Source organism: Vidua macroura, chromosome Z (assembly GCF_024509145.1).
Source record: "Vidua macroura isolate BioBank_ID:100142 chromosome Z, ASM2450914v1, whole genome shotgun sequence".
Classification (NCBI taxonomy): Eukaryota; Metazoa; Chordata; class Aves; order Passeriformes; family Viduidae; genus Vidua; species Vidua macroura.
Genome location: NC_071611.1, coordinates 16510308 through 16798665, shown reverse-complemented (window position 1 = coordinate 16798665; position 288358 = coordinate 16510308). Strand labels below are relative to the sequence as shown.

The 288358-nt window shown below is 38.4% G+C and overlaps 4 protein-coding genes across 11 annotated transcripts; 2 read left to right on the top strand and 2 right to left on the bottom strand.

Annotated features, from left to right (window-relative positions):
- The first annotated feature begins 8531 nt into the window (after positions 1–8531).
- Positions 8532–61817, top strand: DENND4C (DENN domain containing 4C). The gene is made up of 32 exons (XM_054002925.1): positions 8532–8842; positions 14702–14954; positions 15929–15998; positions 16787–16956; positions 18431–18672; positions 19504–19570; positions 20204–20262; positions 21594–21738; positions 22083–22258; positions 26148–26248; positions 29369–29587; positions 30583–30728; positions 31848–31883; positions 32115–32245; positions 33061–33193; positions 33648–33854; positions 34535–34663; positions 35375–35519; positions 35837–35983; positions 38174–38299; positions 39159–39299; positions 40604–41748; positions 42633–42813; positions 44951–45060; positions 47712–47887; positions 48929–49111; positions 50639–50828; positions 51825–52070; positions 53426–53543; positions 55220–55373; positions 56291–56355; positions 57024–61817. Exons 1-32 carry the CDS (start codon positions 8532–8534, stop codon positions 57158–57160), a joined length of 5859 nt encoding a protein of 1952 aa, XP_053858900.1. The 3' UTR covers positions 57161–61817.
- A 5508-nt stretch (positions 61818–67325) lies between these two features.
- On the bottom strand, positions 67326–72116 carry RPS6 (ribosomal protein S6). 2 transcript variants are annotated; one of them, XM_054004226.1, is made up of 6 exons: positions 72028–72116; positions 71138–71269; positions 70064–70274; positions 69568–69714; positions 68269–68426; positions 67326–67494 (listed from the first exon to the last, which is right to left on the bottom strand). In XM_054004226.1, the coding sequence occupies exons 1-6, from the start codon at positions 72031–72033 to the stop codon at positions 67399–67401; spliced, it is 750 nt and encodes a 249-aa protein (XP_053860201.1). In that variant the 5' UTR covers positions 72034–72116; the 3' UTR covers positions 67326–67398. The 2 variants fall into 2 exon arrangements, with proteins under 2 accessions (XP_053860201.1, XP_053860202.1); XM_054004227.1 differs by lacking the exon at positions 72028–72116 and adding an exon at positions 71349–71501.
- Positions 72117–73381: 1265 nt separating this feature from the next.
- Positions 73382–89217, top strand: ACER2 (alkaline ceramidase 2). 2 transcript variants are annotated; one of them, XM_054004223.1, is made up of 6 exons: positions 73382–73489; positions 79312–79426; positions 80285–80426; positions 84076–84213; positions 88018–88155; positions 88843–89217. In XM_054004223.1, the coding sequence occupies exons 1-6, from the start codon at positions 73382–73384 to the stop codon at positions 89027–89029; spliced, it is 828 nt and encodes a 275-aa protein (XP_053860198.1). In that variant the 3' UTR covers positions 89030–89217. The 2 variants fall into 2 exon arrangements, with proteins under 2 accessions (XP_053860198.1, XP_053860200.1); XM_054004225.1 differs by lacking the exon at positions 73382–73489 and adding an exon at positions 77655–77675.
- A 7927-nt stretch (positions 89218–97144) lies between these two features.
- Positions 97145–233005, bottom strand: SLC24A2 (solute carrier family 24 member 2). Of its 6 annotated transcripts, none has more exons than XM_054004222.1 (11): positions 232916–233005; positions 229998–231072; positions 178976–179014; positions 177846–177954; positions 160671–160721; positions 152928–153023; positions 151251–151336; positions 137488–137631; positions 130847–130936; positions 130256–130422; positions 97145–98955 (listed from the first exon to the last, which is right to left on the bottom strand). In XM_054004222.1, the coding sequence occupies exons 2-11, from the start codon at positions 230928–230930 to the stop codon at positions 98916–98918; spliced, it is 1755 nt and encodes a 584-aa protein (XP_053860197.1). In that variant the 5' UTR covers positions 230931–231072; positions 232916–233005; the 3' UTR covers positions 97145–98915. The 6 variants fall into 6 exon arrangements, with proteins under 6 accessions (XP_053860197.1, XP_053860192.1, XP_053860194.1 ...); XM_054004217.1 differs by lacking the exon at positions 97145–98955 and adding an exon at positions 127908–128227; XM_054004219.1 differs by lacking the exon at positions 97145–98955 and adding an exon at positions 127908–128227 and having other exon boundaries at positions 137488–137619.
- Between the last annotated feature and the right edge of the window lie 55353 nt (positions 233006–288358).

Sequence of the window (288358 nt, the reverse complement as noted above, 5' to 3'; positions counted from 1 at the left end):
GAAGTCTACAATGAAAGAACACAGACACCTGTTTCCCGTTATAAGAATGGTGTATTCTTCAGTGGCTCTCATGAAAATGTTAGTAACAAATTGCCAAAAAGAGACATCAAATACCTGTCCAAGTTTTTAAAAACAATTGTTTTCTTTGGCCATTGTAGGAGTAACAGAGAAAGTATGAAAAACATCTTTGCATTTCTCACCTGTGGTGTTCTAGGTTTTGATGTTTGGGTTCTAACTATGGTAATTTGAGGTTAAGATTTATTTATTTAATCAATTTATATCATACAGGCTTTTTTTCAGTATTAATGGTATTAAATATGTTTGACATACCAAAAGCTTAATGCAGAAGTGATTTGGTTCTCATTCACAGTCTGCAGAACTCTGCTGCTCTGAGAACTGTTTTCTGTACAGGTGGAGGGAAAAAAAATCTCTGTTGTGTCATCAGATTTTTTTCCTAGGCTTTGTGGCTTTGCTTCCACGAGAGTTGCTTACCTGAGGTGATTTACTGTCATGCTTCCTACTGTAGTGGTCTGATCTGTTTGGAATGCTTTGGAAAACTTTACCATCAAGCCTAGTTACATGCCTGGTTTCTGTGTTCATATGCAGTCAGGAAACAATCTGGTACACAAACAGCAACTGCAGAGTCAACATATTTTTTTCTTTGCATATGTTCAAATTTGCAACAATTTAGCTATCTGATGCAAAAAGCTAGTCTAGATTATTTTCTGTGCCAGACCTTGATACACGTTATTTTCTGGATGAAGTTCAGTTAATTCAATCCTAAATCATCCTGTAGGAATGCTTCATTAAAATGTAATTGGCCAGATTTTTATCTTTCACCTTGTCCTTAAGTTTATTTTTCCAGTGTTAGAGGCTTCTGTAAGATAATCACCATGTAGGTTGTAATATATTTCAGTTGTGCAATTACGATATTCTCCAATGTTTACTTGAAAACTGCTAGGAAGGAATGGCCTTGTATTTGCATATTTGCGTGTTCAGACCAAAAATGCCAGTGACATCCAGCCATTCCTGTTCCACAGGTTGTGTTAAGACCAGTAGAAGGTGAGCAGTGCATCTCTGAAGTTATTTTTTCAATTCTGGTTTTTCTAATACTCATGTAATACTCATCTAATACAAGTGACTGTAACTATTACTTTTTCATAATAATCTGATATGCAATCCAAAAAAAGAAAGTATTTAAAAACATTTCTAATAATTTTTTTTCTCTTGCTATTGACTGACTGGCTAATAATTTGTAGACTACTTTTTTTTTTTTCTATTTTAATCCTTTTCAGTGCTAATGGTATGCTGGAAGTAATGTTGCCTTACCTTGTCTTTTGTTAAGGTGTGTTTATATGTGTGTATATAGGGATGCACTTTCTGTTTTTACACATTGTAAAACATGTTTCAGAGAACTTATACATAGGTATGTCCCTATGACTTCCCTGTGTGCTGCAAGTGCTGTTTTGAGTCTTTGTTCACTAATTCCTCCTGAATTCACATAACTTTGTGGGATAGTCTAGTTTATAATGTTCCATTCTGTTATAATATTAACTTATCTGTAATGTGTATGCAAGGTTTGATTTCTGCTGTGAAAATGAAATGCATAAGCTGGAATTGCACACTTACCTGAGTAGAAATGAGTTTGCTTAGAAGTGAGTGTGATATTGACAAGCACAGTGATGTGAGCAGTAGCAATGAAAGGTATGCTGGAGCAGACAAGCAACTGGAGTGCCAGCTGCAGTACATTCTGGTTGATAAGCGGTAATAGTGGGGACTGTTTGCACTTGCTGTGTTCATTTAAGCCTGTGTGGGTTCATGAGTGTGTTAGAATCATCACTGTATTTTGTGTCTAGAAAAAAACCTACCAAACAAAACAGTATATAAAGTTTTCATACCAGTTATAGTCTATAGTTGCATTCCTTACTGCTTTTCAGAGTAAACTCAACTATCAACTTTCTGGTCTTGAAATCTAGTTAAACAGAAAAAAAAAATTGAGGCAACTAGAATAAGAACAACCATGCAGATTTATGGAATACAGTTAACATTGACAACCACCTTTACTGTATTCTGTCTGTTGCTGTGGAATACAACTAGGAAAGAGTGGGGAAAAAAAAAAGCCAAAGGAAGCACTATTGTTGATGTACTTCACTAATTTGAAGTTTTAAAAAAACGAATTAATAGTATTAATGGTAACCACTATATTCAGTAGTACAGCCCTTTAGCATTGTATTTACATTTGATTTTTATGTGCAGTCCTAGAGACAAAACTTTTTAGTGTCTAAATCCTCACTGCTGATCAAACTTGCTATCTTCAGGCCTTCAGGTTCTATTTTCTCTTGCCCCAGGTGATTAAACTTAATTGTTCTGATTTAGGATCACCTGCTTCTGCAAAAATTGGTCTTTTTTGATCGTCTGTCATCTGTTTCTTGCCACTGGCTTTGTCATACTGTTATCTTTACCACTGTTGTGAAATGCTACATGGAGATTTTTTTTTGAGAAGGCCTGTAGGTCACAGAATAAGGGGCAACAATTTTAAACTAGATTGTACATAGGAGAGAATGAGGCTGGTGAGGTGCAGCTTGCCCAGAGAATCAAGGTATCCAGACTGTAGATGCCACATTCGTGGAGGTGTTCAAGGGCATGTTGGATGGGGCTGTGAGCAGCCTGGTCTAATGGAAGGTGCTCCTGCTCATTCCAAGGGAGGTTGGAACTAGATGATGTATCAAGTCATTCTGCTCCCAAACCAAATAATTTTGTGATTCTGGTATTTCAAATGTGCATAACAAAAGAGTGACAAGCTGAAGGCTTAATGCAGCTCAGATGTATCTCTTTGCTGGGTATGACAGTGATTTAACTTCTTCAAATATGTATTTAAAGGCAATTATAAATCTTGTTTAAATTTTTTTCTCCTTTCAGCTTGAACGGAAAGCTGATACTGTTTATCTTAAGAAGTATCTCTTTCTTGTTTCTTGATGTGCCTGTCCGAGGTGTATGTGCGCACTATGTAATACTTTTTATGTGTTTTAAGGCACACTTCCAAAATCATGATTAAAATAAATTCTGCAGTGGTTGTTTTGTTATAAAATAAAGATTTAGCTGGCATCAATGAAGATTATTTTATACAAAGGGAAGACACACTTTTCTTCCCATTCCTTCACAAATAGTGCTATTTAATCTCAGTACAAGATAAACAATGGTCTGTGTGAATAAAGAATGAGATATCTCCCTTCTTTAGCACTCCAGGGAAAGTTTCTGTATTTTCAGAATCTGTATACCCTTTTTCTCTTCTGATTAATTCGTTGGAAATAACAGAGAAGACTTTGGCACATAGCTGTATTTCTGTATTGAGGAGCGAGATGCCTGTGGTAGTCATTGTGTTGTCTACAAAGTTTAGCCTAGGGCAGTGGTTGAGAAACACAGTAATGCTTCTCTTTTACTCAGATGGTAGCCAATACGTTTTCCAAGTCTTGCAGATGACCTCCTAATGCACTGTCTTCTGACTATCTAGTAATGTCTTTCTCTGTTAAATTAGTGTAGTAAATTCCATTTTTTCAGTGATCTTTAGGTCAGTTCATTTTAAAAGTAAATGTCAGATAAGAGTACACGTGCATTTTTTTTACTTCTTTACCACCAACAGCCAAGAATCATTCACTTGCTAAGTTAAAGAATTGTACAGAAGTCCTGGGTTACTTTTAACATCTACCTTGCTTAAAATTCTAACTGTGGAGGCTGTTGACAAAATAGATGTTTCAAGCCCAGTGAATAAAAAGTACCAAATTTATTCTTCAGTCTGGAATAAACTCATTTCCTGTGCAGTCGGGTTACAAAAATATTTCTAGTTATGAAGGGAAGAACTCATCTTTCTAAGTTCTTCAGTCATCTGTGTAGCATGTTACAGGCTTCCACACAGCAAGTGCTTTGTAACTAGTAGTTTCCACACACCTAGTATTTTGTGGGTGATGTCAGTATGTGAAAGAAGATGCAAGTTTAATAAATCGCAATGCTGTGTGTTAGCCATTAATCACTTACAGACATTACTACCTTTTCAGGTAGTAGAGTGTTTACTGAAGTGGAAATACAAGACTTTAAAGACCAACTTGGTTTTTCTGAGTAAATGTATTCTAGTTGGCCTCCTGAGCCTTGTGCTGGGTTTTCTGAAGAACACGTAAGGTTAGCACTCCAGTCAGAAGTGAAATGAAAAAATACCCCTTGATATCCACACATACTCTAGAGGTAAGTTTATTTTGTTGGTTTTGTGCATTCAGCATTTGCAACACTTCTTTCTAGGAGCTGAAAGGAATTAACAATACTCAAGGATTTGTCTGCACATAAGCCTTATAACCAGCTATTTCTGAATCCAGGTCTTATTCTTACTCTGGAGTGAGAATGTACATACAGTTTTCCAAGAATGCCGCCTTCTTGTTAGTTGAAGGTGTTATTATTTATATGCAAATTATCAGATTGGTGTTTGTAACAAACCCTTTCCCTTGATTGCTTCTGTATACAGTTCTGCAAAGCTTATGCTTCCTTTTCTTTAGGACACATGTCAAAAACTGCGTTTAACTGTACCATTTTTTTGTAGACTTATGCTGACTTTCTAGCCTAATTTTAGAGGCTAATTTGACACTACATACATCTTTGGAATTTAACTGAAGCTTTAGAGACTAGTAAAGAACTGAAGCAATTTCTAATGTAGTAATTTTTTTCAAAAATTATAAAAATTATTTTTATAAAACTGGAATCCTTTTTACTGAGGCAGTTTCCCTGTGAAACCTCTCCTTAAGAAAGGTCAGTGACCTTTGTAAAGATAATAGCAACTTAACTATATTTTTACTAGAACTTTGTGAAGAATTTTAAAATTGCATTTTGATTGTGAGAAAGACTATTATGTTCTTAAAGCAGCCAACCTTAAGTGAACTGTGGGAGAGAGCATTTTGTCATGTTTCTGGCATTTAGCACTGAAAATACATTATCTTCGTCAGTGCTGTATATTTTTGCTAAACAAATCTTGTCTTAGGCTAGATGTACTAAATGCCTTAAAGTGTGATCTGTTTTGACTCGTTTTGTTTTCCGTCTACAAAACTAATTACTGCCCATGGGAATTCCTTTTATAAGAACGTGGGGGGGAGTGGATTAAAAGTGCATCTTTTATTCTAAATACATTTTTCTTCTTTTTCCATTCCTTTATTTAAAAAATAATTTTGTTCCTAAACTGCTCACAACAAACTTTCCTATTGTGGACTATGAATGAATTGGAAGACAAACTTCACTTAAATAGTTTTTTTATAGCCCGTGTGGGTCCATATGGACATTGGGGTTTGCAATTCCTCAAACACTATTGCTCGTATTCTTAAAATGGAATTCCCAATTTTTGTTTTCAGTTTATTTAGCTTAAAATAAGGTATCTTTGTAGACTTCAAAAACAGGATATTTCATGGGACTTGTATGTTGACTTTTTTTCCAATACATCCTGCATTATCATTGTCCAACCTGAAGATAGCAGTTTTTAATTTTAGAATTGTTTTTGTAATTAGGTTTTTTCCTGCAAGGAAACATACTATTGTGTGTTACAATAGAAATCCCAATATTTTCTAAATGTTGAGGTTTTTTCTTAGTCTTGTGATGTACAGAGCTGTGCTCATAGAAGATGGATGGAGGACAGTGGCTTTTGAAGTTCTTCTTGGGAAAAGTTGCTTTGATAAAACTTAGAGTAGATGGGCTCTTAGAAGAATGTTTGTTCCCCTGTCTATTAAGAGGAGCAGTGTTCATACTTGTTCTTGTGTGAATCATCACAAAAATCACAGAAAATATTAGTGGATTCATTTTGCTCCCCACAAATCCTATGGGTTATTTTTTTTTCCTGCAGTTCAGAAGGCAGAGTATTCTTGAACTTGGCGAATCCTGTTGTTTCTATTTGTATTGGTGGCTGTCTGCTAATTCTTTGTCTATTTATGTTTCTAAAACTGTTGCATTAGTGAAGATCACTGTGGCTTAATTAAGAGCTATTTCTTTCAGGTCTCTTTTGAGTGATCCTGTTTCTTTAAGTCTTTTTGAAACTGGAGAACAACTTCCTGGAGAGCTGACTTGTAGTGCTTATTTGAAACCTTGTGGAAAATGAACTGTTTTGAAAGACTCGGAACATTTTGAAAAAACTCACTAAATGTTGTGCTGACATACAAAGCTTTTTTGCCAAGTATCTCAGCTGAATTGTCTGGTGACTTTGACTTTTGCCTGCCACATATTACACAGAGTTTCTATGAGGTAAAACATAGCCATGGCTAAGAGAAAAGTGTAATACACACAAGGAGATACAAGCATGTGTTCCTTAGCAACTAATTTCTACAGTTTTACTGATTCCCACTGATGAAAATTTAGCAATGGATTCTCTTAGTTTGCATTCTAACTTTCCGAATCTTAGTATGTACTTATTCAGGTACTTTTAGGTTTTCCTCCCTCTATTTTCCCAGGAAAACTAAGTTCTCCCTTTAAAGTATATTTGAGGATAACATTAGTGCAATTCCAGGAACTTGAGCTGTGATTAAAAAGATAAACTCTTGTGAGGTTTTGACATATGCTGTTACTGTTACTGTTTGTTTTTTTTCCTGCTCTGTGTGTAAAAGTAAATGTAGGCCATGATTTTAATGTTGCATTGAGAGAACATGATACTGAGCTGTGTGAACGTGACCCAGTTAATAAAAGGCTGGAACATTTAAAAAAGGTTTTGGGTAAGAAAAAAAACCAAAATGATAGGATGCCAACTATTTTGCTGTTTTAATCAGCTTTTCCCAGTAATTTTATTTCAATTCAAATGGTATTCTACAGATTGCAAGATATTCTAGCTCAGGACATTCTTTTAAGAGGGGCAGAGAGGATGGTTTATTTCTTTATTTCTTTCTTTATTTTTATGATTCTGCAAACAATTCCAAGCATCTGAGAGGCAAACTGAAACGTTTTAGAGTTCACAGTTTTATGATTAATCCAGTGTAAGTCAGTGCTGCTGCTGAAAGAGTCATACTGCTACTGCTTTTGTGCTGACACAGGCAATTGCTGGAGAGCTGCTCTGGTTGAACACTAAGTCTCTGCCAGGTTAACATTCAGTCAGAGCAATTTCTTTTTCCAGTTCATTATGCGGTTGCACAAACTATAGTTCTGGACAGAAGCGAAGGTGGAAATGAGCAGTGGCAGTGTGAGAAGGGACCTTTTAACTGAAGACTAGTTTATAGAGGTGAAGTTGAGCCCACTCCCCCTGCATTTCTTGCTGACTTGCTTAGCTGTAAGGCACTTTATTGCTGATTTCATGCTTTTTATGACAGTAAAAGTAAACTGAGGCAAGTTTTGTACCTAAAGGTGGTAGGAGCTTCACAGGTATCTATGGCTCCTTGTTCTTCAGGAGATGAACTTCCCAATATTGGTGCACTAATTATTTTGGTGGTGATACCCATGAAACACTGCTCATTGGTAGGTAGGACCTTGGCAGATATGGCAGTCTTGTTTTCAGAGATGGGAACCAGACTTCCATTACTCATTAGCTTTTTATATGGGATTCCCAGAAATCCAGTGATGGAAACAAGGAGATCTAGAAGAATGTCATACTTAGCTTCCTGAAGAGGTATAACAGTATTCAGGCTCATTGCTTGACTGCCACTGTTTAAATATGTCTTATTCATCTTGTGAAAATAAAAGATTTAATGAGATTTGGGCACTTGAAATTGTACTTGAGGTAGTTGAGCATAGGCTGTCAGCTATGTTTGTTCTTAATAGAAACTTATGTTTTACTGCTTTAACATCATATTCTTAATGAACATCAGCAGTGTTGAGAGAACAGCTCTTTCCAGATCTGGAATGTGCAGCTGAGCAGTGATATATACTGCCTGATCAGCTGATGAAATGTGGGTTTGGTTGTGTGATTTTTGTAAATGACTTCCAAATGTTACAGTTGCCAGTCGAGTGTCTCAAGACTGCACTGTTGGGTCTATGTTATAAAACAAAATGGATGAATTATGCAGTAGATAAAGTGGTGAGCCTGTACTTGCAATTGTTCTCTCTCTGTCAAAAAAAAAAAAAAGATAATGTGATTTTGTGGTCATATTGCTCACAAGCAATGGCAGAAAAAATGAGTGCTTTTAGGCTGGGATACCTACATCAACGTATAGCCTGTGAAGAGCTTGGACAGTCTCATAGATAACACAAAAGAATTTTCTGTGTAGCTGCTGTGTTAAGAGCTTTTGAGTTATCCTATATCTCACTTAAACTTCCTTGTGCTAAAACATTACTGTTGTGGTGCTAGAACTGAAATCTGATTACCCACAATAATTTTCAGTATCTTTTTTTGTGCAGCAAAAGTCAAGGTTTGTTTTGCAGTTTCTGTAGAATTTTCATGAACTCTGTATATAACTCTGTATTTTTCTATTTTCAATTTTTTTTTTCAAAAGTTCTAAATCCTCATAGTTGTTGAGAGAGGGATTTGAGTTTGAAAGCAGAGTGTTTGATTTCTCTCTTTCTTTTACCCAGGAAGTATTGACGTAACGATGATAGAAAACAAAGGTCCACGAGTGGCTGACTATTTCGTAGTGGCAGGGCTCACTGATACAGATACAGCAACACTCCTGGACCAAGAAATCAGCCGACATGAAACGAAGTCAACTGGTCCCAAGGCTCCAATTACTGACATTGCTGTGATAATTAAATCTGCTGGTGAAACTGTCCCAGAGGGATATACCTGTGTTGAGGCCACCCCTACAGCCCTCCAAGCCAACTTAAACTATGGAAGTCTAAAGAGTCCTGAACTTTTTCTTTGCTACAAGAGAGGCCGGGACAAGCCACCTCTTACTGACATCGGGTGAGATTTCTATTGCAGTTCAGTTCCTCCTTCAATAATGATAACATCTTACTCTTCATAGATGATAGTGAAAAGAGATGTGAGAAAACTTCTTTAAAAGGTCCTGTTTGAATCTGTATTGCTTACTGTATGTTTCTGTATCAAATACGTCGAACAAAGCGTCAGTCTTCTAGTGAATTTGTCTTTTTAAAATTAATGATAATGCTTTTGTTTTAAAGATGGAGGATAGAGAGGTGAAGCTGATAAAATATGAGAAATTAAGTTCTCTGCTGCAGTTTTATGAAAGATGATTGAAAAACACAGAATTAATTTATAGAAAATCTGTAGTCCAAATCCAGAAACATTAACATGCTTAATCTGAAAATTATTACTTCAGAAGTCAAAAATTATCACTTTGGAATTCACTCTAATGCTTATGGTGAAAGAGACAACTTAAAAATATATGAGGACATTGTAGAACTACTGGGGATATAATGAGAAAGAAAATAGAGCCTGGTTGTGGGGTGCTATTACAATTATGGCAAAATAAAGAATGTGTATTTTTCTCCCTACTTAGTAAATAAATAGTAGGGAGTAAAAATCATGCATCTATATATATGCTATAATTCTTTTAGTTATTTTCATTTATAAGCTTAAATGCTTTGGCTTGAAGCCTACATACCCTGGTTTTGACCTACAATTTGCATGCTTACTGATAAACAGTGTCCAGGGAGGAGACTGATAGTGAAATCTGAATAATGAAAGCAGCTGCATGGCGAGACAGTTCACTCCTAAGGATTGTAGTTCAAGTTTTATAATTAAGCTGATGCATTCTAACTTGTGTTCATCTTGATGATCTAACCTGCATTCCAATAGGTGATTTTAAATATAATCTTTTTCCATGTGTATGACTGGCACTGCGAGAAGAGACACTACAGTGTGAAGTTACATTTTGACTGATTTTTTTAAACTTCATTAAGTTCTTACAGAAGGAAGAATTTCTACAGGGAGTGTTTCCTAAAAGGAAGTAATGAAAAATCAGTCTTCAGCATGTGCCTTTAAAGAAGCAGCTTGGCTAGCATATGTGTATTTGGTGTCTCCCACGACCTTAGGAGCTTGAATGCTTGGGGAGATTTTGTAAACAGAGTAGGCAAGTAGTTGGCTAAGATGATGGCATTTGGAAAATAGTATTTATTCTGTATTATGTTGTAGACAGATCTAGTTAGGGTGTCACACCTAACACATCATGGCAGTCTTTTCTCTCTGAGCAACGGTGCATATTCTCCCCCTGCTGTTCTCCTGCTTTGCATCTATGTGCAAGAGATGTGTAGAGCAATCTTTTTTTCTTTGTTTTTTTTATCTGTGAATTCCATTGTGTTCAGATAAAAGCAGAGTTCAGGCAAGATATGCATGTACAGTCTGAAGGCTAATTTATGCTGTTTTCTATTATTTTATTAAAGAACCAGTGTGAAGTAATATTTTACCTTTGAGCCAGTCTGACATGCTGAGTGAACTCAGTATATACAGAAAGAGTACATCCCTTGAAAGGGTGAAATGTGTACTATTATGTTAATGTATGTATAAAATTGAGTTATGTCATAGTTGGAGCATTCAAGTGATTAGTGATGAATGTTTTTGTCTATTTCTTTCACTGTTATTTTTAGGGAAAGTAGTTAAACAAATGCTGTTTGGTGAAAAGGGCTGGCACTGTCCTTGTGTTTGGTATTTCTGTGCCCTCCATCCTCATTCCTTTCTATTTGCCCACTGCTTGTTGAATCAAAGTGTCTGTAAGTTGCTAGAGCGAATTCCTGCTGCAGTTACTTACTTGCACACAGTTAGGCCATGTGCCATCCCTTTGGATGTTACGTTTCCCAGAATTAATCAGATTAATTAGTTGGAAAAATAAAGGTTCATTCCTAGGATAAAAGATCTCTAAGGTCTTCTTCCTAAATGTGGCTGTAAAATTTAGCTTGTATGTCTGTGAAATAATTCAGTTACTGTCATTCTGTTGTTTTCTTCACTAGTTTTTTTGCTGACGTTCCAGAAACAGACAAGAACTGAGATTTGAGATCTGTTTTTGTTTAGGTGGAGTGAGACTTTCAAACAAAAGCTCACTTCTTTGTTTTACACTTCAATTAGGACTCTGATAGTGCTCCAGCATATGTTTCTTACATGGAAGAAAAACCACACAGAAAAATGTTTTTTTTAAGTACAAGTGGTTTTGCAATTCATAACAATTAGCATAGAAAAGAAAGAATATCAGACTTCTTGTCTGAAGCAGAGGTTCTTGTAATACCAAGTAATGCTAAAGTTAGGTAACTTGCATTATGTAAGTAAAGAAATTCTGATTTTTAACTTTTTTTTTTTTAAGTGGTATGGGAGACTTTCATTTGCATAGGGTTTCTGTGCTAAGGACCCGTGTGATTCTATATGCCTGATTTCGGAAAATGTCTGCAGGCATTTCAATTGAACAAATTGATGATGATGATCCTCTTCATTAGAGATGTATTTCAAAAAAGAAAATGAACCCAAATTTCAAGAAGGGTAATAGAAACCTGGAGGATGTTCTTAGCAGCCAGCATCTTCAATTGTTCCTTAATCCCACCACTGTGACAACTGTATCGGGTGTTTAGAACAGTGTAGGGTAATAATGATGAAACTAGTAACTTATTTGTTCAGACAAATAATACTAGAGATGGCAGTAGAAATAAAGTCTTTTAAACAATAAAAGTCTATCAGTCTTTTCCCTTTTCTTGATCCACCACTTTTCTTACCTTACAATATTTATATAAATTCCTTTATTTTTCAATACTTGAAAAATTTCAAGTATTGAAATTTTATATTTATATTTATATAAATATAATATAATATATTTATATTTATATAATATATCAATTATTTTTATATATATTTATATAAATATAATATATCAATTTATATTGAATATTTATATTTCAATACTTGAACAATAAGAGAGGAAGAGGAGTTATAAAGGCATGTTTTACCTAAGAACTGTGAGAGACAGGATTGTATTTGGACCTAGAGAAGGAGTCAAACTGGACAGCAGTCTTAGACAAATGCGATTCACAAAAGTCTAACTATTTTTGAAATGGTTTTCCAGAAGCAATGTTTTTTATGGTTTATGGTTTTTAGCTCAACAGCCACAAGGTTGTATCTCTTCTTTCTAAACTCTATTACCTGATACACCGAAGTACACTTTTAAATCAGTAAAACTGGGCGTAAGAGAATCTCCACGTACAATGTCAAGCAGTCTAACAATGAGAGGATAAGATTCTTTTGGTCCTTCTTGCAAAGGACCCAACATCTAGAGGAAACTGGTTTATATTTTGCTTGAAGTGAAACTGTATTGAAATTGATAGAATAATGTTGCAAATAATTTGTACTTAGGATTGAGACCAAACTACAAAAAGGCAGGAAACAAGATTAACCGTGATCAGTAATACTTAATCAAAGGCAGACCACTTGGAAGTTGAAACAAGTAGAAGTAAACTTACCCTGTCAGGGAGGACATTGTATACACAGGGTATCATGTGCACTATTTCATGCATCACTTCTGAATTTTTTCTCTGAATCATTAAAACCATTGTTTAATTTGAGTGATTCATGGGTGGTGGCTTTCTTCTGTTTGCTTGAGATACAGCATCATACTGTAAGTTGAGAACTGTGCACGAGGTTAGGAAATGGTGTGGTTTTAATAATACTTCTCTAGTGTACATGTAGAGGTGCATGTTGCTTTCATTTTCTTTTTTCTTTTGGTGAGAGGTGACCCCACTGGTAAAGTCTTGAACACTTAAAGTATTTTTCATAGTATACTTGTAAACTTGTTGACTGCTGGAACATTCTGATTAATGCTGTGCTCCTTCTCATAAGCTGACAGCTGACAAATGTTTCTGGAATAAATTTATAATTTTTATTTTATTTAAAAAATATGAAACTGAAATAAAACTGAACGGAAACTTTTATTGTAGACTGCTCTGTTAGTATTTTCTTCTGGTTGATGTAAGACAGTGATGTGAAGAATTCATGTAAACTCCTTATGCACAATGGATATGGCCTGAGAGCTGCTGCCAATGTAATTGTTTGGGTTCTGTTTTGTTTGAGGTTCTTTAACTTTATGGAGGAGGTAACCCAATAAAAAGAGCAAAATAAGTGTTCTTCCAGAATGTTACTTCGTTTAGAAGTAGTTCAAGTACACATTCTTTTTCTATAAATATCTTGAACCAGTAGGTAGTATATTAACACTAATGTTGCACTTCGGAATTGCTGGTTGTGGGCTAGATCTGAGAGTACACATTGTTTAAAATGTACGAAGTCTGATGGTCAGAGTCTTTACAACTGAAACCATTGTTGAATATTGTTGTCCTCCATGAACTAGTTGAAGAAATTGGCACCCTGGTAGCTACATCAATATAGTCCGAACTCATGTGATTTCTTTGCTTTTTTAAAGTATTCTATGACTGTAATTTATGTCTATCATCAATACTATAACAAGATGTGTTTTTTCTGTTAAATCATAATAAACAGTAATATTTGCATATTCCAATTTAATGATGGAACTAGTCTTTAAGTTATTTTGGAAGTTTAATATTTTTTTTAAGTTCTGAGGATAGTTGTATATGAAAAAAGACTCTTAGCTTAGACACATAACTTTATGAAGTTGTCAAATACGTACTTAGTATTAGTCTGTCAAACATTTAAGCAAAGGTATCTGGGGACAGTAAATATGTATTGCCTGGTTATTTCTTTTTTTAATGTTCTGAGGGGCTACGAGTGAGAAGCTGAGTATCACAAAGAACAAAGGTTTAATGTGTTACCTTTATCCTAAGTCTTGTTATGATAAAAACTGATTTGAAGGTGACAACTACTCTGTACGTACTGCAGAGAACCAAGCAAATGGAGCCATTGCTTATTTGGGTGTGGAATGGGAGATAAAGCTTGCCCTGTAATAGCATCTGTGCATTAGAAATGTTCAAGTGTATGTTTTGACTTCCACATTTTTTCTCACAGTGACTTTCTAATAGCTTTATAAACATTATAGTTTATTTAGCTGCTGTGAAGCTGTTAAGAATCTTTCATTTTTTGCTAAAAATATGATCATCTAAGTTAGTGATCTTGCAAAAAGAAAAAAAGTCATGCACCACATGAATGTTGCTGTACAGCCATGTATAAGATATACAAGATATATAAGATATATACTGTTTTCTAGGTGTACAGTCAATTGTACTTACTATTTCTTCCTTTACTGTGGAACAAAGTACTAGTTTGTCTTCCTGCCTCATTGTCTTAAGCATTGTTATTCAAACTGTGAATGTCACTTATTACTTGGCTTGGATTGTTTTTTTCTGGAAAAATTCATCTGGGAAGCAGACTTCTGTCATCTGTTGTGCTTTTCCAAAAATACTTATTTTAAAAAAAGCAGATAAACAAACAAAAAACCCTCTGAACCCAGAAAATACTTAACAAAAAAAACCAGAAAAAAAGTTTTAAAAGACTTAGCAGTAATTATCCACTTATCCACTGTCATGTGTGCAAGAAATTTGAAGTGGAATTTGTATTTATTTTTCATTGATAGTGCAGCATTCCAACTAGTTTTATAACTAAATCCTTTACAATGAACCTTGATTTTTATTTTTCTGTAACTCTGGTTTGTTCCCACAGACAGTTCAGTATAGTTTTAAATATTTCTGAGCAGTTTCTTCAAACTCAGGTGCTGCATGATGAAAGAGAGTATATGAAATTCATGTTAAAATGTTGCAATGATGACATAAGTTGCTAATGGATGGACAATTCCTCCAAATTCACTTGAGTAACTTTGTATCTATTTGAATGCATATGATAGTGTTTCTTTCCTATGCGCAGAGTTCTCTACGAGGGCAAGGATCGCATAATTTCGGGCTGTGAGGTGATTCAAGCTACTCCGTATGGTCGTTGCGCTAATGTTAACAACAGCTCGGCTTCTTCACAACGCATCTTCATCACCTACCGAAGGGCCCCTCCAGTGCGACCCCAGAATTCACTGGCAGTGACAGATATCTGTGTTATTGTTACCAGCAAAGGGGAAACCCCTCCTCACACATTCTGTAAAGTAGATAAGAATTTAAATTGTGGTATGGTGAGTATCTGTAAGCTTGAGTTTCTTTTCCTTTCTTTTTTCTTTTTTAGCCCAGCACATATATTTGAAGGAGGAGCTTCTTAAACTATTCTTAGCACAATTGTAATTGTATTCTATCACTACATCAGAATTATTTCATTCTTTATACCATATGTGAGATGTCAGTTTTGTAGGTTTTGTTGCTTTGATTTCCTTTTGTGTTGAAAGTTACTGTTTCATACTGATTACTTGTTACTTCAGTTTGCATATTCATGTCTAGGTACTATTTAGGAGTAGTGCAATGAAGTTTTAGTTTATTTTTTTAATTATCTCTCCCGCACCTTTCGGGGATGCTGACACTTGGGATGAAGCAGAAGTGTTTTTTTCTTAGTTATTCATAATGCCTGTGTTACTAAGGCATTGTAAGGATGATAATTGCTGCTTAGAGTTTCTCAGTGTGCTTTGCTTTAATTAGTTCTCTTTTATTTAGTCTGTTTTGCCTTTAGTTTACTTGCAGTGGAATAAGTGAGTTTTTTTGAATGATAAAGTATATGTAGGAAAACTGCAAAAACACTATGTCAATAATGTGATTATAGAAGTACAATAAAAGCTTCAAATTATGAGTTATGATGATTAGAACTTGACTTACAGTAATGAGGTCCCCATAAGAGTCTACTTTTAAAAGGAAGAAAATATAAAGGTGGAAATTAATCTGCTCATTTTTGCCTTTTCTTTTGTTGAAATAGGTCAGAGAGTAGTGTGGCTGTGTGTGGTGTGGTTATTTTATGTAAATCCTGTGATCTCTAAAAAATGAGAGAGGGGTGAATTCTCATTTTTGTCATTTACATGCACTCAGCAGCCAGCTGGTCATTTTATTCTGTAATATTTTTTGTTAAAACACCTGATTTGTCTGTAAAGGGAGTATATTCAAATGCTTGATTTCTGTTGCTTGTTGTCATTTTTGCTGGTTCTGAGATGAAACTTGTGTTTTTCAGTGGGGTTCCAGTGTATACCTTTGTTACAAGAAGTCTGTGCCAGCTTCTAACTCTTTAGCATATAAAGCTGGTAAGTAATTTTAGAAGCTGTCTTAACACATTAACAAAAGGATTCAAATGCCTTCTTAAAATGAAATAATTTTAAAAATTTAAGTGTTGCCTGTCAGAATATTGGTCCTGGAGGATGCCAGTTGAAATCAACTTCTATAATGCCTTCTTTGCTCACCTTATTTTTTCCCAGGGACAAAAATGCGAATAGCATTTTTCTTTAGTTCTTATCATGACAGGCTTGCTGACTGAGGAGCTTTAGCAAACTTTTGTCTTTGCAAACATTACACATGTAAGAAAAGACTTCATATATTTTGTATTGGTGATAATGGAGAAGGAGTAATTAAAATCCTGTTCAGATTTACTTGTATTTCATTCTCTGCCTAAACATCTTCTGTTTAATTTGAAAGTTTAATGTGTTTCTTCCCTTCAATTCTGCAACTATTTTCTTGTTCCTTATTACAAGAGAGTGAAAAGTATTCTGAACAACAAATTATAAGTCTGGCTTTTAAAATTTTCTATTGCATTGCTACAGATTATTTTTTGTTTCTGAAGAAGCCCAAAAAAATCTTTCAGAAGCATTTCTGCTGAGCAGTAAGCACACCAAATTCCTTTGAAAGGAGTAAATTACCAAATAGAAGTTGAAAGAATAGATAACAAAGTTGTGTACCACAGAACAAGCAAGATGAGCAGGAGTAGTAAACCCATGGTTGTGTAGATGTTGCCATATTTTGTGGAAGATATATTGTTTGCAATATTTAGGGCTTACAGAGCAAATATGCTTACTTTTCTTTTTTTTCTGTTTTTGAGGCTTACTTTTCAGATATCCTCAAGAGAACTATGAGTCATTTCCACTGTCAGACTCTGTGCCTCTCTTCTGCCTTCCTATGGGAGCTACTATTGAGTGCTGGGACCCTCAAACCAAATATCCACTACCAGTGTTCTCAACATTTGTACTGACCTGCTCTTCAGCACAGAAGGTATGGCTCCACACTGTGTTTTTGCTTCTATTTCAGATGGCTGTTATGGAGCTAGATAGGGATTGTTTGTTCTGTGTTTGAGAAATACACTGTCTAATACTTCCCTTATAAAATTATATTTCTTAAGCCTTCATGTAAGACAAAACTGAACCAAAACAGGAAGCAGCTGGAAGAGTATGTGCTGTTTACCCCTATGTAGGTTGAACCATACACTTAACAAAACCAAAGCTCACAGTACATGGATTTCCCTATTCTTTCATGTAATGGGAATGGAAGTGTAGTCTATATATTAAAGAGAACTTAATACATATATTAGTGATGTAGCAAATGGTTACAATTTTCACATGGTTACCTTAAAAGACACTTACATATGACTTTATATAACAGGGCATGTGACTTTCTGTAATAGGGCTCTGTACATATCTCTGCATATGAATTGAAAACTAGTTACCAGAAAGCAAGAAGGCAGGGAGAAGAAGAGGGGTAGGATGTGGAAGACTCTAATTTGCATGAAGGGATCTGAATTCTATCTTCTAACATTCAGGTTTGTCTGCTGAATCAGTATAAGGCCATCAGCACACAAAGGCACCAAAAATGTGTGGTATGACTTAGGTTACAGGTGGGAAGGTAGTAGAGGTACTCCTGATGAAGCAAGGGAGCCTTTGCTTAGGGTTGATCTCCCAGCTGTTGTTTCAGCTTGTCAACTGGTGTGTGTGTGTGTGAACTGTATGAGGGAGTAAGTGATTGTAATGTGTGATTGGCTCTCTGTATCAATGTGTGATTAGCTCTCTAGTAAACAGCCATTTGGCTCTGTGGTGATAACAGCTCAACTTCCACTCTGTCTCACTCCCTTAACAGAAAAATTTACATACTTCTCCATTTCCAAACAGAAAAAAACTGTGTTGCTTCAAAATATTAATACTTCTTTTGAGAGGAGGAATGCAGTAGCTGCTAGTGTTTTTCTTTCCTTATTCATTTTTGCTAAGCTTGCCAGAATAACTTAGTTATGAAACACAGACAAATAGGGAAGGAATATTAGAAAATATCTTTTTAACTTGATAAAATGAGGGAAGTCAAAACTAAAATAGTTTTATTTTTTTAATTTGATAATGATAGGGGAATTTACTGAACAGAAAAATTTCATGAGGGTTTGGGTTTGAGATTTTGGGGATGTTTTTGACCCAGATGATTAATAGATAAGGTTTTGTCACAAAATTAAGGCTTGGTTCCTTCCCTTTGAATTGAATATGAATATTTTGTTGAGGAAGGTGCAATGAAAATGAGGAAGACACTTCAAGGCATTTTGTTTATAGGGTTGCTTTGTGCATGTTACATAAATAAAGTAATTTCATAAGGTACCAGCAAAAGCACTGTAGTGTTTGCAAACTCCAAAGACTTAAAGATGCATCAAAAGTTGTAGCCCATATTCTTGTTAAATACTGGGCCTGCTTAGCTGATTTTCTTCATCTTGTAGGTTTACGGTGCTGCTATCCAGTTTTATGAGCCTTATCCCCGGGAGCTGCTAACAGAAAAACAGCAATCGCAGCTGGGTCTTCTGACAACTGTAGAGAGAAAAGTGATTACTTCCAAGTCCATCAATTCAAACAAATGCATCTGTCTTCTCTCACACTGGCCTTTCTTTGAAGCATTTCGAAAATTTCTGATGTTCATCTACAAACTCTCTGTCTCTGGACCTCATCCTCTTCCCATTGAAAAGTATGTAAAACATTTTTCATGTTGCAGTGGGAATGTAGTTATAACCTCAAGAAATCATGTGATTTGTGCATGTCACGGTTGCTTAGTTGTTTTAGTTGATCCACCATCTTCTTTGTGCTGTTCAGCTTATGTTATACTGGTAGAAATTATTGCTGCTTCTGTTTAATAGTACTGGCTCTTGCAGTGCCAGCAAAGTTAACTGAATTTTAGTCTGGGTCATTTTTAGAACATGTCAAGCCAGTTTACCTTTCTTTTAGCTTCATCAAGCACAGAACAGGCTGCGCTGTGATACATGCTACATTTCCATTCCTGTGTTTTAGCTTAATAAATATAAGCTCAGGAATGCTGTACATTAGCAGTGATTATCTGTGCCTGTTTCCAAGCACTGCAGCTAATTCATGTCTATGAATATGTATGCAAACTCTGCAGAGGATCCTTGTCATAGTCCTGAAAGTTTGCTGGGAAATGATGTTACCTTCGAAACTGTTAAGAAATCTGGCAAAATACTTCCTCTTAGCAGAATCTCTTTAGAAACTGGAGAACAGAGTTAGGCTGCCTGCCTGGGATTTGAAGTGGCTTGCCTGTATGTTCTTATCTTTTGCTTCTATATCTGAAGTTACCAGTATAAATTTGCAGGCATGCAATTGAGTGAATGAAGCTTCTTCATTTTGGCTTGCATAAATAGGCTCTTAGACTTACCAAAACAGTAAAGAAGTCTTAACAGTCTTTCTAAAAAATGCTACCATATTAATTCTAAAATGTGCTTAACATTCCTTTCAGCCCTTCATTACACCCTGGTTCTGTTTTTCTAATACCTTGTCTTCTTTGCAGGCACATATCCCATTTTATGCACAATATACCTTTCCCTTCACCACAAAGGCCAAGGATTCTTGTGCAGGTAAGCAAAAATTTTCATCCATTTTAAGCTACAGCAACAGCAAACCCTCTCTTGCCTTTGGTGTCTTCCTTTATTTTTTTTACTTGGGTTTGAATACACACCTCCTGGAAGGGGGAGGGGAAGAGGTGGATGGGCTGGCCTTCTCTCTCATTGATACAGTCCTGGGACAACTTAGCAAAGGAAACAAACTATTTCATACTTCAGGTAGTGTGGATGGCAGAAATGTCTTACTTGCACTTTTGAAATATCTGCCATGTATTATGCTTTCATTTTATAGGCACCATTTGCATTACCTCAGTGATAGGGTTGTTTTCTGTCTTCCCCTCACTTGTCCACTCACTGCTGTGGGGCAGAGGTTAGTTCCCTAGGGCACTGTCTCTTGTGCTTCTCTGTTTAATCACCTAGCAGCAGTTACATGCTGAAGGCTGAGTCACGGACTATTTCCTGTAATTCTCAGAATTGTTTCAGTGACTAATATGAGCTCTGTTCACTTAGTGAACCTGAGTCCCAAAGTCACTGTGTCTGTATGCCAGGCAGTTTATGAGACTATGGATATATATTTATATTGGAATGTTATACTGTATTAACTTTGAGGTTGTTCTTGTCAATCACATATTACTTTATGTGTTTCAGCTTTCTGCCCATGATGCATTAATATTGTCACAGCCAGTTTCTACACCATTGCCATTAAGGTATCATTGTTAATGCTTTAGATATATGCTACTTGAAAAAATCAGAGGCAAGCAGGAGTCAGTCATAGAAGAACGTCAAATATTAGTGCAATATCATGAGGTATTATAAACAGGAAGCTCAATTTGCATTTATAATGTTACACAGTCTTGTCTTGACATACATGCCCCTTGTGGAAGTATAATATAACTAATTATCCTGAAATAAAGATGAATTGCCAGAGTATTGCAGGAACTCTAAAGCAATTATAAGGCATTTGTGAGGAGAAAAAAAAGACCCATATTTAAAGATCTTGTACTTTCAGAACCAGTGTAGTAAGCAAAATTTAATGGCATAGAGACTGCTATCTTGCTTTTTCCCCCTTTTTGGATCCAAGAGAGACAATAACATCAAGCAGTTAGGTGAAATCCATGAATACACAAGTGCGCAAACATTTAGCGAATTCAAAGGTATACCTCCAAATTAGTATTTCTGCTTGAAGGTTGTTGCAGTCTCTGTGGATACTTGCAGCATCTTCTGGGTTAGAGCTCCCTATGATTGTGACTTGTGGTTTTATTTCAACGTTTCTATTTATCTGTGGTTTCAAGTTAAACACCAAAATCTTCTCCTTCTTTATTCTCTCCACCCAAAACGTTATCATATAATATTCTTTATGCAGAATCCCATCTTTAATCACATTTGTTACACAAGGATTTGGGTGAAAAATTGCAGCCAGGCACTAAATTGCAAAACAACATGTAAGAACTTTTTTAAGGACAGAATTTGCACCCTTGTACTCCTAGATGTCATTACAATTCCTAAATGCATGGAGTCCCAGCAAATTGAATGGAGGCTAAACTGCAGAAACTGATGGATGGCATGTTGCCATCAGAATGATGGATTAATTTTGACTCACACAGGAATTTGATGCTGTGATTCTAGGATCAGATGGATACTCTAGTTCATGATTCTTGTGTGAGGTAACTCATCATATGAAACTGCTGGTGTTATTTTTGTTTGAATTAGCAATTAGGTTTGCTTTACTGTTATGAAGACAAGATACCAGTGCATCTCTGAGAGAGAGTGCTGTAAACAAAATAATTTTAGCAGTAGCATGGTTTATTGTATGTTTCTTTAGCAATAAAATTCAGATTTAGTTTTCTTTGGGGTGGTACAAGCCTTAAAATGACATGATAGCTATTAGTTAGATAGGTAGGTATTTGATGTATATTAGCACCATTCAGGTAGTTGATCCCAAACATTGACAGTTGTCAGAAGTTTGATGGTAGTGAATTTTTTTTAAACCCTATAACATTTTTCTTTTCTTCTCCTTTCACATCCATCCACTCCTTAGTGGAGCAAATTTTAGCACTCTGCTCATGAATCTTGGACCAGAAAACTGTGCCACTCTGTTACTTTTTGTATTATTAGAAGGCAAGATCCTCCTCCATTCCCTTAGACCTGCTGTGTTGACAGGAGTTGCTGAAGCTGTAGTAGCTGTAAGTACAAAGTGTTCTGTACAACAGTGAGAGAAATTGATTTAAGCATCACAGTTGTAACAAGGCTTTAAGTTAAAATGACTGATGTACTAAATGGTCATTTTCCCCAGCAACAGTATTTAGTTCAATTGCCCTATCTAGTAATGCTTAGAAAGATCATTATTTTTGCATAGCTAACTGAGAGTTATACTGTATTAAGTGACAAACTTGGGACTTTTTTCTGATAGTGTTACAAAGCTTTTAGTAATTTGATTTCAATGTGTTGCATGTAGCTTCTTGTTTTTTCTTGTACAGTACCTGTTGTCTTGTTTTAATGCATTTATTTCATTTAATTTTTCCTTCAGATGATATTTCCATTTCAGTGGCAATGTCCATATATCCCCCTCTGTCCTTTGTCTCTGGCCACCGTACTCAGTGCACCTCTTCCATTTATTGTTGGAGTTGATTCACGATACTTTGATCTGTACGATCCACCACAGGATATTGTGTGCATTGACTTAGACACAAACATGGTCTACATGTAAGTTCTATGGAGATTTTACATTTTTCTGTAGATGAAGAGATTGCTGAAGTGCTCAGAAGACAAAATTATTAAAACACTGTTTGATCCAACATGGTTTGTTTCTTACTGCCCCTTTTTTTTCCTCATTTCTAAAGCTTTAAAGGAAATTAAAACTTAGTAAGTCAAGAATCAACACTTCCTATAAAAATGTCATGCAGATCTTGCTATAAATGTAGTAACAATGGTAAGTAACTAGGGAAAGGATTGTCCCCCTGTACTGGGCGCTGGTGAGGCCATGTCTCAAATTCTGTGTTCAGTTCTGGGCAGGAAAGACATTGAGGTGCTGGAGCATGTGCAGAGAAGGTGGTGAAGGGTCGGACACACAAGTGTTGTGAGGAGCAGCTGAGGGAGCTGGGGTTGTGTAGTGTGTAGAAAACAACCCTGAGGAAGACCTTAGCACTCCCTACAACTGCCTGAAAGGAGGCTGTAGCCAGGTGGAGGTCGGTCTCTTCTCACAGGTAACAAGCAGCAAGATGAAAGGACATGGCCTCAAGTTGCACCAGAGGAGCTTTAGATTAGATAGTAGGAAAATCTTCTTCACTCGTGGTTAGGCATTGGAATTGACTGCTCAGAAAAGTGGTTGAATCACCAGCCCTAGAGGGTATTTAAAAGACGTGTAGATGCAGTGCTTGTTTTAGTGGTGGACACAATTTTGTGGTGGTCATGACAGTGTTATGTAAGTGGTTGGACTTGATCATCTTAAAACAACCTACACAAACATGAATGCTTCAGGATCTTTCATAATAACTCTTCACACGGTCTTGCACTTGGGCTACTTTATGTTAGTGTTAATAAAGAAATTTTTCTGAAGTTATAAGGACCATTTTTTTTTGTGAGACCAATCAAGCAAAATTTGGTGCCTTCGCTATATTTATTCTAAAATATTTTAACTTAATTATTGTATTGCAGTATAGTACTTTTCTTAAATTGAAGTATTCCTTGAACAGTTTCTTTGCACCTTCTTGAGGAGAGGCTAATTCAATAATTCTTCTGGGTTTCTATAAAGTGAGCACAAATAATAGAAATGAAAAATAAGTTTTTTCAGTATTTAGTAACTACTTTTCCATTTTCAACTAGAATATAAATAGATTTTATCCTGGCATATTCTGCAAGGGCATCTCTTGGAAATTAAAAAATATTTCTCAATTTGTATGATGCAAAAATGCTAAAAGCCCTGTAATGAGGAGTGAAGTAATGGTCTTGATAGAAATGGAAAAACAGTAGAGAATGGGGCAGAAATCAGAAATATAGCAAGCAACAAACAATAGTCAGCAAATGTTACTTCCCTCATCACTGTTAACTATTCAGATCTGTTCATCTGTTCATTCTGTTTTTATAATGTGAGCACAAACAACAGAAATGAAAAATCAGTTTTTTCAGTATTTAGTAACTACTTCTCCCTTTTCAACTAGAATATAAATAGAAAGATGGATCTAAGCTAGTTCAAGATGAGGGTGATCATCACTAAATCAAATGCATACCTTTTTTCTGAGAAAATTTAGTTTTACTTATCATGTCATCTTTTAACTCTTCACTCTTTTTTTTACTCACTTGAGTTAGAGTTAGTAATTTGACCTGTGGATCAATGATATGCTTTGTTGATTTTTACTGTCTCAGAAGGACCTTTCCTCTACTGATGCCAATGTTTCCTTTACTGACATGCTAGTAGCATCAGAGGAAATGGAAAACAATGAAACAAATTTTGTTTGTTTTTCTGTCTGGGTTTTTTTTTTCTTCTTCCCCTAATTCTTCATAAAAAACACTTTAAAAATAATTTTTATCAGTTTATAACAAAGTATTATGCCACCAAGAGTATAATTGTAGGTGTTGTGAAAGAAGAATGAATTGAGAAAATCATGACAGATAACTTAATTATTTGAAGATACTTGCAGGGAAAAATACCTCAGTATTTTTGTTCATAAGTAGAATGGAAGTTGAGGATTGTGTTGCAGAAAAATAGAGATAAACGCAGGAGATTTTGCAGGGTGATAAGGATGTCAAGATGCTTTAGGACTGTTAGAAATCCCAAGTACCAAGATTACTTGGATTGGTTGTTGAACTAAAAATCTCATAGTGACTGACCTCTTATCAGGCAGTTAACTTTCCTACCCTTTCTTTTACTCTCTTAAAAGCACATTTCTCTTTCAATATTGAATTAAGCTCATCTGGTTTTGCTGCCCATTTTGCATTTATCCTATCTATGCAACATGTTTGACTTCCAGAGGAGTTCAGCATCTGTAATTTTTGACTTTGGTAAATGTGAGGTATTGGTATTTGTGTTATAAAGCATTTTTAACCTGGCAATGAGTATATCTTTCAGTTTTGGAGGTGCGTAGGTAAACCGAAATCTCCATCAAGCACTTTGTGTTGAAGATAATATCAAATTATGAAAATGCTGTGTTATTAGTGAATAAAGATTTTTTTCATTTAATTTCATCCACATCAGTTTCTGCCCCTTTTTAGTTCTATGGCAATACAATAGTGCCGGATTTGTTTGTTTGCTTGTTTAGGTGTAAAAGCATTTAACAGCATTGTTGCTGACTTGGAAAGACTGCTTAATAGGAAAATCCATTTCTAGAGCAAGTATGCTGCTTTCTTAAGCTATACCAAAAAATGCTAAATACCTTTTATTCAAAATAAATAATAAATAAAATACCTAAAATAAAATAAAAAAATAAATAAAAATACCTTTTTTTCATTCAGCATCTTCCTTATTACTTTTAAATTTTTTTTAACTCTCTCTGTGATACTTAATGAGCTTTCAATGTTAGCTAGCCTTTTTAGGGCAAAGATTTGAGAGTTTGTTTTATTTTCGAAGCAGGACTTTTTTCCTGTCACTTTTGGAATGGTACTACTTATGTTGTTTATAGGCATGCCATTATTGTGGGGGAAGAATGGGCAAAGGCATCCATAAGCATAGAATTTTTCTTTAACTCCATGAACTTTGGCTTCCTTCCTAAGATATTTCTGTGTTCATGCCAATAAAGCAAATAATAATGGAACAAGTATTTCACAGATGCAAAGTGCAAAAACAACTAGTGCCAGTATCAGCTTGGGTGGTAATAACTGGTTAGATTTCATGGCAAAGAGGTTTGTTATAGTCTCTGTAAGAACAATTCTCTCCCATCTTCTGCCTTCCAGAAAGAGGCATAGGAGTTCTTGGGATTTATTCCCTTCTCTTTATTTATATCCATCTGCTAAAGAGGGTCTATTGTATCTGTTGTTGTCCTTAAAGAAGATGAGCATCCTTTTAGGCAGTTTACCCCACTGCTTAATCAACCACATCATTTTCCAACTGTGAACTGAATTCCCAGTCTTTCTAGTACCTGTTAGACTGTGAAGATGCGACTGGGTTGCCATAGACATATAGCAAAATACCGTATGACCATCAAGTTCCCAGACTGATCTGGCCTCTTTGACTAACATGTTGTACTCAGAACTGCTTTTATTTGTAGGAGCAGTGGTATGGCAGGTTTATGCTAGAATAGACTTTGTATAATAATCACATACAGAAGTGTGTGTTTAAATCATATTGGCAAGGCTGATAAAAAATCTGAAAGAGAAATAGTCTATAAAGTCTAAATTAAATCTGAAGGCAGATCTCCCTGCAGACTGGAGGAAACGCTACTCATTACTCACTTAATACTGTTGTGCATCTGAATAAATGAAATTCTGAGTTATGTCAGTCCCATTTTTTTTATTTTAAACAAATAGGTACAGTGACAGGATTTCAAAATAATTTGAAGGTACTGTCTTCTGTAAATGAAGTGACTTAAGGCTGTTGACATTATTCTTTTTTATATTGTTTCTATTTTATGTGTCCTTTTTTGTGTCTCCTCTGTTTCAGATCAGATGATAAGAAGAGCACCAACTGGAAGCAGTTTCCTAAAAAGCCATGTAAAAGTCTTCTCAGCACCTTAAAGAAACTGCACCCACAGCTTGCAGCAGGTGAAATAGATAAAATAAGAATTTTATCTATCTACATTTATATACTAATTCTAATTAGTATATAAATGTAATGATTCCCTCATATCACATGAAGTGTGATTTTTTTTTTTTAGACTTTTAAAATGTAAATTCTTAGAATTTAATCTGGTTTTTATCCTTTACTCATGGTCATGTTCAGCCTCTCATCCACCAGCACCCCCAAGTCCTTGGCAGAGATCTGTTCATCCCCCAGCCTGTCTTGACACTGGAGGTTTCCCCACCTCAGGGTGCAGCACCTTGCACTTGGTCTTGTTAAATCTCATGAGATTTCCATGGCCCCAGTTCCTGAGTTTGTCCAAGTCCCTCTGGATGGTATCCCATTCCACAGGTGTGTCAACAGCATCACTCAGCTCCGTGTCATCTTCAAACTTGCTGAGGGTGCATTCGATCAGTGTTACTGATGAAGATATTAAATAACCCAGACCCCAGTATAGACCCCTGAGGGATGCCACTTGTCACTGATGTCCATCAGGGCTCTAAATCATTCATCACTACCCTCTGGATGGGACTAACCAATTTCTTATCCCCTCTAGCAGTCCCCCTGTCAAATCCATCTGTCTCCAATTTAGAGAGAAGATGTTGTGGGGGTGTGTGTCAAATGCTTTACACAGGTCTGGAGATCTGTAGCCCTTCCCTTGCCCACTGAGGTAGTCACTCCATCACAGAAGGTCACTGGGTTGGTCAGGCAGGACTTGCTTTTGGTGAAGCTGTGCTAGTGTCTTAAGTCACCTCCCTGTTCTCCCTGTGCCTTAGCACAGCTTCTAGGAGGATCTGTTCCATGATCTTCCCAGGCACAGAGGGGAGGCTGGCAGGGTGGTAGTTCCCAGGGTCCAGTGCTACTGAATATCTTAGATAATTACTTTTCTATCACAATAATGCAGTAGCTAATTTTTGACAAACTCTTTTGTCAAAAAAAAAAAAAAAAAAAAAAGACTGGCTGTATTCAGCCTAATGTCTTTGACAGATAAGAGCAAAATTTTAACTGACCTAACAGTTTTCAGGTATTGTTTCTTTCTAACTGAAAATAGATTCTTTCAGATAAGATGGTTCAGGGTATGTAAGGTTATATTATTATGGAGAAGGAAACTATGATGACCTCATAGGTGTACCTAAGATACAGAAAATTCATAAATGAGAAAAGTAAAAAAGAAAAACTAAGGAGTTCCTGCCTTAGTTTTCTATGATATTTTTTTCAAATAGCCTTTACTTTATCTTTTAGAAAATCTTAACTTTTACTTTTATCAACAGCGCATATCATTCATTAGAAACTACTTCCTAATTCTATCTTGAGCACAGCCAGTGGTCTCTCTTAAATAATTTGTCTATTTTGGCAATATTATAATAGTTATGATGTAATATTTATTTATATTTATGTAGAGGTATTTTTATTATTATAACTGATATTTTTGTTATAAGTGTGGAACTGTCATTTTCAGCAATACCTACTGCTGGTTTTTTAAGAATGCAAGAGTAAACTCTAAATGTCACTTACTTGTTTCCACCATTTGATGCACTAAAATGTTAGGATTGGTGTTAGAAAAGTAGTTTCAGATGTGTATTTTTCAGAACAGGGGAAACATGGTGTAACAAATTAGTGGTTTAGGTCACTTAAAGAATCAGTGGCAAAGCTAGCAGCAAAAGCAGGTTTTGTATGAATTTGCAAAAGCACAACAAAGTTCAGTAGCAACATTCACTCTAACACTGATGAAGAACAAAAGGAAAATCAGATTAGACTCAAAGTGGAATGATTTTAACAAAGTCTGGGAATGCAAAGGGACAAGGGTATAAAGAGCTAGGTGCGACCCTTCTGTAGAGTCAAGGGTTTCAGAGAGGACTCACTTGCTTCCTAAATTCCTGATGGAGCCTGGGTGCAACTGAATCCAAACTCAGCCTTAGACCAAGGGGCCAAGTCCAAACTAAGCCCCAGCTTTGTCTAAAGGATTTAGCAGCACTCAGTCGTTGACTGATACAACATTTACAAAGTGATTTAATAAGATTTACTGTAAGCACCGCAGTAACTTCTTACAGATCTGAGATGGAAATATTCATACTATACTTACCATTGGGTGTTTAAATCCATTGACACATACATGCACACAGACCCAAAGAACTGTATGCAAAGGTGTATGTACCTGTTGAAAATTCACTTTGAGTTCAGTGAGATACTCTCAGACCTTGACAACGCTCAAAGGGTGACAGGTTGAGCTTTGAGGATTGGGTGGTACTCAGTACTGCGGGGGATAGCCCAGACCTTGTCAGCAGGTTTCAGCAATGGTCCTCAGAGTATGGCATGGCATACCATGGCATGGCAAACTAGAGAGCTGGTGGGCTCTCAGAGGTCCCACTGAGAATGAGGCGCTGGTGCAGTCATAGTTGCCCCGGAGAGCTCAGAAGGCCTGGCTTAGGACTAATCTTCATAGTGTCACAAAATTATTATATTCAGTCATCTGTCACTCTTCATCCTGTGGACTGAAAACTACTGGAATTTTCCTCAAAAATCCAGTTATATTATTAATTATATATAATATAAAATTATATATATATAATTATATAATATTATTATAATAATATTGTTCTCTTAAAGCTATGATTCAGTCAGATAGTGTTCCAAGCCTACCCATTAGGCAGGAACTGCAGCAACAGTTCCTGAGAGCAGCCAATGTTTCTGATTAGCTGAAGGGGACCTTAACTGCTCAGGAGCCATTAATCAAGGCCAAGGCCTAGAGAGAATGCTTGAGGAGACTGGAGATTGTATAGCAACCCAAAAGGAGCTTGGCTGGGGCAGGGAGTGTAAAAAACTACCACACATGGTTGCTTTGTGTTTGTGTTATTATTTAAAGACTATATTTAGTTGAGTATGAAGGAACATTAACTGAGCTGACATCCTTGTTTTGTGTCACAGACTGCTGCATGAGTTAGAAAAATACACTTTTGAGGTAACCTTTTATGTCAACCAATTCAATTGGAAAATAATCACAGGATTTCTAGTGCTCATCACTTATGAACATTGGCAAATAGAAGCAAATTTTTGAATTTGCACTGAATTTTTATTAAGGGCTTGTATGTGTTGTTCATTGCTAGTTCACAGGAAAACTCAAGAAGGCTGTGCAGTGGAAATGACTCCTATAGAGGCAGATTTCTCCTGGCAGAAGAAGATGATAGAACTTGAGATGGAGATCCAGGAAGCTTTTCTCCGTTTCATGGCATCTATTTTGAAGGGTTACAGAACATTCCTCAAGCCAATCACACAGGCACCTTCAAATAAAGCAACTGCTGCCGATTCATTGTTTGATCATCAAGGTGAGGGTGGGGCAAACAAGCTGCTGATAGCATTGGCAGTGTTACAACTTCAGAGCTGAAGAGCTGCATAACTTTAAAAGGTCAAAGTTCCCTTTGGTTTTACAGTTCTTGGCGGTATTTAAAAGTGCAGTTGTCTGAAGTTAAGCTATTCAAAGTTGATTGGAACACAGATACATACACATAGAACTGCAGGTTTGCACTAGATCCAGTATTAGAAAAAGCTTTTTTTCTAGTAGCATGATGCCCTCTCATTATGGCATATTCTGCAAGGGCATCTCTTGGAAATTAAAAAATATTTCTCAATTTGTATGATGCAAAAATGCTAAAAGCCCTGTAATGAGGAGTGAAGTAATGGTCTTGATAGAAATGGAAAAACAGTAGAGAATGGGGCAGAAATCAGAAATATAGCAAGCAATAAACAATAGTCAGCAAATGTTACTTCCCTCATCACTGTTAACTATTCAGATCTGTTCGTGAGTCAGACACTACATAAAAAGTCACAGGGGTTTTGTCTGTGGTGGTGTTTTGGGTTTTGTTTCTTCTTTTGGGGTTGTTGATTTTTTTTTAATTACTGGATAAGATATTTGAGAAGAGATTTTTAGGTAATCATTTGTAGAGTTTTCAATTTTACCAATCCCATCACATTTTAGAATAACGTAATTTTTATTTTGGTATTGTTTTAGCTGTTGGATGCTTTTGTACAAGGTTATCTTTTTCTTGCACAATGAATCAACAAACAGAGTGACAAGGGATTAGGTGGGTGTGACTGGTTGCCAAGGATGTAAAAAAACCAGCTATTAAAAATTCTGTTATTTTAATCTTCCAAATGCAAGTAGATTTAAGTAGTTGTTATTGATAAAGCAAATACTTTATGTATTAGCATCTTAAGTAATTCATATTGATTGTGTGATTTCTATTTATTAACACACTTCATGTGTTAATTTCTTATGGAACTTTTAACTGGTATTTAGTTGTGTGTTCCCCTTTATAACCAGGATTTTTAAAAAGCAGAGACCGGGCCTATACAAAGTTCTACACGCATCTCACCAAAACACAGATATTCAGCCGCTTTATTGAAGAGTGCAGCTTTGTGAGTGACAAGGATACTGGCTTGGCATTTTTTGATGACTGCATAGAAAAGGTGAAAAATATGCTACTAAAGAATATTCTTCTGTTCACTTTGTGATACTGTCCTGTCCTTTAGTTGGGAAGGTACATAACTTCTGCAGGAAGTATTCAAAAGAATTGGAATTCTTGGTGGTTATTGCTGAGTCATTTTCCTTTCTTCATCTTCTTGCATGGTCATAATTTTTTTGTTGCTGGAGGAAATTTTAATTAAAGGCCTGTAGGATTTCAATATATAAGATAATGTGAGCATTATCAGTAGTTAGCTGACACTTCAGCCAAATACCATCCATGTCTTCCCATTAAATGTTAATTTCCTCCCTCTAATGTAGAATTGCTACCAGTGGTCATCTGCCATGACCAAAAACATCATTGTAGTTTTTCCCACAATTTCAACTTCAAACATGCCTAGTGTTTCAGATGTGGTCAGAACTGGTTTATGTAGATAAGTTCCCCTTTCACTACATGCATGTTTTAGGTGAAAGATTACTCCTTTTTTTTCTTTTTTTTTTTTTTTTTTTCATGTAGTCACATCAGTATGGTTCTGGTCTAGATAGGTCATAGAGTTTATAGCTTCATCTTTAAAATTCCAAGTTCACAATATTAAAGTTAGGAGCTAAAGAACTGTATTTGTTTTTTAAGGCATATGTATATGATTCTTTCTGGGAGAACCTTCATTTAAATAACAAGGTTTTATAGACTGTGAGTCTTTGATTCAGTATTGATTCTAATCAGATTTGAGAATGGACAAGAATTTATTTGCCTTTCCTTTTCTCTGCTAAATGTGGGGTATGCATCTAGAGAATACTTTTTTTATTGTTTGTTATTTCTGCAGGTTTTCATATTGGAAATAGCTGCAAAACAGGAGTTTCTCTCAACTAAACAAAATGAAAGCATTTTTCCTTTGATAGATTAAAGATTTTGTATTTAGTAGATAATGTCAGCAGATAGAAAGCATGCTGATTATTGAATTCTTCACTGAAGAATTTGAAAAAGAGCCTAATTGCTTCTACAGTAACATGGAAAACTGCCAGTTCTTCTTTAATATTTCAGCAAGTGGCACAGCTTTAATATAACTATTTAGGATTTTGGATTTGAGTTGAGAAGAAGCTCTTAATTTTTTTTCTTTTCCCAGCTCTTTCCAGATAAAGGAACGGAAAAAGGAGAGAAGGTACTTCTGCCCTTGAAAATGTTTAGGAATATCTGATCATGAAATAAAAATGGAACTACGAGACTGTGGACTTGATATTTGAGTAATTAGAACAAGTATAATTTTTATATATCCAGTCAAATACAGTGTATATTAAATATATTTTTTACATATTCCAACATAATTGACATTGAAAAGGACAATTTATTGCAAAGACAAACTCTGTACTTAATGTACAAACTCTGTTTTCAGGTTGATGTTGATTCAGTTGAAGATGCACGCTTGATTGAGCTTGATGAGTCACAAAAAAGTGAACACACAGTGTTCATAATGCCACCAGAACCACCTGCTGATGATGGACAGGACCAAGTGCCAAAATACAGGTACAAGTTAGACAGTCACATAGAGTGCCTATGATGGTTAGCAGGGCAGATTTTCCATGCTGGTGCAAGACTTGCCTTAGTACTGTATTCAGAAGAACTTTGAAAGATATGAACTGCCCAGATTCTGGTAAGTTTCTGAACCTCTCGAAGTTAGTGTTTTGGGTGTGTATATTTGAGGGCATGTGGATTATGGTATTACTTTTTCAATAACATCTTGCCAACTTTATAGTAATACTTTTCTGCATGTATTCAGTGTCCTTGCTCCTGTTTGAGCCATTTGTGTGTATTTTGTAGCAAGTGCAGTGCTCTTTGTTCCATGTTGGGAATGATGAAGGGTGGGTTATGAGTCTGCCCAGTACTACTGATCTGCAGATGATGAACCAAAAGAACAAAACATGCACTCCACTTTTGAGATTTCTTGCATTCAGTCTTTTTCAGCCCTGTGCAAGAAGTGTGGAGTTACTGACACTCTGGGTATGATTTGTTTCTTCCTGTCTCTCTTGGAGATCATGTGTTCTGTTTTTTGCTGTTGTCCTTGTTAATCATCGTCTGTGCTACCCTGACCTTCATGACATGGTTAGCAGTCTGGTTCTTATTTCCATAGTCTTTGGAGATTTAATGTCCAAGGCATCTTCTTGTACTATCTTTGTGAATAATGCTGAAAGGATCTTGCTGTTTTCTCTTTTTTTCCTCCTGGTTCTTTATTCTCCTGTTTGTAATTTCTTTTCCATATCAGTTGTTTTCATATGGCTTTCCTGCTATGACCAGGTATGCAAAAAGCTTTTATTTTCTGTTTTTTTAAATCATCTATATAGCTATAAAAACTTTCCACGACTAGATTTCAAGCTCTTTGACAGGCCACAGGAGCTCAAGCTCTCTTTCAGCAGACACCCAGTTGGAAGCAGCATTTCAAATAGTCCAGCACTCATGGCAAAGAGGACAAAACAGGTCAGATGAGTCTTACTGTAATCACTGTGTAATTGCTAAAAGATACAAATTTTCTTGGTAAAACTGCCACTGCCTGTTTATACTGTAAGTTAATGTTAGAGTTTTGGTCTGTGTAACTATTCAGAATGAACACTTACAAAAAAAAAGAAACAGAAGAGATTAAAAAATTGTCATCTGAGATTTCAGTTTATTGTCAAATGCATTTTTAAGCTTTAGGCCATAATATAAAATTAAATTTAAATTTGTGCTTAGTGTGGGAAAAAAAGATTTATCTTGATGCTAGTTTTTGCTTGCAGAGTATCTTAATAAGAGAATGGCAAAAGGGGATCTTCAGCTGAATGTGTGTCTATTAATATTAAATGCTTACTCTTAAGAAACCAGTGTCTGAGTTAGATTTCTAGATTCAAAATGTTATGTCTTTTATCTGCTTTTGTGTTTTGTTTCACCCTTACAGGAGATAAAAACAGCTCATAAATTAGCCAAGAAGTATTATGTAAGCCCCTCCCAGTGGGCTAAATGTCTCTTCAGTCATAGTTACAGCCTATGGTTTATTTGTCTGCCAGCCTATGTCAGAGTTGCACATCCCAAGGTCAAAGCACTACAACAGGCATATGATGTTCTGATTAAAATGAGGAAAACCGATGTGGAACCACTAGATGAGGCAAGTGCAAATCAAAAAAAGTTACTATGACTGAAATAGAAGAGAAGGTGCAAATACAGTGTGTTTTGCTGACACCACCACGTTAAGCATACTTATGGCTAGACCTGTGTTTAAAGCCACCTTAAAATCATCTCAAGTCAGCTTAACTACAGCAACTGGAAATTAATTCCCTTTTTTATCCCCAGCATAGTGTGTGCTGCGTCAGCCATTCCAACTCAGTGTTGCTAGTCTTCTCACAGATGACTTCCAGAAGGAAGTTCTTGAATAACTCTGGTTTTTATTGCACTTTAATTAGTGCTTTGCAACCTTACTGGACTGAAGAGATGATGGGTTTGTGTGCAGCATACTATCCTTTCAGTAGTATCCACAGGCACACAGCAGCAAGTTGTCCTGCTTTTCACGTGGGCACCTTACCTCCTTTATTAGAAAAATAGAAAGAAGAAGACCTGAGTGGAAAAAAAAGTTGGCATGGTCAACAGTGTGACTGCTGGTGTTATTTCAATTTCTGTGACTTGTTCTTTAATTTTTGCTCCTTCTTCTGGCTGTAGCATGTTATGGACTAACTAGTTGTTCTCACAGTTTTCCCTTTTACATGTGTAAAAGTTGGAAATCAGGAAAGAGCTTAAGATACTACAAAATTCCTGTCTTTAGTCAATTGACACATTTCTGTATCCTGTCAGGTCTGTTACAGAGTAGTAATGCAGCTCTGTGGATTGTGGGGTCAGCCTGTTCAGGCTGTGAGAGTCCTTTTTGAAATGAAAAATGCTGGAATACAGCCAAATGCCATCACCTATGGTTATTACAATAAGGTAAGGGCCCAGTGTCTTTTGCAGTTGTCACTCTCAATGTCTGGTAGCATGTTTTTAAGGTTGTTTCTTGCAGCTCTTCTCTTGGATTTGCTGATTCTGTTAGTCAAGCAATCCTTTTGGACATGCTTACAGAATGACTGAATCTGCACTAAATGGTTCTACACTGTTAAATTTATATTCCCATGCTGTTTGGCTAACCAAAAATACTATTGAAATACAGATTTACACTGTTTCCATTTGCAAATTTTGGAACCCTCTAGTGCTTCCATGTCAAATAAATCTATTCTAAGGTGTATTCTTTAAGATAGGAAGATCCAAGATGGATGAAGGCTGGAATTAGGCTAGTTGAAGTAGCCTCCCCCTCTTTCCTTGCTATCCTGATGAAACTTGATGGTAAACTATATAAAGAAAAAAGAAAGGAGATGTTAGTATGGTCTTCTGTTGCTATCAAAATATATAGATAAGAACAAATCCCACCTTGTTTAATCAAAGTAATTTTGATCCATTGTCTGGTTTTACTCAACTGTTTTGTATTTAGCTGTGGAATAAAAGGGAAGAGCTTATAAAAACTCAAGTATTTGTCCTACTTCACATGGTTGGCAGTAAATGCTTTTTTTATTGACGGGGAGTAGGAAGCTTCTCACTGTTCTGTGTTTTTTTAATGTAACTTCCTTACTGTTTTTGTTATTGCAAAAATGTCTCTTTCTGCAGGCAGTTCTGGAGTCTTCTTGGCCTAGTGGTAACCGCAGTGGCATATTCCTGTGGACAAAGGTACGAAATGTAGTTCATGGCACAGCACAGTTTAGGCAGTGCCTGAAGAAATCAACGCAGAACCCACGAGTGCCTGTGATACCAGGTAACAAGTTAGTTGAAGTAGATTTATTTCTGGTGAACAGAAATAACATACTTTCAGAGGGATTGCAGCTAACATTGTGGCTTTTGAAAGTGGAAAAATCTGTCCTTAAATGTATAAATATTGATATTTGCCAACTTGATGCTTGTAATAGGATTAGAATGTAAATTGCATCCTGAAGAATTAATTATCTTGATTTCATGCTCTTATTTTATATGTGCAAGCAGGAGTATTTACTGTTGTCTGAACAGGTTAGATTTATTTAAAAACCTGAACAATTAAGTCCTCTCTTACTAACCAGCTCTCGTTCATGTCTTTAGCTCTGCGGAGTCCCACGGGTGGAAGTGATGGGGACATGGTGAGCCATGGTAGCGTGGATAGTTCTAATGATGCTAACAGTGGGGAGCACACCCTCTTCGTCAGTGACTTAGTCAGGCTTGATTCCGTTGATAATCATTCTAGCACAGGTACTAGATTCTGCTGGGTTTACTACTAACAGTTCCCCAAAAGGCTAAATTTTCTAGTCTCCTGTTGATTTCCCCATTCACATCTACTGCTTTCCCTTCTTGAAGCTGTAGAGAAGTGTGGAGTTAACTTGTGTAGAAAAAGAAGTACACTATTTTTGAACATTTCTCCTTTACTGCACATCATGCTTTAATTCAGAATGTACCATAACATAAATAGTTATATTAAAATAAATGTTTTGCTGTGGTCTCACGTACCCTACTTTTTGTGTTAACCTTCAGAAAAGATATGAAGCCTCTGACATATGAGGCTGTTCAATTTTTGCATGTTGTCATTTATTCACAGAAGTAGTAGTCTATGTCAGTAAAATCTTTCCATGAAAGCAAAGGAGTGATATTTAGTGAGGTGATTAGAAGGTAACACTTGAAAATGTGTTTCCTTGATAATATCTCAGAAAGTTCTAATTAACATTCATGGAATTAGTACGTTATGTTGGGTTATGGTAAACTACGCTTTTAAATGCTGTATTCAAATGTCTTAATAGTAGTTGCTAAACTTTGAAGTAAATACAGAAATTGTCAGAAACTTGTTATATGGTTTTTAGGAGACACCGTGGGAATGGAAAGGCAGGTGAAAGCTGGAGAAAAACTCCACATTAAATATAGTGTGCACTCCTCCTGACAAACTGAAGTAAAAAGAGTGCACAGGAAGTTAATAGTTTTAAGATGGCAAGACAAAATGCATGGTTCTTCTTATCTGCTCTAGTACTGATCACATCCTACCTGTGCAGTTTCAACTAAACTTCCTTCCTGTGTGTACTTCAAAACTTAATGCATAAAATGATTCTTACACACTCTTCATGTTTTTAATATCTTGAGCCCTTTTGTAAAGAGAACTTTGAGTCTGATTCCTGTGCTTCATCTGATATGTCTGCCTAGATTACTGAACTTCCCTTCTCTCTGCTCTTTGTTGCTCTGCTTTTTGCTCTTTGCTGTCTCTTGGGTGCCGCATTTGTCCTTGGCTATCACGGTGTGGGGTGCAGACTTATGGTGTGAAGCCTTGGATGCACGTGTGCATTATTTCTACCCTTGAATGTTTCTCCTGCAGGTAATTCACCCATTTATTGATGGGGTATTCGCACTTCTGCTCAAGGCAGGAATACTAACGTTATTGAAAATCTGACAGAGAGAAAATAAGCACCTAATGTCAGAACTTAATTTTCTGTATAAAAGTTTTTTAATATAGTAGCCAAATGTATTAATTGATGGCTGCTCAAATTTTTCATTCTTTTTAACATTGTTGTTATTTGTTGGTAAAATAAATAGCAGTGATATATATGGTAGATTAATTGTATCTGTCACCCAAGTTTTATGGAGCTTCCTAACACCTTTCACACTCAATAACTTACTTTGATCTTTTTTATTGCAGTAGGAATGCTAATAAGTACTTTGATGTATACAAACAATCCAGTTTGACATTGCTGAGAAATGTGTCCATATAGTATTTTTGTCTTTTTGCACATGCAGCAGCACTTCAGATAAAAAATAACAGAGAAAAGAGACCTTCTGTATGTTTTCATGTGACAAACTTTTATCATTACTGTAAACTTTTAGGTTTTTAGTGAGTTACAGCTGGCAAGTTTAACTGGTATAGCAGAGGAACAGACTTTAAAAAAAAATGTTTGTAGTTTTACTTTTCTTTTCCATTACAATTTATACTTTGGCATACAGTGCAAAGATATAGCACAGTTTATAGTACAGGTTTTTTTCCAGGGCTGTATTCACTATTAGAAGCTTGCTCAATTATGGCTGTGCTTGTCTAAATTTCTTTTGTTAATGCATTTGAGAATTTAGCTTACCCAGCAGTTAAATATTTCATGCTAATGTGATAGAAAAGGAATGAGAGCAGATATAATGCATTAAAAATAGTTAGTCACCTTAGTGTTTCTAGGGGAATAATTCATATTTAGTATTAATTAGAAAAGTAAATTTGGATTGGTATAACCGAATTATCTCTGGTGTTAGCATCACTGAGTAGGTCTTTCCACAAGTTAGACATTTTGGAGATCTTAATATGAACTTTTCTGGAGAGATAACATGTGAAACAAATTTTAGATCCTTTATTTTCTTATTGAAAACAAATTTAGGAAGGGAAAACGAACTTGAAGCATGTGTTTGTATTTCTTCCAACAGGTGGTCAGTCAGACCAGCGTTACAGATCCAAGGATGAACTCTTGAGAGATGGTGAGGATAGTCTTCTTGCAACTGAAACACAAGTAGAGAAAGATATTTCTTCTAACCTTGAAGACTTAATAGGAGGTTAAGTATGCGTGTTTATGTTGGTGAAGGCTTTTGGTAATAAGTGTGTTTCATGCATAAGAATACCACAGATACCCAGTGTATTGAATTAATAATTTTCCAAGCTCAGAATACGATAGATTTCATATAGTTATTTTACTTCTGTGCCCTAAATTATAGCAGTGGAATGTGTACAGGTAGAAATAGCCTTTTATTAGATTAACTTAATATAGATGGAAAAAATGGACAAATGTTGGGGTACACAGTAATTTACATTCCATTTCCCTCATTTATCTGTTTGAAATCTTGGCAATTTTTTTAGCTGTACCTGTTGACCTAATAAAAGGCACTACTTTTTCTTACAAACTCTTCCCAGCTATAGACGGCCTTAGGGTCATCTCCTGTCTTCTGTTCAAATTTTGCCCTTAGTTTTTCTGTATGTTGTTGTTTTCATTGCTGAATTTGTTTCATATCTGGGTTATGAGATCCTTTATGTGAGTTAGGGCTTTTAATGCTCTCATTAAACAAATTGCCCTGCATGAAAATCTGTGAACTAGAGGTTCCTTCTATGTTACCTGTTCTTATTCTGCTTTGGTTAGTTGAAAAAATACCATGGGGAGAAATTGGCAAATGCTATAACCCTGTGAACCGCTAAGCACTCTCTGCATAATGCTGGAAGCTGTTACCTTTCTGGGTATTGCTTCCAGAAAATGCTCAGTACCTAGAAGGACTGATCCTTTAGTTTATTATTACATAATGTGGCAGTTGGAGTTTATATTTTACATACCAGTGCAAATAATTACTAAGTTAAATCTTAACTCTTAATATCTATATATTTATATCTATCTATCTACTAATGTTCACATTCTCTTTCTTGCAGAGATTTCTGCAGAAAAATCTTATGAAAAGCAACAGCTGAATATAGAAACTCCAAGTCCAGCTGATATACCTGCTTGGGGTAACAGTATTGTGAAAGTTCCATCAGGCATTTTTGATAGCAGTGGAAGGAAGAGCAGTGATGGTGAGTTACTGGGTGAAACAGAACTTACTAAAGTCCTGATCTTGTTGTGCTGTAGTGTTTTACAATCTGTTTCATGTTATGAAAAGAAACAAAACTTCTGTTCAAGGTGCAGATGTCTTGCACAATGTTTGCTTTCCACCATTATCCTGTGCAGGTAACATAGGATAGAAGGAATCTCTAGATTCTAAGGTTGAAAATCACTGTCCTGTAGACTGAAATCAAGATTTTTTTCCCTGCCCTGCACTGAGTGTGTTTCAATAATACACTAGGAAACAAAGAGAAATAGTGTCTCCAGTCTTGATTTTGTCATCTAAACCTTGCTGATCTTGGAAGTCTGTCTCTATTCCTGCAGCTTATATTGCCAATCTATAATGCAGGAACAATGTGTGTTGTCTTTGTGCTGTACAAAATTTATTTACTTATCTCAAGATTTGTGATGAGGAAGATTTATGGATATATAAAAGCCAAATCTTGGGGATTTTTTTTTTTTTTTCTGCCTTTGTGTCTGTCCTTTACTAAGACAAGGTAGTCCAGCTTCAGTGTAGCTTGATAGCACAGAATGGAGTCTCAGGTAAGAAGTTGCTTGGAGCATTTTGGCAATTATGAGAACTGCTGGCCAGCCAAGAAGCAGCATTGATGTGAGACTCAAACATCCTCCATCAGGTGGATATGGTACAACAGGTCTTCTCTTGAGGTTCTAATATAGTAGAATTTCCATACTTATGAAGGTTTTAACTTTGCTAACACAGCTATCTAGGTAGTATGTATTCCCAATTACCCATAGGAATATTTATAAGATTAGTTTATGGCTTCCACATGCTAAACTTAATTAGCACTTTCTGAATATACATCTGTGTCATAAATGAAATAATGCATCTTTATTGGGCAGACACACATTATAGTTTTTTTCAGAACCAGAATGAACTATGCAGTTTGATGTTTAAATCTTGAATGTAGCTGTTGGAGGGAAAAAAAAACAAAACCAGCCAGAGCAACTTTTACTTAAAATTGTAGTTTCCTTCAGTTCATGGATGTAGTACTTACTCTCTGGGTGTTGGTGCAGGGAAAGGAGGTAGAAGCTATAAACAGCTTTGATTCCAAAGAGTAGGTGGCTTTTGATCTGCAGAATGTCTTTGCAGTGAAATAACATGTTCATGCTAGTGTAACTTCTTAATGGATATCTTGGAACTGTAGTACTCCCAGTCTTCTCTATGTAAGGAGATTAAGGAGATTTCACATGGTTTCAGGAAATGAACATTTTGGTGGCTATGGACACCATATTATTAATGCATTTTCTCTTTTAGAACCTGTTTCTAGCCCAGTGTTCATCACTCAGGATTCAGTTGAAGATACAGTCTTCGGTAATGTTTCTCCAAAGAAAACAAGTGAAAAAAGACAGAAGAGGCAAAAACTGTTTTCAGAGAGAAGCTGCAGTTTCAGCAGTGAAAGCAGAGCTGGAATGCTGCTGAAAAAAGGCAGCTTGGACTTGCATTCTAAAGAAATAGCAATAATGATGGGAGCAGATGCCAAGATCCTAACAGCTGCTTTATCTGGGGCCAAAACTTCACCTTCTCATGTGAATAAATCCCACAGCTTTGAAAATATTACTGACCAGCAGGTTTCTAACATAAGTGGCACTTGGAGTGGTGTGACTGAGAGTGATTGGGACCTAGAACGTAGGTCTTCACCAGTGCTGGAAGAACCTGGGGAAGGGCAGGAGGATCTTGAGAATGGAAGAGATGGAAACATGACCACAGTGGAAGACATGAATGAACAGTCAGCTGAGTCTAAAAACCGGAAACCTGAATCCAAAGATGCAACTGCTAAAAGAAATAGCTTTTATGGAGTAGTTAAGCCTATTGAAAGGGAAGATGTTGAAGTAGGCTTGGACCCTCTGTCTTTGCTAGCTACTGACAGCACACAACCAGGTTATCCAGAACCTGGGGGAAAGTTGATGTCACCGGTTGCAGCACGTAATTTGGCAGATGAAATAGAGAACTATATGAATTTGAAGAACCCATTGGGTAGTAAGTTTCCCAGCATGGAACTGCACAAGCCAGATAAGGATGCAGAAGCTTCTGGCATACTTGGTCACTCCCAAGAAAGAAGGTCAAGCCTGCCTTTGGATCCCATCCTGCCATCCTCCAAGTGTTATGAAAGTCGAAGAAGTCCTTCTGTCTCCAGATCCAAAACATTCACTGTACGATCAAAGCAACAAACTCACCCACAAGTTCAAAAGGAGCGGTCTTCATCTTTGACAGGACTGGGTCGTTCTTCTCCACATGGCTCATTGGGAACTGTTGTAACAACTTTATCCAATCTGAAATTAGACAATATACTGTCTGGACCAAAAATAGATGTTTTGAAATCAGGCATGAAGCAGGCTGCCAATGTGGCCAGTAAAATGTGGGGAGTGGTAGCATCAGCATATAGTTACTCAGATGATGAGGTAAGTGTTTTTCAGTGTGAAAAATTTGGGAACACAAAGTTAGAGTGCTAACTCCTATGTCCAGAAGATTGCTTCCTAGGTGGTGTTTTTTATAAAGCATTGACTTTTATTAGCTAATAAAAATTACACTTTATGGTGTTTTTCCTTGCCATTTAAAAAACCCTCACTTTTCAGACAAAAGGGAATTAGATGGTCTCAATGCAGTAAGTTTTAGCTTTTTGTTCTCAACAAAAATCTCCCATTTGTTTATTAATCTTCTTATTTATTTGTAAAGAAACTGAACCAAGAAACCCTGGTAAGTACAAATTTCTGTCACCTTAAATGATGCCATACTGCCCTGTCTTACTTTAGAAAACTAGGTTGTGAAAATAAATTACAAACCCAGGAAGTCAGGTTTGTGAGGGTCAAAGTTGAAAGTAATAAGGTACAACCTGAGATCTAGTAAATTTACTTATCAGGAATTTGGAAACTAAATGTTATGGTTCTTCTGTGACTAACAGAGTGTTTTTCAGAGTAAAACATTTCACATGACAAGATTGAAAGAGAATATAGAGGGATGAATATTGTAACTTCCTATTTTTTTGTGATGTCGTTATTGTGCCTTCAAATGATGTTTCATCATTTTTCCTGTTTCTTCTGTAATTAGTAAATTTATATCACTATTGTTTTGTCACTCAGTTTGTCAGTTTTTCAATATCCTCCTGCATTTTCCAGTACCTGCACTTTTTGGGGCTACATAGATTCATCTTACATCTGATTTTTTTTTTACATCAGGATTTATCTTAATCTGCTAGTTTAATTATTTTTTCTTTAGGATAAAGATGGAAGTCAAATAATGGATGCGGAGGTACTCAAAAATGCTACTTTTTCTTCTTGCATTAAAGGAAGAAAGCCATCGACCAGACTATAACTTCCCTGTGGGCTTTGAAGATAGTATTTTAGGAGATAATCTGTCATCAAGAACTGGAGTCCCAGGCCTACTTACCAATGAGCTTGCACAAAGCACTACTAGTCTTGGTAGTAGCAGCAGTGGTGGAGATGTAGGAAGACAGCATTACAGTGCAGGTGAGATGATTTGGTTTTATTTTCCCCTGATAACTTGATTATAATAAAACAAACAGGGAAAACTGTTGTACGTGAAATCACTCAAATCAATGGAAGCTATGATAATGTGAAATTATTTCATGCCCTGAAGGGTATTACAAGCAAATTTTTACTTCCATTCTATACTCTTCTCTTGCAGTAGCAAGTAGCTAATGCTTCTCTCTTTGTTGAATGTATAAAAAGCTGATACAATATGCAGGAGTTTAACCATAAAAATACTTCCTGTATATGTGATAGGAAGATTGCAAACTAGTTACAGCAAGAAACACCTGCTCATTCATGTAAAGTCACAAGACCCTTGAAAGTATTAATAGTGAAATATTAATGCAGAAAAGCTGAGCAGTTGGACAACTGCAAATAGTTGTATAACTAAGAGAGACAGATCATTTAAGGGAGGAAGAAGCAAACCAGCCAAAACCAAATCAACAGAACAACCTTGTAGTTCCATGTGCACATAAAACCTAAAGCAATACACACTAGAAGTTATCCATCTTTGTGGTGACGTGCAGCTATGTGAAGGGCAAAAGGCTTTGTGAATCTGAAGTTAGAAAGTTTTGTTTCTGTGTTCCCCTGAACATTCACCCCTCCCCTGAGTTATTCCCATTGGATTGGACCTGTAATGTGTTCAGGCTGGACACTGTCTCTATTTGTTTTACCTTATCACCTATACTCCCTATAAAAACTGTAACCAGACCTGCGCCCGGGGTCACTTGTCCCTGCGGCGTTCAAGCAATACAACTTTCTTCGAACTGCACACGGGTGTCCTCTGTGGTCTCTTTGTCTCGGGTCACAGTAGCGTTCTCAGAGCAGAGCTGCCCGTGTCGCAGCGAACCAACCGCTACCTGGAATCTCAGCAGAGACCCAGGGGCAACAGGGTGTGTTGCTCAACACCGGCCACCCATGGCAGCCACTGGCCGGCGCCTGGGGGACTGGGCCGAGTGGAGAACAAAGGCAACACATCTTCACCATGGAATAGGAAGTGTTGGGTACATACTTGATTTGAACTTACGTAGGTAAATAGTTGACAACTGTGAGCCTATTGCAAACTTTCCTTCCCTCCTCCCTGCCAGATATAAAACTGGATTAAATAAATCTAGTAATTTTCAGTTCAGATTTAATTCAGTTCGATTTGATTCTTACTTTGAGAAAAAAGATGTGTTTCTGAACCTGCTGTGGGGTTGGTTTAGGTCTCTTTGCAATACAATACTTCAGTGATGCAAATACTGTAAAGCTGTCTGCTTTATAGAGAGAGAAAAATATCAAGAGAGGAAGAACTATCTTGTATAGTGGAGATAAAGTGTCCCTGTATCGCAAAATCTTGACAAGATATCTTCTAGTTCCAGTTAGTTAGGAGGGTTATAAGAGCTTATAAAGAGTGGCAGCCAACAGGGCATGCAAAATTTGTTCACAAACATAATATTGAGCTGAAAAAACAGAGGAGCCTTCTTTATGAGGAGGAGATACTGGTGGTGATTTTTTTTTAATAGAAAAATTTGGGCTTGTAAAAAATAATTCTGATAATTTTGCCTTCTAGGATTGATTCCATCCATATCTTTCTGCAGAATGTATTCCAACTCCTTTTCCCCTTTTCCTGGACAATGCTCATAACTATAAAATCTAGCATTACCAAAGAAAAAAATACTTGGTTTAGTGCAGTGTTAATCAGGGAAAATCTAAGTGCAGTAATAGCATTTTTGGTATCATACACCTCACCTGATGCTGTCCTTAACATTTGCTGTTTACATATAGATGTATTATTCAAGAAATCATGACTAGTCAACTTTTTAGAGTTGGTCAATATACATTGAGTCATCTTACTGCTCTTTACTAGTCTATTTTTCGTTTGTGTTTTTCTTTTACTAATATGTGATATATAGTGTTAGAAAAATAACCTTGAAATGTTAATCACAAACATTATATATACATTATTATATATATACTGACATTACATTATATTGTAATGTCAGTAAGATACTCATATATTTGGAGATCTTTTGGTACAATTTTCTTGCCTCGTTTGAAGAGAAGTTATTTTCTTTGGGAATGGATTAATTATTCTTTGCTTGAATACAAAACTCAAATGACTCTTTCTGTACAGGTGAAGTTTCATTCCCAAAAAGTATGAAAGTTCTAGATTCTGAGAAATCAGAGCACAGCTCTTCACATAATACCAGTTTATCCAGCATTTTCCAGAACTATGCAATGGAGGTAAGATTAATAAACTCATAGATGAAAGCTATAATGAGTCAATAGTACTGTATGCATTAATTGCTTGTTTAGTTGAATTGTGGTTGGTTTTTTCAAAACAATTTTTTCCTTGTTTCTACTGCAGAGATGCTTAATACTTGTAGCTTGGAGTGCAACAGCAGCTTTAAAAATGAAGAGTGTCTTAAATACTTTCATGTATCTACCATATATATAGAGAAAAAGTTGTTGAGGGAAGAGTCAAAACTTGAAGTGAAAAGAGAAGTTAGAGATGAAACAGGAGAAATATTCTTTTGTGGCGTTTTATATTTTATTTTCCTTATGAAAATGGTGTTGTTACTAAAGAATTGTGATGACCACAGCCAGCACCAAAGCCCTTACACAGGTATTTGCTTAATCCCCTTTAAATGGGGGACAGAATTGAAAGTGCAGAAGAAAAAAGCTTGAGAGTTGAGATGAAGACAATACATGAATTTTGGGGGGAAAGATGAAAAAGAGGGAGATGCACCCAAAAAAAAATAGTAATACAGAGATCAGTCAGCACCCTGCCACCTCAAGGAAGAGCTACCTTGGAAAAACACACAGAGTTTTATCTCTGGACTTGATGTTACACAGTGTCATTTGGTCAGCTGAGGCCAGCTGTCCTGGCTGTGTCCTGTCACAGCCTGCTGGCTGAGTTGTGCACATAATTAAAAAGTCCATGATGATGTAAAAGCCCTGTGCAGCAATAACTAAAATATTGGAGTGTCATCAATTAACATGGAGCTGGTTACCAGACTGAAACACAGGACTATAAAGAATACTAACAAGAAAATAAACTCTATCCCAGCTAAACCAAATAAAATAATGTTTCAGTTTGATTCTCTGTTTCCGTTATTACTTGTAGATGCTTTCAGATTTCAGATATACAGTGAGTGGTCACTGCATTTGCCTTGGTTGCTTTTCTTTCAGCTTCAGTGTTATTTTGCTAGATCCTATATAATTTTCATTTATGTTTGGTGTTCTAGACATCTAGGCTTGTCAAGCTTCTGCACTGCATTATATAAAGGGTATAGCATAGTAAAAAATGGCATTATAATGAATATCTAAATTATATTAGCTCTAAAAATTATTAGAAGCTGTGTTTGATGCTGGTTTTTTGGAATTTTTCACCCATCTGACTGAAACAATGAAGTAACAGGATAGAGTAAGGTATGTAGTCCATTTTTCAGTTAGTACAGGATTAATTCTATCATTTTTCTCCAGTTCTCTATCTAGCTTAGTGATGAAACTTCTATTAGGTAAAGACACAACATTCTGATTTTCCATGTGTACTGGGTTTGCATGGCAAGGATTGGGTAGCAGAAGAGCTGCCAGACTCTGTCCGACAGAGTTAATGCCAGCCAGCTCCAGATTGGACCTCCCATTGGCCAAGGCCAAGCCCATTAGTGACAGTGGCAGCAATGCTGGGATAGTGTATTTGAGAAGGGGAAAAGAATGCTGTGCAACAGCAGCTGCAGGCAAGGATGAAAACACGTGACAGAAAATCCCTCTGCAGATACCCAGGTCAGTGCAGAAGGAGGGACAGGAGGTGCTCCAGGCACCAGAGCAGAGATTCCCCTGCAGCCTGTGGTGCAGACTACAGCAAAACAGCTGTGCCCCTGCAGCCATCTGCGCTGTGCTAGAGCAGGTGGATGCCCAAAGGAAGCTAACCCTATAGACAGGATCCAGTGCTGCTGGTAGGACTTTTACGCATGGGGAGAGGAGCCCTGGCTGGAGCATGTTTGCTGGCAGGACATGTGACCCTGCAAGAGATCCATGCTGGAGCAACTAATAAAGAGCTGAAGCCCATGGGAAGGACTTACCCTGAAGAAGTTTGTGTAGGACTATGTCCTGTGGGAGGGATCCCATGCTGGAGCAGGGGAAGAGTGTGAGGAGAAAGGAGTGTCAGAAAAACATGGGATGAATTGACCACAATCACCTTTCCCCCTTTCCATGTGCCATTTCAGGGAAGAAGGTGGAGAAGTCAGAAATTAAAGAGAAGCCTGGGAAGAAGGGAGGGGTAGGGGGAAGGTGTTTTAAAATTTGGGGTAATTTCTCATTAACCTACTTGAACTTTTAATTGGCAGAAAATTAAATTAATTTCCCCTAGTCAAGTTTGTTTTAGCCTTTTTGTGACAGTAATTGCTGAGTGATCTCCTTGTCCCTATTGTGACTCACAAGCCTTTTGATATATTTTTCTTCCCCTGTTCACTTGAACAGGGAGATTGCTTGAGTGGCATCCAGCCAGGGTCAACACACCACACTATAAGGGTTTCTTTTATGTTTGATTGGTTTTATGGGATTTCCTTCCTCTTTTGGATAAGTAGACATGCATTTACTTATACAATTCAAAACAATTTGTATATGCTGAAGTCTTCATAGAAGCAAGCAATTGCAAATGCTAAATTAGTACCCTTTTGGGTAATGCTTCCATGTCAGAAATAAATTACTTACATCTTCATTTCATAGGTAAAAGTTAATATGGATGAGATAATTCTGAGTATGGTGAGAAAGAAGTGGTGAACTCATTTCTCCCCACTGGCCTTCTGGTACCTATTAAACTTCTATGGGTACTGAGCCTATAAAAAAAATTGTAAAAGAGCCCAAATAATATTAATTCTTTGCTGTTCTAGGTCTTGATGTCAAGCTGCTCTCAATGTAGAGCTTGTGATGCTTTGGTTTATGATGAAGAAATCATGGCTGGGTGGACAGCAGATGACTCAAACCTGAATACTACCTGCCCTTTCTGTAAGAGTACCTTCCTGCCTTTGCTTAATGTTGAATTCAAAGACCTTCGTGGCTCTGCAAGGTCAGTGCATTTTATAGATACTCCGTTTCTGACTTTATACCTGTGCATCGTTATATTTTTTCACAAGAGGATCTTCAATATCTTTCCCCATCTAGATGTTAGCAAGAATGTTACTTCCTATTTGATGGTCATGATTGTACTGACGGAAATTATACGTTGAGTAAACTATTGAGTTGCATTGTAAAACAGCCAAAACCCAAAGAACTGGTTGCCTTTTTATCACTTTTTCGTTTCATATTTTCTTTTTAAGCGTAACTGTATGAAGGTGTAAGTCAGTTTTCATTTTGTTTCGATGTTAAAACAAAGCCTATGGACTTCATAAAATCATATTAAGAGGTTTTTAAATATGTCAGCAAGAATTTTTCCCAGACCAAATTTGTTAGCAGCTTTTAGTTCCCGATGCTCCACCTTATTGTTCCTCTAGTTTAAGCTTCTCTTCTTACTGTTTTTAACCTCTTTTAGTTGCACTGTGAAAAATGGAACTTAATTTTAAGTTCCAGTTGTCACTGTAGTGGTTATTGCTGTGAAACAGAGGTTCCACTAGTTCTCTAACACAGAAATTGAACATCTGTATTAACTGTAGAGTATGTACTTCAGAGACTTAGCAAAGCAAGACACATTTGTGTTGTCATGTGCTTATAATGGTGTATGATCATATAGTCTGTAATATCACATTACAATAGCAACCATTTTCAGTGATGTGTCACCTGTTAATGTACTGTTCTGATTTGAAATCATGACAAACTAAGGTCACTTGTAATTATTTATGTCCAGTGTAGGATGTCTTCTTTTGCAGATCAAATCTCTCTGTGATAATTTACTCTGCCTGTTTAAGTTGCAGAGGTGAGAGTAGGATGAAATTCATGTCCTGTTCTCAAGCTTTTTAATGTTGTGTTTCCTTCTTTTGGTACTTCTGAAAAGTAAATGTAGAAAATAACTATGATATATATAATAACTTTATGATATAACATAACTTTATGATTTTATGCTTATATTTTTACCTTTGTATTTTTCTCCCTCCCATTCATGTTGTAACTTCAGCTTCTTCCTGAAGCAAAGTACCTCAGGAGATAGTTTACAGAGTGGCACCCTTCCATTAACCACAGATCCTCTGGAGCAGAAACTGTTGACCAGTCCAGCTGTTGCTGACTTGATCAGTTTTTTGGATCATCCCCAGTCCAGCCACACCATAGCTGAAGAAACCAGCTCTGCAGCTGATCAGGGGTAGGTAACACAGGATTGTTAGTTCTGTCAGAAATGCATCAGTACTTCCACACTTATAAGGGTAAGGTTGCCTTTTATACCAAATACGGTGAAGTACAGTCGTAACTTGAGGATCATCTCTTTTCTTTCTCACTTTTTGCATGTTTTAAGCATGCTTTTATCAGTTTGAAGTCAATTCATTCCACCAAGTGAGTAAGTTCTAAAGATATATGTATAGAAATGAAAGTTCATGTCCATCTGCTACTGATCAATAGGTAAAACCTCTACTCAGTGTGATTAAAACCCAATCACCGCTTAAACTCACACAGAAATTCAAGCATTGCTTCTCCTTTCCCTTGAATATATTATTTAACAATAAGAACACCACACTATGGGAAACAATAAGTCCATTTGCTGGAACACATTGCTTCAGAGAAAGTTCTGAGAGCACTCAAGACTTGTGCTGAGCTTGTGTTCTATAACAAACAAAACCTGTGTAAAACTGAAACTCTAAAAAAAATATCACTTCTGAAACAGTTTGAGGGGAAAAAAGCATTAAGGGGAATGTGTCATGTTGGATGAGGGAAGAACTAAAATAATTCTGCTATGAATTGTGACCTTTTTGCTGGAATTATTAAATTTTGTTGTAATTGTTTGGGGTTTTTTAAAATCATCATTCAATTTGAAATTCTGGAGTATTAGTGCCTCAGAGTAATGAGTTAATCCCTGTGTCAGACAACTAAAACTTTTATCAGTGCAATAGTAGTTAGTCTTAATACATTAAACATTAAAGGTAGTACTGTGCTTACATTAACATCTTTATTTTATGACAATGTATTTTTAACTAAAGTAAAATTTAGAACCAAAAGTCACCTGTAAATAATTTCTTCTCTCTCTACAGATTATCTGGAAGCAGACACTTTCTGTTTCACTTTGTTTCTTCTTCTGTATTGTAGTTGTAGCTGTAGTTTCACCCATTATAATTATAAGGAGCACAGAACGAATATTCCCAGATCTGCAAATGTCTTGATTGCATGCGTTAAATCTGACGGGCCTGACTTCACTTAAATTAGCTTGCTGGATGAGTTTGACACATTTTTTTTATTATTACTTTGGTGTGCAATTTTTAAATTGCTTTCTGCTATACTATTGTTCTCTTTATGACACTTAGAACTTAGAGGGAAAAGGAAGTAAAGGTGAGTGTAGTCAAAAGAAGATAATCTTCATAGATAGGCAGAACTGCTGGATTGCTGGTTTTTTTAAGCAAGGTACAGCTGTACAAGAGCAGTAATTTCGGTACAGAACTGCAGTGCTTTCAGATTCATATCTTAAGTTACACCTAGCTGCTTTTCTGAAGGGATGTTTATACTGATCTGAGGCACGTTTTGTTCTGTGTTCCTTAAACAGTGGAGCTAACTGGAAAAATACAATTTCATATTAACAGAGAAAATTGGTTTGGGATCTTCACTTGGCAGCCTTCCTCTGCTTCCTTCCTGTTGCCATAGAAATGCTGAAATATTAGCATATTTTCTTCTAAAATTCACACAGTGATTTGGCAGAAGAACAGACTACAGATTCCACCACCATGAAGACACATGCCAATAATCTACCAAAAAGAGGCGTGTCCTTGACTCGGAGCCACAGCGTGGGGGGTCCGCTGCAAAACATTGATCTCTCCCAGAGACCATCTCATGGTGTTTCAACAGTTAGTCTTCCAAATAGTTTGCAGGAAGCTGTGGTAAGTCTAGAAGCTGCATATTCAATTGAGAGAAAAATATTGAAGACAATTAATAATATTCTACTAGTAACATTCCTGTCCATTTGCGGAATGGGAATGGCCAAGCATATTTTCACCTTCTTACAACTGAAGAAAAAATCTTAGTTCAGTTAATCTAAAATTGCTTTTCCAATACTTGGTCAAATTAACAGTTCTACTTGATTTGAAATGTTCTCTCTAACAGAATGAAGCTAGTCTTTGTCTTTCTAAAACTGGAAGTTCAACAGTAAAGCAATACCAGCAGCTGACTAAACACAATCGTGCAGTGCGTTGCAAGTTTGAAAGTTTGTTAAGTTTCTATGCATTTACTTACACTCCTACAGTATATTCTGTTAGGCTTACCTGTGGAGTGGATGAGAGAAGGTGAGAGGCAGTATTGAGACTCCTACCTTTCTTGTGAAAAAAAGTGTTTCTCCTCTCTCTTGGTACTTGTTATTTTCCAGAGGCTGCCTTAACATGTGAAGTCATGATTCAGTTCCACAGCTCATATAATTACTGACATTTCTTTTCACTTTCCATTGCTGCAGGCTTTGTACTGGCTACTAGCTCAGATAGCTTAAAACTGCACAATCAGGAACAAGTTCTAACAAATCAGAATTTTTTTTTCTTTTTCACATAATAGAGAACGCCTAGGTGATTGAGCTTTAAAATTAAGAAATCCCCAACAGTCAAAACTGGTGATGCTGTTAATGTTATTGTGTGCTCAGTAGTTCCAGAGCTTCTTCCAAGTGTCAAAAGAAACTCTGCAATGGAGGTTCCTGGGGCAAGTAATCCTGAAAAGTATTTCTGGAAGAAAAATCTTCTTTGATTTAGTAAAAAAGAAACTCAAAAGCGAACAAAAAAAAAACCAAAAACAAAAACAAAAAAAAACCACAACAAACAAACAAACAAAAATCACCCCAAAACAAACAAAAACAAAAAAAACCAAAACTTTTTTTTTTGTTGTTCTATTTTTAGGATCCTTTAATAAAACAACGGAACCCTGCCCCTGTATCTGTACCCTACTTGAGCCCTTTGGTACTGCATAAGGAGCTTGAATCACTCTTGGAAAATGAGGGAGAGCAAGTAATTCATACATCCAAATTCATCAATCAACACCCCATAATCTTCTGGAACCTAGTCTGGTATTTCCAGCGGTTAGATCTGCCCAGCAACTTACCTGGACTCATTCTGACATCTGAACACTGCAATGAGGGAGTGCAGGTAAATGGGATCCTCACGTTAGATCAACAGGTGTTACAGCGAGTAAAGCTGGAGGGCTTGGTTCAAAACAACTGGGTAAATAATTCCTGAACAACTGAATATAAGTTCTTGGGTTTTTATCATACAAGTAGATAGGTTTGTTTCCCACAAGCATTGTTGAAGGGAGATGTGTGAAAACAGTAAAACAGTCTTCAAATTCTAGTCAAGGTGGTCTGTACTGAAAAGCAAGAGAGTAAGATTCATTGAAGATTAAGAAACAAGATGTGTCTGCGAAGAACTCAAAAACTCTTAATATATTGCAATACACAGAGTGAATTATACACTCGAGTTTATAATCTTTAAAGTTACTTTAAAGTAACAGTATTTTTTTTTCTCTTCCAAGAATAGGTTTTGCTATTGAATTCCACCGAGTTTTGTTACTACATGACTGCAACAAAAGAATGTAGAACAGATCTATCTTTTGAGTATTTTGCCTTTCTAATTTAAAGGAGTAGATTGAAACCTATATCATTTTTATGTGTAGTTACAAATTGAAATTAAATATGTATTAATACCTGATGCGTGCCAAAAAATTAGTATTTTCCTCTAAATTTGTACACACTTCAACTTTAAATTCTTTCCCTCAGTTTTCAAAAAAACACCCACCTAGAACTGAGAAAAATTTTCCAAGAAATGAAGTTGAAGACAATACTAATGAAATCTAAAGCATCTTGGAAAACCACAATGCATTAACAGAGAAAACAGCAAGATGGGACATAATATCATGTAATTATTATTTAAATAGACACACTAAGTGATAAGTTTTTTTTGCCTGGTAATTCTTATTGTATTAGTGATTCCAGAGACACTTAATTTTATAAAATAATTACATGAGTGTTGTTTTGACCACCATATATTTTTAATGGAAATAAATACTTCATATTTGTATACATATGAAGATTCTTTCTGCTTTTTGGGAAGGCCAGTACATAGACATGCATACCAAAATGTTCATCGGGTCAGAAAATATTGCAATATTGTATGATTAGTAGTACAGATCAAGTACTGCGTCTGGTGCACAAAAGATATTTCCAGATACATACTCAAAAATATTTTCTTCAGATGCCTGTAGAAAACTAAATGCTCTTCATACATTAGGATAAACTATAAAAGATAATAAAATGCTGCAGTATTTGTGACTGCTCTGATTGAGTGCAGTTTACCGTAGAGGATAACATCTGCTCCTGTTTGTTAGATTCAAGTTAAATAAAGTTAACCTTCTTTGTTCACAAAAATAGTAGAAGGGTAGGAGTATTAAATAATGTGACACTGTACTGGTGTTTTTAAAATGTATTCCCCTTCCTCATGTGTTTTAGCTTCCTTTGACATCTCTTGCTCAAGATAGCAAGCTAGTATACATCCATCTTCTATGGGACAATATCAACCTTCACCAAGAGCCGGGGGAGCCCCTATATATATCTTGGAGAAATCTTAGTAAGTAAAACAAATGCTACAGAAAACAGAGGTAAAAGAGACTATGGAAAGAAACTGTTGGTTTATAGTGGCTGAAGTGTACGCAGCCCATCAATTTGCAGTATTTTTTTAGTATCTGAAGCATCTGCAATCCCTTAGGTACTTCACATAGTCTGGGTATCAAACTAGTTGTGAAAATAAGTTTGATCTGCCCATCACATGTCATACACTTACAAGATGGGAGGAATTGCTGATTGCTCTAGACGTGGTGCTAAATAACCCTCACTTGATTTGAATGCATTAAGTTTCACTTCAGTTTCACTGCATTATCTATCTGGTAATAGCCATGTGGGTATGTACAAGAAGGCTATGTTACAAAAAAGTATCTTTTACTTCTCTAAATGAATGAAACATCACCAGTCCCTTTAATAGGTACATTTGTCACCCCTCTTGACTGTCAAAAAGTAAGATCAAAAAAAGCCTTGTCTACCATAAGAACAGGCAGACTGGTTATAATATAACAGGCAATTCTGGTTATAAGAACTTAAGGATTTCCTTAATTCTGATCATCAGAAAAATTTTGTTAACCTAATCTTCTAAATCCATGTTTTAACTTTTAAAAACTATGCTAAAAACTTTGTCATATGCTAATTTTGGTTCTAAAGAATTAAAAGGTGCTTGTTGAAAAATGTCCTTAAAATAAAGAGGCTGATCAGAAAATTACAGTCAAGAGCACAGAACAAGTATGTTATTTCCCTCAGATTCTACAAAGCATATTGATGTAACCACAGTAGACGAAAAGCATCCCCAAATCATCTAGCCACGAATGAAGATGCATAAATATATATATATATTTGTGTAAAAAAAAGGAGCAAAGGGCCTGTTTTAGATATGGAAGAAAAATAGACAGGCTATATAGCAGTGTCAGAAAATACTCTGGAAACACAAAATTACATTTGTAAAGCATCATATATGTCAATTTGATGAAAACATCATGTCGATGTGGTGAAGATTACTAGGCTTGGTCTGCAATTCATTTACACACCATGTACTCACTGCCCAATCTGTAAACTTTCTTCTTTGCCAGTACATGGACTTACTATTCCCTCATGAGTTACTGTCTTCCAGAAAATAATAGTCCAGTGTTTTTCTGAGATGGCATTTTAAGTGACAAATCATTATGGTAACTGTCTTGGTTGTTTTCTTTCCTGTTTGATTCAACTTTGCATTATCTATTTCAATATGTATCCCAAAGTTATCAGTTAATTGTAGGTGTCTTTTAAGAAGGGCTTTGATAAGAAAAGTTTCTTTGCTAAGAAAAGTGACACTTCTATTTTGTTTCTTTTCCTTCGTGTAACAATGATCTTCTTGCAGTGAACCTAATTTTTAAGTACAGCAATAAAACTGAGCTAACCAACCATCACAGACAACATCTGATGCTGGGTACTCTTCAGTCTCGTGTATTTCTCTGTCATGTGGGACCTCTTGCACATGGATACTTGTTGCATCTTGTAACTTCTGGGTAAAATTACTTTTCAATGAAGACTATAAGCAGACAAGGTCCTTCCATTATAACAAATTTCTCTAGATTGAGTAAAGGTTCTCTACGTGTATCTCACTTTTAGAAATACTTCTGCTTATTAAAGTGAAAAAAAAATCTTTACTGCTGTAATAGTCTGTACGGTTCCACTTTCCAGATTCTTCTGAAAAGAAACCCTCCACACTGGCAGAAGATCAGCAAGCAACAAACACTTTGTTAGAGAACATCAAACTAAGTATTCAACACAATGATGTTACGAAGCCGATCAACCTCCTCCTACAGAAAGTTAAGCCAGATGTGAAACGACAGAGGTAAAGGCATAATCTCTTCTTAGCTTCTCCCTACTAAAAATTAAATAAGATCAAACTGTGTATGTTTCTTAGTGATAATTTCATTGCATAATTGCATAGTTCATCCAGATCAAATGGATGAAGGTGATTCTTTAATAAAAAAGGACATTTTAGAATGAGTAAGAAAAATGCAGGTATTAATTACACAGATTTTGATGTTGCTCCAGATCTAGCAAATTGATTAATACAAGTGTCCTGTTGCAGTGTGTGGAATATTCTCCCTAGATGTGTAAATAATTCTTGTATTTTGTAACCTGCACTGCAGTTCAAGGAAGGCTTTATACAAAAGCACAGACTCTGAAGTAAATTACAGCAGATATAAGATGTGTTTGAAGTTTGTCATGCTAAGTCATCTTTGTTTCTGTGTTTTGTAGTTACTAAAAAGAAACAGAAACTGCTCTGCCTAGAGCAGCATCTTTATGACTTCCACAAGGGGAAAAAATAATACCTGATAATTTAATGATACATATTTCTGAGATTGACCATGACATTCTGAAACAAAAACCAAAAATATGGGTGATCTGAAAGAAAGCCATACCCACACATTGCTTCATGGTCAGGCAGGAATGAATTATTAATAAATAAAAATGTGGTCATTAATTTAATATTTCTTGGTTTTTAGTCATTTCTATGGCAGAGGAATTTTTCAAAGAAAATGTAACTACCAGGATTTGGCAATAATCTGGCTTTCTGCATCAAGTAAAAGTATTCAGGCAATAAAAAACCTTAAGCTAGTAGTCATGTAGATTGGTCACTTTTTTCACAAGCAAGGTTAACAGAACAGTTATAGAAACTACATAATGGAAGTCTTCAAAATTGACTTTGGAAACAGGATAGTTGATGCTTTCATTAACTCACCTTTCAAAATATTCCCCTAGGAGTTTTTACAGAGAAATTCTTTTCCTGTCTCTGGTGTCTCTTGGAAGAGAAAACATTGACATTGGTAAGTAAAAAAAATACTGTGAAATGTGTAGTCCCTGTGGATATTTTACAGGAAAGCTAGTGTATAAAATCTGTTTCTAAAATTCAGTTGTGTTTTAGTGAAAATTACTGCCCTGTCAGTCTTTAGGTGTTGCTTTTATGTAAATATAATTCAGATGGACCATTAATTTTGACTTTGTTTGAAACCAGTAATGGGTTACTTTAAACAAAGAGTATTTGAAGAGCTTGAAGTTTTAATTCTTTGTGTCTGAAAGCTTGTTTCCAGTCTTGTCCATCTTTCTCCAACCCACATATCAGACCTATGTTATCTAAACACCTGATTTCCCACCCTCTACTGATCTCTTCTATCCTGTCTTCTATTTGGTACTACACAATCGAAGTGACTCCCTTATGGAATGTGATAGGGGAACTACGCTGGGAACAGGCAAATGGAACTGTGAAAGAAGCAATGGGCATCCCCTGTCATGTGTTGTGGTGCCACACCATCTTATGGGGATGCTTTTCAGGTCCTCTGAGAAAGGTGCATTTTGAAAAAAAAAAAAATCAGCATATAGTTAATGAAGATAATTTTGTTACTATATAAAAATCACCAAAAGCATTTTATAGGAATAGTAGTGTGCATTGTACAGTGTTTCTTAAATAGCCTTAACTGTGCTTTTTCTATTTCAGAGGTCTTTGATAGTGAATACAGACTTGCACTTGAAAAACTACCAACAGAAATTCTTGAAAAGATGCAGAGAATAGATGTTCCACCAAGCAGCAGGGTTGAGTGTTGCAGGAAGTGCTTTGGAGCACCTTTAATATAAAAACAAGGAAGACACACACCAAACTTCGGAGAGATAAAAGCAGAGCTGAACAGACGCAAGAGCATGGTGACATATACACTTTTGAGTCTCAAAAGGTGTTTATTGATCAATTTGTCAAACCAGTTTTATTGAACTGCAACATATATTCTTCTCATTCATCTCATAGGCACATTGTAAAGTTTGTCAAAATGTTTTAAAATTATAAGTTTGTTTCAGTGGCTGACATGCTTTTCCCCCATATATATTCTTTAATTTCCTCCAAATTTTCCTCCACAATATCAAGTTGTTCAAAAAGCTGATGACAAAACAGCAGTCTCTAGCTGATGACTTTCTTAAGGGCCACCAATATTGGTGTATTTTAATGAAGTACTTTTCCAGTGCTCAGATTCTTCTATGCTTCTTTAAAATTACCTTTACCTAGAGAGGGGTCCTTTTATTAGTGTGTGGTATGGTTGTATGAACGTAAATATTTGAAACCTTGGATTGGAAGCTGCAATGCAGTTGCTTTCATCAGATAGTACATACAGTTTCATCAGACAGTACATTAAATTGCTACCCTTCTCCTGACTCTTGTCCCAATCAGTATTCTGAATTACCTTTGCTGACCTTTTCAAAATGTGTATCTACAGCTGTGAGTAAACAGAGACTTACACTCAACTTTCCTGTATTCTCTATCTGATAAACTATAAGGTTCTGTAACGTACTGGCTGCTTTCTCCAAAGAAGGATAAGCTTCTACACAAAGCAGCTCAGAAATGGATAGCTTTCTAAAAATTATGTAGGAACCTCAAATGGTATTAGAATACACACAAGAATTTCAACATATACTGCCTGAAAAAAAAAATTATGCTTTATACTATTTGCATGTGTGTTTAAGAGGTGTCATTGTCAAATTCTTTATCACCCTCTCCCTTGGTTTTATACTAGCCTGTGGGTTAATTATTTTGCACTGATAGTCCAGATTCAATATTTCAATTAAGATGTATTTATAAATGTGGTATTCAAGGTGTATATTAGCAGAAATTAAGTGCTTATGTGTATGATCTGAAAAGATGTATCCATCTTTTGTATTGCTTCTAGTAGATAAGACACTTCCTCACCTCATGTATTAAAATTGACTACAGTAGTCATAGTCTTGGCAAAGAGAGCCTGGATACTTGTCAACAGTTTAAGTGTTTCTGTTACTTGAAGAAGATGATAAGATTTATTCCAGGTTTTTGCTGAAAGTTAGTGGTATGGCTTTTACAATGGAATACTTCATAGAGAAAAAAAGATACTTGTAGCATGTAAAGGGAGCATAGCTTAAAATATTAATTGCATTTGGGTATGAATGTATTTACTTGATACTACTTTTAAAACTTTCATTCTTCAAAATGATGAGGGATGAAGATCTGTCTGGAACAATTTTTTACATTAAACAATAAAACCAATTTTTTTTTTCATGAGGTGAAAACAAGGGAGTTGCACTATATATGACAAAATATATTTACATCATAGACTGATGCCTTGTATTTTGTCTGAAAGTGCTGATCCTAAGTTAATATGGGGATACTACCTGGACAGATTCTCTCCTGATAGAACTGTTGTGCTTTCTCAACAACTAAAAGCAAGAAACCACACCATAATTTTTTTTATTATTATTCTTTATTCTTTGGGTTTATGCACAGTTGCTTGCTGATATCTGACCTACATCACAATTAAAGAACAGTCCTTGATTCTTCATCTTTTCCTCTCTTCTCCAGTTACATAACTGACATGGTTCCATCCTTCTAAAATTGAAGTCTATCTAAAGCATTGGTCCAAACAACTTAATATTTCTACAAATCAAAGCCAGCAAATTTTTCTATGTAACTCTATACATTATTTTTCAGTAGACAGCTACACAAAGACCATTATTTTTGAGTATTAAATGGACAAACCATGTGATTATGTGATGCAACTTGCAAGGAATCAAGGTTTAGTTACCCTTAAATTCTCCCAGCTCATTAAATGGCAAAGAAAATCTGTCTAGTGAGTGCTGTTTTAGATACATGACATCCAAACAGTTTTAAAACTTAGTAAATAATATTATTAAGAACTAGTTTCCATGAACACATCATCTTCATTTACAAACAACTTTCTCATCTGTTGCTGAAAATATAGATTATTAAGGGAGTAGTGTTCTAAAGACAGCAAAGCAGATTGTGGCACAACATCTAGTGTTAATTGTTAAACCCTTCCCAGCTATATACACTAAACAAACAAACAAACAAACAAACAAAAAAAACCAGCAAAAGTAAAGCCAGAAGAGAAAAGGACTGCTGCAATATTGGACTTGCTTTGATTTGCTTTTGCGTATTGGCATTTTTGTACACTACAAATGCTATTCCTGGTGTAGGCACCTGGATTTCGGAGTGGTAGAAGTCCTGCATGTAGCTACTTGAAATCTTGAATCTGCATATTGGAATTGATTCTTTAATATAGAATAAAAAAGAAAGACCTTCTCCTTTTTATAGGGAGTTCTTAATGCTTAGGTTTTAGAGTAGCTAACTAATCAGTTGATTTTTAAATGTAATCCATAGCTCAGATGAAAAGGGAGATCTCTGAAAACAATTTGTTTTCATCTCCGATGCTTTTTTTGAGGGGAAAAGTAAGAGTTTCACAAAATCTGGCCAAAAATAACCAGGGGAAAGTTCTGAAAGTTTTTTTTTGAGTGCATTGCAAACAGTTTTGTTCTTCTGAAAATTAGGCACTAACGGCATACTTCTGCAATTTAGTTGACAGGGTGAACTTCTTGGGCTACCTGGGGATGACTTAGTAACATACAAATGCTTCTAACTTGTTTGACACCCAACTCCTAGGAATCCAAATTTATCTGAATCCATAATACATTACTGATCTGAGCAAAGTGTTCTGAAGGAGGGATGAGGATAAGCTAGTTTTTGGTTCTGTTTTACTGACTATTAAACAGAAGTAGCATTTTGCTCACTTGTGGAACTCTTGCCTCCACATTCTCTTTCTAGTATCTCAACAGTGTTCAGGAGATTATTCTTTTGTGTATATTTTGTAACTCCCACATACAACCCGAAGACAACGTTTGCAGCTCAGCAATAACTTCCAAACATGCAATGTGTGCACAAAATGAAGCTGTAAAGCAACCTGATAATAGAAGTGGATGCAAACAATGAATTTCAGGTACACCCAAGAACTTAGAAAGTTTGTATTGGAATAACAGTTATCAAAGAGAAGCTTCCTTGAATTGTTTCCATAAGGATGTTGAACCTCAGCCAATTGTGTTAAGATACTATCTTGCACCTTTCACCCAGATATAAATCAGTTACATATACAGCTTGTGTGCTCACATGAGAAGAGCTGGGTTTTTTGTGGAATTAAAGCAACAAATGAGGCCTTAAATGTTTAAAATCAGGATTTTTAAGTTACAGAGCATTTCTTTATTAATTATATTCCGGCACATCACCAAAACTTGATAACTTTGAAAACCTTTTAGGCCTAGGAGACTGATGTAGCTGCAGTGTTGGTGCAGTAATTGGTACGAGCTTTTACATGTAACTAGAAGCATCTGTATGTTACTTAAAATCATATCCTGTCTTCAAATTTTATGTAACTTAAGTTTAGACAATGCAATTGTAATGGAAAATATTTTATTTACTATATGTGTCTCAAACTAAATCACTTTTGCAAGTAACTTAGTCTTGTTCCTGGTGGAATTTCACATTGGTTAAGTTCAAGCTACATTGCACTTGTGAATGAGTAATCTATTTTAACTGTGAATTAATGGCTTTTTATATTGCTGCAGCTAAAAGAATATACCTTTCATTGAGTTTACTGCTTTCCTTGAATAACTGCAACATAGGGGATATTTTCAAAATGTATATTAAATTAGATAATAGAAATTATATTTTTAAAACAAATTGTTAAAATGTAAGAAACTGAAGAATCCACTCAGTAGTTTTTTCTTTTTAAAACTCTTAATTCAACAATTATTTCAATGCAGATAACTCCTATTTTATTGACAGTAAGCAGGTAATCTTATTCACATAACTGTCGTTTCAACAAAAGGGTTCTTTTTTTTTCAACTAATAAAAATCTTAAAATGCATTCTGTATATCCACTTTTCACTATGTATCTTTTTAAAAACAAATACCCTTTTAACTTGTAAGAGTTGAAACTGAATGGCTGAATTGGATTCTAGTTCTGTAGTCTCCTGTGCTGTATATTGTGATGCATATATGAGAGGATTGGATGGCGTTTTTATTTGTTCTTTCAGTCTGCATCAACCAATGGTGCAAATAAAAGGGATTGTTTGCCATTGTTTAGAAGCACATTAAACTCCTATTAGGAACTTAAAATAAACTATATTGTAACAGGGATGAAATGAGGTAGTGTGAATAAATTATGAATCTATTAAGTGAGCTGAGAAGCTTAATGCAATAAAATTTGCACTGGTTTAGAGACTGTTTTGAACTGTTGAAAAATGGCATCTATTTACTGTGCTTTTATTAACAATTGTTTCTCTGTAATATTTTTGTACATTTGACAAAAAAATTGAGTTTAAAAGGGCACTCTATATCCTGAATTCTGTACAGATATTCTAGACTAAGAAACAATTTTTAATGTTGTTCCCAAAATAAAATATATATGCATCCTGTGTAAAAATATGCCATTGTTCAGCTTTTTTCACCACCGGCATATAAATGACTGACAGTATTTAATTTTAAGTGCAAATTCAGCCTATCGTTCGGCAAAATATTTTTGACTGTCTTTTTGGGTAATTATTTCACAGTACCTCAGTGGCTTCTGAATGATGGGAAAGAGCAGAGGCAGGGGGAGAGGGAAATTGGGAAAAAAAATGGGACTCACTTGTGGAGATGTGGCTTCTAGAGAGTGTGGATGGCTCTGTGGCACCTTCAGCAAGCACTGGGCATCAGTAGAGGTAAGAACAGGTGAAAAACAGGCTCAGTGTGACAGAATCTGTAAAGCTCTTTGCCGCCGTGCCACCCTGAAGCTCCCTGGCTTCGCCTGCCCGGCACAGGCACGGTCAGCTGCAGAGGACACTCCCCTGTGTCTCGAGGAGATTCGGGGAGCGGCTAAGACAGAGAGCTTCACTGTCTGCCTTGTATGGAGGAGAGGCGGCGTCCGAGGAGGCAATGAGGGAATCGACTCAAGGCTGGGGAAAAAGTCTCAGGTTTAATCCACGCTCCAAGGAGCTCCAAGCTCCAGAGTATCCAACAGCTGAGAGTAGCCTCGAGGCTCTTGCAACATCTCAAATACTGGGGCGGTAACAAGGGGGAAGGGACGCCCATTAACCAGTGGGGGGATCTGGGGAGTGGAAGGCAGAAGGACAGACAGACACACAAACCAATGGGGGAAGTTCAAGGGAGGGAGCCTGGCCCTCATCCACTCACTCGATGCCCAAGGTGGAAGATTCTGGGAGAGTGGGATGAGGAGCTGAGTGATGGACAGGGTGCCAGGGAGGGGAGAGGGGAACGACTGAGCATTTTCAGGGAGAAATGGCATTGAGGGAAAGATGGAAAAGCTCAGTGTGGAACCACCGTGAGAAAATGGGGGGTGAAGGGGCAAAACATTACAGAACTGTTAGATATAAAAACACAATACAACAGCTCTTGTTTATAAGAAAAGTATGGCTCCTGGCTTCCTGAGGGTAGCTGGTGCTCTCTGCAGCATATTTGTGACTTTACTTGAGAGAATACTTTCCAGGAGTTCTGGTTTTCTGTGGCTTCATAATGCGATCACAGAGTGATGCTTTCACCTGATGCATCCTAGGTTGTCAAAACACTGGTGGACCTCTTGACTCATAAGGTTACAGTTGCAACTGCAGTTGCAGGTTACATAGTTACATAGTTGCAGTTTCCAGGGTTTTTTTTTGAGGGGTTGCAGTTTCCAGGGTTTTTTTTACTTCACAACTGAGTATCTTTCAAACCCCCTCAGGTACGGCAGTCAGTTCATTAATCTGACAGTAGCAACAGAAATAGGAGACCCTAACGACCTTTCTTGGCTGATGACACTGATATGCATAGCACAGATTGATATCTTGTGGAGAAGATTCATAATAAACCCATATTTCCAGCCTTATTTTTAGATAGAGAGCTGAGGAACAGTTAGCTTTTTGGACTTGTGTATCTTGTCAGCATCACGCTGACTTTCCTTGTTTTCCTCTAACTGCTTTTGTCACTGCCGTCTTTTCAATAATGCTGCTTGCTAAGAATGTTACCCCCTCTTTGCATTTCCTGCCCTTCATGTGGCCTGTTAAGGGAGGAGACAGAAAGGAGGGAAAATGCTGTGCAGAAACAAATGCTTCCATTTGAGGAATCCCCAAAAAAGCATGAACACAGGGCTTGAGTTTGAAGCTGTAGAGAGAAGGGAACTGCTACTTCCTCTGCCAGAATCTGGTGGGAAATTTGAGGGAATGTGATGGTAAAATAGCAAAAGGTGCTTGTTTAAGGAAGCTCTGACCCTTCATGTGTTCAGAACCACCTTGAGTGGTAGTTCCCTACTAATAGTGATAGTTACTCCTATCTCTGTAAAGACAAACTTCTACTGTCTACAAAGAAAAGGAAGAGCCAATTTACCAGGCTGGAGAACTGATGGGGCCCATAAGTAATCTGAAAGGCCTTGCCTCTCTGTAGGAATAATTGCATGTGCCAGAGCAGCTGAGCAGGGAAGTGCAGCGGCTACCTGCCACGACCTCAGGCAGTCGAGAAGCGCCGGCTAGCACTGCCCGTGTGAGGCCGGGTGACCGCCACATGTGTGGGCACTCCAGGGAAACAGCGTCTGCCACCCTGGTAGTGCTGAGTGCTGCAGCAGTTACACAGCTTTGGTAGCTTCACACGCTGAGACGAAGAGACGAGAGAAGGGCACTTGTTTGTAAGCGCAAAGAGCCTTTATTCCCCCAGGCGGGGCAGGAACAAAGGTGCTCTCAGGGTGGTTGCAGTGCAAAATGCCGGAGAAACAAAAGATGGCAGCAGATTAAATAGGGAGTGAGCGGACAGGGGTGTAAACCTGTTTTGCCCAATGGGGACAAACAAAAGAGGGATGATATTGACTATAACAACCAATGGTAACATAACAGAGGTGGGCACAAAGTCTGGGGACAAATAGGAAGGCTAAGGTGGGGTGATTGATACAGAACTTTCTTGAAGAAGCTGGGGTGGTTACAGGATTGACACCCGACAGGGAGTGAACAAACCGACTGATGGGACCAAATAAGGAGAAAACAGGGAAAGGTGAGAAGGTTGACAGGTAACTGTGGATCTGAGTGGTAGGAACTCTCGTGGTAAACAACTTGGAACAAACCACTGTGAGGGGAAAAAAGGGGGAGTACAAGGAACAAACCTAACTAACATTAATAAAACAACTGACTAAATAAAACCAAACCACAACAGGAAAGGCCTCATGTTCCTCGTGGGCACCAACCTGACCCTGAGACAGCCCATAAAAAATGCTCAGACTTGTCCAGCCATTGCCCTGCTACAGCAGGTTTTTGCACATTACTGTTTTTCCTGGAGGAGTCTCAGTGGTTCCATGGAGTTGGGTGGCAGACAAATTGCCGGGAAGAACAGGGGCTCACTTCACCTAGTTATGAGAGTAGTTCAGAGGGATGTTCCAACATTTTTGTTTAGGTTTCTTCAAGATGCTTTCCTTTGGCATTTTTTCCTCATTTGTTTTCTGTGTCACGCTGTCTAAATTCAGACCGTGCTGGTTAAAAGTGATTATGTATGTCAGTGTTATGTGTATTCTGTTTCCTTTGGTTTCAAAGTCAAAACTGCTGAGACATGCAAGGAAAAGCTGCTGTTTGCAGATGGCATTGTGTTTAGTATCACAGGTTTTGAACTGCCATTAAGCTGCTAAGGGACTTCAGCAGCTGCTGGCCTTGTGGTTTTATTGCAGTTTCTACTGCACAGGGGCAGAGAAAACACGCTCTTTCCTCATTAGCCTCTTTCAGGTTGGGGATTTGAGTCATCCATGACTTAAAGCCACGGTGAAAATAGGTGACTGGGAAAACTCAGGGTGACTTTATCAAAGGCAAATCATACTGAGCTAAATTGGTAAGTGCTACAGAAAAATAGCTTGTCAAGAGAGAGCAGTATTGTTTAGCCGGACCTTGGCAAAGCATTTGACGCTATTTCCCATAGCCTCCTCCTAGACAAATGTCAAATATAGACTGGATGGGGGTGATCTGTGAGATGGGCAGCAATCATCTCATAGGTGATCAACGTGTTTTACTGAGGCTGGCAGCGTGTCCAAAGTGGGGCCTCCCAGGGAGGGAGCTACACGTTTTAACATCTCCATGAGTGATCTGGACAGTGGGACCAAAAGCACCCTCACCACCTTTGCTGTGTCACTAAACTCATGTCAATTGAGGGGGACACCGGGGCAAGGAGAACCACCTTTCACAGACCTGAACACACCAGACTAGATGATCTTGCAAGGTCCCCTCAAGCCAGGACTGTTCTTTGAGTCTACAAGTCATGATATGTTTAATTTGCACATGAAAGCCTAAGACTGCAGAAGGAAGCAGTAGATGATCTACTAAGGCAGCTCCCGGAAACAAGTGAGGGAGAACTGTGCAGAAAAGATTTTTTTTGCTGCTGGTGATAAGGCCATGTATTTCCTGTCTCTGACAAGGCCACACATCCTTCAAAGCTTGATAAAAATAACCAGGACTCCACTCCAGGACTCACACAATCATACAACTGGGTATTAGTTGCACTGCTTCAGAGATGCAATCACAGCCTGTATAGCAGAACAGGTCATACAGAATAGCCTGTACCACTCTACTTAGTAGTAGCCTGTTCAGAACATTCCTGTTCTTGTCCAGGATACACCTCAGTGCTTGTACACCCAGACCAAAGTACCTCTTAACCGTCTGCAAGTACATCTTACTAGGATTAAGAACCTAGACAGTGCTATTTCCCTTCTGAAGATTGTAAAATTCTTAGCATTGTGAATTTAGTGAGTGCTACTCTTATCTACATTTTCTCCATATTAATTTTTGCAGCTGAGAGACTACTGTGGAGTAAAAAGGCACCATTTAGTGAAACTCAGGTTTAACAGGGATCTTCACTATTAAACTGTATGCAATTAACATGGTCTCCATAAAAAAATACATTGCAAAATGGTACCACAATTACCTCTTAACCTTTTCTGATTAGTTGTCCTTCAAAAAGTCTGTTAAGCTGTGAAAGATGGCTTTAAGCTTGGTAACTGCTGTAGCCAAGTCTCTTTGTCTAAGGTTCCACACTACACAAGTGCTTCATGGCAAATTCTGTCCTTGTCAGAGTTGGTATCCCACTATCCTAATACAAACCTTAAGTTCAAGGACCACAGGTTTGATCCTTCCATGTCCCTCATGTACGGGCAGCAGATCTTGTCTTCTGCAACTTTTTTTAGTCTAGATTTTTCATCTGATGCTTAAAATATCTGCTTCTATCCAGATGAGGCCCTAACTTGGAAGAGCCTTCCCACACACACAGGAATAAAAACCTTCCCAACTTCTTATGTTGTAATGAAGCTTCATTTACTAGAAAGAGAAACATCCATCTCAACAAAAATAGAAGTGGATCAAAATTACTATTTTAAGAACTAAGACAACTTACTTAGCTGCAGACCATGTGTTTTTGAGTCAAATTCCCATTACCCTCATCCTGTATATTCTGAATACATTAAGGCTACTGAAGTTTCTAATCCCAAAGTCAAATTTTCAAGTCAAACCTTTAAAAGGTGCCTTCTCATTTCAGTACCAATTTCAAGAGCAGAATGCTGCAATACCTACAGAATCACGTTTGCAGTAACCCAAAAGGATAATCGAGAGGAACACCATGGCTCCTCGATGTACTACCACCACTAAAGCTTTGGAATAAGAGCATTGTCCAGATGTTCCCAGAACTCTGGCAGGTTTGTGGCCACTTTCCTGGGAAACCAGTTCCAGTGAGCATCTGAACTGCACTTAATTCTGCCAAGAATCAGCTGAAGGTTTAAAGTTTTACCTATGTTATACTCAGTATCTGAGTGAGTGACACAATATTTTCCTAAGAGAACTGCATCAAGATCAGGATTTGAGGTTCTGCTTTGGTGTACATGATGCAGTAGAATGAACTCATGTTTAAGAAATTGCCAGTAACAACATGCACTACAAAGTCTCATACTGGAAGTTCACCACCGAAGGAGTTTATTGGTAATCAAATGTAAAATGTCTTTTTAGTATTGTGCATAACATCTTTACTTCTGACTTGATTCAGACTTGGATGTAGAAGCTCTCAAAGAAGAAAGCCGACGCCTCTTGGCAATCTGCTCCTGGCGTTTCTCCTTGGCTTCCTGAAAGTCATGAAGCATGGAGATGTTACATATCACTGAGCACTTTGAAGCATCTACCAAGGAACAAACTAGGGAAAATGCAACTTGAAGGAATGAATTCTCTAAGTCAATAGTGCAGAATTTTCCTTCTACAGCTCAGAACAATTCTACATGTATCCAAACCAGCACAAACCTATGTCTGTGCACAGTATGCATCCAAAACTTTGGTTAAGGAACTGATGTAGAGTTTTCAACACACCAAAGATGAAGCTCTCTGTTTCTATCTGTAATTAATGAAATTCAGGAAGCACTGTGCCAAATATTCCAATGGTACTGCTTTCAGTACTGCTTCAGCAGTCATTGCAGTTTTAGGAGCAAGGGCAAACACATGCTAACAAAAACCTTCTTGCCAACTTATCCTCCATCAAGATCAACTGCTGAATCTCGTTTCTCCACACAATCACTCAAATGCTTGGGCATCTTGAAGTTAAACCAGAATTCATTTGAACTAAAATAGCTATGGAAAAAAATATCCTCGGAGGCCTTAACTGTTTATTTCCATCAAAAAAAAAAAAGGCTCTCAAATTAGTGGGCTTGGTTAACTTCTATTATCTATGACAGAAACAGAAGAAATATTCAAAAACCTCAACTGATCAGCTATGCTTATATTCATATTTAGGCACTTATATTCAAAATAAGCTGGTACAGAGCAGCTGTAGGCATACAGTCTGGTTTACCAAATCCCTTGATTCCGGAGCTATCTTCCATACAGCTGAGTTAAAATGGCAAACATACCTTCATTCTCTTGGCCAACAGCTTCGCATACTCTGCAGCTTCCTCCTTGTTCTTCTGAGTGCGCTGCTTCTTCAGGGCGATACGCCTGCGCTTATGCTGCAGCACTCTAGGAGTCACCAGTCGCTGGATCTTGGGAGCTTTCGTTCTGGGCTTCTTGCCTAAAAATCATTACAGATCAGCAAAAGTGGCAGAGTACCTTCCCAAGAGGCCACAGGCCTCATCTAGCCAACTTTAGAGTAAGTTTGATTTACTGTTACATTATTTAGTACACTACGTATGAAAGGAACTACAGAGAGTTCAATACCTTCACAGATTTTACAGGAAAAATTATCAATTATCACCAGACACAGCATTAACAATCTAAGCAAGCATTAACAAGTCTAATGCTTGTAATTTGTTATTAGAAATGAAGTGTGAATTCTAGCTTCTCAGCAGGCCTGTCTCTTTAACTCCTCTCTAGACCTGATTTTTTATAAACAAAGGAATCCATTATATAGCTTCCAGAACAAGCCATTGTTTCCAGCATTAAAAAGACATCTACAATTTTACTTAGGTTTGACACTGTTCATCCCAAAAAACAGGTCGACTGTCCACAATGGGCAAACAAAACAAAGCACCACACACATATGTAAAATAAAATTTTACTACACAATCCTGACAGACTTTAACAGTCATACATCACAGACTGATGATGTCCACCAGGATCATATTATTTTAATTGAGAAAATAATTTCCTATGATATGTTCCTTTCCCCAACAAACTTTTCACAGTACTCAAGTATAGTCATATCCTTCTAAATATCCACATCCCCCCCACACCCGGTCAAAAGCAAAAAAAAAACCAAAATTAAAATCTTACATCGCAATAAGAGGTAATAAGGAAAGTAGTGCCCTGCCAGTAAGACCTCTATTCAGACTGCCTGCCATAATCAAGGGGGGAAAAAAATCTTAGCATTTTCTCTCTATACTGCCTTTCTCCCCACACTGTAAGTTTTAACAACATTCTACCTTGTATTTAACTTTCTTTCGTCAGCAGCTATTTCTGGGTGATTCTTAGAAACACTAGTAAAAATTACTCCAGATTCTATCAAACATCTAAGAACAAACTGTGACAAAACATGGCAGAGGGGTGAAGGAAATGAGGCAACCAAGAAACTCTACTTTTTTTCCAGAAGTTACGGCTGACAAAGCTTAAATTCCCAGATACACTATTAACTGTGCTTTGTTCAGTGCAGTAGGCTGGACACCTTGGCAGTAGTTATAAGAAACCCGAAGAGCTGTACTATTGGGAGTTCTTACCCTCTTTGTTCAGAGGCTTCCTCACAACATACTGGCGAACGTCATCTTCCTTAGAGAGGTTGAACAGCTTGCGGATCCTGCTGGCCCTCTTGGGACCCAGACGACGGGGCACAGTTGTGTCAGTCAGCCCCGGAATGTCTTTTTCACCTTTGGGAATACAAGGTTAAACATGCCAATTACTGAACTAATGAGCACCAGGTTCAGCAGCTAAACAGTAAGTTTAAAATACGTAAGAATTCAAGGTAATGCTAGGTAATCTTTGGCACCACCCTAGGCTACTTTGACATAATCAAACTGCTGGCAGCAACACTAAGTATTTTAGTGACCAGTTTTAGCATTACAAGAATGCAATGCTCAGAGGACTCCTAAGACACATTCACACCCTGAAATTGCGACTGCCATTTCCATTCTACACAACTTACCAACCACTATCAAGCAAGCTCCTTCCAGGTGCCTACATCTAGCTATTTATTGGCTGTGTCATTCAGATTCTTACCCTTTTTCACTATGACCAAGTTCAGGACACTCAAGTTTGCATCAACAATGCAGCCACGGACAGACTTGCGCTTTCTCTCGCCAGTTCTCCTGGGGCGATAGCAGGAATGGCCCTTGCTGAGCAGAAGGCGGACACGTCCGTGAGTCAGGACACCCTGCTTCATGGGGAAGCCTTGCTTGTCATTGCCACCACTTATCCGGACAACGTATCCCTATGAAAACAGAAACACTTCTGAGTTACTCATGTCTTTATTCCCTCAAGAAACAGATACCACAAGAGACTGCATGGAACAATGGAGCAGTGTGTCCATGATTTAGCTTAAGTCACTGTTACTGCTAGTGCTAAGAACTTTAACCAACACCTTTGGAACAGTTCAGCAATTTTACTCAAGAAATGTAAAAATTACCTCCGAATACCAGAATTTACATTTAGTGTGATTCACATACCTTTCAAGTTTTGTTGGAGTGTAATAGTGCAAAATCTCTTAACATTATTGTCTATCTTTTTTGCAATTGTAAGCTTAATTAAAGCCAGTTATCTGACAAACTGGAAATCTGCACAGAACACAGGAGTGTCTACAGTAGTGACACACAGGAAAAAAGGGTTTAATCACTTGTGAAGATGGCAGCATAAAAGATCACATTCCTCAAATTCAGCTGCACTGTCCATATTAACACTAATCCAAGCCCATCCACCAGGCCAAACACGTTCTTTCCCACACTTTAGCAGCAGCTTAAACAAAGTCAATTTTGAACCAGCAGTTTTATACCGCAGATTTAACTTGTCCTGCATACCAGGAGACAGCACTCAAATGAAGAGCAATAAACTACTGTGAAGGGGAGCAAGAAACTCTTAAACACAAGGCTTTAAAAACAAACCCCCCCCACTCAGATAAAGTACTGAAAGAGGCTTGCCTAACCAGTCATTTCAGTACTTATATAGCAAGAGAACCTTTCACCCTGACCACTAAATGCACACCATACAAGCACCAGAGCATGACAAGTGCACACTGGAGAAATTTTGTATTTTAAGCTCCTAAAATACAACTCTTACACATTCTTCTGCACTACTTACCTTCCACTCCTCACCAAGGGAATCAGCCAGCACCTCCGTGGCCATTCGTTTTTCATAAAACGTCCTGAGCTTACGCTCATCGTCTACTTCAATGAGCTTCTGGCAGCCAGTAGCCGGAAAAGAGATGTTGAGCTAACAAAAGAAAACACAAAACAAAAAAAATCTGGTTGAAACTTCTGATGAAGGATTTTAACAAAAAATTAGAACTTACCTGATACTTTGAGCTTGGCATTTCAAAGCTGGAATTCCCCAGCTGCTTACACAAATGCTCACCAGGAAAACCTGTCACCACCACACCTGGGAGAGCCAAGGCAGGGAAATCTATATTTGGCGGCACTGGGCTGTCCTTCAGTCGCACAGAAAACTGATTTTACTGCTGTCAGAGATCAATCACAGAATGCGAGCAGCAGAAACCTGTGCTCTGCTCTTCCTACAAACCCCTCACAGCACACGCCGCCACCAGACAGACGCGCAGGTCACCGCAAGGAACCAGCACCTGCTGTGGGAGATCACTCGTACTTCCTGGGCGTCGCTGCCAAGGGCAGCGCTGCACGGGCGCCTGCCGCCACTGCCTCGGGCACAGAGCACACGGCACATCCCTACCGGGCCCTCCAGTCGACTGCACAGCCTTCTCACCCACAAAAGCCCTTCCGAGCCAAGCGGCTGCTCCGGAAGCTCGGTGCTCCGCAACGCCGCGGCAGCAGAGCCCCGACAGAGGAAATGGGGCCCGCAAGCAATCCACTCCCATCCGGCCCGCAGCTGCGCTCCAGCCCCGCCGCTAGGGATCATCGGCCACCAACAGTGACTCTGCAGGCAGCGCCGCAACCATTTCGGGCGGTGGAGCCCGAGCCCTCCGCCCCGAGCGCGGCCCCGGCCCGGTGCGGCCTCACCTTCATCCTGCTCACGTCTCTACGCCGCGGGAAAAGGCCTCACTTCCGCCCGCACTTCTTACATACACCCAGAAACTCTCGCGAGAGCGATACCAGCCGCGCCCCGCGTGACCGGAGCTGCCCAATGCCGAGCGAGGCTTTTACGGCGGGGGGCGGGGCCGGGAGGAGAGGTCGGGGGCGCGGCCTCGCTGTGTGAGCGGGCCCCGGCCCTGCCGCGCGCCCGGCTTCGGGCAGTTGGCTCCCGCCAGGGGCAGGCCCGGGCCTGTCCCTGCTTCCTCGAGGGGCCGCTCGCCAGGGAGAGAGTGCCTTAGGAACGGCCAGTGGAACAGCACGCAGGCGCTCCGGGGCTGTGAGCACCGACGTCTGTGAAAAGAAGCGCCATCAATACGCGACGCGCCGGCTTTCAGGGGAAGGCGCGTTGTTTGCGCGGTATGAGCGGCTCCCGCCGGGATGGGCTTCCCGGTTCCCTGCCGGCGTTGTGTCCAGCACTTTCTGCGCACGGGGGCAGGGGCGTGCGGGGAGCGGCCGCTCCTTTCCATCACACGGTTGGAACTGACACTGTGTCTTTTGTCCATTTCTGGCCTCCGCAGCACGAAAGAGACAAGGAGCTACTGGGGGGCCACAAGGATGATGATGATCGGGGGTCTGGATCTTCTCTCTTACGCAGAGAGACGCTGGGAGCTGGACTGTTTGGTCTGGAGAAGAGAAAACTGAGAGGGGATCTCATCAATACATAGAAAAATCTCAAAGGTGTGTGCCAAGAGGATGGCGCCAGACAAATTTCAGTGGTGCCCGGTGGCACAGCATAATGTCCCTAAACTAAAACACAGGAAGTTTCCCCTTAACATGAAGAATTACTTTACACTGAGGGTGGCAGAGCACTGGAACAGCTGATTGTGGAGGATGCGGAGTCTCCCTCTCTCGAGACACTCAAAACCCACCTGGACGTGTACCTGTGTCACCTGCTTTAGGTGACCCTGCCTTGGCAGAGAGGTTGGACTGGATCATCTCCAGAGGTCCATTCCACACATAACAATTCTGTGATTCTGTGCGAGATATCTCTAAGCGTACAAGGGAGGCGGTCATGCTGCCCACGCCTGTGGAGCAGCTGGCTTAAAGCCGCCGGGGAGCGGAGAATTGGCGCTCCCACCGCCTGGCGCTTCTGTGGGAAGTGCCTTCGTGATGGGCTCGGGAAACCCAAGCGCTACGGGGCCCCGCTACCTCTGCTCGTGGAAGGCCGGCCCACGGCCGCCCCGCCTTTTGCGCGGGCCGCGGAGGAGAGGCGGGGGCGGCAGCGCGGTCACCGCCCCGCAGCGCCGCCGGGCGGGGCTGGAGCGGCGGCTCGGCGGGCGCGATGGGCGCGCTGCTGTGGTGGGACCCGCTGCGGGCCGGCAGCTCGGAGGTGGACTGGTGTGAGGACAACTACACCATCGTGCCTGCCATCGCCGAGTTCTACAATACGGTGGGTGGCGGTGGCGGTGCTCGGCAGAGCGGGAGCGGCGGCCGCCTCGGCGCCGAGGGGCTACGGGTGGACGAGCGGGCGGCGGCGGGCAGGTCCCGCTGCAGCCCGGGGGGCTCCTGCTGCCTGCCAGCTCCGTCTCCAGCGGGGTTTTCGTGGAATTGTAGCATGCCCTTTTATGGCTGTCGACTTCTTTTTCTTCTCCGGCCTCTGGCATGCCTAAAATTAAGGAATTTTTACCTAGTTTTTCAGGTATAAAACGGGAAGGTTTACTACTCCCCATACTACGATCGGTAAGTAGTGTGTAGCAGGCCCTGTCTTTGTCGAGACTTGTGATGGCCAAGCATCAAATTTTTGGTGCTAGATTGCCCTGGTCTAGTACCCATTTGCACAAACAGGTGTCAACGCCTTGATGGGCATGCACGGCAGTGATGGGTCAAGATTAAAAAGTACCCTGGTGTTTGGAGGCGAGGTTTTTCTGGTTTCTCCCAGACATGTTTGGCTCCAAGAAGGCAAAGCTTTCATGGAGAGTTTGCGTTTAGGTTGCAGGATGAAGTAAGGCGTGTACTTTTGGAAGAGGAGGAGATAGGTGTTTAAGAAAGCAACTGAAGTATGGAGGAGAGGGAAGAGGAATAATGTAATTGTTGCTTCCTTCCAGTTAGTCATGGTTTACCCCTGCATTCTCTTGCACCTTTCCAATACCTCTCAGCAGCTGGAGAGAACTTACAAAAACAGCCACAGCAGCAGAGCCAGACTGCCCTGTATGACGTACCTTGGAAAGGGAGTAATGCTCTGACATCCTGTTGATGTAAAGAATGGCAGAGACAGATCCACTAAAATAAGATAATCCATTGGGCTTTTGGGTAGTTTGCCCTTCTATGAAAATCACCTGTCCAGGAGCAAACCTGCAAATGCTCTGTTTTATGGTCTACAGGAGGTGGTTTGTGCACAAATAAGGAGCTGGAGCTTCTGCTTTGTCTCTTATACTTTAGAGTGGGCAGGTTTTTTTGTTTTTATTTTTTTTTTTGTTTTTTTTGTTTTGTTTTTTTTTTTTTTTTTTGTTTTTGTTTTTGTTTTTGTTTTTTTTTTTTTTTTTTTTTTTTTGTTTTGTTTTGTTTTGTTTTTGTTTTTGTTTTTTTCCCAAATTCCATCCTTGTCTGTGTTTCCCTTTCAAGCCATGCTTCTTTGACTGCCAACATGTAGTGGAAGAAGAAGTAAGTGCTTCCTTGGCTGGAGTTTATATCAAGGGAGGTTCTGCACATACAGAGCAATTAATTCCGTGGTGCACTGTTATACATTGCTAACTTGTTTTCTTCTTGTACTTAGCTGCCAAAGTCCTAAAGATGGTGGCTGGTCCATGCCACTGAAGAATTTTGAGAGTGTGTGAGGGAAACTGTCAGCTGTTTTTGTGTCTGATGTCACTGTGCAAGAACCAAAAACAAAGGGAGGAAAAGGTCAGGATAAACAAGTTATCGAAGACAGCAAATGTGTTTTGTAGCCAGCTATGCAGGGGGATGGGTATCCTTCTACTGTATGTGCTGGTTCAGTCTGGGGTAGAGTGAATTTTCCTTATAGGCTGTGGTGTTATATTTGCGCTGCTACAATAGGCACTGGTGTGGAGGGATGTTTTGTGCTGGAAACAGTGTTGGTAACTTAGGCATGTTTTAATTACTTCTGAGCAGACCTTATGCAGACCTTTTCTTCTCACCTCACCCAACTACCAAGTAGGCTGGGGTGCAGAAAGCTTTCGGAAGGGACATAGCTAGGACAGCTGATTCCAGCTGACTCAGTGGATTTCCCAGGCCATATGGCATCATGGTCAGCATGTAGAGCTGGAAGAAGGAGAAGGAAGCAGTTTGGGCCTTTAGGGTGGTGGCATTTGTCTTCTCAAGTCAATGTTATGTGTGATGGGACCCTGCTTTCCTGGGATTGGAGAACACCTGCCTATCCATGAGAAGTGCTGAATTAATTCCTTATTTCACTTTGCTTGTGTGAAGAGGTTATGTTTTCTCTATTGGACTGTTCTTATCTAAACCCCTCAAGTTTTCTCACATTTACCCTTCTGATTTTCTCCACCATCCTGCTCTGAAGGGAGCGAGCAAGCAGCTGGACAGTGCATAGTTGCTGGTTGGGATTAAATCACAGCACTGTACTGAGCTGATTAGCGGTGGTATAGAAGCTGCATTTGTGTCCAGATCAATAACTGAGGCTTCAGATAGGTGGACAGACATAGAAGAAAGTTTGCCCCAAAGCCTGCTGTGTTGTGGCAACTGTGTACAAATCAGTAAGCTGTATGCTGAAAGGGGAGGAGAAGAAAAGGCAGTGTTGAGGGTAGCCATGTTTAGGTTCTCTTCAGTAATACCAAGTCATTGTTAGGGCTTGAATTCTCTGTTAGCAATTTCTGAAAATTAAAACAGTGAGTTGCAGTGGATTGATGCGATTATGCAATTGTGCCCTCAAAAAACCAGATGCTCACAGGACAATTATGAAGTTTTGGCCCTACTCTATAAAGTACCTTAGCTGGCATCTAAATTATATTCCTTCTAGGGGGAGTTTGTTCTGACTGATTCAAACTCCCTCAAAGTTCCAGGAAGCACTCTTCAGCAGACCTGAATCTGGCATCTGGGTCATTAAGCTTTAGATTAAAGCCTTGCTAATCCGCATTTTAAAATGCTATGGCTGAGCTCAGAGTTGTGGTTGAAGTCTCACGCAATATTCATGTAAGCACAAAACTGGAGCAGCTTATCTGAAATGTATTCTGGTGGGACTTAAACAGAAAACAAAAAGCATTCAACAGAATTAAATCTGTTAGGAGGTTTTGTATAAATTGATCAAACTAATTTTTTAAAACATACACGACTAGACTTAACATGATTTTTGTCTAGCTAAAGTGATTCAGGTCTTACACTTTTTCAGTACAGAGGCCACAAAACACTCCATAGCTCAAATTGAAGGAATAATTATAAAACAATGTATTTTTTCTTTTTTTTCCTTCTGAAATGAATAAAGTAATGTGTTCTGATGCAGTGTACCCTACTCCACCCCACAACAAATGCCTCCAAATGATCAAAACAATTTTCTCTGTGAAGAGGTATTTACAAAATAAAAGATACTGCTTATATTTTAAATAAGCAGCAATACCTGAAAACAGTATTTTTTTCCTGTTAGCTGGGAAAGTCAGTATCTAGCAATTCAATATGTTGCATTTAGTTGTGCTTGTAATTTCCATTTACTAAGGGAATTGCCAGGGTTTTATTCTTCTTTTGCTCCCTAGTGGCATGGAAATAAAAATTTTAAAAAGTTATAAGGTAGTCTTAAGAGTGTGAGAGAATACTTGTACTCTCCCTACAGCATCCTTTTTTTACCACAGAAGAGTGGTATGAATGTCATGTTTAGGTACCAGGAGGATATATACTTGCTGATGTTACTGGGAGATACTTTAGTCCAGTTTTGCTTTCTGATCAGAAAGACATGGTGCAGTAGATTTTTTTGTAGTTGTTGAATGCTGCAGCTGCTCTCTGGGAGATGTAATCAATAGTGATGAATACATGAGCTTTGATAGGACTGCAGGAAACGTCTATGTCAAGACAGTGGCCAGATGTGAGTGAAGTTGCATGGTCATGATCTAAGCAAGCCCATTCTCTCTGTCCTATAGGCCTATGTTCTGAATATCTATAATATAATTAATTAGTTGAAAATTAAAACTAAAGGTCCAGAATTGTACAATGCCAAAATAATGGACTGTTACTGAAGGGCTTCTTGCCTATTTTCCAGAACTGTAATATTTAATCATTGCCTTTTGCAGATGCCAAAGGAAATCTTCTGTACTCCTGATGTGAATTTTGCACTTATTGTAATTATCAAAGTATTTGAATTGTACATTACCAAATCATGGAGGCCAGTTATGTATTAATATAAAAAATGCACATGCAATGTACTTTCTGAAGCCATACTTTAATATTTTGTAGTACTACAATTATTTCAGCTTCTGAGATGTTAGGAGATCCTCCTGATGACCACTGTGAAGAGTACAAGTCATGCTCAGGCTCCAGTTTGCAAGAGATTTCTTGCATTTGCAGGCGGGACCTTAGCATGAGTGGGAGTTCATTCCCAGAGGAACACTACAATAGCACAGAACTGCTCTCTTGTTTGCTAATAACTTGTATAAATCTACATTGCTACAGCTGTGGTAAGTAGATCTAGTGTGTCCTTCATCACCTTGTTCCTAGGTGGAATAAGGACTTCCTAGCCAAATTTTGTTAGACTGTATTTGCCTGTTCTGATTTTCTTCATTGGTCAGTTTCATCGGTAGAGATGGAAAAGTTTACTTCCAAACCACTTAGTTTATAACCACTTATTTTCACCCCTTGACACTTCCCTTTGGCCTAACTGTGTCTAAAAGCCTAAAATGCATAGAGCACTCCCAGGTCCCCAGAGGACTTGTTCCTATTCCATTATCCCTGCTGTCACTGTATATGCTTCCTACCTGCTTTGGAGTGAAGAAAGTCTTCTTGTTCTGTATATGTACCAGCACATCATGCACTGGGATCCTTGTCCATGACTGTATTCCCAACTTTGCTGACAGTCTCTGCAGCATGGAGACTGGGTGGGGTTTTTTGTGTATTAAAGTTGCTCAGATGAACCTGTTTTGTTGACTGTTGTTTTACATGAGTTAAAACTTGATCTGCCTGTTAAAATCTGTTCTCAGACTGTGTTAAGAAGTTGACAACAGCTGAATGAAAAAATTCCTATATTATTCCTGAATTATTTCTCCACTAAATTTCCATTATTGTCGGCACAAGTTTGTAACCTGTGAAGAGGCGATCTGTCCCAAAGGAATGTTCTTGACCCAGAATTATTTTCTACATCAGCTTCAGAGTTTTGTTGGGGGTGATTTTATCTTGTGTTTGGGATCAGCAGGCAAACATGAGAAAGCTGAGGCTGGAGATTTCCTCCTGTCCTTTGGCCCATTGTGAAGCAGCAATAGAGTCTTTTCATAACTGCTCAGTTACTGTGCCATGGCTGGCCCTCAGCACTGGCAGCTCCTGGGAAGAACCAAGTCATTGCTACTACAATCACAGTTCCTGCTAATTGATAGTAAAGTGTTTTCAGTATTTACAGACTCATGCTTTAGACTGTTTGTAAGCAAGAAAAAACAGAAAACATGTCTTCATTCAGATCGTGCATATAAAATTTAAAAAAATTAGATCACCACTAGCAGTGGTCCTAATTATAGCCTTTCCACCTTCCTGTAACTAGTTTTCAATCATGTTCTGTAGTGGAGAACCAAGGGAAAAAATTGAAGTGTAAAAGGACTTAAAGCTCCAGGCTTACTTTACCCTGTACAAAAAGGGTTCTAACTCTTAGCCTAGTGTTGTATTTCACATCTTCCAGACAATAACTATTGCTTAATAAATTGATTTACACAAGGTTTGTCTAGCTCTGCCTAGTGTCAGTACTTCTAGTGTTTTTTCCATGCTAGGCTTGATAGTCATTGAAAGGACAGGTCACTGGTCCTCAATTGCTTGATCTTATACACTTTCTGAATTGCCACAGTCTTGAACTTTAAAACTCCTTTGGGAATTGAATTGTGACTAGCCACATTTTACATTGCTGAAAGTTTTTATGCTGTTACTAATTTAATGATATTAAACAAAACAAGTCGATGCTTTTGCAAAAACAGCTCAGCATAGGCAGAAATAGGGGGTCATAATTTGTTGAACTGGGGCTTCACTGAATGACAAAATATTATTATAGAAAGCCTGTGGATATTTAAGATCTGTTTATTTTCTGTCTTTGTGAGACTGTTTGTTTTTTTTTCCTAGATAAGCAACATCTTGTTTTTCATTTTACCACCCATATGTATGTGCTTGTTCCGTCAATACGCAATCTGCTTCAACAGTGGAATATATTTAATATGGATTCTATTAGTCGTGGTTGGTAAGTTGATTATTCTGTATTTGCCAGCTCATGTGTGGACTGAGAGAGGACATCAGTTTTTCCTGCTTGTACTTTACTGTTTTTTAAAACAAAGCAATCCTGACATCTACAGAAGAATTTGCTTGTATTTGCTTAAAGCTAAAGCAGCCATAATTTCTGGAGGGAAAATGCCTTTTGCAAACTGAGGTTGGTGGGAAATTTGACCATAGTTCTGTTCCTTTCCAATCCTTCCTTGCATACCTTTTTTTTTCCTCGTGTTTGGGTTTACTCTACAGCTATGCTGACCCTTATTGCTTAAATAAGAGCTGAAGTGCCAGTGCAGCTTAGGAGAGGAATAGGGTTTATACTGAGAAGGCCCAGAGATGTAGATGTGAGATTCTGAAGTTTGTTCATTCCTGGAGGCACTTCAAGGGGACAATCAGAGCCCTCTGGAGTAGTGTGACACTTTCCACCTGTAAATCTGGATCACGGAGTAGTCATCTGATGCTGCTTTTTCTCTTTTCTTACCCATTCTTGTGCTATTGAGAAAATTCTGAAGCAGCATTTGGCATTTATTTCTTAATTGGTTTTGCTTTATACTTTTCCACCTGGTATTTCTTCAGGCACATCTTTTCTAGTAGGAGCTGACATTTTTAGCTGCTACTTTTGTAATCTACTTTTGTAATGTACTTCTCTTCATGACTAGGGAGAGTATGATGACTTGATTGCCTCTTAGTAAAGTTGGTGTTTTTTATCACCTTTTCTAGACCACTTCCTGTAGCTACCATTTCCTGTGAAGTTTTGAGCATGAACAGAATGTTTCAGTCTATTACGGTACTGCAGCCATTGCTAATACTGTCTCTTGGTTCATTCTTCCAGGAATTGGATCTGTTTATTTTCATGCTACCCTCAGTTTCTTGGGCCAGATGCTGGATGAGCTGGCTATTCTCTGGGTTCTGATGTGTGCTCTTGCCATGTGGTTCCCTAGGAGATACCTGCCCAGAGTTTTTAGAAATGACAGGTAATCATACAATGATACATGTACACTTTCATGTTTTCTGAAACTTCTTGTGCTCCCCGAGTCAGCAGTTGCTGGTAGTGGGATTTTTGTCCTGTAACTTCAGGTGATTAGATGAGATGTTCTTGTTGATTCTAGGGAGACTTCTATGATGAGTAGTTTATATAACTTACAGCTAATGTAGAAGAAGCCATATTTCACTCTTCCTTTTGTATATCCTGAAGGCTATATACAAGTGAACCTATGGAAGTCAGCTGAATGTTCATGTAAATTTTTATAACAGCGGTTAAGGATGGTGTTTAGGTATTCAAAGCCTAAGTGTTTCTTTAGAAACCTATTGTTGTAAAGGGATTTTTTTCTTTTTCTTGCAGGTTTAAAAAGAAATACTTTATAGCCAGTTTAAACCATTTGGTTGTGGTTTGCCCTCCCCAACAAAAACATTATGTTATTCTTTTATGCAGTAAAGAAGTTGAGGTAATGGAGAGGCTTGAATTGCTGCATCAGTGTTGTTCTCTCTGAAGATTGCTAATACTTTTGCCCTCTTACACTGTTACTCTCTGCAGGACTTTTTTGGGTTTGTTTGTTTGTTTATTGGGGGTTTTGTTTGGTTGGTTGGTTTATTCTTGGCAATATGCCAGATTAGAAATTGCTAATGCATGGAGTGAAGTTTGGTGCCTAGACTGACTATACCTCAAAATAGCTTGCACTGAGTAGAGTGTACCTATAATTACTGTATACAGCGTGTGTGCGTGGCCCAATTCTCTTCAACATCATCATAAATGACTTGGACTTTGACACAAGACTGGAAGGAATACTAACTAAGTTTGATGACCACACTAAATTGGGAGGAGCTGTTAAATCCCTTGAGGGCAGAGAGGCCTCCACAAGTGAGAGCAATCACCAATCAGGTGAAGTTCAACAAGGGAAAGTGCTGGATTCTGAAATGGAGCAACCCTGGATGTATGGACAGACTGGGAATGAGTTGCTGTAAGCAGTGCCATGAAAAGGGACCTAGGGGTCCTGGTTGATGGCAAGTTGAACATGAGTCAGCAGTGCCCTGGCAGCCAGGAGCGTCAGCCCTGCCTTGGGGGGCATCAGCATCACCAGCCGGGCAAGGGAGAGAATTGTCCTGCTCTGCTCTGAGCTGTGGCAGCCTCACCTCGAGTGCTGGGGGCAGTTCTGGGCATTGCAATATATGAAAGACATTAAACTCTTAGAGAGCATCCAAAGGAGGGTAACGAGGATGGTGAATGACCTTGAAGGGAAGCTGTATGAGAAGTGGCTGAGGTCACTTGGTTCATTCAGTTTGGTGAAGACGAGATTGAGAGGAGACCTCATTGTAGTCTTCAATACCCTAAGGAGGGGAAGAGAAGGGGCAGGAGCCAGTCTCTTTTCTGTAGTCACCAGTGACAGCACCTGAGGGAATGGCCTGAAGCTGAGTCGGGGGACGTTTAGGTTGGATATCAGGATAAGGTTTTTCACTCCAGAGGGTGGTTGGGCACTGGAACAGTTCCCCGGGGAAGTGGTCACAGCACCAGCCTGACAGTTCAAGAAGCGTTTGAGCAGTGCTCTCAGGCACATGGTGTGACTCTTGGGGATGGTGTTGTGCAGGGCTAGGAATTGCAGGTGTTGATCCTGCTGGGTCCCTTCCAACTCAGTTATATGATTCTACGTGGTTTAATGGCTTTGTTGCATTGGTGTAAATTTAGTACTTTTGCTTATTACAGTATAGTGTTATTACAGAACATTGTCAATTTAAGAAGCTTTACTGGTGTCTTTGTTTATGGTGTGACTCTTAGATGTTCCATTCAAGTGAAGAATTCAGAGTCCTAAATTTATGTGTAATTTATGTAAACTCTGTAAATGAGCTCCCAGATGCCTAGAGGTTACATTTTGTCAATTAGTGTCTTCTGATACTGCAGGGTAGGTTCATAGTATGGAGCAGGATGTTAAACAATTGGTTTATAAAGGAATAACAACACTTTTGGGGTGAAATACTGTTTCTGTTTAACTTTCTGTTAAAACTGTAAATACTGAGATGAAAGATCCTATCTTATCATACTTCCACTTATCAGAGAATGTGTCAAAACAGTTACTTTTTAGGGAAGGTCTTGATTCCTTTATGAAGTATGCAGACACTCTGGGCAACAAACCTGTGCTAGTTTGAAGGCAAACCAGCAGAAGGAATTAACTCCACACAAACATGTTGCGAAGGATTCCAAGTAAGAATTAAAATTTAATAGGAAAAATTTGCAATAAAGGCAATAGTACAGGAACACTGGCTTAAACTGACAAAATCAGAATACAACCCTGTTGGTCAGGGTGGTGGCAGCTGTCCCATTGGAGTAAGGGATGTGGTCTTGTCAAAGCGCTGATCCTGTAGAAAGGTCTGGTCCTTCTTTGGAGGTCCAGTGGTGATTATTGAGAGCTCTTGTCCTCTGGGAGTCCAGTGGTGATATTGTGGTGTCCCAAGTGCCAGATTATACACAGGTAGAAATGTTAGGTACCTCCCCCCACCGTGTAGACATCTCACAGTGGGATGATGTAATTCTGTGACTCATTCTGGGGAGTCCTTGATGGCCCATGAGTGGAGATGGCCCTGCTTTAGGCTGAGTGTGCATTGGGCAGCTATTGCAAATAACTGATCATTAACAGCTCATCAGAATGTGCTGTAGGTGGTGATAAAATGCATACCTTACACTGTAACCCAAGACAAAGCCCTAACCTAGAAGAGATTTGATTAATATTTTTAAGTTTTTTGCTTTGCCTAACTAATCCTCTAGTATTATGCCTATCATGTGCTCACAGCTGTACTGTTCACTTTCATCATCCTCATCACACTTTGAATTTTCAATGCTGAAAATGTTATTATCTATCATGACCAATTAGTGATGTTATTCATTAATATTATTAAGACATTCATGTCAGATCAGAACTTCCTACATAAGTAACTTGTTGCTTTCCAGCAGAAAGAAAAACTTTAAAGCAAAAAGCAAATGAAATGAGCCTAGGTGAAGGTCGTGACACTTGTAGCCATGGAATGCTACCGTACAAATATATTGAGACCCTACTTCAAGCATAGAAGGCCATCCTTGGACAACAATTTTAAAAAGCTATGGGCCAGTAGTTAAAAGGCAGCGTGGTGATCCTCTTCCTCAGCCATAGAGTGGATGTGAGTTGTTTGAAGTGCAGACTTGGAGTTTAAACAGTTAACATATATTTAATTTAAAAGTTGTCAGGCTGTCTACATAGGGCACAGTAGTGATTTCTTATTTGCTAAGAGTATACCAAATCTTGGTCTTATAAAAAAGTGTGGGAATTTCTCACCTACTGTTGAATTTGATTAAGGAAATGTTCCAACTTAGCATGTAGGTTTCAGTATCTTTGAAGGCTCTAAAGAGATAAAGGAAAGTTAAGCATACTGTAACATAGCTGTAGAAGTTGAGGCATTAACAGTAAGAAAATACCCTAAAAATCCATATCAAGAGCTTGAAGAATGATGAGACAGAATGTTTTTGAAGACATACAGTGCTGTGTGCAGAGGTAGACCTAGATTTTGTTACATTTTTAAAATAATGTTGAAATTTCTGGGTTTAGTAATTAAAAGTTTTGAATTTAAAGATGTTTTTCTGCCCGTATAAACTCTACTCAGGAGTCGGTTTAAAGCTGCTGTGGGTGTCTTGTCTGGAGTTACCACCTGCCTGGCCTTCATTAAGCCTGCCATTAACAACATCTCGCTAATGACGCTGGGAGTTCCCTGCACAGCTTTGCTCATTGCTGAGTTGAAGAGGTAAGTACAATTCTCCAGAATGCAGGCAGTGTTGCCTTCTCAGATCCTTAGGCACCATGAGATGATACATTATATCCGGCTTCAGAGCATGTGACAGCAGATCAGAAATGCTTCTGCCACAAGCAAGAGCAAATCTAGTATATATTTTCTTGGCAGTTCAGACATTTTTTTGACAAGGATTTCTTTTCCCTAGGACTTTTTAGTAGGTCAGATATTTTCTGTGTTCTTGCAACATACCTCTTGCTGCAACCTGATTTAACTTCAATTTGTTTATTTATCGTGAAATTAGGGCCCGGGTTTCACTTCATGGACAGCATTTTTTGCTGTATAGTGTGCATAAGGGTGAGGTGATGGCATGGTTGCAGTCTGGATGCTAGTGGGAGCAAGGCCCAAGCCCATGTGGAAGATGTTCCAACTCCCAAAGTTGTACTGTGAGTCTTGCATGACTTTGTCATCTGATATGAATAATATGATGGAGTCAGAGTGACAAAGATAAGGTTAATCACTACATTTTGGAGGATAGGTGTCAGTCAAGGCTGTAAAAATCATAAAGCCAGAATGCAAATAGAGAACAACCTGAAACTGATTTCCACATTTTAGAGAGTTGTTCTGTTATAGTGATACCAGCAGCTGTCCAGAGGTTTTTTTTTCCATCTCTTCACCCACAGCAAAAAGGATCAGAGCATTTGACCTTGTCTTTTTTAACCTCTTCTCTATTGTCTGAGAAAGATTTTACAACTTAGGCTTTCTCTTATATGTTGCATATGTCCATCAAAACGAGTTGGAACAAAATGTCTTCATTCTAATTGCATCTGTTAGAATAGAGACCTTTCTGTTTGCTACATTACCCTGATCTGCCACTGCTATACAATGGAAGCCTCTCCAAACAATGTTTTCTAAAGGTGTTCTTGAGTCTTTTCTCGTTAGGCATCCTTCTGTGTATTTCTGTGGTCAAAGATACTTGGAAACAGCACGCAAGTTAGTTGGTGACAAGGTCAGTAGTGGAACAATATTGGTGGTGTCTCATTTTGATGACGGCACGAAGGAACTGCTGACCAGGGCAGAGGGACATCTGGTTGTGACATGGGATAATCTGTGAACTCTCTGTCAGTTCCGTATCAGTTTTCCAGGCATGAGCTCCTGAGAAACTTGAAAGGACAAATCCTGGTTTGGGACAGGTTTGGGAGGAAATCCAGCATCACAAAGTCACCTCAGGACAGAAATATATTACTAAAATGTCTGGAGTTTCCTGGTCATGTTTTTTTAAGGAGAAAATTAAGGACACAGATAGACCTTCTTTTAGACCTTAACTGGTGAATAAAAGAGACCAGAAGTGATGTAGGGCCTTCTCTGGCTGTCCATTGGGATGGTTTAAATACCACTGATATTTGTAGATGAATTTGTAAGTGCAAATGGTTTAAAAGCAAAAAAAAAAAGCTTTTATTTTAAGCTATGCTGATCCTTTTGAAATTTAAAGGGTTACATTCTTGTAAACTGAGAGGTAAAGATTCAGTCATCTCATCCCCTTTTGCAGGAGGAAAATTAGAAAAATAGCAAACCTTTTAAGTAATGTTTAGATTATTCTTTGGTGCCATAGCCAGGAGGGGATTTCACATCCAAGTGTGGCAGGCTGCAGTGGAAATGTTTCTGTGAAACAGATACTTGAGGAAGAAAAGTTGCTTCTGTTCCATGCTGAAGTTTCTGATATTTTAGACCAAAACCCCTTGTTGTTATTCCTATTCTAGGCTGTATCAATTTTGTACGTAATTCTGGAGAATCAAACCATTGTGTTTTCAAACAAAAATTTTCTGCTTTATGTTTGTCTTTGATGACGAGATAATATTGTCACAAAAGAGCATTAAGTTCATAGATGTGGACCTGGTAAGGTAGAGTGTATGTCTGGGAAGTATTGTGGGTAGGAGGCGATCAAAAGAGCAAAAGGTAGTCAAGTGTCCTTGAAAGACAAAGAAATTGTTAAACTTCATTGTCATTTCTGTCACAAAAAATTCCTTCCTGTGTTTCTTAAAAGAAAAAGCTCTACTAGAAGATGGTATCAGTGGAAAGGTGGATGTGTATCCTTTGATTTGCCTAGTCCAAGCCATTGAGATTATAATGTCATCAAATTAGTAGCTATTTAGGGAGATAACTTCCTCCATGTGCAGATAGATGCTAGATTATTGTTGCTCAGCTGACTTCTGAGCTTTGAGTAGTGAAGGTTTACCTTAGTTTCTGGTCTTACCATTATTATTTGATTCTTCTATTAGAAATCTGACTAAGGGGGGAGCTTTGCTTCATTATTGCATGTTCCTTTATTCACTTGCTTAAAACGTTAAGCTAGTTAAAAGTTTAAAATATTCCTTAGGATTTAAAGGGAGATATTGGTGTAAAATTCAATCAATCAACATTGCACTGGTTTGAAGAAAAGCTAGAATGCTTTTTTGGGGGTTTCAAGACATCAGAAGACAATGCTGCTGGAAGTGTGTATATAAGTGTCCCTTAAATAGCAAATTATTGGAGCTCACAAGTGTTTGCAGAAGTGCTGACATTTGAATAACTGTGTTTTGTTAAACAGAGAACATTGTGCATTATGTAGATGAAAGGGGAAATGGAAGTGCAAGATTTGTGGGATCATTATCTTTCAGAATAGAGTAGGATCGGATCAGGGCAGCATGAATGTGTGTTTTAGACCCTCAGCTAACAAGTCCTATTTTAGTTCTTATCAGTGTCCATGTCTGTTGAGAAAAAAAAGAAAGGCTACATGTCCAGGTGGTATTTGCATTATGTCTCTTCATTGTAGTACAGTGGCTTTGCAGTCTCCTGCTTCCTCAGCAAGCATGTCCTCACCTCATCTGAAGCACAGTTACTGCAGAAACTGAAGACTCCATGATGGGTGATCTCAGAAAACCCAGGAGTATTACAGAGATCAGCAGGCTGTGCTTTTCTCATTGTGATCTTTCTGCCTTAAAGTAGTCCTTTGCAGAACACTCTACAACATAGTCTTAAGTTTATAAAAGTAATTTGCAGTATGTGATGGTGGTACTGAGCAAACCTGTCTTTACAGTCTGTACCATTGCTATGGCTGATCTTGTACTGGGTAAGTAAGCCTTCAGTTTTCCTTTGCAGCCTTGAATTCTTTGAACCATGCAGGTTAATTGCCTTTTCCATTTGGAATTTAGATAGTCAGATCCTGACTAAAAGACCTTAAGTTTGAGGCCAAACCTCTTATCTTAAATGGGATTCAGTTGCATGTGTTTATCTCCTTCAGATATGTCCAGGAAACCCTAATTTTCTCAATACGCACACCCTTTCCTTTGTCAGAACACACAAGTGTTCCATCTCAATAGTCTAGTTTTATCTGTCAGATAAACAAAACTGATTCATGTGCCCTGCTTAGGTACATGGTTTAGTGCTTTTAGGAAGAGTAGTACCTCTCACTGAGGAATTTAAATGCCGTAGCATTAACAGAAGTCTTTATACAGTAACAAATATGAGCAAATCTGAGCATTTGCTGTATGGCTGGTTGTTAATGAACGGCATGTGTGACTAATCACTAGTTACACCCCTTCCTAGGTATAGGAATAGTTTGACGTTTGCCCACCATTGGTACACTGGTATTTAAGACATTACCCAAAGCACAGGGTACTTTTTACTGATAAAAAGTTTTGTTTTGCTTTCTCAGTCTGCCTTGCCTCAGAGCCATACTGTAAGTGAAGTTAATCTTTTAAGTACGTCTGTGGTGGAGTAATTTTAATGATGCATGTCTGGCATTGTTTTATAACTATTTATTTATGTTTTTCTCCTTAGGTGTGAAAACCTGCGTGTATACAAACTGGGTCTCTTTTCAGGTCTTTGGTGGATGCTAGCACTTTTCTGCTGGATCAGTGACAAAGTGTTTTGTGAGATCTGGTCCTCATTTAACTTTCCCTATTTGCACTGTGTATGGTAAGTGTTGTGTATAAAGTCCAGAGTTTGATTCAAATGTGATCCATTCTCACCACATTACCCTTCTGTGCAGCTTGGTGGCTATTTCTGGTTAGTTCTAGACAGAATATAGAAGCCCAGATCAAGTCTTGTGCTATTCAGGCTGGCAGATTTAGGCCTGATCGTATTCTTAATGGCCACTAGGTTCATTAATTATAACTGAATTCCTTGCCCTACTGGTCACTAAAAACCACAGCTGTGACTATGAAAACTTAAACTGCCATTGATAATGATGGTAATCCTCATGATGAATGAAGATTAGTGATTAATTAATGATGGTGAAGTGGAGAAACAGTAAAAGGCTTTGATGCCTTTTCTCTTTTACCACCCAGCAAATCATGGTTACTTACTTGAGCTGCCATATCTCACCATTTCTGCACAAATCTGGCAGGTGCAGAGAAGCCAAAAAGCTGGAGCCTATTTAGACCAGGGATAAACTACAGTTTTGTAGTTTTCCTTTACAAATATTCTTTGCCTCCATGCAAAGGACAGACAGCAATCTTATGGGGAGCTTGTGAGAAGATGGTGAAGGACAGACTGATTTTAAAGTATGGTGGTACAGTTGATGCTTTATTGAATTTATGTTACTGATTCTTTTTTCTTCCCTTTTTTTTTTTCCTATCTTGGTGTATGGGTGGCTATTCTCAGGCACATTTTGATTTGCCTTGCGGCTTATCTAGGATGTGTCTGCTTTGCTTACTTTGATGCTGCCTCTGAGATCCCTGAGCAGGGCCCTGTCATAAAGTTCTGGCCCAGTGAAAGGTGGGCATTCATTGGAGTTCCCTATGTCACCCTTCTCTGCGCACACAAAAAAACATCTGTGAAGATTACATGAACTTGGAAGCCATGGAATGGGGATGGATTTTCAACTTATATTCCATCACAGACAATATTTACATAATGATAAATGACTAGTGTTGTATTTTCCTTTCTTCCTAAGACAGGCAGCACTTCAAGTTTCATAGGAAGAGGAGGGAAGTGTGTTCATTCCTCTCTGAAGAAGAGAGAGGAAGCAAGAACATGGGGGCCACTTGAACACTAAAGTAACCAAATGGCTTCTTTGTTTTTTGCACTGTGTTTTTGATGTAGCATTTCTCTTGATAAAAGCTCTTTACAAATACCAGGGTCAAGGAATGATCTTTTTGTAGTAGGTCACCTTTGGTGCTTGATCACTTCTTTTGTAACTTTCTTTGCAAAAGAAGGCAGTCCAAGATGCCTACATGCCATCCTGTGTCCTTCTTAGCTCTGATTTTGCTGTGCTTACACATGGCCACAAGAGTGTGCTCGAAGCCCATGCTATTCCCAGCCTGGTTTGGCACTCAGGCTGTGCATCACTTTGGATCACAGAATACATGGTTGCTTCCCCAAGTACAACAGGAGATGAGTGTTTGCAGCTGGATTACTCTGTAAGTGCAATTAGGCAGTGTAAATGCAGAGGGAGCTGACAGAAGTTTCTAAAACTAGGTAGGAGTTTGAGGATTTTATTCTATTTCCACTGTCCTGTGAATACTTGTATGCTGTGTATTTCCTTGCAGAAATGTCACAGAATCCCTCTCTACCTCTTGAGACATGTTTGGTATTGAAGTGCTCACAGAAGTGTGAACATTGCCTTCAGTAAGATCTCAGGTCAGCATTGATTGACAGTGTGATTAAACTATAAAAACTCATAGATGCCTAGCTGCACATCTAATTTGAGAGCTGACTTCGCACCAATGCATTGCAAGTGATCTCAAAAATAGTCCAGAGCTCTACTGGTTATACTTAGGAAAAAAGTAGTTAACTACTTAAAAACCTAGCTGAAGACCTAGATTTCAGTGAGCAGTGAGATGTAATATTGAGTCTTGCATTCTTGCAAAATATTCTGATTTTCTGTGTTTTTTCAGTCCATTTTGTAAAGATAAGGGATGTCTAGGTCCATTTAGTTTTAAGGTTACTGGTGTTGAGGTTCAGGAATGGCTATAGTTCTTGCAAGCAATTAATAGCCTGTTTGAAAAAATGGTGCAAAGTTAGGCATGTTTTTCAAGTATGAGCAATTAATTGTAGCTGCTAATAGCTGCAGTTTTGGAGAAAAAAGGGTCTACTCACATTCCTCAGAACTCTAAGCAGGCTAAGGCTTTGAATATACACTTTTATTAATAAGTGTTATTTATTTCCTTTTTTAGTATTAGACCGTGAAATATGATTTTGTCTTTTGTTTACATGTCTTATGTTGTTTTTTATCAATGCAGAAATGTACTCTATCCTGTATCATCTTTATGAAAGTTGCTTTTAGCAAGAACTTTGGGCTGAATTATTTTTCAAGAATTTTGAAACCTTTAAAACTTCTGTATTAAAATTTATGCTTAGAAAGCAAGAAGTAAGGTGTATGCTGATACTCTTGAAGCACGTTGTTAGAGGGAGATATGACTTTTTCATGAAATCCTTCAAAATAGCTGAGTAGACTACTGTCACATGACTGCCAAATCATAAAAGCAGCATAAAACCTTTCCAATGGAACAGTACATATTTATACTACTTGCTAGTTTTTGAAGCATCTTTTTTTTGACACACATTGATACAATTTTTGTATGAAACCTGTTTATAAAAATGTACGTAGTGATGTTTGCTACTCTTTGAAACACAGCTATTTTTTCCTTTTCTTTCCTCTCCCCCGATTATGAAATGCTCAGCTTCAAACACTTCTCAGGTATTAAAAGTTCTATTATTAGATTCTTATACAAATAGAATGCTGGCTGGAACCCAGCTAAGTTTTCTGATGCCTAACATGGCCCTACTTTAAGTAAGACTTTTTGATGGTGTTAGCTAAATTATTATGTTATGGTAAGTGAGTTATTTTCAGTATTGCTTGGGAATCTAATAACTGCATACATAGTGTACTGTTCAAAAAGACTTGAGCCTTTCTACTTAATATTTTGCTTGAAAGCAACCTCTGACTCAAAAGGCTCTAGTTAATCTGCTGTCAGTTGCTGTCTTCTACTCTGCAGAGTCTGACTGCTCACAAAAAAAAAAAAATCTCGGTAGGGCATTCAACTACTGAAGAAATAAATAAATGCAGATAACAGGCCAAGAATCATCTCCTGTATTTTTATTATCTAGCCTTTTTACCCTTTATGGGAGGTTTTGTGAACAAAGGTCACTATGTCTTGTTCAAAGCTTCGCTGTAGAAATGGTTGGAGTATTCCTCTGTAGCAGCAGCACACCACTTTTAGATTTAGCTATTGCACTTTACATTAAATTAGTATTAGCATATATAAAACTGAAACTATGTAACTGCACTTATTTAAAAAAATTAAAAAACTGCAATTTTTAGAAGATTCACCGTTTTACAGATTGCACCTACACAATAATATTAGTACCCAAAGAAGTATATGATTGATATACAGAAGGGTTTGTGCAGTGGATCATACAGATTGATAGAGTGTGCACAAGGAGCTGTATTACATTGCAGTATAAAGTGATTTATATGCACCTGCAGGTTTTAAAGCCCCAGAATGTTTTCTTACCCTGCCAACAGGAAGTGGGTTAGTTCCTAGTGTTTAGGTTCAGTTAGTATTTTAGTCTATTTAGCGGGATGCAATACTGTGTTGAGTGTATTGTAAATATTGACATGTGATACCCATCATTCTTTTAACGTTAAATTTAATTTTTTTTATGAAAGGATGGTTAGTTTTCAGTGATAGCAAACACCCAATTCGCAGTCATTAACAACTCAAGAAGTACTCTCTAAGGAGTGGTGTAGGGTTGGGGGTTTCTTCCATCTCAATTTAAGTCTGTATACTAAATGTTTGTGGAAAACATGTAATACTTTGCGGCATTAAACTGTATTTGGAGTAAATATTTTTTGCTTTTTAATGCATCATGTTTGTGGAGAAGAATGCAACTGCCAGTATAATGCCTTGAAATATAAAGATAATTGTTTCCTTACACAGTTATCAGCAATTCTGACTCAGTGAGAAAGAGGGAGACTGCATTGGATAGAATATCATTAATTAGTGAGGTAGTGATTACTTTGCATATCAAACTGGTTTTTGCAACTAGAACATATATTTGAAAACTGTAAGCCTGTGAATCAACAAAGACAAGTAGCAAGAAATGGTTAAAAATGAGTGGCCTGTATTTCCACAAATAGACAAAACTGGGTCAGAGTGTGTACATCGGGGAGAACAAAGTGGGGATCTTCATCTTCATGTATGTTACCTAAGACTGTGCTTGGAACTTAAGGGAGTGAGATTGTGACTACATAGTAGCCTTGCACCTGCCCTTCTCCTCCTGCTTCCCTTTTACCATGGTTCCTCTCACTTCATGTAAAAGACCATTTTTGAGACATTCATGGATCCTCATAAGCAATTATAATCAAGCTAGAAATAGCTGTTGTGTGAAAGCATAGCTGTAATTCAAGAATATTACTCACTCAGAATTAATGTCTGTAGCTGCTAAAAATTCAAAAACAGCTGGTGGGTTGGTTTATACATTGTTGTGTCACTCAGTCTGCTCTTATGTGGAATTTATGGATGTGGTTTCCCATGGAGACGAGAGGGGCATCATTATATCACTGCACTTCCCTGATAGCTTCAGAGCTCCATGCTTATTTTGTCCAAATCTGACAAAGGCAGAGCCTTGGAGGTAATTTTCTACAAGCTGTGCAAAAGATGGTCAGGTAGAAAAGCCAGGCCTCTGAGACAAGCTATTGTTAAAATAATAGAGAACTTACCCAGGAAGGAAATCAAAGCAGTGATCAGGTTCTAGATTCGCTTTATCCTGTGCTTTGTATCAGCTACAGCATCTGGAGCTCCTTACACATGGAAGGAATTTCACATGCTTCTGTTCCAGAAATAGAGGAATTACTTTCTTCTGTAACACACAGAGATCAACATTTTGCTCCAAACTTACAAGGCAGAAACTCTCCCAGGAGGTTGGTTGGCAATGTCTTGTATTGCTATGCTCCAGGCTGTCAGTTAAACACAAGCTGAGAAAGTGCAAGCTGAGAAAGACTGCAGTTTGAAGGAGGTGACTTCCATGTCACAAACTCAGGAACCATAAAAACCTGTTTGTAAACTTCCAGCATGTAGTGAGGAGGTGAGTAGGTGTTGGTTAAAAACAAGTTGTGTCTGCCTAATTTAGTTTCCTTCTACAACAGGATATTTTCTGTCCATGTGGCTGTAGAAGAAACTGTACTGTTAGATTTTGACACATATGCATTCTAGCATGGTTTGACAGGACATCATTATAGAAGTGCTGGAAAATCTGTTTTTGATAGAAGTTCTGTCTATGGATTTGTGAAAAATTGTTTGAAAAGCTGTTCCTGAGCTGTCCTAGGTGATCCATTATAAAATCAGAAAAAGGTATAAAGTGGACTTCAGCAGAGTCCTTCTTGGATCACCTTCTGTCTAATTGCTCAGCAGTGCGCACATAAAAGTTACTGATAAAGTCTGGGAAGATCTGTGGATACCTTGAGAAAGAAGTCTAAAATTCAAAGGTGGTTGGCTGAATTGTGGAAAAAAAACAAGAACAAAAACAAGAACAATGTATTAAATCTATATAGTTATTATTGACAATGCCGAATGCAGAATAACCAGGAAAGGAGAAGTTCTTAGTACAAGAACTGAAGGATAGCGTGGATCAGAAGCCAAATATAATACAATAAGACATCACCTCATTAAAAAGAAAAACCCAAAATCATTCTGAAAAAATCCTATAAAACAGGAAGAAATCCTTTCCTTTAGAGAGTACCAATGAGGATTACCAGCAGTTGGAAAAAACAAAAGGCATGTATGGAGGGAGACGTAGCCTTAAAAACCAGTGTGAGGTAGATATGAATATGATGCAAGTATGTAGAAGGAATTCAGGGCATTTGGAGAGGGTAGGTGCAGGAAACACAGGAGTAGACTGTGGAGGGTCAGTATCTTCATGAAAATAGATGTTTAAGGAGCAATTGGAGAAGCTGTAGGTATTTGTATAGGACATGAACACTGCTGATCCTTCCTTGGGAGATGGATATGAAGTATCTGGTTGTAGCAGTGTGGGGGTTTAGATGGTGGATGCTGCTATTTGTTTCCCAATAAGCATCTCCTGTGGAAAAGCTGCTTGGGTAAGCATTCAAAGAAGTGAAGTCCACACACCACCCTCACCATGGCTAGCTCAGTGAAGAGAGGCAGAAGGGCCTTTTGTATGATAAATTCCAGCGAAGGTTTATTCCAGCACACCAAAGGGGAAATCAGCCACAAAAAACTAGGCCATGTGGTGTGCACAAGGTTAAGTAGGGGCCAATGGTCTGAGGCCACAGGGGCAGTACAAGGGGCAGGGCAAAGGGTATTGGCCTACAGGGAAGGTGGGGCTGGCTGCTAGCCATACCAGAACCAATGAGGAAACAGGAAGGAGAAACTACGAGAATTTGGGACATACAGGGAAGGCAAACTGGGGTGGATCCGTGTTGGGATGCTCCATAGGGAAGTCTCTGCTTTCAGCCAAGGTGGAGACTCTATGGTATATTCTTCCAGGGTAAGGACCTAGGGATTTCCTGATGGGGTTCAAAGGATTCCCAATGGGGTTCAAAGGATTCCACAGCTGGTGACAGTCTGGAGACTCAGATACTGATATTTTTTTTTCCTCTTGTTGCTGTGCCCATGGGCTGAACAGAACAGACTGTGGGCAGAGGTACTTGGCCTGATTGCGCTGGCAGAGGAATACCGCCTGTACATAACAGCATAATTGTGGGCATTACTAGAAGGTAATTATAATTGAAATTTGTGTAGATTCTTAGGTTAGGAAGAACCCAGGAACACAAAGGTTGAGCCATGATCATGCTTATGGGAAATCTGCTGTGACACTGACAGTTTACAAAGCCCAGTCTGTTTGGAGAGCACAGAATACACAAAATCACATAGAATATTCTGACTAGAAAGGGACTCACAAGTATCATTGAGTCTAACTCTTAGGCAAGTGGCCTGTATGGGGATCAAACCCTTGACCATAGTGTTATCAGCAGTATGCGCTAACCAACTGAGCTAATTTTTAAAAATAGAAAGGCCCACACAGCACTGGATGTGCTGACATCAGATGGGACTCACTTTCCTCAGCAGAGGAAAAGAGTCTGCTTGGGAACTAGCAGGGCTCACTGGCAGAGCTTTAAACTAGACATGATGGGAGAGGGGGACAGTATCAGTCTTGTCCCTGGCAAGCTGTAGTATGAGAGGCAAAGATTAGAAAGATAGGGTGCTGGCAAGGGCCCTCAGAGTCTGAACTGTGCTGGAGCACACCTGCCGTCTTACAGAGATGAGCCAGAGACTCCTGAGGAGCCAACAGAGGAACACCAGGGAAATATCTCAAAAGAATTAAGGGATGCACCTCTAGGAAGGTGGCACTGCTAACTAGTCCAACTGAAGTGCCTTTATACCAATCCTCACAGCATGGGCAAGATGCAGGAGTTGGAAGCTACTGTGCTGCTAGAAAGTTACAACCTTGTTGCCATTACTGAAACTCGGTGGGATGAATCCCATGTCTGGAGTGCAGCTGTGGAAGGCTACAGGCTGTTCAGAAAGTACAGGGGAGGAAGGAGTGGCAGAGGGGTTTCCCTCTGCATCAGGAGGTTGATTGAGTATGGAGAGTTGTCTCTCAAGAAGAGCCACGGCCAGGTTCGACTTTGGATCATTTGCATTATTTTGCATCACATGCAGTGCTCTGGTGCAGGGTCTGGGGAACCCTTTAGGAGGGCCTTTGCTGGGCCATGACACCCCCTCAGGTACCCCTCACATGAATGTTGTGTAGATGTGACTTTCCTGGGGTGGGGGAGCTAGTCACTGCCTCTGACCAGAGGTTTTCACATGCACCCAAAACCCTCCTTCTCCCCCCTGGTGGGGTGTCTGTGCAAACCTGGCAACAGATGAGCGTGGAGCTGTGGCCTCCACCGCGAAGCTGCTGGGCTTGGTGCTTCAGTGAACGTTCTCCCAGCCTTATCCATTACTTCCTAGGTGTGACATGCTTTGAACAATAGTTTCACTTTTCTTATCTTGAATAGCCTTAGGTGGTTTTAACTCACCATTCAGGGTTTCAGTCAGGATTCTGATTCAGGGTAAGCTTTGGTGGTGCAGCTTTGTTATACAATTTTGCCATAATGGGCAAAAATGTTTATGACAATGTTTGAGCCATGAATTACAACATTTCAGTCTCTGACATCCACCTGGAGTTCTGTGTCCAGCCCTTGTGTCCCCAGCACAGGAGGGGACATGAACCTGTTGGAGCATGTCCAGAGAAGGATCAACAAGTTGATTAGAGGGATGGGACACCGGTTGTACCAGGAGGAAAGGCTGAGAGAATTGGGATTGTTGGGCCTGGAAAAGAGGAGGCTTTGGGATCATCTAATTGTGGCCTGCCTGAAGGGAACTTAAAGATGGAGAGAGCATGTAGTGATAGGACACGGGGGAATGAAGTGAAAAAGAAGACTTAGCATAGATGTTAGCAAGAAATTCTTTACTGTGAGGGTAGTTAGACACTGGAACTGGTTTTCCAGAGATGCTGTGGATGCCCCATCTCTGGAAGCGTTCAACACCAGACTGGATGGGGCTCTGAGCAACCTGGTCTAGTGGAAGGCATCCCTCTTCAGGGTAGGGAAGCTGGAACTAGGAGATCTTTAAGGTGTCTTCCAACCCTAGTCATTCTATGAATCTACCATTCTTTAAAGCTTCTTACAAAATGTTTTGAGAAGTAGTGTGGCTCTATCTCTATTCCCATTATCTTAAGTATTTTTATGTCAAGGTTCCTACCTTAATTGCAAAGTATAGCACTTTATTGTGTTGCAAGGGTTCTGTTAAGTCAGTGTTGTGATTTGATACTGGCCAAACACCAGGTACCCATGAAAGTAATTCACTCACCTTCTTTCACTATATTTGGGCAGAGGAGAGGGAAAAAAGATTGACAAAAGGCTCATGGGTTGAGATAAGGATTGGCAGAAAAAAACACTCTAACAGCAAAACAGGTTCAAATTTAAAGGTATATATTTATTATTAACAGAGTCAGAGGAGGATAATGAGAAGTAAAATAAGTCTTTAAAATACCTTTTTTTTCCCCCCAGCCCATCCCTCTTTCCGACAGACAGCACAGGGAGACAGGGCATGGTGGTTTTGGGCAGCTCATCACTCGAGTTCTTTTTCTGTTTGCTCACAGAGACAAGTCATTCTCTGCTATGCTGTGGGGTTCCTACCACAGGCAAACAGTCTTCTCAAAACTGTTGTGGCATGGATCACTTATCCGCGGGGTGCAGTCCTCAAAGAATAGGCTGCTCTAGTTTGGAAGCAAAGGCCCTCTCTCTCTCCCTTTGGGTCTCCCACTAGACCACAGCTTTCTCTTAACATCTACCTGCTTCAGCATGACCACTTTTCTTATGGGCTGTGAGTGGATCTCTGCATCCCCCATGGACTTTGTGCATTGCAAGGGGACAGGTTGTTTTATCATGGTCCTCACCATGGCTTGCAGAAGAATCTTGGCCCTGGCACTTGAAGCACCTCCTCCTCCTCTTTCTTTTCCACTGACCTTGGTGTCAGCATGTTGTTTTCCCTCACATGTCCTCACTTCCTCGTCTTCTCTGACTAGAAGAAAAACTGCTGCTTATAGGCACCATTGTCAACAAGTTCCACTAATTCAAAGATTCTTGCAAGGTCCTGCAGTGCCAAGAAGTTGATTTTGTCTAGGTTCTGTGTCGGGGAATCACTTGTCATGCTTCTGCTGCCAGCCAGGCAACCCCACTGCCATTGCACAGGCAGTGGTGGCTGCCACGGTGCTGGTGCTATTTAACACCTTTCTTCATGCGGTGTGCCGGGAAGGAGAAGCTGCTGCCACTGCTGCCTGCTTTTTCACCTGCAGTGCGGCTGGCTAGGGCAGCCAGGCAGGCAAGGAGAAGCCACGGGCTGCGCCGAGATGGTGGCAGCTGCGGCAGTGCATTGCCATGCACCACGCTGGGGATGGCTCCCAGTGGTGGTGCTTCACCACCCCTGGAAAATAACTCCACCTGCACTGTTTTGATTGTCTTCTTAAATATGTCATCACAAAGGCACTGCCAGCCTTTCTAATTGGGCCAGCAGCATGTCCATCTTCAGAGCCATCAGAGATTAGCTGTGTCAGACATGGTGGAAGATTCTAGCATCTTCTCACAGTAGCCTTCCTGCTACCAAAAACCAGGCTGAACCAACACAGTCAGTTAACTCTGTAAAACTTGTTTTTCATGTAGCTCTTATGAAACATTCTTAGAATTAGAAAGTGATCAATTTAATAAATACTAAAAAGGAAAATATTAACCTAAAAAGAACAAAATTCTAAGGGAGTTGTTTTGATTCTCATATTCTCATATAACCTTAGTATGAATGAGGACTGTGTAGAGTTCAAAGAATATAAAAGATCTGGAAGTTTTCTCTGGATGACTTTCTCTGGGTAAAACATATTTTGATCAAGAAAGAACGGTGCAATATGGTCACAGCATGAACGATTCAAGTATTGAAAGATGTGTCATCAGCAACCACACAGGTACAAAATAAAAGCAAAAGCACTTGGATAGAAAAAAAACTATATTTAATGAAAAAAGATAAAAGTTATTTGAAAACGCTACATACATTCAATATTTACATAATTTGCTGTGGGTCTTCACTCTGTTTGTAATGTATCACTTGTGACCACATTGTGTTGGTACTCTTTCTCCATGAAAAAGGAAGTTACAAGCCCTTGCAGATGCTCATTTACGACGACGAGTGACGTGATCGCAAAAAAGCCTGTTTTCTGAGAGAAAGAAAAAAAGAGTACATATTTGAACAATGAACCAGAGGGCAAAATCTGCACGTGGCTGGATATTGTGTTTATATAGAAGTGATACCTGTTATTGATGTTAATGACTACTTGGAGAAATTACTTAACAGCTGGCATGCAAAACGAGTGCCTGTGCCTGGCTCTCGGTGGCCACGGGATGGAGGTTCGCCAGCTCACTGTCCCATTTGTGGCCAGAGTGGCCACGTGAGTGGCCGCCTCCGAGTCTCTGCCGAGACTGTTGGCGGTGATTGCTGCGGTGTGGGTAGCACAGCAGAGGCACAGGGCACGAGGAAACCGAGGCAAAGGAGTAAGGGAGGGACACTTGCCTGAGTCTCCAAAGATTTAATCCTGAAGTGGGGGCAGAGCAAGTGACAAATCTGAACCTGAAGGGGCTACTTTTATAGGGATGGGGGGAACATGGGGAGGACACAACCTTTGACCAACAGGAGGGCATTAGGGGAGGGGTGCAGGGGAAGAGCTCCCCAGTAGAAGCCAACACAGGCAGGGAGCAAATCTTACAATGCAATTCTGCTTCAAGGAAGTGACAAAAGACAGGGAACACTCTAGAACCAAAGGAGTGTGCTATCTTTGACAGACAGGGGTGAGACAAGGGAACAAGGGAGGTATACAGGTGGATTGACATGTGGATTGACATACATTTTGGTGAGGCAAACTGTGGTAAACAACTCAGGACTGAACCATTAGGGAAGCGAAATGGGGTACAGAGACGGAACCACTACAAACTTATAACAAGGAATATCAAAATATACTACAGAAGAACAAACTGTAAAATAACAGACTACCAGTGCCTTACCAGACATATGTGGGGGAAAGAGCTTTGATGGAGGTGACTGTCTGTTCAGGGAAGATGTTCCGCTGACAAGAGGTAACTGGTAAGTTGTCCATGAGAGAAGTGGGAAGGAAACTGAATGATGTCCTTACTGGTAGGCAGAAGGGGAAAAGTCACTAGCAGACAGCTGCCTAGGGAGAGACTATGAAGGGAAAAACCTAAAACAAAATGTGGGCGTTGTAAGAGGACTGCAGAGGAGGGAAGATGACCTAGTTTTTTGTAGAAACACATGCAGCACTGCAATGTGATTCTCCTCATGAACACATTTTGGAGTGATGCACTCCTTCTAAGTCTGTCTAGAGAACTGTTGTCTCTGCTGGCCGTGCACCAAGCAAGGATTGCAGTGTACCAGGCAAACAGACAGCTCGGTGTTTCAGTATTGTGCTGTCATAGCTGCACATGATATCTCCACAGAGAAATGGTGTGGTCTGTCTCACTGACCACAGTATCTGGACCACCTTTGTTAATTGCTAAGCTGCTTTGCTAAAAGGAGAGAAGTTGATCAATACAGCAAAACCCATGTGTCATGAAATGATGGCAAAATAGGGCTAGAAATCATCTCAAGAAGTCACATAAATCAACAGCGGCTCAAAAGCAGGCTCAGCCCTTCAAAAATGCCTCAGGAAGGTTTTTGCCTAGGCTGTTCATAAATTCCAGTGCTGCAGTTACTACATTTTCCCTTTGTTCCAGTCACACAATCAGAAGAGACCAGTGAACAAACACAGTGCAAGACTTACTACCAGCACATTTGTGCAGTATGAGGAAGAAGGCTAACATAGGGGAAGGTTTCCTGCTGCTCCTGCACTCACATGTCTGGCTGAGTCAGGACATTGATAGTGCCGAAGTCCCCTGGGTAACATGCTAGCTAGTTTGCCACCTTTGTGAACCGCAGTGAAAGGGATGGATCAGGCTAAGGGTGAGAAGATGCTAATTTAGGCTTGCCTTCTGAATTTAGCTGTAAAAGAAATCCTAAAACCAGCCAACCAAAAAAATACAAACCATGAAGAAAAAAAGAAAAACCAACAAAAAAGAACAAAACAAAACAAAAAAAAGACAAAAGAAAAGCCATGGCAGAAGTCACTCAATATGTTAGTGATGCCTATTATATCTTCCTGTAGAAATAGAGAGGTGTAATCACAACATGACTTTTGCTAATCCACTTCCATAATCTGAATAAATCCTGATCCTGAAAAATGGAGTACATAATTTGGACTACCTTTGTAGTACTATTATGGTATTTGAAATAAATAAAGAGGCGGTGATGTGAAGAAAAGTTTAATTTGAAAGTTGGACTGAAGCAATCTTGTTCCAGAGCCTGCATTAGTTTTATAAATGCAATGGTTTATCTTGGTTACTGTAGACTCTTGGCAATTATTAGGGCCACTGGAAGAATGAAATGTTAAACCTGTGAGCAGGATTCTGTATCTCTAGATGCCCTAACTTATGGTTTTCCTGGTAGTTATGAAGCTGCAGTGTCATGAAGAGCTGCTCAATTGTTAAGGTGCTGTCCTACCTTTGAAAGTAAATCCTTCCTCTGGCAGCGCATAATCAGTTTCCAATACCTTTAAAAACATACCACAATAGGACCGCCCTGGCATATTCATATATGTGTTTGTGTGAATCCTATTAAAAGCTACTACAACCATATCCCATACCTGCAGAGACTTGCTGATATGCTGCTGTCCAACTCGGCTTGCAGGTGATTAGGTAAATTCTCGTTCAAGTTAGTGACACCGTCCTGTATCTTAGACATCTGAAGACTAGGTATGAAGTCAAGCCAATCAGGCTCTATATTGATTATTGTGAGTCTTTCCCCAAGATCATGAAGTTTTTGTCAAAAACTACACTGTTTTAAACTTAAGCAAGCAAGACTTTTTCCTGGTATTAGCTTACATACTCATGCAATGTTTCCATTCCTTGTTTTAAGAGCTATATCTTTGAGCCTAAAGTCAACAGTTCATGTTGCTTCTGTGGAGCCCGACATCACAATCCATATGAAGAACTGAGGGCTACCATCAAGAAATCAGTTGTGTACCACAGGGAAACCTAGTCTTAAGTGAGAACAGTGTGTAAGGCTTCATTGTGATACAGATGGAAATAGAATAAGGGGTGGATAATGTCCCAGATTGCAAGGCAAGATGTATTCTATTTGCCATCTGTATGGCAAATGTTAAGTGGGCAGTTTTCCTTATCTCTTCCACAACCAATCCTCCCTCTGGGGAGACATCTGCTGATAATGGGCCATTGAGTGTCACTGCATGACCGAAAAGAACTATAACATCCCATTGTGAGATGCTCTGCCCAGAGGGAGGAGCCAAGCATTCCAAACTGGATATAATCTGAGTTTTTGGGACACCAGACTCAGCCTTTTTTTTCCACTGGATCTTCAAAGGAGGACTATACCCTTCTACAGGATCACAGCTCTGACAGAACCACATCTGCCACTCCAGGAGGACTGCAGGCATTCCAATTTGGACTGCTACCAACACCCTGACCAAAAGAGTGTCAGTTGTATTCTGACTCTGTCAGTGGTTTTCCTTTTGTATTATTGCATGTATTTTGTTTCTTTTCCATTTTCCTAATAAATCGTATTTCTGACTTGGAGTGTCTCACTAGTTTTGCTTTCAAATTGGAACACCTGTCCTTCACCCATCCAGGAGAATGAATGAAGAAGCCAGAGCTTCTCTTGCTTGGGTCTCCTGATCTCTGAACTGTAGCATGACATCAATCCATGGATACTGTATGTTTCTTTTCACTGTAGTGCTGTACCTATGTCAAACTAAGGTGTCTTCTCTTGAAGACAAAAATCCTTGTGCTGGGTATCTGTCACAGGAAGTCTGTTCAGTTGAGATTGTGAGGAGCAAACTGGGTAAGCGGCTCATGTCTTCACAGGCACAAGGGAGGGGGAGAGGGTTACACTGCAACACCTCCTAGAGCATGACATGAGGCAGTTACCAAAGGCAAGGCTGCATCTGCTGTCTAACAAACATTTGTTTCTTACTTCATACTCTGTATTAATTTTGTGTCACTCCCTGAACTGTGATGGATAGCGCTATGTCTTACTACTGAGGGAAGGGAATAAATAACCTGGAGAGGGAAGAAGCCTAGTGTGCCAGGAAAAAGCTGCAATGTGCATTGCCAATACCAGTTTTAATTTGACTGCAGAAAGGGAGAAACACTACAAGGAATAAAATGCAGAGGAAAGGAAAATAATATCATAAGTAATGTTGGTGAGCACTTTCATGGTGTTTTGCAATCGCAGACCATGTGGCACAGCTGCCTTGTCCTTTGACCTTACTGCTTGGTACTTTTTCTTCAAATCTTCCCTTGCTAGTTACCTATTTTGCTAATTAACCTGATGTGTGCTCTCACAATCCAGTGTCTTTGTAGTTCTCCTCTTCCTCTATCTCTTATTCACTACAGCAAATAAAACTGCTGTGTCCTGGGTTTCAAACTCATACCTCTCCTAGACTGAGTTCTTAAATCTTTAACTCTTTGTGCAACCACTGCCAGTGATTGCAGCACTGAGAACTAATACAGACAGCAGAGCTGTTAGATACCTTCTACCCTGCTGATACTGGTGGTAGTTTGTGGCTGCAGTGTTGTTATAGTTAAAAATGATCAAGCCATATTAATAATTAATAAAATAGATGTTTATTTCACGACCGAGATTCGGTCTTAAATAGCCACAATAAAAAAGGCAGTGCCGAGCCTGAGATCGGTGCTGGATGAACAGAGATCCGACCTCTACCACATCGGATCACCTCTGTTCACAAATGCTGTCTCTGTCCAGTCAGTTTTTATACAGTTTTTTCTGCCTGAGGCAGAGGTTCTCCTATTCCTCTCTTTGCTTCACATAGTCATGCATCTCCTTTTCTCTGTGCTGAGCTGGACAAAGCTGTTTCTGGGAAGCAATGAATGCTGATATTGAGTTAAGGGAACCTGGCATTGAGATGTGCTCCTGACGATGCTCCTGACGACTCTGACTATCCTGATTGTAGATATCTCCCGTGTATTCATCGCTGGGTGTCTCCTGGATGCTCCAGGAAAGGGCCCATCTCTGCACAGAGCCACACTTTTTCGTTTGTAAATGAGGTCTTTCTGCTTGGGGCCATCTGTGGTTTCGCAACCTTTACCTGGCGGCAACTTGTGATTTAAAACTTAAAGTATTTTTTTCATACAAGCACCATTTATTACATATATATATTTTACATAAGCACGAATTATTCCGTAACATATATTACAGTGTTCAGCAGCTCAGAAATGTCTAAATACATAATATACATTAGACCTGAGCATACAAAATAAATTTTAATGTAAGTCATAATATAAAGACCTTTCCACAAGCAGTGCTCTGCCTAAAGTGAAAGGTGTTGCAAAGGGGGAGATCAGCTGCTCTCTAAAGACTATGTTATCTTAATATTGCACATTGCTGTAAATTATATGAAAGGCCAATCCTCCACTGAACTGTGATGAATGCCTGACCTCAAATATATCTTTTAATTATGAATATCAGAATTTAATTGTAAAGTGTGAGAGTTTATCCATTTTTACAAGTGCTAAATTATTTTTTGATTCAATATCTTTATACTTGTGTCATGGGGTGAAATCTTTTCCCGAACCAGTGCAAGGGCTGCTTGAATCTGCTTTCTAGAGGGACCCCTTTGGAAGTTTCCTCCCAAATTTGCCCTAAACTGCCGCCATGCCTACTCTGAAGCTCCCTGGCTTCGCCTGCCCAGCACAGGCACGGTCAGCTGCAGAGGACACTCCCCTGTGTCTCGTGGAGAGTCGGGGACCAGCTAAGACAGAGCGCTTCACTGTCTGCCTTGTATGGAGGAGAGGCGGCGTCCGAGGAGGCAATGAGGGAATCGACTCAAGGCTGGGGAAAAAGTCTCAGGTTTAATCCAAGCTTTGAGGAGCTCTGAATGCCATTGTATCCAACAGCCAAAAGTGCCCTCAAGGCTTTCGCAATCATCTTAAGTACCAGGGCGGTAACAAGGGGGAAGGGACGCCCATTAACCAATGGGGGGATTTGGGGAGTGGAAGGCAGAAGGACAGACAGACACACAAACCAATGGGGGAAGTTCAAGGGAGGGACCCCTGGCCCTCATCCACTCACTCGATGACCAAGGTGGAAGACTCTGGGAGAGTGGGATGAGGAGCTGAGTGATGGACAGGGTGCCAGGGAGGGGAGAGGGGAATGACTGAGCATTTTCAGGGAGAGATTGGCATTGAGGGAAAGGTGGGAAAGCTCAGAGTGGAACCATTGGGAGAAAATGGGGGGTGAAGGGGCAAACCATTACAGAACTGTTGCAGAAATATAAAAACACAGGGGTATAAAACCACAATACAACACTAAACCAAGACAACTTGGAAAACTGAGGGATAAAGATCTGTCAGTCCTCAGACTGGAGCATGCTGTTTTATAGCTGATAATTATCTGCAATATGAATAATAATAAAGATAACTTAAAAATGCATGTTTTATCCTGGTCAGCAATTGAATGCAAGTGTTAGCTTTTGCTGTAAAGCTCTATGACTGTTTCTAATAAAGCTGAGCATTTAGATAAGCAAATAATTCTTACTATTTTAATTAACCACATTTTATTTACATATTTACAGTAGAGAAGAGTATAATCTGCTGTTATTGCTATTTCCTTTTGGGAAGGTTAGAGATGGTGTAAGTAATACAAGTAACTCTGTGATATCACTGATTACTGCAGCAATCAAACCTATAGCATAGGCAGGACATCAGCAAATGTAACATAGAGTGAAAGATAGACCAGGAAAAATCACAGAAGTCTTTTCCCCTGGTGGCATTTGTGGCAGATAAAAGTATTACATCATAGAAAAGATGCTGTATGCAGTATTTGTGAAGTTATTTATGAATCTAAACAGCATTCAGGAAATAATTGTAACCTTGGGAATTTCAGCCCATTTAGTATCTCAGCTGGAATCAGAAATGGAAAGGGCAGAACTCCAGTATGAGCTGTCATTTTTTTATATCATTCAGCTGGAATATGTGGGTGATAGCATCTTAATAGTGTGAAGAAAATGCATAGAAAAAAATGCCTTGACTGTGGAACAGCTTTGTAATCACTGATAGGTTTGCAGCTGAATGATGGTTAGGTACTCTGGGAGACTTCATGTCAGGCTCTCTCTGTGAGAAACCAGCTCTCTGCTCCTTCATTCATAATGAAATATATGATTGACCCTTAAACTGTTCCTAGCAATAACCAGCCTGTCAGGAAAAAGTGGGTATTCTAACAGAAAAAAAAAATTGGAAATATTCTGCAGTGGTCTCATTTTTTTCTCTGTTCCTATTGCTCCTCCCTTCTCTAACCCCAGATGTTCATTTTAGGAAAAGGATGGTTCATGCAATAGAAAACTGTAAATGTAAAGTATATACTGTACATGTAAAGCATAGATAAATGTAAGCATATATGGCATTATTTGTGACGGTATAAATGTGCAAGTGAAAATTTGTACAGTCCTGGACCTTGCTTTTATAAGGTTAAAGCTTTAAGAAAAACAGGCAAGACAGTCAGTATACACCATAGTAACTTAGGACCAAATTCATGCTAGCTGTTAGAGAAGTCTTGTTGATAGCATGCAAGATAGGTTCTCTGTGAGGCAGATTGTTCATTCCTTGTGTGCTGCCTTTTAGAGGGGCAGAGGATGCCTTAGAAGCAGCTTCTGAGAGAGAAAGCTGCTCAAAGCTTCTACTATGTCCAGCAGAGTCAATCTGTGAAGGCTCTGACAATGGACATGTTGTTGGCCCAATTTGAGAAGTTGGTAACATCTCTGTGATGACATATTTAAGAAGAAAAAAACCATATGCAGTCCTTCTTCTCCTTCGGAGGGGTGGAGAGGTGCTGCAGCCAGAGTCCTCCCAGCACCACAAGCAGCCACATGGCTGCTGAACCCACACGGGGAGGGCCACGCAACCAGGGCGTCGCGGCCGGGACCACGCATCTGGGGCCATGTGGCCGCCGCCACAGCTCGTGATGTACTTTGCCTGCTTAGCCATTTTTAACCAGCCGTGCTGCGAGCAGAAGGGCAGAAGCAGGGGCAACAGCTTCTCCTTTTTGGCACCTTGCATGAAGAGAGGCACTGAATGGTGGCAGTGCTGCAGTGTCCAACACTGCCCATCTGGTGCTGGCAGGGACCACATGGCAAACAGCAAGGGGCATGGTGAGCAATTCCCTGATATGCAACACAGAGGAGATCAGCCTTTCAACACTGGAAAACCCTATAAGAATTTGTCAACTGATAGAACTTGAGAACAAACCAACCTGAAGACAACAATTTTCTCCCAAGTCAGAGAAAATAAATAGTGGAAACATGTGAGGAGAACAACATGGCAACACTAAGTGAGGGGAAGGAGGGAGAGGAGGTGCTCCAAACTTTGGAAGTGAGATTCTTCTACTGGTGAACTGTGGTGAGGACTATAATACTATAAAACAAACTGTTCCCCTGTAATTCATGAAATGCTTGGGGTGATGCAGAATTCACCCGCAGCCCGTGAGTAACGGTGTTACGCTGGAGCGAGTGGATGCTGAAAAGCTCTGTTCTCTCAAACAAAGAGAGAAGATAAAGAAAGAGGACCCTTGCTTCCAAATTAGAACAGCTCATCCTTAAAACACTACACCCCATGAACTAATGACCCATGCCAAACAGTTCTGGGAGGACTCTATGCCCATGGGGGGAACTCATGTTGCAGGTTGGGTGGGACTGCTACTTGTGAAAATTAAAACCATGCCGGAGCAGCTCACAGAGAACTGTCTCCCATGGGAAGGATCCCACAGCACAGCAGAAAAAAACCCCTCCTTTCCTTAAATGAATGGAAGAAATATTTGAAGAAATTACAAGCTGACTAAAAACCCCATGCTTTGTCTCTCTATGCTGTTGGTGAAAAAGAGGGAGAGACTGGGAAAAAAAGGTATTCTAAAGGTTTAATTTAGTTGTTATTGTCCTCTTTTAATTTTACTAGTAAATTTTCTCTATGCCATTTAAATTTGAGCCTATTTTGCCTTTAGAGTGTTCCTGATTTTTATCTCAACTCATGAGCCCTTTGGTTTTTCTTTCCCCCTCCTCTGCTCAACTATAGCAGAGGAGAAGTGAATAATTTTTTTGTAGGTGCCTGGCTTTTGGCCAGTGTCAAACCACGACACCTTGCTTCAAGAAGGGAGGCTTTAAAAGCAAATAAGACTTCAGTGGGTGAGGATTATGATGCAACTTCATCAGGCCATTGCTAATTGGATACTAGGAGGAAGACAGGTTGCAAGGATTCTCCTGCTTTCAGTCAGCATTGGGGAAAGGCCTCTGGAAATGTCTTCTCAGTGTAATTCTCTGCCACTAGAGAACCATGATAAAACCACGAGAAGTGGCAGATTACCACACATTTTTGTTGAAGTTTATCACTAGAGAAATAAAATTCGTATCTTTTGTCCCCCAAAACATGTTTAATTGAACTTTAATCAGAAGACTAGAAGTTAATTCAATAGGCAACTATTGGAGAAAGAAGACTTTACAAAAAAGTTACCCTTCATCAGTATTAGTCTGCAATTCAAATATAAAGGTCATATGTCTTTCTGTACATTTCTTTCCAGATATCCTCAACAAGAGAAACCAGATGTTAAATTTCCTTCTTGTTATAATCCTGATAGTCTTTTCAATAACAATTGTGGAAAAACTTTCTAAAATGTAAGACGTTTCTCAGTCTGTTGAATGTCTGAAGTTGCTTAGTACCCAGATGAAAAACCATACCATGTTAAGCAAATTAAAGTCTCTGACAAATGCAAGCCTTTGATGGTGTTTAAAATCCCCCCAACATATTCAGCCAGGATACACCTCAGAGATATATGTGCTGTAATACACACAGAGGAATGGATAAAATATTAGAATCATCATAGGGTCATAGTATGGTTTGGATTGGAAACAACCTTAAAGATCCTCTAGTTAGAACCCTCCACCTTCCACAAGATCAGGTTGCTCAGAGCACCATTCAGCCTGGTCTTGAACACTTTCAGAGGTGGGCCATCCACAACTTCTCTGGATAATCCATTCCAGTGCCTCACAACCCTAACAGTAAAGAATTTCTTCCTAAAATCTACTCTAAACCTACACTCCTTCAGTTTAAGGTCATTCCCCCTTGTCCTATCACCTATCACTACATGTCCTTGTGAACAGTCTCTCTTCAGCCTTCTTGTATGCCCCTTTAGGTACTAGAAGGCCACAATTAGGTCACCCTGCAGCCTTCTCTTCTCCAGGCTGAACAGCCCCAACTCTCTCAGCCTGTCCTCATAGGAGAGGTGCTCCAGCCCCATGATTATCTTCATGCCCCTCCTCTGGCCTTGCTACTGTAGGTCCATGCCCTTTTCACGTATGTGTCTAGCACTCCAGGTGGGCTGTCAGAGAGCAGAGCAGAGGGGCAGAATCCTCTCCCTCACCCTACTGGCCACACTGCTTTGGATGCAGCCCAGGATGCAGATGTGTTTCTGGGCTGCAACTACGGTAATATACAGTAGTGTAGTGTACAGTATTGCCAGGTCATACTGAGCTTCTCATCCACCACCAACCCCAAGTCCTTTTCCACCCCACCTGTGTTTGTACTTGGTATCGTGCTGACCCCAGTGTGCAACCTTGCAGTTTGCATTGTTGAACTTCATGAGGTTCACACAGGCCCACTTCTCAGGCCTGTCAAGTTCTCTCTGGATGGCATCCCTTCCCTCCAGTATGTTGACTGCACCACACAGCTTGGTGTTGTTAGCAGCCTTGCTGGGAGTACACTCAATACCACTGTCCATGACACCGATAAAGATGTCAAACAGGTCTGCTACAAATACTGACACCTGAGGAACACCACTCATCCCTGGTCTCTACCTGGACATCAAACCATTGACTGCAACTCCAGAAAATTCCTTATCCACTGAGTAGTCGATATGTCAAATCCATGTCCTTCCAATTGAGAGACAAGAATGTCATGTATGACTATTTACCCTTTAAAAAAGGAGGTGTTTTTTCCCCTTTTTCTCCTTTCCCATTCAGTGGGAACTTCATCAGACTGCCATGACTTCTCAAATATTATGGATAGTGGCTTAGCTACTTCCTTGGCCAGTTCCATCAGGATCTGTAGATGTATCTCATAAGGTCCCATCAACTTGTGAACCTTCATTTTCCATAAATGGTCTCAAACCTAGTCTTCTAGAGCAGGCAGTTCTTCATTCTCCCAGTCTCTGATCTTACCTTACACAACTGAAACATTTGCTGGTGAAGATGGAGGCAAAAAAGCTGTTGAGTACATTGGCCCTCTCCATGTCCTGGGTAATCAAGTTTCCCTCTGACAGATGTCAGAGTGTTGAAATTCTCCATGAGGACCAGGGTTTGTGAATGTGAGGCTGCTCCTCTCTGTCTTAGAGGGCCTCATTGGCTCTGTCTTCCTGGTCAGATGGCCTGTAGCAGACTTCTGCTATAAAGTAATCTGTCCCTGCTTTCCCTTTATTGCTGACCCATAAGCTCTAAGCTCTTTATCCAGCTCCTGGTGGAGCTCCATGCACTCCAGATGGTCACTGACATAGAGGAGAAGACTGCCTCCCTGTCTTCCCTGCCCATCCTTCCTAAAGAGCCTATTCCTTCCATTCCAACACTCCAGTCATAGGAGTCATCTCACCATGTTTGTGTGATACCAGTAAAACCATAGCCTTGCAGGTGGGTACACGTTTCTTGTTTTTCCTATTTATTCCCTATGTTGTTGTCTGCATTAGCATAGAAACATTAAAATTGGGCCCCCAATGAGGCTGACTTTCTGTCTGGAGTGGCTGGAATTCTTTAAAGCTGCCCATCAGATGCTCTCCTGCTGACCACTGTATCCGCTGAAGGCTCTGGGCATGTCTTGCTTACCCCATTGCAATGCAGCGTGATATACAGGTTTGGTTTTTCTTGTTCAAAAATTCATATAGTTCTTCCACTCAGGAGACTGACTGTATATGCAGCACTGCTAAACTGTTAGCCCTACTGGGGAACAGTCACCTGGGATAACAATCAGTCTTCCACCCCTTGCTGCCTGCCTAAAGCTGGCACTACCACTGGACTGGTGCCTACCTCAGCCCCAGCCTGAGGCCTCTGGGTTAGAGCTTGTAGCAGGCAATCTGTGTCTTCAGAACTGTTATAAATGAATCAGTCAATTTAATAATTAAAGGAATTTATTAAAACAAATCAAAGTAAAATTAGAAAAGCCACAAGCAAGTCAGCACTGAGCCAGGCGATCGGTGCTGGGTGAACTGGGTCTGGACTATGCAACTCCATACCTCTTGCAGCTCACAAGGTACTGATTTCAAAGGGTCATTTTTATACTGGTTCCAGACTTAGTGGGATTATGGGGGGGGGTTCCTCCTGTTTCCTTTTGTCCTTTTTCACATATTCATATGTTCTTTTCTTGTGGTGCTTCTAAACAGAGGTTTTCCTGGAATACTCTGATTACTGAAATCCTGTTAGATGGTAATCCCCTTGAATATCTTGTTCTGGCGATGAATATTCATCTTATTGTTCAAGGCATATCTTCTAGACAGAATAATCCTTCAGAATAAACATCTTTTGAGACAGGAATTCATCCTGTGTATATTGCTCTTTCCCGTCACTTGGTTCCGTTTAAAAGGATACTGTATTTTTTAGTCCTGACCACGAATTTATTCTAAATCATATATTACAAGAACCATACCCTCCATGGTTTTGCTAACACCAACACTTTTATGACTGCTGCTACAGAAAAGGCTTTAGTTCCTGTAAAAGCCAGCCAGCCAGCAAAGCAGGAAAAGCAAACTTAGAACCGTTTTCTGCCTTACAAATTCAAAGTCTTCATGTTGTTGATGTATTTATATGTATTTTTAATGTATTTATATGTATTCTTAATGTATTTATAATGTCTCTACCTCTCCCTCCCATGAATTCTCTATGCTTAAAAGTGCAGAAGGTCACTGACCTCTTTTTAAACAAAGGCACTTGATAGCAACAATTTGCTCTGCACTAAGATAGCTACTTCCATGTAGCTCATGGAGACTGGATTGCCTTTGGGGTCTTCACCCTTCTGTCAAATCTGAGTGAACTAGCCAATGAGTAAAATACAAGAATATGTAGTCACTGGCAGGCTAGTGACTACAAGAGGCAGGCATCCTGTCATATTTTCTAAGGAAATAATATCAGACTTTTAAAGGAAAGAGAGATAACTGAGATACTGGGAAATCTGTTTCTCTTGATCCCCTCTTGTTTTGACTGCAACAGACTTCATACCTTCTGGATATTTCTTCATTACACTTTGGAAGACTGAGGTAATTGTCTAAAATCAGCAATTACCATTCCACAGGATGCATTTTGTCTTTTTTTCCCCTACAGCAACACAATGAATTTGAACTTCTGTACTGTCTCCCTAGCCCTTTTGTTCATGAAGAAGTACTGCACAAATTATACCCGATTGTAGTTTTAATCTTTTGTTGGCACTAATGGATTTATCTTGCTTTTAGTTCTCCTTATGCAATCTCTGAAAGCAATAGTCCAGAAAGTAAGACACAAAGTCACTCTTTGAGGCTCACTGTTCATGCATCTACTTCATCTCCCACTGCAAAGCCCATGGTGATTTTGCTATCATTGAGGGCAAGGCCAATCCTGTAGACACTGTTCAGACTGTGAAATAAGCTAGCTTGGTTAACTCAGGCTGCACTACAAAATTAAGGGAATGCAGACTCCAGTCGGAGTTTAAAGGAACAAAGAACTGTAGGCCTGACAGAAGCAAGGCAGGGGATCATGTCATAAAGAAAACTCTTTTCCTTTTGTATTTTCTCCGTGTTTGCAACTACAAGATGATCATCACTCAGGCAGCACAGCTGTAATGTCTATGGCTTTGATCTGAGGGCTTTAGAGTGCTCTGTCATTGAAGTCTCCTGACTGAACTTTCCCCAGTTGTCCTCCTTACAAAGGCACTGAAGGTAAAGTGAATAGATTGTTCTTCACAGCTGCTCAAGGAGCATTTTTCCCTCCTTTCTTTGAATCTTATGATTCCCAGTATTGCCCTTGACCCAAATAACTTCCTACAGTTAGGAGAACTCACAGCAGTTCTTCAGCTTCAAGGACTGAATACTGTTTATACACAGCAGAAATACCTTCCTTCAGACAGTCATTGTCAATTACAAAAATGTACTACGTATTGCTGTGGGTTGGTGTCTCAGGAGAGATCATCATTCCTCGTGGGTTCTCAGTCATGCTGCTGTGGACAACAATCTGAAAGGCATGTTAGAGCTTGTGGTATCAGATTAAAGAAAAGTCAGAAGCAGAAATGCTATCAGTGGTCACCAAAACTGTGGGGAAACGGAAACTCTCCAACAACATCTTTTTCGTGTTAGAGAATCAAGACATTATTTTATTCTGGCCAGGATGTGCAACTGAAATAATTCCATGCTTCTTTACCAGACTTTTCACATACCTATACAGACAAAACCCAAAGAAATTCTCATATATTGATCTTAAATTACACAATTCTTAGTATGTAATCTCCTATTGGCTATTGATCCCTTCACCTCCGATGCTAACTTTTCCCAGCCCAGGTGTCTCTGACCTCTCCAGGGGGTGATGTTTGGGGTAATGTTCGTTAATGCTCATTTCTGTCTTGTCCATCTTCTGGCTACTCCCAATCCTTAGATCTTAAGTTCATCAGGCCTCTCCCTGTGAACAGAGTCTGTTGTAGAGAAACTTCAATTCCCCTGCCCGTGGGCAAAGGCAAACAAACCCTTTTCTAAAGTTACTGTAAATGTTTTTTTAAGTTGTATCATTTCCAACAGTATCTGCTGTGGAATAAGTTAAATATTTTTTAATACAAAATTGCAAACAAAACCATTCCAGACATCTCAGCTATTTAGAATACTGGAAATAGTGAAAATGTATGTTTGTTTCCACCAAACAATTGTTTTCCAATTACAAAACAATTATTAAAAATATATCTGTCCTTTATTGTACTTAGTGTCCTTCACTTCGAGTAAGACTTGTCCTCATGTAACAATGTTCCTTTAATTTACCCTGTCCCCTGTCCCTGTCTCTCATGAACCAGAAGATGTTGGAGTTACAGGATGTCTGACAACTTGTTTCACATGCACTGCTGGAAAATAGCTTATGCTGCAATTTTCAGGCATTCAGTTGATGCCCTGCTTCTGATAGGAAGGATTGATGCTAATCGCTTTACAAACAATTCAATGGGTGAGAGTCTTTAGGAGAAATTAATGTCTTTGAAATGGATCCTAATGTCTCTATCACTGTCAAGCCGCACAAGTTTGTTACAGAACCTAGTTAGTTTGACTCCTGAACTTCAGGCTAATAGACAAATGGGTCTGCCCAAAGTCTATTGCAGAACCCAGATAGCCTGAATTTTTAAACATTGGAGGAAAATGCCATGTTCAAGGGGGGAATATGTGGTAGGTGGTTTGGGAAGGCTGTACCTTCCTAGTACCTCAGCCAATGTGGAAAGGAAGGGGGCAACATGTGGCTGAGTGTTGAGGATAAAAGGAGGCTGCATCCTCTGAAAGCTCAAGAGAGGGAAATCCCACAGGACTATGCCCCAGTGGATGGGTGCTCTCCCTTTATACAAATAAAGTTGCAGGACTCCTCTTACGGAGCCAGTTATGGACTGGCTTTTCATAGTGTGATTTTCCACACACTTCCTTTGCATTACCTTCATCAGATTTGTTATAAATGAGTGCTCTGATTTAATAATTAAAGAAATTGATTAAATGATCAAAGTATGAATTTGGAAAAAAAAGAAAGCCACAAGCTATTTGATTCTGAGCCAGGTGATCAGTGTCAGGGAGACTTAGGACTTGGCCTCTATCGCACCAAAGTCCCCGTAGGTCTCCAAGGTTCAGTTCTAAGGGGTCCATTTTTATACACTCTCTTGGGCTTTGGAAGGGGGTCTTCTTTAGCATATTATCGCGCTTTTCCCGGAACTGGGGGAAAATTGCTGGAATCCTGTCAGGTGAAAATTTCCGGGATAAGCTTCTGATGATGCCTATCAGAATGCCTCCTGCTGGGGTCTAGTCAGATGAGAAATCCCTTGGAATATACATTTCTGGGGACAGTGTCTTCTTGATGTTTGAATCTTTATCACTTAGTCCATTGCTGCTGCTGCTGCCTATCAAAAATGCCTCCAGCTGGGGTCCTGTCAGACAAAAAAATCCCTTGGAATATACATCTCTGCAGACAGTGTTTTCCTGGAGTTTTGAATTTCTATCACTTAGCTTACTTGTTGCCCGACACTGGTTTTAGTACACAAAATGCTGTGGTTTTTAATTTCATCTAGCACAAATTATTTTATAACATATATTACATATAACAGATTGCTGTAGTAAATGTTTTCCTGGTGTAACTGTCTTGCCTGCCTATTTTTTGACATATGGACAGTGGCACAGTGAGTTCCTGACATTACAGCTCCTCATCTTCCTCTGTCTTATGTAATGGTTAATCTCTCGTTCTGCTCTATTGAAAGTAATCTTCCAGAGATTCTCATCTTTATGTTTGTGAACATTTGCTTTAAATAAAACCCTAGCCTGGCATAAGGTATCTGCTCTCTGCGGACTATAAGAAGAGATACAGAAACCTATGGGAGAGAAACACTTGGATCCCTTGCATTGACAGGCCCTGTTGACATCTTTCTGCCCTTACACCCCACCAACTGGGATGTGATAGCAGAGGATGAAAATCTAGCAGAACAATCATGTTTTTATAAGGCTGATAGCGTTTCTCGACCATAAAAATCAAATACTGCTGGAAACCACTATATATTTCATTTTTCAGGGTAACATAAATAACAGAGCTTCCGCTGCCAAAATAGGTAGGTGACTGTTGGAAATCATACAACTTTTAATATTCTTTAATGTAACTTTAGAAAAGGGTTTGTTTGCCTTTGCCCACGGGCAGGGGAATTGAAGTTTCTCTACAACAGACTCTGTTCACAGGGAGAGGCCTGATGAACTTAAGATCTAAGGATTGGGAGTAGCCAGAAGATGGACAAGACAGAAATGAGCATTAACGAACATTACCCCAAACATCACCCCCTGGAGAGGTCAGAGACACCTGGGCTGGGAAAAGATTATAAGAGAACCGAAGAACGAGGACCAAGTTAGCATCGGAGGTGAAGGGATCAATAGCCAATAGGAGATTGCATACTAAGAATTGTGTAATTTAAGATCAATATATGAGAATTTCTTTGGGTTTTGTCTGTATAGGTATGTGAAAAGTCTGGTAAAGAAGCATGGAATTATTTCAGTTGCACATCCTGGCCAGAATAAAATAATGTCTTGATTCTCTAACATGGAAAAGATGTTGGAGAGTTTCAGTTTTGGTGACAATACCTTCACTTAGCATGCAAAGCCAAACTTCCAAGCAACAAATTCATGCCCAGATATTGTCTCCCAATTCCACAGAAAGGCCAGTTTAAATACACTCACTTGATTTCACCTAGTTGTGGATAGTTGTAGATAGGTGTTATCTTCTCAGACTAACTCTGCCCCCAGTAAATGTGAAATTGAGGAAGAAGTACAGTTTAGGGTAGAAAAATTACTTTTCCTATATGAATTTGACTTTCCTGGTTTTTATTTCTTTCAAATTAGCTGCATGTGAACTGAGATTAAAACCAGACAGCCCTGTAGGAGAAAGAGAGAGGTTCATTGAGCCTCTTTCCTTTGCAGTTTCTATCTCTCTGTAGCTCGACAAACTTCTCAAAGACATAAATTTTTTTCTCTCCTGCTGACTCATTGGTCAAAACACAGATCAAAATCAGCAAGGCCTTCAGATGCAGCCAGTCTGGGTAAGTTGTTCCATGCAGGGAATATGCTGGCAGGCTGCATGTTGCATAGTGGGTTTGTATAGTTCAGAATGTTGAGCAGATGTGTGCTTTCACCCAGAGCCCCCCCCGGGAGGTGCAGAGACTTACACCATCCCTTCCCCAAGAAATGATGGGATTCACTCCATTACTTGGCATGGCAGCCAGAACACATAGTGAACAGGAGGAAATCTGTTGAATCTCAGTCTAGAAGGAAAATACAATCTGCAGCTCTTCAGGGGTATATGGTGGGGCTGAGGAAATTCACCCCATATGAGTGTTAAGTGGGAATACATTCCCTACATGGGTCCCTACAATGAAAGGCAAAGCTCCATCCAAGCCCAGCTGCTCTTTATCGTACCTTTGGCTGGTGCAGGAGCCTAGAGAAACCTAGAGATTTGTTTAGGTACCAGCCCTGTATTGGCAAATGTAATAACTATTTACTGCACTCTTTATGATCTCTATCACTGCCCTTATTCTTTAACATTCAGCATTGAAATCAGCCCATGCTTTTGTTGCAATGAATGACAGCAGGGGCTTTGACTGGAGAATAGCTGCTGTAATGCTAAATATATATTTGGAACAAGGACATGATGAGATGTACTGCCCTGCTTAATGTCCTTGCCTGGCTGTGCCTTGCTCTCTTCCTGCATTAAGGGTTTTATTCTATCTCCTTGTCAGCAGAGATAATTGCCTGCAAATGTCTGCAAGCACACCTGCTACCAGACACTTTGCTATTAAGGTAATTCCAAGAAAATGAAAGCTTCAGCAACCATGCCAGCACAAGTTATTAATCCACACAAGCCACCTTCCATGCACTGAGGACATGATCTGTTTGTGTTTCAGTCCACCTACCTCCCCTGACATTCTAGAAGATTAATGTTTCTTTGGGAGATCACTGTGCTCACCTCTTCCTGATTTTGTGGCAGACCTGGTGACTAAGACATTTTTTTTTGCCCTTTCCCAGAAGTGTCCGCTCACAAGGCATGCATGCATGTTGAAGTCTGTTACTTTAGCAGCTCTAGACAAGTTGGTACACGTGCCAAAGTACCTTCATGCCAGAAAACTTATTTCTATGGGGCAGGAATGGTAGAGCTCACCAGGGCAGGTGAGGGAGTAGGTGCATGTATATGGCACCACATTTCTGTTGGCACCCAGACTTTGCACAAATCCGCTGTGAAACAACTGAGGGTGCCCTGCTTCTGCCAATTGCTGTCTGCTCCTTCCACAGTGCCTGGTGGTGCCTGCAGAGCTGACATTGCCACTCTATGTTTAGCTGCCAAGTGATACCACAGACAGCTAGAAGTGATGTCAGCTGTGGTGCCAGCTGGGACAAACTGGCCTTGCCTGGCCTGAGACCTTCTCACTGAGTATCACCTGCCTCCACTTGCTGGGGCACCATTTGTGACAGGAATTCTTTTGGATGCTGAGCAATGTGATGAACAGAGAGGATGTGAGTAAAGAGGGAGCCAGGACAGTAAAAAAAGGCCTGAGGACAGGGAAGATTTGGCTCCATTGTGCTTGTCCCAGCTCTTCTCAGGACAACACCCTGGCATGTTTTACATAGGATTTCAGCAGGATAGGCGGTGGGGAAAAGCTATCCAGGAATTTTATTTTTGGAAAAAAACTGCATATTAACAATCATGAAGCTTTAGCAATTTCTGCTTCCAGTCAGTTTCTGGTAAAAGCTTTGCTGAAAGTTACTCTTCTGAGTGGAAAGTAAAGTGAATTTTAGGGAATAATTTTTCAAAAATTCATTATATAATATAACAGAAAATGGGTTTACTAATACCTTTGACTGAGGCACAAATGCTGAATCCAACACATGTTAGCCTGGAACAAGCTAATTTTTCCAACACTCAAACTGATTTTTCTTCAACAGTCTTGTGTTTTGTGAACTTCAGTGAAACTCTTTAGAGATAGTTTTGGCCAGCAGTATGTCCTAGTTCCAGAGGATCAGACTGCAGTCTCTTAATCTTGAAAATCCAGCTATCAAATTGGCAAGAGTTGGTTGCTGCTATGAGAGGCAAATTCTGAGCAGCACTATGGCATGGTATCAAGGCAGGCAGGCAGTACATGACAAGAGCAGGTCCAGATCTTCACAGGGAATTTGACAATTCTGGAAATAGTCTCCCTTTTCCCTCGTACTAGTTGGTAACAAAGAATAGGAAATAAGTTGGGGTGGGGAGTGGGCAGTGCGAGCATTTTTTCACTAAACCATTCACAGAATCACTGAATTTGGTTGGAAGGCTTCACCGGTGGGCTCATCGAGTCCAGCCTCCCTGCTTATACAGTGTCTCCTAGAGGATGTTACTCAGGGTTGTATTCCTTCATTTTACAGGAAAATTAAACTGGGCTGCAGAGAGGCAAGAGGGAAAAATATTTGTTATATGTCCTTTTAGACATAAATTGTAACTGATTTTTATGTCAGTTTTTCTCATAGTCTTCCCTCCTGCCCTGCTCTCTGGATCACAGTGTCAAATGCAAGGTTCAGAGAAGTGTCGTGTTTTCGCATGTCGACAATGCCCACAAACACATGCTCCCACCCACCTCCTCCTCTGCCTCCTCTGCCTCAGTCAGCAAGCCCAAGCCAGACCTGCTCTTCGCTCTGACACAACCCCACTGCAGGAAATCCTCCAACACAGCAGAGGCAGCACACGCAGTTTCACATTTTTTAGCAGCAGTTGTAGCTGCTAAATGGGTCAGCATTTGCTCATCACTGCTGATGGACAGGCAAAAAGTGTTTGCGAGCAACCCAAAGGTTTGCGGGACACCTTTTCTTTTGAAATTTCATTCATTGTAAAACTGTTGTTCAAACATCCTATTTGGAGTGCTTTAAACTTACAGAATGCTGGTAGCTTCTCTGACTATCCTCATATTTAGCTAATAAGAAATTGTTCAGAAATGGGTTTGATGCCTCAGAAGCAATACTGTAGATTTACAACTAACTGCTAGTACTTCATCATCCTGCCAAAAAATGCTCCCTTGTCCACAAAATATATGTGTGAAAACATTTTGTGAAAATTTGCATAAATAAGAGATGAAGGGATGAAAAAACATCTCTTCAGTGCTAAAATCTTTGCAAGTTTCTGGCACAAATATTTATTTCTCTGAGGTATGTGTTGACAGAAAAGGAATTCTTTGTTTTAAAGGGAAATTCTGAAGTCTTTCCAGGGAATGAAAGTTTGAACTCAGTTTTAACATACACATTGCTTTTCTCTTTGTCAATTAACACTCCAGATGTGACTATTTGTACAGGATAAAAGTAATAGTAAATGGTTTTTTCAGCACTACAGGTAAGGCAGTGAAGTACTTGCTTGTGGACACATAGTAAGGCAACTTGCCTTCATTCCTCCAGGAAGGATTGTGGTGGATATATAATATGTTTTTATTTTCTCCCTGCTCAATGCAGTCATATAGCATCAAGGCCTGCTGTTGCACTGAAGGATTTAAAATGCTCCATTTTACAAAAGTCACTGCAGTTGAGGAAGGGACCAAATGTTAGCAAGCAGTAGGGTAAGAAAACACACAAAGAGCAAAGCTATGAACACCTCTGTGTGTATGTATGCATGTTCACTTCTCAGATAAACATTAAAGGTCTTTTTACAAACTCTTTATCTCCAATCTAAATTTTGAAACGTCCCACATGTGCCTCTATGACTTGGAGCCGACACCGATTTTTGTAGGATGTGTTTGACCTTGTTGGTTTTTGTTGTTTGGCAGGGATGGATGTCTCAGGGCAATCATCATTCTCAACTCCTAAGCTATCTGCAAATTTGTTTCCAATCTAAAATTTTAAAGCTCTAGTAAGGTTAAAGATGAATGAAAAACCACTCTCCTGAGCTCACACCTTCAGTGTTGGCATGATGCCTCACAAAAAACACCTTAATTCACTGGGGAGGATGACTTCCTGGGGCTACTGTGGGAGAAATAGTAAGTAATAATATCCATGTGCAATGTTTTGTAACTTGTGAAGATGGAAATTTTGGTTGAGAAAATGTTAGTATTATTGACTTTATTTAACTGTAATTTATTGAAGATCATTCTTTTATTTAAATGCATCATTCACCCAAGAACAGACTAAAAAAAAAAAAAAAAAGAAAAAGCCCAGCTGGCAAGGACAATAGACCGTGCAGCCTGGAGATTAAACAATGTATCAATGTAAAGAATGGCATTCTAAACATCTTGGGATCAAATGTATCAGTAAAGAAAGGTAAGAGAACTTGATCCTGAACGGAACAACAGGGCTCCAGACATACACCGCTCCAGGTAGTTTGGATTCACATTGGGCTGTAGATGAGAAATCCTTGTCTAACAAAATTTTAAGTTCACTGAAAGACAAGCAATTTCCTTACTCTGTGTATATACAGAAGGTAGCACTGGGACATGGCAATAGGCAAGCAGTGCAGCTTGAACACCAGTAATGAGCAGCACTGCAGATCATCACTGAACATGGAGAAGGTAGTTAAAATACTATTTTCAGAATAACAGCAAACCCAAGACCATTAAGACAAAAGATACTGAGCAAATTGACATACTCTTCATTCTTTTTATTAGTATTTATTGTTGTTATTGTTATTCACACTTAGACAACTCAGTTACATTAAGTGATTTATATGAAGAACTGTATTAATATGATAAGGTGAGAAAGTGTACACACCACAGTGAAATATTCTGTAGATAGTGAAGTAGGACCTTGATAGAAGGGATTATTTCCAAGAGCCTATGTACAGATAAAGGTAACTTTCATACTATATACAAACTTATATTCACAGAGAATATACTGATTCAGAGATACAAGAGTATCGTCTAGTGAATAATGATCCATACACTTAAACACATGAGAAAAATTGGAATTTTCAGGGGGTTGCCTGGACTTGCAAAATAAAAAATACACGGAAATGTATTTTTACTTTTAAAGTTTGAAATGAGTAAAGATGGAGGACTTCAGATTTTTCTTAAAATAGGCTCAAAATGATGGATGATAAGAGTATGAAAACTACAAAGTGAAACAAACATGCTAGAAACACTTTATTACAAAAATAGCCTCTGATTGTCTATTATAACAACACGCTACTATTTTCACATCGCAATACCATGTCCTGGTCTTGCCATCTTAAGTGACAGAAATAATTTTAATTCATGTAAATCAACTCCCCAGAGTCAGGATTGCAAAATTAAAACTGCAACAGAGATCTTGATAATGGAAATGAAATAAAACCAAGTGAAATCCTTTGGCATTACTTAATTTTGATGAGGGATTAAAATAAATGATTTATTTCTATTGGATAACCTGACCCTGAAAACTTTTTGAAAAACTGACAGAAGCAACACATCTCTTATAAACTTACTAAAACATAAGGAGCTTCCTTTACTGTGATCTCAGTGGGGGAAAACATCAGAATAGCAGAATTATTTTTTTTGCCTCATTGGGCCTGATTCTGCAAGCGCTTTATTCCTTCTCCTGGGGTGAACAAGGGTAGCAAGATTGAGTCCCTACTGCAAAGGTAGTGTGCAGCATTTTGTGCAGCCCCACAGGAAAACTCAAGAGTATGAGGAGTAAATTCCCCCGACTTACTCACAGCATCACTAAGGCAAAACCAGATTCTGCTTTACTGTACATTTATTTGTCAGTATTTGACATTATACCTTAAACAGAGACATGGAATTGATTCTTTACTTTGAAATTAATGATCCCCTTACTAAGAAACCCCATACTAGTCTTCTGGGTTCTTTATGGCTTCTTTTTGCATTAAGACAACTATGTGACATAAAATAAAAATAAAAATAAAATAGTAAAGTGCACGATCTTTAAAAATGTGTACAAATTTCATTGTTGGGATTGGTTTTGTGTTTCATGAGTGGAGAATTTACAATAAATCTACATGAATGTACAGGTCATTTACCAATCTTGAATTACTCATTCTTGTCCTGGGCTGTTTCACTTATGGCTCATGTAGGAATTATATGGCCAATTATGTGCCTGGTCTACCCACACTCCAAGGGATTACATGGCTTCTAGGCTGAGGCTGACCTGTGTCTGGCTGGCTGGAGCATGGGCTCAGTGCCATGCTAATGTGATGGCATGACTTTGGAGAAGACACGGTTTGCATCCACTCCAGCAGGAGCATAGGCAGGGGAAGGCTCAAACTATCTGCACCCATCCAGGCAGACAAGTCCTGGGATGCTGCACACTGACACCCAGCAACACACTGCAGGATAGCCTGTCTGAGCTACAGGGCTGTGAGCCATATGTGACTGCTGCATTTGACGGGTGCACTGAAGTGCGGAACTTCAATTTGGAGGTGACTCTCCCCAGTTCCAATGGAAATGACAGATATCTCAATACCAATATTCCTGTAACTGATGGCAACAGACCCAAGAAGGATAATTTTAACATCAACCAGGAATGAAACCTGTAGCTTTTGGAGGACTGGAGCAGGATTCTTCTCCACATTGTTGAATGCAAACTATCCCATTTGATAATCTCAAATTCACTTTCTGCAAGTATTTTTCCAGGTGCAAATTCTTCAATTTGCAAACCATGCCTCTTTCTCAGTTAGTTGTGTCATTGTTATTTACAAGAGGTAAAATTTTTTCCAAGAATAAAAGTGAATGTAATTTATCTCTTTGTACATAGCTCCCAGGACAATTAGGTTTGTAATGTAACTTTATGAAATATGCATTTATGAAATATGGGAACCTAAGCTAAAAGTCTCCATCTTGTCCAGGTTAATGGCAGAATTCTTCTGAATTTAATTGGGCCAGTTCTTAGAGAGGGATTATTTCCTTGTTGCAAATAAAGAAAACCATCTGATACAGACTCATGCTTGACTCAGAACATAAGTTATATGGACCACAAGACGCTATTTTAAGGAATTACTGCTGAAAGAATAATAATTAAAAAACATTGAATATCCCCTTTTTTGCAAAATATGTAATGAAGTAAAAGACAACCAGAGAAATAATCCCTTAAAAAACACCCAAACATTAATAATATTTCTAAGCATCTATTTTTTCACTGTACTTGGATTAACTACATGTTTAATTTACCACTTTGTGGACCTTCATATCCACACACAACAGTACCATGAGTGACAGTGACCATAAACTACTTCAGAGTAGTATATGTGGAAATTAAATGGTAGGTTCATTGCCATTACAAACAAATGACACCTAAATAAGGTTGCTTGTCACCCACTGTGCTTTATGCTTCATGAAGTTTATGCAGTCAGCCACATCAACTGGATACATAAGCAGAAGCATACAGACACAAGAGCCTGTCTGCACTATAAGAAAGCAGTAGCTTTCAGTAAAATAGTTAATTTAAAATACATAGAGCTTTGCTGAAAGACTTTTCCATGTCTACATGTAGTTCTTAAGGAGAGAATCTTCACACCACACTTTTAATCACATTTCTATAGCTTTTACCAAGTTGTGACCAGGGTGGCTTATGCAGACGGAAAACAGAAAATAGTTGTAGAATTCCAGTGGTATTTTGTACCACTGGGGCCCATTCTCATATTTAATTCTAATTAAGTTAATACAGAAAACCTTTAAAACTGGCTGCAATCTGAACTATGATTCTATTCAAATGCCAACAGAAATCCCTTCCAAACATTGTGTACAGCATTGATTCCATTCGGAGATGATGGTGCCACAGAGGGTTAGTTAATCTGAAGTTGCATTCTTATCTTACTTCTGTGTTTCCAAGCTGGTGTCCTGAAAGTGCTAAGCTAGAACAGGATCTTTATCAATGCCAATTTTTCTATTAATTATTCATTTATACTTCATAAGGATTATGCAGACAGCAGTATCAATTCAATAAGTAAGCAAAGGCATACAAGCAGGTGGAAGAGGCTTCAACACCACCAGCTTGCTGTAGAATTTGGGCAGTGTGAAGGATCAGATCCCTAGTGAAGTCATTCAGAACTTTGGCTGAAGTAAATAGAATTTTGACTTCTAGGTGTGCAATGTTGAGAAGAGTTCATGATCCCACACTGAAATAATTATGAACATTGAGAAACACTTTATGCTGGGAAATTTGCTGAAACTGTAAAATAGGAATGTTGCAACAAGTGTGTGTGTTTCTGGCAGCATTGAGCCTGGACAACTCACTGACATCCAGTCACTGGTTGGGAGCCACTTTTGACTGTTTTTTCAGCATTCTAGTTTAAGACTGAATTCCTTCTGTACAGGATAAGGAACTAAGCTTCTCCCTCCATCCCACTCCTCTTTTTCTCTACTAGCCAGCAGAGTTGTTGTCTTGTCATCAAAGAGCACATCAGTATCAAAGAATCCACAAACAGTTTACACCAGCAGCAGAAAAGTGCCTTGGCAAGTATAAACATTGCTCATAGGCAGCCTTCCCAGAAAGCACCACACAATTGAAATATGTCCTATTACTTCTGGATCTGAGGTACCACTGGCACAGTTATTCAGCCATTTGAAAAATAATCTGCCCAACAGATACAAGGCAGTGGGAGCCATGAGGTGTCTTATTCTGGAGGAGGAAAAGTTGTTTTTACCTTCTTAGATAAAGATGTGATAAGGACAAACAGACACGGGAAAGAAATGAGACACATTTTAAGACAGTACAGAAATGCCATCACAGGATACCAGTCCTTAACGGTATACATAAAGGTCTTCCTATAAGCTGTTCGTGCTAGTTACTCTATATTCCCTACCTGCCCTCAGTGGGGCAGCAGTCTCTGCTGCTGATGCCCTGAGTGCACCAGAATGCTCTTAGTGCTCTGAAGGTCAGGTAGGAGTTTTCCTTTTCCAGTATGGGAGTTGTTACACCATGATGGTATGAAGTTTAAAAAAAAAATAGTGTACTGAACAGAAATTGGACTCTGGTCTGATTTCTTGATTTGAAATGTCAGATCAGTGAATCTGGGCATTGCAGTCTTTTGTAAGTGCCTACATACATAGCCCTTCCTTTAGGTCACTCCTATGTATGATTCTGCTTACTTGGGAAAGGATTGCCTGTTTTGAGCACTGTCATCAGAAACAAAAGCATTTGGCGACTCCTCTGGAATAGATTGTACTGTGGAGTCAGCTCTGTATTTTGGAACACACGTTTTGGTTGAGGTCAGAATTTGGGTTAAAAATTTGCTTTAGGTTGCTGTTCTGTCAGCAGAGGGCACCACAGTTATGTATATGCACCCACCTTTCCATCGCGTACGCCCGTAGGAACAAATGTTAGAGATGGGCAGCACTACCGTTTAAGACAGGTAAGGATTCTGCACCAGTAAAGGATCTTGAATACAACGACAAGTTTTTGCTCTCAATGTGAGAAGCTCACTTTAAAAAGCACTAAGAAGTAAGAGATGTTGCTTGCTGTATGGTTAAGATCAAATACTGATTCTGCATGTAGCTAGGACTTAGGATAATATATGAGTAGCAGACATTGCAACTCCTAGTATCCTTCCTTTATTTCATTAACATCTCACTTTTTTCTTCATGATATCACATAATATTAACATTCCTAATATGAATTTGTACTGTTTTCTCTACCATTGTTTTCTGTCAAGTCCTTACTTTCTAATCATACATTGTTACATACAAACACATATAAGAGGAAAACAGTAAGGGACAAAAGGAGATGAGTGAGAAACAAACAGTGTGGAGCAGAGAAAAACAGACAAGACAAAATGTGCTGAGACTTCTGTTATACAGATATGCGAATGACATTGACATTGTGAGCACAGTATACATATAAAACAATGCTGAAACAGGTCATAGAAATGCACTGAAACTTCATGAACTCTTAATTGCACAAAAGACTTGAACAAACAAATTATGATTATCTGAAATAATTTCTTAACATTCATTCCAGTCCTTTCATTTTTTAAAAAAGTCAGCCAAACTACTGAAAGTTAGTTGCTTTCTCCCTTCTTATTTTTTTCTGTTCTAGGTTTGGACCTTCTCATTGTCTCAGTATCTCAGAAAAAGGATGTTGCATTTTCACTCCTTCCTTTCTTTAGACATGTACACTTCCACCAACACTGAAGTATTCTCATGTAAGTTTCCTGCAGCTCCACTGTATTTAAATTATGTTTCTCCTAACTAGTTTCAAGATTTATAACAGCAAATGTGAACTTCCCAGCTTTATACAACAGCTGGAGATCTCTTCCAGCAATAACTATATGTAGCTGTGAAGGTCCTTACACTCCAAGTAATTGTGAAAGCCTATAAAGTATATATTCACTTAGCAATTAGGCTGCACTTTATAACTACTTCTATTTTCTGTATGAAATACTATGCATTAGCAAATTAGCCTTTTTATTCTGGCATGAAAAGGCAAACTCATAACAGCATCTGAAAGCCATTGGTACTGTTGATATTGCTGCATTAGAAAAAATGGTGTGTTCACATAGTTCTATGATGTCACTGCATGCTGTGTTGCTATTAGAGAAGAAAGATTATCCCCATTCTGGTCTTTGCATGAGAATGCAATGAAAATCTACACCAGTTACAAAATGGTCAGGCATCATGGCTCCTTCAGTGCCAGAGTTTCTGAAACCTGAAGAGTTTTGCAAGATGTAAAAAACCACCATTAACATCCTGCTGATTGCCTTTACGGACCTTTAAAATGATGCAGATGATCAAAACACTGATTAATTCCCTGGCTTTGCTGAAATCACATTGCATAAATCCACTTACATGAAGAGACATACAAGCCCTTCCCTGTTTGTGACTCATCACTTGGTGTCTGCTTTCCACTCAGGAGTTTCAGCAGGTTATCGGAAAAATCCTGTATCAGGGTGCGTGGGGGATGGTGCCTCCACAATGTTAATATTAGCAATCCTTTTGGAAGAGGAAAGCTTTAAGAACTGAGCACACTGTGTGTCTGTGTATACTACTACAGAGAATGAGAAGTCTGCGGGTAGGTACCGTAGGCAGAGGAGAAGCAGTAACTTTCACTGCTGCGTACATTGCATGTCCAGTGCTGAGCAGCACGGATGTTCTGCAGCAGAGGAATCCTTGGTGCACCCAGACTCAGCCCTTCAGGCGTAACTGCACTGTCCAGCAGCAGCTATTCTTCAGCTTTGAGACTGACCCTTTGTATCCTTTTTTTTCTTTCACTCTTTTAAAATTGAGGAAGAGGAAATTTAGAAATCCATGGGTAATTCCTGCTGCAATTTTCCACTGTGGTTTTTTTTCCTGCTGTTTTGTTTTGACATATGTATCTTTTCTTTAATAAATATATATGTTTTGGTTTTTCTTTTTTTTTTTTTTTTTTCTTTTTTTTTCTTTTTTCTGTCGAGAAACGTCACTTTCCACTAGATGGAGACAGGACACTGGATCACTTTGTCCTCCAGAAGGACACTGACAATCAGGAACACAAAATAAAGCCCAAACATGAGGAAACCCAGGATTTTATTCATCCTCCACTTGCAGGAAGCAATGGAGAGGATGACAAAGAGCAGCATGATGAAAAGTAGGACAATCGCACAGAACAGACCATTGCTGCTGACTGTCACGGGGGCAAAGCTGTTAACCACAGCAAACAGTAGCCATGGAAGAGGAAGGCTGTTAAGAAACAGAAAAATTAATTTACAACATTGCAGAAGTCCAGAAGGGAGCACTAGGAAGTTTCTGGTGACAAATCAAAACACAACCAAAGGCTTCCTGCATAAAGTGAGGCAGGAAGAGGTTCAACTCTTCTAATAATTGCATAAATACAAATTGTAAGCTTTCTCATGGTTCCTGGGGAGAACACATGAGATTTTTTGCCCCCCACTCTTCCACCAATTATACTGGTGAATTATATTTCCCTTGAATGGCATCCTGTCTGTGAAGAGGAAAACCCTTTTCATTTGTTTCTAGATTTCACACTATCTGCAGAAGCTATTAGCACACTCTTTCCAAGAGCCTGCCTGACAGGAGGGTGGAATTGAAACATGTCCTTGCCATGAAGAGCCAGCACTCTGCAAGGCACTGCCTGCAAAATTTCACCCTGAAATATCTTTGTCCACATTTACTGTATAAACCTCTGTTAAACTGTGAACTTCAATTGAACTTGAGCTTAACTTCTATTTCTGTGTTTGCTGTCATTTCATTTCTCATCTCTCATGCCACAGAAGGAGACAATATCCCTCTGCAAGATGTCAAGCTGAAATAAATATTTAAGACACTGATTGGAGCTTAGCAGGCTTAGAAAGCATAAAGTGAGTTGTCAGAAGCTCACAACATTAAAATTTTGAATAAGCAGCTCAGGAGAGAATAATTTATTACAGCTGCAGTACTAACTACACCAGTCTATAGCTCAACGGTGCCATTTCTGTTGTAAATGTAGCAGACTGGTGCAGGACAAAACCATTTCCATGGGCAGGAAGATTAAACATTTTTTAAAAAGTAAGAAAGCACTGTAAAAGAGAAATAATTTTGTAATGCAGCCTCTGTACTGCAAGTAGGAGGACATGGTTTTCATGTATTTTATAGGTTTGCTGCATATAGATATTTCAAAGACTTAATGCTCGTGGATTAATAGAAAATTGGCCAAGTTTTCCTACTATGTTTAAAGTACTGTCATTAGCTAACAGATAAGGTAAAAAATATATTTACTATAAATTCTGACTTCAGGATCCTTTTTTGTACCTTTGTGCAGTTGCTGGTATATTTTCAGCTGTGAAAACCAGGATCTCTTCTGCAACCAGGCTGTCTGGCACTGTAACTATGACTAGACCTGTTCTTCTGTTTGTGTGTGATAGCAAGAAATAATCGAAGATGGAGAAATTGAAAGTATGGACATGATTCTCAGTACCTCCATCCTGTGTTGAAGATGGGAATGTGGGAGCAAAGACAGGATTTATCTCTGTATTTCCTGCACATTTTTAAAACACTGAGGCATAGATTACACTGTTTCTGAACCTGATCTACCTTGGTCTCAAAAGCTCAAAAAATAATTTGAATTACAACATTATGCCACAAATCATTACCCTAGAGCTGCCATGAAGCAGTGAAGTGTAAATAGAAAACTTCTGCACAATCTCATGTAGCTTCAGATTGTTAGAACTATAAAAAGGGTCCTTTTTGTTAACAGAGAATTGGTTTGTAGTTTGGGACTTGTCAGGTATAGAAAAAAAATTAATCACATGTCAACATCAGCCTAAACCAGTTACACAAGACAATGACTTTCTGTTGCTATTACAGCAAATGTTGAATACTGCAGAGGCAATTAATTGTTCCTGATCATCATTTATAAAGAAAGCTCTAGTATAAGCACAATGAGCGGTAGCAGAAAGCAAACAGCAACCTCACAAAAGTATAAAAAGCTTTGAAATTCCTTTTCAGAATAATGCCCTTGCACAATTTTAAAGTGCAATTCACTTGCCTAAGCCTCTCTGCAACATATCAAAGCAAGGATTAGGTAACAAATTTATAACATTTCTTCATGCAGATATCTGTAAACTTCAGAGCACTTGCCACAGTAACATTCACTTCGTATTTGCATTACTCTCCATTTTAAAGATCGCTGCTTGTAGGCAATACCAAGTAATGTACTAAGAACAAAAGACTTGTTTAAAATAGACACAATTTTCTTGGTGTAGAACTTACCCCACTGTGATGTCAAATATGTTGCTTCCAACAGAACTGGATACAGCCATGTCCCCCAGACCTTTGCGTGCTACAATAACACTGGTAATAAGGTCAGGAATGGATGTGCCAGCAGCTAGAATAGTCAATCCCATGATTTCTTCAGTAATACCAATGGTCTCTCCAACCTAGAAGAGTTTAAATAAAACCAGAAAAAAGTGTCCTGCAGTGAAGAAATGTTTTCAGCTGTCCTGGACTTTCCCACTAGCTTGGATAATACCAGGCAAGATAAAGAAATAACTAGTCTTCACAGATTTCCCCATGTATCAAGAGAAAGGTAAGGCTTTCAAATAGAAGCATAAGGTATTGACAGGCAGTTGCTGACAGCTCTAATGTTACAAGAATGATAAAGTCCTGTGGTCAGGCCCACCTGACCAACAGCTCTCTGAACTACTTTCCATTTAGCGAGTACTGATTTACTTCATCCATGGTTACAGCTCCCAAAATAAAGCAGCACCCAGCATGAGATAGATGGACTCTGATTAGAAATTATCTTTTACAGTGCAAAACATAATGCAGGGCTTTTATTTTGTACCAGTATCACCTCCTTACCTGGTGTGCCCACCAGACCATCAAGTAAGAAAAGAAGGCAATCCAGCTGATAGAGCCAAAAAACGTGATAGGAAAAAATTTTCTTGATGTCTGAAACAGAAATAAGGAGAAATAGTGAAAACCTATATTGAAGGGTGACATGCTTAATTGCTTCTCAATATGAGAGTGGCTTCTCATTTTTTCTGATGGCCTGTTCTAATCAACTCTTCTGATCATCATCAGATGATCAAAATACCTGTCAAGAAATTTAAGAAACAGATGCCCTGACATTGGTATATAAGTACCTATGCCTCATTCCTCCAATTGCTTCAATGATCAAATAAGATTTCCTAAAAACTTGTATGATGAATGGGAAGTTCTCGGTTGTCATTTTTATCATAATTTGTCACAATGCAGTTTGCATATGTGTTTAGCTCAATAGTGGTTTGACTTCTGAATTTACTAATAATTTCATGTTTCTTCAGAATGATTGTTTTCAAATTGCTTCAACAGGTGCCCATATCTTTCCTTCCTACATTAGTAACTTTTTGCAACAAATTTCACAGTCAGTATAAAAAAGACTGCCATATGGCAGAGCTAAAGACATATACACCTAAAATTTATTCTGGCACTTACTTTGCTAGTGAAAACTACTCACTTTCTCAATAGAAGATATGTTAAGCACATATTTTCCATGCTTCATTTTGTAGAGAAATTTAATGATATAATGCTATAAAAACATGCAAAACATACTAGCAGAGTCCTACAAATTTGCATGAATAACCAGTAGGACTGCCTGTGGAAGTAAGTTATACCACTCTGAATGCATCTTGCAGCTGCTGCTCAGTCCTGCAGTATTTCTTCCCATTTGGTCCTCACTAAATCCACTTCCATTCCAGAATTTTTGTGTCCCCTTTCATTGCAGGTCATGCCCCTACTGCACCAGGGAGTTCATTAAGACTGTGGATCATTTCTAGGTGTTGTGGAAGTATATGGGATTGCAGGGCTTTCCCTCAGTATGACTTTTGGAGAGAAAATACCATTTGTTCTGATTCAGATTCTTCAAGCCATAATAAACACTTCTTTTTTTAGGGAGTTTACAGAGCTGCACAGTCAGCTTTCCTTATAAAACAAACTCAACAGGCATTTGTACGAAACAGCTTCACATTTAGGAACTGATCAGCATGGAATCACAGGGTGGCTGTAGACTAAAAGATGATCAGTGTATCGGGCTGGGCATTAGAGCTGGTCAAGCAGGAATGTCACTGCGTTTTGCCAGCTGAACCTGAAAACAATGAGGCTGGTCTGTAGCTCAATGAGACTGTAGACTTTCTGTGGATGTAATAGGAATGAGCTCAGGACATGAACTGATATAAAAAGGGTAAAGTCAGCAATGCCAATTGTGCACACTCATCTACAGCATGGGACAAATAGTAGGTCCATTTCTGCTCCAGCAGCAGGTGCAGCTGCTGGCTGTGCCACAGACCGCTAACTCGTTCCCTGTGTATACTTTGCATAATGCTAAATGTCCTCCTGAAAACTGAGCATGCTGACTAACATGACTTATACAATTTCATAACTGAATATGCACAGGAGAACACACATTAAAAATGGGACAGATTTAACAACACTACCAGAGGGATGGAACACCTCTTCTGTGAGGAAAGGCTAAGAGAATTTGGATTGTACAACCTGGAGAAGAGAAGGCTTTGGGGAGACCTAATTGCAGTCTTCTGATACCCTGAAAGGTGCCTCTAAGAAAGATGGAGAGAGACTATTCACAAGAGCATGTAGTGACAGGACAAGAGGACTAGAAAAGTAGAAAGAAAGAAGGTTTAGATTGGACCTTAGGAAGAAGTCTTTAGTATGAGGATGCTGAGGCAGTGGAACAGGCTGCCCAGAGAAGTTGTGAATGTCCCATCCCTGGCAGTGTTCAAGGCGAGGTTGGACGTGGCCTAGTGAAATGTGTCCCTGCCCATGTCATGGGGGTTGGAACTAGATGATCTCTAAGGTTTCCATCCAACCCAAACCATTTTATGAATCTATGATTCTAAACTCCCTCATAATATAAATAACTGATCATATGTTGGAGTAAAAGTGGTCCAGTAGGTGTTTTAAGCAGATTACCCTTAAATAACCATGACCTGGAAACATTCTTTTCATATAAATTCCACTACTGTCACAAGCATTGTTTTTAGAACTACTCAGGGTACTTTGGTTGATCTATTCCTTAATTGCTTCTCAACTCATTACAGTTACTTTTTCAAAAGAGAGTTCTAAATTTCTATCAAACCAGAAAATATGATAATGAGCTTATGATTTTTAAAACCTACTAAGATGGAATTTTAAGTTTAAAACCAAAATTTTATATGCACTGGGGGACAGAAGACCTTAATGCAAAAAGGAACACAATTTGAAAGAAACATATCAATGGCTGTTATAATGATCTGACACCAGTGGGAGCAGAATTTAGGACTGGTAGAAATAAATTAATCTAAATACCAATTTGTCTTTTAAAACTAAGCAGCTAGCACTTTTTTTTCACCATTCCTGGTAGTCGACTTTTCCAACTTCCAATATTTTTCATCTTCCTTGTAAAAGCTCCAATCTTTCGGCAAGACATATGGTTAATGAGACAAAGAAGCAATAAACTTGTTGGAACTGGTCACAAAGTCTGCACAGAGCACCTTGCAGCAATGCAGTTTGAATGATCACTGCACAATACTCAAGATTTAAGCATACACTGGCTTAAGCAAAACTAATACAACCAGAGCCATGCTGGTCAGTAATAGCTCTCTGATGGTGCGATTATATACATCAAATGGTTCTTGCAAAACAAGGAGACACTGCCTATCTGAGTCAGACACCCACAGAATTTGGATGGCTAAGAATTACCAGTCAGTATCTTTGTAGCATGTGTACTCCTCGCCTGTCTTAGCTAATCCTCTCCCACTAAAATTAACTGATAAGCAGCACTCCAAGATACTTTAATAGGCTTAACACTTAAATTAACTATTTTAAAATGGGGAACATTTAAATTCAGAAAGGGCAAAATTTAAAGCCTGTACATTTTACAGGAGATGAAATAAAAATGGACTCCATAGATGCTGCTATATAATATGCATATAGATGAAAATTTGAAAAAGCCATAACCAGAATGCTGATTCTTTTTTGTATGCTGGATTTTATTCCAGACTGTAACAATAATAGTCATGCTTGTTTTGTAACTAGTTTCAGTATTCTTTTGAGATTTATGTAATTTCTACTCCCTAGCTCTTTGAAATACAGACAGCTGCCAATTCTAAGTATTTTCCTAGAAGAATTAGTCAGAGACAGCAGACAGCAGTACTTCTCTCCATCTTTTTTTCACTAGTTGTTGTGGTGGTTGCCTTGTAAAGACAAAGAGCAGGGTTTATTAGCAATTGGCCCTTTTGTGGCCCTAGTAACAGATAAATGAGAGAAGCCATGGCTCATTCAGTTCATATGCTATTTTTCTTTAACAAAAGCAAAAGGGTTTTGTAGTTCCACTGTAGATTGGATGGATTGGTACTGTTCCTGTCTATCAGAAAGAACATTCCTGTCTATCTTAAGAACATTTTTCTTGATACGTTTCTATATATTTATTTAATGCCAGTGTCTGAAAAACAGGGCTATAAGTAGCAAAAAAAAAAAAAATCCAGGTATGAAGGCTTTTCTTCTAAGAGCTTGATCCTGGAAGGTGCTGAATAATTTGGAAGGTAACTATTTTAATTTTAGCCAGCATTATTACCAGCATCTTTAACCTAAATGATTCACATATTTGTCTTGTTCATAAATGTATCTGCATTGCAAAGTTTGATCTTTCTTTCACACTTAACAGTGCTTAACTCTGATTACTCAGAATCTGCTCTTCTAACTGGATCTGTACAGGAACATATTGTCCTTGTCCCCTTGGTAACAGTGCATCTCTGTATGACAACAAGAGTTCATGGAAGTTGTAGCTCTTCATTTCTAATGGGAATCTGCAGAAATAGAAGGAACGCTCCCATATGGGTCCAGTGATGGCAGGACTGGAGCCCCAAGAGCCATCTTTCTGGCCTGTAATGCAAAGGGATGGACAGTGGAGTAAGGTTATAATAAAAGAGGTGGTGTTCAATATCTGCTTCTGACCTACTGGGGCACCTTGGTCACATAATTTTTCTTTTAATATCTGTTACTCCAGGAGATGGGCAGTTACATATGTGACCTTTACACAGCCACTGGGGAAACAAGCCATTATTACAGGAAAAATAGCCATTATTGTTCAAAACACCTGAGCAAAAGCTCAGGAAAAAAATTCCCTAAGGGCACACATATACCTCTGGGATATGCCAACAACATTATTGATGTTATAGTAAGGATTTTAATATATACTGGCTTAATGTGAGCAGGTGTTATTAAGGCAATAGACACATTAAAACAACTAGTCAATCAGCTGCCAGTTAGCTGAACTAATGTGTAATCTACTTTACGTATACTTTAAGTATATAAAAATCTGCATATGTGTCCACCAGAGCATAATAAGGCAGCAGGATTTTGCCAACTTTAGAACCAGATACCTTGTCTACAAAATATTTTTTCTAGAGCTTCTGGGTTTCATGGAGCTAAATGTATCTCAGAATAGTACAAATAAATGCAGGGAAACCATCTCCATTTTGTGGAGATAAAATATACACTAGAAAAAAGACTCTAGATATAAATAAGAACTTATTGAAAAGTAGACACCCACAGAGGATGTCAAAGGCTCCATATGGTCTTTCAAATCATTATATAGCACACAAGCATTCACTTTATATATGCATATGCTAATCTGAGCATCCTGATGCAGAATTTGGGTTTCTGACTAAAATTACCACACTTGCAAATTGAGCCCCTGATGGTAGACCTATCTAAAAAGTGTAGTTGAGTATTATTTTAGGTTTGCTTTAACTTTTATCACACAGTTTACATTGAAAATTGTTTTCTGATGCACATGCTGAGCTGTGATAGCAGACATAATTTTTGTTAGGAAGGGATTAGTGGGGATGGCACACAGAAATAAGTGAGAATATTTTGAAGATACATTACTGAAGCATACTTAAGATGTTATATAGTTTATGCAACCATCCGGTTAATTCTTTGATAGCAATGTTCAAAGTAAGCAGCTTGTCATACTGATACAGCCTATTACCCCTTCTGTTAATCTACATGTAATTACAAACTACATTTTTTTTTTCTGTATAAACTATTCCTTCCAGTGAATGGAGTTTTAAAACTCTGTTTTTAAAACTTGCCAATCTGGAACATATATCCATGTTTATCTTTTGTGGTATGGCAGGGTGTTCTAGCTGCTGGATGTCAGCATGGAGTTCTGTTGTGAACGGTACTAGTGTTAATAATCACATGCATCATATAGTTGCAGGCAGCTTGTCAAGATATTCACTTTCCAGAACTATTACTTAAAAATGTTCTCATTTGTACATTACAGAATATTGGATAAAGCTACAGGTCTACTTATATTAGCTTCAGATTTTCAAAATTCAAAAGAATGCCCATAAATATTTCTTGCTCATTTTATATCAAATTATGAAAAAAATTACAAGGATGGTTTTGAATGATGAAAGGAGGGCATAAATTCAGAAATAAACAATCTTGACGTTCATGTAGCATGTTCTGTGTGTTATGTAACAAAAGTGATTTCCAGAGTTTTCTGGAATCTTTATGAAAAAGAAAGCTTAAAAATTGGGAAGGGAAAAAGCGTCAGAAGGGAAAGAAGGGAAAATGTCACTTTACAGTCTTTGGAACCTTTTATCTAAAAACATGCCAGAGATCTTATTTTAGCTTCCTTCTTGCACTGAATTGCAGTTTTTCAGTATGTGGGATAAGAAGGTTTTTCACTGTGTGTGGGGAGGAAAGAAGAATTCAGGGTGTTGATTTATAAACTTACATGCTGTGCATGCCTCTCTTGCAGCAGTTTTAAACCTGTTTTTGATCCAGAAAGGAAAAGAGATTGAAACACTACTAATTTTTTTTCTTCAGGTCTTGATGCTCTCTCTTTTACTTTCCATGAGTTTTCCTGGTCAGGTCTATTTGTATATATAAGTATAAAAATGGTAAGCCTTGATAAGTTCAAACTTATCAAACTTACTTCAAACTGTGTTTAGGACAAAACTAGCAAGTATTTTATACATGAAAGGATTTACAGATCTTATCCTAGTATGAAAATTATAAGATTATGGATGGAAGAAAAAGGTCTAATAGAACATAAATCTAAGAGAAATGCATATCATTATGTTTGAACTACAGTAAAAATTCAGACAGTCCAAAAGCCTTCCAGTCATACCCTATAGGGCACTGCAGACAGACAGATACTCAGCACTCATGGGTTCAGCCGAGATCCAGAAATACAAATGTGAAAGCCCCAAAGAATTTTTCACTTTATATCATAAAGTATAAGTGAATACAAGTTATGATCTTTATAGAGCTCTTAAACAGTTGCTCATAAACACCCATTTGCCATTAGAAGAATTGAATACTAATGTTGTAACCTCTTCTTCAAAGAAGAAACAATAAGAAAAACCTAATATCTCTAGTTCTTTTTTAGCATTTAACTAGAGAGCCACCTTTTGTGCAGAACACACTGACTTACAACAACAGTTACTTACAGGTTTTCTGACATCTGGCAGGGTAGCCCACAGTGGAAAAACAATGGGTAACACGAGAAGATAGGTGACCTGCTTGCGTGGGGTTTCAGGCCAGGCCAGGCTGAGAGGCTGCTCCTCCTCATCCTCTTCACTCTGTAAGAAAAGCTCCAGTGAGCAGATTATCAAAGTGGATGAATGAAGTTAGGGATTCATTCAAAAGGAGTTGAAGGACAGTGTTGTGTTTCAGGGAGAACTATGGCGTCTGAAAACATTGCATTAACACTACACCTACTTAACAGTGTTAGCCAGGACACACCAAAAAAGACTTTGGCCAGACTACGAGGTATCCCTGCAGCACAGGCTGCCTGAGGATGTCCATTTGTTGACAATGCGGGTGATCCCTCGGGATGCACAGGGTGTCTCTGACAAATGTTCCCATAGCTCTCCCTTGGCATGTGGGCTGGTCTAGTCAGGGATTAAGACTTGTCTGGGCTGCATCAAGCCTGGCCACACAGACAAAAGAGAGAGAACATGTGCACATATGTGCCAGGGTGGGCACACAGACATGCACACACGCATCTTTATGCGTGCATATAGAGGTATACATGTATCTAACTTCTTAAGCTTTTGCAAGTAGCTTGAAACTTTACTATTAAATATATAGGCATACATATATTGGTATGTATGGTCTTCTCCACAGCGAGATAGGGTAATTCAGGCAACTGTGGAGCTCTAGTGCTACGCTGCTGGGGTCAGACTGGGCTGCTCAGGGCTCTGCCCATTCAAACTGTGAAACCAGCAAGAATAGAGATGGCCCAACAAGGACGGAGATGGTCCAGCTTCTCTGGGCCCCAACACTGTTGCCAGGTTGTCCACATAAGGAAAGGGCTTCTCCTTGTGTCTACCCAAAGACTCTTGTGCTCAGACCAGTCACAACACGGCAGTGTTCCTAACAACTTGGTGCTAAAACTGAAGACACTCCTCTCCAATATGTGTCAATGATTTTCACATCGGCCCCTAGTCTCCATTTATGTGCTGCCCACCTGTCATCACTGTTATAGAGTAGGCGTAGAGGAACCCTCTCCTATGACAGCAAACATTTGGCTTCCACACACTTCTCTTTCCTTAGACTGCTTCTGCTAACAAAATGGAGCAAGTATAGTGGGCATGATTCATCCTTTTGCACTCAGGTATGAAAATAACTTTTTAATTGTTAACATAGTTAGGTGATGTCTCCAGAACTACACATAAATTGCAGAATCAGGCAACTGAAAAAAATGGCCTGAATAATACTTTCACACAGATGTGTATAATGCAAATGCTGTTGAAACTTGGAAAGATTTCTAGAGAGCTCAATGAAAGCTAAAAAAGTCTGAAAAAGAGCACCCAGTGAAAACTGTTTGACAACGTGATATATGATGACTTCTTCAGATAGTGTTCTTGGGTTTTATTTTTGAAAAAAAGATAATAATTAAGACATCTCTGCAATATGCATATTATTCCTCCTATAGCTTAAAATTGGTTTCTTTTCAGTTACTGCCCTGTACTAAGATTGCTTACATAAACCTTATGACAATGCTATATAAAGCAATAATTTAAACACCAGTTGTTCTTTTCTAAGCAAAAGAGTTAGTGATGAAATATCACCATATGTTGATAATGTTAATAACATTCTACTTACTGCTAATTTTGAAGAACTGGTCTTGATTATTCCACTATTGTGAACTTCTGAATTATTCAACTACCTGAACTGATCAGTACCTACACAAGCAAGCTCAGCTCTTAGCTTGGGATCTTTCACCATGAAGGTATCACCTGACATCAATGGACTGGAAGCAAATTCCTATTTACCTCTTGACACACTCACAAGTTTCATCTACTTTTGAGTTGCATGTTAATGTTAACAGAGGACAATATTTTGCTAGCCCCTATACTTTGTGAAACTCCCAAGTTGCACAACTGTATGACAACAGTAAAGTGAAGATGTCATAATGGCTGTAATCATTAAAAACATTTAAAAAATGTATAACCACAATTTGTAGCACTCAACACAGTACTTCAGAGGCTACTGAGCAGCTTAAGAGGCTAGCTTTTGCCTTTAGCTTTCAGCTCTTCACTGAAATGGACATACTATGCTTCATTGCTGGAAATCTACTGAAGCCTGACTTTAGAGGAACTGTGTTGGAGGAGAAGTTTATGAGGCTACTTCTCAAACCCAAATCCATTGTGGTAGATGCTTTTGGGGTGGGAAAAATCAACCTGAGACACAGGCTCAGCTTTGAAATTTGATGACCGAGATAAAATTTGAGCACAAAAGGACCAATTGAAGGGTTGCCTAGGTAACTCTTTCTGAATGGCCTCTGTGTAATTCAATCAGCCAACTCAGCTGGAATAAAGCTTTCTAAGCGACTGCTGCATAAACAGCACTGAATAACAAAGTACTTCCTGAATTGCCATCTTTAGAGATTAGCCATGATTAACAATTATATTTAATCACAACAAAACTTTACACTAGTCTGAGTTTGCACATGAGTCTTAAAAATATCTAGACAGTAATGCCTATGTTGGTTCATGCAATACTGTACCAGTACACACTGTAGCTCAACATTGGGCCTTGTTCTATTCTCATGTCTGTGTCAAACACCTCTGGGTGTGCATGAGCACAGAGGCAACATGAGTGGCTGTAGCAAAGAACCATAAAGAATTGCTTTTGGAGATTGCCAGATGCCTCCTGAGAAACCTTGATCAATCTGTTCAAGATCTTTTCACCTTCCAGTTGTCTTACATCATCCCTTTCCCCAAGACAACTATCCCCAAAATATAAGGTCAAACACACAGTGCAGGCAAAACACTTTTTCTTGCTAGTTTAACTCCAGGATACATTACAGATGTTGCAGAATGGATATTCTTTTCCTATTTTGTAAATTGGATTTGGCATCTGATTTTCAATGCTGGCCTTCCAAAAATCAGTGGAAGTAATGAAGTTCAAAGTATTTGTAGATCTAGCTTCCATGAATTTCAAAGCAATATTAAATTATCCAATGAGGTTGAAAAAAAGAATGGGAAATAATTTCAGCAGCTCTAAAACCACACAAATGCGAGTGTCATGCTGTGGACTAAGCGGCAGTGACAGAAAATGACTCAGCATGGATTTATGGCAGAGATTGCATGCACTGTCTGTGGATCCAGACACATACATTCTGAATATGCACTATCACAGTTTGTAGAAACTAATCCTGAAAATATAGTTTTATTTCAGTCTCTATGATGAAAAATCTCTACTTGCAATGTTCAGTATGATAATATTCTGCAATGCTAAGAAGAAAAGGCAATTACAACATGATATATACCCAGGAATTCAATCGTGTAAACACATATGACGGTACCATTTTAAGACACTTTCTGGTATCTGCCTTGTCCTCCACATGCTCTCACAGAAATAAAGAATATTCTGCTCACTTCATGACCCACCTGCCACTACTGTGCAAAGATCTCAGTTTCTTTAGGGCAGCTGAAGTACTACTACCTACCCATCTCCACTCCAAAACTCATTCCCTGCTATGACTCAGTAGCTAATTAATTTCATCGATACTGGACTGGACATATGGGAAAGTTGCATCACATGATATGATGAACTCTGATGAGAATCCATTAGAAAGAAACTGCCATATTAAGTCAGAACAAAAGCCAATTTACACTAGTACCTTGCAATGGTCAGACATCGGCATTCAGAGACTAAGTATTGGAATATGGCATATTTCTTCATCTTCCACAAATTCATAGAATCATAGCAATATTTAAGCTGGAAAAGACACTTTAGATCATCAAGTCCAACCATAAACATAACACTTCCAGCTCCATCACTAAATCATGTCCCCAAGCACCATACCTACACATATTTTAATACTTCCATGAATGGTGACTTTTATGCTTGATAATTGATCCAATCCTTGATAACCTTTTTCATGAAGAAATTTTTGTAATATCTGATCTAACCTTCTCTGACACATCTTGTGGTAACTTCCTCTTGTCCTGTCACTTGCTACTTGGGACAAGAGGCTGACCCCTACCTGGCTACACCCTCCTGTCAGGCAGTTGTAGAGAGCAATAAGGTCTCTGCTGAGCTTCATTTTCTCCAAGCTGAAACACCCACCTCCCTCAACTGCTTCCCACAGGACTTGTGCTCCAGACCCATCACCTGCTCCATTGTCCCTTCTTGGACACACTCCAACAATTCAATGTCTTTCTTGTAGTGAGTGGCACAAAAGTGAACACAGGATTTGAGATGTGGCCTTACCAGTGCCAGGGGTACAGCAGGAAAATCACTGCCCTGGTCCTGCTGGCTGCACTATTGCTAATACAAGCCAGGATGCCATTGGAACTTTTGGCCACCTGGGCACACAGTTGGCTCGTGATTAATTGCTGTAGCCCAGCACAGAATCACAGCACCATAGAATAGTTAGGGTTGGAAGGGACCTCTGGAGATCTAAACTAAATGACCCCCAGGTTCTTTCCCATCATGAAGTTTTTCATTCCCCAACCTGTAGCATTGTTGCATGGGGTTGTTGCGACTCAAGGGCAGACCACAGCATTTGGCCTTACTAAACCTCATACCACTGGCCTTAGCCCATGCATCCAGCCTGTCTGACCCCTCTGAAAAGCCTTCCTACATTCCAGAAGATCAACACTCCAACCCAACTTGTGTCATCTGCAAAATGAGAGGGTGTACTTGATCCCCTCATCCAAATTATCAATAAAGACATTAAGCAGGACTGGTCCCAGTACAGAGTCCTGGAGAACACCACCAGCAACTGACAGCTGGATTTACCTCCATTCACCACCACTCTTTGAGCTCTGCCATCCACTCAGTGAACTGTCCACACCCAGTCCACCCATCCACACCATGAAAAGCCAGTATCTCCATGCGGGAAATGGTGTCAAATGCTTTACTAAGGTGCAGGTAGACAACATTCATAGCCTTCCTCACATTTATTACATGAATCAATTTGTCATAGAAGGAGATCAGATTAGTCAAGCAGGACCTGTGTTTGACAAACCCAGGCTGGTGGGGCATGACCCCCTTGACGAACTGCACATAGTGTGTGATGGCACTCACAGTGATCTGCTTCATGACCATCCCTGGCATTGAGGTCAGACTGACAGGCCTGTAGTTCTCTAGATCCTCCTTCCCACCCTTCCTGTTGCTGGGCATCGCATTTGCCAACTCTGGTCAACTGGGACCTCCCTAGTAAGCCAGGACTGCTGGTAAATGATGCGAAGTGGCTTGTGAGCACTTCCATCAGCATCCTCAGTACTCTTGAGTGGATCCCATCCAGCCTCAGAGATTTGTGTGTGTTAAGCAGTACAGCAAGTCACTGACCATTTCCCCTTTGATTCTGGGGGCTTCATTCCTACTCCCCATCCTTGTCTTCCAGCCCAGGGGTCTGACTGACCCTGATGGCAGTCAATCTTGCTGTTAAAGAATAAGGCAAAAAAAGGCATTCCATACCTCTGCTTTCCCCTTATTCCTTGTTGCAACGTTTCCTTTTATATCCAAGAAAGGATGGAGATTGTCCCCAACCCTCCTTCTGTTGCTGATGTCTTTCTAGAACACCTTTCATTTCCAGAAACTGCAGAAGCCAAATTAAGTTCTAGATGGGCTTTGGCCCATGTAATTTTCTCCCTGCATTACCTCACAATATCCTTGTAGTCCTCCTGAGCTGCCTGTGCCTTCTTCCAAAGGTCATAAACTCTCCTTTTTCTTCTGAGTTCAGCCTAAGCTCTGTTCAGCCAGGCCAGTCTTCTTCCCAGACAGCTCCTCTTTCAGCATATAAGGACAGCCTGCTCCTGCACCTCTAAGATTGTTTTCTCAAACAATGTTCAGCCTTCCTGCACTTCCTTGTCTCCTTGGGACCACATCCCAAGGAACGCTATCAGCCAGTCCTGTAAACAGGCCAGAGTCTGCCCCCTGCAAGTCCCAGGCAGTTCTGGCAGTTCTGCTGACCCCTTCCTTACAGCTCTGAGAATAGAAAGAAGCTCTCCTTTAGTGGTCTTTGTGCCCAAGATGGCCTCTGACCACCACATCTCCCACTAAACCTCTGTTCACAAGCAGCAGGTTCAGCTGGGCACCTTCCCTGACTGGTTTCCTCACCCACTGTGAGAGGAGTATCAAGGCATGTTTCACACAGTTCAGAAACCTCCTGGGCTGTTCCCTCTCTGCTATGTTGTATTTCCAGCAGGTATCTGGTATGTTGAAGTGTCCCAGACGGAAAAGGTCCAGCAATTGTAAGACTGCTTATAGCATATTTTTTTCTTCCTCTTTGAACTGGTAGGATGGTCTATCTCTCTCCCACCAAGATATTTATTTTGTTGGTTTTACCCATAGTTACTCAACCCTTTTATCACCATCATCAAGCTCTAGAAAGTCAAACACTCCATAACATACAGGGCTACCACACCACCTCTCCTTCTTTGCCTATCCTTTCTAAAGAGTTTATAACCATCTATTGCATTACTCCAGTTGTGTATGTAATCCCACCATGCTTATGTTACTGCAATTACATCATAGCTTTCCATCTGCTCAATGGTTTCCAGTTCCTCCTGTTTGTTGTGCATGCTGCATGCATTGGTGCAGAGGTACTTTAGGTGGGCTGTCAGTCCTGTCATATAATGGGTGGGAAGGAGTCTTAATTACCATGTGACTGTTCTCAGGTGCTTCTGTTGTTTCTAATGGATTGATGATGATTAGGTCTTTGAAGCTGTATATGGATCTTGACCTACCACCTCCACTGAGATGGTGAAGGTGTTATGTGAAATAGTACTGGGACATTTCAAATGTGCTTTGGTGTACTCCACACAAGACAGAGCAGACTGAAGGACCGCAATAGCACACTGCTCCTCAAACACTGATGTGCCACTCCTAGGTTTATCTCTAGCATGCCTAGTTTCATCCTTTTTTTTTTTCAAATCTAGTTTAAGGGTCTTTCACTAAGCCCTGCTAGCCCTTTGCCCCTTTGAGACAGGTGTGCTCTGTCTGTCATCAGCAGGCCCAGACTTGTTTAAGCCAAGCCATGATAAAACCCCCTAAAATTCTGCTGGTGATACCACTTTTGGAGCAAGTTATAGACCTTCTGAGTCTTCCTATTTTTTTCCAGCATCATGTCCTGCAACTGGAAGAACACAGAATGACATACTTGTGCCCCTCATCCCTTAACCAGTCATTAAAGATCTAGGCGTAGCTGCATTGGATCTTTGCATATAACAGTCATTACTGTGTTTCTATGAAATCCTTACTAATTCTGTCGTAATTCTTTTTACTCTTTATGCATAGGATCCTCATTTCTTCTTGCTGATGTTTGAGACTGTTTTTTTGTTACAGAGACACCTGCAGTGCTGAATATGAAATGCATACTAATGCCTAGATGGGATAATTGTGGTACCCAGGCATGTATTTTATTGTTGTTATTATTATTATTAATGACAATAAGGAAATGAATCCTCCATTAGGAAAATGCCCTCTTTGCATCTTAAGAAATGAGAAGTGTTATTCTGCTTGGTGTTCTCTTTCATACATCCGTAACAAATACTCTTTTAAACCAATCTACATATATTCAAAACTCTATCCTTGCTACTTCAGCTCTTCTTTTATTTAAATCATTACAAACAATTAAAAGGGTACAAAATCTATGGATGTTCCATATTTCACAGTTCTTTATGCAAGAGCATCTATCAAATACTTATCTGTAATCCCAAAGAAGAAAGCACTTACTGGTTTGCTCAGGACCATTTTAGAAACATGAGGTGATGTGGGTTGGAAGGGACCTTCAAGAGCACCTATTTCCAGCCCCTCTGCCATGGACAGAGACCTCTTCCACTAGATCAGATTGCTCAAAGCCTCACCCAGCCTGGCCTTGACCACTTCCACAGCTCCAGTTGGGGCATTCACAACTTCTCTGGGCAACCTGTTCCAGTACCTCACCACCCTCATAGTAAACAATTTCTTCTTATTATCTAATCCAAACCTATCAAATTTTCCTAGTAAATTTTTTTTCAAACAGAGGAAATTATGGTGTGTTCACTTTATGTAAACAATACAAACATACAGTGACATTTCATCCACAATTATTTGTTTATAAACAACAGTTTATAGCAAACTCCATCTGCCAAAGTCACAAGGCAACTCCATCTGCCAAAGTCACAAGGTAGTCACTCCTTCTAGCAAACATCACAAAATCACTGTCTCAATAGACGCTTACAGTCATATTACATTAGGAAAACCAGTTGCTTTTCTGGCACAACATGAAACAGAATTTTACACTTTTTTTCCACACATTAGGAGTAAATGGAAAACAAGTACAAAGAACCACCTCAAACTTACTAGAAATACTGAATCTGCCACTGTTCACCAACTACTCATATTGTGTAACAGCTATAAATATGAACTATAAATACCATATTCTGAGGATTAATCTTAGTCCACCTAAGATGAAGAGCTAAGCTATAAATTCTCATGCTTGTACATTTCTTGTGCATTCTGACTGCTGATACAATTAATCAATAAATAATTAGCATGAGGGCTCCAGAAGAAAGGAAACTTAAGACAGGAATTATGCACAGTTCCATTTGCTTATGCTACAGTACCACCTTTGTTTATGCCTATATATATATATAAGCATATATATATATGCTTATACCACCTCTAAAGAGGCAATTCCTTTCTTTGCTGCAAAGGACTGCTCAGGTCTTCTTTTTTTTTGGGTTGGGTTTTTGTTTGTTTGTTTTTGAGGGTTTTTTTTGGAAATGAGCTCTGTACAAACCAACTTTTCACAATGAATAAGTAAAAAAAAACGGATGTGATTGTGATCTCAAACATTCTCTGTCCCAGAGGTTTATTTTTTTCTTTAGAAGGGCACATCTCACATTAATCTATTTTACTAGAAAGGCAGAAAGTACAGACAATACTCTATGAACAGCCTCAAATCTCTGCCTTCTGCTTATCTGTAAGCCACATCACTCATTTATCTTCTCATACATATCATTTAAAGAAAAAAAAGTAAAATAAGGTGAGATAGTAAGCTAGTACAAGAGTATGCAATTTCTATAGGGTGACTAAGAAAGCAACATCTTTCCATACAAATTCTTGAATAAAATTCAAGCAGGCAGTAATATTAAATCCATTAGCTTTCAGAATGCATTCTGTATATGTGGATACTCTTCTTAGGATGGCTAATTTGTGCTAATCCTTGCTGCACCATCACTGAAAAGAGCTGAAAAGAGCTACCTTTAGAGCGGACCCTACAGGAAGGAGTAAGGTCAGGTAGATGTTTGGTTCAGATTCTCCTCTTGCTGCTTGTGTCCTCTTGGGCACTTGCAGAAATAAGTAAAATTACAGCTCCCAAAACTTTTATGCTAGTTTCTATGCTATGTTATTGCCAGCACTCTTTAGGGAATTTGAGAAGAAATTCTCAGAATGTAACACACAAAACTGCAGTCAGCCCACCTGGAGAAATAACAGCTATGGTATAATGGAGATTCTTCTAAAGAATAAGACTTCATTGTCATGCCATTTTTCACAGTCCTAATTTTCAAGTAAGTCAAACGGGTATACAGCAGCAAAAAATGTGGAGCAGGCAACTAAGTAGAATTGTGAAAATAAAGATCAACTCCATTTGATAGCAGCACCTTCTCTTTAAGTTACAATGAACAAACAAGACGTAGACATTTACTTCAGTCCAAGTGTGGCAGCTGAAAAAGTATTTGGGCTTTGGAAAATAACCTTTTTATGATGATCAAACAACTACCAGGGACGCTAGAATATATCACAGCCTTACAACAAAGGCTGCTCTAATCTTCTCTACGTTCTCTCTCTATGAAATAGTAATGTTTAACATAGCTCAGATTAATACCCTAAGACAGAGAATGCAATGCTACTCATATTCTCACCAAGCTAATTTAATGTGAATGGAATGAGTATTCCAGGGCAGGGAGATATATCCCAGTCAATGCTCTGTCCTGAATGGTGCTGCTGCTCTTCAGTGGGGAAGGCAAAACATGCTTTGCCAAACTGTTGCTCAGGTAAGCATATTAAATCCAATGATCCAATGCAAGCAATGAAGCTTTTGCACCACTCTCCTATGACATAAAAATTGCCTTATATTTTCATGGAAAACTTAGTCACGGTTGGCATGTAAATACTTTCAGCAGGGTTTCCATGGAAACAGGAAAAACTGTGTGCATGTGTGTATGTATGTATGTGCGTGTATGCGTGCATGTGTGGGTGGGAGGAAAAGGTGTTATCTTCAGATTGGAAACTATTTTTAGGTAAGCCACAGGTTAAAACAGCTACCAAATGCTAGTTAAGAAGGTGTCAGGGGGTGGAACTGGACTTCTCAGAAGGAAGAGAATTCTGAAGGTCATTTTATAAAACATTTAATGAGCTAGTAAGTGTCCTTTTAGTCTTCTTTCATTTTCTTGTGCATGCTTGGTACCACTCTATGAAGTGTTATATAACAGAGTCTTCTCCCCTGTGGCAACCTGCTAAAGGTTAAGAGACAGACTGCTGTAAGTAGAACAAAATCCCCAAGGAAGATGCAATATCCAGCAGAAAGGAAGGCAATTTCTGACTTCAAATAAAGCAGTAATGTCTTACAGATGGTATGGTGGGAGGAGGTATTGTTCCCTCCTGTGCTGGCTAAGAAATAGGAAGGAGACCACACCCGACTGTCCTTCTTAGCTGATGATCCCAGTTTTGTCGAAGAGTAGGGTATCAGCTGCTACTTATAGTAAAGTGGGTGATAAGAGTCTCACTGTCTGGCACAAATGTTGCTGGGTACATTTTCTGGACACCCTTTTTGAACTTCTGCAAGCAGCATTAGGAGAGAGTTTTTCTTGTTGCTCAAGGGCTTGAGATAGAAAGAGAACAGTTGAATTTCCCTGGAGGACAGTGGAGTAAGAAAAATGGAGTTAAAGTCCTAGGAAAAAGGGAAAGGGAAAAGCAAGACAGTGGAATTTGGAAGAGAGAAATGAAGAAATTAAAAACAAAACAAAACAAACAAACAAACAAACAAAAAAACCCAAAAAAAACCCCAAAAAACCAAACCAAACCAAACCAAACCAAACCAAAACAAAACAAAAAAAAAAAAAAAAAAAAAACCACAAGCAAAATACCCCAAATAAATTGGGTGAAATCCACGTAGTCATGACACCTTTCAGGAGTCATTAACTTGACAGTGTCCTGCCATCTATCTTGTGTTGTGTTTCAGCTCCATGTAAGCCTTTCTTTCTTTCTTGAAAGAGAAGGAAAGGAGGAAAGAAAAAGAATTTGGGAAAAAATATAAAGAGGTTCCTAAAAAGCCCCTAAAGAAACCAGGGGAGGTAAGTGGAAAACTAAATCATGGCAATTAGGAGTATTATCCTTTTAAAAAATTATTTTACAAGTATAGGAAAATTAAAATACAATATGAAAGCTGGTTTTTTTCTCCTTTGCTTGCAGTCTTAGCCTGTGACCATCTTTTTTTTCACAAGAGTCTTTTCCTCAACATTGTAATTTTAAAATAATAGTGAATTTATAAGTAAAATGGACTTATGTGCATATTCTGTTTTTTCTAAAGGAATATGGACTATTTAATGTACTTATTTTCAGACAATTCTAACTCCAATTTAGAGATTGATATTCTAAAATTCTTGTGTCCAGGGATTTAGACCCAGACACTATAATCTACATCAGTGAAATGTAAGAAAAAAGTCAGAAATATTCTTGTATTGCAAGAGGGGAAGCATGAAGACCATAGTGGAACTTGACAATGGAGGAGAAAGAATTACATGCCTATGCAGGTCTTCTGTATCATCATGGCAAACATGCTTCACAATGACCTGCTATGTGACTAGAGCCATTTCACATCCTGTGTTTTTCAGCATTTTTTTCCCCTAAAGGCATACTTGAAGCTTTGTCAGTCCAGACTGACAGTGTCTCTAGTTTTCTCATTTCTAAATTATCATTACCACAACATGGAGGCACTAACAGGTTTTTTTAAGGGATTTTTCTAAGCAGCGCTTACGGATCACAAAACCTTATCCTTAGACTATACAAGTTGAAAACCAGAGAGAAGCAATTTTATACTGTCTTTCCAAACTCTGACACTACAACAATTCCTTTTGCATTAGAGTAAGGAAGAATAATCTAAATTTCAAGCTACTTGATTGAATTCTACTTAGAAACAGAAGCAAATGGTATCAATACACAGTTGAGAACACTTGGTTACAAAAAGATCAAAATTCAAGACCATTTGTAGGTCAGGTTTTGAAAAGCTAAAAAGAAGGCTTAGGAGGGCAATGACCAAGTTCCTTTCTTCAAATTTTAATATTCATCAATGGTAAGGGTCACAGAAATGCTGTGAGTGGCCTTCTGTTGTTGCCTGCAAATTTTGCTGTCTTCTATAAATGGAGAATAATCTTAGTAGTGTCCATTAAGTCAATATACAGAGCAGAAGGAAACTGTACCACCCAGTGTTAGCTTCAGAGTGATGCTAGAGTTTGGAAAGGTGTTTAAGGAAGCTATGCACAAAAGCCAGGCAATACACTGAGGAGAGCCTCTGGTACACTACAGAGTTGGCAGAGACCCTGACAGTGAAGTAGGGTCCTAAGTATTATGGAAGCCTATTTACTTGTTCCATGGATGAGTAAATTATTTGTATTACAACTTCTCAAAAATTCCAGTATGTACTTTTAAATTATAAAATATGTTTCAGCAATACTCAAGCAGCCTAAGAAAGCTGCCAGGTTACCACTGGAAGAAGATAAAATTGGAGAGGCCACTGGGGAGGAATCCAGCATGGACCATCTCAAAATGCTGTTAGGAGACTGCTAGTTTTTATTTTGACAGCAGATAAATCCTTTCATTCAGATTGATGGAGCTAAATCTGCAGACTCATTCCTCCATCAGTTACAAACTGCCCTACTTTGCTCGATTGTGCCATTTGGATAAGGATAAGTAATGTATCCCACATCTAATACATCAGAATCATTGTTCAGAATGTCCTAATACTTGCTGAAATTAACATAAAAGTTCCAAAGCCTGCATCACTGCAAATTTAAACTGTCCAAAGGGAGGTGAAAGGAATTGCACATTGTTGAGTAATGTACTCTTGCAATAATTTTCCCTTCTTCCCCTGCAGCGGCTTGAAACTGAAACCATTATCTCAAATGATAAAGCTCCTTGACCTTGCAGATTTCTGAACAAGCCTAGAAAATGTTTTATTACAATGTAAATTAAAAGCATGTGGACATTGCTGTGATATGTGATTGCTTTTTCGTCATTGTTTTCACTGAATATACTCAGTGGGAAAAAAAATCTTATGAAGCAAGATAACAGAAGGCAGGATGCAGAAGTTTGTGTACAGGTCCTCTTCCATAATGAATTTTGACTGTTTCATGATGTGCATCATGACAGGTTCTCTTAAGAGAACAGGTTTTATTCAATGTGACAAGCAATTTTTATTAGCTATATTTATGGCTTCAAACATCTTATCTGTAAAATAAAAATACATTTCCCAAAAGAATAGATTCCAGACTCCTACCTTACCTTACACTAAAGGTCAGGAACAGAAGGCAAGATCTTTTACATATGGCAAATTGTACATTGGGTTCAGCTGTAAATGAAATCTAAATATTATGTAGACCTGTCAGCTTCATTCTATTAAGATGTTTATTCTCAGTGAAAAGCACAATCAAACATGCAATATATTTGCTAACACAAGAATAAAAAGAAGAATGAAAAAGTCATTAACCTCTTCAACATTATGGGCGATTCCATTCTGCACTGGTCCTGAATCGCTCGGCGGTGTTACTGCAACTTCCACTTTTGCACCTTTCTCTGTGGCATCATCCATAGATAAGAGAGGGAAAGCAACAGATCAGAATATTTAATTACAAATATACTAGTGAAATAGCTGTTATATATTCAGTCAGAACAAATTATCAAATACTAATGTTAAGCCAGCATCTGTGTTAAAAGAGAAAGAAAAAAATTTGTCTAGTACAGATTTTCAATAAAAATCTTATAAGCTAGCATTTTGAGAAATATTTAAGTTCATTGCAATATTCAGTGCTCTTTGTTTATGCTAAATGCACTGAGCCTAGCACTTCAGGTAAAAAGTGACATACAGCATTCACCCCTGATGTTATAGAATGCACCGTGCTGTATACAGCTGAGGGGATACATTCAGCGATAGAAGTTTTATAACACACTAACCCCTGCAATTAGTAAAGTTACTTCCAAGCTGTAATCCTGCTGTCTTCCATGCAAAAATATGGGAAAGAGTAAACATATGGTAATAACATCTAATAATAGAGGATGATCTTTAAACCAGAGTCCTTGTGCTAAACTTCCACAGGAGTTAAAGGGATAAAGTTAGGCCTTTGGTTTCTGATGCCAAATTTATTAAAATTCATTCTTACTTTGACTATCTTGGAATTCTCTAAGCGGTAAAGTATGTAGTACATAAATGTGTCAATGGCACAAAATCCCTTGGACAATACAAACTAATGGGGAATAGCAATATGAAATGCCTTACTCAAGTTCAACATGCCTTATGGTATGCTCTTGTGCATAGAAGTAAATACAGCTGTCTAGTTACATTACTGCTATCCTGAGATTCTTCTAAATTAAAAATCTGAGATCACAGCCACAGCAGAGTGCCAGACTATCTGTAATTATTTCAGCGTATGTGTGTTGTCTCTTAAACCCACAGTCAGCATTATGGTTTATTAACAGACCGTCCCAACCAACTGCCTGATTTTGGAAGCAAATACTATGTAAACATAACACAAGGTCAGAAAAAGTGTCAAGTAATAAAATAATTTAGATTTTATTGGACACATTTGTATCTGGTTTTCTAACGCAGATAATATGATGAGGTAAAGTAGAGAAAACAGGTCATGGTACAGATTTTCCTTTAGCATAGGAACTTTGGAACTAAAATAAAAATTCTTGCCTTAATGGCAAAATCTAGTAAGTTAATTTTCCACAATTAGCATAGATGGACCTCAATGACTCCCACAAAGTAGTATACAGACAAATCAAATCTTAAATATGAAGGTGATGCTTTTTGTGATCAGGATGGTATCTTATAAAACACATTCTACTAGAGCATGTCAATAAATTAACTGAATACTGCAAGAAGTTTTGCCTCTCTGTCACTTCAACACAGAACCAAAATCAACTTTGCTTTTTCTTTTCAACCTGCCTAGAAGGCTTTCTATATGCCTTGACTGGCTTTCTATTCTTGCATTTAACTTCTGTCCCATCCATAAATTTAATATTCTTTGGTACATAAAATCAGAGTATTTTTACTAAAATAGCACATGTAATGTTGGAGAAAGTAATGATTAACAAATTTCAAACAAAATAAAACAGTGAAAGAGACTCTAAGGCACAGGTGATAAATCTGCAATGCTGCACTCACCATGATTAGCAGCTCCATTCTGCCTTTCACTGTCTTCCACCTGGCACTTTTTTTTGGCAATCTTATGCAGAATTGAGGCCCTTTCCTTGAACTTTCCTAAAAGAAAACATTGTCATTATTACAATGCAGCCACTTTGAGATGCAGTTTATTTGCTATAGCTTAGTCTCTATAGATCACTGCTGGTAATCCATTTCAATTCCCCCTCAAACAGCAAATATGCCATTTAACACTATCTCATGTTCCCGTATACAGTGTTGGGTTTTTTTTTTTCTTTCTTTCTTTCTTTTTTTATAGAAATTTTTATTTTTTTGAGAACTCAGAAATGAATAGAACAAGAAATTTAAACCAAAAGCTATTATTTTTCTTTGGAAGAAGTCAATAAAGTTTCACCCATAAATGTGCTGGTGTAGGATTTCAGCTGAAGCAGAAGTTGAATACAGATGAATCAAGATATCATAAATAAACACAAACAGTTTCAGTTCTCAATTAGTAGTACTGTAGAACAGAATTTCATATTAACACATACATTGCATTATAGTGAGTGTTGTCAGTTTTGTCACTTTTGACTTATCTATTTGTCTGTGACTTCTATTCACTTCAATGCTTGGTAAAATTATTAAGATTATTCTGGGAGTTACTGAAAAACACCTGAAAGACAACACTATCTGTTGCCCTGATTTTTTAAGATGTTCTAAAGCCTTCTGAGTTTACATTCTTGTAGAAAACTTTCTCACGCAACTTTCTGTAAACAACCTATTGTTTTGCATTCCTTCATAGAGGCGGAGAAATTTGATGTACAGGTAGTTTGTCCAGTGTCATTGGAGACGTGGCACATTCACCCTGCAATCCACTGGCACCATTTGAGAACTATAAGTGATTGGAGTCAGAGGAAATAAATTAGTCTCTTCATCATGACCAAAGCTGTGGTGCATCGTTTTTCCTTGTGTCATCTGGTGACAACTATCACTTATCACAGCCAGCATGAGGGGAAAGTCCTGCTTATCAAACCTGATTTCCTTTCATGATAAGGTAACACATACTGTTGATAAATGGCAACTAATTTATGTGATCTTTTTGCATTTCAGTAAATCTTCCAATACTGTCTCTCACAGGATCCTTCTGGACAAAATGTGCAGCCCACAGATGGATAAACACATCATGGGATGGGTGAGCAATTGGGTCATGGGTCAGGCACAGAGGGTTACAGTGAATGGGGTGACATCAGACTGGGAACCTGTCATTACTGGGGTTCCACAGGGCTCCATTCTCAGCCCTCTGCTCTTCAATATCTTCATAAATTACTTGGATGTAGGACTGGAAGGAATACTCAGCAAGTTCCCAAAAAGGGAGGAACTGCTGACTCCCTCAAAAGGCAGGGACACCCTGCAGAGAGGCCTTGACAAATCAGGGCTCTGAGCAATCACCAATCATATAAAGTTCAACAAGAGAAAGTGCTGGATCCTTCATCTGGGATGGGGCAACCCTGGATGTATGGACAGACTGGGAAATGAGATGCTGTAAGCAGTGCCATGGAAAGGCACCTGGGGGTCCTGGCAAGTTGAACATGAGTCAGCAGTGCCCTGGCAGCCAGGAGGGCCAACCCTGTCCTGGGGTGCATCAGGCACAGCATCGCCAGCCGGGCAAAGGAGGGGATTGTTCTGCTCTGCTCTGAGCTGGGGCAGCCTCACCTCGAGTGCTGGGGATAGTTTTGAGTGTCATGATATGAGAAAGACATTAAACTGTTAGAGTGCCCAACGGAGGACTATGAGGATGGTGAAGGTCTTTGAGGGGAAGCTGTATAAGGAGCAGATGAGGTCACTTGATCTGTTTGGCCTGGAGAAGAGGAGACTTAAGGGGAGACCTCACTACAGTTGCAACTTCCTTGTGAGGGGAAGAGGAGGAGCAGATGCCGATCTCTTCTCTGTGGTGACAATGACAGGACCTGAGGAAATGGCCTGAAATTGTGTTAGGGAGGTTTATGCTGGATGTTAGATAAAGGTTCTTCACCCAAGGGTGGTTGGGCACTGGAACAGCTCCCCAGGGCAGTGGTCACAGCACCAGCCTGAGAGAGTTCAAAACACATTTGGACAGTGCTGTCAGGCACATGGTGTGACTCTTGGGGCTTTTCTGTGTGGAAGCAGGAGTTGAACTTGATGATCCTTGTGTGTGCCTTCCAACTCAGTATATTCTGTGATTCTGTGATTCAGAAGGGGAAGAAGAAGTCTCCAGAATACATGATTTTCGTATCAGATTCTTAGAGGTAGTTTCTCTTCTAAACCTGCCAGGTTGGGGTTTTTTTGTCTCCCATGAAGTTAACCATGCAGCTCAACCTCTACACTCTCTCTAGGGCTACACACTCTCCAGAGGTCCCAGATTCTGTCACTCTTTATTGACCACTGTCTCCAAATGATACATTAAAACAAGGTAATTTCAAAGATGTCCATATTAGGTAAAACAAAACCTTTTTCTGCCTTCATAGATCTTTCTATGTAAGGACTCTTTGGACATCTTACGACAGCCTATGATGTGTAGAAAGTTGATGTATCTGCCTTTATTGATTTATCCTGATTGTTATTGCACTTTAAGCATTTTAAAGTATTTTTTAGAAGTTTAACTGGTGTCTATTTTACAGCACATTTTCTAATTAAAAATACTATTATAATACAGGGCCTGTAGCTCTGTTAATTCTTCATCTCCAGTTAAAAAATTCTATTGAAAACTGTTGGTGTCCCTGCAGCAAAACCAGCATAGGCTTAAGACCAGAAGATATTTCAATGGCATTATATAAAAGACTAACAGTGGAAAGTAAAAGTAATAAGTCCTGAATTAACTCAATTATTTGGATAACAATCACTTGTTGCTAAGTTAAAACTTGGAGAAATTCCAAGCATGCAGCGTACAAGAATAAATCATTAGTCAGGAAAGAAATCCTCTCTTCCCTCCTTAAAACAGACGCTTCACACCCCTGTACCCACATTTTTGTACGTGGAGAAGCATATGACCAATTCACAGGGACTAGCAGCTATCATTTGCTGGGAAGTGGAACTAATTTCTCAACAGAAAACCACTTGGAAAGTAAAAAAATACCACAAATATTTAATAAGCCATACTGTCCTTTCAGCAGTCCCTATCTTTTCATAAACACATCATGCTCCAAAAAGAAAAAAAACCACCAAAATTAGCAATTCACAATATTTTGCAAATATTATCTTTTTTGGCACCCAGAGTTAAACGCCTGCAGAATAGTATTTAAGCATAGAATACAATCATAAATAACAAGGCATCTCATTATTTCACTGCACAGAGTAAGAGGCAGAGATTCTAGTTAGAAGGGAAGAAGTAACAAAGAATTAAAGAAAGAGAGAGTGAAAGAAAGAATAGGATTTTTTTGGGGATAGCAGATAAAAGAGAAAAAAAACAGAAAAAATACTAATCACATCCTCAAATATTTTAGGCTGAAATGCTGAGTCATGGTGGTTCCTAACTTCTTTTGAAAGAGTTGGGGCATTTAAAACTGCTTATTCAGAAGAATGAGTAGATATTAAAAGGCGCCTGATATAATTTCAGTCTCGTAAAGGATTGTGCTAGCTTTCAGATTCCAACTAATCTTTAAATGTTTGAGAATTCAGCTTGTGATGCCACATGTAGAAAGGCATTTTATGCAAGCAATGAAAATGATGCAGCTAACACATTTCTGAAAAATATATGTGCAGCCATCCATGTCTCCACCTATTCCAAGATGGCGTAGGACCTTTCAATTAAAAATCCAGTTTTAGACATTAATTAAAATGATGAAGAACCTAAGGATATTCTGGTATTTTATTTGAGACTGTGTGAAAATGTGTAGGTTTCCTTAAAAGAGAAACATGGCCACTATTAAACTGAAAAGAAAATGTCTTCACAGAGATTCACATTGGTTTAGATTAGTTTAATTGAATGTATCCTTCATGTTTTTCACATTTACAAAAACCTTTCAGCATCTTTAGAAAGAATTTCTTACACTGACTTTTAACGATTTTAAGTTACACCATTTCATTCAGAAGACTGTTCCACAGTTGTAAATCACTGTCATGGAAGTTAAAATCAACATTTGAAATGGAAAATGTCTTTTGGTTTATTTTTATTTCTCAGCAGATGCATGATTCAGTTTACATTGTTTTACATCATTACCTTTGATTAGATTCACTCAATGTAGGTAACAAAAGTGCAAGGAAATTATTAAAAAACATTATTAACTATCAAAAGCATGAAACTGACAAAAGCAGTAGTACTCGCCTGCATGAAGACACTGAAATGTAGAAAAGACAGCAGAGCAATGTCCCCTCCCTCCCACCCTCCCTCCCACTCTTTCTCTACCCTTTTCCTCCTTTAAACCAAACCAAAACTTGTTCACTGAAGGGGAAGCACAGAGCCACCAAGAAAAAGGACCAGCTGAGGATGCATCTAAGTAATTCCAATTTTCAGAAAGCCACTTCAAATCTTCTCTCATGTCTTTTTTCTTCTCTTTAGGTGGGGTCATTAAATAAAGCAAGCATAGGAATCTTAGGTCACTGTTCTTATTTCTAGAAGGTAGGTGCCTATGCTTCCTCTGGAACAGTCCTATGTACTATGGTTTGACTATGTAACAGAGCTTTTCACAACAGGTGGTATAACGAGAGTTTAGATTAATGACAATGCTTGCTTCCATGGACCTAAAATAGGACAGATCACTATAGAAAATTCTTAGTTAATCTAGGTTCACTAAACTCCAACAGATTTGGCAGCTTATTTTAATTTGCAAAGAATGAAGTGGAAGGAAGAGGTGATCAAGGCCAGATGATTACCAATAGTAGCCAGATGATTACCAAGGTAGCTTAAAACTACATTGGTTTTTGTTTGAATAGATACAAACAAATCAGTATTGTATAATGTAGATATGCATTGGTCTGCATGAGTAACTCCAGCTGGCATTAGCTGGCAGAGATTCTCTTCCTGATAAAGGATATATTAAAAAGTCAATCCTTTATCTACAAACTAAATTGCAGTCTACAGGCTACCTGGGCCAGAAAAATATCTAATTTGATGTGAAAACAGTTCTTCAGAAATTCACTTACTTAAAAAATTTAAGACTCTACCACTTGCTTTGTTTTCAGTCTGCAATCAAAGGAAAATTACTGCATCTATGTAGCTATAGCCAAGCTTTCATGAATCTGAACATGTCAAATCTGTGGCTGTTGAGCACTCTGAACTGTACTTACTAATTCTGCTCATGACCTGCTGTGGAAGATAATTAGTGAGCCACTACAAATCTAAACCCAGAAATCCACCTTACATGCTTTCTTCTTTAAGATCAAGCAGAAGTATCAAATGAAAACACATGCAATTTTGTCATGTTGTAGACTATTGTGGAGCACAAGATTACAGCGAGGGTCTCTTCTCATCTTGTGGGTCACATTTACTCTCTCAGTTTGACCTGATTAACCTAAAATTAATTTAAAGTCACTTTCAGACCAAAGAGAAACAATCAAAACAATAGAAATAAGTTTCTAATATATGGAGTGCAATGGGTCTCTGGCCATTAGGCTAAATCTGATTACGTATTATAGCTTAACCATTAATTCTTGTCCCTGGTTGTTCTGATGCAGCAGGAAGAATAAATGCACCTGAGTTTCTTCACTGGACAACTGAAAGAATATTCTGTATCTCCACTGCAGGCTTAAGAACTGGACATAAGGACGTCACAAAAAAAAAAATTTGATTTGTACCTGGATTTATGTATTCCTGTGACTAAGTTGCTGTGCAAAAGGTACAAAAACCTCAGTCATAAAAAGGAAGAGAAAGAAGTAAATGGGTAATGCAAGTAAGTGTGATGCAGAGTGATAGCAACTAAACTTCTGAAAATCCAAACAGAAAGCTGAAAATATAGTACACTTTGATTGAAATACAACTTCTGAGATACACTAATCATTACTTGCCTTGTGAAAGACAAGTGAAAATGATGATGGTTCTATTTGAGAAGGTACACTGCACCACAGACTCTTGTCAGTGTTAGTGTTTCTAAAGTCAATTTTTCCTGTTGCTACGGTATGGTCCTGAATTATTGATTCATGAGAAATGCATTCTGAGGTGACATTGAATATTAAAAGCATTAATTCTGCATAGGCACGGGAATAATATACATATATGTATGTATTATACTGCAACAGCTGTTTCCCTACAAATAAATACATTTATATGTCAATAGGGTATTTATGAATCTCAGAAGGCTACTTTTGAAATAATAGATCGGATACTTCACCATAAAAAATAAAACCCTTAACATACCCAGGTTTAAGGCTACAATAAGAAATTACCTTTTTATCTTGATTGTAATGAAGACTGAGAAAAGACATACTGTAAAAGCTTTCTCTCTAGTAGCCATATCTGAGTGGCCCAGGTTAATGGCTCCTCACAGGTTCTTGGTGTCTATTTAAACAACATAGACACCATTATTCGCCTATTAAAATCTACTTTCAGATATCTTTTCTTATATTGGTACCACACCTGTGAACCTGATGCTTAATCTGGGCAATGGAGAGCAGTGAGGCAAGACCATTCTACAAGCTCAGGCCTGCCACAGAGGAAAACAGCATGTTCCAACACCTGGTGCAAAGGTGCATGGAACCACCTCCCACAGCCAGCCCCAGAACCGGATGGTTATATTGGTGTATCAACAGCAGATACAGAAAGAGGGAAACAGGTGTTATCACTTTCCGTCCTCCCTGAGGAATGATCATGAGTAAGTCATGCAATGAAGATTCTCTTAAAATATTCAAGATTACTCAACACTAGAAAGCAACTGTGTTTTTAAAAAGAGAGAATTACAGTATTTGTCTTAAATTCCCAAGATTAAAAACAAGTAGGAATAGGTGGCTAATTTTTCTACAGGCCTCAAGATTTTCCCCATCCCCAAACATGCTGCTAATCTCTAAATTTAACATAATGAAAACACCTATTTGGCATTATAATCAGAGGGATGGACAAGAGGCCTTGATCCTACAGACAATCAGGTCTCAGTTCAGAGATAATTCCAAACTGTAGAAATGCTGACCACACTAGGACAAAAAGCATGTGCTGGAAATTTAGTACAGAGTTAACTGCTTTCCTGAATTAATATGATAGAACTGCAGTGCTTTTGAATCAGCAGAAAAATTTCCTGAGATTTCACTGAGGCCTGATTCAGGCCCTAATTGTTTCCTTCTTGTATTGCTAGAATCAGGATTTCAAACTGCAATTTTTTTGCACTGCAATCAAGCATACAATTAATACTCCAGGAATAAACATGTCTAGTTTTAAAGGTTATTAATTGCTTTTCAATAATACAGTGAACTGAAGTCACTTATCAATTGTTCTGAGTGATTTGAAAATCCATAAATTAATGTCTCTTCTTGAATGCATTGTAAAAGATGGCATCAAATAAGCACCTACAATCTATGTTATACTGTGCCATATAATTTGCAAGTATGGTTTTGCATATCTTCTTTGCTAAAAGCATCCCATTGTATTTTCTTACCTGAAACTGCAGAACTGAAATGTTGAAAACAAAGACTTAAAAAAAGAGTTGTAACTGATTGAGCCACCAATAAACACATGCAAAAATGAGTTATTCAAAAATGGAGAAAATGAAAATAGGACCAAGAAAAACAAAGGAAAATGTAAACACAAAAAAGGCACTCAGAGGGCTTCAAAAAAGCTCATACAAACAATTCTAAAATATTTCTTACCTTCATCAGTCATTGTGTCATAATATTTTAGGTTTCCATATGATCCAAGCTCTATAACATCACAGTAAAAGACACAGAGATAAGGAACCAGCAGACATTCAAGAAATGTACATGTTTTTGCATGTGCTTCATAAACTGGAACAGTGATTATGCAAAACATTTTCCAGGACAACGAAACACAGATTACAGAAATGGCACTGCTTTCCCCCTCCAAAATTTCACAAGTCATTGACTTTAGTTAAAGTGTTAAGCTTGCTAAAGTGAGATGTAGGAGAAGCACTGAAATATAAAATTTAACCTTTTCAAGTTTCTTGCTGATTTGGTGCCTTTACATTTGAAAAAAGATAATAAACCTTGAGAGTACCTAAACAGCAGTAGTTTTGCAAACTAAGCTCATTTATCATTCCCCAGGTCAGACATTCAAATACTTCTGTATCCAAGTTAAACAAAATAGTCTCAAAACACTTAATTTTAAGAACTGTTCATAATACTGTCTTCCAAACACTGTTTTGATACCAGTGCTATTGTTGACTGGCTTTAGAGGGGCTACTTAATTTAACACTCTCTTGTCACTTGTGAAAACAGAAAAAAAGTTACTTGCTTCATCAGGTGATATGATACCTAAATTAATTAAATCATTAAATCTATCTGAATATATTGCATTACTATATTCTATCAAGGCAGAAAAAAGAATGGAATGAAGAGGTCTCCAGGTCTGTAGCAATACTACTATTTGTTTCTGTGTGATAAAACCTTGCATGAAATCACCTTTTTACTCCAGATGTGGCTTTACACTACTTTTCTTGAAGTGCTTTTTTCTAAATATTTGGCATATATCTTATTGTATGTATAAACACAATAATTAAAATACACAACAGGACAATGAAAAATTAAGCCTAAGGAGGAACTTGTAAATGGTCTGGCTGAGGAATTTGTGGATGACCACTCATCACTTTTATGAAAAGCTTTGCAACTGAGTTTCTGAGCATCCAATCTTTGACAGGATGTAACTATTAAAAATAGATATTAACAGTTTGATGATGCTTTTTTCTTTGCAAATATTATCTTTCATACTTATGAAACAGCTTAAGTAATTAAATGCAAAAATGATATCAAATTATTTTGGTTTTTGATGATGCATGATGATTTTTCAACCATTTTTCACAGAGTTGAATTTCAGTAGAGACATAGCTATTAGTTTTTAAGTGTAAAATACTGTGATGATATCAAATCCGACACTTTGAGAGATACATTTAAAAAATAAAAAAAAAGGAATCTTATACCATTTGCAGATATGGAGAATGCCTTACGCCATGTAACCAAAATATACAGGATATTATCATTGGGGTTTTTTAGTCAGTATGATTGGATTGTAATGACTTTTTAATAGACATATTATAAAGAAGCTTACAAGTATTGATATACTCTAGCTAGTACAATGCAGTGTCTTACTTGCCCATAAGCAAGCCAAATAGAATAGGACATTAAGTCTCTCTTAAAGCAAAGAAAAATGTATTTTAAAGAAAGAATTTAATATATTGTTTTACAGCAATAAAGAATATATATACTGTTTTGTAAAAATGTTCTTAGTCTTGCAACAAAGTCTTTTTAGCTGCTAGTACATATAAGAAGCTATTGTCCTAGCATCCTAATTTTAGTTCTAAAGATTTAATTTCCTTAGCTGGAAAGAGCTCCCAATAACTTCAATATAGATGTCCCTATATACAGCATTTGGAACTACTTGTCCTATTTAATTAGGGCTCAGTATTTGCTGATTCTATGGGCAGCACCTTTGCTTGTACTTATTCTCACTGATCTTTGCCTTCAAGTGTCTGGGTTCTGCTTTGCTAGAACCTGGGCTGAGGCATTCACTGGAGTTTGAGGACAGGACTGGAACACACATGCCAGAAAGAGCCTGCCAAAAGGAGTATAGGAGTAAATAGGGAAATGGAGGTACATAGAGAACAAAACATTGGCAGAGAGGGAAAAATGAAGCTGAGAAGAACATTGCACCATAGCAACAAATTTCAGAATTAACAGAATAGCATGGGGCTTCTGACTCAGCAGATGAAGCAGAAGAGATTTCAGAGGAAACCAACAGCTGTGAATTCTAAATCTCAAAACAAAAAGCCAAAAAAACGGGGTGGCAGCAAGGCAGGACATTTCACACACTGGCAATCCCATTTAAATCTATTTACTTCCCATCTGAAGTGAGAGATAAAAGACAAATAGTAAAGAAAAAAATGGTCAATCTGACCTTACAGAGACCAAAAAAGAAGAGAAACAAGGTGATGCATGACAGTGCATGATGCTGATGATAATCATGTTCTGGGAACTTCAGCAATTCAACTCACCATGGATTATACTAGGTTAATTCCTGCAGTTAGCAAAATTATTTCCAGGAAAACTCCAATCTTGCTGGTGAGATTATGTTCTCCAAAGCTTATAGTCCTATACCCAGAGTGGAACACTTTATCCAATCATCAGCCCAGTGACTGCAATGCACTACAATGATCCCAGAAAACATCAGCTGCATGTATTCACATGAATTATATTTGAGGGTTTTAAAATTACTTAGGTCAGTGCTGCTTAGCAGCATGACAGATCTGCCTCTACATAGTCTGCCTCCAATATATGGTACTTCTGCTGTAAAATTTGGACTAAATTTGCTCTTTGAATTTGTTTTTGAGTTCTCCTGTTATACCAAGATATACCCTCTTTAATATAACTTTGAGTAAACAGAAAATGAAGTACTTTTCAGAAAAAAAAATACTGTATTGGAAAAAATTCACAGCTTTAGAAGTAAACTTGTTTGAAATGGAATTGAAATAGGTACTTGAAAAATTATCCCCAAATTCAATACAATTAAAATTTGACAATTCCATTTTTGTGAACATGCTATGCAATTCCCATGGTGAGGTCATAGTAGATAGACTGGATAGCAGCCAGTACCTGCATCCCTGCTCCTCACATGAAACAAAGAGGATGCAGAGATGCAGCTTAACAGCTGATCCCCAACAGTTACATAGTCACTGAATTAATTTGTTCCCTTCTGCATATTTTTACACCAGAAAAGAACAGAAGGTTCCTAGTAATCCTGACTGACATTCCTGAAGGATTACAGCAACATTTGTCTTACTACGTACTGTTCTCTACTGTGTTTGTAGGTGTCACATCACATCAAACAAAAAAAAAAAAAAAAAAATATCATTGGTTAATGGGGCTGTTATTTGTGATTTCAAATTACACTCAAGACACCAAGCATGGCTTCACCAAGAGAAAAGTCCTGCCTGACAAACTTAGTGACCCTCTATGATGAAGTGACTATATCAGTGGACAAGGGAAGAGCTACAAATGTCACTTATCTGGACTTCTGTAAGATCTCCTCATGCTCCCTCTCACTGAATTGGAGAGGGATGTATCTGTATTAGTGGAAAGAAATTGACTGGATGATTGCATCCAGAGGGTAGTGGTCAACTGCTCAGTCCTGATGGATGCCGGCAATGAGTGGTGTCCCTCTGAGATCAGTCTTATTTAATATCTTCATCAACTACATTGACAGGGAAGATCAAGAGCATTCTCAGAAAGTCTGAAGACAACAACAAGGTAAGTGATGCAGTTGCCACATCCAAAGGACAGGATGTCCTTCAGAGGGACCTGGACAAATGGGAATGGGAATTTCATAAAGTTTAACAAGACCAAGTGCAAGGCACTGTACCTGGGTTGGAGTAGCCCCTGGTTTCAACACAGGCTATGGGATGAATGATGGAGAGTGCCCCTGGAAAGAAGGACTTGGGGGTGCTGGTGGGTGAGAGGCTGGACATGACCCAGCAATGAGCACTCACAGCTCAGAAAGCCAAACGTGTCCTGGGCTGCATCCAAAGCACACAGGCAGCAGGAACAGGGAGGGGATTCTGCCCCTCTGTTCCACTCTGCTGAGACCCCACCTGCAGGGCTGCATCCAGCTCTGGGGTCCCAGCACAGGAAGGACATGGACCTGTGAGAGAGAATCCACAGAAGGGCCACCAAGATTATTAGAGAGATGGAACACCTCTCCAATGAAGACAGAACATTTGGGTTGTTCAGCATATAGAAGAAAGGGCTCTGAGAAGACCGTAGAGCAGCCTATCATTTAAAGGGGAACTGCAAAAAAAATGGGGACAAACTTTTTAGTAGGAGTTACTGTGGTAGAAAGAAAGTAGATTCACACTAGACATAATAAAGGTATTTTTTTATATGGAGGATGTTGATACAATGGCCCAGGTTGTTCAGAGAGATGAGGTAAATGCCCCATGCCTGGATATATTCAAAGTCAAGAGGTACAGGGCTCTGACCAACCTGACTAGTTGAACACGTCCCTGCTTGTTGCAGGGAGATTGTAGTAGATGATCTTTAAACATCCATTGCAACCAAACTCTTTTATTCTATTAAATAAGATAGCCAATAACTCTGTTTATTTTACACTCACTAAATATAATACATACTGTCTGTGATGAAATACTCATTTCTGTCTTATAAGTAGATAGCCCCAGGCTGCCATAGAAGAAAAGCAGAACCAGTATTTCTCTTCTCTCTCCTGTGACTAAGATCTCAGATGCAGAGTGCAGCTGACCCAAGTAAAGCCAGCAATGACCCTGTCTCAAAGTTTCTAGAACTACTCATAAGCCATACAGCTATTTTGGAGACAGCAACCTGCATTACTGAAGGCATGTATCTCTTCATGGAAAAGTCAGACTCTGACTTTTGTCAGAAATGTATCCCTTCATGTAAAGTCAGCCTCTCAAATGAAAGAAACTCATTGTAGATTTCTTCAACAAGCATGAGACTTTCACTTTGCATAAAAAACGTATTTGTATGAGAATTCATGTCACACTCCTCCAAGTTCATTAAAAGCTTCAAAGTTGATATATCTATTATTTAAAACAAAACTGGTAAAGAGAAATTACTGATGGCATCCCCATAATTTTTAGTACAATTACACAATTATATTTACTACACACATCTTTTGTTTGACTTCTACAGTCATGAAGGTGTCAAGGCTTTTTTTATTTGCATTTTTTAAAAAGAAGACCAAAAAATTGGTCCAAAGAATTAGAGAAATTAATGTGATAATATCAAGGAGCACAAGGATGTCTTTACTGTTTTTTCTGCTAGACATCAAGGTTTTGAGAAAATTTAATTAGATGATCAGTCTCATCCAGAAACAGAAAAAGAAGGCCACTTTAAAACTCCTCTAGATAAGTTGTAGTGACTATCCAAACTAAACTGGAATCAAAGTTGGATTTAGTTTCAGCAATGATGTTAGATTAGAAACAAAGATCTCTTGATGTTAAGAACTTGTGAAAGACCTAGTGAAGATTAACATTACAGTTTTAAAATTAGAGTCCTAACCTCTAAGAGATCTTTAACAAAAGAAAATGCCTTTTACTTACACTATTAGAGGAAAAACACACAAAAATCCCATCAACTGAAGGCTACCAGGAATTGTGAATTTCAAAAAGAAAGAATTATTTGAAATAATTTTTTTTCAGTGAATCTCATCTTCTGACTCCTGTCACTTACAAACTTTCTAAATCTCTTAGCTTTCTTACTGATTAATTACATCCCATCCGGGATAGACTGGGACTGCTGTGGGAGTATGTAGTATCATTGCAGAATGCAGAAGAGAGAAAACAAATATTCTTTTAAAAAGCAAAATACTTATTTTCCCACTACATCTGGATAATCAGATACTGTACCCTACATTTTCACTTGTGAGCTTTCCAGCTGGCAGTCCTTCAAAAATGGAGGCTTTTCCACTAAGCTGTTTCTGTGGAAAATACAAGAAGATCCCTTTTGGATATAAGTAATGCAGTTAAAAATTGCACTGAATTTCAGAATTGTGTATTTTTTGCTTATACTACTACCAGTACTGCTTCATTAACGGTCCTAAACAAATACAGAAAATAATACAAATTAAGTCTTTCAGGTACTTGGCTATTGGGCAGTACATTGAGAGTAACTAAATAATTTATTACTTTGTGCACCTGAGCTCTAGTAACATGTGGCCACCTTTCATCTCTTTAAATTGCAAGCCTTCTATTCCTGTTCTCTCTCCCCGTGTGTCCTTGCCCTGCTTTTTTTATTTTACGTGGTTTTGCCCTAAAAATAATTTCATTAGAGTTGTCTGCTTTTATATAATTGGTTTATTGCAATTTTATCAAGTTGGAGTGTGAATAGAAACATAACTAAAAATTTTTACAATCATATCAGCAGAGTTCTGGGCAGCTTAAGATAGTGACAACATCCAAAAGTTAGATCTACCTATTACTTTGCTCTTACTGCAACATTTCATTTAAAATGAAGAGTGAAAATCCACTGGTTTTAGTCCATACCATCTAACAAATCTCCTTGTGGTAATAAATGGAAATTTGTTGGAGTTTTAATTGATATGGGCTGAAGAGCAAATGTTTTTAAGGGGATAGTCAATGATATATGCAATGGAGTAGAAAGTAAATTAAATTCCTATTGCATGTCAGACACAGATTTTGATATTTTTAGGTCCTTTTATTGCACTTAAATTAAAGAAAAGCATGAAATTGCTTGTTCCTGAGAGTTTTGTTTCTTCTTCTGTCATAAGATACCTTTTTCCATCTGCCATCAACTCTTGAAGACAAGTGCCAAGCATTCTCTATAATGTAGTAACACCAAAAGACAACCAATACAACAGAATTGACTTGGCCTGGATCAAATACAATTCCTGGTGACATTAAAGAAGGTATTTACCCTTAAACGATTTTCAAATATTCATGAAAATAGGAATTTCAAGGTGTAGAAGTGAAAGCCTCATTCTGCTGATGATATTGGGAGTTCAGCAACTGATTCTAGTGGGATCAGGATTTCCTTGAGTGTCTGTTGGGCCAGACACTGTAGGGTCTGGAAACCTACAACTCCAAATTAATAAATTTCAGCTATTTTGCCTTCCACCACATCTAAGGAGAATAACGAAGACAGCATGCCTTCCTTTCACTAGCCAGTCACAAAATCCAACCTGTGGTGATGAAGTCATCTGTCATGTGCAAACTGTACTAAAGGAAATCTCCCACTTTTCAGCTTCAATGGAAAGCCCCTCACAGACACTACTATTCCCTGACCTGTACAGGTTTATACATTGCTTATGATCTTTGTTGTTCATGTTTTTAACAAAGAAATACTGAGTTAGGAAAAAGCTTAAAATGAAGCTAAAGCCATTAAGCATATAAATACATAGTCAGGACAGCTGTACTCTGTGCTGGGATCATGCTTGTATTTAAATATTCATGTCTTCCTTGCCTTCTCTGTAGGGAACCCCAAGAATACACTGTCTGAAGAACAGGGCAACACTGGAAAAAATTATGAAGAAGAGAAACAAGAATTCTGCCTGCAGTGTACAGCTTGAGTAGATTATAGTTAAAACAACAAAACAGGCCACGCAGAAGTAAATTGTTGTGGAAAATGACAGCAAAACAAACACAATGATTACATTTCAGATTTAACACGAAATTAAAGAGGCATCAGACAAGTTACGTTATTTAACTTTTTCCACCTACAAAGATCAATAGGGATTTTAAAGGGAAACCTATGCTTTAATTTTATGTAAGTAGAAATCCTCTCAATGAAACTAACACAACGAGTTGTGCCTTCTCTCTGAGTTTTGGGAACCTCTGAAGATAAGCAGATCTGACACTTACTGCTACAGAGTTGGAGAGCATTAACAAAGAGCTGAATTTTCCCACTGAACTGCCCTTTCTGAGAGAAATCTGCAAGGCTTTCATTGCCCACGAAGTTATGTATAACAGAAACACAATGAGTTTTTAATATCTGTGGGTAGGATAAAAGTTGCAAGCCCACTCACCTTATAGTTATGGAAGTACAGCCTCTGTTACCTAGAAAAAGCAAGACCTACATCCCGAAAGTATGACAAGAATGAAATAGTTACTGTATGTAAGCTAAATACATCCAGTCAGTAAAATAATTTAGACTTTGAATGTCTACTTCTTTGATTGTCACTATATATTTATGATTGACATACAAAAAATCAGTGTAACCAAAACCTCATAATAAAATTCTCTTCACTAGCCCAAGACATCACTTTTCTCTATGCCAAAATCACACATTTTTATAGACAGCTCAGGTTCCACAGCTGTTACAGTGACATTTATATCTTCTGTGTGTTACATGGAAGTTTGTAAATACAACTGCTATCCATTCTTGGCTTTGAAGTCCTAAGTAATACTGGGGGAAACAGCTATATAATTTCTGTCTTTCTCTTTCTGACAGATATGAACTAGGCTATCTAAAATACTGTCTCTGCCTATTTAAATACACAGTGTCCTTAGCTGCATGTAACCCATATGGGTTTCTACTCTACCTATGTTGTTGCTTACTCTGGTATTATGGGGTTTGATGTTGGAGATACTTTTAAAACACTCATTTCATCTACATTATCATAGAACCTCAGGTATTTAAATTAGGTACACAATTTTGGTGGTCTCTACTGTAGTTGAAACACAGTGAAATGTGAAAGAAGACCTTGCTGGAGAATGATGCGCCTCACTCCTTCACCTGTTTCATTTAGCTGTTTCAAAACTTCTTCTTGCAAATGACTGTGTGGAGAGTCATGCCACCAAAAGCAAGAGAAGTGCCACTGCAGCAAAGGTGACCAACAGCACCCTTCAGGTGCTCCACTAGGGAGAGCACTGCCACCAGGTCAAGGAGGTGATATTTTGTTTCCACTAGTGCTCAGGAGACATAAGTGGGTGCTGGGACTAGTCCCAGGCTCACCAGTACAGGACAGTTGTAGACATACCAGAACCAGTCCAGCATTGGGGCCACAAAGATTATGAGGGCACTGGAACACTTCTGATCAGAGGAGAGGCTGAGAGCTAGGACTGTTCAGCCTGGAGGAAAGAAGGTTCAGGGAGATCTTATCCCTATGTATAAGCACCTGATGGGACAGAAAGAACAAGAACAACACTTCCTTCAGAAGTGCCCACTGATAGGGAGTCAATGGAGACCAACTGAAAACCAGCAAATTCCATCCAGACACTTATTAGGATGATGAGCAAACACTGAAATGTGTCTCCCAAACAGACTGTGGAATCTCCATTTATGAACATTTTAAAATCATGACTGGAAGCTGTCATAGTCAACCTGCTGAAGCTGATCCTGCTTGAGCAGGGAATAGGACTAGCTGGATTCTGTAATGCAAAAAGTCCCTTTCAACCTAAATGAGAAAAGCCACATCACTTTTGTGAAAGCTAGATACATAAAAAGAGTATGAGTATCTGCCTGATACTACAGATGAGTATCTGCATGACACTACACTTTGAAGGTTAGCCTAATTGTCCTTTTCATTGGTTTCCCACCATCATATCAGACATAATAACATGGGAAGGAATTAAAGAGAAAACACTGTATTATAATTAATAGCTACTAATATGTATGCAAGCCTGGCAGGGAGCCCCCATCTTCTCTGGCAGAAATCCCTTGCAAACATTTCAATCTGCAGCTGAGAGGAGAGCAAGAACGGTCTGAGCACTGTGCTCAGAGGACTGTTTTACCTTGGTGGGACAGAAGAGGAACCAAGGACAAGCTGAGTAAGAACAAGGGTGCAAGAAGAAGGATGTTCAGCTTCTTTGAAGGCCTATGGGCATCCTAAAGCATGCTCAAGAATGATGGATTTAAAGCAGAGACAGTTAATAACATACAAAATTACTTTCATAGATTTTGTCTAGATTTGCATATTTCTTCATGTTAAATTAAATACTTTTGTGCCTATATAGTTCTGAATATGTATTTCTTTCTTCTCTGGCATGGTGCTAAGAAGTGGTGAGGCCACACCTTGAGTGCTGTGTCCAGTTCTGGGCCCCTCAGTTTGGGAAGGACATTGAGACACTTGAGCATGTCCAGAGAAGGGCAACGAGGCTGGTGAGGGGCTTGGAACACAAGCCCTATAAAGAACAGTTGAGAGAGCTGGGGTTGTTCAGCCTGGAGAAAAGGAGAACTTATCACTCTCTACAACTTCCTGAAAGGTGGCTGTAGTCAGGTGGGGGTTGGTCTCTTTCTCCAGGCAGCAACTGACAGAATGAGAGGTCACAGTCTTAAGCTGCACCAGGAGAAGATTAGGTTAGACGTCAGGAAAAAATTCTCCACTGAAAGAGTGATTGTGCACTGGAATCATCTGCCCAGGGAGGTGGTGGAGTCACTGTCTGTCCATGGAGATATTTAAAAAAAGACTGGAAGTGGCACTTGGTGCCATGGTTTAGTTGATGAGGAGGTCATAGGTTGGACTCTATGATCTCAAAGGTCTTTTCCAACCTAGTTCATTCTGTGATTCTCTGATTCTGCACTTCTGTGAAGTGCACCCAAGTCCTGCCACATAACAGAATCAAAGGTTGAAAAAGATTTCTGAGATCCATATTCATGGATCTGAGATCCCTATTCTGAAGATGAGAAAAGTGGAAGTGCTCAGGCTACTTCAGCCATGCAGGAGCTGAGCATTACCCATGAGTTGGTGTAAGCTGAGCTGCCTGGCCTTACTTCTCTGAGAATATAGCAAATAAACAGCTTCAGGCAAACAAGGTTTCCAATGGCACTAATGGCAGTGAGCACAGGCATGATGATGCATCTCACCTAGGCCATGGGAAGAGTAAGAACATGAGTTTTTTGCAAAATGAGACAAAAGCTGGGAGGTTGCTGAGTAACTGTCCAGGCAAAGGCTACCCAACCTCTGCCAAATGCCTTTTGGGTAAGCTGACAGTTTCCATGACATCTAAGAAAGTACCCAAGCAGCAGGAGCAAATGAAGCAGAACAGTTCGTGTTGAATGGAAAAGTTGGAAAATTCTTAAGACCAATATGTAGGAACACAACAGTATCTACCAAGCCATTATAAATAATTCACTACTATGTCAAAAACTTTGAGTATTGTTCTTTATTTTCCTGAGAAGTATGAATGCAGGTTTTCTTTTTTTTTTTTTTTTTTTTGTCAGAACAGTGACAGTACTGTATTTTTCTGTGTTCAGTGAAGGAAGTGTCAAAATTGTAAGCTCAGCTTTATGTAACAGAAGGTTACTTCTCTCACCAATAGCATGCACCATATTTATATCTTAAAAAAAAAAAAAGGTACAGCTTATAAGATAAACAATTCATTTTCTGCAGAAGTACGTCCTGTAGTTTTCCATTTTGGAAATAGGACTAGAGATGGGAATAGGAGAAAATTGCCAAAGATACCTACTTCTCACTGGGGACTAAGACATCACAGAGATTTATATCACACCCATTTTCATGCAGAGGATGTCATTTGCATATGAGTTATAGCCTTGTCACACAGAGCAAGAAAGTCAGCAACTAGCTAAATTCTCACTTGTGGGAGATGTTTTGCTGGCCTGTGGCACCTTATCAGCAGGCAGAAAAGGGGTGCTATGATAATGAAGATCTCATTCTTCCTATATCTTGATAAAGCTGTGCAAGAAAAACAATGTAGCCTCAGATTGCACTGGTGCTCTAAATCTTCACTTCAGTGCTGGTATCCTCCCTGTTCAACAGAGTACCTGTAAAAGCCTCCAGAGAGAAAATGCTCCCTCCACACTTCTGAAGGAATCATCTTTACAGCAACCTACAGCTTATAGGGAGAAGGTAGGATGACTATTCATGGCACACTTTCATAAAAAATACTTGCCATCTTATTCTTGCCCTGCTCCCTCTGCAAAAAAAAAAAAAAAAAAACAGTCACCTATTAAAAAATTTAAAGAGATCTTTGTAAAACCTACACTTTCATGACCCAGGAATATCCCTTTCAAAACTAGGACAAAGGTATCTGAGGTACAGGACTCAGAAGAAAACAGCTACAAATGATCAGTGACTGTCATGATTTATGTTCAGGTTGCTTGGATTTTGGATTGGGGCCTGAACAACACAGCAGGTCAGATGATGCCATCCTTATTCATACAGGTAATGTTGTTATGAACAGACCAGCTGGATTGCAAGACTAGCACTTAAGCAGAAGCAAATATGGCATAGGATTTCCTGGGGATTAATGACTGGCTGAGAGTTGATGATAGCCAGAAACATACGCAGTCATTAATCTTAATCTTCAAGAAATTATGTCTATCAAGGTCATTATTTCTGTAATAAGATAAAAGCAAACAAATACCTAATGTCATACAGATATTTATATTTTTAATGAATGATGATGTCTCAGCTGCAATGTAAAGTTCACGTCTCATTAACAAACATCCTACACATTCACCTGCTAGAGTGGCTGAACTCTTATCTTCTTAGAAGCTTTATGCTGAGACCAAGATTTTGAAGGGGAGAAGCCTTCCTTGTCTAGACTGTTAAATCCACAGCATGACTGCACACCTGCGTGAATATAAAGAGCCAAATATCCAGCAGCTCCCACTGATCTCAGATATTACTCATCTGTCAGAGATGGGCTGAACACCTTGCGAGCCTACTGATTCTGGAGAGCTTGCAAGTTAGCTTTTACAAGACAGTCACAAACCATACAAAGCCACATTAATGTGAAAAGGGAAAAGGAAGGACAGGTTCACAAGTGTGTAATAGTATATTGGGACTGCTCTGTTTATCCACATTTTTGGAAGGTAAATCTTACTCTCTCATTTCATGTTATCCTACTTGCAAGGTAAACCTTACTCTCTCATTTCATGTTATCCTACTTGCAATCAAGTGCATTTTTAATATGCTTTCAATTGCAGTAGAGGTTGGTTCTGACTTCACAAATGAATTATTCAGAAGTAAATTTGATGAGCTGGTTTTCTATAAATACATTGAATGTTAATGCAGTAATAATGGTGTGTAGGTCAAGCTGATCTTTAACAGTCACATGGCCTGTTTATGCACTCTATACAGCTTTTGCTACAAAGAGGATGCAGATGGGACTTCTTCTCTGTCACCCTTGCAAAATCCACACAACTCCAAATGACAGTGCAATGTGCCTTCTGATGCCCCCCTTTTCCTTGCAATTGTCCAAGGGAATGCAACAGTGAATTTTATTACTGATTTAAAGAGAAAGAAAAGCTGGATCTCTCAGCAACAGTGCAAAAATTAGAAATGTAACTTCTAGAGGCAATATTAGGTCTAGAAGCCCTCAAGAATCAAGCACAGAGCTCACAGACTTTAGCCGCGCTTTTCCAGCCACCGAAAACATAGATCACTTGGCTGTGGCAGCTGCAGTGTTGCTGGTGTCTGATCTGGAAGTGATCTGACTAATGGAGCCAGCAGTCCAGAAAGACAGCAGGTCGTGAAGAAGACATCTTATGGAAGAAGACTGAAAGAAGGTGGGTGCAGGTGAGAGAGATCCAGTATGAGAAAGGCCAAGAAGTAAATGCTAGAAAAATGCAGAGAAAGGAAATGCAACAAGGAGGAGGAAGATGTAAGGAGTATGCCCAAGTGCAGGGGCTGCCAGAGTCCCTGTGTATATGTTAGCTTTGATAGACACCTTTCAAACTTTTTTTTTTATTTGAGAGTGGCACTTTTTAATGCTTTCATAAATTGTTCTTTTTCTGCACATCCAACAAATTCAGCAAATGATGCAATGTTTTTGACCTATTGATCTAAGTCATCATCTGACAGAAATACTGAGGAAATTTAAGCTGACTAAAGTAAGAATGAAAAAATTTTATAACATCTTTCTGCTATTTCTTTGAGTCTGATCCATACTTGCATCAAATGATTTGGAAGAAACCCTTTAGCCTCACAGGTCATGCAGCAGGTCCATCATCATTCATTACATGAGTGCAGCAGAGCTGATTTTCTTTGCTTACACAAAAGTCAAAACTGTTGAGTTTTTTTTGGTAGAGGAAAGGACATGTAAATTGGAGAGAGCCACATGGGTCAAAGAAGGCACCAGGTACTCCTTTACATTTCTACATCTCCCCATATAATGGGTTTATAGAGCAAAGGACTGATTTCTCAGACACTTTTAATAAATACTATTTCTTTCAATTTGTAACAATTAAATGTTATCAGTTTAAAAATTACTTAGCTGGCATGGTAAAAGACTCTTAAAATAAAGATGATGCACTGATTTGTTTCTTCAATGTCATTATACTCAGATTAAAACACAAAATGATGGGGAGAATTTGGTCAGTAAAATTCATACAGATCCAAGTAGATAATTAATATTGTATATAGTAGGTACGCACAACCATTTTCACACATAGATTTTAAGTGCATGTAAGATTAAAATACAACAACATGCAAATGTATTAACTAGTATTACCTGCCTCAACCTGACACAGTATTTACATAAAATGAAATTTTTCTTTCATGGAAGTTTGCAGAATGAATATTAAATAATTAATACAGATATTCAAAAGCTTAAAATCTCCAAAAACAACATGAGTGTGTTCGGTGGAGAGATCCAGTACTCCTCATGTTTGCCCTTCAAACTGCCTGCTGTGCAAAAGATCTTGAAAGCCAAGTCTGTGTATAAATGAGGTGGTGCCTCAGAAAAGGTTAATAATGCATGACAGAAACATGGATGCATTTTTCTCAGATTTTTCCTACAGTCATAAGTCTGCTTATAAAAAGCTAAAACCAGAGTTCCAAATGCAAAAACAAGTGATTGAATGAATTGCACTTTCATGCTCTCATGAACTAAAATTTGAATTCTGTAAAGTCAGCAAAAGCTTGAAATACTGGCTTCTTTATATATACCAACTTAAATATCTGCACATACATAAGCTATTTTCCAGCAGTTTTTTGGCCATTTCTTCATGGAAGTTTTGCATTAAAATACAGGGTTTACTTTAAATGTAGGTAGATTTTTCCCCCTTTGTAAATTTAACTCAATGTGCTAGTTTTAATGAAACATCCAGGTAATGAAATGGCTGCTGCCTTGCACTTACTTGAAGGCAGCAATATATTTCTATTCCAGTTTTTTTAAAGCATATTACTTCCAGGACAAATGTAAGATGTTGGAACGGAAAAAATCTGCAAACAGTGAAGTACTACATGGAAAAAAACCCTGAAGAAAATGTTACTGGATTACTTTAAGTAAGATTTACGCATTGCAAACATCTCTATCAATCCAAAATCAATCGTTTCAATTGTATCAATCTTTTCACTGACATAATGAAAACAGAATTGAGTTACTTGACAAACTTAATTATAAGTAATACCTGCTGGTCAGAAGTGTAGGGCTTTTGTTTCTCTCAAGATAAATTTCAGATTTGTAAGAGGCCATCTGAATCCCCCCTCATTCTCCTTTTGTCTTTCAATTGCCACGAGGACAAATCCCTTCCCCCCACTACAGTTCCAGCTTGGAGGGAGCGGCAGTGCAGGTGCGACTGCTGTACCGTTATGTTACCTGTTCCGAACAAGGCCTGGCAAGAACTTGGCAAGGAGTTGGCAAGGACCTGGCATGGACCCAGCAAGGAATGGCCTGCTGCATATTCACCCACTCTCCTCTTTTAAGCCAAATGAACTTTTGGGGTGACTCTAGTGGTGTCTCACTGAAGACCCCTCATCTGCCTCGTTACCCCTGTGACTGACGGACGGAGATCAAAAACCCTCCTCCTAAAGGACTGAGACTGAGACTGAGACCCCTACCACAGGGAGTGGGGAAAACCACTAATGACATGACCTGTTCTTCTTCAGTGATTCCAATGGACTTATTCTTCATTGTGTTCGTCCTGCGTTGGTGGTTTCAGTGGACTCACCTGTTCCCCTGCAGCAACTTCAATAGACTCTCATTGTCCTGCATGTTCCCCCCTCTTTCCTCTGTGGACTACAACTGAACCCCTGAGTTGACCAGAACTTCAGAGACTCCCCCAACACGACAAGACGGATCCCCATCATCAGGACCAGTGAGGATCTCACCTGTGTTGGTAGCTACTCCCAAACCCCTCTTCTCTCTCTCTCTATTCTTTTTTATCTCCTTTCTGACCCCACTATCGCATTTAATGTTTTGGCCCCTGATAAAGGTGCATTTGTTGTGATTAACTGATAGTCCCTTGTTGTTTGCCTTTTTGCACTTTTGGGATCAGTGAAAAGAACCATCACGACACCTCCCAACAAGCAGATCGTGACAAGATTTCAAAGCTCTTTTGCCCTTCACTGTCGTGAAGGGGGAAGCCTCTGAATCACACTACACAGTGCAAGCTTACTACAGCAGAAAAATAGGCAGGTCTGAACACTGAACAAGTTATGTATGGGAAACAAGTGAAATAAGCTTGAGCAATGGAAAAATACCTGAGAAATGATATTTTTCTCAATTTACATTAGGTTTAAATTGTGCTCCAGTCAACAATTCTAGCTTTCTTGTACTCTTCAATTTGTCATGTATGCTCATGTGAAGTGCTATATACAGTTTTTGGTCACTGAAGTTTGAAAAGTCAGCCAGTAATATTTTAGCTCTCTTTAGAACATCCTTAGTCCTTCACAAGTGCTATTTCTCAAGTCAATTATTACTACAGCAAGAGAAGTTCTACTGACACACAGACATTGAATAACACATGGGCTTGAATTTTTTGGTTCTTCTACTAGAATCTGAGAGTCAGATCACCCCACAGTTACAAAGCCAATATGGTTTTCCTGCAAGCTTCTCAGATCAAAGCAGTGGTCTTCTTGCTAATTTGTCAAAGAAACGCCACACTTCAATAAAGCAAATAAACTGTTTACATACATGTAACGCAGAGGTACCTTGGCTGCATTTTTATTAATGTCAGCATTAAACAACCTGAAGTCAAATAAACAGAATCTCATTCTTTTCTACAGTGCACATGACAAATTATCCACCATTGTGACATTTTTTAAAAATAAAATCAAAACCAGAGAGGAAACCAAACAAAAATCTTTATGAAAGTACAGGATGATACAGTTTGTGTAGCTTTTACGTTGCTGCTGGAGCCAGAAGAGAAGAGAATCAGTACTTATGCATCGACCAAGTGACCTGTTTTAGTTTCACTGTAATGAATACATTTCCTAAGTTGAAAGTCTTGGTGGGAGTATGTATATCACACTATAAAAGTTAAGAGTTCTCTTAGAAAATCCAGACACATTCAGAAAAGACTGATGAAAGCAAGAGAAATGAAAAAAAACAGTTTCATGAAGGAAAAGAAAAATAAAGCATTTGTTTACTTTTGTATCAGGAAAGCAAAAAAAAAAAAAAAAGAAATTAATAGGCATACCTTCGGCAAGTGGGTCAAGTGTGTGAATCATGAGCTGGAAGATGCTGTTCCTCATTAGACTGTTGTGGAGAGATGCGGAGCTTCCTCCCCGCTGGAGACGTGGCTTGGTCTAGGGTAAAAAATACAGTGAAGAATTTAGGGTATTTTTGGTGTTTGTGTGGAATGATGTCTGAAACAATATGAATTAATCTCACAGCTCACTGCACAATGAAACATTTTGAACTATTGCCTATAGCAGGGTATGTTAAGCTACAAACTTTATCACCCATTGCCATTAACTATAGACAATTTCTTTGGAGGGGATGGATTGTCAGAACAGCCATTAGTCTCCCAGACTCAGGAAAAAAACATGGCAAAAAGAATCCTTCTTTGTGAAAACTCATAAAATGCTAAGAAAATGAAAACCTTATACTTGCATCAGGAAGAACTAATAATTTCTTTATTTGTAGAACCTTTTGCTTGAATCCCTGAAGTAAGTTACAATTTTTATTACTTCAGTACATCGTTAATATGTGTATGATCAAAACTATGGAGAAAAAGGGCAGACAGTAGTACTCTTTTTCAATGGCACTCAGTCAGAAATATGCTCCTCGCTTTGGCTAAAGTCTCATGGCAAAAAGAGATTGAAAGTGTGGTAAGGCAGTACAGACATCTACAGTAATGAATCTAATGTACAAGCATCTTTTGCATGCTTGTAAATAAATACAAAACATACTCTGAGATTCTGTTCCCCATGCAATTGTCTAGTACAATAATCAATGCACTGTATATATCTCACAGAGTAACACTGTTTTGTAGCTGTTTGTTTCAATAAAAAGGATAGTGAGACCCAACAGACTACTGACTAGAAAGACCCTAAAATCCAATTAGAAAGAAAATAATATTTGGCAATAATACGTGGATTAATCTTTGGTGTCATACGCATATAAAGTGATAAATTATAGAAACCAATAAAGAAGATTAATTCACTGCTTTATGTTTGGAAATAAATTATTTAAACTCTATAGCAGTATAGGAAGAGAAAGAAATCCCAGCAATTTAGAAAAATGTTGATGCGTGGCAAACTAATGTAAGGCTTGCCTCACCACCCTCCTGAGAAACAAATACTCAGATGCATAATTGCTGCCTACCGTCAATGTTTGGTCATCCTTGTCTCCAGCATTAGGTGACTGCATGAATGGGAAAAAGAACAAAAAGAAGTGTCAGATGCAGCACACAGGGAGTGGAAAGACAGTAGAGCATCACACATGTTTGATCCTATGAATTTTGTTGTGATAGATTTTTGAACCACTCAAGGCATCCTACTGATCAAGTAAATCAGAGTAAATTCACACTGCAATGTGCAAGCGCCTTTTGCTCTTGTCAGTTTCTTGGGCAGGAACTGGTGTCATTTTGGGCCTGGCACAGCAGCTGGGCTGCAGATCACAATGTTCACATCATACAAATTACCCAGGGAGGCAAATTCCCTGCACGGGAACCAGTTTGAGAGAGTGAAGATAGAAGACTAAGGGCAACAAGAAACTCAGGAACTGTTCCACAAAAAGCCTAAAAAGAATAACCTTCGTATTTTGCAGGAAGAGACTAGGCAAGGAAATGAAAAAACGTGTTTCAGTTTACCATTCCCTACAAATTACCATTTAGCTCTGATTAAGGGCAACCAACATGGCACACACTACCCTGCCATGAAGGAAAATGAGACTCTGAATGGATCTTAAATTATTTTCTCCATCTCAAAGACTTTTTAGTGCTATGTAATACACAGAAAAAAAAAAAAAAATTACATCACAACTGTTCTACGGAACAATCTCTCCCATTCAGCGAAAGACAGTTTTTGGACACACATCAACTGTAATTTTTTGGACACGCCTTTTGGGTTAACTAACTTTGAAGGTTAAGTGGAAGGCAAGCAGCCATGAACAAACGCTGATGACAGAGCAAATCCTCTATGTTCCATAATAAATACAAGAATAATGAAAACCAAACTCCTTGTCAAAAATGTACTGCTACAGCTCTGACTATTAACTCAAAGAAAAGATAATCAGACAACAAAAACATCTTTGTTCTAGTAAAGAAACTTTATGTTCTATTGAAGTTTTATGCTCTATTGAAGAAAACTATCACAAAAAGAACTTTGAAAGGAATAAAAAAAAAAGGAAACAAAAAGAAAATACAAGATCTGTGTTCTAAAATGTAATTTTAAAAGTAAATGCATCTCAGAAAATGTTGGCTTAATGTGTATGTATATATGGTTATATGTTATGCATATTCATGAATTTCACATACAAACGCACAAAAATTAGCAAATCCACAATTTATATGTGAGTATTTTGAGGGACCTTCACGGGAAAAAAATCCATCTCACAGCAAAATTTGCAAGCAAGCAAAAAGGACAAGCTGGGAAAGGCTTTTATTGTCTCCAAAAAAAAGCAGTTTAGGGTAGTTGAGTCCTAAGGATCAGTGGGTATAGTTGTAGAAGTAAACTCTGTGATAGATGGATAAATGTGTAAACTGGAACTTGATTAGAAGTTCAAAAAATGTATTATTTGGAACTTTGATTTTCTGAAGATAGGAAATCCATTTTTTAATTTTTAATATTGAAAGAAATGAGAATGTATAATTGATGAAACTGAGTACATTGTACTTTCTACCTGATAAAGGTCTGAAGACTATCACTTTTCAAAATTTCATGTTGAATGAAACACTTCTCATTTATTTGAAAAAGAATGAGATGAAGCTAAATGAATGCATAAAAACAGCTAGTTGATAACTTGCACCACATATTCAATTAGTAAAAGATAATTATATAAAAAAGGAAAAGAATAATGAAACACATTTTCCATATGCATTAAGGAAACAGAAGTGTGAAATAATTTAATTATTTGCCAATACAAATTGGGGCATACACCATGAAATGGATTTTTAAAATTATTTTTTTCCACACATGATTAGCCATGCTAATTGTTTCTCAGTTTAACTTGCCAGTCAAGTCATATTCTAGCAGAAATATTCAGGAGAATTTCAAAAACAGGAATGTAAACAATTGTTTGACATTCTGGTGACACTAAATACTTCTATTTCCTAGATTATATCCTGGAGTAATAATAAAAAACCACATCTTTCAATAGTGTCTTAAACTATGGCAGTGAAAAATTCAGTTGTGTTGCTGTTTACAGTATTGAATGGCAATTTTGTCCAAACTAGGATGGAAAATTAAACTCTTTTACCGTTGGCAAAAAGAACCCTTCTTTGAACTTTGAAGTTTTGAATATGGTCTTTGCTATTTAGCTTTGGTATCATTCACTGCATGGGAAAGTATTTTAAAGTATCATTTTTCCCTTGCAGAAACATTGAGTATTCAGGCATTTTATGCCATCTGCCTTTGAGGCAACACTTAAAAACTGGTGTTTCTTTGCACTGGGAGCGAATGCTGCATTTATGGACACACTCAACAATGATATTTAAAAGAAAATACATGGTTTCTGTAAAGATAGATTTGTTCTTAAATCATAGCAACTGTTGCATGTTAGTTCCCTTAGGATCAGAAAGAGATGAAGGTTCCATGTCTTATACACTACAAATATTTCTGAAGATTTTAGTAGTAAAAATTATCTTTTGCAATTACATGGTTTAATTACTTTAAAACCATGAATTCATTATGATTCTGTAAAGTGAAAAAAAAAAAAAAGCCTTCTAGCATACCTTCTTATTCAAAATATTTGGGGCACAATCCATTATACTGTTTTTATCAGAATTATAAAATGATTAATCATTAGACAGATCACTGCTTTTTTGATAATTCAATGGAGTATTTGTTAGTTCTCCCAAACCCCATGGCAGGACATAAGAATTCGTCCATCCTCCTGACGCCATCAATGATCATGTATTCAAGCTTGCTTCAGGTAAGCTAAAAGTCTTAAAATATTTTGTTTCAGGAAGGATACATTAAAAATGTCTACTTGATATGGAGAAATGTTTTCTGGAGTTTTTTTTTTTAAGTCTCTCTTCCTCAGCGAACTAGGTTCACCAGTGATTGAGCCTGACAACTTCCTTGCCTTGTTTGGGAACATATGTTGTTGAAAACCAGGCTTCTGAGTAATTCATGCAAGAGGTGATGGCTCACTAAGTGCCTGGTGAGCCTCCCAGTGCTTTCCTTTGACATAAAGGGCATCATGACAGTCAAAGGAGGAGCAGAATCTATAAAAAGCTCTAGGTATTTGACATAGAGCATCCCTGTTAACAAAAGATGGCTACTAACTTGAATCATCTGTTAGACTGTGAAGTCCACAACCAGAATCAGAAAGCTGACTCTCTGCAGCTCAAGCAGTTCTTGCCCTAATTGAAGCTTCCATGTTAAAGTAGCCAGAAACAATCAATGAACTGGACTGCCCATTCTCTTCTCCTAACATGAGAAAAGCAAGTTGTCAAACAAAAGCAAGTAAAAATGTAAAGGGATTTCAACACCCTTTCTGCAGTGTGGGTTCACATCGCTTCTGCTTGATAAATATTTTCCAAATGTAATAATGAAAAGCTGTTAAAAATCAATCAATCAATCAATCAATCAATCAATCAGCTTTTTTGGGAATAATAGCATTTAATGACATTTGTTTGTTTGCAGTGTGGTGCAGTATGGTGTCTTCCATTACTGTATTATATGAGCCCAGACAGAAATTTGCATAATTGCCTCAAGATGCTTTCTAGCCCAGGACTTCTGCTGCTCTCTCTTACGACTGCTTTAGAAAGTGGCATCTGGAAACAGCAATTTTACACCTGGCAGTGAGTCACCACTTTTAAGTTCTCAAGTAAATTATAGAAGATAAGTTTTCTTGGAGCATTTGTCTAGAATTGTCTAATCTTACACTTAAGGTCTGTAGGGTATTTTGTTAGACTGAACTGCAGAAAAATGAGATAGACTTCAAAGCCAGCCACTGAAGTCAATCTAGTTAACCTAAGACAGTTTACCTAATTTCTAAAAACCAGTATCCTAAGGAGCACTAGTAATGCACTTGGAATAGAACTGTTCTGCATTTCTTTGAAATTATATGTTAAGTCAAGTTAAAACATAACTAAAATCCTAGCAACAAATTCAGCTAGGCAGATTTCAAAAATAAGCCTAGTAAGCTTAGTGACAGAACCAAAAAATGAAGCTAATACTTTTATCTAGTTCTCTTAATACATACATCTTTGAATTTTACCAAATTAGAATCCCTTAGAGCTCTTTTCTTTGAATACTCCAAAACAATCCAAAGTTATAATCTTTTACCTACTTGATGGTTGGCTCAAAAGATCAAATCCTAGTGGTCTCAATATGCTTACATAAAAATTCTAGGTATCCATGGAAATAAATATTGACCATCACCACCTGCAGAATCTCTGTGAGGTGCTGCAGTGGGGCCAATACAACTAAACTGAAGGTGACATACCTCATTACTCCACTCTCTAGATTATTTCTGTAGAAAGGTTGTAAGTAGCTGCAAGGGAATACCTCTGTACTCCAGCTATAGTAAACTGATGGGAAGGATTTTAACTTATATGTTACTGCTTAGACATCAATGTCTGAATCCAGACTGTGAATTAGCACTCCATAAAGGACCCTGTATCTTATTTAAAACAGAGGAAGAAAAAGCTTTAGTAACCACTGTACAAAAATATGCTAAAGTTGTTTTTAACTTTGCCTTCTTTTCACCATTCCTTTCCTAAAAGTAAAATGAAATAGGGAGTTTTATCTAAAAAAGCAGATTTCTGTATTACTGAAGAAAGTAAATTTGATTCACAAAACCACATAGAAAATTAACCTGAGGTTGTAAAGTTGCTTTACTCATCAAAATGAAGAATTTATAAAATTAGAGGTTGAACTTCCAAAGACATCAACCTGGACCACCAAAATGGAATATCTAGCTACATTTATAACTGCTTGTTTAGAGGTACCAAGTGTGAAAGCTGTAGCTCTGGAACAAGCAAAATGGCTTTGTTATTTCAGATCAGTTGTCTCTTTTATGCCAGTCTATTCATGCAATTACTCAATGTGCATAAACATAGTGAATCCTCATAAATGTTCAGGAGAGATGCATCTTAGGTGATTCGAGCAGTGACAAATACATGGTGTAAGCTATCAGCTTGTAAATCACATGCTAAAGTTAGGTCAACTGTTTTAATTCCAGATATCTGTGCATGCCACTGTGTGAAATAAGGCTCTTCTAGTCAGACTGTATAACCAATTACATAGTATTTAGTTACTCATCATGTGTAAGGAATAGTCTGCCCCATGTCTCTTACCTTCTCTGAACTTGCTTAAAGTCAGGTATCTTTGGCTTAGGGTGGCAATGTAATAGCTCAAGCTTAAAGACTTCATGAGTTTTTAATCCCCTTAGTGTCAAAAGTAATTATGCAGTTTTAAGTTGTCCCTCTTATCCTCATTTCAAGACTTACTAATGAAGTCACCTTTTGCTATTTTCGAGTCAAATAATTTAGCACCACAGCTCTGTATGTCTATGTAACTTTCAGGAGGGCAAAATAATCGATAAACAAACAAACAAATAAATAAACAAACCTAGGTACTTAGCAGTCATTAGATACACATGCACAAAACATGTGTTCACAAGTGACAGTTTAAGTACTTCAGTATGGATTTATGTGGATAACTTTAAAATACGTGGATTTAAAGTCTTTAATATGCTGCTACTTCATCAACAACATTACATGAGAAAGCATAAGTGAGTGCATTAGTATAAGTTCTCGAAACTCAAGAAATTTTGGAAGTAAAATCACCTAAAAAACAAGAAGCAAAATATAAGGTGGGGACTGGGAAGGTTTTAGTCCAAACTGCAACTACACCATAGAGACCACTGACAGGAAACACTTGCTCTTCATTTCTTGTAACTCAATCAAACACGAGTGGCTTAATAAGAAGCAAGCAAAAAAAGCATTTCCTGGTACTTCTCCTTGCCTAAATGCACAAAGGATCTGCTACAGATAATGGAGGTTTCAGAGTTCTCCTTAGAAGTGGTCATAATAATTCCCAGAGGGGAAATAGACAAATCTCAACTGTGGCTGTTGCTATGCTGATTTGCAGTTCCTGAATAAATTTCACTGCAGTCAGTTGGCTGTATACTGCAGAGGATTCATCACATGGGCAAAAAGGCTGCAGTTTCACTGCCTTTCCACCTCCAGCACCCTGGAGATCCTGAAGGACAGCTCCAGCTGCAGAGAAGAAACCAGCCTACACAGCCTATAGGGAGGAAATGCTGAATAAACACATCCTCAGCTGCCCTCATCATGTCCCTCTTCCACCAAGATCTGCTCACTTCTCTCATCTTATTTCACAGCTGCCTTACCCCTCCAGGCAACTTTTTTGTTACCACGATCTCCACTGACTTTATTGTCAGTTGGCAGAAATGCCTAATCGAACTCTCCGGATAGTGGATGCAGGAAGAATATAAGAAAATGTGTGAGGGGCATGTACAATAATGAATGATATTGGGAAAATTAGCTGAGTATCGCTGACAGTGGATGTTTCCCACCGTGCTAGAAAGGGACAGAGAATAGAATGTAGAACACTGGCCAAAGGGAAAGTCTTGGCTAACCTGTGGGACTGCCTTTTACATGAAACAGTAATAACATTAAAAGTGGTCTAATTCACACATTAAAAAAAAAAAAAAAGAGAGAGTGGGTCGAAAGGAAATCATCGCTAATACAGTTGGTATTGAGGTACAAACATTCCAAATAACTGTGTTTCCAAACATAAAATCATTGTCCCTGGGAGCATGATGGCAGCTATGGGCTGCAGGAACATGGGTATCAGTTTTACACCAGTGTAACAGGCAGAATCTAGCAGTCAGCTTCTGTTCCTCCATTTCCTCATTTGTTAACTAGGAATAGAGACACTGTTTGTAAAGAACTTTTTTCTTATTGAGATGGCTGTTTGCTTTGGGGGCAGGTTACTGGGTATGACTGCCCCCTCTACAGAAATTAACTGTGCTCATTTGGGTTTTGCATCTCCTGCTGAGCACAACATAGAGGTTCATTTCAATAAGCTACAAAGCAAATCTTCTTTGAGAGCAATGTCTCCAATAGCTATAGGTAAAGCTATATTTCATCTACAAATTTCATCTACAACCATAAAATAAAACAAAAGAGTTTTCTTCAGATTAGGAGAAGAAAAAAGAGGACTACTCTGCTTACACCTGCTCTTAACTATTTTTCTACAGTGTTCTGCTTGGCATTAAGATGAAAGAGATCTAAGATTTGTAACTCTGAAATTAAGAGCATCCCTGTGTGCTGGGATTCTAGAGACCAACAGACATGTTCTGGACAATCTGCAGTATGCACGAGCCAGGTTACTTTTAACTCTTTCAGAGCTAAGAGATGAAACTGAGGCAGAAAGACCTAAATGACACTGTTCTTCCTAAACAAAGGGTTACAACATTCAGACCTTAAATCAGACCTCCCCCATTTTGGCTCTCAGTGACCAGATAATTAGAGAAATTGTGTCCTTTATGACATAACTGAGGATAGATAGAAAATCTTTGTGCTCACCTTCCTTCATCAGTGCTATTTTACGCTGCCTTTTACACTATTGATTTGTCCCTACAATTATGAACCAGATGCCTGCAGGGAAATCATTGCCAGTGTCTCTGTTGCTCTTCCCTGCAAAGTCTGGTCCCCCCAAAACAGCTTCCAATTCATATTTAAGCTAAACGTACAGCTCCAAGGATAATTCCCCTTGTGATGGAAGAGAATAAGGCACTGGGGAAAGCAGATGTGCTGGAGTTAGGAAGGACTTACATGGATGTAATAAGAGACCATAGCTACAGAAAAGCAAGAGAGGATTCATGGTGAGGAGTGAGGGTGGTAGTACTGGTGTTACTGAGGTACAGCTCTTAGCTGTGTTTCATCTCTTTATCCCATTTACAGCCTATGGCAAAAGCATTTTTTCACCTGTAAGCTGTCAGATGAGCTTCATTGCAAAACGTGAAGTTTCTCTGAGACTTTTGCTGAGAAATGCTATTTTGGACACCAGCCAAAATCAGAGTCTGCAAGGTCTTTCAATTAGCAAGACAAGAGAAACTCACAGTAACTCCATCCATCTTTTATATAATTCCCTTCCACTACAATAAAAGTCTGATATCTCTAAGTCTGCAGTCTCTAACTGCAGCAGTCACAAGCACAAGACCGTGCCATTACGCCTAGCTGTAAGCATCCTTTTAGCCATCAGTTACTCCCCAAATGCACAGTCTGTCTCTATCATAAAATCACAGAATCACAGAATATGCTGAGTTGGAAGGCACGCACAGGGATCATAAAGTCCAACTCCTGGCCCTGTACAAGACAGCTCCATAAGTCACACCATGTGCCTGAGAGCACCGTCCAAATACTTCTTGAGCTCTGTCAGGCTGGTGCTATGACCATTTCCCTGAGGAGCTGTTCCATTGCCAAACCACTCTCTGGGTGAAGAACCTGTTCCAAACTAAACCTTCCCTGACACAACTTATGACATTCCCTCAGGTCCTGTACTGGTCACGAGAGAGATGAGATCACTGCCTGGACCTCTGCTTCCTCTTGAGAGGAAGTAGTAGACAGTGATGAGATCTTTTCCTCTCATGATTTTTCCTCCAGAACCTGTGCTTCTTTCATTGTATCTTAGACTTTCCTGGTGCCTTTTCTCCTATCTCATTGGCAGGCATAGCACACAATGCTCATGGAAACCCAGCCCATCAGGAACACTTCTGTTTCAGGGACTGGCACACCTCTGTATCTGAGAGGGATGTTCCTACTGTTTCAGCTATCTGCTTTCAATAAGAAGTGTGGTCATAACCATCTGCACCTAGCAACAAGAGGGCTATTACATCCCACTACTTTCAATATTACCCAGTCCAAACAGTCCTTCTTCAGTGTAAAAGGTACACCAAATTGAAGGATCAGGGAGAGTTTTTAACTAAAACTCTTGCATTGAGTGAAGCCACCCAAGACAGAGGAGATTTGAAATTAAGAGCTGAACTTGCATAGTGAAGCTGGACCCTCATAATGAAATACACTGGATATGAATTCTGTTATGATAAATAAAAACACATTCTGAGCCTTAGTATAGACATTTGTGGATTATGTAATAGCCAGTTCTTGTGGCTATGTTCTAGGTTGGCATATTTTTTGTTGTAACATCCCAAAACAAATCTGTTTCCAGGTAGTGCACATATTGTTGGATCTACAAAAATCTGGTTGCTCCAGGAGGGAACAACCTAGTTCCCTAGGATATGATTTTAACACAATTAAATTAGTCATAAAAAGAAAACACTTAGTTAAGGTAACAGAAATCACTATATGCTTAGCAGTGTTAATCCATCTGGAAGTAATCCATAAACTGGAAAACTCCCATTGCTATGAATCTACATGTTTCTAGTTCAACATTGTTTTGCAATCACTCTGCAAGCATATAAAAATGTCCGTGAGCAATGCACGCATGATTCTTTGCACAATAGTCACCTGAGATTTGGACAATTGCAGTCTATTTCAAGTTAAATTGTCAGTAAACATGGTTCTTTCACGCAGGAGTTTGTGAGTATCCAATCAGGATTTTATGAATTTATTTTTTATTATATGGTCTTTTATTTATTATATGGTCTTCCTATTTATTATATACGTGGTCTTTTACATTAACCTTTTGTGCTTGTAATGCTGACTAAGAGTCAAATGAATAAATGTGTTTGCATCTTGTAGAGTCATCTTTCCATTTGTAAAACAGTGTGTGGACAGAATGAGGATAAACACAGATTAGAACGCCCAAAGTCTGTCTGCCTCCTGTTTGCTTTACAGTAGCTTTGCTGGCAATTTTACAGTAGACATCTCTGTGTATATACATTTTTTATATGCTTCATAAATAGTATGCAGTTAGTGTGCTAACCATGGATATCAATGGTGATACCTGAAGTGTGCTTGTTTTATTAAAATAACTTTTTTCTTTTGGTTCAAATCCATGCTTATTGAAAGAGACAGAATCATCAGATCTGTCACTGTTCAATTCCTGCTAACAGTGTTTTGTTTGCAAACTAAACTTTTCTATTTACAATCACACAAATCTTTTCTCAAACCAATCATGGTTTTCAATAGTTTTCAATATTCTAGTTAAATCTGAATTATCAAAACCTCTGCATTCTGGTTCACAGAGATTACATTACAAAAATTAAGAAGATCAGGTAAGATAATAATCTTAAAAAAACAAACAAACAAGTACGGGGGACACTGCCATATGCCCAACAGATCAAAACAACAACAAAAAAAAACTGGCTCAAAGTCTGATTTCACACCACTTGGAATTAATTTCATGGCATTAGCATAAAACTAAATTAATTGAGACCGGGATCTGATTGTGCATGCAGGAAAAGAGGTGATAGTTATTCCACAGCATGCTAAAAGAAGGTGTTCATCTAATGTAATAGTTCCTGCTGTGTTAGATATAAAGCAAAACCACAGTGAAAATAAAAAACACATTTTGCAATGCAAATTATGGTTTTATTATGATTATAATAAAGTTTATCTGTAGCATGTGCTCCTATTTCAAACCTTTTCCCAGACCTTCCCTGACAAGGGCTTTTGAAGTCATACAGTCAGGCTCTACTTTCACCCTGAAGATTGTCGGAATTTTGCCAGCTCAGCCTGGAGCCTCTCCCAGAAAACAGCCAGATGCAAAAATTTAAAGACTTTGGTGTAGTTTAAAGTCACAAGTGTCTGACACACAACACTGAGAGCTGGGAAAACGGACGGCTCAAGGTTGAGTTATTTACCCTGACAAGCCAGATCAAACTGCATTGATGATCTGGAAAGTTTAACTACTCTAACAAGACCGACTGCCTAAATATTTCTGCAAAAAGCATTTAAGTCACTTCATATCCTACCTATGCTAGTCAACTCTCACAGCAATGGCTGTTTAAAAAAACAATGCACAATTAAAATTGCTCTCCTAAGGCTACAGCAAACTGAGTTGTGCTGGTGTTTCTCCCAGATAAAGGAATGCCCAGCCACTCCTAACTGCAGCATCCAGAGCAGCTTCACACAGCACCAAGCAGTCATGCTGTGGCTCAGCCACGTGCCATACCACTCACTGCTTTCACTCCTGGCCTCCACCACAGTCAGAGTCACAGGCAAGTAAGGACAACCTTATAAACTGCTCTCTGAGCTCATTAAAGGATGGCAAAGCAGGAACTATAACAGGATTCCAACCTTTTCATGTCTCATTTCTAGCTGAAGGCTTGTTCAGGTTGGGTATAAACAAGAGCTGCTCCAGTCTGCTGGATTAGTAATGCCATCTGTGAAAAAAGAACTGCAGAATCGACCTGGGTGATTTTGTTGTATTAACAGAATCTATCACAGCATTTCCAATCCCTACCAATCTTTTGGGCACAGCTAGAGAATAGCAAAGTACATATTTGCATAGGGATGGACTGGTCATTTCACCAAAGACTTTGGACCTAAAAGCCAACATAGAATCAAAGTTTTGGTACACCCTTTGAAAAAACTGCTCTCCAGAATCTTATTGGTTCTGTGGAGAAGCTACATATATTAATTCCACTGATGGAAATAAACTGGCTAACACAACTATACCACCTAAATTTGAAATTGTATATAATACAGAAGAACACATTCTTTGGTTTAGGCCACATGAAATGACATGGTATCTTGGATGACAACAAGTTAAGAGATGGAGAACTAAAACAGACAAAAGTGCTTTCAAGACACAGAAAGTACAAATTTTTTTGTGCCTGAATAAAATGTGCCAGCCACAGAATCAGTGGTGTTTTTCTCTTACCTACCTTCTTATTAAATAAAAGATGAAATTATTGCCTTTATTTTTTTTGTCTAAAAAGTGTTACTTTTCTGCCTTAGAAGCAATCACAGACCCAGGGGCAGGCTAAATTCTAACCACTGATTTTTTGGGGGAAGTAACTGATCTATGTTATTTATCTCTCAGAAACACAGGACAGAAATCTTCCAGAGAAATGTTGGCTAGGTCTTTCCAACCATGACTTCCCAAAGAAGAGTAATCCTGAGATCTATGATTGCATCTTTTTCTATGAAAACCATAGTGATCATGAAACATTTGCTGCACAACTTAATTAAAATTATGCCTTCTGGAACCATGAAGGAATACCCAGCAAAGGGGCCTGTGTATGTCTCTGATGAATGTACTAGACACTGCATATCTTGTAGCTAAGGACAATTAAGTATATCAGAAACCAATAGAACCAGAAGTAGAAATGCTCCAAACAAACAAATCCTAATAATTTTCATCACAAGTTCAGCAAGAAAGAAGTCATGTTACACACAGAATTGTAAAAATTTGATGTGGCAGTGTGGATTATACTTACATAAAACGTATTTAGAAAAAGAAGTTTTTTCCACTGGCATCATAGCACTATGAATTTCCTATAATCACACCCTACTTGCTATTAAATTGAAAGAGATTTAAAGCCTTTGCAGCAAGTCTTTTATTATCAATTTTCATGTAATTCTTCTAAGAGATAATTGGAGCACTATTTTGTTTAATTACTTCAGGCATTTTGTCTCTCAGAATGTGTAGTCCTCTACAGAAAGGAGAATTAGATAATTTCTGCACTTTGTTTTTGTCATGTAGGACCTCACAGTTTATTGTGGTGTCTGCATGCCTCACTTTTGTAGAAAAAAATACATTAGATTTTCTTAATTTATCTTTTCCCTTCTTTCATTAGCTGAAAAAAAATCTTGTTCTCTGATCTAAATTTCATGAAATGTTTTCTCCTGGTGAAAAAAAAAGTATTTAATCGTCTAGGTATTTACTTCCTCTAAATTTGCCCTTATCACTTGTTCAAATTAATGCCAAGTGTCTAACACCTACAAATTCTTCTGATTTCAGAAACTATGAAGGTGAATCTCAGTTTCATTTATAAAATTCTATTTTTGTTGCTTTATCCTTGTAAGGATAACCTTGTAAACATAGATAGCCATAAACTACTTTTTAGGATTAAACAAGTTAAAGTAAGCAAATTTCATTTCTGCATTAAAGGGCTGGCATGGTGGCATAGCGATATGCAAGATAGTAGTCTAGTATACACTGAGAAGGAAACCTTCTTCTTATCCCGTATTTTATATGGGATACATATACACATCTTATATCCCATATTTTTGTATTTATCTCCCCCAAGGAGCCAGCAAAACTTTTCAGCAATAACTGCACCAAGAGCAATGGTTCCTTAAATGGTTATGGATAAAACGTATTGGCTTCTTCATACATGCTTTTTCTTAGTTTCTTACATTTTTCTAAGGGAAACTTCAGCTTTCAGTAGTACATGACTCACTCTTGCACATGAACAAAAAACTTAACTTTTCCTATGCCTTTTTAAAGTTCTTTAAAGAGAATTACAATTTTAGGGTCTTAATCCCATTCCACATGCTTAATGAAAAAGGTTTCAGAATCTCCTGCAGAAAAGGCTTGATTCAGGACTCTTAGTCTACTTCTGTTTTGATCTTCAGTCTGATACTCTCAGAAGAAGGACCAATTAATTGCTTTATTTTTTTCCCTCAACACTTTCTGAATCAATCTTACCTCTTTCTTACTTTTTCATTTGTAAGTTTTATAGCACTAACATATTCACTGTCTTGTCTCACATTTCTCTGTAAAATTGCCAGATTTTCTGCAAGGTCTGTCACTGATTTTAGTACTAAAAGTTACATATGATCACTGCTGTGGTCAGAAATATGTGATGGAACTTTAAATACCTGTGTGGGAAAAGCCACGCAGTGCAAGTATCACTTCTTCAAAAAACTAATCTTCTGGCAGCAAATTTGTCTGCTGAATTTGATTTAAATAAGTGTCATGGAGAGATGCAATTATGACTCCTGTTAGCTCACTCTAAAATGTACACATTCATGCTACTTGAGCCAGAACATCCTGCAGCAATGGTTGATCATTCTCTCCTCCCTGAACTACACCACTGAATGAAAGAAACATATGGGGAAAAAAACCTACAAAAATATCTAAAGAACAAACACTTGTCAGTGTTAAACCAAAAAAGCAGCCTGTTAACTAGAGAGCCCTGAACACTGAAGAATCATCAAGTTTCATAACTAGTTTTCACAACTAACTCTCTTTACACCTTTTTAAGTAACTCCACTCCAAGATGTTTTAAGGCTTTTGCTATAGTAGCTCCAGCCAGAAGTGTAGTCATATGGCAAAACTCTCATTAACATCAATTTTAAACCAAGGATGACAATATAAATGGACTTAATATCAACTTCAAGGTCAAGGGGACTTGGTCTAGTATAAAAAATATCAACATTATAAAACAAAACAAAAAGCAAGTCTAGAATACACAAACAGAAGGTCACCCAGCAGTATAGGGGATAACAGCAGTGTAACTGTATCCCTGGAAAAACCATGGCAAACTAGGGGAGATGTATTGTAGAGTAGATTTGTGTCTGCATATGAAGAGCTGGATTTCAGAATTCAGCTGAACAGACTTTGTAGCCTGATATTCCTACTCTAGGTGACGACTCCTCTTCCTCATCAGTGTCACCAAAACCCACAGTTTTTAAATAAATACAGTTTTGATTAACATCTACCACACAAATCCATTTGTTTTTTGATTGGCATGAATGCAAATGGAGCAAAAATCCTTAGCAAGGGACTGAGTGTAGTGGAATAAGGTAGTTTTATAGGCTAACTGGCTCCCCTTGGGAATTTTTTGCACTTCCCATCATCTGCAGTATTTTTTAATCACAGAATGACCATTTTGCAGACCCTTAAAGATCAGGCAAGTCACCAAGGGGTTCATACAAGTAAGAGTTTTTGGGACTGAGCTCATAATTTCTAATAGCAAATACATTAGGATTTTATAAGCTCAAAAAGGCTTGTGAGACTAATAATCCATAAAGCCTATTAAGCTATTAAGGTAACCAAATAAAGCATCTGCATTTTGATCTGTCTCCAATCTAAATGCTCAGCATGAAGCCTCCTTAGTCATATAAAGAAGACTGAAGAAATCATTCACTGTAAGACAATTTTTTCACAATTCAGCTTCTGTTAGAAAAGAATATAAATCCCAGAAACTTCTTCCGTTCTTATGTTATGTTCTTATGTTATATCAGTGTCATGCTTTAAATATTTGAAAACACCTTCCCTGTTAAAATGATTTTTCATTCATTAAGACAGAGGATAAAATACACTGCTTCCTTTAGCCTATTTATATTTTTACTTGTCTGCACTATTTCACCTGCTGCAAAATGCATCAGACACACTACTCCCATAGCCATCTCTGCTACACTTACTACTTGTGACTACTGCTCCACACTCTTTTCTGGATATTCTCCACAAGCATTCTCCTTTTATTCTTCTCATACAGAATGAGAAGAATTCTTCTCATTCTTCTCATTCTCTTTCATTCAGAATCTGCTTAAAGACAAATTTCTGTTCTCATCATAACCAGCGAACTCAACAAAACTAAATTAAAAGGAACTTTTTTTGGCTAATGTTCTTTGGAGGTTGCCATTTTGCATCCTAGCTATTTTGTTTTAACTCAGTGAAGTGTTAATGTCCTCAGCCTTTGACTTCTTTTGGCACATCAAGTAGGGCTAATCAGAGAGGTATGGCTAGCTTAGAATACATTTCTTATCATTTTTTATTGAGTGTCATGTGCTAACATCACAAGCAATAATCCTAGCTTTTCTGTCATAAGCAAATAGGTGGACATTTGCTACCCTCAATGCAGTCTATTAATTTATGTTGAAAACCTAACTTTCATATCTCTGAATGAAAATGGTTTACAGTACTGGTTTTATAAATGTGAAATTGTATTCTCAGACTTGAGATTTCATACACATATCTCAAAATAATCATAATCAAATGACAGGAAAAATGGTAATGTATTCATCACTGCAATGCCACACATTAATTTCTGCAGCATTCATGTCAGAAATATGTTTGGTATTTCTCATCTCTAAAACTTTACACAGAAATGCCATTCTTCTGTCCTTTTAGTAAATGTGGTTAAAATTAAGCCATTCAGTAAAATTATGTATTGTTTCTCACTTAATTGTGAAGTGTCCATTTTGACAAACTATTTCCTTACATTTTCTTTAATTTTAACTGCCTTTCCTTTCCCAGCTCTGGGAAAGTTTAAGTTTCAAGACCATGTGCAATTATAATCCAAAAATAACAATTAGAAATGCTTTACAGATAAGCCAACCAAACAATACTATACTGATTATGATTGGAAATAAAAAGATGAGTCTGTTTCCATGGTAAAATGTAACTACCATATTAGACATGGGTACCGCAGCAATAAACAAAACCGGCACTCATCTTTTGCCTGACTCCAACAACAGGCCAGTGCTCATCTCCTCAAGTAACATTGATTTTATTTTTTTTTTCCTCTTTACCTTTTTCATGACAGCTGATATTGTAACAACACATCACGTCAAACAACACTATGTGTCAGAAAGTCTTAGAGGACAAAGACTAGTGGTTCAGACTGTTTGTTTGGAGGATGAACTTAGCAGACACAAAAATAAATCCTTTACCATATTTATAATTTTTATTGTCACTAAATAGTGCTCACCATCTGCACATTTGAGCAGTATTCAGAAAAACTGAGTATGGTGAGTTTGGATTTCTAGAGAATATATTATAAGCACTTGTTAAAGTACTATTAGATAGTTTTTGTATTTTTCAGATATAGATACTCCAGGTTTGGTCTCAGCCACACAAAATTAATAAAAATACTTTTACAGTGCAAGGTAAAATAAAGTACCCATATGCCAACACTGAGCCTTTGATTTGTTCAGTCAGAGAGCTTGTAGGAGAAGAGACTGTAACATTGACATTTCAGTAATTTTGTTTATTTTAAGCCTTATGTAAGTAATGTAATGATTGTGTTTATTTTACAAAGCATTTTTGAAAGAGCGGACTGAAAACCACTAAGCCTGCTTAGTGTTAAGTTAAACTTAGCTGAAGTTAAACTTCTACTGCCTTTAACATCTTTACTTCTCTCTGTCTATCAAAGAAAATCCCTTTATTTCTCTCTGAAAGACAGCTACAGTTCACTGTAAAACAACACAGTAATTTCAGACAGAGAGGATAAAAAACCCCTTGAGAAAACCAGGGCTGTTTGGTCTATTTTAAATATTTATTGAAGAGTGTGACAGTTTTCTCCATTTTTATTTACTTTTTCACACACTGCTGTAGTATGTTGCCATGTGGCTGCTGTGTTTCACCTGAATTTTGCCCATCTGTCAAGTGGCTTGTGAGGTACTCTACATCTATTTTACTCACAAGCTTGTGAGTGGCTTGTGAGGTACTCTACATCTATTTTACAGTGTTCCTCATACTGAATCTTTTTCTGGATACCATGAATTGCTCCTTCCAATATTTTATTATTAAAAGACTTCTATATAAGTCTCAGGAAGACTAAGCCAAATGTCAGTGGAAGCCCATGTCCACACTGTGATTAATGGGGCTTCTTTCCTTGCTGTGTACTGAGTCTCATAGCATCCCCGATACAGCTACACACAACCAAAGGCAGGAGTCACATAATGCTCCTTGTTGTGTCCCCTCCTACATCTAAATACAATTAATGCCTGTGTAGATCACCAGATTAGACCAACATGCCAGAAATTTGGCTAAGGCTCTTTTACTGCAGTTGACTATAAACCACTGAAGTGAGAACAAGGATAGTCCTCTATCGACTTATGGCAAACACTGATGTGCTGTTTCTCCCACACAGATGACAAGCACTGAAGGGGAATAGCAGGGTCAGTGAAGAAAACCGCAAACTGTTTCTACAGTCCTTTGAAGGAACCACAGAAACAATGATGAAATCTCACTTACATCTGCATGTGGATTTTGCTGCGCTGGACAAGTTAGATAAGTTCTAAGTAATTTTGCATAAATATCTTTCCTTCAAATGGAATAAAATTAGTAGTGGACTTAAGTCGCATTTAAATATAAGATCCTTAGGCCATCCAAATCACTCTTACCAGAGGTGCTTTACAGTCAGCTTAGATCAGCGGTGCTGTCCCTTATGCAAATGGAAAGGATAATCAGGATCTGGCATTTGACCAGACACATTTGTGACATCTCTTTCCTCCCTGAGATTTGCTGGGACAGAGTTGGGGCATAATTTTGCCTGGCAGATGGGAAGGAACAAGACCTTGCTTTCATTTCTTCTATTAGAACAAGAATGTATTTATACCTGAGTGTACTAGCACAGGTCTGTGGGTACTACAGCAGTTTTCTCTTAAAAGCCTCAAAATTCATTCACATACTTTTTAAAGACAAAAATTACTCCCACACTGTGTGAGAACATCCATTTCTTATAGCCTTGTGTATCTACATTTCTAGTCTGCTGGGAGATAAGAGAGCCTAATACTAGCTCCGTAATAAGAAAGGTCTCTTCCCCTCAATATACCCACATTTTTATTTAAACAATGTTAATTCACAATTTTACTTAGATGCCAGACAACTGTGCACAGAGGAACCCCATTCACCTCAGTAAAGCAGCTTCAGATTTCCCATGGTAGTTACAGAACTCAGCTCAGTACACCTTATCTTACTAACATTTTCTTTAAAATGGGGGTACTCTCCTGCCAGTCTATACATTTTGGTCAGAGCTGTTTACAATTGAAGGCAGAATCACAGATTTGTCAGCTGGGGGAGTGGTCAGACAAAGCCCGAAAGCGGCTATAAGGATTGCAGCAACAGCCATTTCATACTAGTGCTTTACAGCTTTGCATTTTAGCATTTCCTTCATTTTGGGCAGGTAAATGGTCTCAATTATGCACAATAAGGAAGAGCTAGAAAGAAAAGTGAAACCTAACGAAGAATGTGTCAGCTTCTTGATCTAGATTTAGAACTTATTTTCCTGTTTCTAGGCAGAAAATAGAATTACATTCTTTATGCGGTGGCTAAATTCTTGGTTTGAATGGAACAGATCCACACAGCACCAGTTAGTGCTGCTGAATCTTGTATGTCCTATAATTTCTCAACCTTTATAAGCAAAAGCAGGGAAAGAATTTCTACAATTCTGAGGAGAGAAAATGGTCACACAAGCTACTGAAAGCTTTCATTTTGCAGTTGGAAAGTATCTAAGCAAGCACTTATGTAGAATTTGTATAGGGATTTATTTAATTCATTAAAATGCAAAATGAAAACCACTACTGATTCAATGATGAGCATTACTATATGAGGCAATATTGTTATATTCCTCTAGGGCAGGAGCTGATCTAAGCTCTTCTTCATTTGCCAATAAATGGAAGGTTTAAAAATATTCTCTAGCCACTTTTTCTTGTCTTGCAAGGCCAATGGTGACCTAAAGTGGGAGAATCTTGGCTTTTTTGAAAGCTTTATTGTTTATTAAGACAGGTAGGACTTGGATGACCTTGGCAGTCCTAGCAGAGGTGGAGAAGAGAACAGAGGTATTTACAAGTGCTTCTTGTGATATATCTAACAGAATACAGTAAAACATCAAGGTCATACAATATTAGTTGAACTCTAAAACCAAATCTGCCTTCTCCCTATAACTGGCAAATTCTGTTTCCCATGTGCAGGCTCTGCAGCCCTGCAGAATGCTTGCTCAAAATGCTGGAAACTGAGGGGCCTACTTTGAAACTGAAAATCTTAAAATGTGTGTTTAAGAACTTTTGTGAAGCAGGTCCTCATGAATATGAAACTTTTTTATTAGCCACAGAAAATATTACAAGAAAAAGAGCAACCTGCCAAGAGATAAAATTGTCTCCTCTGGAATGATTTTCCTTCTGGAGAGTGTTGCACCATTACTGCACATTTAGAACTACAGAGTTTTACATTTCTACAAAACTTACTGACACGAAAGGGCTACTCCTTTGTTTCCCCAATTGCAAATTTAAGATAATAATATGGACTTTTTGCAAAGAGCTTTGCCAATCACACACAAAAAATTCAAAGAATGAACTAAATATTGGATTAATCATCCAGCACCTTCACTACTCCCTTGTTAATAGATATTTCTAATTCCATCTGCTTCTAGTTCAATCTCATGCATCTTGGGCAGTGATTGTGGTCAGTGATGAAAGCAAATATTTGAAGAACTACTATTTCTGTGTGATGCCCAGAATGCTTTTTATTGCTGCAATGCATGTATAAATTTGAAGAAGAGATTCAATGCAGAACTATTTATTTTTCATTATATGAAATTTGCAAAACAAACATTCCTTTCAATACTGTAACATAAGCCAGACCAGCAGAAAGCATGTACCAACCTGTTTTAAGCAAGGACCAAATCAATGTAAACAGAATCATCACCAGACTGGTGAAATAAATATGTACAACATTCTTTTTACATTTTCTAGAAGTTTATATGCATACTTTTCAATTATTAAAATGTATGTGCATGGTCATAGCTGTTTCTTGCTCTGCACAAATTACTATATTCACAGGTGTGTGCATAGTGCATCTTCCAATTGTTTGACTGTGTTTTTGGCTTTACTTACTGATTTAAAGCTAAGAAAACTCAAAACTGGGAGGTTCTTTATTTTTGTTTTGGTTTGTTTTGTTTGAGTAGATATTTTATTCATTCTCCCAAAACAATGTTACAGCTTTTTTCCGATAAAACTGTCTTTTATCATCTTCTGGTTTGTTGGACTTCATGAAGAATACTGAAGCTTAAGTACTGCATTTGGTAGTATTAGTTATTTGATGAAGTTTTTGTACCAATGATGTGCTGAAAATCAGTCCACGTTGTTCCCTGCATGTGCTACAATATGGCTCTTGCTGTGAGATAAGGCTGGCAACACTGACTCAAGTCTGTCCTTGTTTGATTAAAGTAGCACAGATTTTTCCCAATGGAGAATAAAAGGTCAAAGAAAGAGACTGAATGTTGCATTGAAATACTCAGTTATGCTCAGATATTACTGGTTCTCACTTGAATTGTTTTGTGACACTGAAAAAGGGAGTGTATGAGTTAAGAGATGAGTTAGACTTTTTTTATTATTTGTAAAGCTTTCAATAATTTCACAGAACCTAATTTACAACCTTATAAAAAGTAAATGGTTACAAAATACACAGCAGCAACACCACCTATGAGAAGACAATGGAAAAAAAAAAAGCCCCTTCATGCTGTCTGTCCTTAGACACTTACTGGGGCAGAAAATTGCAAATCAAGATATATTGTCCCTGTCTCACTGCCTAAGTATTTTCATGCCCTTCAGTACTGATGAAGACAAATCTGATTCTAGTCAGATCTACTACTGTGTAGTAGAAAAAACAGTAGTCTTGTTTTTTTTTAAAACATTGTTAAAATTCAGCAAAACTATAATGGAATTCTTTAGCATGTTTTCTAATGATGTTTTGGTGCACAGAAGAACTTAATTGGCCTCAGCAGCTTGCTGTTAAAATAAGGAATGCCATCTAATTTTGGAATTCACCTATAGTAAGTGAACAGTGAAAATCACTGAAATTAAATTGATAAATAAGTAACAGACTGCATATTTTGGATAGGTCTCTACAATTATGTCCATATAGAGAAAGGGTTTTATATAGACATTCCATTACCTCAATTAGGTAGAACTGATCAAAATCTAGGGAATCACAGTTCATGAAGTAGCAACATAACCGTTGCAAGGAACTATCAGTAAGAAATTACAGAAAAGGAGAAAGGTCATATTCTGTCACATGATGATAATGAGCCATGTACATTTTCACTGTAGAAAAGCTAAATGCTAAGGATGTGCCAGTAAAAGTGTTTCCAGTAGAGACTGGCAGCCCTTCAAAAAGGTACTGACAAAGGCTCAACTGCAAGATGGTGAACAGCTCTAGTCTTATGCCTAGATGAAATATGGGTTCTGACTAGGACACATGCTGGGAAGGGTGCCAGTGAACAGGAGAAAACAGGAGACCTCAAAGCTTTATTTCTCTGTACAGGAAAAATGGGAGAATGAGAACACAGAGGCATTTTCAAAATTTATCAGTGAAACAAGGACAGAACAAAAGGTTATAAGCTGGTAGTAGAAACAATTAATCTTGAAAGAAGAAGGGCATATGGGAACGGTCAAATTCTGAGTATCCACACATGAATCTGCCTTTTTCCTGTGGCTCTGAGAAGTGTTTACAAAGGATAGTATTCAATAATTGCCTCTGATTGCACCTAGCCTGCACTTGCAGGATAAGTAAATCCATGCCAGTGCTATGTTGTGAGGTTCTGCAATGAATACTTGCAGCATATCCTGATGAAAAACCAAGAGGAGATTTGAATTTTACTAGGACCTATCAAAAAAACATTTCATCTGCTTGGTGATATGCAAGTAATAGAATGCTCCTTAATTGTAACAGCTGATATTCATAACAACAAATTCAAAACATGTAAGTAGACACTCCCCTCCAACCTCCAAAACACTACATTTTGAATGAAGCAGAATTTGTGGTTTTGATTTGGAGGTTGTTATTGTTGTTCTTTTTCTTGTTATTATTGTAACATTTTATTTTAATAAGCAAAACCTACTTTTTCTGAATTGTCCTCTAGTCAACACAATTCACTGATGATTCATTACTTCAACAGTTGTTAGACTTCTGCAGATTCCTGGTAGGATGGGATCTTGTCACTGTTCCCCACTTAAAGTATGGTAATGGGGAAGAGAAGATTGAAAAATTGGGGTAAATTATTTCCCAGGAAGGAACTCTGGACAGAAAGGATATTTTAGAAAGCTTTGTAGTCATCTACAAAAATAAATCTCAGTGACAGAATGTGAATACATTTTTGCATCTCAGTGATGCTCATGTGTCACTTTGAGAAATCTGCTTATTTTCATGTTGGAAGAGCAAGAAGGTTCATATAGTTGCTTTCTCTGTGTACACTAAATTACAATTTTTAAACAAGAACCTCTGCAGGTTTTTATTACAGTCAGAATTACTGTGAGCAAACTAGAATTAGATGTGAAGTGACAATCAGTATTAATTCAAGATTATATGAAATTTAATGTCTACCAAGGTGGGATATTTTGTGCTTAAGCCATGGAAGATAGCAACTATTTCAAGGACTCAGCAGGGAACTATACTCATATTGCCTTTTAAATCCTTCCATCATAGCAATTGTAAAAGGCCATCTTTACTGGGTTATACTAGCACTTAAAATTAAGGGCAATATATATGTATATATGTTGCAACAGCAATCATTTCCTTGGAAATAATTTGGTTGACCAAGTCAAGTGTATAAATGCAATATTACATTTAATTTATCACAACGTACATCCACTAAAACATTCAGCCATATTGATAAAATATTAAAAAGTCACTAGAAAAATTAAAATACAAATATTATTTACTTAAAAATTTGTATATTGACAATATACTTTGAATTGTGTTCAAATGAGAAGTCTACCTAGTACATTTTGCGAAATAAACCCACATGGCCAAACAAAAAATTATGACAAGAAGCCCAAAAAAATATTACTCAAATGTTTCAATATAAAACCAGATTATTTAATTTGGGTTTTATAAAGAAATTTAGTTGGTATGATACTTAAGAAGAATGAAATTATTAATTTTAATGGAAAGTGTCCATACTGATATGATATGCTTTCATATGAAATAATGACCTTCAAATACAAATAAGAAATAAAACACTGTACAACAGGAGTATTCAACTGCCTTGAATACTCTTATTTGAACATGAGAATATTTAGGTAACCCTTCAGCTGAAAGTCTAATGTCGCAACCCCTTATTTCTGGTGTAATACACAGGCAGTGGCGCACTGCTGTCTATGGTTTTAAAGAGTTAGCAAAGCCAAAAAAACTCAACTCATAAACTCCCATTTAGGTCTAAAGAGTTAGTGTTATCTAATTTTATGAAACATCAAAACCACTAATGCTAAAGCATGCAAGCACCTAATGCTTAGATACTTAGATTTAAGTTCAAGTGATGCTGAGAAAATGTACCTTAAAAGAGTGCTAAAAGATGAAATGTCACCATTTCTTAATTTTTTTTTCCATTTAAAAATCCCACCACCACCACCCCCAACTTCAATTTCCTATTTTAAAGCAAGCTTTCAGTGTTCTGTTCTGAGTCATACCACTGGGGTCTGGCAGGCATCAAACTGTGGAAACCAGATGACATTAAAAGCTACAAAAGGTCAGGCTCCTTAAGGAGCCCGGATGGCTGAAGACACCTTTGAGATATTGTCCCATTTTGCCTTGCACAGCAGGTACCTTAAATTCCTTCACAAACAATTCTGCAGTCTGATCCATGAATGCTGATGATTTAAGAAGTAGACAGGCAAGGAAACTGACTCAGAAACCTTCCTATCTCTGCCACTTCCTCCAAAAACCCCTCATTTACTTTTCCCTAAAATTTCTGATAAGGCAGAATTTTAAACCTTTAGAGATGGGATCAATGAAAGTTCAAGCAGATGGGTCTTTGGGAAAAACTGCACATGTGATATGAAATTCCAGAAGAGAATATTCCTTTTTCCAGTGGCCAAATGTTCTTCTGTCCCAATCCACTTCTTCAGAGACTGTGAGAGACTTCAGAGACAGAACTCTCTCATGTTTTATCTCTCAGGGAAAAAAGTAAGGGTTAAGTTTTATCATGAAAAACATTGACTAAAATTTTCCTACCCCCATTCCCCCCTTTTTCTATTTCTCCCCTCTTCAGAAGGGAGCAAAAATTCAATCCCCGCAGCTCAGAGATTACTTGGTGCAAGGCTTCACTGTGTAGCACTGTCTACCCCTTTTTCTAATTGTTTTGTCTGTCTGTTGTTTAAAGAGGGAGTTACTGCAAAAAAGCTTTTTTGATGATGGCATTTACTCACTTTTCCATAACATTACTACAGAGTTATTTCAATGTATAATTTATTTCTTTTTAATCCACGACTGAAAATCAATTTAAGCAAGTACAGCAGCTAAATCTCTGTTTAGAATGTACATATATAGTCCTGGGAAAAACTCATAGCCAATCTACTTCTTTCACTACTTCTGCCTTTATATTCTTTTGCCAGCAATAGTATTGCAATGTGATCATGTGGCATGCTAGTAAGTTTTTGGCTAAGACAGAGGAATGGACTTCAAGAAAATGGTGACCTTTGCTTTAATATTTCAGAATTTCAAATTCATGTATAAAGCTGTTACAGAGATTGGGGAGTGGGGGAGAAGCTAAAATAGATTGTAGCAGTGAATATTTATGTCTCTGGAGCAAGGAGAAGGAAGGAATTAAATTACCACATCAGAAATTATGTCCTATGAATGTTTCTTTAGAAAAATAATGGTTTAGAATGCCTATTTTTCTTTTTCAAGGTCTGGTGAGAGAGCCTGATTTATATTTCATGACTTTTACAATGAGCTTCAGACACAACTTAAATTAGTCATTGTGCAACAGCTTTCTGATGATGCCTGCTCTGTGCCCTTCCCCTAGGACCTCCCATCCGATCAAGCAGAGACATTTTGCTGACACAGTATCATGTGTAGCAACCTCCTAATATTATTAAACCCCTAGAACATTGCATAACCGGAACAAATAATTCACTAGTGTTATTTTAAAAAAGGGGATATAAAATGTGCTAATGAAAACTTCTGCACATTATTGCACCTGAATGTAAGAATGCATGAAGTGAGATAAAATACAACCACTTCCAAGCACTGTCTGATACTGCACAGATACAACTTAGTCACACTGGAAATCATTTCCCCTCCTGTGGTTTTAACATCAATAGCATCAATATTTTAGAAACTTATAGATGTCATAAAAAAAGAGGGAGAGGGACTTTTCACACAGGCAGAGAGCAATAGGACATGGGGAAATGGTTTTAAACTAAAAAAGGAGAGATTTTGATAACATGTTAGGAAGAAATTATTTATTAACAGGGCAGTGAGACACTGGAAAGGTTGCCCAGAGAAACTGTGGATGCCCCATCCTGGAGGTGTTCAAGGCCAGTTTGGATGGGGCCCTGAGCAGCGTGAGTGAGTGAGTGAGTGAGTGAGTGAGTGAGTGAGAGTGAGTGAGTATGCCCATGTCAGAGCAGTTGGAACACCATGATCTTTAAGGTCCCTTCCAAACCAAACCATTTTGTGATTTTACAGTTTTTCTGCAATGCCTGAGGTCTAAAAATCTGAGCAGAAAGGGGAAAGATCCTTTTATGTGGATACTCAAAAATTATTTCAGTTTCTCGCAAATATGGGATTTCACATTTCAAGAATAGATGAACCAGTGCAACATCAGAACTGGTAAAGCTCTGTAGGGAACTGTAGCTCAGTACCTCCACAGGCGCACTGTGGTGCCACAAAGAGCACTGGCACAAGGAATTACATGCTATTCAGCAATTAATTATGGTAACACATCAGAATGCACTAAATGTATGAAATAGACATAGTAAAAAGCAATGGTTTAGTAATCCAGGCTACAGAAACCTCATGTGAAGTCTTTCCTGAGAAAATCTTTCTCCTCTTTTCCTGAGAACAGGAGAGACACTGACAATTTTTGTGTAAATTAGAAATATGTGAATTATTATGGGTCTGCTGTATTACCATTTTAAAGTCATCTCTTAAATTTTAATTATTTTTAAACTAATTCCATTGTTAACAGATCCCAAAGAACACTTAATTAAAAAAAATAATAAATTAATCATTAACAATTAAATACTTCCATAACAGCTGACTAACTTAGAATCAGTTTTATATGATGATATTAAAATATTTTGTTGAATATGTAATTTATAAAAGCAGTCAAACTCTAACCAACTGTATTATTGCAGCTTATTATCTAGTAAAATAGATTGTAATCTCACTAATATAAGAATATTTTGTGGCCAATGATTCAATAGGAGCACCCAGTTAACTACTTGCATAAATCCAGCACAGGCAATTAATATAAATTGGAAAATCACATGAAGCACTGTGTCGTATTATGGAAAAATGATTTTACCATGAAATAATTTTACTTAACATCTACAATATTCTCTATATAGGAAGTGAACATTCAAACAATAACATTAAATAACAGAAAATTTTCATTTGCAAAATGAGTTCATTAATTATATGTGAAAACTTAAAAAAAACCAGGAAATAAAATAAATATCATAAAATCAGATAAATTGTAGTAATAAATGCAATATAAGCATAGCTCCTTTTTTTCACACCTTATAAAGAGTTCTGCTTATACTTTGGACATACAGGAGTTACTCATAAAGATGTATACCAATAATTCTTTGCAGAATTTGGAAAATCCTCAGTTACAAATATCACCTCCAAGTGAACCAAGAACTTCTGGAGTTAAACACCTCATTTTCTTGGAACAGGAGTATTCATTTAAACTATCTTGCAAGTCACACTGTAGCAAAGACTGCCATTGTGAGCTATTTGAGGCCTGATTAAACCATCCTATTTTAAATGAATAAGGAAAAAAAATCTGTTTGGCTCTTCCTCTGCAGGCTTATCAGTTCCTGAAGGTAATGTCACCTTCAATAATCTCTTTAAACATCTTCCCTTACTATCATGCAGAGCACAGCAAACAAGCTGTATTGCAAGAAACACTGAGCAAAAGCACACTTGAGACTACACAGACTTGTGGACAGCTCCTAAAGTCTTCAGGCCTGTGAACATATTTTAGAATTATCAAACATTCTGGCTTGTAAGGGACTTTTAAACGGTCATAGTTGAACACTCCTGCAACAAGCAGGGACATCTTCCATTATACCACATTTGCTCAGAGCCCCATTCAATCTGGCCTTAAATGTTTCTAGGGATGGGGCATCCACAATTTCTCTGGGCATCCTGTTCAAGGGTTTCACCACCCTCACTGTAAAAAAACCTTCTAATACCTAGTCCAATTCTACCCTCTTTTAGTTTAAAACCATTACCCCTTGTTCTATTACAGCAGGCCCTGCCTGCTAAAAAGTGTCTCCTCATTCTTCTTACAGGCTCCCTTCAGGTACTGGCAGGCTACAGCTAGGTCTTCCCATAGCCTTCTCATCTCCAGGATGAACAATCCCAGCTCTCCCAGCCTTTCTTCAAGGAAGAGGTTGTCCAGCCCTCTGAGCATCCTGGTGGTTTCCTCTGGACTCTCTCCAACAGGTCCATATCCTCCCTGTGCTGAGGACTCCAGAGCTGAACACAATACTCCAGGTGGGGTCTTACAAGAGTAGAGGATCTTAGGGACAGAAATCTGGAACCAAATTCCTAACTGGCTTCACATTCAGTGCATAGAACAAGCATATCAAATTGAAGTCCTGCTCAGCCCATGTTCATGAGCAGGGAACCTACTGGGACGGACAGTAGGACATGGTGAGTGTGGTGACACAGACAGAAGAAAGTTTTGGCACCTCACCCTTCCTGCCAGGTGGCAGGAAGATGCACTTTTCTGCTTCTGTGCCCCAGCTTATGGCTGGATCCTGAATGTCAGCCCAGGCTTTGAGAAATCTCCTGCCTGCTGAAGAGCCGCTTCTGTTACTGCTGCCCACATTTCAGAAACACCCAGAAGCACTATGGTGCAGCAATCCACTTCAGAGTTTGCAGGCACCATGCAACCATCACTGCCACTGCTGCCAAGGTCCCCAGGAAAAGCAGCAGTACAGCCCCCTGTGTTCGCTTCACTGGTTCTCCACATCCTCTGCCTCTCCCTTGCCAATACACAGAGCAATCCAGGTCCATGAAAAATGAGGATTACAAAATTATGGGGTGCAGACATTTCTACATAAATATCTCTCTTAACAGTATTCACTGTAATTCAGAAATTTGCTCTTGGCTAACATCACTTATCTACGAGTGACCAAATAAGATTGAAGTTTCCAGAAAAATCATCTCCTGAATATAAGGAATCATAGCGCTGTTGTTGGCTTATCTGATGGTTAGAATCAGCACAATACCTGAACGAGATAACAGAGACTGTAATGCAGCAATTTAGTAATTAAAGATTTCATTGTTTCTATTGAGAGACTCTGTAGTTTCTATTGCTTCTATTGAGAGACTCAAACAGCTGTTTGACTTTGTGAAAGAATCACCCTTTTCAACTGACAGTGCTGCCAAATATAGACTTTAATTAAAAAACAAGTAACTGCTCCTCATAATATCAACAATTCCATTCCAAGCTAAACCTACAGAATGCGGTGTTTGTTCAGGTACCAGGAACTGTGGCTGCAAGCTGCTTTACTGAGCACCACTCTACAAAGTGGTGTATAATTCAGTTTACATAACAGTGCTGATGAATGCTAAGTCTGTGTAAGGTGCAGAGCAGTATCTAAAGTAGGAAGAGATTAAAATGATATTAAATCAAGTATTCCTGCTTCCTGCTGGATGGCTGGAATAAATGATATTTCTACAGAAAGACAAAGGCATGTTAAAAGACAACTTTGCTTTGAATCACCTATGAGTCAAAGGACACAGTGACCTTTTCAGAACTGAATATTCTGTGAAATGTGATTTTCCCTCCCTTCCCGGTTTTGTTAACCACCATAGGTTAATCTGCTAGGTATGTGGATACCTGCTGGTTAATAAAGCAATTCAGCTTTGAATTTCTAGATGTAATGTAGATACTCACTTAAAGTAATTACTAGTCTTTCTATGCTTTTAATATGATAGAGGGATCATTATCCTTGCTGGCAAGCTTCCTTAAAATTAATTACTTCTTATTCACCAATGTTCCACAGATTTTTGCAAATAATATGATGACTTAGGGTATGAGGATTCCTTTCCTGTACCAAGAGATGAGGACTCCTTAAGGATCTTTATAATAAAGTTGTCTTCACTTCTATATTCTCCTCATTCTATGCCTCAGCTATCATACACAAGTGTTAATAACCTCCTATAAGAACCTAAAAAGATTAAGTCTAGTAGGGGTCACAAATGGAAGGTAGTATTGCTTTGAATGTCTCTGTTTTTTTATAGTGTTCTTTATACAGGGTGAAACACTACTCTGTACCTGTGAGGACAGAAAGATTATCTTCTACCTAGAGAACTACCAAATACCTATTTGTATTTGTAAGAACCTACTTCACAGATATTTTGCACATTTCCATGAAAGAAGAAATAAACACAGGATCCAGCAGTACTTAGGTCTTGTCCAAGAATTAATTTTCCCCAAACATTTTCAGTCAGGTCATCATATATATTATATATATCACACAGTCTTAGCTCACCATTACCCTCATCCATTGCCTTTATCTTATAGTAAGACATAAACATAAAATGCCAAAGCCTCCTCAGATGCACAGCTGCTTTTGGGCAGACTTTTACAACAATACTCCCATTTACATCAAGCTTGAGTGACTGCACACTGCCCATCAGCGTGATGCATCTTGCCACTGGCTGCACAAGCTACCAGAGAAGGACCTGGTCTTACAAACAGCAAGTTTGTCTTGTCACAAAGTGCTCTTGCTTCACAGAACCATGACAGTGCGTGGTAGAACAGATACGTTTCTGCCACCTTTGCCGAGTAACAGCCCCACAGGGCTCTTTACTAAATTACTTGGTCCTACTGTGATTTATGCAGCATGCCTAGTTAGGTCTAATTCAGTGAAGCCTCCTACACAGAGAAATCTCCCTGCTAGAACAATTTAAATTTTATCACATTTGAACAAGGCACTGCTTTAAAATTGCCCCTTGATTACTGAATGCAAAGAATACTGCTAGGCCACAGCCAGCTGCTGCAGACAGGAAAGCACTACATATTGGTGAGTTTTGCACTGAACATATTGCACTGAATATTCGTGAGATAGACAGAAGCAAACCACAGTTTCCACTGCTCTCAGCATCATGTCCTAGTGCTTATAGTGTGCTGTCATATCTATGGAAGTTTAAGCACTGGTGTATCTACAAAGGATTTCTTATAAATATTTCTGTATTTAGAACATAGGCATAAAGCTGTGAGTAGAAAAACCTGAAATAAGTAAACAACTGTGTGTGTCTATTTCAGCCAAGGTCACAACAGCCACTGCCTGTTCCTGCCCATTCCTAAATAACTCATTAAAACTGAAATTAACCCTTTTGCTTGACAGCTACTATTCATCTTATGTAACTCTTCAGTAAACTAGTTCTATTTTCACAAAGATTGAGGATATTTTTCTATCATCAGCATACAGAAGATAGAAAATAGCAATTCTACAACAATCTACCAGCTGTTTTTTCTATTCCCTCTTCCACCTCTTGATAATTTACAATTTGCATTCAGCAGTCACTCATTGCTAGTCAATTATTTTAATCCTTTCTACTCCTCCTGATGTGGTGATGTGCTTTTTGCTGGGGAACAAAGGGGATGGTAAATCTTTGTGAATTCTTGAAATCCTTGTGGCTCTGTGATTTATATACTGAAGGTACTCACCACTTTCTTGCAATAACTGAAATTCAGTCTGATTTAAGGGTCCATGGCAATGTGATCCTTATATCTGCCACACATTAGCCAGAAAACCGTTATCCTACCTGCCCATCATGGTTGCTAGCTAACAGGATCCCAGACACAGGTCAATCCTGTATTAGCAACCTTGATCACTCCTCTGAGGACTGTTTCTGAAGCCATGTCTAAAGAGTCTTCCTGGGGAATAACGTGGACCTTAAAAAGGCGGGGTGCAGCACCCCATTGCACCTCACCTCATGTCTCACAAACCTGCATGATTATTTGTCTCTTTCAAAGGATGTTCATATTTAGGGACTGTCAGACATGGTCCAGTAACTGGAAGGAAATCAGCTAATACTAGGGCAATTCAACAAATTGACGTTAGCCCTGAAACTGATTGACATTTCATTCCTTGCAGACAGTACATAATTAAAGATAAACTTTGCTCAGGTCACTCAGTTTAAATGTCGTAATATAACTCTGATGGACCTTTATAGTTTTCTTGTACACCACAAAATAAAAAAACACTTCCTTGTTGCAACACAGGAATTTTTGTCTTAGATATGTTATGCAGATGCATTTACTTCTATTTGTGGACTATAAAGAGAGTCAGGTCATAATATCCATACTAGAAGAATCTTATGCCAGATAAATCTCATCTTAGTGTACAAGAAAACAAGCACATGTGGCTTTCTATGTATTTTTATTGCCTTCCAAAATTAAATGCTGCTGTAACTGTAAGTAATTATAATGGTGGGTATTTTAATCTGTGAGGCTCAGAGGATAAATATGTTGAGGAAGAAACCGTTGATAAAATAGAGGTGATAATAAACTTATTTTCATATAATAAGAAAAATATCAGCTTCTCAGGAACTAGCTCTGTTACAAGTAATTTCCACCAAAAAAAAAAATGGGGGTAGGTTGGGCAGACCTCTGAATTTTAATGCTGTTTAGAGCTGCTTGGAAGTCCAAGTTTTCAAAGAGACGTCACTTCTATGGAAAACAGACCCATTGAGTTAGTCCTAGTGAATATTTCAGAGTGCTCACAGAGAAGGCATTTGGTTTCCACTGTGACACCCATCATGACAGTACAAAGTAATCAAACAACTCATTTAGTTCTTCTTTATGTTGCGCCTGAAGAAATGTTCATCAGAGATTGGTACATTTTTCTATAAGATTTGAGAGTGGATAAAAAATTTGCTTACAGAATACAGTTACATCATTGTTTCATCTGTTTTCTGCTATGGTTGGCCAAGTACCAAGGTATGATTCTGCCCGCAAAATGTTAACTGTTGCCATTTCATATAAGCGTCTACAATTAAAAAAGACAAAATTTCACAGTGCTCCCATTAGGCTGACTGGTTTAAAATATAACCACACAAAAAAAATAAAAGTAGGTTTAGTCTCAGTTAAATTTGTTTTGTCATAATTGCAAGGATATTTCATATCAGGCTCATGGAACAACAGAAATCAGAGATTTAAAAGGATTTCTATAATGGACACCAGCTGTTCTAGAATTTGGCATTAGTGGTGCTCTAGGGCACCTTGGTTTTTGTTCAAAAATCAATCTCTCAATCTCAGTCTCTAATGATTCTCTTTCAGCAACTTATCTCTGCACTACTAAAGGTTTCTTCAGCAAGAGAAAGCCATGAGGCTGTCCCACGCAAGACAGCCAAAGTGACCTGCCTGAATAGGTTTGTGCTATTAAAAAATAGCATATCTTAAGCATTTCAACAAACATCTTTTACTTGTTGACCCTGCAAGAAAAGTACTGCATTCCATACTCATCCACATCCCATCTGCACCAGGACAACCCGTTCACCTCTGGCTTATGGCATGTTCTTCATGGACATTAGTTAATGAGTTCTTTTATCGCCTCTCCATAGACTCATTTTTTGATGCTTTTGCTACGATAGCAAATAGGCAGCAAGAAGTCCAGATCAACATTAAAGTAACTCTCCATATCATTCCTTCAAACCTCATGTTGTGCAAAGCAAGTTAGCCCTTCCCAAACAGTTATTTAAGCTGAAATACACTGGAATTAATTTATTCTGCAACATCTAAAACATTGATCTGGGACAAGAGCATCTCTAACACTTAATACACAAAATGCAAACACATGTTGCCCTGGCTAAAAACGTAGAGGTTTTGGACTTGTAGGTTACCAACAAGAATTCTGCTTGATACATAATTAGTTACTGGTGCAGTGTATGTAACTCACCTAATCTCCTTTCTTGCTTCCTTTTAATTTCAAATATAAAACAAATGTGAGTGCATTCTGTATGAAATTAATGATGGGATCAAAAAACCACAGAAAATTAATACCCAGACATTAAAATAACTCCTTAAAATACTGACAGCTTTTAGCCTCTGGAAAGAGGCTGAACTCTTGAATTTGCCCATAGGAAAGAAAAAGTAATTGCCTGCTTCCATTCTAGATGTTCAGGGTAGTAGGCAGAACAGATCATGCCATAGGAAGAAACACTGAGTGAGCTGGGCCTGGTCTGTCAGGAGCAGAGCAGGTTCAGGGACAGCTTTCACATGTGCATAAGTACCTGACAGAAGGGTGTAAAGGGGCCAGACCCACTCAGCAGTGCCCAGGGAAAGTAAAGGAAGCAATGGCATGGATTGAAATACGAGAAATTTTTTTTTCACCTTTGGAAGAAAATTATTTTGAACTACAAGGGTGGTCAAATAGGGGTACAGATTTCCTAGGGCAGTGTGGATCCTCTCTCCTTTGAGGTTTCTAAGTCCAACCAGGTATGGCCCTGACATGACCCATAGTAGCTGAGCTGCCTGAGGTGGGCTGAGTCTGGACAATCTCCAGAGGTAGGTAAGCCTCAACCCAGGTGTGATTCTAAATGGAGAACCTCATTAGACATACTTTAATGAAAGCTGTTTATTTCAATAAGCTTGCTTATAGTCTCTGTACTCAGAAGGGCAATATATTCAATCAAACTCATTCAATAACAAAAGAAAGCTAAATACAGAACTTACATTCATCTTGTCTTTCAGGCTCACAAAATTTAACAAAGGCGTCTGACTTCCAGAATTTAAGGACTTGAAGGACAAAATACTTTTGCTGGTGTGTACCTTGCAGTACTTTTTTTTTACCGCTGCCATTGAAAAAAAATCATAGTGTTTGTGAGTATATTCTTGCCTATTAAAAGTTCTTATTTATTCGCACATTTGTGTTCGTACTTGCAACATTGGTAACCTACTGAAAATCATCCCACATACATCTGGGCCTTTACGTGAACTTATTTGCTGTACACAATACATCTGATGACTGATCTGGGATGGGACTTAGTGCTTTCTGGCCTAAAGTGTGGATAACTGATTATCTGTATAGACAGGTGAACGGCATTTCCTATTACAAATTACTGTAATTACAGAGCAGGAAATGTGATACCATATTTTATAGTAATAACAGTGTACATGTAATAGTTTCTTTTACTTCAGGTCTCATCCGTGTCTCTTTTACCTCTCCCCTGCTTCAGAAACAAGAAGGTGGAGAAAATGGGAAAAGTTTAAGATGATCTTTGGTTGTCCAACTGCTGCTGAGCAATTATCTGATGCATTATCAGATTTATTGTCTTGTCTTTAAGTAGGCCCAGCAGGGGTACAGAGATCTCCAGGCGATCCATCTGCAAAGCTAGGGGGTTATATATTTTTTTTTTTGCGGCTCTTTGCAGCTGAGAAGTTGAAAAGGATCTTCAGCCCTATCTCCGGATCAGGCAAGAGACTGAGAGCCATGGCTTGCAGCAGTGTGGAGAAACTGCTGCTCCCACAGGAGATTAAGCCCTATGACAAATGCCATGACAGATCAGCTCTAATCAGCAATGGCAAGGCTGGCCTGTACAGGAGGTGTCATTTGACTTGCTGAAAAAACAGTGCATTAAGAATAATCTGAATTCCTCATCAAACTGAATGGGTAGCACAGTTCTCAGCTGAAGCAAGAAGACACATACGCCTATCAGGATATGTAATAATTGTATTTTTTCCATATCAGTATCATTAGAGAAACAAACACTCCAATTTTTTATACACATGCTTAAACAGCATACCCTCATTTATCTCTAGTGGGCTGATAAAATATTCTTTCTTGACAACTCTGAATTTCAAAGGAATTTGAATAAAAAAATTAAATCTAAAGGCTTATTGTGTTTCTAAGCAGAATATCTTATGTTGAGTCACATATTTTCACTACACAATCTGAAAGAAGGTCACCAGATGGCACTATTACACATTGTCATCCTGATTTCAGTCTCTTAATACACACAGAAAGTTTTTAATTGTGGAAGAACTGGTGTTATTATTACTGTAGCATTACATCTACTTGGGGCAAGTGTGACGAGTACCATCTCTTTTTTAATCTCTGCAGCTGTAACAAGTTCTTCCAGAGGAACTGTTCTCTGAGAACTAGATGTTCTTTTGCAGGTTTAAATACAGACATAAAAAGAGGAAAGGTACGAACTGTTCTGTTATTCATGTATTTCTCTGCTCAAGGACTAGGATGTAATGGGAGCACATCACAGCAGGAACGCATACACATTTGATTTTTCCTCTTTGGTAAGCAGAAACCCTCTGCTGTCATTACAGAGAGATTAAAAGCCCTAGGCATACTTGTAATACCTACTTTTCTCTATTATACTAACACACAGCCAGCATATCCAAGGTGCATCTTGGACCTAATTAAAATGCATCTGCACACCTATCAGAAAAATACTGCACACAATGATAGTTGGCATTTGAACTTCTCTTGATTGTCCTCAGCTCATCTTTTAACAACATGAGCAGAAATACTAACCTTTAACACTCCTAACTGCCACAGCACGTACAGCATGTACAGCATGTTCTGAACAACTCCTGATATGTGTATTTTACAACAGAAAACCATTGCTCATTTCTATGGCTACTAATCTGTGATCCTCTGATATGTGCGTCATGATTAGTTCTATAGCTTGTTAGAACCATAATTTAGAATAGTAATTTAGACTTGCTAATGCTTCAAGGTTGTAGATGTTTTTTAGCTTCATTCAGATACAGCTTTGTTGAAAGCTTTTACAAGTTGCCCAACAGTTCTTTCCTGACTCACAGCATAAAGAAATAGACTCAGTAAATTATTATTTTGCTTTCACATATCCCATTCATAACACTTTTTTTTTTTTTTGTTAACTGTATCTTATACTTCAACAAACTCAGAAGTGGTGAAACAGGAAAAAAACAGGCCATGAACTTTGGATGGAAATGCCCAACTGTTACAAGAAGTCCTGACCCACACAAGGTTGACTGAATTTTTTCTGAAAAAATGCAGTCACCTTTTCATAATCTTGAACGGGATTAATGTGATAGCAGAATTAATGAAAGAAGTTTACTTCATGACAAGTGTATTATTGGCATACATGCTGCACTGGAGAAGCTAGCAACCTTGCTGAAGAAAAACACTGGCTAACACCAGAAGCACGACTATTTGTGCTGACAAGGAGCCTAGCTTTTCAATATCGTATCTAATACTACTGGTCATCTGAACAAAAGGTTTTCCCCTAAATTGCAGTTTTGAGAGTTCATGCTTCCCTGGACACTTCCAGTACCCAAGTAGAACTAACCAAAAGCAACAAATCAGCCACCACAGGCCTGGGAGAGCCCTGCCAGAAGTCCCCACACATAGTTCAATCAGACAGAAAACATTTCTCCTGTATTTCTTTTATAAACTTTCATGAATTTTACACGGAATAAATTCACCCAGCAGACAATATAGCAGCACCATATTTTGGAAGTAAACTGAAAAAGGCAGCAGCATTTTTCATAGGAAATGGTGCTGCATTTTATCAAAAGTAAAATTCAGAAACACAGATACATTCCATAGTTATTTCTGATCATATAAATTAGCAGTTCTTCTCAACACTCATCTTTATATTTATATTTTATATAAATATATATATTCATCCCACATATTTTCATGAACTTAAATAAGCTTCTTATATCAGGAGCGCTGCAAACTATAGTAATAGTTCAAGCCTAGGAAAAACAGTATTTCTATCAAAATTCTCCTTGCTTGAGGGGTTAATATTGGGCAATATAGCTCCCCTCCAACACTCAGAAAAACTTGGGAAGAAAGGTACAGGATATCATTATGAGTTAGAAAATAATGCTTTCTTTTTCTGCAATGTTTGATGCCAAACAACATCATAATGGTCAGCAATTTCTGCGCAGAAATTGCTTCAATTACACAAAGTCCTTCTAGCACTTTGAATCTATCCAAAACTCATTAAACTCAATAATGCTGATATCCATCTACTGTGAGCAGAAAGCCAGTCCCATGCAGCTGTTCAGCTCTCTGCAGTGCACAATCCTTGGTTGACATTTGGAGTTGAAAGAACAGATCCTTTTGCTCTTGATGTCAAGATGCACTTTGCTATGTGGTCTTTCACAGGCTGCCAGAAAGCATTTCTTGGCTCATACTTTGGGAAACAGTGATGCAACAATCTCAGTCCCTGATAGCACCTGACAAAGCTGACACATTGAAGCAGAAATGTCAACATATTAGGAAATCAGGTAAGTAATGGCTCCTTGACCAGAACCTGATGGTTTTCTTTATTCTTTCCTTGCTCTAAGAGACTTGTTGAACAAATTGCAACCTGCATTGGCCCTAGAAGAAGTCAGGGAGCAGGGACTGAGGCCTATAACTGGCCAATTCCCCACCCCCCATATTCTACATTTAGAAAGAAGGTACTCATGTCTCAAAGGGGTGATCAGTAAAGGGAAGACAGTAAATTTAGGTTTTCCATGACAAATGGACACTGTATGGTATGTACTGTACTGTATGGTACAGTATCAGTGGCATAACAATGAAATGTGGCATGAAATCCTTATTGTAATGAAAGGAAATTTGCCTTTCAAAAATACCCATTTCTCAATACAAATCTCCTACACTTATGCCTTATTCTTTTACCCTTTCACTAATATAACAGGGTAATCATTACTTTGATGATTCATTCATAATGTCAAAATAGAGTGATGGTCAGAACCACTGCAACAGGAAGAAATAGATGGTGCTCTATATTTCATCAGTGAAATGCTACTGTCTTCTTATTTCACATAGATGATGTAACACTGATTATTTTAATGGGATGACATCCAAAGACATTCAGGGTTTGGGTTTTTTTTTTCACAAATGAATAAGGCAGGCATAGTATTTTACAACTGTGAGGAGATCCAAGACATCGTGAAATCAATTACTTGCTGAAATTCAACAAACAAGCTTGAAAGATCCATGACTGCAAACTGATTTCCTTTTGTTAAGGACTGTATGTACACACCTCCTTACAGCAGGCTCTGTTCCCTCACTAAATTGTGAAATATTTGAAAACAATAATTACCATTTAATTGTGAAGAAAAACACCCGAAACCAGTTATAAGCAGATGGAGCAAGAACAATGTAATCTGAATTTTTATAATTAACCACTCTTTTTTCCATTGGAAGCTGGAGTTTCTGGATCCTAACAAGGCTTTCCTTGCTATTTTAGGAGCTCTATGCAATTTCATTCATTTGTTGTAAATGTTCAGTCATCCACATAGAAGGTTAGAAATTTGATTAATTAAATAATGGATTAAGTAGTTAACCAATACTGTAATTCTCTGAAAGTTAAAAGGATGCCACATTTTATAAAAATGATAATCCAGAACAATCTGTTATGAAACATGTACATTAACAGTGTAACTGTGGCTGCAGTGCCAATAACTTTTCTATAAATAACAGTAAGACTCAATAGCTTATTTGCCTCAAGTACCTTTTGGAGCCCTATGTAATATCTCCATACTGACCTGAATAGAAACAGAGCAAATTAAATGTTCACAGACTAGATTAACACTTAAATGTAAGCTTGTTTTGGTTTTCTTTTTTTTTAACCTCTATTTCAAAGGTGACCCTGTGCTAAATGACATCAGGCTATCACCCTCATACAACCTGATGTAATTCAAGGTTTTAGAAAAGGCAGCACTGTGGTAATTACTCATGGTATTGCAATAAAATCACAGGAGACAGCTTTTCAGGTTTTACCAATCTATTGCTGCAGGTGATAGCCCAGATTTTTGCCAAGTTCCAGGTCAGGAGAGGATCAAACATTACAGTAAAGATCCTATTGGAGTATTGGTCCACAGCTAGTTGAACATGAGCTAGCAGTGCCCAGGTGGCCAAGAAGGCCCCTGGCATTCTGGCCTGTACCAGCAATAGTGTGGCCAGCAGGACCAGGGCAGGGATTGTCCCCCTGTACTCAGCACTGCTGAGGCCACACCTTAAATCCTGTGCTCAGTTCTGTGCCCCTCACTGCAGGACAGACATTGAGGTGCTGGAGGGTGTCCACAGAAGGGCAACAGAGCTGGGGAGGGTCTGGAGCACAAATCCCGTGAGGAGTGTCTGGGGGAGCTGGGTTGTTCAGCCTGGAGAAAGGGAGGATCAGGGATGACCTTACCACTCACTACACTAGCACTACGAGCCTGAAAGGAGGGTGTAGCCAGGTGGGGACCATTTTATTCTCCCAAATAGCAATGGATAGGCCAATAGGCAATGGCCTCAACTTGCACCTGGGTACTAAGAAGAATTCCTTCACTGAAAGGGTGGTCAGACATTGGAACAGACTGCCCAGGAAAGTCTCCATCATCCCTGGAGATATTTGAGAAGAGTGTAGATGTGGTGCTTAGGGACATGGTTTACTGGTAGAGCAGACAATGTTATGTTAACAGCTGGACTCAGTAATCTTAAGTGCTTTTTCCAACCTCAATGAATCACTGAAATGCCCAGTTCTCTGTAGTGATTACATAAGTAACATGAGGAGACTGTATTCATAGGTCAGGCAGCACAACTAAGCCAGGTGAATCTGCAGCCAAGAGCTGGGTCCTGCAATTGTCTACATCTTGAGCTTCTCATTGGTAATTTTGAATGTAGATCAACTAAATCTGAAAATTAGTCTTTGTATTTTTGCAGAGTAGTTTTCTGTATGAAGAGCACATAATTCACAGAGAAATGTTTTCTTCCACTTGATCACTCACAAAAATGTGCCTGTATGTGTGCCTAATTAACAAAATAGCTAATAGCTTTTCCTACCTTTCAGAAAGGAATTTACAAATTTTTCCCATGCCCACTCTTCCCCTTAAGAGACAAACCCCTTAAAAAGGATGAAACAAGCAGTGGTTTTTAGCAGTGGTCTGGGAAAAGACAATTGTGATCCCACCACATAATAATTGCCTTGATATTTATCAATAATCCACATGACAGGACAGATCATGCTGTGAAACACTGAGTGCCCTTTTCCAGTTTGAGTCCAAGGGCAAAGAAAGCTGATAAAGCCTGTTTTGCTTGCTACAAGTGCAAAAGAAATTGCTTTCTTTGTTTGCTAGGGGGGATATAACATGGAAGGAAAGCAGCTCAGAGGCTTGGAATCATACATGGCACATAGAGATCAGAGAAGCATCCAGATTGTAAATCTCAATGTCCTTTGGGGCTTGATTTCACTTTCATCAAAATCAACAGGAAAACTTGTCATCAACTTCAAAGCTACCTTTCATTGTGTTTAGTCCTTTCCCTCATAACAGAAGAAAACAACATAATTATTGAAATTGCAAAAATCTGCACATATAGGATTTATTCAAGTTTCATTTGACTTTTTTCACTACTATCCTTCCTAACATTTTAAGGAAGGACAATAATGTTAATGATGGGAAGAATTCTTAAGCAGAAAATCTACTAACATTTAAAGCTTTGGCAAAGAGGATATGCTTACCAAGATGCTAAAAAACCAGCATGATACAAAATGAGTGCCTCATGTATGCTACCTGGTTTCTTTCAATTAAGCCTGACCACCTTTTTCTCAGATGCCACCATGTTCTTGCTTTGCCTCAAAACCATTTTGCCATCAATACGCTGACCTTTTTGTTTTCTTGCATACAGTAATCCAATCACTCAAGTAGAAATAAAACTTACCTACAGCACACTGTACAATGTTCTATGACGTTTGGAAACCACAGGTTTCTAAGACAATTAAATGAGAGAACCACATCTTGACCCTTAAATCCAAAGCTAAGGCATGAGTTTGCAATTCAGTCCAGCCTGTTACTAAGCCTATTGCTGTTATTTTAAGATGAGAGTCTGAATTTCTTCACACGTGTCTATGTATGAGATCATAAATCAACATTTATTTCCCACAGCCCTAAAAATAAGAGGCTGCATATTTTGTTTTGGGTTTGTTTTTGTTTTTTTTTAATATAAAAATATATATGCTAAATATATAAACACTGTATTGTATGGAAACACTTATGGTGTTTCTTGCAAGTACAAAATTGACACAGGAAGTTATCCAAATAATTCAGTAAGTAATTGCAATACTAATCTATTTGAAAATACTGATTTTTAAGATTTATATTTGTAAGTAATTACTAATATATTTGCAAATATATTGTAAGAAATAATTAAGGAATGGGTGCAGAAACATTTCTATTACTTTGCTTGAAAGGACTTACACTTTACAGGTAACTTTAAATGAAGAAAGTAATAAATTCTCACCCCAACTTTCTGCACAGTTCCTTACTTATGTAACAAATTTTAGTTACTGTAATTACAGCTGTTGGCTTTTCACCTCAATAAGAAATGCCTTTTCTCCACATGAAATGTCATGTAGCAAAGAATAGCACCATAGGCCATTCCCATGATAGAATAAAATCATTACCTCACTGTAAAGCAAGAAATCATCCCAGTACAGTGATGTAGACTTACTGTTTCTCTCTCTGTATAGGTACAGGATAAAGACTCATTAATGTAATACATTAGGTACAGTAAAATATGTCCATAGTCCAGTACATTGTGTCCTCGGCCTCAGGCAGGATTGTTGTTTGTTGCTTGGAAGGAGTCCATATTTAAGAAGAAAACACAGACATTTTTCTCTGAATAACTAATCTAGAAAAATCCTGTGAGGAATGTGCTGCTCACAGCACATTTAAATATTTGAATGAGTCTTATGGAAAAGGGTTACTAGGCAGAAGACAGGTGAAATGGTATAGGAAGCACACAAATTACTATCCTAGAGAAGTGTGCCATTTCTGATTTACCTCCTGTGTGGCACACATGGCACCTCTTAGACTGACAGTGTGTGCACACCTGTACGCGTACATGTAGGTGTGCCCACACACACATACAAACAGGAAACAGCTCCAGTACAGCCTGACAATGAGACAATCAAAAGGTTACAAAATCACGTCATTATAATGTCCAGAGTAGGGTTCGGAGCAGAAGCAAGTAGTGATTTTATTTCAGAAAAGGAACACACAAAAAACCAACAGTGATATTCCTCTTCAGTGTAGTCCCAGGATCATTCTCTGACTAAATTTCAAAGGAATTTTGCCAAGAGTTTTGAGAGGAGACTCAGGTATTCTGCCTATGACTTCTGGATAGAAACTAGCATTGCTGTATCTGCTTCTAAAAAACTCATTCAGATCTGGAAAACTTAACAGCTTTCCAGGATTTGCAATATAGAGAGGAAACACTAACCACTTCTTAACTCAGACTTTGCAGAGTATTTAATAATATTTATATCACTGCAGCATTTAAAAATCCAGCCATGACAAACAGAAAATGCTTCTACCCAGAAACATTCTAAATGAAAAGAAACTGTATTAAATAAATATAATTAATATTACAAATAAAGCAGAAAACCAGGAATATTTAAATAAAAATATATGGCAACAAAAGTAGCTGTAAGACAGCATGAGGCTTTCAAATTATTTCAGTTGACTTTAAAAATCCATAAGTAACTAATAATAAGAATTATTTCAAACAACTCCTGGACAAAGAAATTGTTGGAGTTCTAAAATCTGGGGGCTTTCCACTCCAACATTTGGTTGTCATAAATTTTAGTTAAATAATAACTTTGTGATTGTGCCTGGTAGCAATAGAAGGACTTTAATTAGTAATTTGATAAAAGCTTGCAGCACAAATTAAAAAAAAAAAACAAAACAAAAACAACAACAACAAAATGAACCTCTAATTAATCCCAAAAGAGATGCTCATCCTCTAATGTTACAAACCCTGCAAACTTCAAACTTCTCCCTTGGGCAAAAGTCTACATAACTAGACAGGGCTCAAATGATGCCCTGAAGGTCACCAAATGCAGGCTGTGACCACAGACGTGCCTTTTCCTCAGTGATCTATATCAGCTAGAGCTGTTTTACAGCAATGTGAGAGGGTGAAGAGTTTACATTAGCTGGTTATGCAATAAATGTCACTGGTATTACTGCTGACTTCAGACTAGACTCGCAGCATTAAGCAGTTAAGAGGTGATAAAGCAGGATTAATTTCTGAGGAAAATTTTTTGTTGATTTGTCAGCATAGTTTGTAGTACAAATTCCCTGCTACCTTTATTTTTCCTCACACAGGAAAATATTTTACACCAATCTGTTATTCCTTAAGAGTAGGACTTCATAGCAGTTTTAATATCATTGCACAGACAGACCTTTAAACCTGTTTTCGCACACTCACCTTAAAGGAAGTCATCCAAGATCACAGCTATTTATGGCTGTTCATGTAAATCACAATATGGACGACAATGGAATGGTTACGGAATAGTGCAAACCACAGTAACTTTGCAGTAATTGTTCTTTGAGCTGCCCTGATGAAATTGTACCTGACAGGGACAGTAAAATTACCCAGAGTGAGTGGTTAGGGCAGGGCAGTAGCTATACCACTAGATAAAACTGCTTTGGAGACAATGTGAGCTCTGAACCCTCCACCTGCTGTAGAAACAAATACATGATCAATACACTGAATTCTCATTGCTCTCCCCAGCCCTGAGGCCCACTTCTGTTACCAGCAAGGCAGTGTCTGTTTTTCCAACACAGCATTTTTTTTCATTTCCTTTTTTCAGATCAGAACACAAGTAAATGAACAAACCACCAATGAGAGCAAATAACTAATTTCCTCAAAGATACAGGTACTGCCTGCAAAATAACAAAACCTGGTAATGTATTACAATATATATTCTGTCAGATGCAATTTGTTTGCCAAAAGTATGCCCTAAGGCTGCTCTAACTTAAGATTTTCAGTTTGCCTCTGATACTGACCTGCACTTAACAATACAATTGCAAGAATTTCAAATACACAAATTTGCAACAAGACCAAACTTAATCCAAAACATCTGATCTGACTATTTTCCCCAAAAGCAAAATAGAGCATCAACAGTACTGTTTTGACTTAGGTCCTGTAATACAAAAAGATGCTGCCTTCTACCAGATATTTCACTGATAACACCTGTGAAGATCTATTGCAAGACCATATAGAGAAATAAGCTACTTTAAATCACCTCTTGGACATCTATGTTTAATAAATAATCAGCAACTCAATGACAGCTTGGGTGAAGTGGAAAAGACTGATGTTATGCTAACTGTACATAAAGTTGTATACATGACAAATCATATTCTTCTTATCAGGTACTATGAATCACATTTATCTTTTTCCCATGACAAATTTCTTTCCACTGAGGAAGGAAACTGTAATTTCATACAGCTATCCAAGCACCTAATCTAGGAGAGACCAGGTTATCATCTCATTATTTTGGTAGGAAAATTAAAAATAGTTTAAAAATATGTGCCTGTCTCAGAACAATAAAGTGTCAGGAGCATTGTATAAGGCATTCTACTTGAGAGATCAAATTTCCAGCATTTTGAAATGCACAGCTAAGTATTATTAAGGTATTTGGTTTCCACTGATAAAAGAAGATAGTGATTTTCAGGAGTACTTAATGAGCAGTTTTGAATTAAAAAAACAAACAAAACAAAACAAAACAAACAAAAACAAACAAACAAAAAAACCCAAAAAACAAAACAAAACAAAAAAACCCCACAAAAACAAAAAAACAAAAAAAAAAAAAACCACCCAAAAAAACCCACAAAAGCAGTCACCTTTCTTTTTCTAAGCCACCTACATCTCATGATGCATATGTGTGCATGATAAATCAATTATAATTACCCAGTATTTAGTCTATCTTGTCATTGTAGGTTCTAAAAAACTTGTCAGTGCCAAGAAAGCATTTGACTATCTGGTTGTGCCAATAGCAAACATACAGCTGCAAAGATTAATGGAAGCAGCCATTAAGTTAAATAATAAAAAGTGATGTTTAAGTAAAAGCTGGCTGAAAAACAACAGAACATGGCTGCTTTAGGTTAAGGTGAAGGAAATACCATTTATTCTACAGAGTTATTAACATCACACTAGTCACTGCAAGTTAGGCAAAACTTAGTACATGTCTGGGAGAAAAAAGGAAGTCTTTATATTTTTACATAAAGGGAAAAACATTTATAAAGTCCCCTGATTTCCTCTCTTTGTACAGCTTCTGTACAACAAATTTAACCATGTCTGGAGTTCTCACAGCATGGTGAACAATTGCCAACACAGCTGGTTTTGCACAGCCTCTAGGATGTATCATTTGATTTCTTTTTAATTACATAGGCTTTATATTTTTAAATATATTGATGGATATTTTGTCCCCTTGCTAGTAATTAACGGTGGCACAGTTCTAGACTTCCTTTTCCCATCATACTTAACAAGGGTGGCATCTCAGTGGATGGCAATATGTTAAGAGCATTTAATCTACACTACATTTGCATGCTGTCACTTTTTGTTTGTTACCAAAGTACATACATAAAAAAACAAGAGATTGCAGTGCTGAAAACTATAATTATTGCTTTGTGGTCAATAAATTACTGAGAAGTGCTAAAAGAAGCTGAGAATAGTATCCATTTCACTGTACTAATGGTTCCATATATAAAGTATCAGCCTGTGGTTATGTCAGTTAATAGTCCTAAATTGAAACAACAATGCTAAAAACTTAAGGCAAATTAACTCATAGTTACTGCTACTGGAGTAATATTAAATTAAAACAGAAGTAGATTGAAAATTATCTGAGAGAATAAAAGCAGATAAAATATGACACAAAACCAGACATTTATCTAAACAAGAGATGGTTCAATGTCAGTGCTGAGGCTTATGTTTCAAACATGTCCTTAAAACAATGCAGCTATCTTGCAAGATCCAGATACTCATAGCTCTGTATTCACACAGATACTTGCACAAGTAGACCAACTAAGAAATGTCTCTAGAATAAAAGTCAAATCTTCCTAAGAACAGTGAAACACTATGAACTGTGAAAATGTAAAAAAAAAAAATCTTTTCTTGGTAGTGATACAAGGAAGGCTATTCTATGGATAGAGTTACAGTTACTGGGTCTGTGGATTCAAAATGAAGAAGTCCTGAAAAAGGAAGTTTCGGTTTTTCTTGAATGCATGCAGGTAATTTGTGTTTTACCTTGAATATATATTAGATCAGACATTATAACAGTGAATGTGCATGTGAAGTGCTAATACAACCACCAAGCAGCGAAGTACCTAAAATACTGTTACTTTAGAATGTAAATATTGCCATTAAGTACACCGTGGCAACACTTGAGATCAATGTGGATCTTAAAATATCACACTATTCAAGTTTCTTAAGACAACAAAATTGGCAATAAAATAATAGTTACACTGTGTTGGTAAAAATAGCTCATTTTCCAAATGCACTTCTCTGTAAGTAGAAAAATTGTAACTGTCTTGTATATACCATAAGCTATTTATCTAAAATGGTACTGTCAGTGAAACAGATGTCATTGCACAATATCCCTGCACCACCCACATTCTGTTCTCCTAGTTGCCAAACTGAACTGTTTTGAATTATTTACTGAACAATCAGATTCAAGCGTTTCTGCAATGAAAAAAGTACTTAAAACTGAAATGTAGTTCCAGATGATGTTTTAATGTGACTTAATACGTTCAACATATCTTCACCAACACAGATGATGAAGAATAGACTGAAATCTTAGCAGAAAGTTTAAAAAAGTCTTTTTTTAAAGACATTTGTCCATCAGCTTCTTCTGTTTTCCTCTTCCTGTCTATTATAATCAATTTGAGGCTTATGTTTTTAAATATCTTTGTTCAGCTGAGGAAGATACCAGATTAATACCAAAGTCTCCACCTCAGTCCTTACCTATCTGTTCTTTGCAGGATAGCTATGTAAAACCTAAAAATCATACCACAGAATAAATTAAGCTGGAAGGGACTTCTGGGTATATCCAGCGGTGGGATGGCACTTACTACTGCAGGGCTCATTCAGTGCGACTTGTTAGGGACCCATCTTGATCTGCATATTCCATATACCATCCTACACTGTAGAACTTAGCCATCTGGTTTTTATCTTGTCTTTTCATGCTGTCTTGCTTTTTCATCTATCCTCCTTTTTTTCATCCTTTTCACAGTAATCTCTGGAGTTCATCAGTATCAGACTGTCATCAGGCTTCCTAGGGGGCGGCATGAGGCACAGAACTATCCACAATTCAAACAGAGCCTTGCCAATGAACTCTATGAACTCTAAATGCAAAAAGATTTGTAGTCTGTTCTCACCAGTGCCACAAAATTGTTCTGAAAATTAAAGCTACCAGATTTTCTCAACCTGACACTTTAATAATCCAGACTAAATATGGTTGAAAGCATGTGAAGGAAAATAATGAGCACAGTGAAATTCATATAGAGTACTCTGTCTGCATTTACATTTGTTCAAGCAACCAACACACTAAAGAAAATAAGATCAGAAGTTCAAATTGTCACAGTCTTCTAGTACAAAAAGATATGCTTTAATTTTTAAGAATGGGGATAGGAATCTAAAAGGCATCTACAGAGATACACATGCATTCCAGCAACCTGATGAATACACCTATAGCAAATGAAAGCTAGACAAAAAAATCAGTTCATATCTAAAGCCTTTCCTCATGGGAAATACTCTCCTTGAGACAAAAGTACAAAAAACAAAAAAAAAAAGTAAATCTTTCTTCAACCTCAAAGACAACGGAGAATAAAAGCACTGAAATTAACATTAAAATACATTTTAGTATTTCAAGAAGTTTCTCATCTGATCAGTTTTTTACTCTTTGGTACTTGTTTGCTAATAAGCCACCTAACCCTTCACTATCCAGCTTTATGATGCCTTATTTAGACTTCTCAAATTTGTTGAGCTGCTTTCAGATTACAACAGCCTTAAAGGTAAATACGACACACGTATTTTTTAGCAGAATACTTGCCAGTTTGGCAGCAGCAGAATCAACAACAGATAGGTAAAGGGAATTTTGGTTAGAGGAAAGAGAATTTTCTCTACTCTCCTGAAATTAAAATATTTCAAGAGACTTCAACACACCCAGTTCCAGATAGCTGCCTAGCAATTCTCTGGCTCAATGGGGGAAAAGAGAGTGAAAAAGTTTCCATCAGAAACAACTGAGATTGCAAATTCTGTGTTCAGTATACTAATTCAATACATACAATTGTACATATACACTGTTGATGAGTGGAAGCAATCTAGGCTAACAGTTAATACTGTAGTAATTAAATCTTTTTTGCCACCAAAAGCCAAGATCACTTCTGTGATAATTATAAACCTCAGTGTTTAGGAAAGAAACATCCATGTGCATTGCATTCACTACAAGGCATCAGACCTCAGACTATAAAAGCTCTATTCTTTGCTTTAGACAATAACTTCAAGGTGAAAGTACTAAGCATCTCTATCAGGCTTAGGATTACATATAATAGTTTTGGGGGTTTTTTTGTTTGTTTGTTTGGTTGGTTCTTTTGGGGTTTTATTTTTTTTGCTATTTTTTAATTTAAAAAGCAATCTAATAATAGCAAATAAACTAAGAGAACTTAACTGAGATTTTTATCCAACAAACAATCTGTGGCATCCTTGCTATAAGAAAATAATTTCATTCATCCTGCTTAATGCTGTTCAACTGAAGAATGAAATAATTCATAATGACTTATCATTTCAAAGTGCAAGTGGAATATTCAAAAATATGTCATAACAGCATGGGTCACAGAGTAAAAACATGGTCTGACACCTTGAGAAGCTATTTTTCCCAGGAAGCAGAAAATGCGTATTTGCTAAATTGCAACAAAATTAGAACATCTTTCATCTTTCTTCACCCCTCAATGATTTATGAATACATTATTTTATCATTTTAATTAAATTTAATTCAGGAAAAATATTTTCATGAAACACATCATGCAAAGCTTGTGGTTTTAGGAAAAGTAGCCAATTTTTGATTTTTTTCACCCCATCTGAAATCTGTGTACCTGTACCTGTATTATAAACAAATGTTAAACAACAAATGAGTGGTTCTAAAGGTATCCTTTTAAAATCAAGTCCATCTAGAGTACTTCAAATATAAATAATGTTCAATATGGCTCACAAATTATTTTTTCTTCTGTTCAGCCGAAAATAATTAAACCGTTTGATATACAGCTACTCTCCCTTACCCTGTAGCCTGGACAACACAAGGCAGCTGCTTTTCATATTGATAATGCTTCAGACCCATTACAGATTTATATTTTCTGTCCAGTTTTGGACAGATGAAGTTTGCTTCGTATACCATAGTCTTTCTATCATCACACATTTTTAGCACTGTCAAAGGACTTACAGTGCATTATGAACTCTGAGATTATTTAGAAACCAACTAATGTAGTTAAAGAAGCCCCTTGCTAATTAGCGTAAGTATTTTGTTGGTGTTGACCCTTCTTTTCATTTACTTATAAAATCCCAATAATGCATTTTGAGAAAGATGAAGATGAACGTGCTGATTTTGTGAAAAAAACAAAAAGGAAAAGATAAAGTTACAAGTAAGTGTACAGCTGTTAAACCTGGTTAGAGAATACAAGGAAAAAAACAAGACTTTTTCGGGTTTTAATTTTGGTGATTTGTGGCTTGCCCTAAAACTGAATGTGTCTGTTGCAACTTTTAAAATATCCAGCTCTGGCATGTCTCTCTCCTCCTGTGCCTGTGCACTTTATGTGCCTGTGCACTTATATTGGTGGATTGTGCCTCTTCTGAACCACTTAATATATGACTGCTAAACAAAAGAAACAGAACAGTGAGCAGCTAGGTCCCTGATAATTTGAATAATTACTGCATAATAAAACCTTATCTGATGAATATACACAAAGTTATAGAAAAACAGACATTCCAACCAACATATTCCTACATGCATAAGTATTAACCAGCTCAGCTTCATAGGTCCTTAAATATTGCTTGCTTTAAGAAGAAGGCTGTTTAAAAGATTATTGTAATTGCTGAAGACTCAACAAGCCCTCTGTGCATAAATTTCATTATCTACTTGTGGACAAAAATTAGTTTGCACAGTTGCAAATAGCATATGGGAAACCATCCTCCTTAAACAGAGAACCTATGACTTTTGCCATTGTGGTCACTCTTTTCACGAGTTTTTTTCATGTAATTGCCACTAATTACAACAGGAAGTTAATGCTGTATTATCAGCATTGGTAGATGAAATCACGTATAAAAATACTTTTGTATACTATTCTGAATTATTTGCGTCTTCTCTGAAGAAGAAAGTGCATTGAAAGTCTTTAGAAAGCCAAATTTTGTCACAAGATCCTCCCCAGATATTGTCACTGTTTAATCCAAAAGCTTAGAGAAAAAATAGCTCAGACCTCATCAATGTGCCAAATGCTGAGTAAAGGTTCATGTTCTTTTGCTGGCATTTTATTTCTTGCTTTCTATGCGATCAGGATAATTCTGGAGTTAAAAGCTATTTACTGAAAGGCTACTTGTTTTTTTAGTTTCAATAATATCAGTTTGATTAAACAAAAAGACATTTGTGCAAAACTTTTCTATATTGACTACTGTACTGTATTAGAACCCTTATGCTATAGAAGGACTTAGCACTTATAAGGACAATAGTACATATAATGCAACTAAAAATTGACCAACCTTTCCTTCAGCATCTGTTGTTACCTTCTCAACCTTGTTCCTGTTTAAAAATTTCTTCACCAATTCTTCTACTTGGACATTGAACTTCATAAATGTCACATAGAAAAAATATGCTGTCAGGAGTGTTATGCTTTCCCACCACATTATGAAGTTATCCAGAAAAAAGATGATTAGCAAGATCAAGTCAATGATGTAAAAGGACATATCTCGAAAGAGTGGCCACCAAGTAAGGTTCAAGATCTCTTTAGAAAATAAAGCACACATTCCAATAACAAATAGGATATTGAACACGGCAGATCCCACTATGGTACCAATGCCAACGTTGCTGTGGGATATAAACACTCCTATCAAAGAAGTGAAGAGTTCTGGGGCTGACCCACCAGCAGCCATGAAGGTTGCACCTGCCACGTCATCAGAAATGGCCAGTTTTTCAGTGATGACAGTCAAGGAAGGAACAAAGAACTCATCACAGACTATGGCTAAGGCTATAAACATGTAAATCATTCCAATTATATGGAGTATCACTGCTCCCTGTCTTCTCTCCTCAAGAGAGAAAAGGTCCTCGGGGTACTCTCCCTTTGCATGATCATCTGTTTCATTGTCGTGTCCAGCTTCATATTTCATAGAAGCATGTGGATCTGGAGTGCCGTTTTCATTCTGTTCTGTGAAATCCAAGAGAGTTCTTTGGTGCCCATGCACCAGCTTTTGGCTATCTAGGCTGCTGACCAGTGCCATGCTATGTGGTTCCATCTTGAAAAAGGCACTCATTGAAAGTGAGAAAGTACTAATGGCCACTACACTGACAAGGAGCCCTACAATTCGTATCAGTCTCAGTTTTTTCCTGACATTTTGGTGCCACCTGCACCCGAACAGTGGTTCCGCCAAACACCACTCCTCCAAGACACCAACAACAGTTTTTTTCTGAAGAGCCATTTTGTGGTCTGTGTGAGATGCTGAGGGAGTCAGATGGACTGTTCCTTCATACTTTTCTCCAGCTTTGAAGTTAGAAGTGCTGTAAGATTCTTCCCAGTATCAAGTTCTTTTACTCTGCACAGGACGTATTTTCTTCATTTGTCTTAAAAGGACAAACATTGATATTAGTGAAACAGGAAGTGATTAGAAACTTATGAAAGCATTTTACAGACTGGGTTACATTTAAAATTTGAAGCAGAATATATAAGATAAACCTCTGTCACATCCCACCAGACACAGCAATTATATGTTTGTTTAAGCAGTAACCCTGTGGATAACAATTTACCAATACTCATTTTATGCCTCTCATATGCCTCTCTGCTCTCCTCAGTTGCTGACAAAAAAAATCCTAGTGAAAGGTAAAAACCATCCCCAGATGTTGTACAAAAATGAAGAAACTATTATTTTAATGGATACACCAAAGATTATTACCTGCTGTAATTACTTTCCACTATGAACATGTAATGTCCAAATCCCAAATGCAGGAACAATAGTGCCAGGAAAGGCAATCAAAGTGCTAACAAGCATCTCATCAGACCTTTAGATAGCTGAGGCAGCATTAATTGAAATGTTACATGTGCACAGAACAATCATTGGTGTGTAAGTAGAACACTCTGATGCTGGAACAGGATTGAAATTGGAGTTTCTTTAGCTCCTCTGTAAAATCGACTCAGCTTTACAGAAAGAACTTGGTTTCCTTCTGATCAGAGCTAGGACAGTGTCTTGGATAAGTCAAGACAAAATTTCCAGTCTTTCTCATTTTCTTTTGATTTATGTCATGCATTCAGAAATAAATGTAGGATGTTACCAAGAATACCTATTAAAAGTGCTCCTCTTACTAATACTTAAGAAAATAGTTTAAATTTACACAAGAGTTGATCCTGAAACAAATGAAATGGTAAGAAATTATGCAAGAATGACTATTCATGTATGCCAGAGATGAGTGTTCTTGACTAACAGCACTTCTAACACAAGAAAAAAAATCTCTACATAATAATAGGTGTTTTGGTTAAGGAATTTGAAGAACATTTGTAATGTAGAAGTTAGCTACATATATGTCTTTCACAGTTAGTTGTTTTTTATATTAAACAAAATATAAGATACTTTCTCAATAAAACTGAATGTTAGTCTTTACAATTACTGCCCAAAATTACTTTGTTACATCTCTTATTCAAGTCATTTGTAGCAGTAGCTGAATTCTGAACATTCTATCAATCAGCAGAATAACTGACTTTGTATTCTCAAATACAGGATTACAGCTATTATATGCAGTTATTTCCCTAGAAGTTAGTAAGTCATTCTCAGTTTCTCCTGATTTTTTCAAACAGTTTCCACACTAAGATGTCATAGAGACATCGTCCGCGAGATGCAGTAGCACAGCAGAGACATTTATTTTCCACCCCAGAGTTAACACTCGACGGACTGCCACAAAAACATTTAGCAGGAAAGATACCGGAACGGCACCACCACCGCTGCCGTGCACAGCCGGCGGCGACGGGCCGGTGTCCGCGCTCCTTTGACCATTACGCGAACGGGATACAGGAGAAGCGCTCGATCTGTCCCCTACCCGGGCACTCGCACGGCAGAGCTCAGCCAGGCCGCTCCCGACACGGCGGACCCCAGACCCTGACGGAGCGCAGCGCAGCCCCCCGCCGCCCCGCCTTCTTCCCCGTCCCCCCACGGAGATGCCGCAGAGCCTCGCCTAACTCAGCCCAAGTTCGCACCGCTCCGCCGCGCTCCGCTCCACGCCGCACAAACTTTTTCCACCTCCGAAAGGGGAGCGGGTCCAGCCCCAAGAGCGGGGAGCTGCGGAAGCACCGACCGGGGGCTCGGGGCAGCGGTCGCCCCTCGGCAGCCGGTACCGCCCATGGAGGCGGGAATTTGCGGATGGGAGTCCCCGCACCGCCGCAGCCCAACCCCCGCCCGCGCACTTCGCCGGCGCTCACCCGGAGCTGCGCTGCGCTGCGCGCCGGCCCGCGGACGCTCGGAAGGGGCACGGGAAGGAGCGGGATGGGGACAGGGACAGGCGGCCCGTGCACAGCCCCGCGCGGCACCGACTGCGGCGGGCGGCGGCAGCGGGATCCGCCCCGCGTAGGCGGGGCAGGCGGCGCCCCGCCTCTGCCCGCCGCGCTCCCACGGGAGTTGGGTCACCCGCCAAGCAAAGGGGCCAAGGAATTTATTTTTTTTCTTTTTCCTCTTCATCCTGGGTTAGCAGAAGCGGTTTTAAGCGAGGTAAAAGTCAGCGCTTCTAGCAAAGGTAATAAGCCTCGAAGAGCGGGGCTATTTTTAAAAGGTGAGGCCTTCTGATCACAATATCCTTTATGTCAAACGAAGGGAAATCAGGAAATTAAAGATAAGGACATTTCATTTTGGTTTTGATTTAAGGAAGACAACATATCCATGATTAAATTATTTGTCATTATTAATTTACTGCTGAACAGAAATTTCTTCAAACTGCATTTCAAAGTTGCTAAAGAGAACAATAAAGATGCACTGAACACACGAGGAAACAGGAGAATTCCTTAGCTAGAGCTATCCCCTTCTATTTTGATCTTCTGTTTTCAACATCAATATTGCCCCAATAAACTGTGCTTCGTTAAGCAAATACTTCAAAATTCTCAAAACATTGAAACAGTCACAATGCAGCTCCGTCATAGCTAATTTCCTGTGATGTATGCTGGAGATCTATTAGAGTACACAGGTGACACTCTTTTGAAATACCAGTTACACTCCTCCTCTATGCCATTGTTAAAAAAACCTACTTGGTAATCCATGGATAATCCAAAGTAATCCAGTGTAGGCGGGCCAACATCCCAGGAAGACCGTGATTGGTTCAGGGCAGTTTAAGAACTTCATGTGGAAGTCCCTGAAAAATGCCACGCCCAGGATATTCGTGTCTGTTGGGTAAGAACAGACCTTGAGATCTGGGAAAAGTTTGGTAAACAGCTCATTAACACTTCTCTGCTTTCAGTGACATACTTTGCACATTCTGAAAAGCCCTACTATAAGAGGTGAACTCTCAGTCTCTTTGAGGTAAATAATAACCTCTTACAGTTTCTACTTTTTTAATTTTGAACTCTTATTTCATCCTTTGGCAAACAGAAAATAACTGTTAATTTGTGCTTCACAAAAAATACAAAAATGTAAGACTTTATTATAAAGTGATAATACATGGATATTATAAGAATTATTAGGACATCACATGAAAAATAAGGACTGTTCGGGTAAGCCTGGCATGCATAGTCTGTTTATATTTCCACACAGGCATTTTGTAGGACCTGGCCTGTTTGGTTTGCCCCTGGCATTAATGGGAAAATCATAAGTTTTAAAGACTTTGGAGATGCCAAAATAAGACACACTAAAGTACAGCAGGCATCTTAGAAACTGTGTAACCACAAAAGAGATGTAAAAGGTTACAAAGATATTCCCAAAATTTTAGTGGTTTCCAGTGAGAACCACAGCTGAGTCACACACACAAAGTGCACTTTAAGGCCAGAGTCTGCTCGTGCAGTGTACATTTATTTCATGTTTCATATTGGGAGGTGGTCATTAGTGGCTGACAGTTGATGGAGGGGGCCTATTGATTATCACAATTTGCCTTTGTTCAGTCGCAGGATGATGCAAGGAAGCGTGTGGAAATTGCTTTTAACCACGCTTCTAGAGACCCCACATAGATAAGAATTACTTGAAATATGGATTTACTTCTGTATTCACATATGCAACACCTAAATGAAGTAGCTATATCTCAAACATTCAACCTGTGCCTGCTATACAGTGCGACAGGGATTAAGGGTAGGTATGCTTATAAAATTTCTTCAGACTGCTGAATTGTTGGCTTGCAGTCTATGAGAAGTGGTCACTTGAAAAAAAATCAAAAATGGTTTTACAGCTTCACAGATGGCCCAGACGCAGGCTGAGATATGTGCGTAGTACCCCAATTTTATCAATTTATTAATTAAAAATTGGAAGTAGGTGACTTTTACAAATGACCACAGAGAGAATATGTAGAAAATCCCCTATAATTATGCTATTATATTCCCTGTAATGATATTATCTACTATCTGAAAGTCCATGTATCTGAATTCTAATATCCATCTGTTTCTCTGTAGTTGCAAAGATTTTTCTCCCAACAATAAAAACGTGTTCCAAGCCAGGGACAATAATATCTGTAACAAAAATTATGTGGCTCACAGATGGGTATCTCTACCAATGACTTAAGCATTTTGAATCAGCTGACCCATTCTCATATAAATGCTGCCTACTAATCAGGAGAGAATTAAATAAGCACAGTTACATTCTTATAAGAAGGATAATAACAATAAAAGAAATCCCCCTTTTGTTTTTTTTTTTTTTTTTTTTTTTTTTTTTTTTTGTTTTTTTTTTTTTTTTTTTTTTTTCCTCACAAAATTAAACACCAGAGTGTATCCTGGTTAAACACAGAATAACTAAATTATTTGAGTGGAACAATATTTTCCTCACAGATGTTCAATGTTTCTCCTTTAAAGAGAGGAGAGAAGGCACCTCTGCAAAGTATTTGGATTGTACTCTTACACATTTGTAAGTATGACTAGGTTTTCATTTATATTTATATTATTTATATTTATATTTATATTTATATTTATGCTGAATATATACTTTTTAATACCTTATCTGTAGTTAACTGCATCATGTGTGAGGAGTCATCTGAATTCATAAGCCACTCTTCTTCACCAATTCCTATTTCCAGGAAGCTCCAAGAAGTAAAACCTTTTTCTTTCTTTTTTTTTTTTTTTAACAGTATTTTTGTTTTGTCTATTTTCTTTGTGTTGTAAACCTTAGACTTGGTAAAAGCAAGCGCAGAAGTATTTTTTATGCTGGAGAGGGAAGGAGGAGGGAGTCAAATTAAAAATCCTAAATAACAACATCTCTAAGTACCCCAGCAGTACCTTCTAAAGCTGGAAGATAAAGCTGATGAGGAGGTTACCATGACTACAGAGGCGGCATATTTGAATGAAAATGGATGTTAAGCTTTTAAATGCTAATTGCAGTTGGGAACAGGTGACATTTGAAATATCAAAATTATTTCACACTTTGTCATTTTTAGCAAGTGAAACAGGATAGAAAAGATGACAACATAGAGTTAAATTAAAACACTGGTTCTGGTTGCAGCTGAGATTGAGTTAATTTTCTTTGTAACAGCCACTATGGGGTTATATTTTGGATTTGTGGTGGAAACAGTGTTGATACATCAAGGATGCTTTATTACTGGTTTTATTACACAGTGTCAACGCCTTTACTGTTCCTCACCCCACCCCACCAGCAAGAAGGCTGAGGTGCACAAGGAGCTGGAAGGGAAAACATCCAGACAGCTGAATCCCATTGACCCAAAAGTTATCCCAGATCATATGGTGTCATGCTTAACATATAGAGCTGTGGGGGTGAACAAACAAGGAATGTTCTTAGTGATTGTCATTATTTTCCCCAGTCACCATCACATATGATGGAGGCCTGCTTTCTTGGGGATGGATGAGCTCTTTCCTACCCATGGGAGGTGATGAGTGAATTCCTTTGCTTTGCTTGCATGTGCAGCTTCTGCTTTATTGTTTAAATCATTGCTATTGCAAACCCATGAGTTTTCTCACTTTTATCATTCTGATTCTGCCCCCTATCCTGATGTAGGGTAGTAAGCCAGTAGCTGTTTGGGGCCTACTTGGTGGCTGGGGTTAAATCACAACAGTCCTTTTCTCATCCAGCATGAGTATTAAAAGGTGCAAGATAATGTTTGATTGAAAAATGCTAGATTGAATTTATAGCAATTATGCTGCTTTGCTATTAATCAACAGGCTCCTGTGCTTGCCATGGGGCTGACTTGCCTGGCTATATATTAAGAGTATAGTGCTTGTTAGTGACTGCTTTTTGCTTTTACTGCTTGCCATAGGGCTGTGCTGCTGATCATGTTATTCTGCTGGGCCTGGGATTCTGATAACAGCTGTGGTGATGCGTGTGGACTGGCAGATGGCCAGTGCATCATTGCTCATTCTGTGCTACTGTACTGGGCAGGCTGGAACGCCACTGCGAAATCAACTGAGAGGCACTGTGACCTGTGAGTAAGTACACATAGGAGGGAGCAGAGCACCCCAAAGTGTCTATGGCCATGGATATGCCTGTACCACAGTATGTACATCTTGAAGTATCTGTGGCCATGGTTATGTGTGTACCACTGCAGGTACACCTCTGAGAGGACTGTGGCCCAGGGATTAATCCATGCTGCAGCAAGAACACCTTGAAGCATGCATGAGGTCATGTTGGAGCGCCTAAATGTGTGTAGCCAGGGAGAGTAGGTATGCCCCTGAGGGAGTATGCAGCCATAGGTAAGGCTATGTTGGAGCAGGTTTGCTCCTGAAAGAATGGTAGCTGTGGGTGAGGAACGCTCCCTTCTCCTTCTCAGCTCTGTATGCTGAGCATGATGCCATATGATCTGGAATATCCCTTTGGTCATCTGGGGCCAGCTGTCCCAGCTGTGTCCTCTCCCAGTTCCTTGTTCATCCCCAGTCCACTCGCTGGTAGGGTGCTGTGAAGAGCAGAAAAGGCCTGACACTATTTAAGCTCTGCCCAGCAGTTATGAAAGCATCCTTGTGTCATCAACACTATTTCCAGCACAAATTTGAAAGATAGCCCTTATAGATGACTCTATCCCAGACAAAAACTGGAACAGCATGGATATGGTCTTCAGTATGTTGAATAATTTAATTGTTAGTGATAATAGGCAAACACACTGCCCATGTGTTTAAGGAGCAGAAACTGTTTATACTACCTGAGTAATATATTCTAGAGGAATATATTGAGCAAAATTAATCAAACTTCTTTAAATTAACTACACTAAACTTAAATTAACACATTTCCAGTAGCCAATATTAAAGAGGACATATAAAGTTAATATTCAGAAAGTAAAATTCTTAGTGATGAGTAAATGCTACATGTACCTTAAGTTAGGAGTGTTACTAATTGGCACTCAGTATATTAGGGAATAAAATATGAGCATATACACAATGTTACATATTCTTCACTGGAGTCAAAACCAGCTAAAAAGGCATGTAGACCAGTATCACTCTGTAACTATTGTAGTTTGCTGTCATACCATACATAGTAGCCATATGGTAGCTAGTATGGCTACCACACTAGCCTGCCTTTGGGATTTAGCTGTAAAAGATGCAAAATATGTGCTTTACTTTCAACTGTTAGAATTTGTTTTCAATTAAGCCTCAAAGATCATCTAAGATCTCTGTTTAACTTGCAGTGGGTTAAATAGTACCTGCTACCACATTGTGGTAGATGGGGACAGGCGAACGGAAAATCTCGGGATGTGACGGAAAGCAAGATCCTTCCCCCCTTCTTCCTGCTATAGGTAATCAATCACCCCTGAAGCATGCAGCCCCTCCTAATCAGTAGTTTTCCACTCCTTACCAACCCTAGCCAGACCCACCATCCCCTTTTGACGTAGTGAAGCCCCCTTGACTATTTAACCTCACGAAATGAGATAATAAACGCCATTTGACCATCCACCACATTGGTGTCTGTGTATGTCAGTGGACCGAGTGACCCAGGGGAAGCCGGGTCGCCGTGCTGTGTCTCGGAACCAAGTCGCCCGCCTTCTCATCAGAAGGCGACACCACATGCATTTTGAAATAGCCTTTATACATCATGATCAGTTGCAATTAAAACATACATTTAATAATAAATAATTAATTTAAAAGGCTTTGAGAGTTTTTATGAGTTTTTTGTTTGGTTTTGGTTGGGTTTTTCGGGGGTTTTTTTTGTTTGTTTTGTTGGTTGGTTGGTTGGTTTGGGTTTCTTGTTGAGTTTTTTTTTATTCTATTTGATTAGTTTGTTTTTAGAAATAAATAAGATGAGAAATTTGGGGACTGTACCTGTGCACTCCATAGTTACAATGAGCACCGTGAACAACTTTATTAAGGAGGCTAAAACTAACTGCTCTTTTTTTTAAATTCCAGTTTCTGCTAGTGAATAAAGTGATAAGAATATATAAACTGAGTATAACTTTAAACACAAAATATTTTTGGCCATGTTTTCAGAACACTGAATAACATGGGTTTTTTAATATAATATTTAAAATACTACTTAGACATAGGTCAATTGTAAATGGTGTCATTATAACATGCCAGTCTCCTTAAAGGACAGTCTAATTCAATGAAAGTATAAATCTTCCTTCTCTTTATGTAGGCTTGAGAGGACTATCTCAGAGCAGAGCCATAACAGCCTAATATTTAGTGCTATGAGAGAAGAAAATACTCTGTGGGATAACATTATTGAATTCCACTAAAAATATCTGGGTATATTATACACAGATGATTATTTTACATGTCTTTAGCTTTCACATTACTTTCTCTTTCAGATGGGATAAGTTACTCCTCTGAAGTCCCTTGTATATAATGTAACCCCAGTGAGCTGCCCTGAAATCAACAAGAATGTTATTTCACTATAATCTGTGTCTACCAGCCCCATTTATTAGAACACCTGCAAGGTGAAGGGAAGTCAGCAGAGTTAGGAACAGTTGTTGGTTTGGTGGATGAATTCCAGCATCCTTGCCAATTGCCCAGCAGTTCCACATGTCACAATGTTTAAAGCCTCAGCTCCCTGTGACTTCTAATACTGAGGAGTGCCTCAGGAGCAGATGTCAAACTTGATACTAGCTACAATTCTTGGTTTCTCACACAATTTATTTATGACTAGGCCATTTGCCAGAAAGAGCTGAAGGGAAGGTGTCCCACTGACCATGCTCCCCTCAAAAACTAAATTGTCTTTGTTTCTATACCATCACACAGCAATTCCCCTTTTCTACCATTTCTCTATACTTATATTCCCATAATCCTTGCACTCAGTGAATTACAAGTTGTCTTCATCTCTGCAGTAATCTAGTTTTTAGGTAAATTCTTACACTCGTTTGGATTTATTTCAGGGAAGTAAATAAGAAGTAAAAATTGTCCTCAAATAGTGAGGTTTGAAACTGTGAGAATTTATTAATTATGCTTAACTATGCACAGAATTTGAGTACAGAGGAAACAAACTGAAAGAGATAATAAAATCTTTTTATGACTGAAGCCAATGCTAACCCCTCGACCATTGCCAATGAAAAGAAAAGAAGTTAATGAGTCATTTCCCTCTTACATTGCTAGGTCCTTGCGTGCGTAGTACCATTAGTATTGCTCAGTTAAAGAGTCCTGCACACATGCATTGAAAGTGCTTATATCATGGACTAATGCATGCCCAGGTCAATAGACAAGAGACCCTGAATATTGACAGAATTTCAAAATTTGCAGTGGTTGCAAAAGGAACAAAAATATTTCAAAGAACAGCTGACATAGAAGGCTTTGTATTTGGTAGTGGTCAAAGCACTGAGTTGCGCTATATTGAATTTTAGAGTATTGTGAAAGAATGATTTAAAGCAGCATGAAGGAATTAGTGCCATGAAAAGAAAAAAACAGACCTGTCAAACTAACAATGGGATCTGGAACCAGAAGTTGGAACCAAAATAAATTGATGATTTGAGAAATTTTCAGAAGACAAGACACACTTTTTTTTTTAAATGGAAGACTCTCTGTCATGACTTTAATAATTCAAATGTATGTAATCTTCATTCATTAAGAGGTTTTTAGAGAAATACATCCCAAAATCTATTTAAATTTCTGAAGCTTACAAACCTGTATTGTGTAGGATTATTCTGATCACAAATGAAGAGCAGTGATCTTTTTTATGTACTATAGTAACTTTTTTAAGAATTAGAAAAACAGACCAAACCAACATAGTAGTCCAAGAGAAACTGCATAGAATTGTTTCTATAGTTGAGATTTAAGACAAAATACAAACATGAGATCTGAAACTATCTGTATGAAGTGGTTGGGTTGTTTTTTAATCCATCTTGGCTATGATGCAGTCTAGTGCACAGACTAAGGTAGAAATAAACAAGTGAAGCATAATCTGAATGTGGCTTAAATATTAAATGCATAACCCATTAGACATTCTAAAAGTCACTGTAATATGTTCATTACATTAAGAGCAATTTAAGAAGACAGATGCAATTACTTACTCTGGGTTTGTTGTTTTTTTTTTTTGTTTTTTTTTTTTTTTCTCCCAGATATGTGATCTTTAGTGCTAAGAACCTCTGTTCTATGTCACATCTAAGAGATGTTGACTTTTGCAACTCTCTGCAGCTGGACCACCAGCATCAGTTCCTGCAGAACCTGAAAGTCTCCCTCCAAACACCAAATAGCCAGTGCTACCTTGAATGCAGTCTCCAATGATAAGTATTTTTTGCCAAAAGATCTGAGAAGGTGCTGCTCCAAACTTGTTTTACTACTGCTTTCAGGCAGTTTTGGACTATCTCATTGACATTCAAATGGCTTGAGGCATCTTGGTTTATTTCCTTAGCTGTGCTTAAAAGACATGAAATTTACATATAAGTGGAGAATGTATTCAATTAAGCTCCATTTTAATGCCAAGTAGTAAACATCCTTACTGATTTTTTAAATCATTGGGAAAGAGTAGCCTTTTTAGGATTTCTTGTCATTTAATAGTAAATGGTATGCACCATGCCCCGGGTCAATGGAGACTTAACATTTACACACACAGTTAAAATGAAGTTGAGCATTATAAGTGTAGTATAAAATGCAGGTTGATTCCCTTATAATCTTGGTGCTCCAGATTTGTATTTCTCAGCACTAGCTAGGGAAAGTAAGCTAAACATATTCTTATGAAATCTTTATCACACATATCCATGATCATTTCTGCAGGTGAAAGTCTGTACTTGTAAGAAACAGGTATGCCATTGACTATGTAATGTTTTTTCAGGTAAGTCAACAGTTTTAAACTTGGTATTTGAAAATAACATTAGATCCATTAGTGTAGCTAAACTTTAAGTGTTCTGAGAAGTGAAAGTGGGTCTAATCAATGCAGTTGCTGAACTAAGGTTGACTACTCCTGAGTGGGTACAAGTTGACTGACTTTTTGTCAGTGATGATATTACAGCTGATGCTACAGGGGCAAGTTTTCAACAAAGCATGAGAAACATGATACTCTTCACAAAATCAACTGGCAACTTTTTGCACACAGGCCCTGTCTTAGGGTTTGAAACAGCAACTATTCTTAGTATGGGCTGTATAGAGAGTTTAAGACACAAATCCTTAGTGCTAAGGGCATTCTCTTCACTTGTAAAAGGAGAAAGAGGTCTGCTTCTGTTATACTGTGCCTGTAGGGCAACAGGGAGGCAAGAAAGCAAAGCAGTGCCTTGTGGTATTTCCATGCACCTGGGAACTGCTGCAGCAGAGCCCAGGTAATGAAAGTCCATTAAACTTGTCCTCTCTCTCTAAACATATAGAGCAAATGATTGACAACTCTTGCTGAACTAAAGATTTTTTGAGTCATCTTGCTAGCAAAGAGCAAGAGAAGAACAACCTCAAATCTGAAAGAACACGTTCAGATCTACTGCAGGATGTCTTGAGATGAAAGCTTTAGCTCCTTCTTGAAGTTTTCTCACCTTTTGTAATGTACACTTCTGTCATTTCTTTAGGAAGAACAGGCTTAGAAATGAACGTGGTGATACACAACTATTTCAGAACAGTGTGGCTGATTTCCATGCATCTACTGAACACAGCAGGCCAGCTTATGACAGTATGATTTTTTTTTTCCAGCAATAAGTTTATTGTCAGACCTTCTTGGAAAAACAGTGAATGGACAGAATATCATGTTAAGCATTGATTTTGCATGATTTGGGAAAAAGGGTGGCTGTATGCTGAGATTTTGTGTGCTCAAGCAAAAGACTAGAAATTTCTCCCAGCAAAAGAAGACCAAATTGCTAATCCACATTTTTTGGCAATTTTTTTTTTTTTTTTTTTTTTTTTTTTTTTTTTTTTGGTTGTTGTTCTTTAAGGGGACATTCTGACATTCTCATTCCTCAAGTGCAAGAACTTGTAGGGTCAAGCAGCAGCAATAGTGGTGTTAAAGCACAAAGGACTGAGTCTCATTACTCGTAGATGCCCTACATGGGTATCAGAGATCTGTGTGGCCTTTGCTAGCATGAGCATTGATGCTTCATGGTTTCCATGGAGATTTACTCTTTCAAATCTTATCTTTTGCATGCAGGCTGTTTGATTTATTGTATCAAAGTACAGATGTACCAGTGCAAAAGGTTTGGGATAGACAAAAATCATCGTCTGGCAGAGGCTGCACCTTGCTGGAGGAACATTTTGGGAAGGAATGCTAGGTGTGGGAAATAAGCTTCAAATGGACACTTGCAGGTTTGAAAGTCACTTGGGTCAGTGTAGGAGTTAACATAGTAAATAAATGATTTGTGGTTTAGGTGCCTTTAGAATGGAACTAGCTCCATTCTGTGGCCTGTGTGGGCTTGCCTGCAAACTGTAAGAGCCAAATCTACTTCTGCAAAATTGTTCCATCTGTGAGTAATTTCTGTCCCTTCTAAAGGGTCTGGGAACCATGTTTTGTTTAATTTAAGCTAGTCCAAGGTTTCAAAATGTATGAATCATTTGTGGGATTTACCTGAATTGCCAGGAGTTTGTATGGTGCTTAACTCCTGCCAATCTAGTTGGTACTCAGTTTTATCTCAGCTTGATGTTTTATTTTGGGGTAGTGATGGGGGAAAATCTGTCTGCTTTGAAACAAAGGACTTTTCTGGCAACAGAATCTGGAAGTGTAATTATTTACTGGATTTATTTTCTCATCAGTCACCTTCTGTCAGTAATTTTGTTGGATGGGTGATTAATACATTTTAAAAACCAAGATTAAACTTCTTATGTAGGCATACTAAACTCAGATTCTATAGAGTTGATTTGCTGAAACTTTACTTGGAACACAAATTAATGTGTTCTCTTAATAAATCAACATACTTGAGAGCCAAACAGTATCTATCTACTCTTCAGCAAACTTAGATTTCCCACAATTAAGCAGAGCACATGTGCCATGAGTTTCAGAGGGGAGTAAAAGACAGAAATGTGAGAAAGGGACTGCAGGGAGAGAGGTGATGACCAGGGTGCTTCTGCTTTCATGCAGTACCACGTGCTCTATGGATGTATATACATATGTATATCTTCTTCTCTGTATGAAGAATGAAATGGAGACATAAGGAGGAAATGACCCATAGAAAATTAGCCTGAGCTGCCAAGTGGTGTTGCACAACTGGTGTTGGGACAGCCTTGTCAGACATTGCTTCTGGGGCAGTCCTGAGGATCTGTGGGCAGGTGAGCTGCCTGCCTGCACAGGTCCTGAGGAGGGGAGCTGCGAGGCAGGGATCAGTCCTGCTTCCTTGTTGCTCCTCACAGGTGTCCTGGCCCATGGACGCTACATGGTATGTTGGAGACCACCACAGGCAGAGGGAACCAGCTCTAGGCATTCATTGGGCTGCTGTGAATTCCCGGAGGAGAGCTGCACTTTTGCAAACACCAGCAACCACAGATTGCTGCAGGTCCCAAAGGTCTAGAAGTATGCATGCTTTTCTGCACTATAGTTCAACCACTACAGCAGACCTCCAAGAGATTTCCAAATTTTCCTAAAGCTTCAGCTCCAATAGCATATTTTTTCCAAATCGTATTACTACTTTAACATTTTATGATATGTACTGTCAAATACAATTAGGCTTTCTAACTCTTTACATTTGGTCTCTAAGTATCTCATCCACTTGCTGGGAATTTCAGGAGGTAGTAATTTAGTCTTTTCCTATAGCAGTTGGTATCCTGAGTTATGTTGATATCCGTGTTGCCAAATTTGGACTCTCCCATGTGTTATAGCTTGTCTCTTCCCCTTTCTTCTGAAGAAAAATGGCATCAGCTATTCTGTCAGTAGTCTATACAATGCTCCTATGATTTCAAGACATGAGTTTCTATTGTAGGTTTATAAATATGTGGCACCTCCCATAATTTCAAATAGTTTGTTTTCTCTTGGGTGCAGCTTTGCTAATTTCATCATAATTCTTCTAATTGTCAGGTTCCAGATTTCAATTTAACAACAGATTCCCATTTTCAAATTGATGTTACCAAAAACCTCTGTACTGGCAAGCTGTGATTTAATGGTGTTGTCTTGCCATCTAACAGTACTAACTACCTTCACACTCTGACATTAAATGTCATTTGAGTTGGCTGATTTGTTATTCCTATATGACTTTCCACCAACTTTTTTGAACCAGTTTTGGCAGGGTCTGTTAATTATGAAATCTACCTTCCCAGCAATTACTTAAACTGAGGACAATTATACAACATCCCATGGTCAGACATCATCAGTTCTATAGTATCTGGCAAGAAAAACTTTGGTAAACAATCACATAGTGGTCTGTGACCTATTTTCCCAAAAGGTATTCCTGAGGTGTTGGAATACTAATGCAATTCCCAGTCAACAATGCCAAAGTTTTGTAAAGGGACCAAATTTTTCCTGATATGCAATGTAAGCATATTTGGTGCTGGCTTGGCCAGAATCTCTGATGCACATTTAAACTTATTTTATTGAAAGCAGAGTTAAGAATGAGACCTTTCACTTTAGTTGTAATTGTGCAACACCATTAGCGTGGCAATTCTTGCTTTTACAAAATAAAATTGTCCTTCTGTGCATATGGAAAAAAGACCATATTTACTGAGTTAGAAGAGCAGGATGGTTATGTTTTCTAAACATAGCAAACAAAACTGCATTGCTTTTCCTAGCATACAGGAAGCAACCAAGAAAGGTTGCTTAAGAAATTATTTCAGAGGCAATGTACAACACAGAATGTATTTTTAACTCCTGATTATAAAGGTGATTACTGCTTTAGCTTTAAAAGTATTATTTCCCCTCCACACGCATGCAACTTCAATGCTCATGTGCTCTTCTGGCTTCATTATGGAGAAATCAAACTGACGCCTACATGAGAAACACAGACAACAGTAAGATGCATTGTAGATTCATCTTAAGATGCATTGTAGATGCAACAGTAAGATGCATTGTACTTGTCAAGAAAGAGTTTGTTAAACAATCATGTAGCAGTCTAAACTGTATTTTCCAGATATGCAATAATGCTGGGGGTTTTTTTATGTTCCTGTTTTCACATAGTTGCAAACTCTTATGAGTTTGCTGATCAGATTAAATATCTGAACCTTTATGGAATGATACTGATACCATCATACATTCTCATTTAGGGAGATACATGATGTTTTCAATTGCTACTCTGTCTTTTGAAATAAAATGCATATGTGAGTTCATCCCATACAGTTAAGAAAATGTAATTAACACAGATCATTAAAGGTATCTTCTCTTGCTCCCACTAAGAATGTTTTAAGAACTCAAGCAACTCTTTAGTATTCACTTCTGTCATTTAAGAGGGTTTTCCTTCATTCAGATACCCAAGCAGGACAAAAACTTAACTGCTAGAGAAGGTAGAGATCAAATCTTGGTGGCAGAATGATTCTCAGACTGCTATTAAGCAATAACATCACCCAAAATAACACCCTGCACCAGTGAAGTAAAATGGCCAAGGATCATCCCAAAGACAAAAAAAAATCCTGAAATCTACTATGGTCATTGCTAGTTTGGATAGTAGTACTCCATCGAGGACAAAAATACCATGTTTTCTTCTTGGTTGCTCTTGTTCTACACTTCAGTAGAGTTATTCCAGGTTTATACTGAGCTGGTCAGATTGACCTTGCTAAATACTTTAGCCACAGCATGACTTCCACCTAGAGCAGGTTGAAATCTAGGACAGCAGTCAAGCAGCCTGTCTGTGCAAAAATAACATTTTCAGAACTCTCTCCCTGCTGATCTTTTTACTGCATGCTACCTGTGATATTTTATATAATCCTAATCATTGACAGTTATATTTTTTTTGCATTTCTTAGAATCTGAATAATGAGAACACATTGACCAAATAATCTTGCTCTTTTTACTTTTGCTTTACTTTTATGCTCATATCAAATTCTTATTCTTTAATATAAAATGTTCTATGTCAAGATTGAAAATACTGCAGAAGAATGGCTTTACTGAACATACTAGGGGGGAGGTGGAAACCCACAGAAAAGTACTACGAGTTTAAATTTTTTGGCAATCCTTATGCTTGGCTTTATCACACATGAAGTTTGGATAATACCTTTTGGATAACATAGACCTGTTTTTTTCCATGATTATGTATAATGTAAATGTTGAACCAAGATGAAGTGAAAATATCTTAGTTCTGCACAGGTAGTACTTGCATATGTTTAAAGAAGAAAAAACATGTAAAATGCAAACTTGGTAATAAAATAGGTGAACATTTACACTTCATTAAATGTACCTCTTGACAGTTTCCATTAATTCATTTAAATTTGTTTTAGTTTTACTGCTGTAGCGAACTGAAAATGCATTGAGATGAATGAGAAAATTACCCATTCTGAAATCCATAATCATGAATTCTGTGTGCATAGTAACAACTAGATCTGACTTCGGGAGATAATAAGTCTGGTTTCAAAACTATCACAGGGACAAATGAAAAACAACTAAATGTGTTATGTCTATTGATATATAGAAACTATGGCCATTGCAAGACACTGTTGTGATTTTTTCAAAAGAACAGTAGAAGAGTTCATCTGCAGAGGTTATTCTACCGATCAGATGAGCTCTAATCCTATTTCAATCTCAGTGAGCTATATTAAACAAAAGCAGAAGGTCTCAATGTTAGAACAGATTAGCCTTGACCTCACTGAGATCAGACTTAATAAGGAATCAGGTGTACATAAATTGCCATCAACCAGGGCTTCTGATGATGCATTGTGGGTAGTGATGGAGGAACAAAGTAAAACTTCCTTGTACAGCAGGGCAAGTGAGAAATCCAGCAATGACTGAACCGTGAAACTGTGCTGAAAGGAATGCAGTTTACAGTAAGATCCCTCTCCCTATCAAATATTTTATTGTTCCTTAGGGATGAAAATTTACTTCCTGTGGGTATTAAGAAAGAATAGGACAAAAAGCTCAGGTGGGAGCTGCAAAAGACTAAATGTTTAGAGTGTGTAAAAACAATACCATCAGTAAAGGACATAAACTGTATAAGGGGATGATACTTTTTTAAAACTTAGTAGACTCACCATGATTTCAGCAGAAATTCTCCCAAGCAGCCAATCATCATCAGATTATAATTTATATTTTTATTGCTGCAAAACCTGTTACATGTGACTATGAATAATCTTCAGTCCAACACCCTGCTATATAACCTAGTTTTGCGTATGACAGTATATTAAAAGGGCAGTGTATTAAAAGCTTGTTAAAAGTCCACTCAAAGAGCTCTGTGAGATTTTACTCACCTGAGAAACCTGAAAATTCAGGTACACTGTTAAATAAAGATACTAAGTTTTTGTTTCATTTGTATACTGTACAAGTGGCCTCTGTTTTGTCCCATTTGCAACCAAGTTTTTAACTATTCTCTTGTTCAAAATTGTGATATTAAGGGTTTTTTTAGGCAGTGGTCATGTTGCAGTAAATCCAGTCCAAAACCTTATCCATGTCAAGCAAAGTACTGAATTTTTCTCCACCTGAGCTGTCTTCAGTTGTCTTCTATAGACAGTGTCACATATGCTGACTAATTCAACAGAAATGTGAATCATGCATTGCCTTTGGTCCAGCTCAGCTTTCCTCTGCCAGATGATCTGCTATTGCACAAATGTGACCTTAATCATCATATAACTTCAGCCTAGTGACTGGATCTGTATTTTCCTTTTTTTTTTTCTATAGAGGTACTATTTATACTCTTTTCTAGTTGCATAGTGTAAACCTCAAAAAGCATGCTTTGTAAATACATAATAGATACCTTCAAAATAATATTTATTAAATAGTCTGTAATTTGGCCTAGTACTTATTAGTACTTGGGCTATAGTTTCCCTTTCCATATTTTTATTTGCATTCTCTGTTTCCATGTTCAACATAATTGTCTTTTTTAAAATATTAATTTTATTTTAGAACATAGCTGGAATCATATTAATCTTCATTCAGTCTTGCAGAGAGATAGATCACGTCTTTTGTTGTAGTTGTTGTTTTTGTTCTACATATAGCACTGGTGACTAGAAAATTTAATTTCCTTTGAAAGTTCAAAAGTACTTCAAATTTTGGCAATACTAATTTTGTTACTAACTGCACAATTTTCTCCTTTTCCTTTCCCTTTCCTTTCCCCTCCCCCTTTGCTTTTCTTTTTGTTTTTCCTTTCCTTGAATGTTCTGTTACATTTACAGAATTTTTCCATACATTTATCTCTTCAGTAGGGAAGAGATTGTTACTTTCCTAGAATATTAGGCATAGGAAAATGCCAGGCCTGCTTATGTGTTCCAGTCCTTCAGTGCTACTAATTTGACTAACAAATCTCTTCCCTTGTCTTAATGAGGATGTCTTGGCACATGCAAATTTGTTAGTCAGTTTACAGCATTAGCAGCTTTGAGACATATTACTGTCAAAAAAAACAACACAGCGACAGATAGTATTACTAAATTGACTGGAAAAATAAAATAGCTTTGGTATCTGTAAACAAGAATATGGTTTCCCATTTGTCTCATCAACCAAGCACATTAAAAGAATTTTCTTAGCCTTCTATCTCTGTAGACAGTCACCCAAGACAGTATTTTTTCATTTCATCTACCTCTCTGCTCATATGCTTGTCTGATCTCTTTTTCAACAAGCCGCAGCCACACTGCCTTTCAATTTTATGCTAGAGAGTCCTGTTTAACTGCTAGCAGCTGTCCCAGCCTCAGCCTATCTGCTCTGGAGTGGTGGGGTAAGTTACAGTTTACAATTACTATCTGAAGATCTAGTTCTTCTCTGACTCCTTCAGAAGCTTAGAGCTTATAACAGTTCCTTGTTATTCCAGATGACCTTTTCAGAATGATATTTCATCATTGACAGCTGTGTTTTTTCACACTGAACTGTGCCTTGGATATTCAGTCTTGTGCCTACCCTGAGAGATGCCACCTCTTCAAGGGTGAGCAGCAGAAGCCTACTGATGTGCAAGCAACAACTGTGGTGAGAGGGCTCTGCCAACTGCAAGTCTGTCAGCACTGCAGTGGGCAGAGAGCTCTTCAGGTTAGAGTCCCCTGTGTTGATGACTGCAGAGCAAAAATGAGGAGATGAGAAGCAACACAGAAACATTCCTCTGTTCCCTCCAGAGAATTAGAAATATGTAAAGCAATCAATAAAATGCCTAGTAGTGACTGAATTCTTATTGCTCCCAGTGAAGGCAGGTTCTTATTGTATTCTGATACTGTATTTTGATAATGATTGTAAAGTTAGTAGGACAAATATAAAAAAACCCCTGAGGAACTAAAGACAGAAAGAAAAGTGTGAGACAGAGGTAGAGAGATGACTTAACTTTTTTTTTAATAGGCTTTTGGTTATTTTTATTGCTGTTATTGCTGTTGCTGTTATTGCTGTTGTTGGCTCTTTCTAAGCTACAAACGCATAGGGAGAAAGCTGCATCCTCTCATTTGTAAAATATGAACAGACGTCTTTACAATCCACATCTACAGCTCCATTGGCTTCTGATCAGTGGCTAGAGTCCATTTGCAGCAAGACACAGGCAGCAGAGATGTCTCTAGTGAATCTCTTATTTTTAAATAGCACTGGAAATAAACATTGAAATCTGGTTTCTTGCCAGCTTGATTCAGAAAACAGTAGAAGAGTTACAGCAGGTTAAACCAGGCATTCAGCTATAGAATGGGGTCAGAACAAAGGTTCTAAATCAGCAAAAGCAGTGGCAATCACAGAGGTTTTTGTGTAGAAAAGTTCTCCTTAGTATCCAGAACACTCAGGGGTCATGATTTCTTTTGTCACACAGGTGTCACAAAAAGCACATAAGTATACCTACACACACAAACACATGTAAGAAGAAACTACTTTTTAACTGCAGATTAGCTTTGGGAAACACAAAATTATTTCCTAAATCAAGACATCAAAAGTAGCTGAGTTATGGCAATTGTCTGTGTTGGTACTTATAATCCACTGCAGAGGTGAGGGGGGAAATGCCTTCCACTGGGCTAGCATGCTTTACAGCACATCTTCTTCTAATAAACAGCATGTAGTTATTACAGTTCAGTGTGTGCACAGCTACTCTTCTTCACTTGGAGATAAAACTGTTCCCACTAGCATCTCTGAGAGAGGCATCTTCTTCTTCTTCTCCAAACACTAAGCAGAAGTCTCGAGACATCTCCCAGTTCTCTGTCCATCTGTTGATGGTTTCTTGAAGCAATTGGAACATACGTCTGCCTCAGCTACAAGCTATGAGATACCATTAACTGCTCTGTACACTGCACAGTAGTCGTGTGTCTGCAAGCTATCAGACAAGTTTTGTTTTGTTTGTGAATGCAGGAAGTTCTGTGGGAAGCTCGACCCAGAAAGGGTACATTGCCTGCCAGAGTGGAAATTATGTTAATATGGAATGTGGGTTCTGTAAGTGTACATGTCTGTTTTTTAGGCTTTCTTTTTTGCAAAAGGATCTAGGACTGCACAACCCGCAGGAGACCTGCAGCTGCAATGCTTTCAAGGTTTTACCTGTGCCTGTTGAGTTCCTTGGCCTAAAAGCTGTTTTGCTCAAGCTTTCCATAGGCTCTAGGATTTGGCCCTTTTAAAAAATTTTTGAGAATTGTAGAGAAAACTGTCACCTTATTTTCTGTGTCTGAAAGTTTTCAGTACTCTCCTATGTAGAACCTGTCCCTGGATGAACTGTGCTGAAGAAAGGCACTTTCCCCTTCACTAGGAAGAGGAGCCTTATGTAACTCTTCCTCACTGATTGCACAGATGCATTCAAAAAGTGCTGTATAATTTATTCATTGTCTCTTATGCATAGCTCCAACAGCAATGACATGATGTGGCTTTTTTGCAAGTGGTGTGGAAGTTACAATGAATTAATTGTCCAGGTGGTCAGGCTGGATTTTGAGCTGCCAGCAACCTTCACCTGGTTGCAGATCAGCACAGCAAGCAGTGGTGGGAAATAGCTGTGCTTTTTAAGGTCCTACTTTGCTACTTCATTGCTATTTAGCTGCTGTTAGCTGAACGGTAACCATTTAGAAAGATGTCCACTGTGGGTGTTTGAATCACTTTTTATGTGAAGTTTCAGTCTTTTCCTTCACCTGGTAAAAGGAGGTACCTCTCTCTTTCAGTGCTCCACCACTTCCTGCCATTTTCCTTGAGGAGTTGCTCCTGGGGGTCCCAAAGAATTATGGAGCAGGCAACAGGACGGGCAGAGCAGATGCCATACTGTAAGTGTGGCTCTTTATGGTGGGTACATCTGTACCAGTTGTGCCATGGAGTATGCTCATGGGCATACATCTCAGTCTGTTTTCCCTTTTCTTAGTCCATTATGATTTAAGATCAGTAGCACACTAACACCACTAGTGATACTGTATGCAGAGATGGTTTTGCAGTTTATCTAGATGTAGATTTACTGAATATTTTGCAGACTAGCAGCAGAGTTATGGTACCCTGTATCTCAGCTCCTGGGTACTCACTGAATGTATCTCATCTTGCTCTGTGGTAGCTTTACTGCCTTACCTGTGAGACAGATACTTCCTTGAACAGCAGTCATGCCTTGGATTTGCACTGCAGACATACCTCTTCTGGGAGAGGTATTTGACTTGTTAGCAAGTGCCATACACTGCACGAATTAACATTACATTTTGGAAGATCCACTTGGGATAAAGAGTCCTTAACAACAACAACAACAAAAGCTACTTCACAGCATTTGCCATCCCCATAATGATTCTACCTATAATGAGAACTGGATCCTCATAGGATGAAAAGGAGCTTTTAGTTTTAAAATTATTTACCTGCTTTCTACACAAACAAAAAACCCCAAACAAAACAACAAAACATAACAGAACAACAACAACAACAACAAAAACCAACAAGACAAAAATACTTTGTTTTTTTCTAATAAATATCCTATTCTTCTATACATGCAAGTCTTTTTCTTAACCACTTTTCCCCTTGGTTAATAGCCTGGTACATAGTATGTTCAATAATTCAAGACTGAGCTAAAAATGGGTTTGGTCTACTTTCTTGGAATATCCTCTGGGAATATATAGAAGAGAACTGGAGAAGCAATTATTTCATGCTGCAGCTGTATATTTAACTGCTTTCTTTCTCACTCAAGTGGCATCTGCATTCTCACAGCTGAGGTAATGGAGGAAGTTAGGATTCTTAAGTGCATCTGTGAGTCATGGGAGGTAATTATCACAGCAACCCAAAATTTACCTCCTTTGCACCAGGCAGTTCTTTGTATGGACTACTTCTGATTAAAGTGTCCACTCTTCAACATACATCATCATGTGTTTGCTAAGGTCTTGATTAAAAAGTTAATTGATTAATCAACTGATGAAGGCCTTCATGTGTCTGAGGGAATGGAGGCTGCTATATGATTTGCCTTATTTCTGCAGCATATCTATACAGGCTGAAGACAGCACAAGCATTGTGACAAGAGGCTACTTCCAGATGATCAGTTCTCCAATGGTAACACTTATACTTGGGGAATCAATAAATGACTCATTTATTTTGGAAAAATCTCATTGGAATCAGCCTTTTCCTTCAATTTATTATAGGCTGGCTTAGTGGCAATCACAGAATAAAACAACCCTAGTGGCACAATGAAAGTGTAAGATGCAGGATGCAAAAGGAAATGAAGATCAAGAAGACTTTGTCAAAACTGATGAGTACCTTGTTGGTGAAAGACCATCCTACTTCCTTGACAGGGCATTTGGGCCACTTACATCTGATCACCAGGACAAGAAAGATGGAGTTCTGCTATCTAATGTAGCCATGTAAACTTGCAGAACACTTCATCAGTAGATAAATCAGTTACTGAAAGCAAAGTTGCAGGAACCCATGACCTATTACACTGAAGTTCTGTCTCCTGGGACTTAAATATTCAGTGCAGAAAAGACTTGTGTCAGTGACAGCTAAAGAGTTGTGTCAAACCAGCTCAACTCTCTTCAAGCCTCTAGAGCTAACAGCACATGCATATATAACATTTTCATAAGGCCTGAAGCTTTTCACTATAGAGGAAATATGAAGAGCAGGTACAGTGCAGATGTATGACCTTTGGCAATGTGACTGCTGAGCACAGTTTTGAGGTAAAAATCCAAAATACACAAATGGCTTCCAAAATCACAAGGTTAAAGAAATGCAGAAAAATGTAGATATTTTTAGTACAAGTTTTTCCCCAATTGACCCAAAATCCTTGTAGAAATGCAAGTAGGTTAAATATTTGCAGGTGGAATATTGATAGTTACTGTGTCTCTTCAAAGTTTGCCAGCAGAGCACTGGCAGAAAAAGCATTTTGCAATGCTAAGAAGCTAAACTCAGAAGGCCTAGTTATTTTCCACCAACAGGAAACATGATGCTTTAAATTTTGCCAATTACTTTTTTATGATCATTGTTAATAAGTAATACTACAAAGACATGATTGAGGGTGACATACGCTGCATCTAAGCTTTTAAACTATTATGAATGCTACAGAGATTCCATCTTCTATATCTTATTCAGCACCTTTGGTTAGCCTGATGAAGCCTCATTCAATTTTGTCTCAGTCTTTTCCTACTCCTTCAAGCTTCAGAAACCTTACCAAGTATGTTTGCCTTTCACCAATGGCAATAAATGTAAGAAAGTTGTTAACAGAATATAGTAAGATTAATAATCATGCCAATTTGCCAGAGAGGCAACTGAGAAGTCTTCAAAGACAGTCCAAAGTAAATTCCTTCATGACACAGGAAGAAAACCACCTCAGAGTGAGAAATCAAAGGTTCATTGAAACCAGCAGCTGAAGAGTGCTGCCTGAGGGGGAGCAAGCTCACAGCAGCACTTTCCAGTATGCTCTCCCAGACAGCAGTGTTTTCATGCTCAAGGAAATAATCAGAGGTTCTTTTTTTTTTTCCTTCCCATTTAAGAGTCTTGCTGATTTTGTTTTTCATGAACTTCTGCACTCTTCCCCTAAGCCCACTAAAATTACCTCATGGCTGTGAGCTCCAGAGCTTTATTCATGAGAGAGGTAAAAAAAGTTGCTAGGTGGGGTTTCAGTTTTATGCCTTCTGTTTCACATCTTCTTTTGACAGAAGAGATGTAGATTCCTGCCTTTCATATCACTCACAAGGATGCAGACCCTGTCACAGTGTCCCCACTTACCTCTTTTTCAGGTTGAAGTGCACCATATGTCCTAGTTCTTCAACAGCCTCCAAGAAGGAAAGTTTCTTCTTATGCAATGACAGGAGAAAATTGAAAATGCTAGACAAAGTTGTCTTCAGTATTTCCTCAGTCTTGTTTCAAAAGGACAAACTCCAGAAGGCAGTTTCTTTTCTGTAAAGCTTTAGCTTAACTGCCAGATGGGATTGCACTTCCTGAGGTGTTAACAAGGACATGGCCTGTCCTCTCCAACAGCATAGGCCCTACTGCCTTCAGACAGCAACAGTTCAGTCTGTGCTATTGATCTGGAAGTGTCAGTTACCACATGGGGACAAGCTGTTTTATCCCAGGGATATAAATAACAATCTGAGCATATGGAGAAGAGAGTGCTCTTGGTCTAGAAACAGCTTCATATTTACAAGTTTAGTTTCTAACATCTGGTCTAGCTCACAAGGACTGGGAGCATGTCCTGACACTGAGATTGTTCCTTCTTATGTTCTTCAGTCTTCTGGTACTTAGCTCTTGTAGGTTTCAGCATTGACCTTGTACTCCTACTCAAGGTGAAGGCCACTCTCGCACAGATGTTGCTGTTACAAAACGTGCTTCTCTGTTACCTCACAATACTATGACTAATGGCAGAAAAAATTTGGCCTACAGGCCCAACTGAAACCATAGATATGATGATTTAAAAGTGCTTATTTGGCAAATAAATTATCAGCTACAAGCCAGGAAAAAATCAGGCAGCTAAAAATTTTGCCATAAGCATTCAGCTGCACTGCAACTTGTGAGTGGGAATAAACTGTGACATTCTGAAAGTCTGCAGCTAAACCAGGAAAATTTCAGGCACAAAAACCTTAGTGCATTTCCCAAAAACTTTACTAAAAGTACTTTGTGGTTCATAAGAAAATTAACGTGTAACATAAGTGTTGACCACACATTCATTGTTCTCTTCTGTGTCTGTACATTTGCATGTTTCGTGCTTTTAACATAATTTCTTGGGACAAATGATAACTTTGAGAGAGGCAGTAGTGCAGTACCCTCTATCAATCTCTCTCAAACTTCAGGAAACTTTTATTTGTGTTTCTAATTTTAAGCCTGAAAGTTAAGGAGTTAGATTAAAACTGTGCATTAAATAATTTTTTATTATGTGTCACACAAGCTACTTAATCATGTCTTTTAACTATAGAGATGGGAGATCATATACTTCTCTACAAGGCAGTGTTTCAAATGCTGCACCATTTCTGCATGCACACACTGTCCAGGTGTGTCTGTCTCCTTCAGTGGCAGGATAGCAGTACCCTTGGAATGACAAAAGGGACACCATGCCCTGCCATGGCTGGACATTGCTTTTGCACCAGTAATTCTTTATTTTCACCTGGGACTTGGGAGTGCCGTTGGAGGCAATGTGCACTTGCAGCCCAGAAAGTACATTGTATCCTGGGTTTGATCCAAAGCAGTGTAGCCAGCAGGACCCATTTGCTCTGGTCTGGTGAGATCGAACCTGGAGTGGTGGAATGGCTTCAGGCTGAAAGACAGTAGGTTTAGACTAGATAGTAGGAAGAAATTCTTGACTGTGAGGGTGATGAGGCTCTGGAACCAAATGACCAGAGAAGTTGTGAACACCAGGTCAGTGGAAGTATTTAAGGTCAGGTTCGGTGGGGCTCTGAGCAGTCTGGTGTATCCCTTTCCACCGCAGGAGATTTGGGACTAGGCGACCTTTAAGATCACTTCCAACTCAGGCCATTCTGTGATTCTATGGAACAGTGTGTATGCGTGCAGAAAGTGTTCATCACCTGGCTTTCTCTGGGTACAGCATGGACTGCTGAAGGACATCAAGGTCCTTCAGTCAGCGGGGAGATAAGATCAAGGCTGTTACTGCAGGCAGTAAAGATGTACTGATCCCTCAGAATTTGAATAAGCCAGAAAGGTTTTTGCTCTTGAGCTACTTTTTGTGCAGAGCACCGCGCTTCCTTGACTGCAGCGCGATCATCTGCAGCGTTTTACCACCACCCAGTGGAAGCCGCGGGGACAGCCCATGCCCGGGCACTGCCGGGTGCATCCTTGCGGAAGCACCTCCCACTGTCCCGGGTGATTCCTGCAGAGCCCTTTTCCCACGGCCGCAGGGATGTTTGTTCGCCCGCCGTGGGCATGCGTAGCTCCCATCGGTATCCGCTGGGCGTACACACCCGCGCTCAGAGAACTCGGGACTCTTCTTTGGAAAGGGTGTTTCCCATCTTTTTCATGTCCAATGGCCTACGATGAAAATATTGATTGTTGGTTGTTGTAAGAATACTAACATTATTATTATTATTATTATTATTATTATTATTATTATTATTATTATTATTATTATTATTATTATTATTATTATTATTATTATTATTATTATTACTACTACTATATAACCACCTTAGTAATAACATTAATAATAATTATAATAGCATCAGCAACAACAGCAATAAAAGCAACAACAGTGTTAGGGGTTTGAGGTGGGTGTGTTTTGCTTTGATTTTGTTGCTTGTGGGGTTTTGGGGTTAAGTTGGGTGGGATTGAGTTCTGGAATTCTTTTTGGATGGGGATGGGTTGGTTGGCTGGTTGGTTCGTCTGTCGGTTAGGGGTTTTTATGTACTTTTTCACAGAAGAAACAACTGACCTTTGGAATTTCATGTGGTATGTTGGACTACTGATACATTTTTGAAATTTTCGGTTATTACTGGATTTTCATTCTCTAGCCACTTCTTAGTCTAAGCTGTAAAAATGGCTACTTTGTCAGTCCCACCTGAAAGCCAGGTGTAATGAAACAAAGGCGGGACCATATTTTCTTGCTGGTTCCTGTTATTCTCTAATGGTTAAGGCACTCACAACAGCTAGATGGTCGCTTTTTTGACCCAGTAAACCATGAAAATCTAAGCTTAGGGCATCCTGCACACAGCTCCCACAATGTTATGTGTGCACAAAACAATGCCCTTTCTCTGAAACATCTCTTCTCTGAAACCAGGAGATGTATTGCCTTGCAGTAGGCTGCACCAAAGACATTGTGCTGGTCTGCATGTAGAGCTTGGTAGCCACAGTAATAAAAAGATTTATTAGATTTCTTCTGGCTTATTGAAACAAAGCTAACAGATATGGCCAGATGTTGTAGCAGCATATGGAGACCATAAGAATGATCATATCACATCAGATCAAAGGTCTGTCCTTTTTAGTGGTTCTGTTTCCAAGTGTAACCAATAGCAGATGCCTCAGGAAGACTATAACAACGCAGGTGTGTACTGGTACTTTTACAGACCGCACGCTTGTACTCCACAGATCTTACTGATCTCTGAACCTGTCTGAGCACACCAGCATTTTGTAGCCCTCTGTACTTCAGCTTCTCTTCCCTGCCACAGGGAACTTTTAATGCCCATTGCGGCAGAGATACAGAGTTCCAGTTTGATTGTATTCATTTTGCTTTGAAGCCCTTAGTTCTTGTTTACATTTGATGCTTTTATAGAAGAGACAGTGAACAAACACCTTTTCTGGCTGCAGATGATGTAACAGATTTCTTTTATCCTCCATTTTTCATTCCTTTATGAAGTAAAGCATAAAACCAAAGAGTTTTCTGCACATGAAAGCCATCATGTCTAGGATCACCCTGGCTAGACTTTTACTTTTCCTAGCATTCCTTTTTTTGAGCAGGGGAACTCTGAAATATCATTCAAATTGTGTCTGAACAAATGAACTGTGTGCAACAAATGGAATGCATTCCTTTGTGGAAAGACGTGCTGGGTGAAAAACAACGAGAAAAAGAGGTGTGTAGGACCCAATTCAGTATTGCAGATATTAAACCACAACCTAAATTTGGAAGGCAGCAAAAGTGGCTTAAAGCCACCAATTCACAGGTAAGTGTAAGAAAAACACAGAATACAGGCGTTTTTTTTATAGTGAATTCTCTGCTGAAATAAGAAAAAAAAAATACACAAGGAAACTATTTTCTGGGATGCTCTCTTTATACCTCAAGCCTGCATTGTGGCACCTCTTTAGGTTTAGCAGGTTAACACATCTACAAATTTACAGGCCCACTATATCTGATAAAATGTAATTACACAAAATGAAGCACACAGGAATTACTTATTTATTATGCAGATAAGTAAAAACTTCTTTCTTGTCATGGAATATTTTTGGCTTTAAATGAGACACTATGGTTCTTGAAATAAGTATTTCTATGTACAGATTAAAAAACATTTCCCCTTAAGTGCTGTCGGTTTCCAAAGATGGCTCTTTTTCTTCTTGACAGCCACTGAAGCACCTAGGAATATCACACTTCAAAAATTGGAGCTACTGGAATAGTCACATTTAATAATTTGCTTTGTTTTATTTATTAAAGAAACATCAGCTAAAACAGCAATACTCTATTCTGAAAAAGTAAACCTCTACCATATAAGGAAAAAAAAAAATTCCCTTGGACTGTAACTCAAGGGAGGCACCTTCTGTCTATTACTTTTGGCTTCAGGAACCTTCTTTATGCTGTCAATGTGTGAGTGCTGTACTACATGATGGAGCCTTTTGGAAGGAACATGTAATCTCTAGCCTGTGAACAGCTGCAAAGGAAAGTCCTAGTTCCTGCAGTGGTATGTGCAAAGTCAGGGACTTTAAGGAAGGCCATTATAAAAATACCCAAATAACAATAAATAATTATAAAAATACCCAAATAACAAGATCACCTTCTTCTCTACCCTTGAGAAACATTAACCCTAGAAAATACTAGATTTCTCTCTGAAGTCCTACTGAACTCTTTCCTGCACAATTAGGCAAAACATTCCACCACAAACTGCCATTCAAAAAGCGAATACTTGAGCTCAAAAAGTTAATAAAGCATGTATTTGAAGCAGGGCATTAGAGGCTCAAGGGAACAGACATGATTCTCTTAACCATGGGATTTGAGGCAGGAAGAAAACAGACATCCAACATCACTGGGAAAACAGATAAACTAGACAACAGATTAAAACTGTCACAGACAAGAATCATGGTACCTTCCAGGAGAAACTGTTTTATAGAAGTAGATTGACGAGACACGTTGGACAATAAAATGACCTTAATACAATGTGGAAGGTCAAGACTATCTCACATCTAATATCCAGGGTCAAAATTTCAACTGCAGGGAAGATGATAAATTCTCAGTGTTCTCATCCTGAAAAAAAAAAGGTCAATGTAATTTACAATAAAAAATGATTTTAAAAAGGTAGAGGAGTGGAAGGAAGGGTGGCTTTCTTTGCCAAACACAATATAAAAATACCTAAAGGGATATGAATGGAAAAGTTATACTTCTGTGTATATCTGGCTCAGTCTTTTCACCATTTTCCCTCAGATCATATTTGTATATTTGAACGAAGTCCATACTGTCCAAGAGCTGTGGACTCTAGTGTGGTCAGGAGGAGCACAAACTGAGAACAGAAGGTACACTCTGTGTGGGGAGAACCAGAAGGGGTAGTTCTTCCAGTTTTTGTAACATTTATGATTGGAGGTGGGCCTGGCAATTGAGAAACTTGTTTTGCAAGCTCCGTGGTGCAGGGAAAAAATAGGGGGTTGAAAATACAAGTTATTATCTTATGTTCATTACCAAAATTATTAACTCCAAAATGCACATGTCTTAGTCACATGGAAAGGTGGGAGACTTAATAGAGTAAAAATTATCTAAGGCTTATACAACAATAAAATATACATACTGTGTCAAGTCTTCAAGTTGTTAGAATTCTGGCCTTTAATCCAGTACCCATCTATATGTATTCTATCAAACTGATAAATAAATTAGATATATTATGGCTAATATCACTGGCATATTTAACTTAGTAACTCTCTTTTACACAATGGTTTTCAAACAGTTTAACATCATACACGAAAATGGACCACTATGTATAAAGGTACTCTCTGTTCAGGCAAGGCATATCCTTCACCTTTTTTAATTCATGAGGAATGGTGTTAAGACAGTTATTTCTCAAGCTCTGGATAAAAGGAATGTCAAAACAAGCCTGTATTTGCAATCACATTGTGTGACCTTCCTGATCATTTCTTATCCAGTGTTTAGAGAAGACTCAGAGCATTTAAGGTAGGAGGAGGAAGGACGGGGAAGAAGCTTTATAATATCTGGGAGTCTGCAGCCAAACAAACTTACATCCCGACTGAATTAAAAAGTAATTTACTTTGGAGCTTTTCACTCAACACCTGGTAAAAGACAAACCAGCATAGTTCATTATGAAGTTAAAAAAGTTCAAAAAAAGAAAGTTCATTATGAGCAACCCAAATTCCTGTCTCTTCTCTGTGCTGTATTCCTCTAGGAATTTTTTGCAATAAATGTCCACATCTTTGTCTTCAACAGTCTCCTGAAATGTGATTCTACTTGTCTAAAACACAAACAAAATCTCCAGGAGTCTGTACATGGCAGGCTGAAGTTTTAGAGTTGCAAGCCAGGGATTAAGAAATGAACTCCACTATAAGCCAAAGACTCACCTCTACAGATCTATTAGCTGCTGTTGTTTCACCAAGACTCAAGGTAGTGTGTAGCATGCACACACAATGATTACTGGAGGGAAGGTGAACCCCGTTGCTCAGTGCCACCCACTGAGGGATTATGTGGATTTTTAACAAGTTCATCTCCCAGTGCAAGATATTTATTGACCTTGATCTTGATAGCTCAGAAGCTGCACAGTAGAGGCAAAAGGCATGTTATGTGTGTTATTCATGTTTCTCAGTGCACCCTACCAGGAAGCACTGTGTAGCGCAGTGGAGACCAAAGAAGCGACACAGGAGTCCCATAGCAGCTTTGCAAGTCAATCAACACTAGAGCAGACTATTCTGAATGGAAGGAGAAGGCAAGATAAGAAAGCTGAGCTGTTAATGCCTGCTAAGAAGTTCCAGTGTTACGCTTGCTGTGTGAGAACTGAGCACGACAAAGGTGCCTGTCACCAGAATAGCTGGGAGCTGAGGCCTACTGCCACAGCTGTCCTGGCTTCTCTCACGCAGCGTAGGCTATGTAGGCACACTGATTACAAACGTGTTGCTGTTGGAAAGCCTCATGGAGCAGGTCTGCACTGCCCAGGGGCATTCAAGCCAGGCCAGAATAAAGTGCAAAGGTTAACGCTTTGCTGATTAGAGCATCTGTAATTGAATTAAGGACCACGCTTGTTATTCACTTAAGGTTGTGCTTGACTTATATCACAAGGTAGTCAGTGTGTGGCTCTCCCCTTATCTCTGCCAGAGGAGGGGTAAAAGGCTCCTGTTACCTTAAGAGCACTTGTGAATATCTTCATGTTGTGAGCCACCCAAGTGTAATAAGGCCACCAGACCCTGTCTGCCAAAGCACCTTCAGATAACTCTCTTCAGATGTCTGCAGGGAAAGTGTCAAGGCTACCACAAAAACACATAAAATGGGTTTTCACAGGAGATGTGTGAGCCTGCAGTGGGGAGAGGTCAGGGTGTCTGGAGACAGGGCTGTAAAAATCTTTAATGAGCAATGGCTTCTGCAGGGAAGAAGACAGACAGAAGAAAAGCCACAGGCAGCTGCAAAATCCTTTGATGTGGTTACAGCCATGAACCCAAACCTGAGTTTGCTTTTTTCATAATGGTTATGAAAGGAGATACAGCACATTGTGCACACCCATTATGTCTACCTACCACTGTCAGTTTCTGAATATTTCAGTGTTTATGAAAGTGGGAACAAATCACAAGATTTTATTTATTGCTGATATAGTTTACCAATAATGCTTTCAATTTGGGAATTTGAAGAAAGACTACAGATCTGCTACATTTTAGAATTTACAATTTATTTTAGAATTTACAATTTAGAAATTTTGCTGACACTTTGCCAGATTTTGGCAGCTGTTGAAAAAAATCATGTTTAAAAAATAAAAGTGGCAGTTTTAAAATGGTGATTTCACTACTTGCTTACATATCAGTTTATATTTTGCGCATACCTACGCTTTATATATAAAGGAGAGGTAATTAAGCTTCTTCTATCTATACCGAAACAAAAACATCCCTGAAGATACTGAAAGATGGGATCTGACATTTCACCACCAGTTCTAAGATATTCTTAAACCAGATATTTAAGAGACATTTTGGAGCTAAAAAAATGTAAACAACAGACATCTACATACATACAGGTGCAGAAATACATGCACACGCATCTCTGCCCACAAATATATATCACATGTTAATAAGATAGTAAAATATTTATATTTCACTTGCCATGCTAATGATGTCTCACCAGCTTCACTGGAAACCTCATCCTTTGTAACCTGGTATGACAAAACTGATTTCAGTGATACTGGTTTTGTTCATGCTTATATATAGTCCTTACCCTCTCACACTCTTTCACATTTATACACTCCTTACTTTTATATGTTCCCTAATGATTATTCCCACCCTTGCAAATGCTGCTTTGAAGTCAAGGCACTCATGCCAACTTTCTGTTACACTATCAAATAAATTCTTAAATTTTTCCCGTATTAACTTATGAATAGTTTGTTCATGGTTAATTTATCTCCATTCTTTCATGCCAATTGCTTAGAACACCCTGTGTGTATTTCACTACTACACCTACCTATGCTGTCTTTTTTTCTTAGTACTGATTTCTTGAACAAACACTGAAACTGACTGAGAGCTCCTTGAAAACACCAGGTGGTAACAGGTCTGAGGGATGTACATGAATTCTTGGAAAAGAAAATCAAGCCATGGGATAAAATTGCCACTGTTGGTTCTAAAAGCTTAGCAACAGCACATGTGTGACTCCATCTATTTCAAATGTGGTTTAGAAAACCTTCACAGTAAATCTCACCCTGCAAAGTGCTGGTTTGCTGATCAGAACATAGCACTGCCTACAATGGTTTTATGATGTGGCCTATCCTTCATGAACACTGTTCACTGTTGTAATAGGCTAGTAGACTACACTGCCAGTAGCAGATCTTCAGGAAGGTAATGACCGTCTAATCAGTGAGTTCAAAGTGTTCCTTTATAAGTATATTGATCCCTTATCTTCTCTTCTTGCAGAGTCCAGCAGTGCAAGGGAAACTGCGTAGCTAGCTCCTGGTTTTATTGTGATCCTGGTCATTCTAAGAGTAATTTCCTTGTCTTCCAGGGAGATAAAGAGGCATACATTGTGTGGGCAGAAGAATCTGTATTCTTGTCAATGACATAGGCCACAGAGGTCAATGGCATTCGGGCAAGCCCGCCTGAAAGCCCCTATAAATTTTCAAAGGTGAATGAGACAGATTTAAAGACTGGATGTATTCTGGCTGTGCAGGAGGAAATATAAAAATGCCACTTACTAAGGGGAAACAGAATATTAAGTCTCATAAAAACTTTTAAGAGACTATATTGTCTCCCCAATGGAAGAAGAATTCTACCTACCCAGATTTTGTTTGACTGGGAGGACACATAAAGGGCACTTGATATTAATGCATAGAACACAAGTGAGCCACCAAGGCAAAAGTTAAGCTTTCTTTCAGACTCCTCTTCTACCCCCATTCCTCTTTCGTCACCACCTATTTAGATGCAACTCCTTTAGCAGAAGCATTTTGTCACTGGTATGGTGATGAAAACTTCCACCATACCTCCTTTCCAGTTGTTTCTCACCCTCTATTTCAAAATAAAAGTGGACACAGGCCCAAAGAAATGCATACAGTCTCACTCTATTTAGGAATAGAAGTACAGTTTCATGAACTATGAATCCAGATTAGGTTATGCTCTATGTTTCATAAAAAACTGTTCTTGACAGAAAACACTTTGGGACTCTTTGCTACAGCAACACACTAAGGCAGGTCTTAAAACACCTTGACTAGCTTCTCTGGATATACAAGGAATAAAATATTCCTCTCTTTTTCTATTAATGGAATAATACTGGATATTTAAAATAAATTTTTATATGAATATATAATAATATATACATTGAAGAAGTGCAGTGAAAACAGGAATGTTTGGTATGCAAGGAGATGGGGAGCCTTTTTTACCTTACTGTCTTTGGAGTGTGCCCAATTCACTTTTCAGCCATACATTGTGATAGCCGGCAGCATAGTTTTGTTGTCATTTTTCACAGTGAGAACAAATCTGAAAGACAACTGTGAGCTTCTTCAAAAACTGACTCAAAAAATAGAAAATAGGAAATTGAATTTGGGTTTTTCAGATTCTCAAACAATTTAATCACATCAGATATTGCCCTATATTTTGATAATTTTGATTTTCCTCGAATATATGTGATCTGCTTAAAAACACACTTAGGTCAGTATGAGCTCATAAGCCAGTCCTACAATCTAATGCAAAACCCCCTTTAAAAAAGTAACAGTCAAAGAAGGATACCACAAATCTTGGGGCTTGCTCAGGATTTCCTCTAGCCTCAGCATTCTGAGAAATTGTATTATATTGATCTGTATTTTCTATATTTATTTCAGTTTTTGGAAACTGGGATCTGCAGAATTTCCTTCATCTTCGGTGATAACAAGAGCATATTCCTACAAGAGAGCATTCCAGTAATTCCATATCTGTAAAATCTATTGGCTTATAATTTTGGTTTGCTTCTTCTGTTCATTTCTTGATGCATACAAGGACCAGTGCTTGCTTCCTCCTGATCAGTCACATACTTTTAAAAATGTTTGGCATGGCTCTCTGGCAAGGTCAAGTTTGATCTGCAGAGATGCAGCTAGAGTGAAGAAATTATGAGAGAGAAAGGGTAAACCACAGAATAACAGATGGAAAATTTGGGACACATTTTAAAAAATTGGCAGTTTCCAGAAAACTCAGTTGGACACCAAACTGAAAAATTTCCAAGCAAAAAGACAGTGCATATGCATGTGGTACTCATCTGCTGTAGTTTCAGAGAGTTGTCACAGATTTTTCTGGGGGTAGGTGAGGACTATTTGGAAGTGGACAATTTGCCCAGCCCCTGTAACTCCAGAGGCTATTAAGAGACTGGATACCACAGGTTCAGAGTACAACTTCGAGCCATCTTTACAGCACTGATGGAAGATTTGTCAAAACTGAAAGTGTTTTCTGTCTTATCAAACTTTCTCATTTTAAATTGAGAGAAAAGTAGGGATGCAGACCAAAAGAAGGCGTATTTTTCCCAACATGGTGAACATGGTTGATATACGTACCATGTATACACCCAACTAGAGTAAATAACCAGTGGGTTCTGTTGGGAGGACATTACATGTTCTGGGATGTCAACAGAGGGTTTGAACTAAGAAAAATAAGAAGTGAATCAGGGTTGAAGGGAGCAGTAATGCAATAGATCTTCACATTTATTAAATCTTACGAATAATCTATTTTAGAATAATATATATCCTGTGATATATTTTCTCTGTGATATATGTACATCACAGAGAAAATAGAGACAGAATGGCACAGCAATATCTAAGTTTGGTTTTCTCTGAGCTTTTGCAATATCATTTACAGATGTGAATTTCAGACCAATATTTAAGATGTAAAAAAGAATCACATTTTGAAGAAAAGGAGACATGCAGCTGAATGACCTTTCCCCCAGCTGCTTTTCTTAGACTTCAAGAGTTAGAACACCACAGAAGAAATAATTTGTTCTGTAGAGTAACCATTTGTCAGAAACAAGCAGGAGGGACAATAAATTGCAAAGCAAGGTCAGAGCAATTTTGCTTCCAGTTTCTCTGATGACTGACAATATGTTTTCTTTTGTCAAAGGAAAGAGGGAAGGAAACTTTCTACGAGAGCAAAAACCAGCAGTATTTCTGTGAGTGATATTATTTCTCTAAGTGGTATCAATCAATTAGCATGCATAGTATACATCTCTATTTAAAACAATTCATGTTGCCTGATTTGAAAATATAGGAAGATGGAAAAAAAGCACTCTTGCAGACAATGCATTATTTTGTTATTTATTATTTTGCTGTAACTATACTGATAGGTGATAAATGATGCCTTAATGGTATTTGCTTCCCTGAAGTCCATGAAGTGAGTATGGGGTGACATACTAGAAAGTAGACACCCAAGACTGGACAACATGGGTCTGAGGTATATGGAAAGAAAATTTTTCTCACTAGTCCTAGGCCCTTGTACAGTGTCAAGGGCTTCAGCAATTTTAGAGCAGCTTTGCTACATAGCATGGCTGGATAATTTGTAATGTACAAGCTTCATGAATGTTAAGTTCTTCCAGAATCCTGTAACTGGTTTATGAAATTTCTCATCTAAAGGATTTTGTGTCTGTAAAGGAACTTATGTTAGTCAAATCTGCAGTGTTGGTGAGTCATTTTAGCTTGTGCTGTCCATTACATAGAATTGATTTCCTAATCTAACATAGCTATAAATTCTAAAATTAACCTAAATTTAATAATGAATCTAAATTTACCCCAATGACAACTTCTGGTGATCCATGCAGCCTACATCTAAAATATGTTTTATCACACTTCCTCAACTCAAAATAAAAGTGTTTTCAAACCTGCTACAAGCAACCTGGGCATTGAAAAATTAAATATTAAAGGGGATTTTTTTCTTCAACATGCATTTTTCCACTGTTATTATATAACACACTGAAAAATATAATTTTCCAGAACAGCATAAATATATCAAGATTTGAGGCTTGGTAGTAGTGACATCTTTTCAGAAAATAACTTTGGGCACTGGAAAAAATAATTTAGAAGTGAACAGTTTACCCACTCTCTGGAAAACATGACAGTAAGTTGTGTAACCAGACAGAATGTAATTTAATGATCTGTAATGTAATGTAATGTAATGATGATATGTATGATTGTAGCATACATATATTTAATGTGTTCTATATTACTTTTTTTGTTTGTTACTCTTCCACCATAATTCAGCATAAAATTAATTTCAAATCTGTGTTTCAAGTTCATGGATAGAAACAGCTAAGCCTAATTTCCAAGGCAAGCCTGGAAACAAGGTGAAAGTCAACAGTATCAAAGTCTGTATGTATCTATCTGTGACTGTGGCCCAAGAGCATCAAAATGCATGATCATTTTTCCACAGCTAGTGAAGCTAAGTATGTTATGAGATGGAAACAGTGAAGGATTTTTTTCAGCCTGAACAATACCAATATCAGGAGTCATGGCTATAGCCATAAGGAATGCAAAAACAATTCTACAGCCCTATGCAATCCTGAACCAATGTGTGCAATGCTTATGCAGGCTTTTGTTCCGCATCACAAGGTCTGAATGCTCCATCATCTGACCCTGATAAAGGGTCTCCTGAAGTTGGGACCTGAAATTATTTTCTTGTAATAGGACTGGTTCTGAATACTTCAAGCATGATCATAAGAAATTATATTAAACAATACCACAGCTTTGTTTTTTTGGCAAATTGTTTTGTATTCTTTGCTTAAAAAAAGCCCATGAGGCTGCCTTCCAAACACTTCACCATAAGAACTGTATGCATACCATACTGTATTCACTTACATGTGACAAGTACTTTGCCAATAAACACATAATCTGTAACACAGACACAATATTTTCTGCCAAAATAAGCCCAAGCAAATACTTGTCTCTTGCTGAATTTCAGCAGGGAAGAAATTCAAGCCAGGGTGACTTAACAGTTGAACAAATGTAAACAAAACTTGGGGGTCTAAGAGCCTGATTCATGATTTTGGACAAAAAACAGCAAAAAGCAGTACTCCACCCATCTGTGCACCATTATGCAGTGGCAGGACTAAATTCCAGATCCCCAGTTGCCCAGCAAATTTTGGCAATGCTTTGGCTTGGTGTGGCATGGCAATAAAGCAAGGCCTACTACAAGCCTTCTTTATCAAGGAGGTAGGTGTTAGATGTCTCAACCCTCTATGTACCATTCTGTCTTTAAACAATGTAAGTGCACAATCAAAGCAATCTAGTAATGTCATGATGCATAGAGATAACTATATCACCAATCTCAGTCCCATTCTATTTCCCCCATGGAAAAAATATTTTAGCTAAAAAAAATAAAAGAAAAAACCAACCAACCAAAACAAAACAAAACAAAGACCGAAAAACAAACAAACAAAACCTCAAACAAAATAAAACCCCACTAAAATTATCACTAATTGGTGATGTTGTTGCTAGTTTCTAGAGACTGAATAAACCCCTCAGAGACCTAGGCATTCTCTCTAGATCAGCATTGAAGTGAAATAAAACTCTGGAAACCATTACATTCTCCTGTATCCTTGCATTTGGACTTCTCTTTTGTCCTCCAGCCCATTGAGACTTGCATTTTCTTTCAAATTAGGTATAGAAAGTGTCTCTCTCTGGCAACCTCACCATGAGATTATTTATATGCAGAAACAGACAAGGTTCCTACTGTTACCAGGCTCTTCATTGCACTTTGGCACAAAAAGCCAAGCCTATATTGCCTTCTTTTGCCAGCAGAGGACAGTACGTTATCTGCTCAAGTGAGACCTGCTGCCTTCGTGGCAATCACTGAGGCGTCCCTTGCAAATAGATGCATTTTAAATAATTGTACAAACTCATAGTTCCATGGAATTCATTCATTCCTCTTAAGTCCTATCAGTAGTACTGTGGAAGATTTCTGAATGAAGAATACAGATTGGGCCTCCACAAGAGCATAAAATTAAAATCACATTTCCTTCCAATTTATATGTATTTTCAGTGTACAAAAAAGCTACATAAATGCTACTGAATTTATAGGCCCAGAGTTTCAAATTACAAAATATCAAATACACAGGGAAATAATGGCTTTGTTCCTGGAGTTTTGACTTTCTTCAGTACTGGTCAAGGCAGAAACAGTTTCTGTATAAGGAATTTTATAGGCGTGAAAACATGGAAACTCTTTTGGAGTGAATTCAGACCTACAAATAAAAATATACATGGCACTATTTCCAATCTCTTTAGCTTGCAATTTCTTTCTATAACACAGTTCAAAACAATACCCATCACTATTTGTTGTGGGTATTTTTTATTTTCATAATACAATTGCCAAAAATCAGAGCTCTAAAATGTGTAAGATTTGACAAGTAGTATTTCAATTATTAAAAGTGGAAATTATTTTAATGAGCACAGTTAAAATAATATTAAACTAGGCAGTAACCAGTTTCCTCCTAAACCTCTGTGTTATCACAGATTATTTGGTAGTCAAGTATTGGCAGAATCCTTCCTTTGAGAGATCTAATATCCTCACAATAAATCTGAAAAAGTACAAATCCCTTTTCTTTAATAAAATCAAATTAAAAGAGTCGTTAATAGATTCTAAGGGCGAAAAATTATAACAAAAAACCAGGAAAAATTAAGTACTTTAGTGAGGACAGGTAAAAGTCCAGATCATCAAACACTCTACAGAACTAAGTGCCTCACAAACAGTGATATAATGGTATAATGAGAGATTATGTCACTGTTTGTGAGGCACTTAGTTCTGCCACTATTGTTCAAAATTGAGATAGAGAAGTTTCAGTATTTCTCGCATTGGGAGTTATCAAATAAATTTTAGATAAAAATGAAGAACATTCCAGCCGTTATTGAGCTGTCAGTCATAGTTGAACTGTATTTGTGAAACTCAAAGGGAATTGAATACTTAGCATTGCTGAAAGGGGTACTGTGTGAGTTGTGTTCAGCTTGACAAATAGAGGCCATATAGAAGGTGAGGGGTCATTTATAGGGTCAAATAAAATTACAAAGAAAGCAACTCCTCTTTACAACTGTAAGAAATGCTACTTTTGGTAATTACTATTTTCTGTTACTTTGGGTAATTGAAAATCAGGCCACTTTAGAAATCAGGCTACTCCAGGCTTCTTAGAAATGTAGAAAACTTAATTGAACTACTTAATAAATTTGCCTATGTATAGTAAATTGGGAGAAGCTGTTTAATCCCTCAGAAACAGAGAGGACCTGCAGAGGGACCTCAACAAATTGAAGAACTGGCCAATATGAAATTTAACTAGGGAAAGTGCCAGATTCTGCCACTGGGATGAGGCAGCACTGGAGGTGTGTATAGACTGGAGAAGGAGCAGTTGGAAAGCAGGGCCATGGAAAGGCACCTGGGGGTCCTGGCAAGTTGAACATGAGTCAGCAGTGCCCTGGCAGCCAGGAGGGCCAACCCTGTCCTGGGGTGCATCAGGCACAGCATTGCCAGCTGGGCAAAGGAGGGGATTGTTCTGCTCTGCTCTGAGCTGGGGCAGCCTCTCTTCGAGTGCTGGGGGCTGGTTTGGGCACTGCAATATAGGAAAGACTTTAAAGAAAGACATCCAAAGAAGGGCTGTGAAGATGGTGAAGGACCTTGACGGGAAGCAAGTATGAAGAGTGGCTGAGGTCACTTGGTCTGTTCAGCCTGGAGAAGAGGAGACTGAGGACAGACTTCATTGTAGCCTACAACTTCCTCCCGAGTGGAAGCAGAGGTGCAGACACCGATGTTTTCACTCTCATTACCAGTGACAGGTCTTGAGGAAATGGCATGAAACTGAGTCAGGGCAGGTTTAGGTTGTACATCAGGAAAAGGTTCTTCCCCCAGAGGGTGGTTGGGCACTGCTCCTCAAGCACAGCCGGAGAGAGTTCAAGAAGTGGTTGGACAATGCTCTCAGGCATATGTGGTGGTTCTTGGACTGTCTTATGCAGAGCCAGGAGTCCAATCCTGATAGGTCCTTCCAACTCAGCATTTCTATGATTCTGTGACTGAGCCCAGAATGAAAGGCGGGCACATTGCTGACATGGGAAAGAAAGGTACAGATAAGAGAAAGAGGCAGGAGAGAGATGAGAGGTTTTGGAGGCTGGAGTGACTAGACTGGTGCTTGGAGGAAAGCTAACCCTATAAGGCAGAGACAGTTTTCCATCAGGCAGTTTCTTACTGTGAATAGCATCCCTTTTTAACCATCCTGTTGCAAGGGATGAACATTACCTAAGAGAAATATATAAATATCCATCTTCTTTATAATCAATTTAAAGTCTTGTCATTTTGGTTATAGGTCTGTTTCAATAAGCCTTGACCATCTGTTATTAATTGAGATATTTGAATACCTCATGAAAAACAAGCTCATGAATCTCTATGTTTTACACTTCTGAAGTACTTCTAAGTGCAGTAAGTAGCAGTGGGTTTTGCTGCTAAAATTGCAAAGCAGAAAAACCTTTCATGATTTTGGGGTGGTATTCTTGTTTTGGTTTGGGTTTTCATTTCTTTGTTTGTTTGTGTTTTTGGGGAGATGTTTTTGTTTGGTGTTTGTTTGTTTGGGGTTTTTGTTTATTTGGTTTGGGTTTGGGTTTTGTTTCTCTTTTATTCTTAAAAATCCAACAGCTTATATATCCAACACCTTTTCTGCTCCAGGGTTCTCTCATGTCAGCTTCCTCCAACTGCAGTTTCAAAACACAAGTCCAGTATTCACGTAGATGCTCAGAAGGCAAGAGGAACAGGTAAGGGTTATGAAATACTCAGAAATAAATTAGTATGACACTTCTCCAACCTGGCTCAGCGTTGTATTTATATTTGTGTTCTATTTAGGAAAGTTGCATGCTCATAAGGAGAACCCTATCCTTGTCCCATAGTCCTTAAGTACCTTTAGTTACATTTAAAAAATTACCAAATAGAAAAACACAGGCCAATGCTGCATTTGGCTTTGAAGTATATTGTATTATTTCTTCTTTGTCAGCAAAGATTCTTGTTCAGAAAGAACGTTGCCATCACAAACATGTGACATTTAGAATAGAAAAAATAGAAATAACATTCAAATTATTTTCAGCATGTTCAAGGTGTGAGAATGAAGCCTTTGATTGGAATAAGTCAGTATGGGCAACATGTTAAATTGATGAAAAGTTATTTGGGAATCAAAATTAGTACAACCTGAACCCACACTTTAAAACAGCAAGGACAGATATATCTATCCTTTGTCTCTAAGGGAAGTATTTAACTCAATGGTACATTCAAATCTGAATTTTCCCAGATAATGAGACATCACAAATACTAGATACAGGAGCCAAAACACGAAATTTCTTTGTAATTTTACCAAGAATGCCTTTCTGTCCAAATCTTGCAAGGAGCATTGGTCAGCATAGTGACTATAATGATACGAAGAAGAATCCTGAAAGTGAAACAAGAGCCTCAAAATTGTATTGTCTGTTCCTTAATGCACAATTTCATAATTCTATTTTGCTACAGGAAGCACTTTCCTATTATCCAGGTGTGCATTTGTCTGTGGGGAAGCCTGCCAGCCAGCTGGCATACCTGACGTGATCTGTCCTGCCCTCCACACCTGACAAGTGCTAGTGGGATACACATTAATATAAGTGGGGAGGAAACAAGTTGTCTCTTCTCTGACTGAGCTTTCTAAACAGTTCCTACTCAGAGGTGGCCCTCTTTCCCCCTAGGCCATTTGTTCTTCACTCCACACTCTGCAACATGGCTGTAGTCTCAGCCTGATACAAAATCCTGCAAGCTTGTTTTGCTGTGAACCCAATAATTTGTGTGGAGAATGCTTTTCTTTCAAACCCTGCAGGCACATTGCTGATGCCAACAGTTTATTAAAATTGGTCTGATTATTCTGGCTGGTACTTGAGGGTAGATGAGTTTACTGTGTCTAATTTTGAAAACCATCTTACAAATCAAAGATTTGAAAGATGGACTTAAGTTTAAATGTTTCTGAGTTCCTCTTCTTTTGATCAATTGCAGTAAAACATGACAGAAAAGGTGAAAAAAAGTTAGAATGAAACCCAGCAGACATGGTGAAAAATACAGAAGGATGCTGTGAAAACTGAAACAGAGATGAAGAGAGGTTCTGATTTTAATGTCAAGCATAAGTGGTATAGTCAGGGAAGGATTTTCCATCAATAAGGAGTGGATGAAACCCAGACTGTACTTCACTGGAAGAGTGGCAGAGAAGAGGTGGAGGAAAAGAAGTGTAATGCAAAGGCTTTTACTACAGAGCATGCTTTATAAACTCTAAAAATACCAATTTGAAAACATAGATATATTTAAAAACATACATCCAACATACATCCACTGTTGTTCTAAGCAAAGACAAATACCTACAAGGAATTGACAATTATCAGCCTCCGAGCACATGCCTATTATGGTCAAGGTGAATCTACCCTTGAAATATTCCAGGGAAGAGCTACACCAGCTGGTGCACCTCCTGCTTTCCCCAGACTAGCCTCTTCTGCTCCTGCATCTGAAGGCTGTGTCTGCACCCCGAGCCTCTGCACTGCTTTGCTTCATCACATGACAACAACCTCTTAGTCCTCCAGCATTCACTCCTGACATCTGTAACAAAATACCTTGCTCCTTGGTGCTTTTGCTGTGTTGCAGCATACATTGTTCATGACAGATAATTTTCAATGGTAGTCACCAATAAATTCTTGTCTAGAATTTCATAGGCAGGGTCTGCTGAGGGAAATTCAGACGGAAAAATTTTCAGACAGAAGGACTCTGTTACAGCTAGACAAGAACATCAGAACAAGGCTGAGAGGGATGCATAATCTGTGGGAGAAGTGTTATTTCTAAAGTTCAGCTCAGGGGAAAAAATTCTATGAACTAGTAATTTCCCTCATGTCATCTGGGAATTACAGCAGTCCTCATAATCAGAGTAACAACTCTCTGGAAACATCCTACATACATACAACTGTGAAGATACCAAAACCCTAACTAATCTACATCTGCACCTTGATAAATCTATGAAAAAGAATAAGAAACAGCAGTTGCAGGGAATTGCTTGATTACAGTGATCTGTATGTTGGTGAGATCATACAAATTAAAAAGTGACCTTTTTTGCATTTTCTTCCATAGGAAGAATGACAAATAACTAAACATCTGCAAGTGATTTTTGAAATTTATCAATTTATTTCTTTTTAATATAACTAACATACTACACTGATTTGGCATATTTCCTTGTTTTGATAAATGTAATATAATATGACTTTATCCTGTGTATGCATTAGAGTTTATTTTTGCGACCAAGCAACCACTAGAGTTTATTTTAAAACATTTTTTTTTGCACTCTCATCCAAAATTTCAAGTTTGCCAGATAATACCTACTTTCCATAGGATTATTTTATTGTCTTCAGTAATTGCACAAAATGAAAAGTAGTTACTGACAGACCTCGTTTGAGGTTCATTATCATTTCATGCAAGACTATAAAACCTATTTTATATACTGGTACAACATTGTCTGTTTTCCCCCACACTCTCTGAATCTTCCCTAATGACTGAAGATGTATTACATTGCACCTTCAGTAGATTAGACAACTTGTCAGCAACATTCCTTTGAAACTCATGGGAGTAAACAAGTTAGTTCCTGCAGATATAAGTTGTTTAACTTCAGAAGTTGCTGTAGAATATCCTCTTGGATTAGTGCTGAAAATGGAAGGATTTTATTGTCGCTTGAAGAATCAAATACATCCCCCAGCTGGTTTCCAAATGCAGAACCCAGAATTCCATACGGATTGAAAGCCGGGTGTCTCAGCTAACCCATCCTGTGAATCTGCCATTGTTCTCTGATAAATACCAGACCAGAAAAAACTGATGTTCTCAAATGATGACCCAATACATCTCCAGTGTTAGAGTTTGCCAGGGGTTCAGGAAGACATATTGAACCTGTTGTGTTTTCACTACCTTCTCTTTGTAGTCATATCTCTTCTTGACATCATCACCACTGAGAAGTGCTTTAAAATAGAGAAGCAATTAGAAAGGAAAGAAGGGGCACATTCAGTTAAATTGATATTTGTTTACAGCTGGAAGTGCAGTTCTGTTAGTGTTACTGTTTTTCACTATTCTGAAATGTATATGCACCACTTTTACTGCTTAATGAAGTTCATTGGACAGCAGCCTCTGAGAATTTTTTCCTTTTTCTAATTTAATTACTTTTTCCTGTTCCCCTTTTTGTCTTTGTAGTTGATTTAGTGCCATGCAGTGTCCCAGATGGTCAGTCTGGGAAACAGACACAGACATTTTCAAAGAGACAATGTTGATTCCCTTTGGACTTAGAATGACCTCCTCCTCCCACCGCCCCCATCACCACTCATTCACAGATTTTTATCCCCAATAAACACAGGATTTAAATATGGGCAGAAAGGTGGGTCACAACTTGAAACCAGCTAAGGACACAGGGAACCATGGCTGGCATTGGCATAATATCATTTAGTGGAGTCTGGTACCATTGTTTGCAGCACAGATAAAACCAGCTGGCCATGTTATGCTTGACGAGAACTAGACAAGGGAGGGAGGATCATATGTGAATAGGAAGTGGTGTGAAAGGAGATGAAGGAAGAAAGCTGACATGCTCAAGACAAGGTCTGAGAAAGAGAAAAGTGATGAAAGCCTTCCTGGCTATGCCAGGAACAGCTAAATTCATCACCATTTTCTGCCCTTGGGCAAAATATAGAAATAAAGGAAGCTTTGGCATAAACTTGCCACAGCGGAAATAAAGCTACTGTATACTGCAAGGTACTAACTTGCTTGACTGTGAACAACTGTCTTATGAATATTTCTTTAAAACCAGATATACAAGAGAAGAAAGTCCACCCTCATTATTTTATCATTCATTCTGAAATTCTAATTTTAGTATTACATAGGAGAATAGGGATCTGCCTTTAATTTTTGCTCTTGAAGTTGAGAAAAGTGAAAGATTTGATCTCAAAACCACATAGTTTTGCAGCAATATCAAAGCTGAAGTGTTGTTAGTCCTGAAACTGTAGTTAGTTTTCTGTACCTTCTAGTCATTCTTCCCACCACTGAATAAAATGAAAAAAAAATTACATATGTTTGAAATTCTTTGATTGCTTATGGAAATTAATCACTAAGTAACTGTACCTGAGGGCTGCAATTACAGGCATATGCAATGATACTACACAGGTAGAGGTTGGATTGTTTTTTCTAGTATATAGAAAAAATTTATGCTGTGCTTTAAATTAAAAGCAGAAGATTTTCACTATATGTGTCATGTCATAATTTCTTCTTAGTATATATTGCCTCTACCATGGGATGAGGGGGTAATCACAAAATATAATGGTGAAAAAATTTAAAAGTATCAACACCTATTCCTTTGTTTCAAGAATGAAGCATTTTTACAGCAATGTAATGTTACAATTAAAATAGGTGACATAATAGGGAGTGTGTAGAAACAAGAGAATTCAGTGGAAATATTGGTAAGAAATTAGGGTATATAGCACCAAGAAATCTTCTAAACTGAAATTCAACATTTTGTTTATGTGGAGCATGGTTTTTCAGACACATTTCCTTAGAAAATAAGACATGCACTGATATGTTTTTTCCTTATTACAAGTCCATTGGCCAGCATGATAGGGGTATATCAATTATTTACAAACACTGTGAAGATCAGTGGCTGGTAAAATTAGAAAGAATCTATTAAATTATTTCACTGAGGGAGAATAGCCTGTAGTGTTGTTGCACTGGCCCCATCTGTTAGTGCCTTTACTCAGCTTTCAGTGCCTTTACTCAGCAGAGGACATGGGTTGAGGAACTGGCTGTAGCGGGAGAAGCAGGCTCCATGAGGTTGAAAAAAACTTGCAGAAGAATTAATATTATTGTGTCATGGTGTAGGAGTGTAGAATATCAATCCACTGAAAAACAGGGTTCATTAATTCCAACATTTACTGAACAAGTTGCTTTGATTAGCAGTTTTGATCAGAAAATCTCCAGTGAGAATTTAATTATAGTAGTAAAGTGCTGATTTACAGTTCAATAGTTGACTGCTTTCCATCTTCAGATACACACCAGTCTACACTCTTTTCTGTTGCTCACACAATGTTAGTACACAGAGGGCAACAGTCAAATAGTGTTCCTCCATATGCAGAAAAACCTTAAGGAATTTCCTGCAGTCAGTGAGATATCTACTGTTCTAATACATACCACAAAATGTCACTATGCCTTAATGTGGTGTAGTGTGATCCTTAAAGGTATTTGGCAGTTTTTCTGGTCTGTCAATCTCCCTTGAAATCCAAGCACATCTGATTTTTCTTTAGAGTGCCATGCTGCTTAAATGGGACCAGAACTGCTCCACCAACTCCTATGCACGACAGATGTCAGGTGCATTTCATGCATACATGATGAGCTGTACATACATATAAGACATGCCTGTTTCAGCATCTTCCTCCTCAGATGCCAAACATGCCTATTGCAAATTTAGTGATCTCATCTGAAAAGATCTAAAAAATGTGATATTAAGATATTAAAGCTGCATAAAGGAAACAAACAAGGTTACTGCCTTCTACAAATTCTACATAAGCAGGACTGGAGGAAAGGCCTCTTCTGGGTTGCAGCAGAAGCAGAGGCAACAGGCAGAAAAGGGCTTCTCTTTTATGATGGAGGGGCCAGTTTTCACAAACCTGATTTTTTTCTGCTGTGATTGCAGAAGAGAGACAATTAGTGGTGCAAAAATCCAATACTCCTCAGCAGGCTCCACAGTGGAGCTGGAACTCCTCTAGTTCTCCCCATAATTCTTGGACATGTTGAGCTCTTGTTGCTTTCTCTGAGATTCAGTGACAGTTTGTTTTCATTTAAATATTCCCTTTCACTTCTTGTTCAGTCCCCTACAGAAATCAGTAATAGGTTTTTAGTTGCTCATTTAGTGAATGAGAAGAGTTAGGTAGACTGCAGAAGGCTTTGATGATACTTAAAGCGTTTTGAGTTTTCTCTAAAAATTAACCCAGGCTGATTCCCCAGAGTGACTCTTCACCAACTGAATTCTGGCAAGGTTTCAAAACTTTGACCATCTTTCCTAATCCTGATTCTCAGGAAGATCTGATTTTCATTGCAGACAAAAATTGAAGTCCCACGTTCCCTGCAATACAAACTCCAGATTATATTTGGCACAGAGCAGATATGGGCCAGATTTTACTCAAGACTGGCCTCTGGAATGGGGAAGAAAATAACTTAATGAAGAATTTAATAGTTGTAGGTACCACAAACCTTCCTGACAACAACTTTTTGCAAGACACAGGATAACCTCTTTAATACCAGTAAGGTTCTGTTGGAAAATACGGGGGAAATGGGAATGAAATAACACATTTTATTGCATGATCCTCTGGCCAAATGTATTCACATTTTGCTGAGATATACAAAGATGGTTAAACAGATTTGACTGAGCAAAACAGGGCATTTGGTTACCCACAGGATGATTTAAAGATGAAATTTGGGTATTCTGATAGACTGAAATTTTCTATATTTGGAACAAAAAGGAGATAAGACACTGCTTGTGTGAAATTATAAAATTTTGCATTTTCAGCAGAAACATTTTCTCCACTTTGCAGCTGTGCCTGTACTGAAACAAAAAACGTCACTGGTACATCTTAAGTTAGGGGACCGTATTCTCTACTACTAGGATGTAAGCAATTTTGACAGAGTTCTCTGAATTCAGCCATTGGTATCTCATTTTAATGTCCAGAAATCTGTCTTGATGTTAAGTGCTTAAAGAGAGCCAGAGCAAAACTCCCCACTGACATGTTGAAACTGGAGAGACAAGAGTGGAGTTCTGAAGAACTGAGCTTGTAAGTCCCACTGAAATCCAGAGCTGGGCTCTGGACACATTTTCTGAATGCAAGGTTTTGACCAAGGAGAAAGCAGGTATAGAGCCCTCACCAATGCCCTGGTCACTTGACAATCCTTTTCTCCTCCTTGGTAACTCAGTTATCTGGGACATCACCTCCATTCAACACCTTTAGGTGACAGCTATGGAAACAGAGAATGTCAGTAGAGCCTTTGGGACCAGAAATAGTTTTTCAATCAGTCAAATTTGCCTTGGTTTTCTGGATTAAGCTTAATTATCTGCATCTCAAATTTCCCATTGAAAAAATATTTGGCATTTTTCTATGCAGCTGTGAAATATGCAGCTGGTTTCCAAGGCAGCAGATAATCATTAGAGGAAATTGATAGTAATGCAAAATTAAATTATGCTTTCAAACTGGTCTCAGGACTCATCTTAGCTTTCAAAGGCACTGAAGAAATAGATGCCAAGCTTACGCTGAGAAGCAGTTCCTGTTTCTGTGGAACCTAGGTAAAAATCCCATCAGCCTCAATGGATGCAGGTTAGCACATGGCATTTTTACATCCCATCTCCATCCAGCTTCTGCATCAATGTTCCCTGTAGATGTACGTGGCCTTCTGTGAACAATGTTCCACTAATCTGCTTAGCCAGTAGACCAAAAGTGGCAAAAATTCAGTTATATTTAGACTACCTAATCATGTACCATCTTTCCTTGTGTGTTGAAAATTATAGAGTAAGATATCTATATGCAGGACAAGTTATTATAAATCAGATTGTACAGCCTACAGTAAAAACATAGTGCCTATGTTAAAAACATCTGTGCCTAATTTAAAAGAAAATTTACACTTATTTTCTCATTTCCACTCTTATTTTTCTGCCTCCAAGCCCTTCAAATCAGTTACTTTTATCAGCTACTTTAAAAATCATGTTTCATGTTCTTGAACTTCATTGGTGACAAGCTAAAGGCATTTTCTTTCAAATAATGGCTCTCATTTTTGTTTAACAGTAATGCTATTGCTCTTACATGATATCAGAAATTACCTTTGTAGCATATAGCCAGCTATATAACCTACCACCAGCAACATAGGGACTCAGTTAACTGCAACAGGGCTAAGAGCTTGCCTTTCAGAAAAACTGAAGATAAAAAGAGAAACAAAAAAAGTAAAAAAAATAATAACCAAAATCTCTACCCCTTTTCCTAAATCAAGGCATTTTCACTATCTTTAGATGTTTCTCTACCCTTAGGTATGTACCCCTGATCACTACGGACCCAGAGGTTTTCAGGGAACATGAATGTACCTGTAAACTGAAAATCAGTCCATAATCAGGTTGTGATTTTCATGTGAAATGTTATGGTCAATCTTTGGTCTGTTGGCTGGTTGTCTGTGGTTTTAGAGATTTTTTTTACCCATTAAAAACACAAGCAAGAGAATTCAGTAGCAATTACATTCTTAGGCAATTGGTATGGGACTTGATAGAGTGTCTAATGCTTTACAATAAATATTTCAGGGAAGAAAAGTCAGGGTACACTACATCTATCACTTTATTGGCAGCAATCTACAAAAGGATAAATCGACTGGATATGAGAAGGAGGTAGTCTGAACTGATTTGTTTCTCTGAGGAATTCTTTTTAATAAAAAAGTTCGTAGCTTTCTTAGCATTCTATATGCAATGTTAAACCTGTGGTAATATTGACTGACCCAGGGCTGCTGCACAAAAGCTTCCAAACTAAGAAACCGTGAGCAGGAATTCCTGGAGAAACTTTATTTGGACTCTTAAAGACCACTTATGAGAAGCTTTGTTGAGCCTTTTTAAGATAGGAACAAAGTTTTGTCCCACCTTGATGAGCAGAGAATCTATCATCGTGCAGCTGTCCCTAACGGTTACATAGGGAAACACTTCCATCGTACTGGCCTGATGTTACAATACTAGTGCCAGGATATTTTTATTTCTGATGTTTGACAAGAGGAAATAAAATTCTCTGAGCTTGCTTTAGTATGCTTGTCTTGTTTATGCCATTTGAGGTGAAGGAGTTTCTCCTTCAAAGGCTTAATCGTGAAGATATTTGTCACGTACAGCTCAAGAGATTGAGTAAAGCCCGTGTGAGTCAGTGATAAGCCACTCCCAGATGGTGCCTCTGAACTCCACAATGATAAATAGAATTTAACAAAACTGGGCCAAAGCAGACCATGTGCAGAATTGTATATGTATGTGTACAATATGGATATTTCTACTTTTTTTTTTCCAGAATATCCCTTCCACTAAAGGATACAATTTAAAAGGGAGAAAAAGGAAGGGGAAAATCTTAGCTGCCATCAACTGCTATTTCAGCAGAAATGAAAGTGAGGTTTGTATGAGTACAGCCTTCTGTCAACCCCTTGTGTATTGTAATGGCAGAGGTGACTCAAAAGTACAATTACAGGGAGTGTGAAGGGAAAGAAATGAGGCTGGAAGAGAATCTCCATAACTTTGACTTGAGGTTCAGTGTTTAACATTCAGGAGAAACTCAGTTCTCAGCTTCACTCTTCCTTGGATCAGCCTGCATCCTCAGATCCTCCAGCTCCATGCACACATTCATTATATGCAATTCCTGCCATGGTGAAACTTGCACCATCTTCACATCTCTTCCATTTTACTGTTCTCTCCTTCAGTCTCCACTGACTCAATTTCTTCTTTAATTATATCAGTCTGTGAAACTGTGTGTAACTTACCCACATACTGGATGAAAAGCAATTTCTTGAAATTATATGGTCTCTCCAGAGACTTGGGTTGATTGGGCTGTGATTCTAACTGTTTTTTTTGTCTTCTTTGTGATTTTCTATAACAAGATTATCTAAGTCAGCTGCAATTTACTTGTGTTTAATTTAGCCCACAATTAACATATTTATAGTGCTAAACAGTACTATAAATACTTATGCATAGCACTTTTTTTTCTGGGCACATTTTATTAGGATAATTGTTTTTTTCTCATTTCTCTTGTTTAACGTAATAAAGAGAACTACACCATACATTCTGTCTCCTATATATTATTTCCGATTGCAGGTAGCAGTGACTATCCTGGAGGCAGACAAAAATAATTCTGGAGCGTAATGTACTCATGGTAAGAATTTCTGCTAAAAAACAAGGAAATTAGGGGGAGTTCTCTCTCTCCTAACACATATATAGATGCATTCATTTCCTGTATTTTGAAACTAGAAACTTTCTCATTGTTCATTTAATCCTACTAAATTGTCTTCTCTTAGTGGTATCTAGCTGCAGTGAGTATCACAAGCTAATTATACCTTATCAACAGTGGTGGAAAGAAAGCCTTCCTTTTTCAGAGATTAAGTTGTGCTATTGGGACAGACATTGCACAGATACCTGAGTCTGTCACAAGCACAGAGGAAGACATTTTTTGCTTTGGTTTTTCTCTGCTATGTCTTGCACATGTACAGGTATAGGAGGAATACTTTACCATTCTGATAATTGCCAGGAACTCTTTCACACATAGACAGATGCAGTTGGTCTGATGACTACAGTGAGACAGCATTTGGTTTTAATTAAACTCAGTGGCAATGTGTCACTATTGAAGAAGAGCACTGAACATCTTTTCTCAAGAATGCCCCACAAAGATGAGTTATTTCATGTCTGTAAGCCTTGGAGAAAAACTTCAAGACAAAACTTAAATCACTGTTTGTTTTAAGTAGGCCCAATAGGGTGATGTAATAAAATGTGCTCACCTCTGTCCTCCATGCAATGTAAAAGCAATGGAAAACTGTAGGGTCTGAATCAGCCACAAGCAGTTCCCACTTCATTCTCTAAATGAAGCAATAAGATTTATATTGCCATAGTAAAATAAACATTGCTGCAGTGTTGATGCTATCTGTCAGAGACAAACTCTACTCTCCAGTACACTCCTACCCTTTCTGACAAAACAAGTGAGAGCTGCATGTATAGCAGCTTAATATCCCCCCCTTGCCTGCTGCAATTTGTTCAAAAGCCCTGGAAATCACTGGGAGGTTTTCCTATCAATTTCTAGCTGGTTTGTGATAAGACCTGCAGCGTTCAATATGTGCTACACCAGAGCACATACTGGAGTGGCTACCTCTGACCGAGAGAATACTGCTGCAGCAGTATTAAGCCTGACAGAGCTCAAGAAGCATTTGGACAATAGTCTCGGGCACATGGTGTGACTCTTGGGGCTGCCCTGTGCAGCTGCCCTGTGCAGTACAAGGAAATTGTACTTGATGATCCCTGTCAGTCCCTTCTAACTCAGGGTATTCTATGGTTTGTATGAAATGTCTGTAAAAGTTTTTATAGACATTGTAGTTGTCTTTACATGTTTCTAAGAAGCATGAATAATACTATGAAGAGGAAAAACTCTGAGCCAGAGACAGCTTGTAACCAACTTGTATGAACCAAGGTTCATAGCTATTCAAGAAATCACAGGAGGGAGACAATGCCAGGAGACTAGAGGGTACAAAGTTATAACTTAGATAAATATTTTGTTGCTTCTCATATCCTAGAGCATCTCCACACTTACAGCCACTTTTGGATCATCTTTGTCTGCAGCTGCCCTGCAGCTGCCCTTGAAGCAAGGTCATGGTCACAGAGATGGCAAAGAGTTCATAATCTGCCAGAAGATGACTTTTGCAGTGCTAGAAGAATCCTTTAGCAGAAGGGCAGAATATCATCAGTTGTCTGGTACTGGGTTGATACCACTTTATATGATACCACTGTCTAAGAAAAAGCAACTTTTCATCAAATACTGACAAAAGTGATTGGGAGCTCTATTGCTGAGCCTTGCTTTGCAGTGCTCAGACAAAACTCTAGGTTTTGTCTAGTAGACTCCAAAGAGGTCAATACAAACAATTTCTTTTGGGACTGACACCTTGAATTTGTCAATTCATTTTTTAAAACCACTCAGTTTAATCTTCTTCCTAAAAACTTGGCTTCCCAGACACTTTACATTCTGCCAAGGACAACTTAACAGAAATTCCAAGCCTTCTGAGAAATAGCTGCAAAGTATGTGCTGGAGATCCTTGGCAAGATCTTCCTCTGAGTAAAGCCAGTGGTAAACAATTTCAGTACAATCACTGCTTTGGCATTATCAATAGATGCTCTATGTTTTCTCTTGATTGCATCAAAACCAGGATTGAGTTTAATGTCTGAGCTATTGTAGTTTTTGAGTAAGGAGATTCTTTAGAAAAAACACTGAGAGAAAACATTATAGGAGATACTACAACAGTGAGCACAAAAAAAAAAATAATGGGCAAAAGCAGTTTCTCATTTACAACAGTTGTCTTACACTGTAAAAGAAGAGAAATATACATTAGACAAAGCAAAGTCAAATGACTGGCTTTTTTTTTTGTTGCACATCAAAATGACACCGTGTACTTGATTCTCCAAACTCTGAAAAAGAAGGCACATCAATGTAAGGAAGAGATTAAGGGCTTAGAAATCAATCCATTTGATAACACTGGTGGTCCTACAGGGAAAAAAGTCAAAAACAGCATCATTTGATGGCATCGTAAAGACATGAAGCATAATTTTGTCTGCTTTTATTTTCCCTGCCTTTTCCATTTCTTGGAATTCCTGTGCCTCTCTAGAGAACAGCTTTATGAGAACAGAAGGGGTACAGTAAATGTGAGGTGGGCTGCTGAATTGATGGCAGGTAATAACAATCAGGATGATAAAAATTTGTAGTTTTTTTCTATCAAATTATGTTTACCTGAAAGGACACAATAAAGCTTTTTTGGCTTATTTTATTTAAAATCATTAGCAGCACTGCATGTAGTACAGACTACCAAAAGTAGAAACATCAAGGCAAAGCAGTTAATTTAATCTGTAAGCAAAGTAAAGTATTAATACTGGGAATAAGGTAATGATGTACCATGCTGAACGACATGGCTCTACACGAAGCACCAAAGATGATAAACAGTTAAACCAGAGAAAAACACACATCACAGATTCAAATGGGGCACAGAGAAGACATCAATGGACAGGTAGTATTACAAATAAATAACACTTGAAGGTAATACAATTCAAATGTCAGGATTACCATGTCTTGTGGTCTAGGAATGGTACTGCCCTATCCAGTGCCCCCACTAAGACTGTTCAAAACCACGCACCACACTATTTGCTCATCCCTCTCCTCCCTCTTCCTACTGTGGTGGGATGGAGTTGAGAATTGGCGGCAAAAAAGGCAAAGAATTAAGATAAGAACAATTTACTGAAAACAGTAATGAACAGTAACAGCAAAAATATTAACATCAGAGGGTATAAGAAAAAAAAAAAGATTCACATGAAAAAATAATAGACAGTACAAGACAGCTGCCTTCTCCACTTTTTCTTGACAGGGAGGAACCCCTTCTACTCAGAAAAAAAGTCCCTTTTCCCCACCCTTGGCAAAGACATAAAGTGATACAGAATAAACTCCATGTCCTGGCCACCCCATGTGGCAGCTACTGCAAAAAATTAATCTAGTTCTGACTAGAACCAGAACATGATGGGCTTTTTGCTACTGCACATCTGCTTGGTTTTCTGTCTGTCTCTGTCTCTGTCTCTGTCTCTGTCTCTGTCTCTGTCTCTGTCTCTGTCTCTCTCTTTTTTTTTCATTTTTTAAAAAATTATTTTTTTATTAAAACTTTAAATTTATTTTTCTGCTTCTGTTTGTGTGGATTTGTGATAGGGATTACAGTAAACACTAGAGGAATATTACATTACTGGACTCTACTCTCCTTCAGTCGTAGGGACCAAAGAATTCTCAGAACTGCCCACACTGTGTTGAGGTACTTTTACAGAGAAAGAACCTGTGGCTAAATGAATCAGGTAACTTACTCATACATCACTGGGCAAAGAAATCAGGATTTTTGTTCCACACTAAGTTGCAATCCCTTGCAATGATGATAAAGCTGAACTCAAGCCTTTTGAGAAGGCCATTAGAGATAGAGATTGTTTCAAGTTTTTTTGTTTACCTCCTTAAGTTCCTTTCTGTTCTTTTAATCAGAAAAGTTGTTCCATGTCATACTTGCACTTCATACAGAGCTGAATGGAACAGTACATGTAATTCTAGGCTTCATGTATTTTGCTAAACTGCTGGCAAGCACAGAAGGGGAGCAGAAAGCACGTATGCAGAAACTCAAATAGTGTAAAAATGGCAAGGATTGCACATGAGCATACCAGTGGTGAACATTTTCTCTATTTTTATGGTGGAAGTTTGGCACCCATGATCAGGACAGGTATTCTACACTAGAGCAATGAACAGCAAATGGACAGGCCATTTTAGTTCTAGCAAATGGCATTAGTAATATAGCAAAATAATATCCTATTTGTGCTTGTGATCCAGTCACTGTTTCATTGTCTTGATGGTATTTGCTGTAACATGCATTGGGAATTTTCTTACAATCTTGGCAAACCCCACTGTGCAATTAGCATTGCTTGCTTTTACAGATGGTTTTTAAACATTGCCATCTAAATACACCTCAGACTGCTCCAGCACATAAGGTAGGCACCTTTCTTTCAGCAGTTCTGGGCTTGTGTCAGAGGGATTCACTTAAAACAACTTGAGAACACAGAACTTATTAACAGTAAAAGTTGAAAGGCTGCACCTCCTCATATTTCATTCTTCACTAATGAATTCAGACATCTGCAAAGAAAAACTTCTATTTTTAGTTTTTAACTACCTGCAGGAGGAGAACAACCACCAACTCTGAACTCTTATATATTCCTAAAAAGTGTGAAATAGTGAAGAGATTTTCTAGACACTGCCATCCTGCAATATAATGGTCACCCAGGTGCTAGACACTTGCTTTTCTTGGAGGAAGTCAATAAAAATGTGTTTGTAAAAAAGCATTATCACATCCAAATTTCATACTTGTCCAAGATGTCCTAGGAACAGATTTTAGAGCAACTTGTGTTACACACAGAGTACTGATTAGTGATAACTTTGCAATCAGTAATTTTCATCCTGAAATAATGTAATTCTGTAAAGTAATTCTGAATCAGCTGCCACTATCAGTTACATAGAGCAAGCTGTGATCCAGTCTGCCTCCTGCAAAGTATTAGCAAATAATTGCTAAAAAAGTTCACAAATAATTTGTTTCTCTGTTATTTATTTTATGTCCAAAAGGTATTTCAATGCAGAGATTCACAGACTACAATCCTTTCCTGTTCAACAATTCCACTAAAACATTGGTCTGAGGTCATGGTGAGCTGTTTGCAGAAATATATTAAAAGGTTTTCAATTTAAAATTTATAAGAACTGTGTTGGAAACCAGAAAAACACTGACGTCTGGCAGCAGCCCAATGGTTTAAAATGCTTTGAAACAGCTGTTCCAGAGACACAAAGAAAGTCTGTGGTTTCAAGTCTGAACAAAGCTTTTAGAAGAGTATTGCATTTCACCCATTAGGAAAAGATAGCACTGACATTACCAAAGGTAAATGGAAAAAGAAAAGAATCTGTATGAAAATATTTTAGCTATTTCTTTTGTAGTTATTACCATTGTATCTATTTGTTCATTGTCTGATGCTAGAAATCAAGTTATCAGTTTTCTTCTAACAGCACCTTCTTCAGTGCTGCTAGGCCTTCTGCAGCCCACGGGGTAGGCTATGTCTGAGAAAAGGTTGGCAGAACTTCAGATATTACTGAATCCAAGTACACTGCAAGAAGGAAATATGGGGTTGCAGGCTCTAGCTCTGTGATTACCTCTGTAGATTGCTGGGGACCCTGGGAAATTTGGAACACTAAATCAATTAGGAATCCCAATATAGCTCTTCTGAAGGGAAAAGATGTGTCTTTATTACATTCTCTATGTGGAAAAGATTAATGTATCTGAATTTTCACCCAGTCAAC

Coding starts and splice junctions, on each gene's coding strand:
- DENND4C (XM_054002925.1), top strand. CDS start 8,532: ATGATAGAAAACAAAGGTCCACGAGTGGCTGACTATTTCGTAGTGGCA. Junction 15,999..16,786: donor CTCTTTAGCATATAAAGCTG/GTAAGTAATTTT, acceptor TCTGTTTTTGAG/GCTTACTTTTCAGATATCCT. Junction 32,246..33,060: donor GACCAAGTGCCAAAATACAG/GTACAAGTTAGA, acceptor TCATCTATATAG/CTATAAAAACTTTCCACGAC.
- RPS6 (XM_054004227.1), bottom strand. CDS start 71,369: ATGCCAAGCTCAAAGTATCAG. Junction 69,715..70,063: donor CTTGGTCATAGTGAAAAAGG/GTAAGAATCTGA, acceptor GTATTCCCAAAG/GTGAAAAAGACATTCCGGGG. Junction 68,427..69,567: donor GAAGCCTCTGAACAAAGAGG/GTAAGAACTCCC, acceptor AATGATTTTTAG/GCAAGAAGCCCAGAACGAAA.
- ACER2 (XM_054004223.1), top strand. CDS start 73,382: ATGGGCGCGCTGCTGTGGTGGGACCCGCTGCGGGCCGGCAGCTCGGAG. Junction 73,490..79,311: donor TCGCCGAGTTCTACAATACG/GTGGGTGGCGGT, acceptor TTTTTTTCCTAG/ATAAGCAACATCTTGTTTTT. Junction 88,156..88,842: donor CCCTATTTGCACTGTGTATG/GTAAGTGTTGTG, acceptor GGCTATTCTCAG/GCACATTTTGATTTGCCTTG.
- SLC24A2 (XM_054004217.1), bottom strand. CDS start 230,930: ATGGCTCTTCAGAAAAAAACTGTTGTTGGTGTCTTGGAGGAGTGGTGT. Junction 130,937..137,487: donor TGCCAGATGTCAGAAAACCT/GTAAGTAACTGT, acceptor TTTCTGTTTCAG/ACATCAAGAAAATTTTTTCC. Junction 130,423..130,846: donor TGGTCTGGTGGGCACACCAG/GTAAGGAGGTGA, acceptor AAACTCTTCTAG/GTTGGAGAGACCATTGGTAT.